This window comes from Salmo salar, chromosome 17 (genome assembly GCF_965601325.2).
Source record: "Salmo salar chromosome 17, fSalSal1, whole genome shotgun sequence".
In the NCBI taxonomy this organism is placed as follows: Eukaryota; Metazoa; Chordata; class Actinopteri; order Salmoniformes; family Salmonidae; genus Salmo; species Salmo salar.
Window position 1 is genome coordinate 7,437,170 of NC_138307.1, and position 267,979 is coordinate 7,705,148.

The following is a 267,979-nucleotide window of genomic DNA, read 5'->3' on the forward strand; positions in this document are numbered from 1 at the left end:
GTAAAAGTTTGTGAGGGTTTTAGGTGCCAAGCCACATTTCTTTAGCATCCTGAGGTTGAAGAGGCTCTGTTGTGCCTTCTTCACCACATCGTCTGTGTGGGTGGTCCATTTCAGTTTGTCAGTGAAATGTATGCCAAAGAACTTGAAGCTTTCAACCTTCTCCACTGCGCTGCCGTCGATGTAGATAGGGGGTGCACCCTCTGCTGTTTCCTGAAGTCCACAATCATCTCCTTACTCTTGATCACGTTGAGGGAGAGGTTGTTGTCCTGGCACTACACGGCCAGGTCTCTGACCTTCTCCCTATATGCTGTCTCGTCGTTATTGGTGATCAGGTCTACCACTGTTGGGTCATCGGCAAACTTAATGATGGTGTTGGAGTTGTGCCTGACCATGCAGTCATGAGTGAACAGGGAGTACAGGAGGGGACTGAGCACGCACCCCTGAGGGGCCCCTGTGTTGAGGATCAGCGTGGCGGATGTGTTGTTACCAACCCTTACCGCCTTGGGGCGCCCCGTCAGGAAGTCCAGGATCCAGTTGCAGAGGGAGGTGTTTAGTCCCAGGGTCCTTAGCTTAGTGATGAGCTTTGAGGGCACTATGGTGTTGAACGCTGAGCTGTAGTCAATGAATAGCATTCTCACATAGATGTTCCTTTTGTCCAGGTGTGAAAGGGCAGTGTGGAGTGCAATAGAGATTGCATCATCTGTGGATCTGTTGGGGCAGTATGCAAATTGGAGTGGGTCTAGGGTTTCTGGGATAATGGTGTTGATGTGAGCCATGACCAGCACTTCATTGCTACAGACGTGAGTGCTACGGGTCGATAGTCATTTAGGCAGGTTACCTTAGTGTTCTTGGGCACAGGGACTATGGTGGTCTGCTTGAAACATGTTGGTATTACAGACTCAGACAGGGAGAGGTTAACATGTCAGTGAAGACACTTGCCAGTTGGTCAGCGCATGCTCGGAGTACACGTCCTGGTAATCCGTCTGGCCTTGCGGCCTTGTGAATGTTGACCTGTTTAACCTCTCTAGGGGGTGTGGGACACTACCGTCCTACCTGGCAAACATCCAGTGAAGTTGCAGAGCGCCAAATTCAAAAACAGAAATACTCATTGTAAAAATTCATAAAACATACAAGTGTTATACATCGGTTTAAAGATTAGCTTCTTGTTAATCCAACCACGGTGTCAGATTTCAAAAAGGCTTTACGGCGAAAGCATACCATGCGATTATCTGAGAACAGCGCCCAGCAGACAAATCATTACAAACAGTTACCAGCCAAGTAGAGGAGTTACACAAGTCAGAAATAGTGATAAAATGAATCACTTACCTTTGATGATCTTCATAGGTTGCACTCACAAGACTCCCATTTACTCAATAAATGTTCATTTTGTTCGATAAAGTCCCTCTTTATATCCAAAAACCTCAGTTTTGTTCACGCGTTTTGTTCAGTAATCCACAGGCTCAAAGGCAGTCACAACAGACAGACAAAAAATCTGAAAAGTATCAGTCAAGTTAGTAGAAACATGTCAAATGTTGTTTATAAACAATCCTCACATTGTTTTTAGTCATAATAATCAATAACATTTCAACCGTACAAAAGCTTTGTCAATATAAAAGGAAAACGAGTAAGGCGTGCTCTCAATCGCGCGCATGAAAAACCTCTGACACTGAATGGTCCACTCAGTCAAAGTGGTCTTACTCCCTCATTTTTCAGAATACAAGCCTGAAACAGTTTCTAAAGACTGTTGACATCTAGTGGAAGCCATAGGGTGTGCAATTTGAGTCCTAAGTCAATGGATACTGTAATGGCATTCAATAGAAAACTACAAAAATAAAAAAATCTTACTTCCTGGATGGATTTTTCTCAGGTTTTTGCCATTATTTTAACAGTTTTGGAAACTTTTGAGTGTTTTCTATCCAAATCTACCAATTATATGCATATCCTAGCTTCTGGGCCTGAGTAGCAGGCAGTTTACTTTGGGGATGCTTTTCATCCGGAGGTGAAAATAGTGCCCCCTACCCTAATGAAGTTAAAGGTCTTACTCACATCGGCTGCGGAGAGCGTGATCACACAGTCGTCCGGAACAGCTCTCATGCATGTCATGCATGTTTCAGTGTTACCTGCCTCGAAGTGAGCATAGAAGTAATTTAGCTCACCTGGTAGGCTCATGTCACTGTGCAGCTCTCGGCTGTGCTTCCCTTTGTAGTCTGTAATAGTTTGCAAGCCCTGCCACATCCGACGAGCATCGTAGTACGATTCGATCTTAGTCTTTGGCTGTTTGATGGTTTGTCGGAAGATTCCGGGTTAGAGTCCCACTCTTTGAAAGCGGCAGCTCTACCCTTTAGCTCAGTGCGGATGTTGCCTGTAACCCATGGCTTCTGGTTGGGGTATGTACATTACGTACAGTCACTATGGGGATGACGTCAGATGCACTTATTGATGAAGCCAGTGACTGATGTGGTGTACTCAATGCCATCGGAAGAATCCCGTAACATATTCCAGTCTGTGCTAGCAAAACAGTCCTGTAGCTTAGCATCTGCTTCATCTGACCACTTTTTTATTGGCCGAGTTCCTGCTTGTAAGCAGGAATCAGGAGGATAGAATTATGATCAGATTTGCCAAATGAAGGGTGAGGGAGTGCTTTGTACGCGTCTCTGTGTGTGGAGTAAAGGTGGTCTAGAAATGCTCGTAGAAATTAAATGGATTTAAGTTTCCCTGCATTAAAGTCCCCGGCCACTAGGAGCGCTGCCTCTGGATGAGCATTTTCCTGTTTGCTTATGACGGTGTACAGCTCATTGACTGCGGTCTTAGTGCCAGCATCGGTCTGTGGTGGTATGTAGACAGCTACGAAAAATACAGATGAAAACTCATTAGGTAGATAGACCACCTTTACAGCTTATCGTGAGATACTCTACTTCAGGCGAACAAAACCTTGAGACTTCCTTAGATACCGTGCGCCAGCTGTTGTTACAAATATACATAGACCGCCGATACAGTGTAAAAACCCGCCAGCTGTATCTTATTCTTGTCATCGTTCAGCCATGACTCGGTGAAACATAAGATATTACAGTTTTTAATGTCCCGTTGGTAGAATATACATGCTTTTAGTTCGTCTAATTTTTTATCCTGCGATTGTATGTTGGCCAATAGTACCGATGGCAAAGGCAGATTAGCCACTCATCGGCGGATCCTCACAAGGCACCCTGATCTCCTTCCGCAATACCTTTTCCGTCTCTTTCTCCTGCGAATGACAGGATGAGGGCCTGTTCAGTTGTCTGGAGTAAATCCCTTTCGTCCAACTTATTAAAGAGAAATTCTTTGTCCAGTTCAAGATGAGTAATCGCTGTTCTCATTTCCAGAAGCTCTTTTCGGTAATAAGAGAGGGTAGTAGCAACATTATGTACAAAATAAAAAAACTTTAACAAACAAAATTGCATGGTTGGTGTCATAAAATAAGTTGTACTCATCCTTGAAAATGTCGTACTGGAGAGAAGAGGACCAAAACGCAGCAGGTATGTGCAGGCTCATCTTGACTTTTATTCACTATCAAAATGAATGCCAAAATAACAAACCATGAGAATGAACGAACAACCAACAAACAGTCTGGCAAAGCATAGGCTCAACACAGAACAATTCCCCACAACCCCAAAGACAAACACACACACCTATATAGGACTTCCAATCAAAGGCAACTATACACACCTGCCTTCAATTGGAAGTCCCAATCATCAACCCAACATTTAACAAACACAAACATGCCACGTCCTGACCAAAATTAAAACACTAGCTCCATCTGCTGGTCAGGACGTGACAGTACCCCCCCCCTCAAGGTGCAGACCCCGGAATGCACCTAAAAAAGAAAAACAAGAAAATCCCCAATACCCCAACAAAAACCCAACAAACAATAACCCCTAAACCATAAGGGAGGGAAGGGAGGGTGGCTGCCGTCAACGACGGCACTGTGCTACACCCTCCCTCCCCAACCCACCTATCCTGGAGGTGGCTCAGGTGCAGGCCGTTCCAGGCTGTCGGGGCAGTCTGGCCACTCCGGCAGTTCAGCGCAGTCTGGCCTCTCCGGCAGTTCAGCGCAGTCTGACCTCTCTGGCGACTGTTGACTGGCGGGCAGCTCTGACGACTGTTGACTGGCGGGCAGCTCTGACGACGACTGTTGACTGGCGGGCAGCTCTGACGACGACTGTTGACTGGCGGGCAGCTCTGACGACGACTGTTGACTGGCGGGCAGCTCCGACGACGACTGTTGACTGGCGGGCAGCTCTGATGACGACTGTTGACTGGCGGGCAGCTCTGATGACGACTGTTGACTGGCGGGCAGCTCTGGCAACTGTTGACTGGCGGGCAGCTCTTGCCCCGTCAAACAGCCCTTGTGCCCCCCCCTAAAAAATTATTGGGGGTGCCTCTCGGTCTCCCTTACCTCGCCAGCCTTCTTCCGCTGCTTGGTCCTTTGTTGGTGGGGAATTCTGTCATAAAATAAGTTGTACTCATCCTTGAAAATGTCATACTGGAGAGAAGAGGACCAAAACGCAGCAGGTATGTGCAGGCTCATCTTGACTTTTATTCACTATCAAAATGAATGCCAAAATAACAAACCATGAGAATGAACGAACAACCAACAAACAGTCTGGCAAAGCATAGGCTCAACACAGAACAATTCCCCACAACCCCAAAGACAAACACACACACCTATATAGGACTTCCAATCAAAGGCAACTATACACACCTGCCTTCAATTGGAAGTCCCAATCATCAACCCAACATTTAACAAACACAAACATGCCACGTCCTGACCAAAATTAAAACACTAGCTCCATCTGCTGGTCAGGACGTGACAGTTGGTTAAAAGCCCATAAAACAGCAGCCAACCCCTCCGATGCCATTCAGTCTGACTATTTAGCAGTCTTATAGCTTGGGCGTGGAAACTATCCCGGAGCCTCTTGGTCTGAGAGCCGATTCTCCGGTACTGTTTGCCGAACAGTAGCAGAGTGAACAGTCTATGGCTTGGGTGGCTGGAGTCTTTGGCAATCTTTCAATTTTTCCTCTGACCACCTGATATAGAGGTCCTGGATGGCAGGGAGCTCAGCCCCTGTGATGTACTGGGCTGTCTGCACCACCCTCTGCAGTGCTTTAAGGGTTGAGGGCGGTGCATATCCCATACCAAGCGGTGATGCAGCCAGTCAAGATGCTCTCGATGGTGCAGCTGTAGAACTTTTTGAGGATACGAGGGCCCATGCCAAATCTTTTCAGCCTCCTAAGGGAAAAGAGGCGCTGCCATCACCTCTTAACGACTCTGTGGGTGTGTGTGGACCATGTTAAGTCCTTATTGATATGGATGCCAAGGAACTTGAACCTCTAGACCCACTCCACAAAAGCCCCGTTGATGTGGATGGGGGCATGCTCGCCCCTGTTTCTCCTGTAATCCACGATCAGCTCCTTGGTCTTACTGATGTGGAAGGAGAGGTTGTTTTTCTGACACCACACTGCTAAGTCTCTGACCTCCTTCCTCTCATCACCGTTGGTGATCAGGCCTACCATCGTCGTGTCCTCAGCAAACTTGATGAACAGGGAGTACAGGAAGGGTCTAAGCACACACCCCTGAGGGGCCCCCATGTTGAGGGTCAGCATGTTGGAGGTGTGGTTGCCTATCCTCACCATCTGGGGCCAGCGCGTCAAGAAGATCGGGATCCAGTTGTAGAGGGAGGGGTTCAGTCCCAGGGTCCCTAGCCTGGTGATGAAGGAACTATGCTATTGAACGCTGGGCTGTAGTGTATGAACAGAATTCTCACATAGTTATTTCCCCTCTTGTCCAGGTGGGAAAGGGCAGTGTGAAGTGCAATTGAGATTGTGTTATCAATGGATCTGTTGGGGCGGTGTGGGTCTAGGGTGTCTGGGATAATGGTGTTGATGTGTGTCATATCCAGCCTTTCAAAGCGCTTCATAATTACACATGTGAGTGCTACAGGGAAATAGTACTTTATGCAGGTTACCTTAAAGTACAATGATGGTCAGCTTGAAACATGTTGGGATTACAGACTGGCATAGCTGTGGGAAGTAGGGCTGCTGCAGCACCCCCTGAAAAATCAGAATGAAAAAATATATTAATACAAATATATATATATGTTTTTTATTTTTTATTATACCCGCCCCGCTGGTTGGCGAAAACAATCGCAGCACCCCCACCCCGAAACTACTTCGTGCGGCTATGCAGACTGGGACAAGGAGAGTTTGAAAATGTCAGTGAAAATACATGCCAGCGGATTTGTGCATGCTTTGAGAAAGCACCCTGGTATTCTGTCTGGTCCGGCTGCCTTGTGATTGTTAACCTGTTTAAACGTTTTGCTCACATCGGCCATGGAAAGATCACACAGTCATCTGGAAAAACAGGGGCTTTCACACAAGGCTCAGACTTATATTCCTCAAAAAAAGGCATTTAGCTCGTTTGGGAGTTCTGCATTGCTGGGCAATTTACAGCTGGGTTTCCCTTTGTAATCCATTATTGTCTGCAAGCCCTGCCACATGTGACGAGCGTCGGAACCAGGGTAATAGGATTCCACCTTCCTCCTTGTCCTTTTGCATGTTTGATGTCTTGTCGGAGGTCGTAGCATACTTTCTTGTATGCGTCCATGTCCGTGTCCTGTTCCTTGTAGGCGGTAGCCTGTAATCCATGGTTTTTGGTTTGGATAGGCTACGTTAGTATAGTCACTGTGGGGATGACATCGTCTATGCGCTTATTGCTTCATCAATATTCAGATGAAATTTGTTATTTTTATTAATTTAATTTTGCTTCTCCTTGTTTAAATAAAAATATTTAAAGGGAATTAAAAGTGCATAAAGTAGCTACCCCATATACAGGGCCGGATTAATGCAGGGTTTTACAGAGAAGCCCCTGGGCCCAAGTTTGTAGGGGGCCCGAGAGGCAAAAAATAAGAAAGAAAACACAGGAGCCCGCTCTCAATGTTCAAAATACACCGGAGAGTATAATTTACCCACAGAGGATCAATCGTTTCTAAAAAATAACTGTGGATTAAGTTTGATCAAAAGCGCATACATGTAACTGTCAAAATAAAGGAAACACCAACATAAAGTATCTTTATTTTTGTATTTTATTTCACCTTTATTTAACCAGTTAGGCCAGTTGAGAACAAGTTCTCATTTACAACTGCGACCTGGCCAAGACAAAGAAAATCAGTGCGACAAAAACAACAGAGTTACACGTGGATAAACAATCGTACAGTCAATAACACAATAGAAAAATGTGTATACAGTGTGTGCAAATGAAGTAAGGAGGTAATGCAATAAATAGGCCAATAGTGGCGAAGTAATTACAATTTAGCAATTTACACTGGAGTGATATATTTGCAGATGAGCATGTGCAAGTAGAAATACTGATGTGCAAAAGAGCAGAAAAACAAATATGGGGATGAGGTAGGTAATTGGTTGGATAGGCTATTTACAGATGGGCTATGTACAGCTGCAGTGAACGGTAAGCTGCTCTGACAGCTAATGCTTAAAGTTAGAGATGGAGATATAAGTCTCTAACTTCAGTGATTTTTGCAATTCATTCTAGTCACTGGCAGCAGAGAACTAGAAGGAAAGGCGACCAAAGGGGGTGTTGACTTTGAGGATGACCAGTGAAATATACCTGCTGGAGCCCATGCTACAGGTGGGTGTTGCTATGGTGACCAGTGAGCTGAGATAAGGCAGAGTTTTACCTAGCAAAGACTTATAGACGACCTGGAGCCAGTGGATTTGGCGACGAACATGTAGCAAGGACCAGCCAACGAGAGCATACAGGTTGCAGTGGTGGGTAGCATATGGGGCTTTGGTGACAAAATGGATGGCACTGTGATAGACTGCATCCAATTTGCTGAGTAGAGTGTTGGAGGCTATTTTGTAAATGACATCGCCAAAGTCAAGGATCGGTAGGATAGTCAGTTTTACGACGGTATGTTTGGCAGCATGAGTGAAGGAGGCTTTGTTGCGAAATAGGAAGCTGATTCTAGATTGAACTTTGCATTGGAGATGCTTAATGTGAGTCTGGAAGGAGAGTTTACAGTCTAGCCAGACACCTAGGTATTTATAGTTGTCCACATATTCTAAGTCAGAACTGTCCAGAGTAGTGATGCTAGTCAGGCGGGTGGGTACATGCATTTCGGTTTACTAGCATTTAAGAGCAGTTGGAGGCCACTGAAGGAGCGTTGTATGGCGTCGAAGCTCATTTGGAGGTTTGTTAACAGTGTCCAAAGAAGGGCCAGATGTATACAGAATGGTGTTGTCTGCGTAGAGAAGGATCAAAGAATCACCCGCAGCAAGAGCGACATCATTGATATATACAGAGAAAAGAGTCGGCCCGAGAATTGAATCCTGTGGCACCCTCATAGAGACTGCCAGAGGTATGGACAACAGGCCCTCCGATTTGACACACTGAACTCTATCTGAGAAGTAGTTAGTGAACCAGGCGAGGCAGTCATTGGAGAAACCAAGGCTGTTGAGTCTGCCGATAAGAATACGGTGATTGACAGTGTCAAAAGCCTTGGCCAGGTCGATGAAGACGGCTGCACAGTACTGTCTTTTATCGATGGCGGTTATGATATCATTTAGGACCTTGAGCGTGGCTGAGGTGCACCCGTGACCAGCTCGGTAACCAGATTGCATAGCAGAGAAGGTACGGTGGGATTCAAAATTGTTAGTGATCTGTTTGTTCACTTGGCTTTCGAAGACTTTAAAAAGGCAGGGCAGGATGGATATAGGTCTGTAACTGTTTGGGTCTAGAGTGTCTCCCCCTTTGAAGAGGGGAATGACCGCGGCCGCTTCCAATCTTTAGGAATCTCAGATGATACGAGAGGTTGAACAGACTAGGGTGTTGGGCCACCACGAGCTACCACGAGCTACCAGAACCGCTTCAATGCGCCATGGCATATATTCTACAAGTGGACCTAAACCATGACAGGAAGATGCACCCCACACCAAAACAAATACTTTCTATCCCTCATTTACTTAAGTGTTTCCTTTATTTTGGCAGTTACCGGTATTCCTACAGTTGCAATTCGGGAAGCATGCTAGCCTAATATAGAACTGTTTGTTGGATTGACATATAGAAGGGTTTTGGAACCTCTTACCATGGCAATTTGACTGTTAAACTCATGGGTACGCTAGCAATGGCTGCCAGTCCTGACTTGAATGGGAACTGTCATCTATGGATTATATTTATATGGTTTGTTGCTGCTGTCAGTTTGCCTTTTACAAATTTCTAAATACAATTAAGGAAAAAACATAGTTAGGAAAGCAAATGCAAACTGCTAAAAATAGAAGACTAATTTGTCTGTAGAACCAATATACATTATTTTTCTCAAACAAATCCCAATTTTGACTGAACAGCAGCACTGTTTTTCAAAGTATAGGCCTACTTACAGTATCTTCATCATTGGGTGAGTCAGTGTGCCACTTGAAAGTTTATTTAGTAGCCATTTGTAACCTATAATATATATACATTGCACAAAAATATAAACGAAACGTCGCATTTTTCATGAGCTGAAATAAAAGATCCCAGAAATTGTCCATACATTTTCCAAAAAGCTTATTTCTCTCAAACTTTGTGCACAAATATGTATACATCCCTGTTAGACAGCATTTCTCCTTTGCCAACATAATCCATCCACCTGACAGGTGTGGCATATCAAGAAGCTGATTAAACAGCATTCTCATTACACAGATGCACCTTGTGCTGGGGACAATAAAAGGCCACTCTAAAATGTGCAGTTTTGTCACACAACACAATGCCATAGATGTCTCAAGTTTTGAGGGATTGTGCAGTTGGAGAGCTGCTGCCAGAAAATTGGATGTTAATTTCTCTATCACAAGGCGCCTCCAATGTCGTTTTAGAGAATTTGGCAGTACATCCAACCGGCCTCACAACCGCAGACCATGTGTAACCATGCCAGCCCAGGACCTCCACATCCGGCTTCTTGACCTGTGAAATTGTCTAAGGAGGGGTTTCTGTCTTTAATAAATCCCTTTTGTGTGGAAAAACTCCTTCTGATTGGCTGGGCCTGGCACCCTAGAAGGTGGACGGCTCCCTGTCCTACCCATGGCTGCGCCCCTGCCCAAGCATGTGAAATCCATAGATTAGGGACTAATTTATTTATTTAAATTGACAATTTTGTTCTATTAACTGTAACTCAGTAAAATCTTTGAAAAGGTTGCGTTTATATTTTTGTTCAGTATATATATTTCCTCCTAATATTGTACAATGTGTTCTCGCTTCATTGGGGTGGGCTATTCTTTGAATTTAGACCAGATCATTTTTATTGATCTCAGTTCGTCAGTGTCAAAGTAACCACTCAGTTATATTATATATAAACTATGATTTATAAATCATTTTTAGCAGATGCTCTAGCTATTTTCACTTTCCCTGAAAACACGAAGTAAACACTTGGCTGTTCTGATGGGTGTTCTCCCTTCTGCTTCTGAACGGCAGCAGATAATACAGTATTTGCTTTGTTCATGTTTTGGGTAGATTTGTGATGCATCAACAAATACAAACACGTAATCTATCATTAATTACAGTTAATGAAAACTGAATTGTACCATTGGCTTCTAATATCCACAAAAATACTTCAAATGGACGGCGAAAGATATCATGGGAGGTTGTTTATCTGTTGGAACAGCCCAGTCCGGATTTGTCTGGAAGCAAACTCTGCGTCTTGATTGGCTATCGAAAAAGGTTCTGAGTAACCCTGATAAAATCCGAAACACCTATTGGATAAAACCTTCTTCTGCATGTGGGCGTCATCATCACATTTACTATACAGGTAGAACCATAAGATTAGTTGACATTTTTTTGGGGGGGGGGTTATGCTGTTTGATGTTGTGAATACTTTGCAGCGGATCTGCAACAGCAAACCATACTTTATTCAAGTCTTTCGTTCGTGATTTGTTGTCCCTAGTCAAAGTAAAAGGTAAGGCGATCTATAATTTATAACAGTGTTGATGACAGTCTCTATACCAGCTCATTAGAAAGGAGAAGGAAATTGGTGTAGCCAGACCTCACCTTCTTGACCTACCCTCGCTTAATCCAGTTGACTCTCCAATAGGGAAAATATGTTTCTCCTTGCTCCCTCAGAACAACAGATCTATACGTGCTTTATTTCGAAGGGATATTGTATCCATTCCTTATGTCACAAGTTACTGGAATACATTGGTCACTAATATCTGTTGGAAAGAAGTCTGGTTATTACCACACAAATACTTGCTTGTTAACTTTTTAGTGACATGGGGCAGTATTCGGAAATTCAGATGAATGACGTGCCCAAATTAAACTGCCTACTACTCGGGCTCAGAAGGTAGGATATGCATATTATTAGTAGATTTGGATAGAAACCACTCTGAAGTTTCTAAAACTGTTTGAATGATGTCTGTGAGTATAACAGAACTCATATGACAGGCAAAAACCTGAGAAAAAATCCAACCAGGAAGTGGTTTGTAGTTTTTCAACTGATTGCCTTTCCAAACTACAGTGTCTGTGGGGTCATTTTGCACTTCCTAAGGCTTCCACTAGATGTCAACAGTCTTTAGAACCTTGTTTCATGCTTCTACTGTTACTGGGGAGAGAATAAGAGCTGTCTCAAGTAGAGGTCGACCGATTAATCGGAATGGCCGATTAATTAGGGCCGATTTCAAGTTTTCATAACAATCGGAAATCGGTATTTTTGGACACCGATTTGCCGAAAAAAAGACAAAAAAATACCTTTTATTTAACTAGGCAAGTCAGTTAAGAACACATTCTTATTTTCAATGACGGCCTAGGAACGGTGGGTTAACTGCCTTGTTCAGGGGCAGAACGACAGATTTTTACCTTGTTAGCTCGGGGATTCAATCTTGCAACCTTACGGTTAACTAGTCCAACGCTCTAACCACCTGCTTTACATTGCACTCCACGAGGAGCCTGCCTGTTACGCGAATGCAGTAAGAAGCCAAGGTAAGTTGCTAGCTAGCATTAAACTTATCTTATAAAAAACAATCAATCAATCATAATCACTAGTTAACTACACATGGTTGATGATATTACTAGTTTATCTAGCCTGTCCTGCGTTGCATATAATCGCTTAGGTACACGTTGCTCCAACCATAAACATCAATGCCTTTCTTAAAATCAATACACAAGTATATATTTTTAAACCTGCTATTTAGTTAATATTGCCTGCTAACATGAATTTCTTTTAACTAGGGAAAATGTGTCACTTCTCTTGCAAACAGAGTCAGGGTATATGCAGCAGTTTGGGCCGCCTGGCTCGTTGCAAACTGTGAAGACTATTTCTTCCTAACAAAGACAGCCAACTTCGCCAAACGGGGGATGATTTAACAAAAGCGCATTTGCGAAAAAAGCACAATCGTTGCACGACTGTACCTAACCATAAACATCAATGCCTTTCTTAAAATCAATACACAGAAGTATATATTGTTAAACCTGCATATTTAGCTAAAAGAAATCCAGATTAGCAGGCAATATTAACCAGGTGAAATTGTGTAATTTTGCATTCATTGCATGCAGAGTCAGGGTATATGCAACAGTTTGGGCCGCCTGGCTCGTTGCGAACTAATTTGCCAGAATTTTATGTAATTATGACATAACATTGAAGGTTGTGCAATGTAACAGGAATATTTAGACTTATGGATGCCACCCGTTAGATAAAATACGGAACGGTTCCGTATTTCACTGACAGGAAAAACATTTTGTTTTCGAGATGATAGTTTCCGGATTCGACCATATTAATGACGCTAGCGTCCCACATGTCCCAGAGAGGTTAACAAGGTCATAGAGGTCTCTTTCAGAATGATCCATAAGTATTACCCTGCGAATCATTACCTGAAGAAACTCAAAGAATACACTAACATTGATTGTTCTGTTTGTGTTGAGCATCCAGAAACAGTTTCACATTTATTTTGGCATTGTCTACATGTAAAACAATTTGGAAAGATATTCACAGTTTTATAATTGTTAATGTTCTTGATGACTTTTGTTTGTTATGGGATAATGTGCTGCTCGGTTTCCTTAACCATAATAAAGATAAAGAAAAACAATTTTACCTCATCAATCTAATTGTGCTAATTGAACATTTTCATATTCATAAATGTAAATTCACTAATAAAAAACCACTATTCCGTGTTTTCTATAAGGAATTCGAGCAGTACGTTAACACCATTCTACATTCTTCTAATAAGAAAGCTGTTAAAAAAATCAATTTGGGTGTTTCTTATAAGGTCTTTGTATAATCTGTAATTTTTAGTACCCCCTAGCATATGTTATCATTGTCTATTTATGTACTTATTGTATGTATACAGACTTTTCTACATTGGTAATAAAATATATATATATACTGCTCAAAAAAAATAAAGGGAACACAAACAACACAATGTAACTCCAAGTCAATCACACTTCTGTGAAATCAAACTGTCCACTTAGGAAGCAACACTGATTGACAATACATTTCACATGCTGTTGTGCAAATGGAATAGACAACAGGTGGAAATTATAGGCAATTAGCAAGACACGCCCAATAAAGGAGTGGTTCTGCAGGTGGTGACCACAGACCACTTCTCAGTTCCTATGCTTCCTGGCTGATGTTTTGGTCACTTTTGAATGCTGGCGGTGCTTTCACTCTAGTGGTAGCATGAGACGGAGTCTACAACCCACACAAGTGGCTCAGGTAGTGCAGCTCATCCTGGATGGCACATCAATGCGAGCTGTGGCAAGAAGGTTTGCTGTGTCTGTCAGCGTAGTGTCCAGAGCATGGAGGCGCTATCAGGAGACAGGCCAGTACATCAGGAGACGTGGAGGAGGCCGTAGGAGGGCAACAACCCAGCAGCAGGACCGCTACCTCCGCCTTTGTGCAAGGAGGAGCAGGAGGAGCACTGCCAGAGCCCTGCAAAATAACCTCCAGCAGGCCACAAATGTGCATGTGTCTGCTCAAACGGTCAGAAACAGACTCCATGAGGGTGGTATGAGGGCCCGGCGTCCACAGGTGGGGGTTATGCTTACAGCCCAACACCGTGCAGGACGTTTGGCATTTGCCAGAGAACACCAAGATTGGCAAATTCGCCACTGGCGCCATGTGCTCTTCACAGATGAAAGCAGGTTCACACTGAGCACATGTGACAGTCTGGAGACGCCGTGGAGAACGTTCTGCTGCCTGCAACATCCTCCAGCATGACCGGTTTGGCGGTGGGTCAGTCATGGTGTGGGGTGGCATTTCTTTGGGGGGCCGCACAGCCCTCCATGTGCTCGCCAGAGGTAGCCTGACTGCCATTAGGTACCGAGATTAGATCCTCAGACCCCTTGTGAGACCATATGCTGGTGCGGTTGGCCCTGGGTTCCTCCTAATGCAAGACAATGCTAGACCTCATGTGGCTGGAGTGTGTCAGCAGTTCCTGCAAGAGGAAGGCATTGATGCTATGGACTGGCCCGCCCGTTCCCCAGACCTGAATCCAATTGAGCACATCTGGGACATCATGTCTCGCTCCATCCACCAACGCCACGTTGCACCACAGACTGTCCAGGAGTTGGCAGATGCTTTAGTCCAGGTCTGGGACGAGATCCCTCAGGAGACCATCCGCCACCTCATCAGGAGCATGCCCAGGCGTTGTAGGGAGGCCATACACACTACTGAGCCTCATTTTGACTTGTTTTAAGGACATTACATCAAAGTTGGATCAGCCTGTAGTGTGGTTTTCCACTTTAATTTTGAGTGTGACTCCAAATCCAGACCTCCATGGGTTGATAAATTGGATTTCCATTGATTATTTTTGTGTGATTTTGTTGTCAGCACATTCAACTATGTAAAGAAAAAAGTATTTAATAAGATTATTTCATTCATTCAGATCTAGGATGTGTTATTTTAGTGTTCCCTTTATTTTTTTGAGCAGTGTATATATATTTTTTTAAAGAGAAGGAAATTAACTAGTTCAAAGCACTTGCAATCTGTTTGGAAACGGGGAAGGACCTTTTGTGTTGAGATGGGAAATTAGGTGGTGGTCCGAAAGCTGAAAAACATGAAGTTGATGGATAGTCAAGGTGACTATACAATGTGTTGGCACCTTCAATTCTTGCACATTTTCGCATAAAAAAAAAGGATATTTCAACAGTCTGCGCAGGCAAATTTCCCGAACTGCTAAACTTGGAACCAATCACAACTCCCGTACATACCCCTCGTGATGAAGGCAGCCAATGGCCTGCTTCTATCTTCGACGTAAACACAGCCTCTTGTGAAAACACAATCTGCTGCCTGGAACAGATATAGCTATCTCCCATTGACTGAAATAAGATAAATACACTAAATCACCAAAGTATGTGGATACCACTTCAAATGAGTGGTTTCGGATATTTCAGCCACACCCATTGGTGTATAAAATCTAGCACACAGACATGCAATCTCCATAGACAAACATTGGCAGTAGAATGGCCTTACTATAGTGAAGAGCTCAGTGACTTTAAATGTGGCACCGTCATAGGATCCCACCTTTCGCAATGATGTGTAGTGACAGGTACCGAGGTAAAGACAGATTCAGCTTGGATATCTGACTGATATTCGCCTGTAGTTTTCCTTACGTAAACCAACAGCAGGTGGGCACAGTCAACATAGTGACAAATCTTAATGTTCAAATTTCAATAGCTCTTTAACCATTACTCCTAAAACTTTCAGTACTGGTTCTAGCTAACCCGATGGTATAGACACACATTACACATACTTTCTTTTGTTGATTTACATCTTGCACTATTTTTAATTATTCATTTTAATTTTGGAAGGGCAATAGCACCTTGGTCATGTGACCTACTGACTTCAAACAAGGTTCAGAATGTACACTCAGTGGGCCTACACATTGCACACCCTTTAGTTTGTCAATTTTCATCTCACACAATTTTACATGAATTTTCAGTTTCTAATTTCAATAGCTCCTTGGTCATGTGACCTACTGACCTCAAACAAGGTTCAGAATGTCCACTGACTAGCCTTCTGTATTGCACACCCTTTAGTTTGTCCATTTTCCTCTCACATGTTTTTACATGAATTTTGTAAACTTTCACATTTCAATAGCTCCTTGGTCATGTGACCTACTGACCTCAAACTACTTTCAGAATGTCTATGGACTGGCGTAGATGGGAGTCACGAGGCGTCCAGTGCAGTAACACGACTGATCCCGGAGAAGCTGGTGGGAGCCTCGCCGAGAGTTCTCTTTTCTTTGTGAAGGGCAGTGCGCCCTGGAATGGGTTCACCCCAAGAGAGGGGCCCAAGCCCTGGAAAGCGTTGCGGGTTCCAGCGGGGTCTGGTGAGCTCTCGCTGGCCCTTGAAAATCTGGGGGAGAGGGTGTAAATCTCACGCGGGCCGTACCAATATCCGTGGCAGGTCTCAAAGGTGAACAGCCTTTGGCATGTTATAGCACCTTATGTAAGGTCAGATCCGTAACTTCGGGGTAAGGATTGGCTCTAAGGGCTGGGTCGGTCGGGCTGAGGTCCGAAGCTGGGCTGGGCTTGAGCCGCGGCTGGGGAAGCAGTCGCTCCGTTGCCCTCCTCTCACCACCGTTGGAAGTTCATTGTGCGGACCATCTTGTGGTCTCTCGTGCGTGATCCCGCAAGGGGCTGTGTGCAGGGGTTCGTTGGGGTGGTGTCCTTCTTGCGGGGGTTCGCCGGGCCCTTCTCACGGATCTCCCCAGCTACGGCACTCGCCGGACCCGTTTGCGTGGGGTCTCGGCGGGTCGCCTCGGCCGGTGCGTAGCAGCTGACTTAGAACTGGTGCGGACCAGGGGAATCCGATTGTTGACGCGATGTTATTTCTGCGTAGTGCTCTGAATGTCAAAGTGAAGAAATTCAATGAAGCGCGGCTAAACGGCGGGAGTAACTATGACTCTCTTAAGGAGTCCTTAACCCAGGACATTAGGGGTCCATGCTTCCCAAAATAATGGGAAGTCGTATACGGCAACCCCAAACCCTACATTGTGTCACCAGGTGGCGCTAACATAGCAAAAAACTGGAGCAAAACGTGCCTTCAGGTCGAACGAAACCCTGGTCCAGCTGAGAGTGACTGCCTCGGATAGGTTAGACATCTTCAGGATAGGTGTCCCCCCTGAGGGGCGGTTGAGCTAACGTAGGCTAATGTGATTAGCATGAGGTTGTAAGAAAAAAAAAATCCCAGGACATAGACTTGTCTTTTATGGGCAGAAAGCTTAAATTCTTGTTAATCTGATTGCACTGTCCAATTTACAGTAGCTATTACAGTGAAAGAATACCATGCTATTGTTTGAGGACAATTGTGAACTTGAAAATGTATGAATAAACCAATTAGGCACATTTGGGCAGTCTTGATACAACATTTTGAATAGAAGTGCAATAGTTCATTGGCTCACTCTAAAACTTTGCACAGACAGTGCTGTCATCTAGTGGCCAAAGTCTAAATTGCGCCTGGGCTAGAATAATTCATTATGGTTTTTCTCTTGCATTTCAAAGATCATGGTACAAAAAAAGGTTGGATTTTTCTTTTGTATTATCTTTTATCAGATCTAATGTGTGATATTGTCCTACATTCCTTTCACATTTCCACAAACTTCAAAGTGTTTCCTTTCAAATGGTATCAAAAATATGCATATCCTTACTTCAGGTCCTGAGCTACATGCAGATCCTTAAGAGGTTTTAAGACAGGGGAGTTAAGGGAAGACTGCAAAGTCAGATGCATAACTTCGGGATAAATAGTACCATAGCTCTTCTAACCCCTACTCTGTGTGTCACCTGTTTGAGGGAGTCTCTCCAATGGCTAGGAGACAAACTGTCTCTAGCATGTACAACATGTGCAACATGCTAGAGACAGTTTGTCTCCTAGCCATTGGAGAGATAACGAGGGAGATAACGAGGTAGCCCTCTAGCAGGGCTCTTCCAATCCCTCCCTGTATGTCACCTGTTTTCAGGTGTTGCTAACGATGCAAACCAAACGGGAATTACCTCGGAACTAGTCCGTACGCAAAGAGAATCCTGCAGATGGTGACGGCTGTTGATCGTTTACGGAAGGTGGAAGTCGGTGCTGGAATATGGGGCTTTCGGGCAAGCATGAAAATGTGTGGGCGGTTCCACCAGGCTCAATGTTTTGCTGCGGGGCTCTTGTAAACTAATCCTGACCTTGACAGGAAGCCAATCAGAGAATGATGGAGAGTGAAAGCGGGCCTCTGACTTTTTGGGTTTTAAGCAGGAGGTGTCAGAAAAGTTACCATAGGGATAACTGGCTTGTGGCGGTCAAGCGTTCATAGCGACGTCACTTTTTGATCCTTCGATGTCGGCTCTTTCTATCATTCACCAAGCGTTGGATTGTTCACCCACTAATAGGGAACGTGAATTGGGTTTAGACCGTCGTGAGACATGTTAGTTTTACCCTACTGATTATGTGTTGTTGCGATAGTAATCTTGCTCAGTACGAGAGGAACGGCAGTTTCAGACATTTGGTGTATGTGCTTGGCTGAGGAGCCATTGGTGCGAAGCTACCGTCTGTGGGATTATGACAGAACGCCTCTAAATCAGAATCCCCCCTAAACGTAACGATACCATAGCGCCGCGGATCTCCGGTTGGCCCGGGATAGCGTGCCTCTTTTGGCAGGTGAGTAGAGCTGTTCGTGACGGGGTTGGGGTGTTGCCAGATGAGTTGCCGCCCCTCTACTGATGCGCACCGCATGTTTGTGGGGAACCTAGTGTAAAATAACTCGTAGACGACCTGATTATAGGTCAAGGTTTCGTACGTAGCAGAGCAGCTCACTCGCTGCGATCTATTGAAAGTCAGCCCTAGATCCAAGATTTTGAGATCCAAGGCGTCTTCCTCCACCATCAATTCTTCTTTACTTACGGGTTACTAGGTGCACACAGAAGGGCCAGGGGCAAGACACAGAGTGTGAGAGAGCCCAGGCAGATGGGTAGAAGGTGTAGGACATTGACATTGGGCTCTGGATAGGTAGGGGGCTAGGTGGTGGTCGCCCATCCGCCCGGGCCAGACCTCTGGTGGGACTGTGAGTCAGGTTGGGACTCGTTGTGGAAGTCAAAGGGTCACCAGGTGCACAAGGAGTAGAGGTCGACCGATTAATCAGAATGGGCGATTAATTAGGGCCGATTACAAGCTTTCATAACAATCGGTAATCGGTATTTTGTAACTTTTTTGCCGATTTTTATTTTTTTTAAAATTGTGTTTAAAAAAAAAAATATTATAATTTTTTTTATTATTACTATAATTATTTTTCTTTTTTTTTTCTTTAACTAGGCACGTCAGTTAAGAACCCATTCTTATTTTCAATGACAGCCTAGGAACGGTGGGTTAACTGCCTTGTTCAGGGGCAGAACGACAGATTTTTACCTTGTCAGCTCGTGGATTTGTTTTTGCAAACTTCCGGTTACTAGTCCAACGCTCTAACCACCTGCCTTACATTGCACTCCACGAGGAGCCTGCGTGGCAGGCTGACTACCTGTTACGCGAGGGCAGCAAGAAGCCAAGGTAAGTTGCTAGCTAGCATTAAACTTATCTTATAAAAAACAATCAATCTTAACATAATCACTAGTTAACTACACATGGTTGATGATATTACTAGTTTATCTAGCATGTCCTGCGTTGCATATAATCGATGTGGTGCCTGTTAATTTCTCATTGAATCACAGCCTACTTCGACAAACGGATGATGATTTAACAAGCGCATTTGCGAAAAAAGCACTGTCGCTGCACCAATGTGTACCTAACCATAAACATCAATGCCTTTCTTTGAAATCAATACACAAGTATATATTTTTAAACCTGCATATTTAGTTAATATTGCCTGCTAACATGAATTTCTTCATTATTTAAACCAAATTGAACATGTTTCATTATTTATTTGAGGCTAAATAGATTTTATTGATGTATTATATTAAGTTAAAATAAGTGTCATTCAGTATTGTTGTAATTGTCATTATTACAAATAAATGAAAAAAAAAATTTGTCCGATTAATCGGTATCGGCTTTTTTGGTCCTCCAATAATCGGTATCGGTATCAGCGTTGGAAAAAATCATAATCGGTCGACCTCTAAAGAGGAGGCCTCCACCAAGGTGGGGGGCACTTTGAGTCCGAGCAGGGGCGGCCGGACTCGGGGGCTGGGGGCAGCACTCGGGGGCTGGGGGCAGCATTCAGGCCATGGTGGTTGGAGTGGGAACTGGTTCCCAGGTGCACATAGCCTGTTTTGGGTTACCAGGTGCATGTGTTTCCTGACAGCGGGACTACTGATGTCTTAGTAATTCCAGAGAGTAAGCTATACTCTAAGGCCAAGGGAGAGGGGTGTTGACCAGGTAGGGAGAGTAGGTGTGGAGGCCTGGAGGTCTGTAGTTCCACAGTCTCAGGCCCAGGGAGAAGGCAGGCAGGTGGGCAGGGAGTGTAGGCCTAGAGGCCAGGAGTCAGTGGTCACCAGGTCAAAGGGGGCCTGCCTGGAGGTCAGGAAGGCCCCAGGGAGAAGGTCTACACTCCCATTTTCATGAGATCCAACAGCACTCTGACCTTATTTAATTTTACTTTGACTTTCTCTGGCCTCTGGTCCTTCTTATACCATCTCCCTGCCCATCGTGGTCATCTCTAACAGCAGCCAGCTGCCCCGTGGCTGGGCCTCCATCCTATGGTACAACATGCTGACCAGCGAGCCCAAGGTAGAGTAAATTCATTCAATTTAACCTTTATTTATACTTTATTTATTTGCATTGAGATCAAATCTCATTGCAAGAGAGACCTGTTCAGAAGGCCCACCCATTAGCCAGTCTAAATCAGATCAAAAATTGACAGTACACAAACGCACTGCTCTCCTTTTCTGTCTTGCTCGTTTCCCTGGTCTGTCCCAGAACCTGAAGTTCTTCCTGAGCCCTCCTGTAGCGTCCTGGGGTCAGCTGTCTGAGGTGCTGAGCTGGCAGTTCTCCCCTGTCACCAAGAGGGGACTCAATGAAGAGCAGCTAGGCATGCTGTGTGTAAGAGTGTATGTGTGTGTGTGTGTGTGTGTGTGTGTGTTTGTGTGTGTGTGTGTATGTATCTGTATATACTTAAACATATTTATTTTTATAAGTATATTTTTTTGTATGTGTGTGTATACATGTGTGTGTATGTGCGTAAATGTATGTGTCTATGTATATGTATGTGTGTGTGTGTGTGTATGCATGTGTGTACGTATGTGGGTATGCGTGTGTATATACATGCACACGTGTGTGTGTGTGTGTATGTATACACGCATGTGTGTATGTGTGTGTATGTGTGTGTATGTATGTATGTATGTATGTATGTATGTATGTATGTATGTATGTATGTATGTATGTATGTATGTATGTATGTATGTATGTATGTATGTGTGTGTGTGTGTGTGTGTATGTATGTACATATATACATATAGATCACCATTAAAAAAATATATATTTTTAAAATGATTATTATTATTTTTTTGATTTTTTTTGTTTAGATTTTTTTTTTATAAAAAAAAAAAAATTGATTGGGGGGTACGTTCAATTTATCTAAATCCTTGTTCCCATCTCCTAACCCACAATATGTAATTGTACTGCTGTCTATGTCGGTTGCTGATGGTTTATGTTTAGGCCGGCATTGCTTAGCAATATAATCTTGTGATGCTATATCTTGTTTATCTTCGGGATTGACCCAAGATGAAGCTTAAGTGCACAATATGTTTAAGTTGCAACTTATTCTGTTTAGGTTTAATAGATGCTAATTGAACACTTTAATCGCGGGAGCCTCCTCAGTTCAGATGTTAGTAGAAGTTCTAGGATAATGAGAGGTGAACGTATAGTTGGGATATTATTTTTGTTTTACCTCTTGTTCGAAGGTCGCGCCGTGCTTTTTTGGCATCGGCCAGACAATGTGTTTATTTTTTTTATTTTCATATTTTTTCCTCTCCTATTTGTGTATGCCTGTTAATTGTGGGTTGATGGGAGGGGTGAATGTTGGGGAAAGTAGGGGAACAGGGTGGAGAGTAAAGGTGCTTGCAGGGGGGAGGGGTGGGTTGGATACTGCTCGGGTGTAGGTACTACATATGCTGATCGTGATGGTTTGGTGCGCTTTCTTACCTTTTTAGTGACTTACATGTTATGCAGGCCACCATAGGAACTACAAATGAGAGGAGGGCGAGGCTTACATTCACTTCCTGGAAAAAGAGGGTCGGTATGTGATCGTAATAGGAGAGATCCACTCTACTTCTGTAACTCTACTAAATATCTATGGGCCAAACATTGATAACCCCTCTTTTTTCAAAAGAGTCCTTGCCCTGATTCCAGATATCTCCCATACTAACCTGGTCATTGGAGGGGACCTTAACTGTGTACTAGACCAATATTTGGATAGATCCTCTACCCGACGAACCCCTACCTCCTATTCAAGCGAATTCTTGAATACCTACATAAAAAATTAGAACTTATTTGATATATGGAGGATCTCTAACCCTACGGGTTGGGAATACTCCTTTTACTCTCATGTTCACAATGTTTATACTCGAATTGACTACTTTTTGGTTGATACTAAACTACTCCCCTATACCTGTAATGTGAGATATCATGATATTATAATCTCTGACCACAGTCCACTCACCTTCTCCCTGAGATTGGGTGACATCGTACCAAACGAGAGGGTCTGGAGGTTGAATCCTCAGTTCCTCACAGAACCAACATTCTGTGAACATCTTAAAGACCAAATGACATTTTTCTTTGATACCAATGACAACGACAACACAGAGAGCATTACTGTGGGAAACGCTGAAGGCTTATTTGAGAGGCTGTATCATCTCCTTTCAGACTGCCAGGAGTAGGCAAAACAGAAGAGAATTGGTAGAACTGGAGGGACAAATTCACTTCCTGGATAGGGAGAATGCTAGACACCCATCTAGGGAGAAACATAAAAAAATTATGTCTTTAAAATTTAAATACAATCAGATCCTCTCTGCTAAAATTGCTAAATCTTTTCTCTATGCCAAGCAAAAATATTTTGAGTTTGGTGACAAACCACACAAATTACTCGCCAGACAACTTCGAAAAAATGTGAGTGACCGAATGATTCACAAAGTTAAATCTGCATCTGGGGAATTACTCTCTTCCCCCAAAGACATCAATGACAGATTCTGTCAGTTTTATGAGACTTTATATACATCTAAAGCGGATCCTAACCCCTTAATTAGGCAAAACTTTTCGGAGGACTGTAATCTTCCTGCCCTGAACCAGGAAGACTCTAACTCCTGAATAAGGAAATATCTCTTGAAGAAATTAGAGAAACAATAAAATCTCTAAAGAGTGGCAAGACCCCGGGCCCAGCTGAATACCCTGGTGAATTCTATAAAACATTCAGCAACATGCTCTCTCCCTACCTACACAAAATGTTGGTTCAGGCCAATGAGGATGGAGCTCTCCCATCCACTTTGGATGAGGCGTTTATTACAGTTATACATAAGAAGGGTAAGGATCCGGAAGAGGTAGGGTCATACAGAGCAATATCCCTCCTTAATACAGACCAAAAGATTTTAGCAAAAACTTTGGCTAACAGGCTTAGCACTTTAATTGGCAAATTGGTCCATTCAGACCAGACCGGCTTTATCCCTAACAGAAACTCATTCTTCAATCTCAGGAGCCTATTCAACATTATGTATTCTCAGAGGTCACCTAACATGGACCTTGCCGTTATATCTCTTGATGCCGAAAAGGCCTTTGACCAAGTTGAGTGGCCCTATCTATTCAAGGTCCTACAGAAATTTAATATTGGAGATGGGTTCATAAATTGGATCCAGCTTTTATATAGGAACCCCTGTGCGAGAATACTCACTAACCAATCATTGTCACCCCGATTTAACCTTTACAGAGGGACAAGGCAGGGTTGTGCGCTGTAGCCTATGCTCTTCGCCCTAATTATTGAACCTCTCGCTCAGGCGATCAGATCTCATGCAGCAATACACTGGCTATAACACTAAAGATACTCTAAATAAGATTTCCCTATACGCAGATGACATTCTCCTCTATGTAACAGAACCCCAAGATAGTATTCCAGCTATTCTTGAGGTGATTAATTTGTTTGGTACCTTCTCGGGATACAGAATAAATTGGAACAAGAGTGAATTAATGCCCATACGGTTGCAAAACACCTCCTGGCTAGAACATCTTCCAGTTAAGCTATCTTCAGAAAAATTTACCTACCTTGGAATTGTAGTTACCAAACAATACTCCTTACTATTTAAAGAGAATTTCGCCTCTCTGATGCAAAAACTCAAGGCAAACATACAATTTTGGAGAACTCTCCCAATTTCTCTGCTCGGAAGAATTAATGCCATTAAAATGGTCTTCCTCCCACAACTGCTCTACCTATACCAGAACATCCCAATATTCATACCTAAATCCTTTCATAAACAACTGGACTCTATTATCAATCCTTTCATCTGGGATTATAAAACACACAGGATAGGTAAAAAAACACCTCTGTAAATCCAAGATGGAAGGAGGATTGTCTCTCCCAAATTTTATATTTTACTACTGGGCTGCTAACCTCCGCGCTGTTACGTTTTTGCTGGATGACGCCACCCAGCTGGCTTAGTATGGAGCGAGAGGAGTGTCACCCCTTCTCTATTGGTGCTGTGATTTTATCACCTGTCAATCTGGAGATGTCACTTTACCGTAACAATCCTATTATACATAGCACAGTCCCAATCTGGAAGCAAATTAAAGTCCACTTTGAGCTTAGACCAATATCTTTCATGCTTCCTGTTGCCAGGAATCCCACCTTTGCCCCCTCTAACCTTGATAACACCTTTGAGCGATGGGGAGAGTTGGGGATAAGTACCATAGGGGATTTATATATAGGAGGGACCTTTGCTTCCTTTGAATCGCTGAGGGAAACTTAGAATCTTCCCAGAAGTAACTTTTTCAGATACCTACAGATTAGAGACTATGTTAGAAAACACATCACAAAATTTGGGAATGCTAAAGCTTCCATGTTTGACGGATGCATAAAAATATGCCCCACCTAAGACAAACTGATATCTCGTATATATGACGCTTTTCAATCTGCTAGCGCACCCTCTACTGATGCCATTAAGGCAAAATGGGAGGAAGAATTAGGGACTGATATTTCAGTGGCAGACTGGGAAGATAGCTTGGAGTATATTCACACCTGCTCCATTAACTTCAGACATCGTCTCATACAATTCAAGGTATTACACAGATTACACTATTCCAAAACCAAACTGCATAGGATATTTCCTGATACATCCCCTATGTGTGATAAATGTCAGGCGGAGCAGGGTACACTACTCCACTGCTTTGCCCTATGCTCTAACTTGTATGGGTATTGGTGTGGAATTTTTGGGGTCCTCTCTGAAGTTCTGGAGACTTCAATAGACCCAGACCCGCTTCTGATAATCCTGGGAGTGTCCGATTCCCTAAACGGATTAACCAACTCCCAAAAACAATTAATCTCTTAGTCTCATTTCGGCAAAAAAATGTATCTTGTTGTTTTGGAAAAGGAGGGAAGCGTCCTCTACCAAATTATGGCTCAGCGAATTGGCAAACACTGTACACTTACAAAGAACTAGATATATTCTGAACAATAAATTATCAACATTTGATCAAATCTGGCAGCCTTTCCTCTCTTACTTGGACCAGTCGGCGCTGTGAATTTGCACTTTTTAACGCACTCTCAATTGTCATATGGTAATCTACCTTTGGGCAGCGTGTGCTGGCCCCGCCACCCGAGCAGTTGGGAGGGGAATAGGGTGGAATAAGGGGGGGGGGGGGGGATAAAGGGGGGTATAAGTGGAGGGGTTACGTCTACCCTTTTTCTTTCTACCTGTCCTTGTTCTGTATGTCTTGTTTTGTAACATTTGTTTTGTGCCCAGAACTCTGGGTCTTTTGGTTAATGTCTGTTCTCTTATGTTTAGATAGATAAGAACTGTAAATTTGTCTTTTATACCTATACACCGTTCTTGTGTGTGTTCAATAAAAAAAATATTTCAACGAGAATTGATGAACCAATGCCATCATTTGCGAATATGTCTCTTGCGTTTCTCGTCCATTATTGTTCTTTATCATACTACTTGCCTCAGGCGTCTGATCTCAGAGAGTTTTTACCTCAAGACTTTTAGGTATTGTGAATGGTGCCCCTTTCTCCGAATAAGCATGTCTTTGCTAGTAATAACAGGCTGTGGGTGACGTTTCAATTGTGCAAAATAATCACTTCTGCTGGCAAACCGTACCTACTGTAGTATCTTATAGTACTACGTGCAGTACAACTGTTTTGTGTTTTTCAGCATGAGGCTCATGTATGCATGATTGTCTGTAGTCTGCCACATTTCCTGACCAGTAGGCAACATCCTCTAAAAATGCTTAAATCCCTTGAGATTGAATTTGTAATATGCACATTCATTCCAATGTCATCATGATGGCATTTATTTTGTCCCTCTGACCTGTGGTAGTTTTGCATCCATAAAGACATTTTGCTCATGTTGACTTTTTTATCATCCTCTGTAGATGACACCTGACTTGGACTGCAACTGAGCCAACAGACATGTGTGACCTGATCTTTTAGTCCAGAAGATGTCACGTCCTGACACTAGTAAGATGTCATTTTCTATAGTAGAGTAGGTCAGGGCGTGACAGGGGTTGTTTTGTGTTTTTCTATGTTTTCTATTTCTATGTTTAAGTTCTAGTTTTTTCTATTTCTATGTTGGGGTTGTTTGGGTTGATCTCCAATTGGAGGCAGCTGGTCCTCGTTACCTCTAATTGGAGATCATATTTAAGTAGGGTTTTTTTTTCACTTGTGTTTGTGGGCAGTTGCATTCTGTTTAGTCATTGTACCTGACAGAACTGGAAGTTGATTGTTTCCTTTTGTTATTAGTGTTTTGAGTTAATAAATATCATGAGCACTCAACACGCTGCGTTTTGGTCCCCTCTATACGACGCCCGTTACAGATGTTTTATACTGAAGCCGATTTCATTTTCATCCTTTACTCTCCTTGAGCTTCAGTAGTCACGTTTCAGAACAAATACACATATATTACACTTTACTGAACTGGGAAGAATTAATTTAGTGATATGTATAAACTTAAAGCACTTAACTACATTGCCTTTAGAAGGTATTCCCACATTTTGTTGTGTTACAGCCTGAATATAAAATTGATTAAATTGATATTTTGTGTTACTGGTTTACACACCCCTATCCTATAATCTCAAAGTGGAATTGTTTTTACAAATTAATTAAAAATTAAAAACTGAAATGTCTTGAGTCAATAAGGATTCAACCCCTTTGTTTTGGCAAGCCTAAATAAGGTCAGGAGTAAAGATTTGCATAATAAGATGCATGGACTCACTGACTACCTCATGTCGGTGTCTGAAAGGTCTTTCAGTCGAGAGGTGAATATCAAACAGATTCAACCACAAATGTAACGATGTACACTGAGAGTCGGGAAGCAAGTTCAGGGAGTGAATACATTTTAACAAATAAATGAACAAAACAAGAAACACGAACAGCGCACCGACATGAAACAAACAATGACGACTGGGGAAGACACCAAAGGGAGTGACATATAAAGGGCAGGTAATCAAGGAGGTGATGGAGTCCAGGTAAGTGTCATTATGCACGTAACGCTGGTGACAGGTATGTGCCATAACCAGCAGCCTGGTTACCTAGAGGCCGGAAAGGGAGCACACGTGACAACGAAGACCAGAGAGGTTTTCCAATGCCTTGCAAAGAAGGGCAACCTATTGGTAGATATGTTTTAAAAAATGACATTTGAATATCCCTTTGAGCATAGTGAAGTTATTACACTTTGGATGGCGTATCAATACACCCAGTCACTACAAAGATACAGAAGTCCTTCCTAACTCAGAGAGGAAGGAAACTGCTCAGGGATTTAATTGTGAGGGCAATGGGGATTTTAAAACAGAATTTAATGGCTGTGATAGGAGAACTGAGGATGGATCAACACCATTGTAGTTAATCTACTATACTAATCTAAATGACAGCCAAAAGAAGGAAGCTTGAACAGAATAAAAAATATTCCTGTTTGCAATAAAGTAAAACTGCAAAGAAATGAACTTTTTGTCCTAAATGTCACGACTCCTAACGAGGGTGGCTCCTCTCCCTGTTCGGGTGGCGCTCGTCGTCACCGGCCTACTAGCTGCCACCGATCCCCTTTTTCTGTTGGTTTTGTCTTTATTAGTTGCACCTGTGTTCATTTAGGTAATTAGTGGTGTTATTTAAGCCCGCCTCCCCACCTGTTCTGTGTGCGGGCTTGTTACGTTTAGTTTCACTGTGTTTGTGTAGTGGATCGTGTTTTGGACTTTGGGTTTTGTTACGCCCTGTTGTTTTGGACATATTCTCTTTTGTGGTACTTATTAAAGAAGTATTGTACCAAACATTTTTCTGCCTCCTGTGCCTGACTCCACACCCACGACATCCAAGCGTTACACTAAATATAAAGCATTATGTTTGGGGCAAATCCAACACACCACATCACTGAGTACCACTCTTCATATTTTCTAGCATGTTGATGGCTGCATCATGTTATGGGTATGCTTGTCATCGGCAAGGAGTAGGGAGTTTTACCAAGACAGCATTGAATGTTCCTGAGTGACCTAGTTACAGTTTAGACTGAAAATAATTAGGTTGACCTGCACCTACACAGATAAACAATATAAACACTCATACATATTATGCTTCTTGTGCAACAGGGACTGGGGATACAAATCCAATGAAAGCAACACTGAACACTTGAGATGAGTTATTCAATAGCAATATCATATTCATTCATCAAATCACAAGTAAGTTGCCTTTAATACTGGAAGCATTAACTAACAATGACCAAGAATGGAACTAGAAGGAGGCACAGATCACGAGTGGTACCAATTGCTTATGTCCCTGTACAACAAGCCAGAGCAGAGGTCACCATCGAAAGTGTCTGCCAATTCTGTAGTTCTAGTTTAAACCAAACACCATGCAACTGTATCAAACCAAAACATTTTTTGGAAATGGTTAAATGTCCTTTTTCCTCAAACCAATAAACTACCTCAATATGATTTCCTTTCTTCCAATCTTTCATGTTTGGCCCCTAGGACAGACGTAGTCGGCGGCTCTCATATCTTTATCATTGAATGTGAGATAAAGTTTTGTCTTCTCACCTGTATAACAGGATCAACTTGTCATTGTGGGTGTGTACTGTGCTATGAAACCTGGCCTTTGTTTCCATCAAAACAAGTCCCTCAGGGTATTGTTTGGATTGTGGGTTATGTCAATGTTAGCTCCATGGCTACTGAGTAAATACAGGTAGCGCACAATATTTTGACCATGAGATAAGGTTCCTTGTTGTTTGTGTTACCATCATTTTTGTAAATCTTCAAAGGAAAACTTAATTTGCCCAACAGTTTGCTTCAATGGATTATTATCAATTTTACAGATGATTAAAATACAATTGAAAGCATGTTTATACACATTACAATGCAAAATACATGAATGATGTAGAGTGTTATTGGGTCAAGGTAATTCAGAAAATCATGGCTGAATTTCACTTTGAGAGTAAAGTGTATTACTCCTACTCTTCAGTGCCTCTTGTGGCGACGCCCATGGCCTTCTCCATGACCATGGTGGTCTCTACCACCAAGGCTGTGTCTGCCTCCATAGTCTCCACTGCCTCTGTGGTCTGGGGGTAGCACCCCCCCCCCCCCCCCCCCCAGAGTGGTGGTCTTTATCCCCAGGAGGACAGCCCCCTGGTCCCTTGGGGCTGTTTCTGCTGATCTACTTCATACCCTGGGAGAGAGAATCAGTCAAAAGGAGAATTATCATTAAAACACTGCGAGGCAAAATATGTTCATAAAATGTTATATGCAGAGCAGACAAAACAATGAGGATATTTTACCTGAGCTGCTGCCAAACATTTTCAAGTCCCGGCGATTAAATATGTTACTTTGGTAAGAAAATTGCAACAAAGGATTACATTTTATAATCATTGTTTTATCATGTTAATATAAGGCTATAAAACAGATTAACCTGCTCAAAAGTTCCTTGTTCAAAATCTATAGTTATTCCAATACATTACATGTAATCAAAAGAATGAATACTCATTTGAGATATACAAATACTGAATATGTGCCAGAAAGCAAAAATAAGTAATGCATATATTTTAGTTCTAACATAGAACGCAGATTAAATGAAGACTGTACACGCCTGTAACTGGTTGGTAAGCAGCTCTCGATTCTGTCCTTTGTCTTGTGTGAAGGATGTTCTCTTACTTAAAGGAACTGGATAAACTACACCCTTTTATTCCCGTCATGTCATCCTGGCTGTTGTACTACACAGGTGGAGCTGAGGTATGGACAGAGTTCATATCCCGAAACGCATCACTTTGTCATTCAGAAGCAAGTAACACTACTCTATCGTTTTAGCTTCATGTGGAAGAGAGAAGAAGAAACCTTGTAGTACTATTCTATTTCGTGTGATTCAGGGCGGCAGGTAGCCTAGAGGTTAAGAGGTTAGGCCAGTAACCGAAAGGTTGCTGGTTTGAATCCCAGAGCTAAGTAGGTGAACAATCTGCTGATGTGCCCTTGAGCAAGGCACTTAACCCTAATTGTGCCTGTTAGTCGCTGTGGATAAGAACACTGACATCCTGGCTTGGTGTAGGCTGCTGCTATACAGTACATTACGTAAGTATTTAGTGAATTCCTAACAGAGCAAAGGAGCACCAGGAGTAGTTGATAAAGCATGTATTTATGTGAACCCAGTTTATTTGTAATAGAATTGATGGTTGTGAAAGCCTGGTTTGAGGCCTAGGCAGGCAGCGGGTGATGCTTTGGTAATGTGGTAACTTCTTCACTTTTTTCTCTCTGCAGTATCCAGGACTGCATTAGCACTCTCCCTGGCCTCAGTAAGCATAGCTGATGCTCTCTGTTGAGTCTGCAAAACACAAAACATGATTGTATAACTATGTAATAAGCCACTGGCTCTCCCCAATATCTGGTTTTTGATTCATTTCCCTGTATTGATAGATGACCTACGTTGTAACCTAGGCAGAATCCTTTTTGGAGTCAGAAAGACCTACCTACATTGTAACTTACAGTCACTTTGAAGGACTCATCTGTGATATCCTATATTAAATGTTTTACTCCCCGTACCTGCTTCGTCTCTCCAGCGTCATCCATGTGACAGGCACAAAACAAAATGTTCCAAAGTCATTTATGCATGTCGGTGTCTGCCCTCAAGCAAATAAACAACTGCATAGAAGTCACTCAGGTATGCTTGCAAAGTTGCAACGCAAAGTCCATAGACAGGGACTCTGTTCATGGTTTCAGTCACTGTAAAACCGTCTCTCATACAGTACCTGGAGGTCAGACTTGCAGGCCACATTTCCGTAGATCACCATTTCCTTTAGACAAGGCCACAGCAGGTTGACTCTTTCAGCCAGAGACAGTGGGACCGCCACGGCCTGCTTCAGACCCTCCTGCATGGCAGCTTCCCTCCTGCGGCAGGAACAGGGGTAGGGGTAATGGGAAGGCAGGAGTAGGGGAAGAGGCAGGTCAGAAGCAAGACCAGGGTAGGGGCAGAGGCAGGATTAGGCGTGGGGATAGGTATAAGGTATAGGAAAGAGGAAGAGCAGAGAGGTGAGATAGATTTGGAGCATGACAAGACTACACCATGACTACATCTTACGTACTGTTAGACCAAATGAGCTGACAGTCAAGGAACTACAGTAAACCAGTCTTCTTTGGGAAAGCCTGCTTTATGTGTTTACAGGGATGGGCCAGGTTGCTTGCCAGGTAAAACGAGGTGACGTGTGAAGACCGGTGAGGGCGGGATACAGGAGAATGTACAGTAATGAGTTTCCATAGATGTCAATCTGAAGTAAAGACGGTTTGAAATAGTTCCAACGTGCTGTGCTGTTTGTGTGTGTGCGTAATTACACATCTACTTTAATGACATGCTTCTCTGACATCTTGGATTCGACAGAACTGCCATATATTGCAGCATGGCAATCACCTTTTAACTTCATCTGTTGTGTTTCTTGGCATCTTCAATGCAGCCTGAAAACGAGAAAGTTAAACCTTTAAAACAGGAGTGAAAGAGAACTGCATACAGTGTCAGCAAAGCCTATACAAGCCACATTCATTCTCACAACATCAATTAAACACGTAGTGTAATAACATCAGCTTTCAACAAAATTCAACAATAGCACCACCACACCTTGTGGTGAAAATGCAACAAACTATGACTAGTATGTTAGATGGAAGTAATTCATTGACAGGTTCATTAACAGAGTCAAAAAGATTTAGATAGTTGTACTAAACTCTTCTTTGTTCCCTGAAGGTTATATCAACACTCCTTTTCCACTAAAAGATTACATTCCACGACATTTTCATAGCAAAGCCACAAGACAGCAAACATCAAGACCATACCTTGGTTCGAACCTTCAAAGTAAGCATTTACAAGAAACAAAAACAGTTTTTATCACTCGTTCTTCACCTGAACTTTTATCATCAGAAGAAATATTCATCATATTTTGTATGACATTCTGCTTAGCTAAAAGGTTGGGCATGGTCGCATCAGGTTGTGTCGCATCGAGCGGCAGGTAGCCCAGCAGTTAGCGCGTTAGGGCAGTATTCGAAAGGTCGCTGGTTCGAATGCCCGAGCCGACAAGGTGAAAAATCTGACGATGTGCCCTTGAGCAAGGGCACTTAACCCTAATTTGTTCCAGGGGCTCCGTACTACTATGGCTGACCCTGTAAAACAACACATTTCACTGCATCTATCCGGTGTATGTGACAATAAAACATTTATTTTTTCTAAATAAAAGCATAAGTTTAGCTAAATCTTTTTTTCTTAGCCTGGAATCCAATCTGAAAATGCTCTGAAATGGAATAAAGTGAAACAATAGTTAAAAATATTCAGTTAGGATTTCAGTCTAGTTTTTCCCGGTATAGTTCCTGTTTTCCCTAGCCCGGTTAACCCAGACTGAAGGCTTCAATCTGGTTTAACCATGATATGTTTTCCTCTCACCATATAGCAACTGAACGCCTTGGAGTCTGCGTCTACCATGACCAGCAGTTCATTCATGGCCTGATGGAAGGGAGGGATGAGTCTCCTCATGATGCTGTCCAGGCTATCAAACTGCCTCTTCCCATAGGTCATCTGACCCACCATGGCTCCCAGAGCAGCCCCCTGAAATGCACACACACACACACACACACACACACACACACACACACCCTTGACTCCTTCCTCCTTGTATTGTACATACTTTATATTGGTTTATTCATACAGTGAGGAAAAAAAGTATTTGATCCCCTGCTGATTTTGTGCATTTGCCCACTGACAAAGAAATGATCAGTCTATCATTTTAATGGTAGGTTTATTTGAACAGTGAGAGACAGAATAACGACAAAAAATCCAGAAAACGCATGTCAAAAATTTTATAAATTGATTTGCATTTTAATGAGGGAAATAAGTATTTGACCCCCTCTCAATCAGAAAGATTTCTGGCTCTCAGGTGTCTTTTATACAGGTAACGAGCTGAGATTAGGAACACACTCTTAAAGGGAGTGCTCCTAATCTCAGTTTGTGTCACAACTGTCGTCATGGAGAGAAGAAGTGGACCAAAATGCAGCAGAGTTAGTGTTCAGCATCATTTAATTCAAAAAAAGATCACTGGAACTCTACAAAACAAGAAAATACTGACAGCTCAACAGTACTGACAGCATAACACACTGAACAGAAACAATTACCCACAACCCCAAAGAAAAACACACACTACTATATAGGACTCCCAATCAAAGGCAACTCAACACACCTGCCTTCAATTGGGAGTCCAATCCCAATTAACTAACACATAACACAAAACTTCTGCCACGTCCTGACCAAAACTAATACAATTACGCCCTCTGCTGGTCAGGACGTGACAGTTTGTTACCTGTATAAAAGACACCTGTCCACAGAAGCAATCAACAATCAGATTCCAAACTCTCCACCATGGCCAAGACCAAAGAGCTCTCCAAGGATGTCAGGGACAGGATTGTAGACCTACACAAGGCTGGAATGGGCTACAAGACCATCGCCAAGCAGCTTGGTGAGAAGATTACAACAGTTGGTGTGATTATTTGCAAATGGAAGAAACACAAAAGAACTGTCAATCTCCCTCGGCCTGGGGCTCCATGCAAGATCTCACCTCGTGGAGTTGCAATGATCATGAGAAAGGTGAGGAATCAGCCCGAACCACACGGGAGGATCTTGTCAATGATCTCAAGGCAGCTTGGACCATAGTCACCAAGAAAACAATTGGTAACACACTACACCGTGAAGGACTGAAATCCTGCAGCGCCCGCAAGGTCCCCCTGCTCAAGAAAGCACCGTCTGAAGTTTGCCAATGAACATCTGAATGATTCAGAGGACAACTGGGTGAAAGTGTTGTGGTCAGATGAGACCAAAATGGAGCTCTTTGGCATCAACTCAATTCGCCGTGTTTGGAGGAGGAGGAATGCTGCCTATGACCCCAAGAACACCATCCCCACCGTCAAACATGGAGGTGGAAACATTATGCTTTGGGGGTGTTTTTCTGCTAAGGGGACAGGACAACTTCACCGCATCAAAGGGACAATGGACGGGGCCATGTACAGTCAAATCTTGGGTGAGAACCTCCTTCCCTCAGCCAGGGCATTGAAAATGGGTCGTGGATGGGTATTCCAGCATGACAATGACCCAAAACACACGGCCAAGGCAACAAAGGAGTGGCTCAAGAAGAAGCACATGAAGGTCCTGCAGTGGCCTAGCCAGTCTCCAGATCTTAATCCCATAGAAAATCTGTGGAGGGAGCTGAAGGTTCGAGTTGCCAAACGTCAGCCTCGAAACCTTAATGACTTGGAGAAGATCTGCAAAGAGGAGTGGGACAAAATCCCTCCTGAGATGTGTGCAAACCTGGTGGCCAACTACAAGAAACGTCTGACCTCTGTGATTGCCAACAAGGGTTTTGCCACCAAGTACTAAGTCATGTTTTGCAGAGGGGTCAAATACTTATTTCCCTCATTAAAATGCAAATCAATTTATAACATTTTTGACATGTGTTTTTCTGGATTTTTTTGTTGTTATTCTGTCTCTCACTGTTCAAATAAACCTACCATTAAAATTATAGGCTGATCATTTCTTTGTCAGTGGGCAAATGTACAAAACCATCAGGGGATCAAATACTTTTTTCCCTCACTGTATGTGCTGGGAAAGGTCATACGGGGAATATAGTCATCTACATGATATTAAAGATGGTTGTACCATTGCAGCGATGGCAGCAGAGACTGACCCTCCTCCTGGAGCAGCGGTTCTGGCTCCCACACTGCGGACAAACTGCTGCAGAGACAGAGACACCAAACGCTTGTCCTCCTCAGTCCTCTCCACCATGTACCTAGAGTCACAACCATAGAAATAGATTTGAATGACTAGAATGGAAAAGTCCCATAGGGCACTCATTGGTACTCACTCTATGATTCTCTCTTTGGGGACGAAAGGCCCAAGTGAATCAAGCCCAAGTTTACTGATGACCAGACGGACTTTGTGCTCCTCCTCCACAATGAAGAGCCTGTCTCTCTGGATGTAGAAGTCAGCACAGTCCAGCACGGCTCTCAGAGGCATGAGGCCTACAATCTGAGAGCCCACCACTGGCAGGTTCAGGTCCTGGGGAGAAGAGGAAGGAAGGAGAGGTGTCAAATTGGCTCAACTTATTGGCATTATTAGCTACCCTTATGTCACTGGTTCAAACCACCAGATCAGTGAGAGGGTTTTGTACAATAATGCTGTACTGTTTTCAGCTGCGGTTGTTGGTGTTGTGGTTGTGGTAGCTCCTTACCTTGGCCGCACTGCAGATCTCTTCGTAAACAGTGTGGACGGGCGTCAGCTCAAAGTCCAGGATGTTGGTGGACACCTGGGCTATGTTCGCCTCTTCCAGGTACCATCCCATTACCTGCACCTTCTTCATCAGACCCGGCTACAATACAAATCAATCATGTTACTCTCTTTGGAAGCAGACAAGGCATATGACTCAAAAATAGACCTTTATTAGTTCATCGTCAGATATAAAGAAGAGGAAAACAATAGTGTCTTGTAAAAATGAGAGGAATCTCTTCCAAAGCCAAAGTAGCTGTGTGTCATTCATCTCTGACATTGGGCGGTCAAGATGTACAGTAGCGAGCCTACCCTACCTGGTCTTTGCTTCTGCCTTTTTCCCGGATATCTAGTGCGATCCGATGGGCTTGTTCCTTGGTGCTGAGGAGGTTTATGTTGTAGGCAACAAGGAATTTGCGAGCCCCTGCTACTGTAGCTCCCCAGGAGGCCACGAAGGTGGCAGGGCCATAGTCAGGAGCCCACTCTGTCCTCTTCAACTGAGGACAATAGACACATCGGCATCATTTAGTGCTTCCAACCCCTCTTAATCATTGTGTGTTTGTGCTACAGACTTAGTTTTTTTACATTGGATTCGTCTATTTCTTCTGCATCAGCCGATACCAAACATTAGCCTGGGGGTTGAACCATTAGCCTGGGGGTTGAGCAGTGTTAATGAGACAAAGGCGGATCCAGAAAATGGTTATTCTAACAAAAACATCTGTAAAGTCTGAACAGTTTGAGCTACAAACTATTATGACCCCAGTATGAAAAGCTAAGACTCTCATGGGCATTGCTCTATGACGCTCACAAGCCACACAAGAGTCATTAGAAAGGTAAGGGATCTCCTACATAGAAAATCATACACAATTATTGCACATTGTGTATAATACTGTAATAAGCTCACATAGTTGCTGTCACAAACACCAAACTCCACATAGTTGTCACTGACTAATTATTAATTTCCCACTGAGCAAACAATCTGTACTTACAGCAGTCTTATAAATACATTTTTTATCACGTTTTTGCCTGGCGGACCTTATTTTTTATTGACATTTATTGACAATAAAACTCATGAATGCAACTGTTTATGTCAACCTGTTTTGTGTTCCACGTGTATCCCTGGTTGTCTTGAAAACAAAATTGTAAAACACTTCAATGTGAGGATATAGAGTTGAAGTCGGAAGTTTATATACAGTTAGGTTGGAGTCATTAAAACTCGTTTTTCAACCACTCCACACATTTCTTGTTAACAAACTATAGTTTTAGCAAGTCGGTTAGAACATCTACTTTGTGCATGACACAAGTAATTTTTCCAACAATTGTTTACAGACAGATTATTTTACTTATAATTCACTGTATCACAATTCCAGTGGGTCAGAAGTTTACATACACTAAGTTGACTGTGCCTTTAAACAGCTTGGAAAATTCCAGATAATGATGTCATGGCTTTAGAAGCTTCTGATAAGCTAATTGACATCATTTGAGTCAATTGGAGGTGTACCTGTGGATGTATTTCAAGGCCTACCTTCAAACGCAATGCCTCTTTGCTTGACATAACGGGAAAATCTAAAGAAATCAGCCAAGACCTCAGAAGAAAAATTGTAGACCTCCACAAGTCTGGTTCATCCTTGGGCGCAATTTCCAAATGCCTGAAGGTACCACGTTCATCTGTACAAACAATAGTACGCAAGTATAAACACCATGGGACCACGCAGCCGTCATACCGCTCAGGAAGGAGACGCATTCTGTCTCCTAGAGATGAATGTACTTTGGTGTGAAAAGTGAAAATCAATCCCAGAACAACAGCAAAGAACCGTGTGAAGATGCTGGAGGAAACAGGTACAAAAGTATCTATATCCACAGTAAAACGAGTCCTATATCGACATAACCTGAAAGGCCGCTCAGCAAGGAAGAAGCCACTGCTCCAAAACCGCCATAAAAATTCCAGACTACGGTTTGCAACTGCACATGGGGACAAAGATCGTACTTTTTGGAGAAATATCCTCTGGTCTGCTGAAACAAAAATAGAACTGTTTGGTCATAATGACCATCGTTATGTTTGAAGGAAAAAGGGCGAGGCTTGCAAGCCGACGAACACCATCTCAACCGTGACGCACAGGGGTGGCAGCATCATGTTGTGGGGGTGCTTTGCTGCAGGAGGGACTGGTGCACTTCAGAAATAGATCGCGTCATGAGGAAAGAAAATGATGTGGATATATTGAAGCAACATCTCAAGACATCAGTCAGGAAGTTAAAGCTTGGTCGCAAATGCGTCTTCCAAATGGACAATGACTCCAAGAATACTTCCAAAGTTGTGGCAAAAGGTATTAAAGACAACAAAGTCAAGGTATTGGAGTGGCCATCAGAAAGCCCTGACCTCAATCCTATAGAAAATGTGTGGGCAGAACTGAAAAAGCGTGTGTGAGCAAGGAGGCATACAAACCTGACTCAGTTACACCAGCTCTGTCAGGAGGAATGGGCCAAAATTCACCCAACTTATTATGAGAAGCTTGTGGAAGGCATTTGACCCAAGTTAAACAATTTAAAGGCAATGGTACCAAATACTAATTGAGTGTATGTAAACTTCTGACCCACTGGGAATGTGATGAAAGAAATAAAAGCTGAAATAAATCTTTCAGTCTACCATTATTCTGATATTTCACATTCTTAAAATAAAGTGGTGAGTCTAACTGACCTAAGACAGGGATTTTTACTAGGATTACATGTCAGGAATTGTGAAAAACTGAGTTTAAATGTATTTGGCTAAGGTGTATGTAAACTTCTGACTTCAACTGTATATGAGGGCAGAGCAAGCAGATAACTGAAAGTAGTGAAAGTACTGCCTTTGATTTTTAGCTTATTTTTTGCTTATCTATGCTCTTCTACAATGAGGGAAATGTTGCCCATAGTGTATGAATACAATGAAGTTAGGTCAAACTCACTTTCTCAGACAAGGCCTCATACTCTCCTGCCCGGACAGAGGGAAGAGATCTCCTGTTCTCTTTCCTCGCTGCTTCTCCATAAACATTTTTACATTTACATTATAGTCATTTAGCAGACGCTCTTATCCAGAGCGACTTACAGTAGTGAATGCATACATTTCAATTCATACATTTCCCCCCCCCCCATACTGGCCCCCCATGGGAATCGAACCCACAATCCTGGCGTTGCAAACACCATGCTCTACCAACTGAGCCACAGGGATACACTATGGAGAAACGACAACGTGTCTTATTCACCTGTATGTGGCTTTTTGAGAGCAATACCATATGGGAAAGAATACACAGAACCAACGGGCACTGCACTGAAACTGACCTTGTGGCTTTGTCTACAGCAAAGTAAATGGCCAATATATTAACTATAGGTCAATGGGTCAGAGAGGAAAACCTACCAGGTACATGCAGCACATCTGTTAAGTGTTGGGCAAAAATGTTGGCACAGTTGACACAGTCCTCCATAGTGACATTCTGGACAGGGATGAAGGGACACACGTCCATGGCTCCCATCCGTGGATGCTCCCCTACAACAAACGTACATATTATTCCACTAAACAACTTATCAACAGTACTTAGCCACACCTTATTTGCACTTAAAGTGAGGTGGAGTCACCCCTTATTTGCACTTAAAGTGAGGTGGAGAGGAGTCGTGGTATTTCTGAACTATGGCCTTTGAACATACACTACCCTTCAAAATTTTGGGGTCACTTTGAAATGTCCTTGCTTTTGAAAGTAAAGCACATTTTTTTGTCCATTAAAATAACATCAAATTGATCAGAAATACAGTGTAGACATTGTTAATGTTGTAAATGACTATTGTAGCTGGAAACGGCAGATTTCTTATGGAATATCTACATAGGCGTACTGAGGCCCATTATCAGCAATCATCACTCTTGTGTTCCAATGGCACGTTGTGTTAGCTAGTCCAAGTTTATAATTTTAAAAGGCTAATTGATTATTGGAAAACACTCCTGCAATTATGTTAGCACAGCTGAAAACTGTTGTGCTAATTAAAGAAGCCATAAAACTGGCCTTCTTCACACTAGTTGAGTGTCTGGAGCGTCAGCATTTGTGGGTTCGATTACAGGCTCAAAATGGCCAGAAACTCTGAAACTCGTCAGTCTATTGTTATTGTGAGAAATTAAGGCTATTCCATGCGAGAAATTGCCAAGAAACTGAAGATCTCGTATAACTCTGTGTACTACTCCCTTCACAGAACAGCGCAAACTGGCTCTAACCAGAATAGAAAGAGGAGTGGGAGGCCCCGGTGCACAACTGATCAAGAGGACAAGTACATTAGAGTGTCTAGTTTGAGAAACAAACGCCTCACAAGTCCTCAACTGGCAGCTTCATTAAATAGTACCCACAAAACACCAGTCTCAACATCAACAGCGAAGAGGCGACTCTGGGATGCTGGCCTTCTAGGCAGAGTTGCAAAGAAAAAGCCTATCTCAGACTGGCCAATAAGAAGAAAAGATTAAGATGGGCAAAATAACACAGACACTGGACAGAAGAACTCTGCCTAGAAGGCTGTAACGTTCGTCGTCGGGTGATGAGGAAGAGGACCAAAGCGCAGCTGGGAGGAACACATGTTTATTCTTAACACTGAAATAAACACGTACACAAAACCAAGAAAATGCCGATACGTTAACTGCTCAAAACAAAGAGACAACACCCCACAAACAACGTGGGGGAAAAAGGAACTTAAATGTGATCCCAATCAGAGACAACTAGCGACAGCTGTCTCTGATTGGGAATCGACAGAACCCAACATAGAAATAAACACCTAGAGCTAACACAAGGCTATAACGCCAACATAGAAAACAAACCAAGGAAAAATACCCAACATGACACACCCTGACCCAAAATACCCGAGTTCACCTGGTCAGGGCGTGACAAAGGCCAGCATCTCGGAGTTGCCTCTTCATACTTGAAGTTGAGACTGTTGTTTTGCGAGTTTCAGAAGAAAGTTCTTTGTTTCTGACCATTTTGAGCTTGTAATTGAACTCACAAATGCTGATGCTCCAGATACGCAACTAGTCATAAGAAGGCCAGTTGTATTGCTTCTTTAATCAGTACAACAGTTTTCAGCTGTGCTAACATAATTGTAAAAGGGTTTTCTAATGATCAATTAGTGAAAAACTTGGATTAGCTATGATAAAATTGGATTAGCTAACACAACCTGCCATTGGAACACAGGAGTGATGGTTGCTGATAATGGGCCTCGGTACGCTTATGTAGATATTCCATAAAAAATCTGCCGTTTCCAGCTACAGTAGTCATTTACAACATTAACAATGTCTACACTGTATTTTGGATCAATTTGATGTTATTTTTTAACTGACAAAAAATGTGCTTTTCTTTCAAAAACAAGGACATTTCTAAGTGACCCCAAACTTTGAAGGGTAGTGTAATTGTTTGACTAAGTCATGTGAGAGGTCAGCAGTTTCTGTCTCTCTTTTTAGCTCTTACTCTCTATCTCCTACCTGAGTGTTTGGTCATATCAATGAGTGGGAAGGCAGTGCGTGCAGCGTTCAATGCACCCTCCACCACAGCCTGTGGCGAGCCTACGAAGGTGTAGACTGTACGGTTGGTGGAGGATCCAGGGTCCACGTCGAGAAGACTGCATCCCTCCGTGCTGGAAATGGCCTCTGCTATGGCATCAATCACCTGGAAGCAAGTCACATAGACTCTTAAAACATTTTCAGAAAACATTTTGTTGGTATCTCGAGATCATATTCAAGATTGAGATTATAATGTAAAATTGTTTGGAATTGGCTTGTTTGTTTGCTTAGGTATTCACAGTCTCCATGAGCCCCCTTGATTCATAAATATAAATATGTAAATATAGAAAAATGTAAAATAAAATTGTCATTGGTAATCAAGATCGATGTTTCAGACAGAAAGTCTTCTTACATGACCAATATAAAGCTATCATGTGTATTGTGTTAATCACACCACAGACTACTACTAACAGCTTCCTTCTGCTGTGCCAACAGGTAATCCACTTTCTGTATCTCCCATGCCTACTCACCTTTTTGTTCCGGCCCTCTGAGAAGTTGGGCACACACTCCACCAGCTTAGCCATGATGCGTAATAATCACAGAGTCGGGTAATCCGAGACAAGGAATCAGATCAATTTAAGGCATAAATTTATTCCCCCTTTCTCTCTGCTCCACGAGCACACACCAACCCATCCAGTCTCTCTTCATTCCCAAACGGGACATTTAAGCAGTCTGTCCATCTGTAACGCTGGTTGAATTATTAACTTGCTCTATTGTCCTCTTATCTAGGGCAGCTGGCAGTGATTCCCAGGCTGCTCTAGTCTAATATTTACCAGGACCTGGTGCGGATGGTGCCAGCCTCACATGCAACATTCACAGACACAAATCCCTGATTCACCATAGGTTAGACTTAAATACTGGAGCACCAGATGCAAAGGGTGAAGGAATAAATCCAGTATGATCAAAGGAAGTGTCCAGGCTGACAGACGGATAGCTTGTGAACTCTCCACTCTAGCTGTTACCTCTGCTTTCTCACCACAGCCACAGTAAACACTTGGCTAAGTCCTATTGGATGATATCTCAGGATCAGAGATGGCAATTTCAATAATTATGATAGAAATGTGAAGTGGTGCACAGATCTAGACCCACCACTGCATTATCATATTGCATTCATTGTGTATTCATCTCTTGTATTTATGGTATGCAGAGTTTCTGAACAGTTTGGTACCAGTAACACTGTTTCCTAAATAGTACACAAAATATGCACCATCACCAATAGGATTTCTTAAATCTGAATCAAAGAGCTTCATGTTGGTTATTATTAGCTATGGCAGTCGTGACTCTATTATAGCCTCTGTGACCTTTGATCCAAAGGATTAAACAGTCTATAATGGTCAAACATCCTCAGCAGTCAGCATTGATCTAAGTAGCAGTCAAGCAGGCCGATTCTTATTATCCACATTGACAGGTCAACTAGTTTGTTTTTATACAAGATGTATCCTACTGCTTTGGTCTTGTTATGCTGAAGATGCAACCACTGAGGCTATAGGCTGTGAGATCCAGCCCAGTGTTTCTGAAACCTTTTCTGTGCTAGGGACTGTGTTCTAGCCAACTGTTGAAGGATTAACTAACATCAATTAATGAACACCTGTCTATGGTTGCATCACATCATCCTCCCCCAAAACAAACAAATACAGTTGGCTGGACTGGTTAATGAGTAATGCTACAGAGGGGATCTGGATGGACTGAGCTGCTTTTTTAAAACTGGGCACTAAACAGACAAATATTTAAGTGCTTATTGGTGCAGTGGAACACTCCTCCTACCTGGTCCTATTGTCATACATTAACTTCAATGCCTATGAATAAAAACAGATAATTGTTTAAATAAAATTAAAGTCTAACTCCTTGTTTCACTCTGTGATCAACTCAAACTTTAGTTGCTCAATATGTAGGATGCAGATCATCAGAAAAGGGTGTTCATGTTATGTACACACTTCACAATTGGGAGTATAATGAAAATGAACAGTATCAAAAACTACCACTCCGTTATTATCGATGTAGCTAAGGTTTATATTTATGCATGTAGTAATGGGAGTGTGGCTCAGTTGAGAGAACGTGGATCAACGCTCTTTTTTTTTTATGGGCCTCAAAGTCAAAACGCACAAAAATGACAACCATGAAATACACCAGTAGATGTAAAGTACTCCACAAATACCTATATAATTAGATAGAGGTAGCATGTCGAAAATATGAATTTAATTATTTTGGCCGTGTTGGAGAGCGTCAAATCCATGACGCATTGTAGGTAAATTGTGACTTTTTAAAAATGTAACCTTTATTTAACTAGGCAACAGGAGTGGTTCTGGGGGGGGGGGGGGGGGCAGTGCCCCTGTGACCACAATTTTGGACCCCCTTGTGGCGCCCCTAAATGTGGAGTATGAATTAATTTTTACATAACTAACTTTTGCTATTACATCTACTATTATTATACAGTGGCAACGCGGAACACTAATGATTATGAACATGGTCTTTTGCCTACTAATGCCTGCAATGCAGTGAAGAAAATGATATGACAACAATAACGTCTAATGTAACTGTACAGTACAACTGGCCCCAGCTTGCCCCCCCCAGTTGAAATGGTCTAGAACCGCCACTACTAGGCAAGTCAGTTAAGAACAAATTCTTATTTACAATGACGGCCTACACCGGCCAAACCCTAACCAGGACAACTCTGGGACAATTGTGCGCCACCATATGGAAATCCCAATCACGGCCGGTTGTGATACAGCCTGGAATCGAAACAGTGTCTGTAGTGTGTAATAAAGATAATCTAACGTTTTACCTAATGATATATAAGGAGGGCATTTGCACAACATGTTTCACAACAGCACACAACAAAATTCCAGAGACATATTGAGCGACCAACTGATACCAATCACGACCACACCCAGAGACAGATGGCTGACTTAAGCCCTAGCCACACGAACTGACCACTGGTGTAAAGAACAACATTCCATGAATATCGCAAGCACCCAGACACGAATTACCAGAAATACACACACACACACACACACACTTAGGTGTGTTGGACTCCGAGGACAAAGGACACTGCCAAGGGCCAATGGGAAGTCGACACCACCTGGAGAGTGGACCGTCCCTCCACTCATCGACCAGTCAGGAGAGCGGACCTACTAGACTCAACGTCAACACACTGTTATTTCATTGTATAAATTGGATGTATACTATGTTTCGGGGCTCTCTTCTGCTAGTTCCCTATGAGCTAAACGAAGGAGTCCGTGCACACTTTGCCAAATATCTTTGTCTCATAATAAACTGCCTTACTATAAACTGAATCACCCGGTCCAGCGTCTTGACTTGTCTCCTTCTCAAATAACTAATCATCAACAAGTGACGCCACTAGCACTGAGATACAGTGCCTTAGACAGCTGCGCCACTCGGGAGCCCGACTGATTGTGGATACTTGTAGATCTGTCATTCGGGAGTCGCCCAATTGTCGGCCGCAATGTGGAATACGTGCATAATATTAAAGTCTGGTCCAAAACAGAAAAAGGCGGAAATAGTTACGACACTTTCCCAGCGGATCAATTGAGGCACGTCTGAGTTGAAAGGTTAAACGCAGTTGCGCTCTCGCGAGATTTGTTGTTTGTTTTCACAACAGAACATATTTTTATATTTTACGAAACGTTTTTCTAAAATATCCAAGCGCTGCATAGAATGCTGGCTACAGGAGCAGTAAGTACACAAACGGTATTGCTAGCTTGCAAGCGTTATCTAGCTAGGTTAACAAGAGCTAACACAAGGCTTATTTTTATTTTTCTTGCTAGCACAAGGCCAATAAAGGGCCTGACTTTAGCCAGTAGAGTTGCTATTAGCTAACTAATGCTAAACTTGTTACAAAGATGTTTAGAACCCCTCTTGTGGTAAACGGTTCGGATAATACTTGCATTTGAATGAGCTAGTTATGGTAGTTAACTAACTTTGTGGGAAAGTTACTGTATCCATGAAAGTAACGTGAATTTACATATTGTTGTTGACAGTTGTTAGCTACCGTTCGGTAGCTACCTAGCTAACTCATTCATTCATGAAGGTGGCTAGAAACGCATTGTTAACTGCATAATTCAAACACAATGTCAATTTAGCTCAATGTGTCCACCTCTCCTGTAAAACAGGCTGTAACCACGGCTCTTGGCCAAGTGGATAGGGAAAAGATCTACCAGTGGATCAACGAGCTGTCCAGCCCAGAGACCCGCGAGAATGCCCTGCTCGAGCTCAGTAAAAAACGGGAGTCCGTGCCAGATTTGGCTCCAATGCTATGGCACTCCTGTGGGACTATAGCTGCTCTCCTGCAGGTAAGATTGTGGACAACACTCACTGGCTAGTCTCCAGCAGGATGGAGCATGGTTTTCCTTTGAGTGTGGCTCTAAACTTGATGATGACCCGCTTCATACTCTTTCATAAATAGGAAATTGTCAACATCTACCCCTCAATAAACCCCCCAACCCTCACCGCTCACCAGTCCAACAGAGTATGCAACGCATTAGCACTCCTGCAGTGCGTGGCCTCTCATCCAGAGACAAGGTGGGTCCCTTGATTTTTCTCTCATCATGATTGAATTGTACAGTGCACTTAACCAAAACAGTCAGTGTATTTTCTTCTATATGATGTGAAATGTGCAACTTATGTACTGTTGTTTTTCACAGATCGGCATTTCTGGCAGCACACATTCCTCTTTTCCTGTACCCCTTCTTACACACTGTCAGCAAAACACGACCATTTGAGTACCTCCGACTCACCAGCCTAGGAGTCATCGGTAAATATCCTTTATATCATTTTTGTGGTTCTATTGCTATGATGCCTTCTCTCTGTCTTTTCTTCTCTCTATCTCACTCTCTGATGTTGTCATTGCCTAAGTAATGAAATGATCCAATTACTTTGACAATACAGTATGTGTCATGTATGTTTCTCTGTAACTTGTTCCTGTTTGATTGGCAGGTGCCTTGGTCAAAACAGATGAGCAGGAAGTGATCAACTTCCTGTTGACGACAGAAATCATTCCCCTGTGCCTTCGCATAATGGAGTCTGGCAGTGAGCTTTCCAAAACGGTATCTCTCGCTCTCTCTCTCTGTAGCTCTCTCTCTCTCTCTCTCTCTCTCTCTCTGTAGCTCTCTCTCTCTCTCTGTAGCTCTCTCTCTCTCTCTGTAGCTCTCTCTCTCTCTGTAGCTCTCTCTGTAGCTCTCTCTGTAGCTCTCTCTGTAGCTCTCTCTGTAGCTCTCTCTGTAGCTCTCTCTGTAGCTCTCTCTCTCTCTGTAGCTCTCTCTCTCTCTGTAGCTCTCTCTCTCTCTGTAGCTCTCAGCTGCTGCCGACCACCGCTCAGTCAGACTGCTCTATCAAATATCAAATCATAGACTTAATTATAACACAATAACACACAGTGTCTCTAATATGGTCATAGACTGCTCAAAAAAATAAAGGAACACTAAAATAACACATCCTAGATCTGAATGAATGAAATAATCTTATTAAATACTTTTTTCTTTACATAGTTGAATGTGCTGACAACAAAATCACACACAAATAATCCATGGAAATCCAATTTATCAACCCATGGAGGTCTGGATTTGGAGTCACACTCAAAATTAAAGTGGAAAACCACACTACAGGCTGATCCAACTTTGATGTAATGTCCTTAAAACAAGTCAAAATGAGGCTCAGTAGTGTGTGTGTCCTCCACGTGCCTGTATGACCTCCCTACAACGCCTGGGCATGCTCCTGATGAGGTGGCGGATGGTCTCCTGAGGGATCTCCTCCCAGACTTGGACTAAAGCATCCGCCAACTCCTGGACAGTCTGTGGTGCAACGTGGCGTTGGTGGATGGAGCGAGACATGATGTCCCAGATCTGCTCTATTGGATTCAGGTCTGGGGAACGGGCGGGCCAGTCCATAGCATCAATGCCTTCCTCTTGCAGGAACTGCTGACACACTCCAGCCACATGAGGTCTAGCATTGTCTTGCATTAGGAGGAACCCAGGGCCAACCGCACCAGCATATGGTCTCACAAGGGGTCTGAGGATCTCATCTCGGTACCTAATGGCAGTCAGGGTACCTCTGGTGAGCACATGGAGGGCTGTGCGGCCCCCCAAAGAAATGCCACCCCACACCATGACTGACCCACCGCCAAACCGGTCATGCTGGAGGATGTTGCAGGCAGCAGAACGTTCTCCACGGCGTCTCCAGACTCTGTCACGTCTGTCACATGTGCTCAGTGTAAACCTGCTTTCATCTGTGAAGAGCACAGGGTGTTGGGCTGTAAGCACAGCCCCCACCTGTGGACGTCGGGCCCTCATACCACCCTCATGGAGTCTGTTTCTGACCGTTTGAGCAGACACATGCACATTTGTGGCCTGCTGGAGGTCATTTTGCAGGGCTCTGGCAGTGCTCCTCCTGCTCCTCCTTGCACAAAGGCGGAGGTAGCGGTCCTGCTGCTGGGTTGTTGTGGCCTGTCTCCTGGTAGCGCTTCCATGCTCTGGACACTACGCTGACAGACACAGCAAACCTTCTTGCCACAGCTCGCATTGATGTGCCATCCTGGATGAGCTGCACTACCTGAGCCACTTGTGTGGGTTGTAGACTCCGTCTCATGCTACCACTAGAGTGAAAGCACCGCCAGCAATCAAAAGTGACCAAAACATCAGCCAGGAAGCATAGGAACTGAGAAGTGGTCTGTGGTCCCCACCTGCAGAACCACTCCTTTATTGGGGGTGTCTTGCTAAGTGCCTATAATTTCCACCTGTTGTCTATTCCATTTGCAGACAGCATGTGAAATGTATTGTCAGTCAGTGTTGCTTCCTAAGTGGACAGTTTGATTTCACAGAAGTGTGATTGACTTGGAGTTACATTGTGTTGTTTAAGTGTTCCCTTTATTTTTTTGAGCAGTGTATATTTGGCAGGAGGTTAGGAAGTGCAGCTCAGTTTCCATCTCATTTTGTGGGCAATGTGCACATAGCCTGTCTTCTCTTGAGAGCCAGGTCTGCCTACGGCGGCCTTTCTCAATAGCAAGGCTCTGCTCACTGAGTCTGTATATAGTCAAAGCTTTCCTTAAGTGTGGGTCAGTCACAGTGGTCAGGTATTCTGCCCTTGTGTACTCTCTTTTTAGGGCCAAATAGCATTCTAGTTTGCTCAGTTTTTTGGTTAATTACTTGACACATTGGAAAGAATGATCTTTTTGTTTTCTCATGATTTGGTTGGGTCTAATTGTGTTGCTGGCCTGGGGGCTCTGTGGGGTCTGTTTATGTTTGTGAACAGAGCCCCAGGACCAGCTGCTTAGGGGACTCTTCTCCAGGTTAATCTCTCTATAGGTGATGGCTTTGTTATGGAAGGTTTGAGAATCGCTTCTTTTTAGGTGGTTGTAGAATTGAACAGCTTTTTTCGGAATATTGATAATTAGCAGGTATAGGCCAAAATCTGCTCTGCAGGCATTATTTGGCGTTTTACGTTGTACAAGGAGGATATTTTTTGCAGGATTCTGCATGCAGTCTCAATTTGGTGTTTGTCCCATTTTGTGAATTCTTGGTTGGTGAGCGGACCCCAGACCTCACAACCATAAAGGGCAATGGGTTCTATAACTGATTCAAATATTTTTAGCCAGATCCTAATTGGTATGTCAAATTTGATGTTCCTTTTGATGGCATAGAATGCCCTTCTTGCCTTGTCTCTCAGATCGCTCACAGCTCTGTGGAAGTTACCTGTGGTGCTGATGTTTTTTAAAATTTGTTTATATATTCTCATTTATAACTGCGACTGGCCAAGATGAAGCAAAGCAGTGTGACAAAAAACAACACAGAGTTAAACATGGGATAAACAAAAGTACAGTCAATAACACAATAGAAAAATCTATATACAATGTGTGCAAATGGAGTAAGTAAGGAGGTAAGGTAAGGCAATAAACAGGCCATTTAGGCAAAGGTATGTATAGTGTTTTGTGTGTTCTAGGGCAACTGTGTCTAGATGGAATTTGTATTTGTGGTCCTGGCGACTGGACATTTTTTGGAACACCATTATTTTGGTCTTACTGAGATTTACTGTCAGGGCCCAGGTCTGGCAGAATCTGTGCAGAAGATCTACGTGCTGCTGTAGGCCCTCCTTGGTTGGTGACAGAAGCACCAGATCATCAGCAAACAGTAGACATTTGACCTCAGATTCTAGTAGGGTGAGGCCGGTTGCTGCAGACTGTTCTAGTTCCCTCGCCAATTCATTGATATATATGTTGAAGAGGGTGGGGCTTAAGCTGCATCCCTGTCTCACCCCACGGCCCTGTTGGAAGAAATTATTATTTATTTTTTTGCCTATTTTTAACGGCACACTTGTTGTTTGTGTACATGGATTTTATAATGTTGTATGTTTTTCCCCCAACACCACTTTCCATCAATGGGTATAGCAGACCCTCATGCCAAGTTGCTTCGAAGGCAACAAAGCATGAGAAGACTTTGCCTTTGTTTTGGTTTGTTTGTTTGTCAATTAGGGTGTGAAGGGGGAATATGTGGTCTGTTGTACGATAATTTGGTAAAAAGCCAATTTGACATTTTCTCAGTACGTTGTTTTCACGAGTCTGCTGTTAATGATAAATCACAGGATTTTCCCAAGGTTGCTGTTGACGCATATCCCACGGTAGTTATTGGGGTCAAATTTGTCTCCACTTTTGTGGATTGGGGTGATTAGTCATTGGTTCCAAATATTGGGGAAGATGCCAGAGCTAAGGATGATGTTAGAGTTTTAGTATAGCCAATTGGAATTTGTTGTCTGTATATTTTATCATTTCATTGAGGATACTATCAACACCACAGGCCTTTTTGGGTTGGAGGGTTTTTATTTTGTCCTGTAGTTCATTCAAGGTAATTGGAGAATCCAGTGGGTTTTGGTAGTCTTTTAATAGTTGATTCTAAGATTTGTATTTGATCATGTATATGTTTTTGCTGTTCTTTGTTAGATTGTAGAAGTGTTTTACCCATACATCTCCATTTTGGATAGATAATTATTCGTGTTGTTTGTTTAGCATTTTCCAATTTTCCCAGAAGTGGTTAGAGTCTTCAATTATGTTGAGCTGATTTCTGACGTGCTGTTCCTTCTTTTTCCGTAGTGTATTGTTTTAGTGATTCACCATAGTGAAGGTGTAGACTCAGGTTTTCTGGGTCTCTATGTTTTTGGTTTGACAGGTTTCTCAATTTCTTTTAGGTTTTTGCATTCTTCATCAAACCATTTATCATTTTTAGTTTTCTGTTTTGAAATGTTTAGATTTGATAGGGAAGTTGAGAGGTCAAATATAGTGTTTAGGTTTTCTACTGCCAGGTTTACACCTTCACTTTTACAGTGAAACATTTTGTCCAGGAAATTGTCTAGAAGGGATTGAATTTGTTGTTGCCAAAATAGTTTTTTGGTAGATTTCCACACGTCTCTCCTTCCATCTATAGCATTTCTTAATATTATTCAGTTCCTTTGGCTTTGATGACTCATGACTGAGCATAGCTCTGTTCAAGTAGAGTATGATTTTGCTGTGATCTGATAGGGGTGTCAGTGGACTGACTGAATGCTCTAAGAGACTCTGGGTTGAGGCTAGCGATAAAGTAGTTTACAGTACTACTGCCAAGAGATGAGCTATATGTGTACCTACCATAGGTGTCACCTCAAAGCCTACCATTGACTATGTACGTACCCAGAGTCCAACAGAGCTGCAGGAGTTGTTACCCATTTTTGTTGGCTATGTTGTTGTAGTTGTTCCTAGGGGGGCATATGGGAGAGAGAATGTTGTCCCCTCCAGGTAGGTGTTTGTCCCCCTGTGTGCTGAGGGTGTCAGGTTCTTGTCCAGTTCTGGCATTTAGGTCGCCACAGACTAGTACATGTCCCTGGGCCTGGAAATTGTTGATCTCCCCCTCTAGGATGGAGAAGCTGTTATCGTTAAAGTATGGGAATTCTATTGGGGGTATATAGGAAGCACACATGAGGACATTTTATTAATTTCTAGCCAGATGTAAAATGTTCCTGTTTTGACTAGTTTAACCTCTCTTGGGGAGACCCACGGTTCACACTATTCAACAGCCAGTGAAAAATCAGAGCGCCAAATTCAAAACCACAAAATGGCATAATTCAAAGTTCTCAAACATACAACTATTTTACACCATTTTAAAGTTACACGTCTCCTTAATGTAACCACATAGTCCGATTTCAAAAAGGCTTTACGGCGAAAGCATAAAGTTAGATTATGTTAGGACAGTTCCAACACAAGAAAAACCACACAGCCATTTTCCTAGCAAGGACAGGCGTCACAAAAATCAGAAAACCAGCTAAAATTATGCACTAACCTTTGACGATCTTCATCAGATGACACTCCTAGGACATCATGTTACACAATACATGCATTTTTTGTTCGATCAAGTTCATATTTATATCCAAAAACAGCATTTTACATTGGCGCGTGATGTTCAGAAAATATTTTGCCTCCAATACTTCCGATGAATCAGCACAACAATTTACAAAAATACTCATCATAAACGTTGATAAAATATTAAACTCTTATTCAAAGAATTATAGATGAACATATACTTTATGCAACAGCTGTGACAGATTTTTTTTTAAAGTATCACGGGGAAAGCACACTTTGCAATAATCTGAGTACTGCGCTCAGAAAAAGACATCAAGCAATACAGATACCTGCCATTTTGGAGTCATCTAAAATCATAAATAGCATTAGAAATATTCACTTACCTTTGATCGTCATCAGAAGGCACTTCCAGGAATCCCAGGTCCACAATAAATGTTGTTTTGTTCGATAAAGTCCATAATTTATGTCCAAATATCTCGTTGTTTGCGCGTTCAGTAAGCTACTCCAAATGTAGGAAGCGCGGCCAAAATGTCACGACAAAAAGTTTTTAAAAAAGTTATCTTTACGTTCGTTGAAACATGTAAAACGTTGTATAGCATCAATCTTTAGGGCCTTTTTAACATAACACTTCAATAATATTCCAACCGGACGATTCCAATGTCTTGAAAAACGTTTTGGAACACAGCTACCTCCTCACGTGAATGCGCGCCAATGAACTCATGTCATTCCCTGAGTCACCAACTCCCCGGCCTTCTTGTTCGCTCTCTGTTCACTGCAAAAGCCTGAAACAAGGTTCTAAAGACTGTTGACATCTAGTGGAAGCCTTAGGAAGTGCAAAATGAACCCTAAGTCACTGTGTGTTAGATAGGCAAAGACTTGAATAGACTACCAGCATCAGATTTCCCACTTCCTGGTAGGATTTTTCTCAGGTTTTTGCCTGCCATATGAGTTCTGTTATACTCACAGACATCATTCAAACAGTTTTAGAAACTTCCGAGTGTTTTCTATCCAAATCTACTAATAATATGCATATTCTAGTTCCTGGGCCCGAGTAGTAGGCCGTTTAATTTGGGTACGTTTTTCATCCAGCCGTGAAAATACTGCCCCCTACCCAAGAGAGGTTAATAGAGCATTCCTAACCTAGCCCGCAATGTCTGCTGTGTGGATCGAGCAGTCAATTGAAAGAGTAAGACATTTTCAGCGAGACAACTCAAAGGCGAAATCCATTAAAGCCAAGATAATGGAATTCATTGCCCTTGACAATCAACCGTTCTCTGCCGTGGGTGATGTTGACCTTCGCCGACTGGTCGAGCACCGGTACACACTACGAAATGCGCTATTTTTCAGATGTTGCCTTACCAGAGTTGCACAGTAATAGCGTCACTGCTATTAGCTTCACGACATACATACTATGGAACGCCGTTTGGGTTTTTGCGTGTGAAAAAAGATACAGTAGCACTGTTAAAGCTTTACAAAAAAGTCTGCAAACACCGGCCACGAACGATGTGTTTACAATACCGCGTTGGTAATAAAGCATTTGTTCGACCGCAACTTCTGGGGTAGCTAGCTTTAGCTTGGTACCAAGCTAGCACCAATACAACTAGCCTGAAAACAATGACCAGTTGAAACTGCAGTCATCTTCATTATTCTTAGCAATGATTTAGGAATCCTTGTGAGTAAGTATTAGCTAGGTTGCCATTTGTTGAATGCCTATTGAAATTGAACTTCTGTTCATGAAAATAAATAGCTAGCCAGCTACTTAACCCTGTTTCCCAAAGCTAACGTTATAAGCAGCCAGCTCGCTTCATCTGGCTAGTGAGGCTCGACCGGACCGGGTTATGTGTTGTGAAGCTAGCCACAATAAGGATTAGGCACAATAGTGGAATTTGCAGTTTGCCTTCAAAATAAAAGTATGACATTGGCAGTGATGCAAATGAATATAAATAGTATTATGCCATACTTTGATTTTGAAGGCTAACTGCAAAGTCAACTATTATGGCTAATCCTTATTGTGGTTGGCTTCACATAGATGGGTCCAATCACCATAAGAACTGTCTCATAAATTAGGGTTATTTTAGCTGATGACAGCTAGCTATATAGTTAGCTACTGAAACAGATTATGTTGTGATATTTGACACGTCAAATAGTGTTATTTGACATGTATCTTTTTTGACACGCAAAGACCCAAACTGCTTTCCATAGAAATCCTGGTTGAGAATGAAACGACTGAACAACAAAACAGCACAGCAAGTAAGTGAAAGAAATAGGTTTTGATTATGTTTTACTGGTAATAGGGATCTACGTAAATGCCACCAAAATAACTTTTTGGTCTGTTTTGTGTGCGTGTAACCTTTTATTTAACTAGGCAAGTCCGTTAATTACAAATTCTTATTTACTATGACGGCCAAACCCGGACGATGCTGGGCCAATTGTGCGCCGCCCTATGGGACTCCCAATCACGGCCGGATGTGATACAGCCTGGATTCGAACCAGGGATTGTAGTGACGCCTCTTGCACTGAGATGCAGGGGCTTAGACTGCTGCGTTCGTGTGTGTGTGTTAACTATTTAACTGTAATAGAATGCTTAAAATGCCGCTAAAATGTTAAATATCGGTTATCGGTATCGTTTTCTGTTTGCAAGTAAAATATCAGATATCTGTATCAGCCAAAAATGTCATATCGGTGCATCTCTAATTTCAGCCCTCCTTTTTTTTTTTTGTCTGACAGGTAGCAACTTTTATTCTACAGAAAATACTACTTGATGACACAGGGCTGGCATACATTTGCCAAACGTATGAACGCTTCTCCCATGTGGCCATGATACTTGTAAGTTCAAGGTTAACCAATATTCAAAATATTCTACTTTTCTAGACATTGGTTGCCTCCTGAATAATTTTTTTACACAACTGTCTCTCTTTCAGGGCAAAATGGTTCTTCAGCTCTCCAAAGAGCCCTCCGCTCGTCTTTTGAAACATGTTGTCCGCTGTTACCTACGCCTGTCAGACAACTCCAGGTATTGAAATCAACTCTTCGACCCGCTGTTGCTTGTCTCATTTAGCCTGCGTTCATTCCTTCAGTGTTTTTGAAGTAATTTTCCAGGAATGACTAAAAAAACATATTGGGGAAATGATGTTGGGAACTGAAAACAGTGGATGTGATCATGGTCTTGATAGATAATAGATTCTGCTGATAGTGACTTACTATCATAACTAACATGACTTTGTTTTTCTCACCTCTGCCCCCACACCAGAGCCCGAGAGGCCCTCCGTCAGTGTCTACCAGACCAGCTTAAAGACACCACGTTTGCCCAGGTCCTGAAGGACGACACCACCACCAAACGCTGGTTGGCACAGCTGGTGAAGAACCTACAGGAAGGCCAAGTCACAGACCCCAGGGGCATCCCTCTGCCTGCACAGTAGCTCTCCTCACTTCTTCAGCAGGATTGCACAATTATGGTCACTTTCCCATGATTCCCAGGTTTACAAAGACTTTCCTGGAATCCGTATGGAATAATCAGAAAATCTGGTAATTTTCTAAATGGGATTTATGGTTAACCTGGGTATTTTGCCAAAGTTACTGGAATTTTGCAACCCTACTTACCATGCAGCTGCACTGAGTGATACCCACCAGCAAGGACCCAGCTTCCAGAAACAGGAAAAAGCCACCAGTTTGAATGACAGACGGACTCATAAAGGGGTGCATATTTTGTGAAGAAAGACTGTATTGAATGAAAGCCCTCTACTCACCTGTTTTCTTACAGTATCTTTTATTCAGATCAAACTGTCTGCCCTATCTCCAGAAGTATATGGATGTGTTTTCACTTGGCCTCAAACTATTAGTTCTATATTGTTTCTCAAGGACATTTGGAGTCTTCACTAAGTGTTCTGAAATTGAAGTACACGGCACAATAAAATGTTAAACCTTGACATACATGACACTGTTTATGTGGCATACTTTCTCGTGTAATGATTCATTGTAATAACATTACAAGTAACTGCTTTGTAGTTACATGCATGTGTTATAGATATACACATCTCAAATAGGCTAGTGTATGGAAATCAACTGAAATCAAGCTGCTCTGTGTTGTGTATATTACAGAGGTTGCTGCAAGGTAAACGTGTTGGCGTGCTTCAGTGTTAACAGATAAGGGACCCCCCATTTGAGCCTTGGCCCTGTCTATGTGAAACCTGAGCTGCTGCAGTGTATTATTGATGCTCTGGAACCTGAGTGGAGACTCGGTCAGAAAAATAATTTAATGTTCTCAGTGTTAAACTGTAGAGGAATCTCCGGCCTCAACACAGCCTTGTTCTCTGTCAGTGGCAAAGTAGGTTGCCTAGTTGTTAGAGCGTTGGGCCAGTAACCGAAAGGTTGCTGGATCGAATCCCTGAGCTGACATGGTATAAGTCTGTCATTCTGCCCGTGAAGAAGGCAGTTAACCCACTGTTCCCTGGTAGGCTGTCATTGTAAATAAGAATTTGTTCTTAACTGACTTGCCTAGTTAAATAAAGGTTAAAAAAAAAACATGGTTGAGTAATGCCTCTTCTCTTTACACTCTCCTCCTCTGACCTGGCTTATTCATCATTATAAAAACACTGACCTGATGTGCCCTGTGGGAGTGTACTGCATCTTTGATGAGTAAGGTGTCTCCCTTTAGGTAATTGTCCCCTGTCTGTTGATCGCTTGAAGTTTCTTCGTGTGTGTTCACTTGGGCTCATTGCAGCAGGTTTAGTTGTCTTTATCTTGAACAAATCTCAAATAATTTCAATGCGTTAACATGTTTAAGTTCTGTTTTATAAGTCCTTAAACACTGTATACAAAATCAACTCAATGATGTGTGGTATCCTGTACATACAGTAGAGTAATGCTGGTAACATGGGGTTAGTCATTTATGGAAAAGTATGACCCCAGTTGTTCAGTTTGGGGCACCTACATAACCTTTCACCTCGTTTATGAATGAATAGTGCCTTTTTATATTAATCAAAAGAAGACCTAAAATGTGTAGCTGATGCTTAAAGTAATAACATACTTTTTGATCTGGGCTGTTGGCTCAGGTACTTGATCTTTGTACAGGTCATTACATTTCAAACTGACTGGTCATTTAACACTAGAGGACCCTTTGAATGGAAAAAAACTAAACAAAGACGAGGTTGGATGAATGGAGGGGGGGAGAGAGTGGAGGATGGTAAGGGTGTGTCAGAGTGTTGTTGACTCAGTAAGGATCAGCTATCTCTGCCCGCCTCTCTCTCAGCTCTCTACAGCGGCATGCAGAGCCAGAGCTGACCCAGCCAGACAGACAGGGCCAGCTCCCCTCCCTGTCTCAAGCTCCGGAACCACAACAGGCACAGGACGCACCTGGACCCAGCTGAGATGCCCCTCCATCGGGTGAGTCAGTAGCTATCCTCTCTCCACCTGCTGTCCCTTCATTTTATGTCTGTCAATACATTCATTCCTCCATGTTTGCTAGCCTACTGACTGTTGTACATAGGGAACTTGACCAGCTTCAATTAGTAACATTTAAATGTGTTGCAGGGTTCTTGGTGAGGATGAATTCAATTATTTAGGCGACATGTTTTTTTTTCTGAACCCAGTGAAATAATGTGGTCAGGCAGTATGACAGAGATTTAGAAGAGGTAGAAGAAATGGAATCAGTGGAGAGGATAGTTTTGACTACTATATATATATATATATATATATATATATATATATACACACAGTACCAGTCACACCTAGTCATTCAAGAGTTTTTCTTTCTTTACTATTTTCTACATTTTCTACAGGGTAGGCCATCATTGTAAATAATAATAATAATACCTTTAAGTCTGCCTGTCCTCTTCTCATACTGACACCAGTTATACACAAGTATAACACACTGTGTGTATATTCAGTACCAGTCAAGAGTTTGGAAACACCTACTCATTCAAGGGTTTTTCTTAATTTTTACTATTTTCTACATTGTAGAATAATAGTGAAGACATCAAAACTATGAAATAACACATGGAATCATGTAGTAACCAAAAAAGTGTTTAACAAGTCAAAATATATTTTATATTTGAGATTCTTCAACGTAGCCACCATGACAGCTTTGCACAATGAATAATTCAAATTAGATTAAATAAATGGAATTGCTTTGCATTAACTTTTTATTGCTTTTCGCTCTGGAAGTTCAAAGGCTTGATAGGTGTGTTTAATATACCATATACTGCGCATTTGTTTAACAAACGTTTCTCAGTGAGGATGCTATCAGAAGTGTTTCCATTTGTTTTTGGGTGTGATGTTGTCAGCAGTCATGAATGTGGCCAAGTGTGAGATCATTTCCTGGGACAAGGATTAACCTCTTGTCCCACCAGACATTATTTTAGATGGGTTTGAGTTCCACTGCAAAGGTTGATATAAGCAGATTATAAACTATTTTTATACCTTGTTCATAAATCTACCTAGATAGGATTGCTATGATGAGTGAATGGAATGTCATTCCAAACAATGGCAGAGATTAAAAAAACTGGCCTCAGAAATCCACCTCTCAAAACAAGAAGAGGACAAAGTCATAGAATGACTACTCAGTGAAAACATGACACAGCAAAACAGAGCCGGTGCTTTCCACCCGCCTGGTACAGGCTGAATGGACAAAGATAGGAGGATGAGGGTAGGACAAAGAGGCTGCTGATCCTGGACTTAAAAAGTGCTGTGCTATGCAGCATTGGGGCGATTCTCATGAAACCAGTTTTAAGCATGTCTGTTTCAAATTGTTACAAAACCATGATGCATCTGCACAAATAAACTACAATTCTGAAGACTAAGATGTCTAGTTTTTGGCAGTTTCTTATTTTAAATCGATCTAAAAAATGTGCCTGAATTTTGTACATTTTCACCCCAAATTCTCATTACCGAGATGTGTCCGGATTAAATTCTCAGGTCATTTTATAAAATTGTACTTTAGAAAAAACGTATTTTAATAAAACACAAAATATGATGCTGTAGTTTGTCCATCAATCCTAACAATTGTATACTAGTTGAAGTTTACATTAAACTATATACAGTTGAAGTCGGAAGTTTACATACACCTTAGCCAAATACATTTGAACTCAGTTTTTCACAATTCCTGACATTTAATCCTCGTAAAAATTCCCTGTCTCGTGCCTGTATGACCTCCCTACAACGCCTGGGCATGCTCCTGATGAGGTGGCGGATGGTCTCCTGAGGGATCTCCTCCCAGACCTGGACTAAAGCATCCGCCAACTGCTGGACAGTCTGTGGTGCAACGTGGCGTTGGTGGATGGAGCGAGACATGATGTCTCGCTCCATCATATGGTCTCATATGGTCTCACAAGGGGTCTGAGGATCTCATCTCGGTACCTAATGGCAGTCAGGCTACCTCTGGCGAGCACATGGAGGGCTGTGCGGCCCCCCAAAGAAATGCCACCCCACACCATGACTGACCCACCGCCAAACCGGTCATGCTGGAGGATGTTGCAGGCAGCAGAACGTTCTCCACGGCGTCTCCAGACTCTGTCACGTCTGTCACATGTGCTCAGTGTGAACCTGCTTTCATCTGTGACGAGCACAGGGCGCCAGTGGCGAATTTGCCAATCTTGGTGTTCTCTGGCAAATGCCAAACGTCCTGCACGGTGTTGGGCTGTAAGCACAACCCCCACCTGTGGACGTCGGGCCCTCATACCACCCTCATGGAGTCTGTTTCTGACCGTTTGAGCAGACACATGCACATTTGTGGCCTGCAGGAGGTCATTTTGCAGGGCTCTGGCAGTGCTTCTCCTGCTCCTCCTTGCACAAAGGCAGAGGTAGCGGTCCTGCTGCTGGGTTGTTGCCCTCCTACGGCCTCCTCCACGTCTCCTGATGTACTGGCCTGTCTCCTGGTAGCGCCTCCATGCACTGGACACTACGCTGACAGACACAGCAAACCTTCTTGCCACAGCTCGCATTGATGTGCCATCCTGGATGAGCTGCACTACCTGAGCCACTTGTGTGGGTTGTAGACTCCGTCTCATGCTACCACTAGAGTGAAAGCACCGCCAGCATTCAAAAGTGACCAAAACATCAGCCAGGAAGCATAGGAACTGAGAAGTGGTCTGTGGTCACCACTTGCAGAACCACTCCTTTATTGGGGGTGTCTTGCTAATTGCCTATAATTTCCACCTGTTGTCTATTCCATTTGCACAACAGCATGTGAAATGTATTGTCAATCAGTGTTGCTTCCTAAGGGGACAGTTTGATTTCACAGAAGTGTGATTGACTTGGAGTTACATTGTGTTGTTTAAGTGTTCCCTTTATTTTTTTGAGCAGTGTATATTGAAACAACATCTCAAGACATCAGTCAGAAAGTTAAAGCTTGGTCGCAAATGGGTCTTCCAAATGGACAATGACCCCAAAAATACTTCTAAAGTTGTGGTGAAATGGCTTAAGGACAACAAAGTCAAGGTATTGGAGTGGCCATCACAAAGCCCTGACCTCAATCCTATAGAAAAGTTGTGGGCAGAACTGAAAAAGTATGTGCGAGCAAGGAGGCCTACAAACTTGACTCAGTTACACCAGCTCTGTCAGGAGGAATGGGCCAAAATTCACCCAACTTATTGGGGAAGCTTGTGGAAGGCTACCTGAAACATTTCACCCAAGTTAATCAATTTAAAGGCATATCTACCAAATACTAATTGGGTGTATGTAAACTTCTGACCCACTGGGAATGTGATGATTGAAATAAATCATTCTCTCTACTATTATTCTGACATTTCACATTCTTACAATAAAGTAGTGATCCTAACTGACCTAAGACAGGGAATTTTTACTAGGATTAAATGTCAGGAATTGTGAAAAACTGAGTTTAAATGTATTTGGCTAAGGTGTATGTAAACTTCTGACTTCAACTGTAGATACTTTACAGGCATTTTGTGTTATACCGTTTGCCCATAGGATCCCATTCAATCCAGAAATGTATCTATAGTACCTTTAATCACAAATATCCACATCCTAATACACCAATATTACCTGTAAAGACCTTGGATACATTATTTTTCTTGTCTCTGTTACTTTTGACTTTTAAATATACATGCATGTAATTACAGTACTTACAGGGCTGTCAGCAAGTATTCACATCCCTTGACTTTTTCAATATGTTGTTACAAAGTGGGTTAAATGGATTTAATTGTAATTTTTTGTCAAAATACTTTTGTCAAAGTGGAAGTATTCAACCCCCGAGTCAATACATGTTAGAATAACCTCTGGTTGTTGATCATTGCTAGACAACCATTCAGGTCTAGCCATAGATTTCCAAAGCAGATTTAAGTCAAAACTTTAACTTGGCCACTCAGGAACATTCTATGTCTTCTTTGTAAGAAACTCCAGTGTAGATTTGGCCTTGTGTTTGTTTTAGGTTATTGTCCTGCTGAAAGGTGAATTAATCTTTTCCTCTAGGATTTTGCCTGTGCTTAGCTCCATTCTGTTTATTTTTTATCCTGAAAAACTTCCCAGTCCTTAACGATTACAAGCATACCCATAACATGATTCAGCCACCACTATGCTTGAAAATATGAGGAGTGGTACTCAGTAATGTGTTGTATTGAATTTGCCTCAAATATAACACTTGGTATTCAGGACAAAAAGTTAATTGCTTTGCCACATTTTTTTTGCAGTATTACTTTAGTGCCTTGTTGCAAACAGGATGCATGTTTTGGAATATTTGTATTCTGTACAAGCTTCCTTCTTTTCCCTCTGTCAATTAGGTTAGTTTTGTGGAGTAACTACAATGTTGTTGATCCATCCTCAGTTTTCTCCTCTCCAGCTATTAAATTCTCTGTTTTAAAGTCACCATTGGCCTCATGGTGAAATCCCTGAGTAGTTTCCTTCCTCTCAGGAAACTGAGTCCAGAAGGATGCCTGTAGTGACTGGGTGTATTGATACACCATCCGAAGTTGAATTAATAAATTCACCATGCTCAAAGGAATATTCAATGTCTGCTTTTTTTATTTTTACCCATCTACCAATAGGTGCCCTTCTTTGTGAGTCAATGGAAAACCTCCCTGGTCTTTGTTGTTGAATCTGTTTGAAATTCACTGTTCGACTGAGGGACCTTACAAATAATTTTATGTGTGGGGTACAGAGATGAGGTAGTTATTCAAAAATCGTGTTAAACACTATTATTCCACACAAAGTGAGTCCATGCAAAACTGTTGCGGTAATGACAATTGTTACATTGGTAGTTGTGGAAATTGTTATGAAATGCATAATATCAGAAAAAAAGATAATTAGGATGAAATAGATTAAGTAAAGATCCTAATCGAATTCCAATTTTACTTTCCGCGTGTAGACCTTACCATGAAATGCTTACTTACAAGCCCTTAACCAACAATACAGTTTTAAGAAAATCTCAGTGATCCAAGATTCAAGAGAATCTCAGTGATCTCAGTGATCCAAGAGAAAATTGTTTGAAAAATGACACTGGAGAATTTGTGGGTCAAATGCCAGTTTCGTGAGAATGACCATAAATTGGGGTCAATTCCATTTAAATTCAGTCAATTAAAGAAATGCAATTGAACCCAACAGGTCACACATCACAGGTTGAGAGTCAAATCCAAAAACTGCTCTGGCAAAGTCAGGGAGTGATACAAAATATGTATTATTTGTTTATATCAAGTCTGCTTTAGTTTGAATATGACATTCTAAGTATTGACTTTACAGCACTGTGAACTATCATTTGGTTGTAAAATATTACAACTTTGCTTTCATCCTGTCTCATCCTAGCACCTATCCTCTCTTCACACATTCTGATGACTTAACCATACATTTAAATTGTCAACCGTTTTGCTGGGCAGCAGGTGGAAAAAGCGTAAAACAACCATCGATGGCTTCTACGGGAAGTGGCCTGCGTAAGTTTATTCTTGAGATATAAATATGCATATTGATCAAAACAATACCCACTGGGCACACACTGGCTGAATCAACTTTGTTTCAACGTAATTTGTCACGTGGAATTAACATGAAAATACATTGGATTTGAAAAAAGTCATCAAATTTCAACCAGCTTTGTAAGCATAAAAATTAGGGTAAAACTTAAACTGAAATACATCGACTTAACCTGATTAACAGGTTGTTACATCAATCTAATTTCAACATAATCATCAGAACTATGTATACGTTGAAACTGCATTGAAAATTACACAGAAACGTAAAAAATAATTTTGATTGTATATTCAATTGGGTGGTTGAAATTATGCTGAAATGTAGATTTGATTAGACATATTTTATTTAACCTTGTTTCAATGTTGTAGTAAGATGGTATGTTTCAATCATTGTTTTCAACGTCATGCTACTGTATCAACCTAAATAAAGTGGTATATTGAAATAACATGTAAAGACAGTCCAACGATTTCTGCCTGAACATTGACTCCTACTGGTATATGAGGGGTAATGCATTTCAGTGAGAACAAGTCTACCATCCAGACACCTACATCTATGTACCCTGTTTAGCTTTGGAAACAAGCTGTGTTCGTTTTATCTGAGCTATCATCTCAATACATTTTGACCTTGATCAACTTCCATACTCATTTGCGTTGACTACCTAAATAACGTTAAATCGTTTTTAAAGTAACTCCTCTAACACAAGCTGTATGTGAAAGTCAATTCGGAGTGAGGCTGAGTTTATGTAGGTAACATTGACATCTGATTTACCCAACAAAGGACACTTTGGCTGCATTTACACATGCAGACCAATTCTGATATTTCTTTTCACTAATTGGTCTTTTTACTCTGAAAAGGAGCTGATGTGATTGGTAAAAAGACCAATTAATGGAAACAATATCAGCATTATTTCAACATGTTGTTAGGTATACTATCATTCATCCATGGTTGATTGGATCTTTGGAAGTTTAGAAGTAGTTACCATTAGCCCTATAAATAGGATGAAAAATTAATGATATTAATAATACACTTTTACCTTTGGATATTGTCTTTTATATGAAGGATGGATGATGGATTTCTAATTTAATCTACAAATTATTAATATGTAGGATTTATGTCGCCATCTCAACCAAAAATCTAAATTGAAGAATAGGACTAAATCAAATCAAACTTTATTTCAAGTTAATTTAAAGTTTGATTTGATGTAGTGCTATTCTTGAACTTAGATTTTTGGTTGAGATGGAGACATGAATCCAACATATCAATTGCATTCACAATTCAATATCCAGTTTGTCTACAAATTAATGATATGTTAGGGCTAGGGTTATTTAGGTAGTTTAGATCAGTGTCAATCTGTGTTTACATAATAGCTCGGCTGAAACGAGCACAGCTTGTTTTCAAAGCTAAGTAGGGTATGTAGGTGTCTGGATGGAACACTTGTTCTCACTGAAGTGCATTTCCCCCTCATATACCAGTAGGAGTCCCTGTTCAGGCAGGAATGTTTGGACTGTGCCTTCACATGTTATTTCAATACCTCGTTATTTAGGTTGATGGCATGACGTTGAAACAATGACGTTGATTTAAAAATACCATTTTACTATCAACATTGAAACAAGGTCAAACAAAATATGTTTATCAAATATGAAATTCAACATAATTTCAACCCCCCAATATATATTGAATATAGGATGGAAATTATTTTTAATGTTTCTACATTTTCCACGTTGATCCCACGTCACAATATATTGACAAATGACGTTCAAACAACGTTGATTCAACCAGTGTGTACCCAGTGGGTAGTGCGTATGACTCTATGGGTCGAGACTGAGATGATGTCCCGTTCACTTAGACTGATCCCAGATCTGTACAAGTTGACAAGACGGCACAAACAGATCTGAGACCAGGCTATGTTGACTGATAATGAGCGGTTGCCATAATGTATGTCAGAACAGGACAGTTATCTGGGCCTTGACACCTACTTCCCCTAATGTGTCTGATCAGGTATCCAGGGGGATGACAACCTCCAGTCCATGATCGTTGGCACGGTGATGAGGAAGATTAAGTCTCGCACCTGGAAGAAGCAGCGCTACTTCAAGCTGCAGGAGGACTGCATGACCATCTGGTACAAGTCCAAGAAGGCCGGGAACGCCCACTCCACATGTGAGTAGTGACATTTACATGCTTAGACAATGTTTAGGCAACGTTTAGACAACATCACCTACTGACACACATTTTGTCACATATGATACTTATTATATCATTGTCCACAAGATTATGTTCGGCAGCAGGCTATACACTGAGTGGACAAAACATTCCAAATATTGAGTTGCATCCACTTTCGCCCTCAGAACAGCCTCAATTCGTCGTGGCTTGCACACTCCCCCTTCATCTACACTGATTGAAGTGGATTTAACAAGTGATACCTGGTCAGTGACACCTGGATTCACCTGGTCAGTCTATGTCATGGAAAAAGCAGGTGTTCCTAATGTTTTGTACTCTCATTTGAGTAATTTTGTTGTAGCAGGGGTCTAGTTTTATCATCACTGAAGTGACTGATAATATTGGGCTATAGGGTTCACCATGTACCTAAAGACTTGGCTTATTCCCTTTAGCCACGAGTGGAGCAAAGGGCCTAAAGAAAACCTAAGAAGATAAATACCTAAAGAGATACCTAAGTAGATAGTATTCAGCTTCTCTTTTCCCTTTCAACAGTCTCTGTGAGTGACGTGGAGACGGTGCGTGAGGGCCACCAGTCAGAGGTTCTGCTAAGCATCGCAGACGAGTTTCCCCCGGACCGCTGCTTCACCCTGGTGTTCCGTGGTCGCCGTGGCAACCTGGACCTGGTGGCAGACTCGGCGGATGAGGCACAGTCCTGGATCAAAGGCATGAGGAAGCTGATCGAGAACCTGGAGAACATGGGCGAGAGCGAGAAGCTTGACCAGTATCCTTTCTGACAAGCTAAACCAATCAATCAAATGTATTTACAAGGCCCTGTATATATCAACAGTTGTAACAAAGTGCATAACAGGAACCTGGCCAAATATGATATATAGTCCTAGCTAGTTTGCTTAATGAAGTTAAGAAGTGCGCTATACACGTGTATAGCAGAGTATCGTTTGTGTTATAGCTCCTAAGGTTTCGCTGTAGCATGATGACGTTTCCCTTAAGCGACATTTCCAGGTGGATCTGTGAATGGTTTAAGAAGGCTGATAAGAACAACGACGGCAGAATGAACTTCCGGGAGATCAGGGTCCTGCTGAAGATGATGAACGTGGACATGAACGAACATCACGCTCACCAACTCTTCGTGGTAAAAGCCCTGAGATCATCTTAATAAGGCCTTATATATCTTTGATTCTTGTACATTGCTTGTGTCTGTTGAGGCCTGAAGACCTTTCTCCATTTTATCCACAGACGGCAGACAAGTCCCAGACGGGGACTCTGGAGGATGATGAGTTTGTCCTGTTTTACAAGATGCTGACCCAGAGAGAGGACGTTCTCAGGGTCTTCCAGGACTTCTCTGGAGATGGACAGAAGCTGTCTCTGCGGGACCTGGAGGAGTTCCTGAGAGATGAACAACTGGAAGAGGTGGACGGGGTTCAGCAGCTGGCCATGGAGCTCATCGAGCGCTACGAACCCTCTGACACAGGTAGTACTGACCTCTGACCCTGGCATGATTTGTGGCTATAGCTGACCAATCACACCCTACGAATAATCAGGTCAATAACCATATCATCAGGTCAACATCATGGTCAAGCAGTTGTTATTTCAACCAGGAACCAATATATTTGAATGACTATCATGATGGTTGTAATGAAAAATATAAATCTATAGTTTGAACTGATAGCAATGTTTTCTTTTTTGACTTTGTTGTTCCACAGCAAAGATGCTGAAGGCCATGTCTATCGACGGTTTCCTGATGTACCTGGCGTCAGCTGAGGGCTCCATCTTCCACCCCAGGCAGCAGAGCCTGTACCAGGACATGACCCAGCCCCTCAACCACTACTTCATCTCCTCTTCACACAACACATACCTGATGGAGGACCAGCTTCGAGGACACAGCAGTGTCGAGGGATACATACGGTATGTACACTACGCCAGTGGTGGCGGATGGGAAGGATTAGTAGGCTGTTCTTGAGAGTGGTTTATCCTTTGTATTGGAAGATGATTTTGATCTCTGTCTTGAGGTGAATTACGACACAACTTTTAGAAGACAGAATCAGAGGGATTGATCATTGTCCATTAAAAATGGATATACTCTGGGACAAAGTTCAAAAAGGCTAACTTGTTTCTTCTTCGTTAGGGCTTTGAAGCGAGGCTGTCGGTGTGTAGAAGTAGACTGTTGGGACGGTCCCAATGGAGAGCCTATCGTCTACCACGGACACACCTTCACCTCCAAGATCCTCTTCAAAGATGTTGTGAATGCACTGAGAAACTATGCCTTCAAGGTATTTGTTATTCTGAAAAAATTGTGATGACAAGATTAAACCTCTTTGTATGGTATGCTTCACAGGTATTCTCTGCAGTATCGTGACATAATGTTTACATATCAGTGCAGAATACAGGGGTGTTTTTAACTATTCAGATCCAATCATTGTTTAGCATTTTCATGGTCCGTTACCAGTGCAGTACTTTGCACACAGGAATCCAAGAACTTGCAGTACCTTGCAGTATCAACACACTCCTCACTCAGCACCTCATTATATGTGTATGAGTCAGGAGGGGGATCATTCCATCATGATATCCCAAAGCCACGGCCCTTTCAGAAAGCCGAGCCCTCACACAGTAAACCAGCATATGACCTGCCTGTCAAAGACTTATCCTATTCTGTGCCAAAACAGTCCTCTGTGCCGCCAGGTTCATGTTGTGTGTCAGGGTTTCAGGACCCTGGTCAAAAGTAGTGCACTGCATAGGGAATAAGGTGCCATTTGGGATGCAACCACTCATACAGGACATCCCACAATGTAGTGGATGGACTACATAGAGGGTGTCATTTGGGACGCGCTCTCTGTCGGTCTGCAACTGGATGGTGGCCTGGGCTGCTCCATGCGACCCATATCCTGTCTGCCACAGTGGAGAAGCCGTTGGTGTGTATAAACTGGTAGCAGGTATAGCCTTTCTCCTCACACTGAGAATGCTGCAGTCCAGTGTTGAATTATTCACTCCCCCCTTCCTCCCTCCCAGGTATCAGAGTACCCGGTCATCCTGTCCACCGAGAACCACTGCGGTGTTGAACAGCAGCGAGTCATGGCCCAACACCTCAACACCATCCTTGGGGACAAGCTGCTGAAAAGTACCCTGGATGGAAAGATACCCGTCAGCTTTCCTTCTCCTGAGGTAAGGCAGGCACCAGAAACAGTAGCCAGGTAATCTGCTCTGATCTGACTTTCACCACGGCATGGCAAGGGCAAACGTAGCGTGATGGTGGTGGTGGTGATAGGACAGAATTGTCCCACTGTCATAGGCGTCGTAAGGATTGGACCAAGGCGCAGTGGGTAAAGTGCTCATCTTCTAAATTTATTTAAAGAAAACACTTAAACAAAATAAACAAACGATGAAAACAGTTCCATAAGGCTCCCAGGCTATACAGAAAATAACCACCCACAAAACACAAGTGAAACAAACACAACTAAATATGGCCTCCAATTAGAGACAACGACAACCAGCTGCCTCTAATTGGAGGTCATTGCCAAAAACCCAACATAGAAATAGAAAACTAGATATAAACATAGAAATAGAAAACATAGAACCTAAACCAAAAACACCGAAACACACAAAACAAACACCCCCTGCCACACCCTGACCAAACTACAATGACAAATAACCCCTTTTACTGGTCAGGACATGACACCCACAGAAATACAATTACTACAGCGGACATTACTATTCCAATTCAAGCCAGCGTTCTGCAATGCGTGGACCGGCGGCCATATTGAGTTTACCCATGTCAAATTGCCATGGGCTGCAGTCCAAACACATTATTTTTACCCCCTCAGCCCTTGCACTATCCACTTTACCTCGGGGGAATCCCAGTCAAAACCGGATGCAGTTTGATTGCCATCTTAAGTGGAGGTCCAATTCACTAACGTTGCCCCCTCGGTCCTCAATTTAGCTCGAGGGAGTGAGTGAACAACTTTAAACCAAGTTTGGGAAACCCTGCTCTAGACTACCTGCCGCCCTCTAGGCTCCCTGCCGCCCTCTAGGCGACCTGCCGCCCTCTAGGCGACCTGCCGCCCTCTAGGCGACCTGCCGCCCTCTAGGCTCCCTGCCGCCCTCTAGGCTCCCTGCCGCCCTCTAGGCTCCCTGCCGCCCTCTAGGCTACCTGCCGCCCTCTAGGCAACCTGCCGCCCTCTAGGCTCCCTGCCGCCCTCTAGGCTACCTGCCGCCCTCTAGGCTCCCTGCCGCCCTCTAGGCTCCCTGCCGCCCTCTAGGCTACCTGCCGCCCTCTAGGCAACCTGCCGCCCTCTAGGCTACCTGCCGCCCTCTAGGCTACCTGCCGCCCTCTAGGCTACCTGCCGCCCTCTAGGCTCCCTGCCGCCCTCTAGGCTCCCTGCCGCCCTCTAGGCAACCTGCCGCCCTCTAGGCTACCTGCCGCCCTCTAGGCTACCTGCCGCCCTCTAGGCAACCTGCCGCCCTCTAGGCTACCTGCCGCCCTCTAGGCAACCTGCCGCCCTCTAGGCTACCTGCCGCCCTCTAGGCTACCTGCCGCCCTCTAGGCAACCTGCCGCCCTCTAGGCTACCTGCCGCCCTCTAGGCAACCTGCCGCCCTCTAGGCTACCTGCCGCCCTCTAGGCAACCTGCCGCCCTCTAGGCTACCTGCCGCCCTCTAGGCTCCCTGCCGCCCTCTAGGCTCCCTGCCGCCCCCTCTAGGCTACCTGCCGCCCTCTAGGCAACCTGCCGCCCTCTAGGCTACCTGCCGCCCTCTAGGCAACCTGCCGCCCTCTAGGCTACCTGCCGCCCTCTAGGCTACCTGCCGCCCTCTAGGCTACCTGCCGCCCTCTAGGCTCCCTGCCGCCCTCTAGGCTCCCTGCCGCCCTCTAGGCAACCTGCCGCCCTCTAGGCTACCTGCCGCCCTCTAGGCTACCTGCCGCCCTCTAGGCAACCTGCCGCCCTCTAGGCTACCTGCCGCCCTCTAGGCAACCTGCCGCCCTCTAGGCTACCTGCCGCCCTCTAGGCTACCTGCCGCCCTCTCACCGCCGCCCCCAACCTGCCGCCCTCTAGGCTACCTGCCGCCCTCTAGGCAACCTGCCGCCCTCTAGGCTACCTGCCGCCCTCTAGGCAACCTGCCGCCCTCTAGGCTACCTGCCGCCCTCTAGGCTCCCTGCCGCCCTCTAGGCTCCCTGCCGCCCTCTAGGCTACCTGCCGCCCTCTAGGCAACCTGCCGCCCTCTAGGCTACCTGCCGCCCTCTAGGCGACCTGCCGCCCTCTAGGCGACCTGCCGCCCTCTAGGCTCCCTGCCGCCCTCTAGGCTACCTGCCGCCCTCTAGGCTACCTGCCGCCCTCTAGGCTACCTGCCGCCCTCTAGGCAACCTGCCGCCCTCTAGGCTCCCTGCCGCCCTCTAGGCTCCCTGCCGCCCTCTAGGCTACCTGCCGCCCTCTAGGCTACCTGCCGCCCTCTAGGCTACCTGCCGCCCTCAACAAAACACTTTAGGGTGGAGTCAGTGTACAGAATGTACATTATTAAACCAGTTTATCTTGTTGATAGAATGCCTCAAAGACATTCATTAGAATTCACACAGAATTTCAGATTCACTTTTTATAATCACTGTTTGATTATATTAATATAAGGCTATAAAGCAGATTAACCTGCCCAAAAGTTCCTTGGACAAAATCTAAATGTATTCCAGTACATTACGTGTAATCAAAAGAATAATAAATACTCATTTGAGACATGCAAATACTGAATATGTGGCAGAAAGCAAAAACAAATAATGCATATATTTGACAGTTTTAACATAGAACCCAGATTAAAGGAAGAGGGGGGGGGGCAGGACCGAGTTTAGGAAACCCCGCTGTAGAGTGATCTGTCGGTTCACCTTCACTTTCTACTACCTGTCTTGCTACCTACCTTTCTATCAGTGCCTCCCGGGCCATATGATCTGCGCTGTAAGATGCAACACTGGCACCGTGAATTATTAAAAAGACACAATATTGTTCCCTCAGCACTGAATAGAATATGATTGATTGTTCTCTCAGTCTTTCAACATTGTATTGGGCGTGACCTGCAGGTCCATGTAGGACAATGAAGGCAAATACTTTATATGCCCTGCATCTCAATGCAAAGACTGTCTTTCTGAGCTTGATGTATATTTTTTCTGCCTCAATGATTGTAGTATACTGTGCCCACAGTCATCAAGTATGCAGGTGACTCTAAATATCTATCTATGTTACATTACCAATATGCAATAGAGAGAGAGGTTGAGAGAGACGTGCTGTCAAGAGGCTTTCTGAAACATGCCCTGGTACAGAAGCATGATATCTATTCCCTGGTGATGAAACAATCTAGATCCATTGTTCTGACTGACAGGAGCTGAAGGGGAAGATTCTTCTCAAGGGGAAGAAGATCGGAGGTCTGGAGGAGAGTCGGAACGGGCCGCTGGAGCCGGAGGACTCCCTGACAGGAGAGGTGAGCGACGAGGACGAGGCGGCTGACATCGATGAGGACAGCCTCCACAGCAACAGCCTCCGACGCACGGCCAAGGTAGGCTACTGGTGTGCGTGTTTGTCTGTGTCTGTGGGTTAGTGGGTGTGTGTGGGGGGTGTGTGCCTGTGTGGGGGGTGTGTGCCTGTGTGGGAGGGTGTGTGCCTGTGTGTGCAATTGTGCATGCGACATTGACGAGGATAACCTCTGCAGGCACAGCCAAGGTGGGTTACTGATCCTCGGCCAGAGCTGTCCGACCTCTCACCACTTCTTCTAGGGATCGACCTGCGAGACGTTTGTCTGTGTGTCTTGTCTAGGGTTTCAAAGGGAGGGTATATTACTGGACACTTTTGAAGTTTACCAGTAAACTACCAGAATTTTGGTATCTTTCACCCTTTTGGGTACTTCAGATTATCACAGGTGTCTGTAATTTTCTCTGTCCCTCTGTGTGGCCTATCACATGTAAAATATAGGAAATAATTCAATAAGATGATAGAATGACAAAGCTGTAAAACATTATCCTAAATATAAACCAACTTAGTGAATACCATTGGTATTTAACATGAGTGTTTCAGCATGAAATATCCTTTTTATATTTTTTTACACACTTTTAGTTATATTACTATGTCAATATTTGTTAATGTTTTGCCACCAAACTGGTGGCAGTTGTAAAAAATGTCAATAGTTGGAAGAGTTACAGAGTTCATTGAAAATAATGCCATTGTTGAATAGATGTTTTTTTTTTTTCATTACTTAGGCTATTTTCTCTATATGGACGAAGATATAAAAAATGAATACTATATATGAATACATTTTTTTTTTTTAAGTTATTCAAGTTTAAATTACCAAAGTTATGTTAGACTGCCATAGATGTTCTGTTAATTATCAAAATGACTGAGGATTCTGGTAACTTTGGTAAACTACTGGTAGCTTTGCAACCCTAGTCCTGTCACTAAACTCTGGGCCTGCTTGGATGTAGTCCTACATATTTCACTGTCACTCCTTCTCAACTCCATCTCCCGCTCTCATATCCACTTAGCAGAAGACGTCAGTCACTCACTCCTCCACTGTCCCTCAATCCCATCAGGGCAAAAGTGTATAATCTTAGTCTGTATCTGCTGTGTTGACTTAACCAAGTTATAACACTGTTATAGGACTGATATTATCCAAGGGTTGCATTCAACTCTGACATTGCTCATGAAAGATATAGGGCTAAAGCCAGGGACTAGACCAAGTGAGCCTCCTAACGGTGCCATACGAACACCAGAGATAGCCATAGAGAGAGAGAGCCGACAGTACCAACACTCTTTCAAGACTGTACTACTGTCTTGAGAGAGAAGACTGACTGTAGGGTAGAGGTAGAGAGCCCTCTAAAATGAGACACTTAATTGAAGTCAGGGATAACCTAAGCAGCTAAACACTGAAGCACCTTTGACTTTATTCTTGGTTCTTTCATGATATCACTCAATAACAAGCAGTGCCCATTAACAGATTAGATGGAGTCCATGGGTCTAAGACATCATTTAACATTGATACTCTATGTTTAATGAAAGGCATAGATTAGAATGCCATACTAGGGTTGACATGGTTTGATCAATATGGTAATCAAGGGTAAAGCCAGTAGTCTACAGGAGCAGTGAACTCTGGGATGCCCTTGGCCCTGGTGTAACTGACTCTGATGATGGCTTTCCTGTCCTAAAGACAGACTGTAGCTCAGAGTCTCTGTTTGTGTTTGGCTCCGGATCTGCTTTCATATAGAGGCAACCCAGGTGTGCACTAGGACTGGGAGACCTGGTTGCATTGCTAATTAGTCTGGCCTTGTGCCCGCCTGCATACCTCAACCTTTCGGTCATCGAAGCCTGATTGGCACTGGCAGACCTACTGTGGTTGGCTTCATAGTGAAGTATCACTTACTCCATATTGGGGTTGTCTCGGTCCACTTGCTGCTTTCACCCAGGGCTAGCTACACTCCACTTCTCCTCTCAAACTGCACGAGTGCCACGTTGCTCTCAAAACTAGGGTTTTACTGTATATATCCAATCCTCCTAGTGCAGTATTGTCCAAGCCATTGCCCAATTTATATGTAGTTGAATTGAATGTAGCTTAGTAAGGTCAACACTCCAATTTCCCCGCTGTGGATCAATAAAGTTTATTCAATTCAACTCTCGTTCTTTTCCTCAGAAATCGAAGCAGCGTCTGTCAAAGGAGCTGTCGGACTGCGTGGTTTACTGCAAGAGTGTCCACTTCAGCAGCTTCAAGCACTCCCGCATTCACTCCAAGTTCTACGAGATATCCTCCTTCACAGAGTCCAAAGCACGCAAACACTTGAGAGAGGCAGGTGGGGCCTGAATCTCTACTGTAACTCATGACAACATCAGTCAGGGTCAACCAGTCACTTACTCACTCAGGACAGTTTGTGTCGTTCTGTTTGGACCACAAAACAGAAGCCAAAAGTTGTTGATTTACTAAAAGGAAATTTAGTGAGATTTAGTCAGTTATTCATTCAGAGGTAAGGGCCGTAAACGGAGGCGGAATGACTAGAAGACACAGTGCTTTGTATGTGTACTGTTCAATTGCATGGTTCCTCAAGCTCATGGTTTAACTGCCTTTCTCTTCCAGGGGCAGAGTTTGTGCATCACAATACCAGGCAACTGACCAGGGTTTATCCCAGTGGCCTCAGAACAGACTCCTCCAACTTCAACCCACAGGAAATGTGGAACACAGGGACTCAAATAGGTGAGGGGCGTTTTAGGTCATTCTAAGGCACGACGCAATGATTAAACAAAATATCAATTTCTAATGTCCAAACATGACTTTGTGAAGCTAGTTAAGCTTATACTTCTGTTCGGATCAGTTGGTTAATTTCTCTGTTTTCCTTGCTTCCTCAGTTGCGTTGAATTTCCAGACGGCAGGGGTTGAGATGGACCTCAACGATGGACTGTTTAGTCAAAATGGCCGCTGTGGCTACATCCTCAAACCTGACTTCATGAGGATGTCAGAGAGGAGGTTCGATCCTGAGGTTCCACATAACCGGGAAGGCTACCGACCCCTCAGTCTCTGCATTCAGGTACAAATAACAAACTGAGACCTACCTAAGACACAACCTGAAAAACTACAGAAACCAAGTGGAACGCTAACCTTCCGATCTGACCTAAAGCTCTCTCGTGTGTGTATATATTTGTGTGTGTTTTCAAGGTGATCAGTGGACAGCAGCTTCCCAAAGTGAATATCAAGGAGAGCTCCGTTGTGGACCCGTTTGTGAGAGTGGAGATCCATGGAGTTCCTCTAGACCAGGCCAAGCAGGAGACCAGATACATAGACAACAATGGTAATATACACACCCATTAAATCCCAATCACATAAATGCTTATAATGTGACTTTTTACAGAAATGCTGATACAAAAAAGCAGTATATTACAGTATTATATTCTATTATTTTATATACTTATGAATTGTGTTTGCTCAGGATTCAATCCAGTGTGGTATGATACTTTGCGGTTCACCATCCATGCGCCTGAACTGGCCCTGGTACGCTTTGTGGTGGAGGACTACGACAAGGCGTCAAGGAATGATTTTGTCGGACAGTATACCTTGCCTTTCTCATGTATTCAGCAAGGTGAGGCTCATCCATGTATTTAAGCATTTCGTACAAAGTCATTATATAACCTCCTAATATGACAGTCACACGTAATAGCATTTAATACGATGGGATGAATGGTCTTCTACAGCTGTTTTACTCCCTTTTCCAGGATACCGTCACATCCACCTCCTGTCTAAGGACGGAACCAGTATTCCTCCCGCCTCCTTATTTGTACACGTTAGAATCACTAACCTTGTATGAGCTGAACATTCTCTCTGGCATTTACAAGACTTGTAGATGGAACACATGGAAGGTGGAAGACGCTGAAGGTGGAAGACACGACTAAAAGAGAACAAACCATTGCTCATAGTTTTCCCGGGCAGTTTTGACAGTCAAGAGCTAGTTTCACAAACTATGTAATGAATACTTCCTGTAACTACTTCCTCAAAATAGTATCTAATGTTGTGCATATACTGAGCCAAATGTTTTTTGTAGGTATTAATGTACTTTTAGAAAGTATGATTGGTGTGGTTTTCACTTGTGATCTTACAATTCTATATTTATAGTGTGTATTCCCAATCTGATGTATTACTTAGGAACTGGCTCTGGGATGATTCTGGTTTTCCAACTCTATTTCATCAAATGCTAGTCAACTACACAACTGTACTTGAGATTATTTTTGGTTTTGTTGCAATGATATGTAGCGGAGAAATGTGCCACCACTGGTCAAGAGTAATGACACATTTCAACATCATTTAAGTCACTCTTCTTATCCACACCACAGTACTTTCTATGAACCAAGCTCCTCAAGAACGTAACATTGATGAGACTGTTTGGTTAGAGTTGCCTAGGCTTACTGTAGGACACATTTCCTCCCTCTTTTGCCTTTTGGCAAGTTTTGGTTTAAAATGGGTTATGATGCCAATGAAAACTAATATACTCCAGTCTTCATCTCTCTAATGCATATTATCATTTCCATGAACAATATTCTGAACAATTCGTTTAGTATAAACAGCAATTATAGGGGAACTCAAAAATGCCTCAACTTGTGTCATCTGTTTTGGATCATTTTATAGAAGATGTAAATATTTGCTGCTGGGTTAATAGTTGTATATTTTTGTACACACACTGTGTGTGTTCGTGGTGTATAGCAGGGATCTCCAACCCTGTTCCTAGAGAGCTACCCTACTGTAGATTTTCACTCCAATCCCAGTTGTAACTAACAACCAGCTTTATCAACCAGCTAATTATTAGAATCAGATGTGCTAGATTAGGGTTTGGAGTGAAAATCTACAGGACGCTCGCTTTCCGGGAACAGGGTTGGAGATCCCTGATGCATAGCCTATTGTATTGTGTTATAGCATATCTATTAACTCTTTTTGTATTATTGTCCAGTTCAGACTTCATCGACCTGTATTATTTGTATATGTATTTAACTATGTATGCATGTACTACAGTAGTTAGTTATTTGCCATATCCATTCGCAAATAAAGATGATTTTCATGTATCTAAAGAGTTCAGAGACTGGTGAGATTCGATCATGGATGTATATATACAAAGATGACGTACATATGACATTTTATCATCTTAATAATTTAGATACACGGTCTTGATTTACTTCACCCATTTTGTTTTCTTGTAGTCCTATTTTTTGCCCACTCCGTCAGTCATTGCGGGACTTTGTGAGGAAGAGGCGGAACTATAGTTTGCACAGAATTGTTTCCCCCGGTCACATATCACAGAGACGCACATTTTGTTGTCAAACGATTTTCCACGTTGTTAGCTAGCTCGAGCATGAATGTGGCTTCGGAGACAGATTGTATCTTTATTTAACTCAGTAACGAAAAGGCAGTATGGTTGGAAAGATAAAGCGGGTCCGCGAAAAGCTTCATCAGGCTGCGGTTAAACTTGACAGTCCATCGTCCGGTGGCGCAAGATCCACAGATTTAGAAAAGGCACCGATTCCAAGTGGTTCATTCATCTTCGATGTAAACAAGACAAGCAACGCACAGTTGCACATAAAGAAGGATGAAAACGCGAAGGTATTTTATCAACACATAATTGAACGTTCGCTTGCCAACTGCGTCTCTTTTAGATGGTTTAGCTAACGTTGTAGCTAAAACTATTGTTAGAACAGTTAACGTTAGCTAGCTAGGATCATAATGTATACATGTTCATGGGATCAACCTAGCTCACTATAGAGAAATTACTTTGATGTGTGTCTTTTTTTTCTCAATATATTTATGTTGGGTGTCAATGTGGATGTTCTCTTCCAACAGACCCCACTGAGTTCCTTGCCAAGTGGAATCTTTGCTGGCACACAAATCAGCCCTGAAGCCCTCGTGCAAACTCTGAAGTTTGAAGAACCATCCAATGACACTGTTACACCTGCAAAGAAAGGTAAAGACACTTTGAGTGTCAACCAAATATTTACCTACTTAATCAGTGGAAATCTGCAAGAGAGTACTTTTCTGTATGTCTCAATAACATGCATTTCATTTTCGTGACGTTTTAGCTCCCCCAAACGTCCTGGAGACAGTGTTTATTTCCAGCAACATCAACCAGCACGTAGTATTTTTCTGTACACACTATGCTATTCTCTCCTACCACAAGAGGGCAGAAAATACAAATTAATCGCTCGACAGCAAGTGACTTGTGATGTGACGATCGCAACAGCTCAGTCTATGCAGTATATTGCTTAGCATTGGTATAACATTTTGTAATGAAGAAAAGTAAGTAGGATGGTAACCTATAGATAAGAAACGATGCACCCGCCAACCTCTTCCCTCTTGAGACCTAGGCTCTTTTGAATAAGCTTAAGCCCAATGTAAGTTAGTCAGAGCAGCTACTCCAGCTGCAGTGGCAGAGCTGCAGCAAGAGGCCCGTCTTCCTTGTTAGACAACAGAGGACTGGTTCTATTTATAGCCTCTCTGCAGCATAAATAGTTAATGCATGAAATCAAGGTTCTGTTCAGTCGCCTAGCTCCCCTGCATCAGTGTTCCTCCCTGACTAGATGAGTCGTGGCACCACTGACGCACAGAGGAGGCTGGTGTAGTTCTCTTGGTAGGGTACCTCGCTGCAGCCCCATGGGAAAGCATCAGGTGTTCCTGTCCCTTGTGTATTACAGTGTAGCAGTGATGATGTTGATACACAGCGTGTAGTAGTCTGCCCTGACTCTTTGTTAGAAAGACTGTTTGAGTGCCACTTTTACTGTTTGAATTTCTCATCAAGGTTGTTCCAATGTCTTGTTGTCTCTTGCTTGTTTAGGCTTTTGTCTGTAGTGCATGGTGGGAGGGGGTGCCAGGTCCCTGGTTGGCTCAATCTCTGCAGATGGTGTCGGGCTGTTCCCTGTAGCTAGTGAGCAAGGATTTAAATAGCTTCAGTTTCTGCATTCTGCTGTTTCTTTCCTCTTCTTTCTCTCTTACTCGCTTGCAGACGCGCACACACACCGCTAACGAGTACTCAGTCTTCAGCCTTTTCTTGCGTCGAAACGAACAGGGTGTTTAATACGTTGGATGTGATCTAATAACGACGGGTATATTTAGCTGTGTCTATTGATTAGGCTAGCTAATTAAAGCAAGTGCTTTCCTGGCTGCTGACAAATGTATGAGATAAAAATAAAAAGGACAGGGCAATGAGATGCATTATTCCATCTGTTGCCATGGTGAATTGTTTGTCAGTGTGCTCTTGTTTTCCCAAAACAGTGTCTGTATATTGGCCTCTTTGTGAAATGGTAACTAGGTTCTGGAATGCAAAATCTAATTTGACAGTTACATTAGTAGGAAAATAAAATTGAGGCGATATAAGTAAGGGTTTAATAAGAATGCTGTTTTTAATTCCTGTCCACGGAAATGGTATGAATTGGATTTTTCCCGTCTCATCGAAGCAGACAGACATTGAGAGCTGTCGGCTCTTCTAGCTGTGAAAGCTGCTGTGATTAAAGCACTGCCTCCTCCTGCACATTAACAATGAGGGAACGGAAGGGACCCGGCGTTACAGAGAGCAATTATTTTAGCCTACAGCTTATCCTTTCAGCTAAACGCTGTCACGTTGTCGTGTTAATAGGGGTATTTCACCTGAAGGATCCCAAATTCACTTTCACTGACTCTACTACATTAATATGACATTTATTTTGGTTTGTCTTCGCGAACACCCTGTCCTCGGCGGTGTCTGTCTCTGCCCACGGGGATTAAAGCCCTCTGGTTTCTGGTTGGGCATCTGTCCAGCTAGCCACTCTACTTTGCTATGCTGTTAATTATAAAATACTCTGTTCTCTCTGCCAGAGCAGAAAGAAGCAAGCAAATTCTGTGTGTGTGTCATGTCTTTTCATCTGTTGCCTGTTGTAGGTCCCCCTGGGGGCTTGTATCCGAGCAGATATAAACTCTTATCTGCCACGTTTAATTCGATTGATTTAATTAGTATTATTATGCACACTTACTGTTTGTGCTTGGCATATTCGTTGGCACTTTGTGTGTGCATGTTTGTGCGGTCCTTTTGCCTAATTAAATAAAGGTTAGATAAAAATGTATAATTTCCCATCCTCCTGACTATCAGTCTCTGCAGTTGATTTTCTATTAGGCCTATTCAGTAGTTCATAGTCTTCACCAGGGCTCTACGCTGACATTGTTCAAATTATTTTTTACAAGGAGCGTGTGTGCACCTAAGTTAAACAATTTAGGAGCACAATTACAAATATTTAAGGCAGCAAGCTGTTTTCTTTGTAGTAATGGTGCAAGCATGAATCGTTCAGGTCGCCAGGTCCAGGTCGCACAGCAAAATATTTACCGTAATTTCCGGACTATAAGCCGCAACTTTTTTCCCAGGCTTTGAACCTCGCGGCATAAACAATGACGCAGCTAATATATGGATTTTTCCCGCTTTCACATTTATTTTTTTTCAAAAAAACACATTCTGTAACGTGCTCAGTTTTTTGGCGGCATGAAGCTTTCATTAGAGCAATGAAATTTCCGAACGGGTTAAGGTCAAACAACTTTTTTGTTTACTGTTTAGATTAAATCGGGCGCTCTCAAACTTCCCATCATTCTGATTACGGTAGTCATTTTGTCACCCTCATCATGGCAAAGACACGGAGAAATGCATATGATGCAGCTTTCAAGTTGAAGGCGATTGATCTGGCTGTTGGAAAAGGAAATGGAGCTGCTGCACGGGAGCTTGGTCTTAATGAGTCGATGATAAGACGTTGGAAACAGCACCGTGAGGAATTGACTCAGTGCAAAAAGACAACTAAAGCTTACTGCTAATTTTTTATTTTTTGTTACAAGCCGTGTTTCGTTAAAGCCTATTTATTTTTGTTACAAGCTGTGTTTCGTTAAAGCCTGTGTGAAGTTCATTTGTTTCAATGTAACGGTAAGCACCTGCGGCTTATAGACATGTGCGGCTTATAGACATGTGCGGCTTATTTATGTTCAAAATAATACTTTTAAAAAAATTCAGTGGGTGCGGCTTATATTCAGGTGCGCTCAATAGTCCAGAAATTACGGTAGGCTCATATGCGAGTAAAACTGTTGCACTGTAGAGCCCTGTTCGCTTCCATATGTTACGTGCGTCTTGAACAGAAAAATCTCTGTTTCAAAGAGCAGAACTCCTTGCTGCCATACCGCGGTGTGATGAATGCGGCAGTTGATCATTCAGTGACCACCTCTGTTTTGACAAAGAGCCCTCTTTGCACTTTTAATAGGGGATATCAGTATCTGAGCCGGGACCCAGTGAAACCACCTCTTTATCTTGTTGTCAGCTCCCCAAAGGCACTACCCCTCCTCTCCTCCACCTAACAGAGAGCTGCCTGTCAATTATGCCAGAGAAAAGGGGGAAAGCAGAGAGGCTAAGCGGGGGCAAACCCAAGCAGGAAAGGAAATATGGAATTCTCCCAATCACTCATAATAAAGCCTAATCAAGTTTCACGTTTTTGTCACGTGCACTAGTACAGTGAAATGCCTTTCTTGCGATTTAATCGGTGCTATCTATTTCACTGTGTGCTGAGAACCCAATCCTCTCTGGGGGTACAGGGAGGACCAGGGAGGTGGTAAGTAAGGCTCTCTTCCTCCACCACAAACGGCCCCAGGTCGGGTTGGGTTTCACCCATCAGCAGTCCAGGACCAGGGCTGTCAGGGATGGGGATGCAGCAGGAGTAGAGATGCCTATCTGGCCCCTACAGCAGGACAACACATTTGTTGTCGACACTGCGGTGGCAGATTAAAGATTGGACCAGGCAGGAAGGAACTGGCCTGTGATGAAAGTTGGTGTGTGTGTGTGTTGCTGCTGGAAGAGCTGTATCTGAGCGTGGGCTGAAGATGTACGTAGAAATTAAAAAAGAGAGATGAAAATACTTTTGCTTGGTTTGATGGTTAATTTTACGCCACCATGTTTTGGCTTGAGATAAACTCTGTGATATTGAAGCAGTTTCCGATATAAGGTTAGAGATTTTCGGCAAGGATTTATTAGTTGCCGTGATATACCCCGGGGGTTAAGAATGACCCTAATTTGTGATGTGGGGGCTGGGTCTTGTCCTGACTCGTCTATCGCCATGGCAGCAACAGCAGTGTGGGTGGCTGGGAATTGGTGAACTCATCCTGTCAGCGAGAAGGGACTCAGTAACTTCAGTAGATCTAGGTTGAGGTTGGGTGTGGCCCAGTTGGTAGAGCATGGCGCTTGGACCGCCAATTATCGTTGGTTTCATTCCCACTGGGGCCTCCCATATGGAAAATATATGCAAACCTGACTAAGACGGGATAAAAGCATCTGCTAAATGGCAAATATACAGTATATGAGGTTAGTTGGAGTCAGTGTCACACTTTGTCTTCTGTAATAGTGATGGGGGAAAAAATCAATACAGTTACATATCGCATGTGTATATTATTTTGGATGATATTGTATCGATACTTTGACTCGAAAGTATCAATTTATGAAAACTATTTTGCTAGGTAGAGTTACCCACATGAAAAAATACTATAGTATACTATGGTATAAATACTGTAGTATTACTACATTTATATATTATTGTAATCCCTATAGTGTTTTTAGTCTTCGGTCCCCAAAACACTACAGTGAATACTGTAGTATTTACTATAGTGTTTTAGTTTTATCTTTGACGTAGCCACCACTTCTTTCTCCTTGACTAAACCTACTAGACAAATACCTAACGTGCACGTTTTTCATAACCTATAAGTTAGAGGTCGACCGATTTAATCGGAATGGCCGATTAATTAGGGCCGATTTTCAAGTTTTCATAACAACCAGTAATCGGTATTTTTGGCCACCGATTTACCGACTTGTTTTATTTTTTTATATTTAAATATATCTATTTTTTTAATAATATTTTTTAACTAGGCAAGTCAGTGAAGAACCCATTCTTATTTTCAATGCCGGCCTAGGAACGGTGGGTTAACTGCCTTGTTCAGGAGCAGAATGACAGATTTTTACCTTGTCAGCTTGGGGATTCAATCTTGCAACCTTACGGTTAACTAGTCCAACGCTCAAACCACCTGCTTTACAAAGCATTACATGGGCTTGCTCCTACCTATCTTTCCGATTTGGTCCTGCCGTACATACCTACGCGTACGCTACTGTCACAAGACGCAGGCCTCCTAATTGTCCCTAGAATTTCTAAGCAAACGGCTGGAGGTAGGGCTTTCTCCTATAGAGCTCCATTTTTATGGAATGGTCTGCCTACCAATGTGAGAGACGCAGACTCAGTCTCAACCTTTAAGTCTTTACTGAAGACTTATCTCTTCAGTAGGTCCTATGATTAAGTATAGTCTGGCCCAGGAGTGTGAAGGTGAACGGAAAGGCTGGAGCAACGAACCGCCCTTGCTGTCTCTGCCTTGCCGGTTCCCCTCTTTCCACTGGGATTCTCTGCCTCTAACCCTATTACAGGGGCTGAGTCACTGGCTTACTGGTGTTCTTCCATGCCGTCCATGGGAGGGGTGCGTCACTTGAGTGGGTTGAGTCACTGACGTGGTCTTCCTGTCTGGGTTGGCGCCCCCCCCTTGGGTTGTGCCATGGCGGAGATCGTTGTGGGCTATACTCGGCCTTGTCTTAGGACGGTAAGTTGGTGGTTGGAGACATCCCTCTAGTGGTGTGGGGGCTGTGCTTTGGCAAGGTGGGTGGGGTTATATCCTGCCTGTTTGGCCCTGTCCGGGGGTATCATCGGATGGGGCCACAGTGTCTTCTGATCCCTCCTGTCTCAGCCTCCGGTATTTATGCTGCAGTAGTTTATGTGTCGGGGGGGGCTAGGGTCAGTCTGTTACATCTGGAGTATTTCTCTTGTCTTATCCGGTGTCCTGTGTGAATTTAAATATGCTCTCTCTAATTCTCTCTTTCTCTCTTTCTGTCTTTCTCTCGGAGGACCTGAGCCCTAGGACCATGCCTCAGGACTACCTGGCATGATGACTCCTTGCTGTCCCCAGTCCACCTGGCCGTGCTGCTGCTCCAGTTTCAACTGTTCTGCCTGCGGCTATGGAACCCTGACCTGTTCACCGGATGTGCTTGTTGCACCCTCGACAACTACTATGATTATTATTATTTGACCATGCTGGTCATTTATGAACATTTTAACATCTTGACCATGTTCTGTTATAATATCCACCCTGCACAGCCAGAAGAGGACTGGCCACCCCTCATAGCCTGGTTCCTCTCTAGGTTTCTTCCTAGGTTTTTGACCTTTCTAAGGAGTTTTTCCTAGGGAGTTTTTCCTAGCCACCGTGCTTCTTTCACATGCATTGCTTGCTGTTTGGGGTTTTAGGCTGGGTTTCTGTACAGCACTTTGAGATATCAGCTGATGTAAGAAGGGCTTTATAAATACATTTGATTTGATTTACATTGCACTCCACGAGGTGCCTGCCTGTTACGCAAATGCAGTAAGAAGCCAAGGTAAGTTGCTAGCTAGCATTAAACTTAACTTATAAAAAACAATCAATCAATCAATCATAATCACTAGTTAACTACACATGGTTGATGATATTACTAGTTTATCTAGCCTGTCCTGCGTTGCATATAATCGATGCGGTGTGCATTCGCGAAAAAGGACTGTCGTTGCTCCAACGTGTACCTAACCATAAACATCAATGTCTTTCTTAAAATCAATACACAAGTATATATTTTTAAACCTGCATATTTAGTTAATATTGCCTGCTAACATGAATTTATTTTAACTAGGGAAAATGTGTTACCTCTGCAACAGAGTCAGGGTATATGCAGCAGTTTGGGCCGCCTGGCTCGTTGCAAACTGTGTGAAGACTATTTCTTCCTAACAAAGACAGCCAATTTAACAAAAGCGCATTTGCGAAAAAAGCACAATCGTTGCACGACTGTACCTAACCATAAACATCAATGCCTTTCTTAAAATCAATACACAGAAGTATATATTTTTAAACCTGCATATTTAGCTAAAAGAAATCCAGGTTAGCAGGCAATATTAACTAGGTGAAATTGTCAGTTCTCTTGCGTTCATTGCACACAGAGTCAGGGTATATGCAACCGTTGGGGCCGCCTGGCTCGTTACGAACTAATTTGCCAGAATTTTATGTAACTATAACATAACATTGAAGGTTGTGCAATGTAACAGGAATATTTAGACTTATGGATGCCACCCGTTAGATAAAATACGGAACGGTTCCGTATTTCACTGAAAAAATAAACATTTTGTTTTCGAGATGATAATTTCCGGATTCGACCATATTAATAATGACCAAAGGCTCGTATTTCTGTGTGTTTATTATATTATAATTAAGTCTATGATTTGATGGAGCAGTCTGACTGAGCGGTGGTAGGCACCAGCAGGCTCGTAAGCATTCATTCAAACAGCACTTTCGTGCGTTTTGCCAGCAGTCCTTCGCAATTCTTCAAGCATTGTGCTGTTTATGACTTCAAGCCTATCAACTCCCAAGATTAGGCTGGTGTAACCTATGTGAAATGGCTAGCTAGTTAGCCGGGTGCGCGCTAATAGCGTTTCAAACGTCACTCGCTCTGAGACTTGGAGTAGTTGTTCCCCTCGCTCTGCATGGGTAATGCTGCTTCGAGGGTGGCTGTTGTCGATGTGTTCCTGGTTCGAGCCCAGGTAGGAGCGAGGAGAGGGACGGAAGCTATACTGTTACACTGGCAATACTAAAGTTCCTATAAGAACATCCAATAGTCAAAGGTATATGAAATACAAATGGCATAGAGAGAAATAGTCCTATAATTCCTATAATAACTACAACCTAAAACTTCTTACCTGGGAATATGGAAGACTCATGTTAAAAGGAACCACCAGCTTTCATATGTTCTGAGCAAGGAACTTAAACGTTAGCTTTTTTACATGGCACATATTGCACTTTTACTTTATTTTCCATCAAATCAAATGTATTTATATGGCCCTTCTTACATCAGCTGATATCTCAAAGTGCTGGACAGAAACCCAGCCGAAAACCCCAAACAGCAAGCAATGCAGGTGTAGAAGCACGGTGGCTAGGAAAAACTCCCTAGAAAGGCCAAAACCTAGGAAGAAACCTACAGAGGAACCAGGCTATGAGGGGTGGCCAGTCCTCTTCTGGCTGTGCCGGGTGGAGATTATAATAGAACATGGCCAAGAAGTTCAAATGTTCATAAATGTCCAGCATGGTCAAATAATAATAATCACAGTAGTTGTCGAGGGTGGAACAAGTCAGCACCTCAGGAGTAAATGTCAGTTGGCTTTTCATAGCCGATCATTGAGAGTATCTCTACCGCTCCTGCTGTCTCTAGAGAGTTGAAAACAACAGGTCTGGGACAGGTAGCACGTCCGGTGAACAGGTCAGGGTTCCATAGCCGCAGGCAGGACAGTTGAAACTGGAGCAGCAGCACGGCCAGGTGGACTGGGGACAGCAAGGAGTCATCATGTCAGGTAGTCCTGAGGCATGGTCCTAGGGCTCAGGTCCTCCGAGAGAGCGAAAGAGAGAATTAGAGAGAGCATACTTAAATTTACAAAGGACACCGGATAAGACAGGAGAAATACTCCAGATATAACAAACTGACCCTAGCCCCCCGACACATAAACTACTGCAGTATAAATACTGGAGGCTGAGACAGGAGGGGTCAGGAGACACTGTGGCCCCATCCGATGATACCCCCGGACAGGGCCAAACAGGAAGGATATAACCCCACCCACTTTGCCAAAGCACAGCCCCCACACCACTAGAGGAATCTCTTCAACCACCAACTTACCATCCTGAGACAACGCCGAGTATAGCCCACAAAGATCTCCGCCACGGCACAACCCAAAGTAGAAACACTTTGTTTTTGCATTATTTAAACCAAATTGAACATATTTCATTATTTATTTAAGGCTAAATTGATAGTATTTATGTATTATATTAAGTTAAAATAAGTGTTCATTCAGTATTGTTGTAATCACAAAAAATCGGCCGATTTAATCGGTATCGACTTTTTGTGGTCCTCCAATAATCGGTATCGGCGCTGGCAAAAATAAATAAATCATAATCGGTCGACCTCTACTATAAGTAGGTAGGACGAGTCTGAATGGATAGTTCATAGCTTCTGCTCTTCTATAACCTGTAGAGAACACAACACATGGTCTATACTTGGCATGTAGGTTTCTCACTCATGGTGCCACACATTGGGGAGGGGAATAGGTGGGGTATATGCAAAGTAAATACTGCGTTTGTATTACTATAGTTAAGAAAGGGTTGTGTTTTTGCAGAAATTACTGTAGTATTTACTACAGTTTTTTGTGGATAATACTGTGGTAGTTACTATACTACCCAATTCTATAGTAAGTATTACGGATTCGATTGATACTACAGTGTATAGTATACTACAAAATTATATATTAAGTACTACACATGATCAAGGGATACTACAGTGTGGAATATAGGTTGGCAGGCCCAGTAACCGAAATGTTGCGGGTTCGAATTCCCGAGCCGACTAGGTGAAAAATATGCCGGTGTGCCCTTGAGCAAGGCACTTAACCCTAATTGCTCCTGTAAGTCACTCTGGATAAGAGCTTTAGTATGAAATGGCCTTTTAGAAGTGCTTTGGTGTGCTTGTCAATGCACGAGTCCCTTTTCCCCCACTCCTATTGATTTAAGCAATTTTTATTAAGTCATACGAAAATTTTACCATGCGTGAAGTTTCAAATTCATCCTCGATTTACTAAATGTGTCAGGTATTTGAAAATGTCTTTTTTTTTTTTTTTTTTACATATAAGAACATATTTAATCAGTCTTATGAATTAAAGGGAAAGGGGGATAACTAGTCAGTTGTACAACTGAATGCCTTCAACTGAAATGTGTCTTCCGCATATAACCCAACCCCTCTGAATCAGAGAGGTGCGGGGGCCTGCCTTAATCGACATCCACGTCTTGAAGGGATGATGATGATGCGCTCTTAGCGAGAGGGAATCTAATTTGATTGGTCCTCAACTCACGGCTCAAACACTTCATTCAGGGTAAGTGGAGTTAGCCTTACCCACAGCCGGTTAGTTCTGAAGGATTCGTTGCCATAGAAATGTACCTGGCTTAAAGGTGACCCACTTTCATGTATCTGGTTAGGCTATCCCGAGTTGAACTCAAGAGTTGACCAGAGTTAGCTCTCTAACTCCTAAATCTAGATTCGTAGTACACAACTCCGATCTCTTTGTGAACTAGTTGCTGCTGTTATCCTAAGGATGAGCTCTGGTCGGGATCCTTCAGTATTTGCTTCCCGGGTAAAGAAGCAATGAGAGCAGGGTAAAATATCTGTTGCCTGCCAGGCCCAATGGTTTTATCCATATTGCTCATCAACCGTGCCGTGGTTGTTGAAATGACTAGAATTCTACACTGCTCAAAAAAATAAAGGGAACACTAAAATAACACATCCTAGATCTGAATGAATGAAATAATCTTATTAAATACTTTTTTCTTTACATAGTTGAATGTGCTGACAACAAAATCACACAAAAATAATCAATGGAAATCCAATTTATCAACCCATGGAGGTCTGGATTTGGAGTCACACTCAAAATTAAAGTGGAAAACCACACTACAGGCCGATCCAACTTTGATGTAATGTCCTTAAAACAAGTCAAAATGAGGCTCAGTAGTGTGTGTGGCCTCCACGTGCCTGTATGACCTCCCTACAACGCCTGGGCATGCTCCTGAAGAGGTGGCGGATGGTCTCCTGAGGGATCTCCTCCCAGACCTGGACTAAAGCATCCGCCAACTCCTGGACAGTCTGTGGTGCAACGTGGCGTTGGTGGATGGAGCGAGACATGATGTCCCAGATGTGCTCAATTGGATTCAGGTCTGGGGAACGGGCGGGCCAGTCCATAGCATCAATGCTTTCCTCTTGCAGGAACTGCTGACACACTCCAGCCACATGAGGTCTAGCATTGTCTTGCATTAGGAGGAACCCAGGGCCAACCGCACCAACATATGGTCTCACAAGGGGTCTGAGGATCTCATCTCGGTACCTAATGGCAGTCAGGCTACCTCTGGCGAGCACATGGAGGGCTGTGCGGCTCCCCAAAGAAATGCCACCCCACACCATGACTGACCCAGCGCCAAACCGGTCATGCTGGAGGATGTTGCAGGCAGCAGAACGTTCTCCACGGCGTCTCGAGACTCTGTCACGTCTGTCACATGTGCTCAGTGTGAACCTGCTTTCATCTGTGAAGAGCACAGGGCGCCAGTGGCGAATTTTCCAATCTTGGTGTTCTCTGGCAAATGCCAAACGTCCTGCACGGTGTTGGGCTGTAAGCACAACCCCCACCTGTGGACGTCGGACCCTCATACCACCCTCATAGAGTCTGTTTCTGACCGTTTGAGCAGACACATGCACATTTGTGGCCTGCTGGAGGATAATTTTCAGTGCTCTGGCAGTGCTCCTCCTGCTCCTCCTTGCACAAAGGCGGAGGTAGCGGTCCTGCTGCTGGGTTGTTGCCCTCCTACTGCCTCCTCCACGTCTCCTGATGTACTGGCCTGTCTCCTGGTAGCGCCTCCATGCTCTGGACACTACGCTGACAGACACAGCAAACCTTCTTGCCACAGCTCGCATTGATGTGCCATCCAGGATGAGCTGCACTACCTGAGCCACTTGTGTGGGTTGTAGACTCCGTCTCATGCTACCACTAGAGTGAAAGCACCGCCAGCATTCAAAAGTGACCAAAACATCAGCCAGGAAGTATAGGAACTGAGAAGTGGTCTGTGGTTACCACCTGCAGAACCACTCCTTTATTGGGGGTGTCTTGCTAATTGCCTATAATTTCCACCTGTTGTCTATTCCATTTGCACAACAGCATGTGAAATGTATTGTCAATCAGTGTTGCTTCCTAAGTGGACAGTTTGATTTCACAGAAGTGTGATTGACTTGGAGTTACATTGTGTTGTTTAAGTGTGCCCTTTATTTTTTTGAGCAGTATATTTGTTGGCTGACTGCTCTTTAACCTTTCAACCTTGTGGCTGGGGCAGCAGGAGGACAGCAGGACAAAGTGGAAAGCAGGCCAATGCAGCAGCACACTCGCCCAGCATGAGCACTTTTAACCATGTTAGCGAGAGCATGACTCAGATATGGAGGACATTTACCTCAATGTAGATTATTTGTCAAAGTGAATCATTCCCCTTGGCATAATTTCAATGTTAAATACTATTGTGAAAGGTATTATTGGGACAGTCCATACCCGTGTTGGGTTCCATTTCAATTCAGGAAGTACGCTGAAACCCCAATTCAAATTTTTCCCAGTGCGTTTCGATGAAAAGAATGTGTGATCTGAATTTGCTTTACTGGAAATGAAATTGACATCAACCCTGGTCCATACCATAATGTCTGTTTTGCATAAAGAGAGAAGCTGTAGGATGTTTTTAATGGCAGTGGATAGGCGAGGAGGTGGCAGGGGAATGATAAACAAGCACTATGAATTCTCTCACATGTGACTCACTCCCACTGTCCCACACTGACAGTTTCATTGCCACAGAATGATATAAGCTACCAGCACACAACCCGGACATCCCTGCCAGCTCTCCCTGCCAACCGAGCTGCCCACTCCTCTCCTTTTAGTTTTTTCCTTCCTGCTATCATTAGTGGAGAGTCATTCCCCCAACAAATGTAGGCTGAAGAATTGATTTGCCTTTACAGTGTGGGCACTGTATTGTATTATCATAACATGATTGGAAATAGTTCTTTCCTCCTCACTTTTCTTGATAAGCCATATCAATTTCTAACACATTACAGTACCTATTCAAATAAATTCTACAAGGCAGCTAGATTCAGAGATGGACAGGCACAGTACAGATGATTAATAGTAATTAGGTGGGTTCTTACATGTCCTATTTCACACATGTAAAGGTGTGTGTTATACGCGTGTGTGAATTAGACATAATTATTATTATTTTGTGTATCTGACCTCCTGCTGAGACACCCTCTGAGAGTGGGGTCACGGCCAGTAGCGTAGTAGCTACACTCAACCCAGTACAGTGATTAGGACCCCAAGGCCAATTCCAGCACATACACACACACACATTCCCATGTGTTTTTAATGTCTGTCTGTTGTACTAAATATCTGTTTTTGAAATGCAACGCGAGGACTGTGTTTTCAAAGCTTACATTTCAACTGGAAGTACCTTAAAGCTAGAATCCTTAATTGCTACTTCCGTTTTTGGACTTAATATAACTAATGACATACCCTTTGAAGAATACAACTTATGCATGCCTCGTGAGCTTAGTTCAACTATCATACCCCAAAATATAAGCTTGTTTACTCCAATGTTTGTAAAGAATGTAAATGTAAACAAACACTGGATTGCCTCAAAACATGTTTAAAACAAACCAAGAAAAATAATCATGGACGGTCAGGCCTTGCATCCCTAGCTCTGTCTATGAATTGGAGAGTGGTTGCATTTCTCCAGGCCCATCCCTCAGCGTTTTACAAAAACAGAGGCGGGGTGGAAAACCCATGTCACTGCCTCGAACCACCTGTCTGTAGGCTATATCCAACATTTAACAGGAGCTCATCTGCGTCTTTTAAATGAGAGGCTATTGATCTGGGAGGTGAAGGGAGTGGTGCCCCATTAAGCAACATCTCTAGGCTCTGTGTCTCTGCTCTGCACAGTGCTGTAACCTCAAGCTGCCTTTCAATGATTGGACGTTTCTAATTGAACACTAATGATAGATACTACATCTACAATGTCATGGTAATGATGATGATGTAATTCATCTGAAAAGGTCTGGATGAATAGACCTAGTTATTGATCCATCATCGTGGTTATTGTCATTGGCAGACTAAAACAACATCTATCAAACTAAACGAATCTCCTTGTTCAGTTTGACAGGAATAAGTTATTATCGCTGAATAGGCAACCACAAAAGTGCTGTAGGAAGCTCTTAAAATTAGATCCCAGGTTACAATGTAGCCTTTTCAGAGAAAATACATTGTGGCACTGTGTGTTGACATGAGGAAGATGAGAGTAAGAAAGGTCCCTACTAGAGATGCTGTGGCGTGTAGCATTTGGGTCCCATTGAGTTCCACTTTACCGTTCTCTCCGACATGTCGGTCAAGGACTTCGGCATTGCTAATTACAAAGCCAATTCCATCAGTAGGGTCTACTAGCTATATACAGTTGAAGTCGGAAGTTTACATACACCTTAGCCAAATGCATTTAAACTCAGTTTTTCACAATTCCTGATATTTAATCCTAGTAAAAAGTCCCTGTCTTAGGTCAGTTAGGATCACCACTTTTATTTTAAGAATGTGACATTTCAGAATAATAGTATAATTATTTTTTTTATCTTTCATTTCTTTCATCACATTCCCAGTTGGTCAGAAGTTTACATACACTCAATTAGTATTTGGTAGCATTGCCTTTAAATTGTTTAACTTGGGTCAAATGTTTCGGGGAGTCTTCCACAAGCTTCCCACAATAAGTTGGGTGAATTTTGGCCCATTCCTCCCGACAGAGCTGGTGTAACTGAGTCAGGTTTGTAGGCCTCCTTGCTCGCACACGCTTTTTCAGTTCTGCCCACAACTTTTCTATAGGATTGAGGTTAGCGCTTTGTGATGGCCACTCCAATACCTTGACTTTGTTGTCCTTAAGCCATCTTGCCACAACTTTGGAAGTATGCTTGGGGTCATTGTCCATTTAGAAGACCCATTTGTGACCAAGCTTTAACTTCCTGACTGATGTCTTGAGATGTTGCTTCAATATATCCACATAATTTTCTTCCCTCATGATGCCATCTATTTTGTGAAGTGCAGCAGTCCCTCCTGCAGCAAAGCACCCCCACAACATGATGCTGCCACCCCTGTGCTTCACGGTTGGGATGGTGTTCTTCGGGCTTGCAAGCCTCCCCCTTTTTCCTCCAAACATTACGATGGTCATTATGGCCAAGCAGTTCTATTTTTGTTTCATCAGACCAGAGGACATTTCTCCAAAAAGTACGATCTTTGTCCCCATGTGCAGTTGCAAACCGTAGTCTATCTTTTTATGGCGGTTTTGGAGCAGTGGCTTCTTCCTTGCTGAGCGACCTTAAGGTTATGTCGATATAGGACTCGTTTTACTGTGGATATAGATACTTTTGTACATGTTTCCTAAAGCATCTTCACAAGGTCCTTTGCTGCTGTTCTGGGATTGATTTGCACTTTTCGCACCAAAGTACGTTAATCTCTAGGAGACAGAACGCGTCTCCTTCCTGAGCGGTATGACGGCTGCGTGGTCCCATGGTGTTTATACTTGCGTACTATTGTTTGTACAGATGAACGTGGTACCTTCAGGCATTTGTAAATTGCTCCCAAGGATGAACCAGACTTGTGGAGGTGCACAATCTTTTTTCTGAGGTCTTGGCTGATTTCTTTTGATTTTCCCATGATGTCAAGCAAAGAGGCACTGAGTTTGAAGATAGGCATTGAAATACATCTGCAGGTACACCTCCAATTGACTCAAATTATGTCAATTAGCCTATCAGAAGCTTCTAAAGTCATGACATCATTTTCTGGAATTTTCCAAGCTGTTTAAAGGCACAGTCAACTTAGTGTATGTAAAGTTCTGACCCACTTGAATTGTGATACAGTGTATTATACATGAAATAATCTGTCTGTAAAACAATTGTTGGAAAAATGATTTGTGTCATGCACAAAGTAGATGTTCTAACCGACTTGCCAAAACTATAGTTTGTTAACACGAAATTTGTGGAGTGGTTGAAAAACGAGTTTTAATGACTCCAACCTAAGTGTATGTGAACTTCCGACTTCAACTGTTTAGGGCCAGGCTGCAACACGGACACTTCATTTTCCCGAAGTCATGGAGCAGCGCATCGATCCTGTTTCTCTCTATTTCGTCAACAGTGCGTGAAATCACAGGGATGGATTTAACTTTTTTTTTTTTTAACACACCACAAAATACTGTCACCTGCCCTGTCAGATATCAAGCTCATGTTTTGTGTTCAAAACAATTCAACCGTTGTACTGTAGTTTAAATTAGTGATTTGCTTTTCTTTACCAACTCCATCTCATTTTCTCTCTCTAAAATGTGTCCGTTTTCCACTAGACACCCCAGTGATGGTAGACAGTGACAATATTCAGACTGCCCAGCATCTGTTATTGTCATTGCGCTACAGGAAGCAACTGTCTGTGTGATAACCTCTGCTCTTATCGTCCAGTGTCAGTGATAGCGCTTTCTTTGTCAGGAAGGGCAGAGATGGGAACAAATGCTCACACACACCACTGGGGCCACCCTATCCACAGGGGGCCTCAACGTGGTTGTGCCAATTACTGAAAACATTCCATCCCAGGACAGGATGTTTTTCTAAAGAGGGGAAAACTAGATAGATATAGTAGGTAGTGTTTTCTGTTCTCAACCCCCTCCTTCCGACGGTATCTCTCCCCATTCTCCATGCCTTTGAACCAGGAAAGACAAGCCACATGTCCTGATCTAGTCATATCTTCTTCTGAGGCGCACACAACAATACTGTGATTACTTTCTCCCTTTGGGCTTAAAGTTTTTCAGCCGTGGTTTGTTTTAATGACATTTTACAGGCTTTTATTTTTCCTGTCAAATCAAGCTCTCGCTGGGAGATTTCCATTTTTATACCCCAAACTCAAATCTGTTATTATAATTCTATTCAACTGTGAATTATTTATTTGGCAACGGGAACATTTTACTGGTTCCATTTATCTTGTGGAAAAAGATCTGGCACATTTCAATTTCCAAAGCATTTTAAAAAGTCGCCACTCTTCCTTTTATCGTTGATGAATTGCTTTGAATGTTATTTTCTATTGTTGATGATGACGTCTTCACATACCCACGAGGGTACCCACAATGTATGTTTTCTCTACTGAATGTGTGAAGTACCAGTGTAACATTGTGAATGCTCACTCACTCACTCACTCTCTGTCTGTTCACAGCCCCTGAGGAGAAGAAGCAGCAGATGAAGAAAGAGAAGATGAAGGAGAGGCGAGACAGGTGGCTTAACAGTGAGTATTATCATAACGTAACATAGATCTGACTCGTACTGTTTCTTTGAGGGAGAAACTCCTATTTGACTGGTCTGTGACCCACTGACACCTTTCCCTTGTCAGCAGGAGTAAGGCCCCCCGCTCAAAGAGTTACACATTATCGGGAACTTTATTGGCAGGAACACATGTGACTAATGCGGTTCTGTACAAAGAGAGATGATGAATGAATACACTGTACATAATAGACATATCATGATAATGAATGGTTAAGCAGATACAAGAGCAATAATAATATGGGCCGAATAGTGGTACTCACTTCTGCCCACACACCATCACACATGTCCACTTGAAGAGAGACTGAGTAGGCTCTGGGCAGGCAAGAGGACTGTGTCCGGTTCCCTAGCAACCACCAGACCCTAGCAACCAGTGGCCTGGTCACAAAGGTCAATAGGAGATTGGGGAGCCAGTTCACGACCCCTTGATCTCTGGCACTGTTTGGGCCTGGGTGGAGTGAGCTTCATTAAGTGATAAGACTCACAGGCAGGGGACTCCGCAACAAATCAAATGTAATGTCACATGCTTCGTAAACAACGGGTGTAGACTAACAGTGAAATGACTACTTCTGGGCCCTTCCCTACAATGCAAAATACAAATAGAAATAGCATAAGAAATTGAAATAAAATAACACACAAGGAATAAATAGAAAAATAATAACTCAAAAAATGAATACACAATGAGTAACAATAACTTTGCTATATACACAGGGTACCAGTACAGAGTCAATGTGCAGGGGTACGAGGTCATTGAGGTAGATATGTACATATAAGTAAGGCTAAAGTGACTAGGTAACAGGATAGATAATAAACAGCAACAGCAGCTTATGTGATGAGTCAAAAGTGGTTAGTGCAAAAAGGGTCAATGCAGATATTCCGGGTAGCAATTGGTTAACTATTTAACTAACTATTTAGCTGTCTTATAGCTTGGGGGATAGACTCTGTTCAGGGTACTTTTTGTTCCAGACATGGTGCATCGGTTCCGCTTGCTGTGGAGAACGGTCTATGATTTGGGTGGCTGGAGTATTTGACAATTTCAACCTTCACGTTTTTACCTTTCGACACTCCTTAATCCTGACATTGGTGCTCTCTCCCAAAAGTTTGAATTTATAAAATGTAGGATTATGCCTTTTTGTGTTTAAAAAGCAAATGTTTGAAAGGCAAGATATAGATACCTTCAGGACATAACAGCATTAGGTTGGTGCGATGAGGAGCTCCATCCCCACTGATCTCTGCTGAGGTTTCTGCGCCGCGCCAGCCCGCGACAGAGCTAGCTGTGTCTATGTAATTACAACCCCTTTTAAAGCTACAGTCTGGCATTTGTTAGCCAGCAAATCAGCAGCCCTCTGAAATGACCATTGAACAGATTCCCAGATCCCAGATTGCGCTTTTAACACCACCACCTACTTTTCTAGAATTGTGATCACTTAGTAACCCAATCTGCTGATCCAATCAATTCTCTGTGTAACACAAGATGTCTCCTCTGTGCATATCATTAGGCTCTAATGGTTCTTTTGACTCCGTCTGAAATTAGAGACAGGCTGTGAGCCTCAGACCTCTGCAGTTTTCAGGGAATTAACAAGGAGAAAGAAAGAAAAAAAATCGGATAATTGCTTTTCTGTCGTAGACCAACTGTATTCCAGGAAAAGGCAGGGCTGTCTGTATCTGCAGCGTGGGGGTCCTCTGGATCTGTACTGATGAGGATGTGCAAAATATGTGTTGACGAATGAGGGTTATTATTCTGACTGTATATTCCACAGAGGTGACTTAATGCCCCATGTGTTCCTTCATTTAGCCTAAATAAGAGACGGAGGTGGCAATTCAATCAAAGCCGCATTGCGCGAGTATCTAGCTACAGTTCTACACAATCTGGAAATAGCCTAAGGACTAGCCTAAATGACATGAACGGTGAGTAATTTTTCAGCAGACATTTTAATACCTTCAACACGCCCTGTCTATGATCTGATCGTATCCACCAAAGTCAGAATTTATACTTAAAGCCATGAAGTTTAATGCACCTCAATTTTCACCTGTTCACGAACTGTACGTCTGTACCGATGTCATCTGGTTTGAATATTCCTCCCTGGCTCTGATCAAAGTCTGTGGTGATGTAGGGTTTAGTGTTTCGCCGCTGATATGGTCACAGTCAATTTACATGGGCAAGTCTGCACATAAGAAACCAATGGCTCATAGTCATCATAACTCATGGCTGAAATGGATGGGATCAACACCACTCTATGATGAAAGTCAAAAGGCCCAAACCACAATGCTTTTAACCATATGTTTTAAATCTCAAGAGAAAGAGATTCTCCTCATACACTATATAGTGTATACAAAAGTATATGGACACCCCTTCAAATTAGTGGATTCGGCTATTTCAGCCAAACCTGTTGCTGACCGGTGTATAAAATCGAGCACACAGCCATGCAATCTCCATAGACAAACATTTGCAGTAGAATAGCCTTACTGAAGAGCTCAGTGACTTTCAACTTGGCACCGTCATAGGATGCCACCTTTCCAACAAGTCAGTTCATCAAATTTCTGCCCTGCTTGGATTGCCCCGGTCAACTGTAAATGCTATTCTTGTGAAGTGGAAACATCTGGGAGCAACAAGTTCCAAACTGCCTCTAGAAGCAACGTCCACTCAATAACTTTTCATCGGAAGGTTCATCAAATGGGTTTCCATCCGAGCAGCCGCATACAAGCCCAAGATCACCATGTGTAATGCCAAGCGTCAGCTGGAGTGGTGTAAATCTCACTGCCATTGGACTCTGGAGCAGTAGAAACGCGTTCTCTTTAGTGATGAATCACGCTTCACCATCTGCCAGTCCGACAGACGAATCTAGGTTTGGCGGATGCCAGGAGAACGCTAACTCTGACTGCGAGCCAGGCCTAATTGTCCAACCTCAGTGCCCCGACCTCTCTAATGCCCTTGTGATAAATGGTCCCCACAGCAATGTTCCAACATCTAGTGGAAAGCCTTCCCAGAGGAGTGGAGGCTGTTTATAGCAGCAATGAGGGACCAACCCCATATAATGCCCATGATTTTGGAATGAGATGTTCGACAAGTAGGTGTCCACATACTTTTGCTCATGTAGTGTATAAATGCCACTCTATAAAGGGTTATAGGTAATCTTGGTAAGGCTACTGATTGTTGTGGAGGCACATCTTTGACATGCAGTAAGTCTCTGCTGCTTGTGCCATGATGGAAACATTGTAACCTTCCTGAACCATCAAACAAGAAAAGCGTCAATACAGGATTAAGATTGAATCCTACTACACCGGCTCTGATGCTCGTCGGATGTGGCAGTGGTTGAAAACTATTATGGACTACAAAGGGAAACCCAGGCGCAAGCTGCCCAGTGACGCGAGCCTACCAGACGAGCTAAATGCCTTTTCTGCACGCTTCGAGACAAGCAACACTGAAGCATGCATGAGAGCACCAGCTGTTCTGGATGATTGTGTGATAATGCTCTCGGTAGCCGATGTGAGCAAGACCTTTAAACAGATCAACATTCAGATGGATTACCAGGACGTGTACTCAAAGCATGCGGGGACTAACTGGCATGTGTCTTCACTGACATTTTCAACCTCTTCCTGACTGAGTCTGTAATACCTACGTGTTTCAAGCAGACCACTATAGCCCCTGTGCCCAAGGAAGCGAAGGTAACATGCCTAAATGATTATCGCCCCGTAGCACTCACATCGGTAGCCATGAAGTGCTTTGAAAGGCTGGTCATGGCTCCCATCAACAGCATCCTCCCAGACACCCTAGACCCACTAAAATTCAAAGACCGCCCCAACAGATCCACAGATGACGATGAAACAGGCAATAGGGAGGAGGTCAGGGAACTAGCAGTGTGGTGCCAGGACAACAACCTCTCCCTCAATGTGAGCAAGACAAAGGAGCTGATCGTGGACTACAGGAGAAAGTGGGCCGAACTGGCCCCCTTTAAAATCAACGGGGCTGTAGTGGAGCGGGTCGAGAGTTTCAAGTTCCTTGGTGTCCCGCAGGAGACTGAAAAGATTTGGCATGGGTCCCCAAATCCTCAATGTTCTACAGCTGCACCATCGAGAGCATCCTGACCAGTTGAATCACTGCCTGGAATGGTATCCGACCGACCATAAGGTGCTACAGAGGGTAGTGAGTAAGGCCCAGTACATCACTGGGGCCAAGCTTCCTGCCATCCAGGACTTATATAATAGGCGGTGTCAGAGGAAAGACCATAAAATTGTCAGAGACTCCAGTCACCCAAGTCAAAGACTGTTTTCTCTGCTACCACACGGCAAGCGGCACCAGAGCGCCAAGTCTAGGACCAAAAGGCTCCTCAACAGCTTCTACCCCCAAACCATAAGACTGCTGAACAATTAATCAAATGGCCACCGGACTATTACATTGACCCCCCCCCCCCCCCATTTGTTTTGTACACTGCTGCTACTCACTGTTTATTATCTGTGCATAGTCACTTCACCCCTACCTACATGTACAAATTACCTCAACTAACCTGTACCCCTGCACACTGACTCGGTACAGGTACCCACTGTATATAGCCTCATTATTGTGTTACTTTCTATAATTTTTTTTATACTTTTTTTTACTTTAGTAAATATTTTGTTAACTCTTCTTGAACTGCACTGTTGGTTAAGGGCTTGTAAGTAAGCATTTCACGGTAAGGTCTACACTTGTTGTATTTGGCGCATGTGGCAATTTACAGTTTTATTTGATTTAAATGCTTTTTTTGTGTGATATTTAGAGATCAGCTCCATCAAGCTGGCCAAGGAGCAACAAGTGGCCCAGGCTAAGAGGGCGGCCATGCCCGTTGTGGGTGACATGAGGCCGCTGGCAGACGCCCTGCCAGAACTCTGCCAGCTCATCCCCTCCACCACCAAGACCTCCAGAAAGGCCTCCAGAAAGAACAGGGTGTAAGTACACATCCCTGTGGAACACCCCAACAATGCTATGATTTCACACCATCCTCTTTTTCCTCACACCCACTGACTGTTCTTACAGCTGTTGGTTTGTCTAGCAGGCCTTGTTTCATCCATGAAATGGGTCAGCGTTTTCTTTACCGTCATGTCATAGGTTACATTTTTGGCACTCTGTCGTCTCCTCACACTGTCCAACCCTTTGTCTGCCTTTGTCAAGTTGAGTTTATCCAAGTCAATTTCAATGTTTTAGGTCTTTCTTAGCATTTTTGTCACAGGAATAAATGAGCTCATAATGTCCCAGTGTTTGGTTGGTCTCAGGGGCACCTGGTAGCAGGGGCCAGCCCAGCAGCAGTGCTTCAGGACGCTGTCACTGGGTTTAATGAGCCATGTTACAGGACAGACCTGAATGGACATACCCATATATTTTCCACACAGTACACTATGACAGAACCCCTACCTCTACAGTATGGCCTTCAGCACAGAATTAGCCAGGCGTTAGTAAGTCAATTTGAGGTGTAGAGGACGGATGTGGCAGGGTTGCAAGATAATAAGGGAGCAATTGACTTCTGTTCAAAACAGAGGATGAAGGAAGAGAACTGGGGTGTATTCATTAGTCGGATTCCATTGCAAAACTTTTGTTCTTTCGCCAAAACGTTTTGCAACAGAAACCGTTTACTCCAAACAGACAAAGTTTTGCAACAAAACCTTTCTATTAGACAAATGCAGGTAGGTCCCTCCCCGTTTCATTCCCTTTGGTTCCTAGATTAATCGGTAAACACACCAAACGTTTTGCAATGTCATTCGACTAATGAATACACCAACGGTGAGATTATGCCGTAAAATGCACTAAGAGGGGAAGAAATTGCCTCCAACGGCAATCCTGCAAGTGAATGAAGTCTGATCTAGTTCTGAGGACATTTCAATTGTGCATTATACAATTCCTCTTTGATTTCTGGATGCTTCCAGGGTTATTTATTGCCGTCAAGTTCAGCTCGGGGAAGCTTCAGTGGAGCTTGTTTATTGTGATGGGCAGTTTTTCACTCAGTCATAAATGTCTGTATGACTTAATGCCTTGGAGCCAATGCCTTGCTTTAGTTTTTTAATGTGCTGCAGCTCTCTCTCTTTCCCTTTCTCTCTCTTGCTCTCTCTTTTTTTTCTTTCTTTCTCTCTCTCGCTCCTGTCTGTTTCTATCTGTGTCCCTCTCTCTCTCTTCAGCTTACAGATAAAGTAAACCAAGATGGTGAGCTCTGCAGAGCACACACAGGCCTACCTCCTAATTGTAACTATCAGACTCAAAAAAGCAATGCACCATATAGGTTATATAAAAGGGCCCTTTACACTGTTCCAATACATGCAATTAGCCTTGTGGCTCTTACAAAGCCTTCCATCAGAGTCCATGGAGACGTGGTTGCTAGGCAGTGGCGAGGTTAGCTCACTTCTCACAAGTGAATTCTTCCAGGAGTCCGAAGTAGCAGGCACTATAGAGAAGATCGAGAACAAGTCTTCGAGAAAAGTTATTTGTTAATGAAAGGCAGTCTTTTGATAAAGACCAGGAGATGGATGTAGAGTATTGCTTTTGAACCCGTTTTTGATATGCCTGTTGTATATTCATACAAGGAAATCATGTAAGATCTAAATCATGTAAGGTCTGTCAGGCTGACATATGGATGTATTTGAAGTGTGAAACAGGGATCCTAACATAAGCCAAAGGCCAGAGATGTCAGCAGTGACTATAAGTGTGTGTGAAGTGTGAACAAGACAGGCTTATGACCACCAGCTGTGTGACACTGGAATTCCTCCCTGACTGAAGTTAGAATTCTCTAGAGAGTAGATCAGGCAGATCAGACCATTCCTCCACACAGAATCCTTGATATTGTAACGTGTGCACTGGGAGTCAGGAAGCAAGTTCAGGGAGTGAATACATTTAATGAATGAACAACGCACAGACATGAAACAGAAACAATGACACCTGGGGAAGGAACCAAAGAGAGTGACACATATATATATATATATATATATATATATATAAACTGCAAAAAAAGAAACTTCCCTTTTTCAGGACTCTGTCTTTCAAAGATAATTTGTAGAAATCCAAATAACTTCACAGATCTTTATTGTAAAGGGTTTAAACACTGTTTCCCATGCTTGTTCAATGAACCATAAACAATTAATGAACATGCACCTGTGGAACGGTCGTTAAGACACTAACAGCAGATAGACGGTAGGCAATTAAGGTCACAGTTCTGAAAACTAAAGAGACCTTTCTACTGACTCTGAAAAATACAAAAAGAAAGATGCCCAGGGTCCCTGCTCATCTGCGTGAACGTGCCTTAGGCATGCTGCAAGGAGGCATGAGGACTGCAGATGTGGCCAGGGCAATAAATTGCAACGTCCATACTGTGAGACGCCTAAGACAGCGCTACAGGGAGACAGGACGGACAGCAGATCGTCCGCGCAGTGGCAGACCACGTGTAACAACACCTGCACAGGATCGGTACATCGTGTGCACTGGGAGTCAGGAAGCAAGTTCAGGGAGTGAATACATTTAATGAATAAACGAACCACGCACAGACATGAAACAATGACACATGGGTAAGGAACCAAAGGGCATATATAGGGCAGGTAATCAAGGAGGTGATGGAGTCCAGGTGAGTCGGATGACGTGCAGGTGCGCGTAACGATGGTGACAGGTGTGCGCCATAACGAGCAGCCTGGTGACCTAGAGACCGGAGAGGGAGCACTCCTGACAGATATCCTTTTGTTTGCGCTTATTGACTGCCCTCTTCAATTCAAACCACAAGATTTCAGTGGGTGTCAAGTCTGGAGACTGCGATGGCCTTTGCAAAATGTTGATTTTGTGGTCAATTAATAATTTCTTTGTGGATTTTGACGTATGCTTGGTTATTGTCTTGCTGGAAGATCCACTTGCGGCCAATTTTCAAGCTCCTGGCAGAGGCAACCAGGTTTTTGGTTAAAATGTCCTGGTACTGGGTAAAGGGCATGACGCCGTTGACCTTAACAAGGGCCCCAGGACCCAGTGGAAGCAAAATAGCCCCATAACATCAAAGATCCACCACCATATTTTACAGTAGGTATGGGGTTCTTTTCTGCTCATGCGTTCTCATTTCGAAGCCAAACCTACCACGGGGGTGTGTGGCCCAAGAGCTCTATTTTCATGTCATCCAACAAATGTAAACACCTAGGGTTTGCTAAACGGCGTTGGCACTTGGATTGGAACCGGTGATTTGGTCAGATGACTTGACAATCAAGCTCTTTGGCCACGCACACTAGGGGTGGGTTTGAAATGAGAATGCATGAGCAAAACAGAACCCCACCACCAACTCTATAATATGGTAGTGGATCTTTGATGTTATGGGCTATTTTCTTTCACTGGTCCTGGGGTATTACTTGTTAAACAAGATCTATTTCTCTGTGCAATTGTATTAGTATAAAATAATATAATTTCCCAATTATTTTAGCATATAATATAGATCAGTATTTGAATTATTTACCTCACCTTGCGAGCAAAACTTTTTAGCGGCCTCCCTCGTGACGGCGAAGAGGAAAAAAATGTATGTTTTAAGTTAATTTCCTGCAATTCTACACATTTTGTCATAGGTTGGATGCAAATGTTTGCAGTTTTTAGTTTCATAACTGATGATGAATGGGTCTCAACCCAGTCGGTAATTCGACCATGCTTACTACAAGTTTAAATAGCTGGCCACTAGACTACATTTACATTTAAGTCATTTAGCAGACGCTCTTATCCAGAGCGACTTACAAATTGGTGCATTCACCTTATGATATCCAGTGGAACAACCACTTTACAATAGTGCATCTAAATCTTTTAAGGGGGGGGGGGGGGGGGGGGGGTTAGAAGGATTACTTTATCCTATCCTAGGTATTCCTTAAAGAGGTGGGGTTTCAGGTGTCTCCGGAAGGTGGTGATTGACTCCGCTGTCCTGGCGACTAATTGACCAATCACTTTTTTGGGGGCTGACATGGGCTAGTTCAGTGACTGCTGATACACAACCAACTGAGTTTTTTTTAAAGTTTTTTTTAATTGGTCCGCAGACCTACAAAAGGGGTACAGCCCATGGGCCGCGAGTTGCCAAAGCCTTCAGGCATTATTGACTGACTAGCTATTCAGCCAACACATTCTCTCTTCAGTTGCCAAAGATATCAAGTTCTCGGTTGTGTTCCATCTGTGTTATTATGGGAAGAGTTGCTATCTATGATGATGATATTTGATTCATTCCCGAGTTGAACTCTTGTAGCTGTCCTGGATGGACCTTTAGACTAGACTGTGTGTTTACTGTAACTCCACAAGGCTCTTTTCACCTTTTGACCTTTTGGCTTCCCCACTGCCTCCAACCTAGCTGCAGTTCCCATGACCTCTGCTAAAAAACACATTTATTTGGATTGAAGTACTTTTAATTCGCAAGCAAGTCCGTGTCTACCCTTTTCACTCTAGTCTGTCAAACTTGTCACAACTCGCAAGAGCATATGTTTTGTCCCGTCATGCCCTTGTTATATCTTTGCTGATGTGTTTGGTAAACTCAACATCCATTTTGCCATAGAAAACACGTTTTTTTTTCTGTACATCACAACTTGGCATGGTCAATTGTTGGACCAGGCCAGAATGGATAATTGGTGGATCAGCTCAGTTGGCCGGCCTCCATCTCTGTCTGTTATTAGTAAATGAAGTACTCGTCTGTCTGGCCCCAATCCTAAATAACTAAACACATACAGGAAAGTCCTAACTATGGCACTGCCTGGAAGGATCGCACATGGATAGCACATTGTGGTCCCAACTACCTTTTTTTCTTTACCTGTTTTTTGTTTTTAACCATAATCAGTCCATATGAAATCAATCACTTTTTGACCATCTTTATCACTTTGTCTCTCCCTCTCAGGCCAGTGAAGAAGAAGCCAGAACCAACAGACTTCAGCCTGATGAAGCCAGCACAAAAACGCAAACTCCTGTAAGTCCCCACATTAACCTGTACCCGACCATGGCCAAACCACCACTAATGATCACATCTAACTTATTATTCTCCATGAGAAAATGACATGAAGCTTAAATGGAAATGTTATCCTGCTTATTATCAGAGCAACCAAGATAATAAACTGCCCATCTGCTATTTACTTTTACCGTGATTATATCTCTACAACCTACGTGTTTTGTTTTGATCTCAGGGAGAGGGAGACCAGTCGGTTTAGTGAAGCTGTGAAGAACCTGGCACACAGCAAGACAAACCCTCTGGCAGCTATTGGTGAGCATCTGAGGAAGAGACTGAAGCAGGAAGAGGAGCAGGGGCCTAGCTAACGTGTTCGGCTGGAGACGCCATTTGGATCTGCAGTTGAGCAGAGACGGGTCGTGTTTGAGATCGACTACGCTGCAGTCGGCAACTGCAGACTGACTGATCTAGAAATAACCTTGCATCCTAAATAACTACTTATTATTATTCGTAGATCAGTCATAAATTGATGCTTTCGAACACGGCCATGACACAAGAAAGCCCCTGCCTTTTATTTAAGGGTGATGCCTGCATCCCTGTTCCCTGTGCCCAATCTACCAAACCTGCCAAAATCGATGAGCTCTTTTGATTGACGTGGTTTTGGTCATTGTGCACTATACCTGTAAAACATCAGAGCACTTACAGGTTGTCTGAGTCACGGCAAAGTTTACAACACCTAATTAGATCATGCCCCCAGTTCTAGAGAAGTTGAAAATGAATGGTTACGTTTGTGGATGAGGAAAAACAAACCGATGTTGTAAATGTCAAGAATAGATCTGTCATCAAAACGTCTCTTTTCAATTTGTGTACAGTATCTCTTCCGCATTTCTTTTAGGCAATATTAAAAATGCGATACAGTACATTCCAACTTGCCTTCCATTTTGTATAACACTATGTATGTAGCACGTCTTTGTGATATTGATGAATATGAATTTAGATCAGATTGTGATGGATATGGAACATGGACCGTTCCATTTTGGAAGTTGTGTTTCCGGATACTTTATATTCAAACTGCGATCTGTAATCCTGAGGCTCAGAACAGCAGCATATCCATGGAAACCAACCGGTCATATCAATGAGCATAAGTAGCAACGGCGGTGTCCTTACGCAGGTCCAGAAATAGAAAGGAAACATCTTCAGCCTAGAACTGATGATAAACATGGATGTAGATGGACACTTCAGACTGTTAGAGCCACAGAGGTTACGTCCCAAATGGCCCTCTATTCCCCATTGCGCTACTTTAGGCCCAGGTCAAGAATAGTGCATTATAGCAAACAGGACGCCATTTGGTACGCGGTCAGAGGGTACAACCTCCTCCGGAGGAGGAACATTAAGAGGGAACGGAGAAAGATATCAGAGATGGGGATTGGGCTAGTTGGGGGGGGCTAGAGGTTCATTGCCCTTTCAAGCACCAATCTGATTACATTTGAGAGAAGAAGAAGAAGAAGAAATAGCCAATTAATAGAAGGTATGTTTATTTCTGGCACAGGCCATTAGCACTCGTTCCTTGTTGGAGGAATTTCTGTAGGCCATAGTGCTGGGTGAGGCCTAATCAGAGTTGTGTCGCCGATACCTGCTTAGTACTCTGCGTGTAACAGGGACATTCTGTCCTTCATATCAACACAGGATGAAGATTGATAGCCAGTGAACCTACAGTAGATTGATCCTGTGGTCCTCTGTAGCTCAGTTGGTAGAGCATGGCACTTGCAATGCCAGGAAAGTGGGTTTGATTTCCGAGACCACCGGTATCTAAAATGTATGCACGCGTGACTCTTAAGTCTCTTTGGATAAAATCGTCTGCTAAATAACATAGATTATTATATTTTGTTGAATCATGTCGGCCTCTATGGCGTTCAATGGCGCGTTATTGCAGTTTATAGTGCAAATATCAGTCTGCCATTACCCCCTGGTTCCAGGCTAACGTTTTAATCATTACACTACAGGCAATTGCACTGCCATTCAGCACCACCTATCCATCTGGCTTTAATTTCAAATATTTGGGAATGGGCATGACTTTGTAACAAGAAGCAAAGCAGTTCAGTTCCCACTGCCTATTTCGAAATGATACATGGGATTTTTGTCCTGTATATGTCAGTAGGATTACACTAGTCTCTTGTAAAAGAGGTTCTGGGTGTGAGGTTAGGGTTACTCTGACTGCCTTGTGATTGCTCTAGTCTCCTGTCCAGTATAGGGGCTTTACATGAGCAGTGCTTCTACTGGCATTCTGGTTAGCAGGGTGTCGTGTTGTGCTGCTGTTACTGTGAGGGCCAGTGGGACAGCACGGTGTGTGATATCTTTCTCTTAGTGTGTGATATGTTTTTAAACTAAACTGCAAATAATGATGCGTCGCTCTCCTCTCTACATGAGCGATGTGTTGTCTTGTCTATTCATTTTCATGAACACATATCCTTGGGTGGTTTGTAGATGTTTTTCTAGAACCAGGATGTTTTCATGTCTGTCTGTTTTGTCTGTTTCTGTTCCTCAAGCCCAGCTGCCATATTCCTCATTCATGACTCCTACTGTAGTTTTATGTACCATCCTGGGTAGGCTTAGCTAAAAAGAAAAAACACCCTCCATGACTTTCATTAGAGTAATGTACAACACAGTCATCTGCTAGTAACCTACTCATTAATGAGTAAATGGTGCATTATAGAATACAGTACTATGCAGAATTACTCCATCAATGTTTAAGAAACGACAGATTCCCATATCCTAGAAAGAAGTGACTGTTAACCACAATGCTTTGTTGTCAGCTTTCAGTCTTCAGGACATTGGGGAGTGACTCACCATACACCAGAGTGCAGCTATTATGTGATTCATACATGAAGCCAACGGTGGTGTGTGTGTGTGTGTGTGTGTGTGTGTGTGTGTGTGTGTGTGTGTGTGTGTGTGTGTGTGTGTGTGTGTGTGTGTGTGTGTGTGTGTGTGTGTGTGTGTGTGTGTGTGTGTGTGTGTGTGTGTGTGTGTGTGTGTGTGTGTGTGTGTGGTTTGAACACGTTTTCCTTTCTCATCAATGTTTTGGCTGGCTGGCTCCTGTGGAACATCTTCAGGACTGTTTGCAGACGTGACTAGTCCCTAAGTCGTTCTCCCTCCAGGCAGGTGCGGTGAGTCAGTGAATCTTAGACACACACACAGGCGCATACACACATTTATTCTGTGGTCTTTATTTGTCTGCCCTTTATTTAGTGATTTAATGTAAATATTGAAACGTACTAATCGGCCTACTGCTTTTCGTAACAGGATTCACCGAGTACATTCGCTGTGCAGAGCAGTGCGGTGAAGACCTCTCAATAATGAATGACGTAGCACGTTTAAGGTATATTATGTCTTCTATTTGTTTGCAAATTTGGCCATGACAGCGTATTTACATATATTCTAAATAATTGATTGATGTGCAATGCTATGATCAATGAGCATACTGTAGTTATTGATTAAGTATCATCCTGTTCAGCTCCAAATTGAATATTCAAATATACCTAAATTATACACTGAAACGCAACATGTAAAGTGTCGGTCCCATGCTTCATGAGCTGAAATAAAAGATCGCAGAAATGTTCCATACGCACAAAAAGCATATTTCTCTCAAATTCTCTGGAAGAATGTGTTTACATCCCTGTTAGTGAGCATTTCTCCTTTGCCGAGATAATCCATCCACTTGACAGGTGTGGCATATCAAAGAGTTAATTAAACCGCATGATCATTACACAGGTGCACCTTGTGCTGGGGACAATAAAAGGCCACTCTACAATGTGCAGTTTTGTCAATGCCACAGTGGCTCAAGTTTTGAGGGACTGTGCAATTGGCATGCTGACTGCAGGAATGTCCACCAGAGCTGTTGCCAGATCATTTGTTAATTTCTCTACCATTAGCCTCCTCCAATGCCATTTTAGAGAATTTATCAGTATGGTATGCACCAACCGGCCTCACAAACCGCAGACGTTGTGTGGGCGAGCGGTTTGCTGATGTCAACGTTGTGAACAGAGTGCTCCATGGTGGCGGTGGGGTTATGGTATGGGCAGGCATAAGCTACGGACAACAAACACAATTTGAATGCATAGAGATACCGTGACGAGATCCTGAGGCCCATTGTTGTGCCATTCATCCACCGCCATCACCTCATGTTTCAGCATGATAATGCACGGCCTCATGTTGCAAGGATGTCATGGTTCCACCTGTCACCAGAGGGCGGCAGAGACCGTCCTAGAGACATTAATGACACTCGGGTGTGTCCTATTAGTCATTATGATTTCCCTGTTTAAAGAGGTGTGTTTTCTGTTGTCCTTTGCAGAAACTTGAATTGTTTGCCCTGTGCGTTTGTCTCCTAAGTGAGTTTTCGAGACTTAGTGTTTGTTGTTTTTCCCATGTTACTGTGATCCTTTGGTTACCGTTTCTCAGTAAAATATTATGTTTATCCTTAACCACTGATTCCTCGTCTGGTCTTTTCTCTGCGCCTGGTTCAAACCTCACCACGTCACAAAGGATCTGTACACAATTCCTGGAAGCTGAAAATGTCCCAGTACTTCTACGGCCTGCATACTCACCAGGCATGTCACCCATTGAGCATGTTTGGGATGCTCTGGGTCGACGTGTACAACAGCGCGTTCCAGCCAATATCCAGAAACTTCGCAAGCCAATGAAGAGAAGTGGATCAACATTCCACAGGCCATAATCAACAGCCTGATCAAAGCTATGTGAAGGAAATGTGCTGTGCTGCAAGAGGAAAATAGTGGTCACACCAGATACTGACTAGTTTTCTGATCCATGTCCCTACCTTTTTTTTAAGGTATCTTTGACCAACAGATGCATATCTGTATTCCCAGTCATGTGAAATCTATAGATTAGATTACTTTTTTTAAATTGACTGATTTCCTTATATGAACTGTAATTCAGTAAAATCTTTCAAACTGTTGCATGTTGCCTTTATATTTTTGTTCAGTATGCAATAATTTATGCCTGATCTCTTCAAAGATTGTCATTTATCTTAAAGAAATGTGGAGTTTCACTTAAATTAAACTGAAACAAATGAAATAAATCAAAAAATTAAAGATTATGATGAGGGAAGGGAACTTTGCCATTTTGCGCATGTGCCTACATGATTGAGAGGATGCGTCACGTAAGAACGATGAGGAACCATAATTAAGATAAACACAGCCATGGCAATGGAATAAATATTTGTGCCCTGTAAATTCTTGACATTGAAGGACTTCATACAGAAGTTCAGGGTGTTGACTATTAACTATTCAACAGTCTGTTATCACTTTTTTTCACTCCAGGAATAATGGCCCCAATTATTGAAGCATTCATAAACCCTTTATAACCTTTTATGAGGCCCTGGGCAAATTGGCTCTGATAAGGCATATAATTCCTCAGAATATACAAAGGTAATTGTCTATGCTGTTTTGAATGCTTTATATATGATGACTTTGCTGAGAAATTATTTGTGAAGCGTATGTATAGTGCATAAAGCCTTTATGAATGCTCTATGAAGACAATATCAGAATCATATAAATAGTTACACGTTTGAAAACAGCCAATGATGAGGATGATTGCGTCCAATCGTCGTGCGCAATTCACTTGTCAAAAATCACCAATCTCGTCCAATTTATTCGTGTCCACCTATTTTTTTCCCCCTATCCAATCGAGACAGGCATCGTCTGACTAGTGTCCAATAAGGAAGCAACAGCATCGCTCCAACGTTTCCTTAACCAATGAAGTCAGTGCTTCTCGTCATTTTTCTTTCTGGCTGCGTAGATTTTTTTTTTGCCTGCCAAGTTTCGCCGCGGTTCATCACTATTGTTGTGCTCGGTGGTATTCGGCGTAAGCGCGTCTGAACACACGTCAAGTGTTTAGTGAGCGGGTTTTGACAGAGGACGAGGGACTGTAGATTGATCACGGTGTGAGAAGAACAATTCCTTTTTGATTGCCCCAGATATTGTAAGTACCAGCGTCTTATATTATGTATTGTATACGAGATCAGTCATGTTTTATTCTATTATCCTACGTAGGCTATAGTTTACCGTCTACATGTCTGTTCAAATAGCCATTCTGGTTAATTGCAGTAGCCTAGGCTACACGCTTTGTTTTTATTCATTCCCTTTAATAAATTGCGTAACCCCCCAAAACCTTCCGAGTGTATTTTGGATTTCACATCGCATGCAGTGTTAAGGTAGCTATTCCCATCACGACAGAGATAGCATCCCCTAGCATCACCATAAAATAACTGTTAGGCCTATTAGAAACTTTCAGTCAAATCTCTGTGATCATGGGATGGTTTCATTTTATTTGAAAGGAACCTTGCTACAGCTCTTCATCACATAACAGTTCTCTGATACCAGAAGAGGTCCCAATTATTAGGCTAAATGCCAATTGCATCTGTAGTTTGACTTTCCATAAGGGCATTCTATACATGGCACAGCAGGTGTGCACAAGGGCATACAAATTCACATTTCCCTAAATAGGCTACAGTGCTGTATACATCAATGACTAGGATGATTTGGCAAAGTTATTGGGGGAAGAAATATTTTATTGTCACATACACCAGATAGGTGCAGTGAAATGTGTTGTTTTAGGTCAGCCATAGTAGTATGAAGCCCCTGGAGCAAATTACGATGAAGTGCCTTGCTCAAGAGCACACCGACAGATATTTCACCTTGTAGCACGGGGATTCAAACCAGCAACCTTTCTGTTACTGGCCCAACGCTCTACTGCTAGGCTACAATCCGCCCTGTAGTCTAAAAGTGATTGCTGTCCCTTAGAAAGAAACCTCTCCCACATGTTTTTGTCATAACCACATGTTTTATCACTAAACATAGGTATAATGTGTTATTACTAATGTAAGCTATAGCATGTATAACTCTGCTGAATGCCTCTTCTCTTTGGTCTCTTTGTTCTTTTTATTCAAACACTTTTTTTTGTCTGTTATTTAAACGTTTTTTGGTTTCATTCCCTATTAAGTTCAATGTTTAGCACATTGAAATGAATCTATTACACTTTCTCCATTTCCCTATAACCAAAAACATGATTGGCTTAGACTGGTTTAAAGTAGGAAATTAAAACATCACATACGGCAAATAGTTTCACAAAGCACCATTGGACAAAAATGAATGTCCTCTCAGTCAGTCAACCTATTGGCCTTTTGTCAGTTAGTGGTTAGTGCCTAAGGCTCTAAACATCCTCAATTGACTTATTGGGTGTTTCAATGTGTTACCAAGGTCAATGCTCTATGCAACTGTGTGCGTTTATAAATGCTGTTTTTAAACTTGGTTGAGTCTCTGGTTGTTGTGTAGAATAGTTCAATTGCTTTTATTCTCGCTTTTATTAAATTGCATCTTTTATTCTTTATCGTTTCAGCAATGAGATGTATCTTTGTTGTTTTATGTCAATAGATCTTTGATGAGGTATTCACTTTAAGCATAAATGTAATATTTTGATGAATAATACTGGGAACACAGATCACTGGAAACAATGCCATCAAAGATGTTTGTGATAAAAATAAAAAAAAATAGTTAATTGATCAAATTCTTTAATTTATTCATCTTTGTTTATTGTAGATTGAAATTGTGTTTCATTTTTGTATTTTTGTATTTTTTATAGGGAGTCATGCTGAGACCAAGGTCTCTTTCACAGATCAGCCCTGTATACACACCAATATACACATCAATATACACATCAATATACACTATACACATCAATATATACATCAATATACACTATACACACCAATATACACTATACACATCAATATACACATCAATATACACACCAATATACACATCAATATACACACCAATATACACAGCAATATACACATCAATATACACAGCAATATACACATCAATGTACACTATACACATCAATATACACACCAATATACACACCAATATACACATCAATATACACATCAATATACACTATACACATCAATATATACATCAATATACACTATACACATCAATATTCACATCAAAAAGCAAAACACAAATCATAGAAAACCCAAAAATTCTTCAATAATTAATCCACAATTAGCCTTTTGAATTGCACTAGAGACACAAATTCATAACATTTTTGAGAGCCTTGGAGATTTGAACGTTTGATAAAAAAATATATATATTAGAGACTATAGACTATCTATTTTAGTTCGAAAACATTGTTTTGAAAAGTGCTCAAGCTCTCCATCGATAGGCACAGAGATGGCCAGCGAAAAGTCCCCTCCACCTACATTCGAGAGGCCTTTTCTGTGATTCTATAAGCCCCTTTTAAAGCAGACTAGTGGCTTCAAATGAGTGATTTTAGAGCAGAAGGATGCTATGGCTAGTCTGGCTTTGGACAAGTAGGGATTTAGGGGAGGGGAGAGTGTAGTCAGAACTAGAGGTTATGGATTTGAGGGGAACTTGTTGTGAAGCCTCTCCATCAGTTAATGTGTCTCTCTGACCTTTAACCTCCATAGTGAGCCATTTCTAGTCCTCATCATTATAATGAGACTATCCCTAATATGGGGGACCTGCTACTGTGCTGTATAAAACGTTCTCATGGAACAGACTCGGAGGAGAAATGATTATTGACGGTGCTGGACAATTGTGCGATTTTTAGGGAGACAACAATACATTTGTCTTGGATGGTGTTATTTGTTGATGCCCCAAAAATGCAGAACACGTGTACTGTAGGTATTTACAGCTTAAAGACCAAGGCTTTTTATACAGTAAATGAATTAAGTCCCCATTAGTGCTGGGAATTTCCAGGGACCTCACGATATGATATTATCACAATATTTACAGTATATGCCAATATGATATGTATTGCAATTCTCACAATTCTTACGATTCTATGTGTTGTAATTTTATTGCAATTCGATGTTCCAAACATATTTCTCACCATACGTCTGCTACAGACGGACAAGAGAGACCCATGAGAACATTTGTTCTGATCAATCATGGAAATAAAAGTGCTGAAAGCAAATGGGCTCCCTATTTAAAAAGAAGATGGGGAACAAGCTATACTGGGGATTTGGTGCAGGTACAGCAAACTAGCGTAAGAATTATATCGCGATATTTGTCACAACGATACGATACGTCATCAAAACGAATATCCCGATGTGTAACGGTATCGATTTTCTTTCTCCACATCACCCGTGACAGTTAGATTAACTGATTATAATGCATCACAGCGTTTGTAATGGTCTGGGGTTAATGTATATTTTCTCTTTATGCCCTGGTGTGATGTGCTCTCATGTCAAGTGGATAAAGGCAATATTGTGTGCCTGAGGGAAACATTACGACTGGTCAAATGGTTGTAGCGTTACGTGAAGGACATTGACATGGAGTGATAACAGGTTTGTTCATGCTGTTCTTAGGTCCATTTTGCTGAAGTCACGGATGTATTTATAGCTGTTGAGAGTGAGGTGACTTGGGGCTTTTTATCATAGGCAAGTCAGCTCATTGTAACCTTTCCAACAGTCTTGCTGATTTGAGGGTGAGGCCAGGCATGGCGCACACACATTAATGGACACACATGCCACACACACACACACACACACACACACACACACACACACACACACACACACACACACACACACACACACACACACACACACACACACACAGCAGCGAGCAGTAAAATGTGATGAAGAAGAAAAGACGTGTTGTTTTCCACTCTGTCACACTCATTGTGACATTTAAATGGCAGGAAATGATTTGTGAGTACAGTACAGTGAGTCCTTTGTAATTACTGATAAGAGCCGGGGGTTTTTTTTACGAAGGAAAATTCTCTGTCAAACTTGGATCGATTTTTCTTTGGGGGGGGAATGTAGGCCTAGGGCTACGACTATGAATTTCAATGTGGTCATATTTCTCAGCATCAGGCAACAGTGTTATAGGCTTCTTCCAATTATTTCTCATAGTGTTTTGTCGGGATATAAGGCAACCTTCGCTCTTTTATTGTTGTACGCTGTTAATAATATAATATGTAATAGTACTATAATCAAGGTGACTTGTTTTCTCTCCATTTAATTGTAATTGGGGATTTGTGTGGGTAGGTGGGTGTGAGTTAGTGTTGGTGACAACAACAGCACTGTTGTAAAGGAATCAATTTAAGCCTCATTGAGATTAGTGTTGCTTGTTAGCATATTAGCCTGCCTGCCGTGTTTTACAGCCGTAATAATGTACAAATAGAGTTGCTTATCTGCAGGGCTGTACTGTGCGGTTCCGCTGCATGGCTCACTACCTCTTTCTATAACGATTCAAATGTGCCTCCATTATACTGTCTCTCCAATTCAATTTAATTTAAGGGCTTTATTGGCATGGGAAACATATGTCTACATTGCCAAAGCAAGTGAAATAGATAATAAACAATAAAAAATGTACTGTAAACATTTCACTTACAAAAGTTCCAAAAGAATAAAGACATTTCAAATGTCATATTATGTATATATACAGTGTTGTAATGATGTGCAATTAGTTAAAGTACAAAAGGGAAAATAAATCAACATAAATATATGATGTATTTACAATAGTGTTTGTTCTTCACTGGTTGTCCTTTTCTTGTGGCAACAGGTCACAAATCTTGCTGCTGTGATGGCACACTGGTATTTCACCCAGTAGATATGGGAGTTTATCAAAATTTGATTTGTTTTCAAATTATTTGTGGGTCTGTGTAATCTGAGGGAAATATGTGTCTCTAATATGGTCATACATTTGGCAGGAGGTTAGGAAGTGCAGCTCAGTTTCCCTCTCATTTTGTGGGCAGTGTGCACATAGCCTGTCTTCTCTTGAGAGCCAGGTCTGCTTTTGGCGGCCTTTCTCAATAGCAAGGCTATGCTCACTGAGTCTGCACATCATTTTGGGTCAGTCACAGTGGTCAGGTATTCTGCCACTGTGTACTCTCTGTTTAGGGCCAAATAGCATTCTAGTTTGCTCAGTTTTTTTGTAAATTCTTTCCATGTGTCAAGTAATTATATTTTTGTTTTCTCATGATTTGGTTGGGTCTAATTGTGTTGCTGTTCTGGGGCTCTGTGAGGTCTATTTGTGTTTGTGAACAGAGCCCCAGGACCAGCTGCTTAGGGGACTCTTCTCCAGGTTCATTTCTCCATCTATCCTCCCCTCTCTCTATTTTTCCCCTTTTTTTATCTATCCTCCCCTCTATTTATCCTTCCCTCTACCTTTCTCCATCTTTCCTCAGCTCTTCCTCTCTACCTTTCTCCATCTTTCCTCCTCTCGCTCTCTTTCTATCTATCTATCCTCCCCCCTCTCTCTCTCTATGGCTCTGTCTGCCTTCCCCCGTCTGTCTGTCTGTCTGTCTGTCTGTCTGTCTGTCTGTCTGTCTGTCTGTCTGTCTGTCTGTCTGTCTGTCTGTCTGTCTGTCTGTCTGTCTGTCTGTCTGTCTCTCGCCTCCTGCCCTCTCTCTCTCTCTCTCTCTCTCTCTCTCTCTCTCTCTCTCTCTCTCTCTAGCTAACGAAATATCCCCTCTCTTGCTCTCTCTCTCTCTCTCTCTCTCTATCATCCCCTCTCTCTCTCTACGCTTGTCTCTATCTATCGTTCCCTCTCTCTCTCGCTCAATCTGTCCTCTCCTCTCTCTCTCGCTATCTATCCTCCTCTCCTTTTTCTCAGATAAACACCATCACTGCCACTGCAAAGAGAGAATGCCATCACTACACTTATTCAAAGTGATAGTGGCCACTGTTCTATTGCTATCTGTGGAATATCTATGATCGTATATGGCTGTCATGTTAACAGGTTATGAGAGGAAGGTACAGATGTCCATTGGTCGGGGACATTTTAGTAGGGTTTTTCTAAAATGACCAACTGGCTAGTATAACAAAGTATCATCAGTGCTGTGGACGGTGGTCTGGACAGAGCTTAAGACAGTGTGATTATGTAACCCTCTCAGGACACGAGCAGTGTAGCCCTCCCAGCCTCTTGCCCTTCACCAGAGAGAGTCTCTCCACTGCAGCAAAGAAAAGAGCTGTGCTTTTGTCCCTTCCCAGCCCTTGGACTCTCAGCCTTGTCATCAATATAACACAGCCTCTCACTTTTATCCCTCCCTGAGCTTCTGTCCAGTGTCCTCTCTCACCTTTCTAGTTTAACTCAAGTCCCTCTTCATATACATGTAGCCTAGCTATGGGTACTAGCTACGGGTACTAGCTACGGGTACTAGCTACGGGTACTAGCTACGGGTACTAGCTATGGGTACTAGCTACGGTACTAGCTATGGGTACTAGCTATGGGTACTAGCTACGGGTACTAGCTACGGGTACTAGCTACGGGTACTAGCTACTGGGTACTAGCTATGGGTACTAGCTACGGTACTAGCTATGGGTACTAGCTATGGGTACTAGCTACGGGTACTAGCTACGGTACTAGCTACTGGTACTAGCTACGGTACTAGCTACTGGTACTAGCTATGGGTACTAGCTACTGGTACTAGCTACGGGTACTAGCTACGGGTACTAGCTACGGTACTAGCTACTGGTACTAGCTACGGTACTAGCTACTGGTACTAGCTACTGTACTAGCTACGGGTACTAGCTACCGGTACTAGCTACTGGTACTAGCTACGGTACTAGCTACTGGTACTAGCTACTGTACTAGCTACGGGTACTAGCTATGGGTACTAGCTACTGGTACTAGCTACTGTATTACCTACGGGTACTAGCTACGGGTACTAGCTACGGGTACTAGCTACGGTACTAGCTACTGGTACTAGCTACTGGTACTAGCTACGGGTACTAGCTACGGGTACTAGCTACGGGTGCTCGATGGGCAAAACGTTTCAAATCAAATGTTATTGGTCACATACACATATTTAGCAGATGTTATTGCTGGTGTAGTGAAATGCTTGTTTTTTTCCCATACCATCTAGATTGCTGAAAGGCAAAATTATTCCGTTATATATTCTAAACAAACCGCTTCGCTATTCCGGTCCCCTTGACTTTATTAACTTGCTAAAAGGGAGAGAGCAAGAGAGGGCTCTCCTCTATTTGAGGCTATCACATAGGCTAATATTAGTTCTCTGTAGTAACACACAGACGAACGACGCAGGTGCAGAGCTACCGAATGACTGACTGACTGACTGACTGACTGACTGACTGACTGACTGACTGACTGACTGACTGACTGACGGCTGAGTTGATCCAGTAATTCTCTGCCAGGCTACAGAGCCGGTGGGTCTTTTTAAAAAGACGTTGAATTTCAAGTAACCTTGAAAATATTACACTGGAAATGATTGGAAAACACCTCGATCCACAGGGGCCATTGTTCGTTGTGGGAGGGAATAACAAAAGTGACTGTGTAGTACGTTGTGCCCACTGTCACAAGCTCATTTGGGTTTGAGAGGCCTCTCTCCCCGAAGGCTGGTTGTGGTCCCACTCTTCCCTCCCTGTCTATCTCTCCATTCCGCCTTCATCTCTCTCCAACACTCTAATCAACTGGGGTACAAAGGACACTGGTTCATTACTAGATTCCTAAATGTTGTCCCTGCCTGCTGGAGATGCTTGGCCAGAGCCAAGAATCCACAGGATGCCTTTTATGCTGTTTCAATAGACAGGATCTCCCTGTATCTCTCATTTGACCACCGCTGTTATTGCCAAACCAGCACCAGCTACAGACAACAAATATCATGCCGTCAGTACGTCATTACAGTCGTTCAGTGGGTAAACATAGGCTAGACGTTATTCCTTTCACATCTTTGTCATTTTTGGCTAGGGGAACTAATATGTTCAGTTTCATGCATGCATAATCTGATCTCCTTCACATAATGAGACAAGCAAAGGAGTGTCCTGCACCCCCCTCCCTCCGTAACACGGAGCCAGTGCTGTTCACTTCCCGTCTGTCCCCTGTGTTATTATTCTAACACAGGGGTCGTGCCCGCGTCGGTAAGATGGTGCTGTGGTCCTTTAATGATTCATAACCGGTCTCTTTAATAGAGATAGTGAACAGGCCGGAAGACTGTGTGTGTGCGTGCGTGCGTGCGAGCGAGCAGGCCAGGAGACTGTGTGTGTATGTATGTATGTGCGTGCGTGCGTGCGAGCGAGCAGGCCGGAAGACTGTGTGTGTGTGCGTGCGTGTGCGTGCGTGCAGTGCCATGCGTACGAACAGTGCCGTGAAGACTGTGTGTGTGTGCGTGCGAGCGAGCGAACAGGCCAGGAGACTGTGTGTGTGTGTGTGTGTGTGTGTGTGTGTGCGTGCGAGCGAGCGAACAGGCCAGGAGACATGGTGCTCATTAAACAGGTCCGGCACATCCCTCTCAGATCAACACTGTGTGATTCCCTAGCATCTCAGCAGGTGTTCCTCACACTGTTTGTGTATGTGCGTGCATGCCGTTGTGTTTGTTTGTGATGGGAGTGTGAATAAGAATAAACAATGCAAGACATGCATGTGAAAATTCCTGCTATCTGTATACTGTATATCACGTGTGGTGTAAAGCTGTTAGCAAATGATCCTCAGTATGGTCTCCCTACAATTCAGTCTCAGCAGTCTGGTCTGGCCTCTCTCTCTCTCTTTTTCTCTTTCTCGCTCTCTCTCCCTCTCTCTTTCTCTCTCTCTCGCTCCCTCCCTCTCTCCTGTATCCATCCCTGTCTTTTTCTCCCTCCCTATCTCTCTCTCTCCTCTCTCTCGCTCTCTTTCTCTCTCTCTCCCTCACTCTTTCTCTCTCCCTCCCTCTATCTGTCTTCCTTTCTCTCTCTCTCTCTATCTTTCTCTCTTTACCTCTCCGCAGCGCTGACTGAGAAGATGAAGTATTATGGGCTAGGCCAGCTGGATCCTTTGTGACAAGGGGAGAGCGATGGCCCCCTGTTCTGTACAGATCCCTCCCAGCTGCCCCTGCACTTGTAGCCATTCAGCCTCAATGAATTATATATGATGTTGGGCTGGTATTAATAAGGCCTTTGAGTCTGTGGCAGGCTGCTTGTCTGGCCCTCCTGTTTTCAACAGACAGTGTATGGTATCAGAGGACATGTTGGTTGATGTATCCCCATTACAGGGAGATGAATGGCTGATAAGACACCGCTATCTACACTCTTAGAAAAAAGGGTTCCAAAAGGGTTCTTTGGCTGTCCCCATAGAACCCTTTTTGGTTACAGGGAGAACCCTTTTGGGTTCCACGTAGATCCCTCTGTTCAAAGGGTCCTACCTGGAACCAAAAGGGTTATTCAAATGGTTCTCCTTTTGGGGACAGCCGAAGAACCCTTTTTGTTCTAAAGAGTGAACCTCTGAGACTGGTTCCGCTCGAGGTTTCTTCCTTCTAGGGGAGTTCTTCCTTGCCACTGTGCTAGTGCAGGGCTACATCCATCATGCTCAGTTCGAGAGCGGTGGAGAGATGTAGGTCACCGTGACCGGGACTGTACCGTGGGACTGGTGCAGTGTCGTCACCACTGCAGGTCAGGTGCAGTGCAGTGCAGTGCAGAGCCGGGTCAGGTTGAGTGCCCAGCTGGCGGCTCCGTTTCCTGGGAGGTTATCAGCCAGGAACCCCCTACCTCCACCATAGAGCCACGGAAGGTGATTGACTGACACAGTAGCACTACCAGAAAAGTTAGGCAACACCTTCTCATTGGCTCCAATGCAATACATGTAATAAATAACAATCACCGATTGGACAGCGAAGCTGTCTTCATCACGGTCCCATCGCCAGCCAGTCTCTGATTGGGCTTGCTGCTCAACAAAGTAGAACATTGGTATTTTGTTTGCCGCTAGTCTGACCCGTCAGCGCTGTACTGGCATCACGTCGGCAAAGAGAGTAGTAGACCCACTGGACTTGGCGATTGTGTGTCTGTATGTTCCATCAAATCCTAATCTGGACCTGGAAGTCAGTTCCACTGCTTTTTTCCATTCTTCCCCTCTAATCAGGGACTCATTTAGACCTGGGACATCAGGTGGGTGCAATTAATGATCAGGTAGAACAGAAAACCAGCCGTACTTCGGACCTCCAGGGTACGATGTGAACACACCTGCTCTAGGTCTTATATGTGGTGATGAGCAATGTTCCCTCTAAACTGCCCTGCAGTAGAAATGTCAGCAGCAGGAGATTGAACTTTTACCCTGTAACATGCTGACCACACGACGCGAGCGTCGCAAAATAAATGTACACGTACATGTTATGCGCTTGTTTTGAGATCAAAGCGAGAGCTGCAATGTGCCACGTGCACATTTTGTTTATCCTATGCTAGTTAGTGAGTGATTAGCCCAGTTATGGATAATTTGTAGTCAGCAATAGAGGAGTGATTGCTTCCTACAAGAGCACAAAATGTGTACAGTGCTAGACATTTTTGAATACGGCTTATATTTGTCTTAAAGGGGCAGTGTTGTATTTTGAGGCAGGCTAGAATAAGCTAAGAGGGTAGCATCATTTGTCTGATTCTCTGTAATAATGGTCAAGTGGTTTCTTGCGTCGAACGACACAACAACATTTTCAGTCACCTCCTTGTCTGAAGGACAAGTGGATAAACAGGTTCATGTCCAGCCCTGCATTTTCTGTTTTTCAAAAGCCTCATGGAATGTAGGCCTACATTGAACACCACACGTTGGCTGCTACTGTAGTCTGAATGATAGAACAGCTATTTCCAAGTTATGGGAAGCATTTTCTCCATTGTTTTTGATGGTAGGCCACTCTGGTAGGCCTACAGTAGCCTACTTGGCCACTGTCAAAACTGTAACTAAAAGCGGGTACAGCCTCAGTGTTCACAGTAAACACACACTGGAATTTGCACAGACTTTTCACAACGTTCAAATTTGCGCTCAGCAGACCTGAAATATGCTCAGTGCCGGGAAAAATTAGAGAGAACATTGGTCATGAGTGTCCATCCTGTCCGAAGTGGTTATTTTAGTCCCACTCTACAGACCTGCACTCTCCCTAGTCCCTCCCTCGAGGGGGACGTGAAGTGGCCAGCAGAGTTATCAGAGTATTAGCCTGGCACTATTATCTCATTACCATGCCCCACTTTACCAATCTGTATTAAAACCCTCTTTGACAAACTGAGCTGAGTGAGCCTGGCCACCATGCTTCAGGGCATTACAGATGACCGAGGTTATACCCAGGATTCCCATTGTTCTTTGACTTCTCATACAGATGTAGGATCTTAATTTGATCACTCTTTTGTTGCTGAGTATTTTCCTGCAGCAGGAAATACAACCTTGCCCTAACAAAAAATGTATCAACCCCTACAATAAATGTCAATTCATTATAATTCACATAATAATTCACATTTCCTGTTGCTCCAGGATTATTTTCCTGCTGTAGCAAACTGGCTCAAATTACATTTGTATAGGTCAGTGGCTCTAGTTTAGCTGGCTAATAATGCCGTTTACTTAACATTGCTGTGTTGCTCTTGTACAGGGATGAACTGAACTGGCAGAACAGTGCGTAAACTGATTGATGACCCTTGACCCTGATCTACTTCCTGCTTCTCTTCTCCAAGATACTGTGAGTAACTAAGAAATCATCTGTGGCTTTATGAAGGCTTTTCAGGCCATAAAAATAGAATTCATAACAGTTATTTTCTCTGGTTCAGACTGTGAGGGTCTGAGAGTAAGATACTGTAGCAGTAAGATGGAACGGTGGTTGCTTGGAGATGCTTAGTTGTAGTTACATCATGTCTGTGGCAAGTGCGTACATTTCAGAATGGAGTTCTGTAATTCCATTGTAACTCAACACTCATTGAATAATTGTTGAGGATCTGTTGAAGAGATCGTTTTCCTGCGATGAAGTGAAGAAATCCCTGCTTTTCTGGTTTATGAGAATGTGCCGTCACACAGGGCTTACTTTGATGACGGATTATTTAGACAAATCCGTTGTTGTCTTTGCCCCCTTAGACATGGAAGAGTCTAAATACCCTTGTTTCTCAGTGTTTATACCTCTTAGTAAACCTTCAGGTTGCTCTGTACCCTCCTATAGGTGAGCCGTTTACCTGGTATCACTGTGGTTCAGTACCAGGCTGAAGGCACCACGAGGGTCCCCCACATGACCAGGGTTCCTCTACTCACACACAGGGGCCTTGAGGGCTACCAGTGGCCAGAGCAGCCTCGTATCCCTGTCCCCTTAGTCAGACCAGTGGGACTCAGATGAGAGGGGGAATAGGACACATGACAGGGTAGCGTGCAGCGCTGCTCTGCCCTGTGGGAGAAGGCTAGATTTGCTGAGTCAAACCCTGTCCTCCTGTCCTCTACCTCCCTGCCCCGATTTGGATGGCGCTGAGTCATAGCGCCGCGCCGCACCCCTAGCCCTCTGGCGGGAGGGAGGGAAGGAGAAAGGGAGGAAGGACAGGAGTTTTCGTGTGTGTGTGTGTGTGTGCTGTGTGACGTTACTCAGTGGTGGCCTGAGTTATTATTCTCCACCAACACGCTAACCTGACCGGTCACATTCTCTTGCCGGCTCGTACCTCCAGCTGAAAACGTTGCAGTACAACAAAGGGACCTAGCCTAATGACGTGTTTGTGAGTTATCAGTCCTCTGAATGTCATTTTGGATAAAGCATCCAGCTAAAACGAATAAGCGAATTCTATAGTACGGTAACGTAACCGAAGTTGCGAAGACAAACTGCTTACAGAAGTAGCAATTTGCTTACCGCACATTTCAGTGTCCCGTACAATCATCCTCGAAGAGTGTTGATAGCTTTCTTTTACTGAATGAGGCTAGAAATCTGAGCAAGTCACCACCCATCCATACCAGGTGTTGCTTAAGTGCATGTTTTTCTCCTTTCCTGGTGAGAATTGTGATGAGTGTAGAACACCCTTGACAGCTTAAGTGCTGTGCTTAACTGCCTATGAAACGTATTTCATCTTCCGAGGGATGGGTTCTCATTTTCATTTGGCTACTGCCAGATAACTCAAGGCCATTGGGTGTAAGAACAGGAAGTGCCTCAGGTATCCTCGTGTCAAAGCCACTGGTTGGCTGACTAATATCCCTCTCTGTGTAACATAGGCCTACACAGTCGTTAGCAATAAAGCTCTCTACTGTCTACAATCGTTAGTTTAACGTTCTATTCAGGTTGGTGGTTGAAAAAAACAGCTAGCTGGATCTCATCTGAGCGATTGGCTTCGGACGCCGTCACCCGCTAGTACTTAATGCTGATTGTTAAGGTTCTGACTCTCTGCAGGCTGTCTGGCGAGGACATTACGGATGCTTCTCAGTTTTATCTTCGTCAACATCTGTCACGAGAATGTTCAATCCCAATGATGATAACTAAACAATCATTTAAGCTTTGACCAATTCCAGAAGTTTGTAAGACCCTGGGTTTAATAATAATTAGGCAAAGACTCAGATTCTGCAAAAGGTTTGTGGTTCTTTATTCATGAGAGCTCTGAAGTCAACAAAATGTGAACACAGTCTTTATAACCCCCCCACACACACACACACACCAGTAGGTGGGCTGTATCTTTTTCCACATTCCTAGTTTATCACTATTCTACCAGCCTGGCAGTTTTCTGGCTGTTCCTCTCCTCCCTAGATTAGAGGGGCCTTGGCAGGGCCTCTTTCCTGTCGTAAGTTTACAACCAGGTCATGTGTAGTTCAATTGTCCTTTTGTTTTCTCAACCATATATTTCTCACCCTTAACTTGTCTCACACATACATTTTTGGATTATAGTCTTATAATTCTAATACATTTCACATAGTCTTATAATTCTAATACATTTCACATCGTTAATTACGTTTCAGGGTGGAATTCTTTAGTCATTACTTTAAACATATCAATTCCTTTATCACCATCACACATAGTATTAACACACACACACACACACACACACACACACACACACACACACACACACACACACTCTTTAGTTATTTAGGAATCAACCTTGTGATACTCAGAATGCCTTGTGTTTTTTCTTGGATGCACGCACAATGTTCCAAGAGTAAATAGTAAACTTGGTCGTCAGCCAAAACGTGTCTTCTTCTTGGAACAACACTCTGAGCTAGAGTGGGCGAAGCCATTGTCCAAATGGACATTCAAGCACTCTGATTGGCTGAAAGAAAGGGCCTTTTTTTTTTTACAGTTATACACAAATAAAGCCCTTTTCCAGGTAAACAAATGCAGAACAGGGATCAATAAATCCAAGCCCTCTCACATCAGCACGGTCGTGAAGAAGGCACGGCAGTGCCTCTTCTCCCTTAGATCCTTAGGAACTTTTACAGATGCACAATTGAGAGCATCCTGACTGGTTATATCACCATCTGGTATGGCAACTGCGCCGCCCTCGACCGGAAGACCCTACAGAGGGTGGTGCGGACAGCCCGGCGCATCACTGGGGGTGAGCTCCCAGCCATCCAGGACGTACATGTCAGGTGGTGTCTGAGAGAGGCCTGAAAAATTGCAAAAGACTCCAGCCACCAGAGAGACATGGACTGTTCTCCTTGCTCCTGTCCGGCAGGCGTTACAGGTGCATCAAGGCTCTAAACATCTTCTATCCCCTGGTCATCACAATGTTAATGGCTAACAATTACTGCTCCCCCTCACACCTAAGCTGCTGCTAAAATGATTCTTGATTCCATTTATTCCTACCGCTATGCTGCTGTTCATTAATTATTGATTTCCATTACCATTAGTATCTATCTATCTATCTATTTATCCTGCTACTGGCCACTAGTACTCCTGTTTACATGTATATATTACCATTAGTATATATCTATTTATCCTGCTACTGGTCACTAGTACTCCTGTTTACATGTATATATTACCATTAGTTCCTATCTATTTATCCTGTTACTGGTCACTAGTACTCCTGTTTACATGTATATATTACCATTAGTATATATCTATTTATCCTGCTACTGGTCACTAGTACTCCTGTTTACATGTATATATTACCATTAGTTCCTATCTATTTATCCTGTTACTGGTCACTAGTACTCCTGTTTACATGTATATATTACCATTAGTATATATCTATTTATCCTGCTACTGGTCACTAGTACTCCTGTTTACATGTATATATTACCATTAGTTCCTATCTATTTATCCTGCTACTGGTCACTAGTACTCCTGTTTACATGTATATATTACCATTAATATATTACCATCAGTATTTATATATTCCTGCTACCAGTCACTTTTCATTCCTGTTTATATGTATATATTACCATCAGTATTTATATATTCCTGCTACAAGTCACTTTTCAGCCCTGTTTACATGTATATCCACCTATCATGCCTACACTCACATTCTTGCACACACACACACAGTAACACCACAGATATAACAATGAGACAGATATTTCACCAGATGTACAGTACCAGTCAAAAGTTTGGACACACCTACTCATTCCAGGGTTTTTCTTTATTTTTTGCTATTTTCTACAGTGTAGAATAGTAGTGAAGACATCAACACTATGAAATAACATGTAGTAACCAAAAAAGTTAAACAAATAAAAATCTATTTTATATTTGAGATAATTCAAATAGCCACCCTTTGCCTTGATGACAGCTTTGCACACTCTTGGCATTCTCTCAACCAGCTTCATGAGGAAGTCACCAGGAATGCATTTCAATTAACAGGTGTGTCTTGTTAATTTGTGGAATTTCTTTCCTTCTTAATGCGTTTGAGCCAAACAGTTGTGTTGTGACAAGGTAGGGGTGGTATACAGAAGATAGCTCTATTTAGTAAAAGACCAAGTCCATATAATGGCAAGAACAGCTCAAATAAGCAAAGAGAAACGACAGTCCATCATTACTTTAAGACATGACGGTCAGTCAATGCGGAAAATGTCATGAACTTCGAAAGTTTCTTCAAGTGCAGTTGCAAAAACCATCAAGCGTTATGATGAAACTGGCTCTCATGAGGACCGCCACAGGAAAGGAAGACCCAGAGCTACCTCTGCTGCAGAGGATGAGTTCATTAGAGTTACCAGCCTCAGAAATTGCAGCCCAAATAAATGCTTTACAGAGTTCAAGTAACAGACAAATCTCAACATCAACTGTTCAGAGGAGACTGCGTGAATCAGACCTTCATGGTCGAATTGCTGCAAAGAAACCACTACTAAAGGACACCAATAATAAGAAGAGACTTGCTTGGGCCAAGAAACTCGAGCAATGGACATTAGACCAGTGGAAATCTCTCCTTTGGTCTGATGAGTCCAAATTTGAGATTTTTGGTTCCAACTGCTGTGTCTTTGTGAGACGCAGAGTAGGTGTACGGATGATCTCCGCATGTGGGGTTCCCACCGTGAAGCATGGAGGAGGAGGTGTGATGGAGTGGGGGTGCTTTGCTGGTGACACTGTCTGTGATTTATTAAGAATTCAAGGCACAGTTAACCAGCATGGCTACAATAGCATTCTGGAGCGATACGCCATCCCATCTGGTTTGCCCTTCTGGTTTGCTCTTAGTGGGACTATCATTTGTTTTTCAACATGACAATGACCCAAAACACACCTCCAGGCTGTGTAAGGGCTATTTGACCAAGAAAGAGAATGATGGAGTGCTGCATCAGATGACCTGACCTCCACAATCACCCAACCTCAACCCAATTGAGATGGTTTGGGATGAGTTGGGCAGCAGAGTGAAGGAAACGCAGCCAACAGGTGCTCAGCATATATAGGAAGTCCTTCAAGACTGTTGGAAAAGCATTCCAGGTGAAGCTGGTTGAGAGAATGCCAAGTGTGCAAAGCTGTCATCAAGGCAAAGGGTGGCTACTAATATATTTTGATTTGTTTAACACTTTTTATTGTTACTACATGATGTGTTATTTTATAGTTTTGATATCTTCACTATTATTCTACAATGTGGAAAATAGTAAAATAAAATAAAAACCTTGAATGAGTAGGTCTGTCCAAACTTTTGACTGGTACAGTGTAAATGTGAAGCATCCGGTTGGCGTTTCCGCTCACTACAGTATTGTAGTGAGAGGAAACCCAGTGGCCGGCCGTGGGAGAAGATCGAACAGGATGGATTTTGACCGACATTCTGTTAATTTACTCATCGATGAAACATTTGATCTCAATACAGTTTTCTGTTCCCACATCTACAATCTGTTAAAAACAGAGTGAACTAATCTGTGACTTACCCTTTGCCAAAGTTTCAAAAAAATTGCAAAGGCAAATTGAGTTATTGCACACGTGCACTTCCCAGAGTAGGCAGAGAGTTTCCAATGGAAATATGCAAATACATGCTAGAACGCGCCAATATGATACCCACCTCTTTGCTTGTTCTGCCTACTATGGCTCATTTGTTCCCATTTGAAACGACAGGCTGTGGTCTATCTTGGTTTAGTTATAAAAAACATATTCGCTAACACCCACCACGTACACTTACATACATACATACAGACACTCACCACCACGCACCCACTTATGCTGCTGTCTATACTGTTTACTATTATTATTATTATTATTATTATTATTATTTATTGTGCTACCAGTCACTTTCTCCTAATCCCTACCTACAGTTGTAGTGGGAAGTTTACATACACTTAGGTTGGAGTCATTAAAACTCGTTTTTCAACCACTCCACACATTTCTTGTTAACAAACTATAGTTTTGTCAAGTTGGTTAGGACATCTACTTTGTGCATGACACAAGACATTTTTCCAACAATTGTTTACAGACAGATTATTTCACTTACAATTCACTGTATCACAATTCCAGTAGGTCAGAAGTTTACATACACTAAGTTGACTGTGCCTTTAAACAGCTTGGAAAATTCCAGAAAATGATGTAATGGTTTTAGAAGCTTCTGATAGGCTAATTGACATCATTTGAGTCAATTGGAGGTGTACCTGTGGATGTATTTCAAGGCCTACCTTCAAACTCAGTGCCTCTTTGCTTGACGTCATGGGAAAATCAAAAGAAATCAGCCAAGACCTCCAGAAAAGAAAAACAAGTGTAGACCTCCAGAAGTCTGGTTCATCCTTGGCAGCAATTTCCAAACGCCTGAAGGTTTCACTTTCATCTATACAAACAAAAGTATGCAAGAATAAACACCTTGGGACCACGCAGCCGTCATACCGCTCAGGAAGAAGACACGTTCTGTCTCCTAGAGATGAACGTGATTTGGTACGAAAAGTGCAAATCAATCCCAGAACAGCAGCAAAGGACCTTGTGAAGATGCTGGAGGAAACAGGTACAGAAGTATCTATATCCACAGTAAAACGAGTCCTATATCGACATAACCTGAAAGGCCGCTCAGCAAGGAAGAAGCCACTGCTCCAAATCTGCCATAAAAAAGCCAGACTACGGTTTTCAACTGCACATGGGGAAAAAGATTGTACTTTTTGAAGAAATCTCCTCTGCTCTGATGAAACAAAAATAGAGTTGTTTCGTCTTCCCTGTGGCTCAGTTGGTAGAGCATGGTGTTTGCAATGCCAGCATGGTGTGTGCAACACCAGGGTTGTGGGTTCGATTCCCACGGGGGGCCAGTACAAAAAAATAAAAAATAAATGCATGAAATGTATGAAATGTATGCAATCACTACTGTAAGTAGCTCTGGATAAGAGTGTCTGCTAAATGACTAAAATGTAAATGTAATAATGACCATTGTTATGTTGGAGGAAAAAGGGGAGGGTTGCAAACCGAAGAACATCATCCCCTCCGTGAAGCACGGGGGTGGCAGCATGATGTTGTGGGGGTGCTTTGCTGCAGGAGGGACTGGTGCACTTCACAAAATAGATGACATCACGAGGAAGGAAAATGATGTGGATATATTGAAGCAACATCTCAAGACATCAGTCAGGAAGTTAAAGCTTGGTCACAAATGGGTCTTCCAAATGGACAATGACCCCAAGCATACTTCCAAAGTTGTGGCAAGATGGCTTAAGGACAACAAAGTCAAGGTATTGGAGTGGCTATCACAAAGTCCTGACCTCAATCCTATAGAACATTTGTGGGCAGATTCTGAAAAAGCATGTGCGAGCAAGCTCTGTCAGGAGGAATGGGACAAAATTCACCCAACTTATTGTGGGAAGCTTGTGGAAGGCTACCCAAAACGTTCGACCCAAGTTAAACAATTTAAAGGCAATGCTACCAAATACTAATTCAGTGTATGTAAACTTCTGACCCACTGGGAATGTGATGAAATAAAAGCTGAAATAAATCATTCTCTCTACTATTATTCTGACTTTCACATTCTTAAAATAAAAGTGGTCATCCTAACTGACCTAAGACAGGGAATTTTTACTAGGATTAAATGTCAGGAATTGTGAAAAACTGAGTTTAAATGTATTTGGCTAAGGTGTATGTAAACTTCCGACTTCAACTGTACATATCTACATCAAATACTTCCTCTCTTACTTCACTGGTGCCAGTACATCACTGGGGGTGAGATCCCTGCCATCCAGGACATCTTTATCAGGCGGTGTGGAAGGAAGGCCCGGAAAATTGTTATAGACTCCAACCACACAAGTCATAGACTATTCTGTCTGCTTCCGCACGGCAAGCGGTACCAGTGCATCAAGTCTATCCCCAAGTAATAGGACTAATAAGTAGCTAACAAAATAGCTACACGTACTATCTGAGTTGATTTGTATTTTTGCACTGTCTCTATGCACACTTATAGGGCCCTACATGCTTGCACACTCACTCACTCCGTCACCTGATCACTCACACATAATTTGCACATACGCTACCGTTCAAAAGTTTGGGGTCACTTTGAAATTTCCTTGTTTTCCATGAAAACATACATTTTTTTATTTTACTAGGCAAATCAGTTAAGAACAAATTCTTATTTTCAATGATGGCCTAGGAACAGTGGGTTAACTGCCTGTTCAGAATGACAGATTTGTACCTTGTCAGCAAGGGGATTTGAACTTGCAACCTTTCAGCTACTAGTCCAACACTCTAACCACTAGGCTACCCTGCCACCCCTTAAATGAGTTGCAAAATGAATAGGAAATATAGTCAAGACGTTGACAAGGTTATAAATAATAATTTTTTTTATTGAAATCATTATTGTGTCCTTCAAACTTTGCTTTCGTCAAAGAATCCTCCATTTGCAGCAATTACAGCCTTGCAGGCCTTTGCCATTCTAGTTGTCAGTTTGTTGAGGTAATCTGAAGAGATTTCATCCCATTTCATCCCATGCTTCCTTCCTTCCCACAAGTTGGATAGGCTTGATGGGCACTTCTTACGTACCATACGGTCAAGCTGCTCAGCTGTGCTAACATAATTGCAAAAGGGTTTTCTAATGATCAATTAGCCGTTTAAAATGATAAACTTGGATTAGCTAACACAACGTGCCATTGGAACACAGGAGTGATGGTTGCTGATATATACTGAACAAAAATATAAACGCAACTGCCAGATGGTGAAGTGTGATTCATCACTCCAGAGAACGCGTTTCCACTTCTCCAGAGTCCAGTGGAGGCGAGTTTTACACCACTTCAGCCGATGCTTGGCATAGCGCATGGTGATCTTAGACTTGTGTGCGGCTGCTCGGCCATGGAAACCCATTTCATTAAGCTCCCGACTAACAGTTCTTGTGCTGTCGATGCTTCCAGAAGCAGTTTGGAACTCGGTAGTGAGTGTTGCAACCGAGGACAGACGATTTTTACACGCTTGAGCACTCGGCAGTCCCGTTTCTGTGAGCTTGTGTGGCCTACCACTTCGCGGCTGAGTCGTTGTTGCTCCTCGACGTTTCCACTTCACAATAACAGCACTTACAGTTGACCGTGGCAGCTCTAGCAGGGCAGACATTTGATGAACTGACTTGTTGGAAAAAGTGGAATTCTATGACTGTGACACGATGAAAGTCACTGAGTTCTTCAGTAAGGCCATTCTACTGCCAATGTTTCCTATGGAGATTGCATGGGTGTGTGCACGATTTTATCCACCTGCCAGCAACGGGTGTGGCTGAAATAGCCGAATCCACTAATTTCATATATGGACATGGCTGGACTGCTTTGACAGAACAGATTGAATCCTCACCAACATAACTCTCCTGTCCCTCAGGGATTGACGGTGGATCTACTTCACTGCACCACATGATGGGAGAGCCATTCTCCGTCTCGCTCCCCTCCCTCTCTCCGTCAGTGTGTCAGAGGCCTGTTTGTCTGCTGCCTCCGTTGGCACGACAAGCCCATCCAGTGTGTGTGTAATACAGTGCAGATGTGGGCCATGGCAGCAGACAGACAGATGACATAAATAGTGTCAAGAGCAGTACATTAGCAGATGTTAGCCCCTTCTTCCAGCCTGAGCTGATTCGTGTTGGGTGTGTATGCTGTCCAGACATCTGTCTGTCCACCAGGGATTCTGCTGCTCACTTCAACCCCCTTTCTGATTTATAACACACCACACATGGTATCTGTTCGTCACGATTTCACACTCACTCTTTATGTTTCTGCGTGGTGTGTGCATTTATTAAGTGCTATTTGCACAGCTGTAGGACATTTGGAACTCCAGGTGACCCTTGGAGATGTGGTGGTGTCACCCTGGGGTCTTTTCCTGACCTGCTTGGTAGCCTAATGTACTGCCTGCTTCTACAGGCGTGTCCTTGAGAGTGTTTAGCAGCTGTTAAGTCTGTCCAGAAGAACATTGCATTCCGCCTGCTAGAAAAGCGAAATCAAAAAGGGATAGGGTCTTTATGTTTTATGGTTCTTGGTCCAGGGCCGTGTTTGCATGATTGCTTAACACTCCCAGCAATGGGAGCACATCCTTATCTAGGATCATATTCTATTGTAAATCAATTTGGATAAAAAAAAAGGTATCTGCTAAGTGGCATACATTTTCCAAAGTTAAAGGGTCTATTTGTTTGTGTCCTTAATTTGATCTCTCTTTTGTTGCTGAGAATTTTCTTGCACAGCAGGAAATGCACATTTGTAGTGTGTTAGAGTTTTAAAAAGGCTTCTAAAGTTTGTAATTTCCACTTTGAAATTTCAGATTTGATTTGCCCTAACGGAAAATGTATCAACCTCTACAAAAATGTCTGTTAGTTATAATCCACATAATAATTCAGATTTCCTGTTGCTGCAGGATTATTTTCCCACTGTAGCAAACTGGCTCAAATTAAGACGCTACATCTGTAGCAAAGCAGATTTCATGACCTGGCTCTCAGACAGGGTGAAACCTCCCTTTAATTTCTCTGAGCTTTTCTCTTTACTGCCACTACGGTGAATGAGTCCCCAGAGTACGGTAGAGTTACATGGAGACCGGGACCGCTCGATGCATTGTGTCTCTTACTGCATTAGAAACCATCTGTCTCGGTGGAAGCACTGTTGTTTGTATTGACAGAAGTGAGTCAAATGACTCCAAAGGGACACTTGCCTTTTGATTTTGGTTTTGAGAAGGAGGACAAGTCAGAAGGTATTTATAAAGTGTCTCAGAGTAGGAGTGGTGCCTTTTTAGATCATAATGAATAAGATTATCTGGACAGGGGAAACCTGATCAACATCAGCAATATTCGTCGGCTGCGTTTATAAAGACGGCCCAATTCCGATTTCTTTTTACACTAACCACACTTTTGACCAATCACATCAGATCTTTTCACATCAGATCTTTTTCAGAGCTGATCTGATTGGTCAAAAGACCAATTACTGAAGAAAAAAATAAGAATCAGAATTGGGCTGCCTGTGTAAACGCTGCCTTAGACAGGGTGAATGCAGACCAAGAACTCAGACCTCCCATGCTACGTAATGTTTGTCTGAAGACATTTGTCAAGAGGTCAGGTCAATAGCAGTACCTTGTCTAACCAAGTAGCCCTTTCCTGCAGTCAAATTACCAAATCACCCTCCAGTGGCCTCATAGGTGGAATGTTATTAATACTTTTCATAATTTCATAATTAATAAACAAAACCAAAAATGTAACGCAGAAAATCTGGTGTTTCTAAGTCAAACCATTTTGTTATATTTCAGTCTTCTGTGATGTATATAAAGTGTAATATTGGGATGCAAACTCAAAATGTAATACATTTCAGCTCTATATCTGACATGGTACAGGTGTCTTCTTTTATTGAGTCCATAACCATGTGTGTGAGGTGTAAACTTCTGTTTCATAGTAGATTTATTAAAGACCACCAAGAATCACTCTGTGTGACCCTGATTTAACCCACTGCAGTAAAAGGTTAAAGGTAAAACATCTCCACCAGCTGTGAGGTGAAGAAGAATGTGTACTGTACTCCCTGTCCCTGCAGGGCTTGTTTTTTCCCTGATGCTTGGTGAACTCGGAGAGGAAAGATCACAAGAATACAGAAAGGATATAACACAGAAAGGGGAGATTAACATAAATTCAGAGGCCTGTCTGTGAGGTTTTTCTGGCGTTGTGTAAAATAGCTCTGGGAAGTTGAATAAAAAAGGTTTGCCAAGCTTCAGTTCCCACTGTATTCATTATTCCTGGTATCACAGATTAGGAGTGATGGCTATTAGCCACACCGTTTCCCACCTAATCATTTAAATATGAGCAACCAGGATGTTAAGGCGTTCTGATGCAGTGGGGCGAGCATCCTCTCTCTTGGATCTCCTCTATTATATCTTCAGGGCAGATTATTTATTTCTGTGTGGATTATTTTTCTTTTGCCATCCCCCCACTGCAGGTGCTCATCCTTCATACAGTAGGCCCAGTAATATAATCCCCTGAATCTTAATCTCCTCTCTTGGAAATGATTTTGGAAAACAGATTAAATGTAGAGAAACCAGGAGAAGCACCATCTGCCCCTGTGGGCCCCACCCTGATAGGAACACGCTGATCTGTGCAATATGGAGATATAGTGCGCAGGGCAGGCATCGCCCTTACTGTGTTGCCTTGAATTGGTTATGGATGTAACCTACACTAAAGGGGTTACCATGATTTTCACAGTAGCTTACAGGCAGCTAGGTGGCAAGTAAAATGTTGTATTTCATATAACAGTACACCTACTGTAATATAAATACGGTATCAAAGCAAGTACTGTGTAATGACACACAGTACAATACTGTAACATTGACTGTATTATACTGTAAAAAAAAGTAAACACTACCTTAATCGGAATGGATGGATGAATGGATGAATGAATGGATGAATGAAATTCATTGAGGGAAGGGTTTGTATTTCATAGTATTTTACTGTAATTACAAGCGATTGGTGCAAGCAGGTTGGCTGCTAGGTAAAGTGTTTAAACATTACACCATATTCAAGAATATTTGGTGGCACTTCTAGAGGACTTAATGAAGGCTTCCAAACTTGCGGCAACTACAGGGCAAAATTTAACAAAAGGACATGGGAAAATGCTCAACCATTTAAGGTTTAAGACTTGCTGCCACTCCATTATGTCCCCTATACAAACTGACGGGGCACTATAACTACACAGGAGTTAAATTGGTACAGCATTCTCACTCACGGGTGCAACAAATATAGCCTCTTACAAGGCATACCTCAAAATATGTTAATGAGACAGAAACAACAAACCGTGCACTCACTAGTGGTCAAAAGGTTTTTGGTGCTACAAAGGTACCGTACGGCACTGTATTCTGTGGGGTTGATTACAGTACCATTGGAAATACAGCAATTCTTTCCCCGCCCACAACATTTTCCCACAATGCACCATAATTTACAGTATGCTGCAGTAAAACATTTCAGAGTTTTTTTACTGTTGATAATACTCAAAATGACTGTATGAATTACAGTTTTCCGTTAGTGTATGAACAATCGATTAGGCATGTATCGTATGTACAGTGGGATATGTATGTAGGCCTGTCCTATGATCATTCCACCAGACATAGTGGTAGTGTATTATCAATGACAATATAATGGTGTTATAGACGCTTTAGAGCGTTGGGCTAGTAACCGAAAGGTTGCTGGTTCGAATACCCGAGCCGACAAGGTGAAACATCTGTCGTTGTGCCCTTGAGCAAGGAACAAACCCTAATTTTCCCTAGAGGCGCTGTTCTACCATGGCTGACCCTATAAAACAACACATTTCACTGCACCTATCCAGTGTATGTGACAATAAAACATATAAATATTTCGTTTTTTACTGTTGCAGCAATGCAGTATGATGGCATTTGATCACAGATGGACAGTCCTTGCATCCATAGCTCTATGAATTTTAGAAGGGTAACATTTTTCCAGTCCCATCCCCTTAAAGAGATTCTTGTATACTTTTTAGCCAGTAGTTCTGAAAGTAGCACTCACGATCCAAAAGTGGTCCCCGAAAGTTGTGTACTACATCATATATGTGCAGATATGTGCACCACATCATTGCTCTTTCTCTTTGCTGTGTCCACTGAGTTGTTGGGCCTGCCCTGCAACCTCATTGGATAACGCTGGGCAGACCTCTTGACAGCTGTCACTTAAATGTGATGGGCTGAAGCTCATTGGCTAGAACTCAAATTGCTAGGGGGCTGGCCAACGTGGGGGAAATGTAGGGAAAATGGCATGGCACAGCTTCAAGAAAACAGTCGCTTTCAAACTAGGGATTTTGTGTCTAATTGAGGTACGACAGTAATTCTGCTCCTAGATTATGCATGTATGAACTACACATTGACAAAATTCAGCCCAAAGCGGGAGGTTTAAAAAATGCTTTCTTAGTCGCTGAAGTACCGGAGCATGTCTTTAATGTTTCTCTCTGCTTGTAAATTAACCTAACATTACATAGGCTACAGTATAAGTTTCACACACCAATATTTAACAGTGAAAAGATCCCGCATTACAATATGTCAATGTAACGTTAATGTAACGTCAATGTAATGAAATAGAAATCGCTTTATACACTGAATCCCATATGTTTAAAAGAGCCACCCCAGACCGCTCAACATTGGGACCGTTCGAAAGCAAAGCACTCTGACAGTGAGTCAACATCACTGGTTGTTGCTCCGTGCTCCATCCTCACTATGGCGTGACAGGAATTTGTTTTGATTCCCATACATGAGTTGTGTTGATGTGATGATGGGCTTGCCCTGCTCATTCAAGAGGCATACAACTGGAAGAGTTTGGACAAGTGCCCAGGAGCGGGAGGGAGCCGTACAGGCCAAGGGGTCGAAACAGACGAGGGAGGAAGTGAACACCCCTCAGGAAGAAGGGGGGGAAAACCCATAGGTTCTTCGTCTCACAATACACACACAATACAATACAATATGTACGTGCATTGTTAACAGCAACCTTCAACCTAACCAAAATGTTTTTCCTCCTCTCATTCACTCTCATTCTGTGGTCTGGTTGTGGACAATGATGGCTCTATCAGCCCTTTACGAGGTCCACGCTCCGAAAGAGACTGTGTGTCACGTGTGCTCCCTCTCCGGCCTCTAGGTCACCAGGCTGCTCGTTATGGCGCACACCTGTCACCATCGTTACGCGCACCTGCACGTCATCCGACTCACCTGGACTCCATCACCTCCCTGATTACCTTCCGTGTATACGTCACTCCCTTTGGTTCCTTCCCCAGGCGTCATTGTTTCTGTTCCTGTGTCATGTCTGTGCGTTGTTCGTGTTTCTTATTTTGTATTACGTTGTGTTTATTCATTAAAACGGGCACTCTCTGAACTTGCTTCCTGACTCTCAGCGCACTCGTTACAGTGTGTGCTCCTCTCAAACATTAGACTGTGGGAATGTTTGTTTTCTCTACATGGTTCAGTGTGGAGATATCCAGTCTTTCTTTTTTTAAATAGAGCTAGAGCAGGAATATTTGCATGTGGCTCCCACAAAATGTGCTTTTTATTATTCTTTTTGTGTCATATTTCCTTGGCCATTAGAAGCACTATGGACTGTAAACTGAACCAATACTCTGTCTAACACCCAGAGTTTTCAATCCATTGTCACTTGTGACCACAGTCTCTCTCTATGCACAGGGAAATTACCCTAAACATCAGGAACCATAAAACATCAAATGGAATCACTGGTGTACCAAATTACCATCAGCACATTTGGTTCTGCCTGAGTAACCTGCCCCATAGCCCTGGAGCCCTCTGGTGTGTGTGTCCCAAATGGCACCCTATTCCCTTTGTAGTGCACTACTTTTGACCAGAGCCACTGGCGCAGCCCCTGAACGGCGTGGGGGCCCACGAGCTCTAGGGGACCATGTGCCTGTCATCGATAGTAAAAAATAAATAAAAAATATCCTCAAAAAAAGTCATTCATAAACCTTTTTCATTTCCATATGCAGTAGGAAGCTAAGTATGTATTTCTTGGGCTTCAAGAATGTGACTGATCAAAGTGCCTCAGGCCTTGAAATAGAAAACATTGATTGAAAGTAAGGGGATATCGGTGAACACATGCCGTGGTAAAGGCTCCGACGGTGCCAGTGGAATGAGTGGAGCTTACTCAGGGGTTCAAAAGCACAGATCAGACCGAGAGCGTTACGCATTGTTCTTAGGTAGAGTTTTAGTTTAGAAAGCGATCTCTCTGCAGAAGTGACAGAATGGTAAAAACAGCTTGATTGCCGTAGCAACATCAGGGAAACTGGGACGATACAGCAGTTCTGAAAACATCTTTAATTGAGCCTCTCGCGTTCTCCTTATTGTCCGGCCTCAACACGTTACGGAGCTTCCTATATAGTTCATCTGGATACAGGACAGGAAATGAATTGGCAGATGGAAACAGATCATCTTTAGTGGATAACAGTTCTTAAGGGCTCAAGCAAATCAAACATATTGGTTTCTGATTAGTATGCTGTTGTATCGCCATTTATTTTTTTGCAATCTGCAATGTTTGAATTTCTAACTTTAATTACTGAACAAGTCATTTCATTAAATCACGGCAGCTTTGCGACACCATGTAAAGCTTCGCAAAATGTTAGGCTTAACATGAGAAAATAATCACCAAATAGGCCTACCAATAAATATTGATCCATTAGTTGAAGTACGCACTCACTGCTGTATGCACTCACTGCTGTAAGTCTCTCTGGATAAGAGCGTCTGCTAAATGACTAAAATGTCAATGTAAAATGCCTAAAGCAAGACTATAGGCTACGTGCCCTGGTACCACAGAAAGACTATCATCGATGTTAGTCTGGCTGACGCATTCTACATTTGTTTTTTATGGGGGGGGGGGGGGGGACTCTAACCTTGCGGGGGGTCAAGACAACTGTGTTACGCCAAAACTAGTGCACTAGGTAGGGAGTAGGATAGGTGCCGTTTGGGACGCAACCCCAGAGCCTCGGAGCGGGTTGGATGTTGAATGGGCTGACTACTCCCCTCTCCCCTGTCCCTAGTCCCTAGAATCATGATGTGCAGGGGGAGAGAAATGATGCAGCTGACACCAGTAACTGATTAAGATGTCAACATATTGACGAGACCTGAATGCAGATAGGCTTGTGAAGCAGGGGGAGAGAGCAGGCAGTTTGCTACGGAGTGCCTTTTCTTCATCACCACTTATCTGCAGATTGCTATCTGTGCAATGCGTGCGAGAATGCTTCCATGGCTTTGTCATGAATAAATGTTTTGAGGAATGACCTGGAATGATCTATGATGAATCGAGGCAAACGAGATTCAGAGCTGTTTAAGTGAATCAATTAATACATTTTGACGTTGAAAAGGCCAAGAGAACACGAGAGCGCGTACTGCTTAAACATCTGAACCATGGCGCAAGCCATTGTGCTGTAAGTGAAGCTGCAGTTTTGGAATGGAGGACCTCGCTAGCATTATTCTGGAGCCGTGAACGCCCACAGCTGTCTGTAGAGGACGTCGTGATGTGTCAAAGGAAGTGTGTCTCTGTGATGTCCAGTAGGCAGCATCTGTGCCCTTGAATTAAATTCAGCTGTTGTGAATAGGATGCACACACACTTATTTTGCTTGATTAGCTACTTAACAAGAGCGCACACTACGTTCGACTTCTTCACCGAACACGAGTGAGGGTACCATGTCACCATAACAATACCCATGCTATGTTCAATCGTTCTTGTTTTCTGATGAATATGGTTCCCTGCACCTACAATTGTCACTTTGACTTTTCAGTTCTGTGTGCTGCCAGAGTACGCTGTAACTGTGTTGATATTGGATAAGGGGAGAGTATAATTCTGTGCAGTCCTTAGTTCATTTCTGGCCTGTCGTTTCAGGTTGGGGTTAGAGGCAGATCCACTGTCAAGGGTCAGACAGACCCTGAGGCACACTGACAAACCAAGCAGTGAGTGGAGTCCATACACTCACCCTCCTGGTGTGTCCACTTCTGATCGTGATTACAGCCCTTCATGTGAACTCTGTTTGTTACAGTGCATTGTCGACAGGATAGAGCACTTACTGAATTACCCTACTGTGGTGTGGGGCTATTCAGTGCTGTGTTGTCAGAGGTTGGGTTCTAATAGAAAGTGTTTGCTTACTAAAAAGGTGAGTAGTTCAAGAGTTCCATCTAGTGGTTGTTTGATGCTACTACATGATCTGTTGATGTGTCCACTGTTACCACAGCCAGAGGACTGCAAAGGCTTGGCAGTTTGAACTATACAGGAGGTTTACATACTGTTTTAATTGTTTTTTCAGATCACTGGATCCACCAAGTACACCCAGAGCGCTCTGCAGGTATAAACCAGGTGGGTGACCCGTTTTGTAATTGTGATTTCGTTTTCAGGCCCAGGGCCGGCCCGCTCTTTAGGCAGGATTAGGCGGATGCCTATGGCAGGATTTTCTGAGTTAAACTGACCAGGATGCACCTCCATCAACACATAATTCTACCCCCAAAACAATGACAATTCCTCTCAACCAGTGACATTTGGTCTTTTTGGGTGAGCGCTGACGCCGCCCTGTGATAAGCAGTGCCCGCTTCGTCAAAGTCAGGGAGGCAAAATATTTATCTTGTCCATTCCCAGCGCGAATCTCCAGGGTGCTGTTGTAGAGATGCATCGCTGTTGCGCTCCACCAACGTTCCATCAACAAAAACATTTAACATAGATCATGTAGCAAATAAAGCAAAGAGTATGTGGCCTTTTCTGTAGCCTACAGGCCGGAGATAAAATGGATGACAATGTAATGAGACGGAAACGTTTGCATCATGTAGGTTTCTCAGATCAAATTGCCTAACCTAAATGGCACCCAGTCAAATAAAAAAAATGCGATGACGTGTTAACAAACAGTATATCCTAAAAACAGGACAGGTCAAAGTAAAATGGACAATCAGGCTACTCACAACTACCGTTCAGGAGTTTGTTCCCATGGGCTTAATTGTCATGATCAGTGGTTTCAAGTTTGTATCCGTACATTTTTTACGATCATAGCGAAAAAAGAAACGTTTCCATTTCCCGCTGTGTAAACACATTGCAAATAGGTTAATGTAGCTGATTTTCAGAGCTTTAATAACCAAATAGATTAGGTCACAGGAATCAGGACTAATAAAGCCAAGGCAACGGCCTGTTTTACAAACGATGGGCCTACCATACGGATGGGCATTCATAAAAGTCCATTGTGGCCAACACTCCCGTCTTTTAGATGTTTTTTTTGGTCATGACCGGATCGGCCGTCCTTTGTTTTGGTGTTTTACAAAAGGTAGGCCTCCCACATAGATGGGCATTCCTAAAATTCCTTTTCAGGCGACACTGTAGACTATACCTCAGTAAGCACGGACTGACGCTGACGCTTTTTGGATGTCTTTTTTTTGTCCTGTCCGGATGTCTTTTTTTTTGTCCTGTCCGGATGTCTTTTTTGTCCTGTCCGGATGTCTTTTTTTTTGTCCTGTCCGGATGTCTTTGTTTTTGTCCTGTCCGGATGTCTTTTTTTTTTGTCCTGTCCGGATGTCTTTTTTTTTGGTCCTGTCCGGATGTCTTTTTTTTGTCCTGTCCGGATGTCTTTTTTTTTGTCCTGTCCGGATGTCTTTGTTTTTGTCCTGTCCGGATGTCTTTTTTGTCCTGTCCGGATGTCTTTTTTTTGTCCTGTCCGGATGTCTTTTTTTTTGTCCTGTCCGGATGTCTTTTTTTTGTCCTGTCCGGATGTCTTTTTTTTTTGTCCTGTCCGGATGTCTTTTTTTTTTGTCCTGTCCGGATGTCTTTTTTTTTGTCCTGTCCGGATGTCTTTTGTTTTTGTCCTGTCCGGATGTCTTTGTTTTTGTCCTGTCCGGATGTCTTTTTTTTGGTCCTGTCCGGATGTCATTTTTTTTGTCCTGTCCGGATGTCTTTTTTTTGTCCTGTCCGGATGTCTTTTTTTTTTGTCCTGTCTGGATGTCTTTGTTTTTGTCCTGTCCGGATGTCTTTTTTTCCCCAAAACTTAGCAGCAAGTGAATGATTGCCATGTAAACACACAAGACTGATTAGCTATGCTCGACAAGTATATTCTTCTGTCTTTATCTAGCTCTATTTGTGATATTTTACCTTGCCTCGCTGGCTTGCTAGCTTGCTAGGTAATCAATCATCCATTGACATCTGCAATGTGGGGCGGCAGGTAGCCTAGTAGTTTGAGCGTTGGGCCAGTAACCGAAAGGTTGCTAGATCGAATCCCCGAACTGACAAGGTAAAAATCTGTCATTCTGCCCCTGAACAAGGCAGTTAACCCACCAATCCTAGGCCGTAATTTTAAATAAGAATTAACTGACTTGCCTAGTCAAATAACATTTTTAAAAAATGTTGTGGAGGATGACCATCTTATTACATGTTTGTTAACCCTTTAGACTTGTGGGAATTGGCCTATATGGATAGGAATATATTGAAACGTTTCTTACAGAAGAAATATGAAATGCATAAGCATGCACGCAATAGAAAGGGCACAGTTTGGGAGATTATGGGGAAATGATTAGACCAAAGTTGAGGACACACATGAGACCAAACATGAGTCCAAACTGTCAAACCCCCACTGTCGATTTGATGTGCGTTTTACATTTGCTGTACTTTTTGCCACATTTTGTTGATAACAAAATCAGAAACTACTCTGGATACATTCAGTAACATGATAAGAATATTCCTGGAAAATGTGGGGTAGGTGCAACATAAGACAAACAAATGACAAGGGTTTGATTGAGAGGACTAAGGGTTTTAGTTCGAGGTGGGCACACACTTCTCCAAAGTGTGCCCATGTAATTTCAATGCACTTTTATGACTCAACGAATAGTCTTTAGGTGCTTTTTTGAGGTCTCCTAACTGTGCCGTTGAGGAACTAGAGCAAGCAGACTTGCACGGTAGTTGTTTTGTTAGGAACACAGCCCTGAGTCCCCCCATCACACATTTACTATTGTTGTTTACACAATCGAAAAACAGCCCATTATAAATCGCAATCTGGGTCAGGTGGGCATCATTTGAAAGCTTGTTCTATTGCCAACATGCCTAGCTAAGTAATACAATATAATCTTACAGTGTTAGGCCTTCACAAAGCAATTCAGAGAAACAAATTGTAATTTTGGTGAGCATAGAAAGGAGTCATGAGTGCATTCAGGTGCGTGTTCTTCACGATAGACAAAACACAGGGTCATTCTGTTCAGGACAACCCAGGGTATGACACCATGTCATCTGGTAACTGTACATCAAACATACTGATCATGAACGTTGACACTGTATATGACATGAGTTTTATGATATGGAAATGTGAAGTGCACATTTGGACGGGTGTTTGGCTCGCTTGCATGACATCAAAGCGGTATTTATTATAATCCTCAACATCTCATCTTTTAAATGACACCGTGTCCTTTTAATCCTCCGGCTGTGTTCCGGTCGAATTGGACCGATTTTACACGTTTTCGCTCTGAAAAATGTAGTTCATTTAATCTGATTGTCATAAGGTTCTATTACTTTTTCCACACAGGGCATCTGAACACACAAAATACATTTAGATGATTTTCATAACATTTTATTTGAACTTTTGTATGCCTGTGGTGTTCCCGGTCAAAAATGACCGGTCAGTAGAAATGAATGGGTGAGACTACAACTAGTGTATAAAATTGAGTTCAGGCGCATGCCCATTCATCAGATGGACACACTTCCTCTCCCAGACATGCATGTGTGTTTGAACACACACACACACACACACACACACACACACACACACACACACACCTCACTCCCCTTCTTGGCTTCCATGGCAACCCCCACGGAACCTTTCCCCAATAGAATCGTTCTCAACCACACCTGTTGGCATTCTCACAAACAATCGCAACATTGTTTCAATAATATATAGAACTTTACTCGCAGCTCTGGTATATAAAGCTTATTTGAGGCTTTGCTCACAATTCGTTCTGTGGCAGCACAATAACCAAACGATATACTGTATGTATTTTTTTTTTTTCACCTTTATTTAACCAGGTAGGCAAGTTGAGAACAAGTTCTCATTTACAATTGCGACCTGGCCAAGATAAAGCAAAGCAGTTCGACACATACAACAACACAGAGTTACACATGGAGTAAAACAAACATACGGTCAATAATACAGTAGAAAAATAAGTCTATATACAATGTGAGCAAATGAGGTGAGATAAGGGAGGTAAAGGCAAAAAAGGCCATGGTGGCGAAGTAAATACAATATAGCAAGTAAAACACTGGAATGGTAGATTTGCAGTGGAAGAAAGTGCAAAGTAGAAATAGAAATAGTGGGGTGCAAAGGAGCAAAATAAATAATAAATACAGTAGGGGAAGAGGTAGTTGTTTGGGCTAAATTATAGATGGGCTATGTACAGGTGCAGTAATCTGTAAGCTGCTCTGACAGCTGGTGCTTAAAGCTAGTGCGGGAGATAAGTGTTTCCAGTTTCAGAGATTTTTGTAGTTCGTTCCAGTCATTGGCAGCAGAGAACTGGAAGGAGAGGTGGCCGAAGGAGGAATTGGCTTTGGGGGTGACCAAAGAGATATACCTGCTGGAGCGCGTGCTACAGGTGGGTGCTGCTATGGTAACCAGCGAGCTGAGATAAGGGGGGTCTTACCTAGCAGGGTCTTGTAGATGACCTGCAGCCAGTGGGTTTGGCGACGAGTAGGAAGCGAGGGCCAGCCAACAAGAGCGTACAGGTCACAGTGATGTGCTAAAGCAGTGAATAAAACAAACTTAGGGAGGAGGCTTCTAATGTTAATATGCATGAAACCAAGGCTATTACGGTTAGAGAAGTCAACAAATGAGAGCACCTGGGGAATAGGAGTGGAGCTAGGCACTGCAGGGCCTGGATTCACCTCTACATCACCAGAGGAACAGAGGAGGAGTAGGATAAGGTTACGGCTAAAAGCTATGAGAATTGGTCGTCTAGGACGTCCGGAACAGAGAGTAAAAGGAGCAGGTTTCTGGGGGCGAAAAAATAGCTTCAAGGTATAATGTACAGACAAAGGTATGGTAGGATGTGAATACAGTGGAGGTAAACCTAGACATTGAGTGATGATGAGAGGGATAATGTGAGGCTCTTGATCATATCTTGACACTGGTGAGGAGGAGAGTCCTTGTTAAACTTTGACACAAAGTAGTCTGTGATAAATAGCACAATATGTTTAATCTGAGTATTTGTTATAGTCAAAATAATCCATACATTATGTTTTATTTTACTCAAAAACGAGTTGTATGAGCTCAGGTCAATGAGGCCTACAGGCCATAAATAGCAAATAGAAGTTCAAAACTTGTAATGTTCACAAGAACTTAAGTTGATAAAAAGACACAACATTAGGTGATGATGTACGTATTATTATTAAGGATTTAGAATCAGCTATAATGGGGCGGTCATTTTGGACCGACCCCATTAATGAACATGAAACGAACACAACAGGAGCGTTAATATACAGCATTTCCCTCAGTCAGACAACAAAGCATTAGCAAAAGTTGCCCAATTAGCGAAAGGGATGGGGGCAACTTCTTGTCGCGTGCGGTGCTCAAGTTCAGAACGTCTGTCAGTCAAAACCCATACAACGCTGTGAATCGCAGAGCCTGAGATCTGACGTCATTTATAGCATGTTACTGTACAGCCACTGTGTTCCAATTTAGGCGCTTATTAGCAGTAGCGGTTCTGGGGGGGGGGGGGGGGCAGTGCCCATGTGGAGTATGCAATAATTTTTACATCACTAACTTTTGCTATCGTTCTTTTTTTACATCCTTTATTAGACAGTGGCAACGCGGAACACTAATGATTATGAACATGGTCTTTTGCCTGCTAATGCCTGCAATGCAGTGAAGAAAACGATACGACAACAATAACGTCTACTGTAACTGGACCATCTAACAGTACAACTGGCCCCAGCTTGGCCCCCCCCCCAGTTGAAATGGTCTAGAACCACCACTGCTTATTAGTGCCCAAATCTGCCATTTTCAAGCCGTATACAGGTACAAGTGTATTAACTTACATGAGCTGCATCTGAAGTTGGATGTGTTTATATTCACTTCAATGTAAACAAGCCCCTTTCTGATTCGAAACTGTGTGCAACTTTTCATGACGCGGCCCGGGACATGGGTCTACTGTGATGGGCTTGGTTCATTTCAGGTGATACACCACTCCAAGACATGCCACATGGGGGCAGTGTAGGCCAGAGAACCTGTTTCTCATCTGGTGTTGTCACAGCATACTATCAGTATGAAGATGCGAATAATTTTTTTGAAATGTTTTTTTTATTTAACCTTTATTTAACTAGGCAAATCAGTTAAGAACAAATTCTTATTTACAATGACAGCCTACTCCGGCCAAACCCGTACGACGCTGGGCCAATTGTGCGCTGCCCTATGGGACTCCCAATCACGGCCGGTTGTGATACAGCCTGGAATCGATCCAGGGTGTCTGTAGTGACGCCTCAAGCACTGAGGTGCAGTGCCTTAGACCGCTGCGCCACTCGGGAGCCCTAAACACGTCATCGCGTCTAACGGTCGCCTCGCGCCGAACTGCGCGTGTGCAGGCCGTCAAATAAAAGGCACTCCTTCCATATAAAGTTGTTTTTGTCGAAAATGAAAACGTGTCAGTTTGCCACTTTCACAAGGTTAGAGTAATAACATGTTCAACTACTTAAGACATTGGCTATAGTCTAGGTTGTGCCTTTAGATTTTGAGAAAAGTAACAGCTAAGGTAGAATCTTTTGACTTCTCAATGAGAGAACTTCCTGGTCTATTTGGTCTGTTTCGTAAGCGTTCCCGGAAGTCTTGCGATGTTGTGCCTCTGGGTTTAGAAACTCTTGTGATACTATCTGTCACGTTTTGGTTCCAAAATATCTGGATTGCATTCACTGTTTACTGGTGGGGGAGACAGAGATCCAGTAGTAAGTTATACCATCTGGTTTGTGTTTTCACGAGACACGCGATGCACTACTTGTATGTATTTTCTTACTGTATGTATAATTAATATACAATTACAGCTAATCTGCCCCTCTTTATGAGGGTGAGGAGTTTCATAATAACCCTGGCCAGATTTAGCTGATGCCTGAATGACAGTAGACATGGACGCTAAGTGGTGTGGCGCTTCTACAATACGGAGTGATAAGTCCCCCAGCCAGGAAGCCACTGGTGCATGTCAGGACAATAATTACCCCCAGGATTAGAGAGGTCTGGATGGGGGACGGGTGGAATGGAGTCTTGGGCTGCTGACACAGGGAAACATACACTGAGAGCCAGCTATGTGTCCATAGAGTGTGCCTGTGGAAATTAGTTTCCACCTGCCCTGAATACCTGAATGTGACGCTAGGGTAACTGTGACACCATGACAGCAATGGGACAATATAGATCCTTTGAATCAGTATGAATCGATATGTTTCTATTTCTTAGATGCCATTTGTTGGCCATTTGAAGGTGATCGTCATTGGATGGGGCCAGAAAAGTGTGTGTGTGTGTGTGTGCACGCGTGTGTGTGTATGTGACTGTGACATGTGTCTCCTCAGATCACGAGGGTCCGTAAGGAGAGGGCGAGATTGGCTACCACTGGAGTGACGTTCGTTCGTTTTATATCATTCATATAAAAGTACCGGCTGGCAAAGCTCATGACATCTGAGGGTGTGAACGACAGACAGGAGGAGGGAGGGTCTGCGCCTGGTGCCTGTACAGTACTTAGCAGAGTGAGAGAGGGTGGGGAAGTTCAGTGCCTCCTAGACTCTCCAGGCTAAAGAGAGCCTAGGGGCAACAGGGCAGCCTAAGGGGCAAAAGGACTGCCTAGGGGCAACTGAACAGCCCTGTTAGGCATGGCTCTGTTTCTGGATGGCTCCCAGGCCATGGGGACCGCGGGGGCCTATTACTGCTTGATCCGGAGGAGGTTCAAGAGGAGGCGCAAGAAACGCTCCGAGCGCAAAGGTACTCCACTCCAGGATAGCTCGGAGGGATAGGCTTTGTGTGTGTGTGGAGGGGAGTGCTTTGTGTGGGCTTGTGTGTGTATCTGTAGGTCTGTGATTTTTGTGTCACTGTATGTAACATTGATGGATTGGTTGATTGACTAATGCAGGGATTGCTCTGGTGTGCTTGTGTATTTGGTATTTACAGAGTTGTGAGCGTTATTACTGCGTATGTTGTCTCTGAGAATGATGCAGGCAGTTTTCAACATGATGAGAATTCATGCATAGAAATGTACACTGCTCTGTGCCTCAAATGCATGTTAAAGGTTTTTGAGGCAAACCTGTATTTGTAGTAGAATGATATTACTTTATTTTCCACAGAAACATCTATTTGTGTTGTCGGTATTTGTGTTCGAAGGATCAAGAACTGTGTTTATATCACATGTTATCTTCCAAGAGTTTTCCCCCTTTAAACAGCACTATAGTTATCATACATTTAACTCTGAAGCATACTGTCAGTGCCACTCAGACGTCACACACTATATACAGTACGCATGATGTATTCTGTCATTTTCTATGACAGGATACAGGCTCAGTTCCACGCCCGTTGCTTTGGGTGATGGCAATAGGCAGATATATTAACTTTCAAATTAACTTTCTGCAAGGATGGGGGAAACCAGTAGTCTATTGCAAGGCGAGCAGATAGGAGTTTCAATTCTGAGAGGTGTCCATGCGAAAAGCATAAACCCTCCTTCCACTCCTGGGCTTTAATCTCCGGAGCGTGGATACAGCATGGTGATAGGCTGTTTTGTCTCTTTGCATACTGTAAACGTGTCCCCGTCATACAGGGTCTTTGAGATCCAAAAGTTCTACTAGACAAAGGGGAATCTGAAAGGAGATTAGGAATGTGATGGTTAAGTAAAAAAATTATCTGATATGTTGATTTATAGAAATACAAATAACAAAAAATCTAATAATATTCCTGAAGTGGATGGACTATGTGCACTTGTTTCTTCAGTCCCCCCCCCCCCCCCCCCCCCCCTATGGGGAAATGAGGGTTTTTGGATAAATGCCGAAAAATAAGGTCTATGGTAAACACAGGCTGAGGAGATCTTATATGTTTTGTTCTATGTGATAATCTTCATCAGCTAACGTCACTTTTTGTGCATTTTTTTAGCGTTTATGTCATTTTTTAAAAGCACGCGAAGAACATGAAGCCTTCATAATTCCTAAAGGTTGTGTTAACTGGCAGATATTATCTCATAGAACAAAACGTATAAGATCTCCTAAGCCTGTGTTAACCCTCAGACCTTGTTTTTGCCGTTTATCCCAAAACCCCATTCTTTCTCCATTCATTTTCCCCATAGGAATGGCTGAACGAACCACACGTAACTCATTTCTGTTTTTTAGGAAAGGGAAAGAGGGATACCTAGTCAGTTGTACAACTGAATACCTTCAACTGAAATGTGTCTTCCGCATTTAACCCAACCCCTCTGAATCAGAGAGGTGCGGAGGGGCTGCCTTAATCGACATCCACGTCTTCGGCGCCCGGGGAACAGTGGATTAACTACCTTGCTCAGGGCTACAAGCTGGCGAGCGCTATAGACAATGTCTAACTTTATAAGAAACAAGATGAATCTAGTTTTCCCCGGTCTTACTCCTCAGAGCTACGTAATCTGTTGATGCATTATGAGGAAGGACGCCAGTAGCTATTATTACATTGTTGCTATAATAGTCTGTCAAGAGCTAAACAATGAGCTGCCACCTTGGCAGATTAATCATATGAATTAATTAAAGGGAAGTTCAGCAGAACCTTTTAATTATTAGACACGTTTAATATTCTGGCATAAAGCAGCCTCCCGTGACTGAATGAGTAAATCAAATCTATTGTAGTGGAACGTTTAGTAAGTGTATTTGGGACTGAAGATATTGTTGTCTCTCAGAGCATTATCTGTAATGTGCTGTGCTGCCTGCTGAACTAATTTTTGTAATATTCTCGCTTCGTTGGGTTTAGACATGATTGTCAATGGCTGCTAATATTTCAATGGCTAAATAACTCTGAAGCTTACTCAGTCCAACACTCACATATTATTTGAATGCAGATTCCCTGTCTTCATGAAACACTCAAAAGGCAACACAGCAATTACTTTTGTCTCATTCTGTCCCAAGTATAAAATCCATTAATTTAGCTGTAATCCATTGTAAAAACAAGGTAAATAGTTTAAAAGTATTGCTAAGACTTTTCCACTGTTTACACCCTGCGCACTGGGAAGTTATACGTACCATAATTTTCACTGTACCTTCATGCTAACTGGTGTGCTGCGAGGGGAGGTGAAGTGTGAGTTTAATCTACTGGGGGAGGAAAGTGAATTCCAGACAAGGTAAGCGGATGGATTTGCGCTGTGAGGCATTCACGGCTGCTCTGTGAGACGTACCTGGCTTCCCTATGACGCTAAGGGATGTGTCTGTCTAGTCTGCCTGAGCCATACGTCATGAACCTCTGTCAGACATAACAGTATCCTCTTCTCTGATAGGTGGGCTTGGTAGTGATAATTGATGGTGGCTCTGCTGTATCCAGATATTCCCGGTCTCCAGTAAACCCTAAAATAGCCGCGTTCCGTTCTAGGTTGTTCTAGGTATATGATTTAATGAACATATGTTGTATTTTGGCTTTGGTACCACCGCCACTATAAACAGTGGTGTAGCGGTGCCTGGAGAAGTGGGTATTGCCCAATTTTGCACACAAAAAAATCCATCGGCCCACCCGGCGAAGGAAAGTGTGAAAAATTGTGTGAGAAACGGTGACATACATGACCTAAATTGATAAATCCCATATTGGTCTCTAACAGTCAGGCCAACCAAAGCTGTACTGTGCAAGTAGGCTAATAGTAGGCCTACTATTGAAATAGATAAATGAGGCTGTCAACTGAGTCAGAAATTCACAGGTTTCACACTTTTTTAGTAGAAAAACAACACAATCGGATGTTCAAAGTCCACAACAATGCTTAAACCACATCAGGAGACCACCTTTGAGGTCTATGAAATGTAGATTGTTTTGTGCAGTTACCCTTTAATTGAAGTGCGCAGGCACCTAGCATTGTTTGGTTAGCGAAAACACTGTTGCACATGAGATAGAGTTTGCAAAACATTTGGCCACTGGATTAATGCAAATAATCATGATATCATTCTGCCAGGTAGGCATAGTCTACTTTGTAGCTAACATTTCATTGAGAAGGTTTTTGGGAAACCATTTTCATCTACCAGAAGACAGTTAGGCCTATCATTAGCGTCACTGTTTTTCCTGTTCCTTAATTGTTTGAAACCTGGACGTTTTACTTCATATTATTTTATAAAGATGTTTTACCTTGCGTGAAAGTAGCCTATAGCCAAAATCCCACCGTAGAAATGGGGAAGCAATTATTTGATAAAGTCTTCCTCATTTGCATTCTCCTGTTCTATTCGTTTTCTTTACGCTTTCTTTCATTGTCTAGCAGGCATTATCCTAGACATATTAGCAACCCATGATAGTTGTTGCATCTTTAGATCTCCCCTCTTCCTACATTTCTAATTGATATTTCCATCTCTGTCCATGAAACCACTTCCATGTACGGTGTGCATTTTAGAATATGTGTTTTCTGCAAATTGCATTTTGGAACATTTGTGCTTAGCCTACTGCCGTGTGCACATTGCTGCGCTGAAAATGTGAAGAAATAATAGTTTATCAACATTTTAAGCTGAACATTCTGATCACCTCCATTGGCCTTGTTAATTGATACGGCATATACCTCCACTACACTACTATGATACGCATCATGGGGATTAAGAAGTGAGCACACACAATGCCCACTGAAAAATAAATGGGTATACCTGCGTATACCCTCCACTACACCACTAACTATAATGTTACATCCAGCTGGCCCTCCGAAACAGGGGCCACCTCTGCCTCCCCATCCCCCTCCTCACCCCTCTCCTGGCTAGTCGGCCTGTCTGTCAACATTACATCCAGACCTGGTTAATCCAGGAGCCGTGAGGTATGAAATTCAACATCTCCCCTTCCTTCCCCACTCTCCATTCCCTCCCTTCTCTCCCAGAGATAGAGGAGCACCTGGCCCGGCCTTGACGGCAGCAGCAGCGAGGGAAGACAGCGATAGTCATCTGTTGTGAGCTACGGGGGTAGTGTTGCGGAGAGAATGGCTGGGGATGGGAAGAGAGCAGCAGAGCTAGGCGGAGCTAGGAACCTGGAATCTCATCTGTCGTATACCTACCTGCTGAGCACCTGAAAAAAGTGGTGTGCCTCCTCAATGTACGGTATGGGAGAGAGTACAAAATCACCTGCCTGAGTCTAGGAAGGTAGCTGACTACATGTGACACAGTTGGACCGTTACATGAAGGGCATTTGCACAGTAGCAATTTTCAGCACTGGAGGCCAGGGACCAAAGGGCAACCTGTGATGGCGTTAAATGGATTTGATCCGACTGGCTGTCAGCCAGCTGGATAGGAAGGAAGAGGGGTTGCTTGGGTGGGTTGCAGCAAGTTTTCAGGACTCGGGGCGGCTAGAAGAATTTAACAGGAATATTGGATTCCAGTCTGACGTGGTATTCCCAGAAAGATCAAATAATATACACTTGTGATAATGATTGTGTGTTCTGCCTTTGTCCTCATCATACCTGCAGAACAGAGGCTGAGAAAGATAAGGCTTATACCTGGTTTACCCATGAGCATGTCAGTGACAGACCTCTCTGCACTGCCTAACCCCGCAGAGGGGACTCTGAGAGGTGATAGAATAGTGTGTGTGAATGCCAGGCTGTCATCAGCATAGATCTGGAGACTTCACTCCCGTTCTAGAAGACCCACGGGGGGCTGATACCCGACCCTAGCCCGTTTAAGTGACACTGATTAGCGTGTAGAATATATACAGAGTCCCTGTCGCCCACTGCGCCATCATAAAGATTGCATTGGTTCCTTTGGGGAAAATGGTAAAGGGACTGCAGCCACATAATGTCCTTGAAGACCAGGGGAGATTTTATTAGCTGTGCAGCAATGGCAGCACTGACCTATATTACCCAGGGCTAGCATTTACAATAAAATGGACTGGACACACCCTTACTAAGAACGTTGGGGGAGGAAAAAATCTAAAATGCATTCCAGGTGACGACCTCATGAAGCTGGTTGAGAGAATGCCAAGAGTGTGCAAAGCTGTTATGAAGGCAAAGGTTGGCTACTTTGAAGAATCTTGAAGAACATCTTTTTGGTTACTACATGATTCCAAATGTGTTATTTCATAGTTTTGACATCTTCACTATTATTCTACAATGTAGAAAATAGTAAAAATAAAGAAAAACCCTTGAATGAGTAGGTGTGTCCTAACTTTTGACTGGTACTGTATATCAGACAGATTGATATATACTGTAATGCTTTTTGATTTATTGCAATTCAGTTTCAGCCCATTTCAAGGTTTTGATAGGTATACTTTCTTCATTTGAGATTTTCATGTGATTTCGCCCTAAATGTCACATTTCCATCGACTACTGCAACAGTTCAGTGATTTTTTTCCATTGGAACTTTCAGGCTAATAGCCACACCATTTGTAACTGACAAACTGAAAAAGGTCAACCAATAAGGTTTGGTTGAATTTGTTTGATAAAATTTCTTCAAATGGCCTTGGTTTTCAAGGCAATATTATGTTCCAATATGATTTAACAGATTGCATTTTAAGGTCAATAATTGTGGGATTTTAATGTCATTGTTAAATCTTCAATTAGCTCCCTCAGTTTGTACACTATTTGCTGATGAAGAAAATAAAAGGAAAAGCTATGAACTAGCCTACTGCTCAGTTCCCTCTCAATCTGGTAGTTTATTGTGATTCATTTTATAACCAATGAGGTACTACGTACAGTAGGTACTCTAATGATTTGGTTGGAGGTTTGGTCTTCCAGTTTGATACATCTTATGTTTGGACTGTCTCTAACAACCTGTTATAGGATGGCAAATAAAAAGTAGTGAGGTACAGACAGCTCCTGAGTGGTGCAGCGGTCTTAAGGCACTGCATCTCAGTGCTAGAGGCGTCACTACAGACCCTGGTTTGATTCCAGGCTGTAATATACCCGGTTGTGACCGGGAGACCCTTAGGACGACGCACAACTGGCCTAGCTTCGTCCGCGTTAGGGTTTGGCCGGGGTAGTCCGTCATTGTAAATAAGAATGTGTTTTTAACTGACTTGCCTGGTTAAATAAAGGTTAAATAAAAATTTTAAAAACAGAGTCTGCTCCCTCTGTCTGTTCCTTTCAGCTCGCACTCGCCTCTGTCTCCCTTCCACCATCTCATCACCTCTCCACGGCACATCGATAAGTCACGCCTGTGGCTTGACGGGGCCTGGTCGAGGGTCCTGTCCAGCGTGTCTAAAAATGATATTTCACGGCGAGAAAATGGATGGTGTGAGAGAGAAATATACGCCGCCGCTGCTGCCGCCAATGTTCAAGGAAGCTTTTTGTGCTGAAAGGCACCAACACCTTATTTCTCCCAAGTCCGCCCAAACCCAGTGGATCGATCCATCCGCGTTAGACCACTGAGGGGTGGCTCTGACAGTTGGTTTCAGAATTCCCCTCCAGCTATAGTACTGTTCCACTTCTAGAACCAGAACTGTCCCCAACTTCCATTGATCAATGTCTCCTCATGGGTTGTCTGGTTAGCTCTGACACCTCTGGCTGGTGTGTCCCTCACAGTGTCTCCCGTCATCATCATGAGTTCAGCATTGTTTTCCTCTCTGATGGGATTTGAGTCGGTGGTTTATTGAGGGTATTACCAGCTCTTGACGAGGGTTGATGATGGTTGACTGCTGATTGAGAGCACGGTGCCAGGTGGTTAAATACATATTGTGGTGAACTTCACAGTAAATGCACATCATAACATTACATTTCATATTTCCACATTTTCCCTCCCAAATATTCGAATTGTTCTTTTTCATCACCAGAAAGTGTGGAATGGGTTTTATCCTATGTTATCAGGGGACAATACCTCAGATTTTATGGAATATAATTTTTATATTTCCATAATAATAATAATAATATTCTCATTTTCTCTTATTTTCATAGGTGTCATCAACAAAGCAATGACAGAAGGTATGTAGGGTGCTCACGTTGTCTAGTTTTATGCTACTTTAATTAACTTTAATACGGTCCTGCCATTTCACAGCATGTGTGTGTGCTGACGTGCAAGCCTGCTTGTGTGTACTGTACAGTATACTATGAGTACATAACAAGATTTGTGAGATATGTTCCGCCCTGTGTATCTGTGCGCGGTGGTGCATGAATGTCGTTGTATGTCTGAGACAGGAGTGTATTGTTTGAAGGTGAACAACATAGGCGGACATTGTAACTAGGTGTTGGTCTCTGTGGTCCAGGCTGTGTGAGATACTGTCTGTTTCTCCATAGGACGTGAAGGACAGGCTTCAGACAGATCTATGTATCAGACATTCAGCTCCAGACTCTCCTGGGTTTCCTATTAAACGCATGTTTCCACCACACAGACAGCATATGCTGCTATAGATACAGTACTGTAGAACCACATATTTTAATGGTGGATCAGCAATGTAAATATGGCTGTAGCAATCCTTTATGGCTTTCACACACGTTGGTCCTTAGGATGAAGTAGTGTGCATTGATTTGCTAATATCGCGGGTTGATATTCATAGTCCTAAGATTCCCAACATTGACTTGGGGATAGTGACTGTGAATAACAATAAGCTCAAATGTGTTGATGCTACATATCCTTGTAAACACACGCTAGCTAAAGTTCTAACGAGAAGACTTCAATCGTGTTTTTAATGTGAAACCTTTTAACATGAATGGCTAACAGGCTGTGGATGCAATCCAATGTTGATATCTGTGAGCTTTGACAGTGAGCAGAATGCCACTCTAAATCCTTGAAGTCTATGTCCCCACTTCCCTTTTCTTCAAACGTGTGTACACAAACTCACTCACAGATAACTACTTTTGTTGACGTTTTCTCATTCCGCCCCGGCTAATTTCTGTCGCTCATTATCTGGTGAGCGAATGGCAACCTAAGCCTCGGTCTCTGTCAATCCAGCACACACAAAGCAAGCAGCCAGCATTTCCAGCGAAGGCGCCAGGGCTCGGCAGCCTGATAACATTGTCAGCGCTAATGTTCGGGGAGGAAGGAGTTGAGTGGCGGCGGGGGTACGAGGCCACTTCTTGTCACACAGAGAGACGAGATTACACCGTTCAGGCTGAGAGAGAGAGAGGCTGGTTTGGTTAACACAAAAGCCAGCTCTGATCTTCGTACAACCAAAGCAGCTTAACCACAAGGCTTTCTTGGTCTACTTGGTTCACTTATGTGATTTACTTACTATGATGTGCACCATTCACTGTTGTGTGTATAATTCTTGTGTGTCCTCCTCCTAAGACTGTCTAAAACCAGGCTCTTAGAAACCCCCCTGGGAAAGCTGACTGCCATAAAGAATAAAGTAGGCATATGGTTAACAAAAGCACTCTGTATGTAGCACTGTGCAATACCATATGTGTCCAAGAAAGGGAGGTAAATACCCTTTTCTCAGCCCTGTCCACCAGCTCCTAGCACTAAGAGCAGCATTCATATCCTGCTGATTTCCCTTCCTGGAATGTGCATTGACCACCCTGCTGATTCTGGTTGTTGTTGTTCCCCTGCATGAAATATTAGCTCAGCTATGGCCCCTAGCAGTCTACAGCTATGTATGTGGCCTAGGGGAAATATAGCAATAGGCACATTACCACACCAAATGTTTATTGCTATGGTTCTGGCCAATTCAGTGGCCTGCTGTGCTGAGAGCTGTGCAGCACTAGCGCTGTCCATGGTGCTGACAAAGAGCTACTCAACAAAAAAAGAAACGTCCCTTTTTTAGGACCCTGTCTTTCAAAGATAATTCGTAAAAATCCAAATAACTTCACAGATCTTCATTGTAAAGGGTTTGAACACTGTTTCCCATGCTTCAATGAAGCATAAACAATTAATGAACATGAACCTGTGGAACGGTCGGTAAGACACTAACAGTTTACAGACCGTAGGCAATTAAGGTCACAGTTATGAAAACTTAGGACACTAAAGAGACCTTTCTACTGACTCTAAAAAACACCAAAAGAAAGATGCCCAGGGTCCCTGCTCATCTGCGTGAACGTGCCTTAGGCATGCTGCAAGGAGGCATGATGACTGCAGATTTGGTCAGGGCAATAAATTGCAATACCGTACTGTGAGACGCCTATGACAGCGCTACAGGGAGACAGGACGGACAGCTGATCGTCCTCGCTGTGGTAGACCACCTGTAACAACACCTGCACAGGATCGGTACATCCGAACATCACACCGGCAGGACAGGTACAGGATGGCAACAACAACTGCCCGAGTTACACCAGGAACGCACAATCCCTCCATCAGTGCTCAGACTGTCCTCACTAGGCTGAGAGAGGCTGGACTGAGGGCTTGTAGGCCTGTTGTAAAGCAGGTCCTCACCAGACATCACCGGCAACAACGTCGCCTTTGGGCACAAACCCACCGTTGCTGGACCAGACAGGACTGGCAAAAAGTGCTCTTCACTGACGAGTCACGGTTTTGTCTCACCAGGGGTGATGGTCGGATTCGCATTTATCGTCGAAAGAATGAGCGTTACACCAAGTCCTGTACTCTGGAATGGGATCGATTTGGAGGGGGAGGGTCCGTCATGGTCTGAGACGGTGTGTCACAGCATCATCGGACTGAGCTTGTTGTCATTGCAGGCAATCTCAACGCTGTGCATTACAGGGATCCTCCTCCCTCATGTGGTACCCTTCCTGCAGGCACATGACCCTCCAGTATGACAATGCCAGCAGCCATACTGCTCGTTCTGTGCCATGGCCAGCGAAGAGATCCAGATCTCAATCCCATATCTCAATCCCATTGAGCACGTCTGGGACCTGTTGGATCAGAGGGTGAGGGCTAGGGCCATTCCCCCCAGAAATGTCCGGGAACTTGCAGGTGCCTTGGTGGAAGAGTGGGGTAACATCTCACAGCAAGAACTGGCAAATCTGGTGCTGTCCATGAGGAGGAGATGCACTGCAGTACTTAATGCAGCTGGTGGCCACACCAGTTACTGACTGTTACTTTTTAATTTTGACCCCCCCCCCCCCTGTTCAGGGACACATTATTGAATTTCAGTTAATCACGTCTGTGGAACTTGTTCAGTTTATGTCTCAGTTGTTGAATCTTGAGATGTTCATATAAATATTTACACATATTTGTATGACAGTGAGAGGACGTTTCTTTTTTTGCTGAGTTTATATTCCTAATGAAACCTGTTCTGGAGGCTATGGCAGCTACGGCCCACTACCCTTTCTTTAATACCCATCTGGCTCCCTGAGCCTGGCCATTATGACTCTGACACATGTTGAGCCAACAGCCACGCAGTTGCCTCCAGCACCATGTTAGTGGAATAGGACGTGGTGCAGCTGGGTGGCTGTAAGGGGTCTGGATGGATGATGACATTATAGCAAGGTTGGATATCACTAGCTACAGACACCTTGGTTCAGTGAGAGCTCATTTTGGTGCAGACACATGCTTCATCACTCAGCTAAACTGATCTTTTCATGCAGGGCCAAGGCAATATGAACCATCATAGACCTGGTACTTCATTTAGTATTTGTCCACTTGAAAGTGAGAGCAAACCAAACAAAGATGACATTTAGACAAAGTAATGAGTAAGACTGTAACTTAACCCAGACCTCCATTAATCGTCAGTGATGCAAATATGACGCTTCCTGTCCCTTGACCTCTGACCCCTGTCATGGAAATGCCAGCGATTATCCACAAGGCCACTCTCCAGGAAGTGACCGTTCAGTCACCGCCCCCAACAGCCAGGAAAGCAAGGTCCCTAATCCCTAGCTAAGAGTGTTACAGTAAAAACCATCCCGTCAACGTTCGTTTCAACCCAGAACGAAGCGATGATAATTATCTGGTACTTCATTAATTATTTAATTTCCTGCCTGGTGGATGACATGTCGAGTGACAGTTTGGGGATTAACCTAACGTGAATAACAGCAGCGTCGCTTCCCTTATCGTCCTGGAAGGCGAGCGCTGCTGTCTCACGGTGAGAGCTACAGTTTAAGACAGGGGGATGCAAGGGAGGTGATGGCTCTCTGACAGGCAGTCAGGAAGGGGGAGGAAGGGGTAGGCAAAAGGGGTATAGGAAGAAATGTGAGCAATGTCATTTAATAGCTTAGGCTCAATAAGGTGGCAGTTGCAGAAGCGCTGTCTAAACGAATGGTTTCTATTATCTACTCTGCTTTCATGTTGACTACAACGACAAACTTGCCGTTTGCTCCCAAATATTATTGTCTTTTCTCATTGTCATTGAATGAGAAAAGTTGTAAAAAAAGCACAAACTTTTCCGTTTGACATTTTATGTGTTCTATATCTAGTGGTGTCAGCACCCTCTCCTTCTTGAAAGTGTCATTACGGAAGTGATATGGAGTCTGTATTCCTCAATCACTCCGTCTGTAGTGGCTGGCCTGATTGGATAGATTCATCAGGCAGCTTTTCTGTGGGAATGCTTATCAAATGCAACCGCTTCAAGCGAACGGCACCAAAGAAATGCAATCACAGATCATCTCCATTCAATTCCCTCCATTTTCTCTCATCTGCAGGAGGACTTTGCATTTGGTTGCTTTTGAGAGAGAGGACACCAATTATACTGTCCCGGTCTGTGTGAAGTATTTATATCCAAATATTATTGTTTCTATTTGAAACCCTCAGTCATTTATTTCCCCCCCAAAATAAATAAAGGGTGTCTAGATTACTCCAGTAGTGTTTTCAAATGGTATGTTTGAGCAGTAGGTGCTGCTGTGGTCCTCGTTGGATATATCCACTCTCTGAAACTCTGAAAATGTGCATTAGAAATCTCTGCTTCTTTTTGGCCTATTTACCATAGTCCTTCAAGGGTCTCTCCCCTCTCTTCTGAAAAATAACTGTGTGGACAACACTGAGAGTTTCTGTAACCCGCCAATGCAATTGGTTTTTCCCCTCAGTGTTCCTATGACGTTACTGCGTCTCATTCTGTTGACTACTCTTCCCTCTACAGAAGTGCTATGTTGTTATCGCCACACAACAGACCATTGGGGGGGCAGAATACAAATCTAACACCCTATTTAATCCCACAGGGCGGAATAGAGAGAACAGACTACTATCTTTCCACATTTTCTTGGCTTTGGTCAAGATAGATTGTGGAGATGAGTATTGGAAAAACCACAGTATGCCCGATACAATACAGCTTGTATTGACTGATGTATAAACTGTAGATTCAATCACTTTTTAATGATATGATTTCCGAAGGGCAAATGAATATATGCAACAGCTTCCTTAGTGCTCTGTGACTGTAGGGTTGATTGGCTGGAGAAATGTCCCGTGTAAAATGGAACCGCAGAGTTAGATTAGCTTGAGGCTGTTTTTCTGTTTTACAATGATTATATTGATTTACTCTTTCTCCTTTCCGCTCCCTCTCTCCCTGGCTTTTCGCTCCGTCTGTTTGTGGGTTGATGTAGTATCTGAGATTAACGCCATGAACGGTAGTTTCCTCCCGATGGCAAGGGTATATCGCTCGGCCCATTGCTTCCTACAGTTGCTGTCACTGCCGTGCTCGTTTGCGCTGGTTACACTTAACTTTACGCTCGGTAGGCTATTTTCAGACACCCGATACTCCGTTCCATCAGTGTGTTGCAATCTTATATACTGTAGCACTGATACTGTACGTTTAACATGGACGTTTTTTCATGACTGTCTGGGGAAATATAATTTAGGTATTATATTTCTGTCGACTTCCTGTGTATCCTCAAATGAACCACATAGGCTACTGTACTGTAGAGTGTGTGAACCGCAGCATTTTCCAGAAGTGCTAGTTCAGGGGTTCCCAAACTTTTTTGACCCACGACCCCATTTTCATATCAAAACGGTTTTGCGACCCCACCGAGTGATGTAATCAACGACTAATGTTGACTTTTTTTATTTGGGCTATGACAGTTTATTACAAATCAGTCTGACAGCACTTTTGACAGTATTTCAATCTGAAGGAAGTATAGTTTCAAGTGAGTGAAATGCATCAGGAAGGTATTGAAAAGTTCAGAAGATCGTCATGCCACCCTTTTGTATGATCTTCTGTGTAGAATAGAAGGCACCGTTCTGATTTAGTGTCTGGTCTCGTCCATTCTGAGTCCTGTGCGGCTTGTAGAGGGAAACAGAAGACACATACTTGTTCTGAGAGTCTTATCTTTCAGTGATGGGGAGGGGGGGGGGGGGGGGGGGGGGGGGCGTAATATTTTCCAGCTTAAAACGGTTTAAAAGATAGAACCTCAATTGTTCGGAAGAAAACTGAAAATGCTCTGTTTATTACAACCACGTCTACAACCACACCGAGCGTGATTTAGTTAGATTTCAGTATGAGAAACGCAGAGCTAGTTGAAACCCGAGGGATAATGGGACAGATATTAAAGTCACAAAAGACTGCCCAGACCTATATGGTCTGTCGGCATGGACAGGATTAGTCCAGATACTGAATATGTACAGTACCAGTCAAAAGTTTGGACACACCAACTCATTCCAGGGTTTTCTACATTGTAGAATAATAGTAAAGACATCAAAACTATGAAATAACACGTATGGAATCATGTAGTAACCAAAAAAGTGTTAAACACTGCTTTGCTTCATCTTGGCCAGGTCGCAGTTGTAAATGAGAACTTGTTCTCAATTGGCCTACCTGGTTAAATAAAGATGAAATTAAAAACAAAATGTTTTTAAAAACAAATCCAAATATATTTGAGATTTGAGATTCTTCAAAGTAGCCACCCTGTGCCTTGATGACAGCTTTGCACACTCTTGGCATTCTCTCAACCAGCTTCATGAGGAATGCTTTTCCAACAGTCTTGAAGGAGTATGCTGAGCACTTGTTGGCTGCTTTTCCTTCACTCTTCTGCTTTTCCTTCACTTCACTCTTCACTCAAGTCCAACTCATCCCAAACCATCTCAATTGGATTGAGCTGACATAGCTTGAGTGGATCTGAAGTGACAAATGGGAGAAACTCCCAAATACAGGTGTGCCAAGCTTGTAGCGTCATACCAAGAAGACTCAAGGCTGTAATCACTGCCAAAGCTGCTTCAACAAAGTACTGAGTAAAGGGTCTGAATACTTCTGTTAATGTGATATTTCAGTTTTTATTTGTAATACATTTGCAAAAAAAATCAATAAACCTGTTTTTGCTATGTCATTATGGGGTATTGTGTGTAGATTGATGAGAGAAAAAATGAATTCAATCCATTTTAGAATAAGTCTGGAACGTAACAAAATGTGGAACAAAAAGTAAATTGTTCTGAATACTTTCCGAATGCGCTCTATAGCAAGATATCTCAAGATTCCTTTCTGATGTCTGTCTGTCTGTCTGTCTGTCTGTCTGTCTGTCTGTCTGTCTGTCTGTCTGTCTGTCTGTCTGTCTGTCTGTCTGTCTGTCTGTCTGTCTGTCTGTCTGTCTGTCTGTCTGTCTGTCTGTCTGTCTGTCTTTCTTTCTTACAGGTCGAGCTGGTGTAAAGCAGCCTGGTAACCAGCCAAGGTTCTTCACCATGGAGGGAGATGAAGAAGAGAGCATGAGTGAGTCGCCCCCCCCCCCCCCCCCCCCCATTTCACCACACTGGTCCCTCCACTTGCTGTTATGCTTGTGAAGTGCTTACACACACTAATAATATAATATCCCTAGTAGTGCAAAACTATTTACTTGGTTATATGTTTTCAAATTGAATACTGTTAGCAATAACGCAACATTATTGGAAGGAATCTCGAATTGTAGGCCTACAATGTATTACATCTCCTCTCCCTGATTTGTTTGTGTCGGACTGACCTTGAGAAAGTGTCATCAGACTGTGTTTCCTGGCTCAGGAGGGTAGGATCAGAGTTTAATCTCCCATTCAGGGGGAGATGAGGGGATATCTCCTGCGTTATTTCAGACCATTTTAAGAGACGGATTCTAAGCTTGACCCCCTGCTCCTCTTCTCAAAGCTTCTAAAATCCCACAGAGTACCTCCTCTAGGTTCTGGGAGCAGTTATAGTTCAGCCTTAAACTGCCTGCAACAAGCCTGGGAGGGTTATTGAGGAAAGGATTCTCTTTCTATAGTCAAAATACAGGGTTTGGCAACAACGACAACAAAAAATTCCAAGCCCAATGTGGCTGCCTCATGTTGTAAGGTACAGAGAGAGAGAGAGAGGGGCTGTATGTATCTATGCCCACAGTATGGAGCAGATGTTGAATTCATTCAGCGCAGTGCTTTGGCTGGCAGTGCTTTGCCCCAGGACCATCACATAGATCCCATTACACACTTGACAGTTATGATGTTAGGACATGTTATGTGTTAGGACAGCCCTAATCCTCCCGCTTCCCTGTTACACCAAACCCAACCCAGACGGGAGCTCACTTGGATTACTGTGTCGGTCAGGGACGTCCTCGCTGCACAGCACACAGGGAGGGTTGTTGGCAGGCCGACGGGCATACGTTGCCAAGGTTACTCAAGGGCTTTCTGGCGTGTGTGTGTGCATGTGGGTCAGAACTGAGCATGGTTGGCGACGGACGGTGTTGTCATGGCGTGGTCAATCACAACGCTCTGTTGTTCAATAATCTCTCTCTTTCCCAACAGGGTTGTAATCACAACTCCACTCCTGCTGCGCTGGGCTCTAGCAGCATTGTGTTTTTTACACTGTTTCTATTTTCTCGTGCATGCTTGTTATTTACTTTACCGCTATATACTCTGTACACTTTGTTTTATAAAATGATGATATACAGCTTGGTCCAGAGCTAAATTATAATGAAAATAAAATGATTATTTGAATACGTTTTTGACTGCGGTGGTGCATGAAAATCCCAGAAAACACTTGTTTGTTTGTCTCCATTTTGGGAGGTGGTGATCCTTATTCTGTCCCTCTTCTTTCCAAGCCCCGTTGTCGCTACCTTCTTCTCTCCTCCTGCATTTTGTACAAGGATGTATTTTATCCCTGAGCGCCGAAAGGAGTAACCTATCGAGCTTTTGCTGGAGGATGTTATAAATGAAAATTTACACCAAGTTCCATCAGCTTTATAATCAGGACTTGGCGATATGTGTTCCCCCAACCACAGCTACACCTCGTTTATTGATACCATGATAAATACAAGCCTTACAGTTCAATTGCTCATGCAGTCCCTCACAGGATGTTTCTAGAAGTTTTGAGAGGCCGTTCTTCAATAACACAGATGAATAGATAATCAGGAGCCAGATGACAACACTGAAATGTTTCGACATTTTGGTGGGGTTACTTTTGTATTTACACTTACATTTACACTACCAAAGACACCTAGGTCTTTGGTAGTGCTTATTCTGAAAAATACATGAATAAATAAAATCGAACGATTTTCCTCAGAAATCAGTCCTTTCATCAAGTTTTATTCAGCCCCCCCCCCTTTGATTGTATTGGAGGTTAGTGGTGATACTAATATTACTGTGTATTTAACATACAGTGTTTTCTATAAGGACTACTTAGAACTCTTTGAAAATATAACATACAAAGGAACACACATCACTTGTCCAGTTACAAAGAGAGATAAAGGAATCTATAAATTTTACATTTACAAGATCCTGCAACGAAGGCGTTGTAAGTTACTCTTTCTGGGCACTGCAGGTTCCAGCAGCACCGACGTTAAGGAAAACCGCAACCTGGACAACGTGGGCTCCTCCTCCAAGGAGGGGTTGGGGAGTGAGGGGGCAGCTCACCTCCCTAATGGGGGCAGTGCAGGGTGTGGAGGGGGCAGGAAGCGCCCCTTAGAAGAGGGTAATAATGGGCATCACAATAACAAGTACAGGCCCAAGAAGCGTAAGAAAATGCCCGGGCCCATTCTGCCCAAAAATGCCCTGATGCAGCTGAATGAGATCAAGCCTGGGCTGCAGTACAAGCTGCTGTCTCAGACCGGTCCGGTCCACGCGCCCGTGTTCGTCATGACTGTCGAGGTCAATGGGCAGCTGTTCGAGGGATCCGGCCCCACCAAGAAGAAGGCTAAGCTCAACTCGGCTGAGAAGGCTCTGCGGTCGTTCGTTCAGTTCCCCAACGCCTCCGAGGCACACATGGCAATGGGTCGGACGCTAACGGTCAACACAGACTTTACCTCTGACCAGGCCGACTTCCCGGACATGTTGTTTAATGGGTTTGAAACCCCTGCCCCTACGGAGGAGTCCTTCTACCTGGGCTCTAACGGCACCAATGGCTCCTTCAGCTCCCTGGGACTAGTAGAGTACCCCCTGCTAGCGAACTCAGGTACTACCGGCCTGAGTCAGTCCTCGTTAGGCCTACCACCCACCTCCTCCGTCCCAGCCTTCGTCTCCCCCGCTATTGCCAAGAACCCTGTCATGATCCTCAACGAACTACGACCCGGGCTGAAGTACGAATTTGTGTCAGAGAGCGGAGAGAGCCACGCCAAGAACTTTGCCATGTCCGTGGTGGTGGACACACAGACGTTCCAAGGCTCAGGGCGCAATAAGAAGCTGGCCAAGGCCCGGGCGGCGCAGGCTGCTCTCTCTGCCCTCTTTAACATGCAACTGGACCAGACACCTTCCAGACAGCCCATACCCAGAGAGGGCCTGCAACTGCACCTGCCACAGGTAAGAACTACTACTGCCCACAACACGTTCACTCAGAGACTGTTGGATCACATGCTTGTTTCATATGGTTATTTGAAAAGCTTTACTTTGAATATAAGCCACAGAATAGCACATAGTACACTTATAATGCAGGACAAACCCCTTCTCCCCATCGGAAATCTTGTGGAGCAGTAGAACAATTGTAGTAGTATGCAGAGAATCGTCTTAACTCTATCTGGGTGGTATAACCCCTTGAAATAAGAGAGCAATGGTCAGATATGTCAGTTTGGTTAATCCTTCATTGCAGGCAGTATTCAGTGTTCACTTCCTATTAACTATTATCAGTTTAATTGACTTAATGGTTTAACCAGCTCATTATAAGCCCCTGACAGGGCTTAATTGAAAAGGAGACGAGGCTTTGAGAGACAGTGGTGCATTACAGCCTTGAACGTTCCACGTTGCATTGTGTACACTGAAATCTATTTACACATCACTTAATCCCGTACCCCTAATCCCTCCTGGCTGAGATAACGACTGACGAGGCAAGGTCAATTAAACTGCAATCTTAATTAACATCAGCTCCTGAATGCTATTCAAACATACCTATTGATTAGACAAGCTGCCTGCTCCGTTGGCCTGTTTTAGAGCAGATCAGTCAATGAAGCGGATGGATGATTTGCGTTGCAGCGTTTAAGCTCCCTGGTGTCTTGTCTGTCACTCATCCCTATCTAAACCCTTTTATCTGCAGTTGGTATGTCTGATCCCTGAAGAAGTAGGCACCTCTAATCTATTATACTGCACTAGCCTGTCTTCTGTTCTGTTACCTGAGCTTCAGTTTGAGAAAGCAGTGTCTCTTAGGGGTACCCTGGATTGTCATTGCCTCTGTGATTTCTAATGTACACATTCATGTGGGGGTTTTGGATAGATTTCCAATTGATCATAGATCAGAGCTAATATGATAAGCCAGAAAGGTGGTGATCATAATGTTTAAACTTCTCCAGGAACTTTCCCCTCTCCTCCCTCCACTTCTCTGTGTATTTCCTTCTATTCTGTCTGGGTTTAGTCTCTGGTTTTAAGGCCTGGGTTTTTCTTCTGTTGTTATGATGCAGGAATCCCGTGTATCTCATGTTCTGCTCGGTGGTTGTTTCAGGTTCTAGCTGATGCTGTGTCCGGTCTGGTAGTTGACAAGTTCAGTGAGCTGACGGATAACTTCACATCCCCGCACGCGCGACGGAAAGTCCTAGCAGGCATTGTCATGACAACAGGTACTGTTAGAATAACTTTATTTTTCCCACCCAAAGGAACTTTTACTTTAACTTGATTGTTAATCTCTGATTCTCTGTCGAATCGAGAGAGCCCCACTGGTGCTGCATGGATCACAACTGGGGGTTTCATTAGAGACTAATATCAAAAGATGTTTGTGTATTTTACATTGTGGAATAGGTATCACTTCACATTTCCTAGTTGATTTGATCACTTCATCATGAAACAAGAGAAAAAGTATGATATAGTGTACTCAGTAGACTATGTCGTTTATATACCATTTTAACCCGTTTTTGTCTCACAATCCACACATCCCACCCAGGCACCGATGTCAAGGAGGCACAAGTGATCTGTGTTACAACGGGGACCAAGTGTATAAACGGCGAGTACATGAGCGACCGCGGCCTGGCTTTGAACGACTGCCATGCTGAGATCATTGCTCGTCGTTCCCTCCTTAGGTACCTGTACGCACAGCTGGAACACTTCCTCAGGTAAGTCACTGTAACCACGGAGACTGGGTTAGTAGGAACTGACTGATCAACAACACTCAAAAAATGACATTTTACCAGAAGAAACAAATGTCAAATGTAGAGAAACGGTTACCCTTTTCTTACCACACATCTGTCTCTCTGTCCATTTGTCTGTCTGTCTGTCCGTCTGTCTGCCATAGTAACAACAGAGAGGAGCAGCAGAAGTCGATGTTCACGAGGTGTGAGAACAAGCAGGGCTTCCGTCTAAAGGACAACGTGCAGTTCCACCTGTACATCAGCACGTCGCCCTGCGGAGACGCGCGCATTTTCTCCCCCCATGAGGCTGCCTTTGAGGGTGAGACTTTTCCCTAGGCGGCTCTTCCATCTTTTTCTTCATTTTAAAATGCTTCTTCTTCACCATTTGTAAGGCTTATTTCCTTTCCATGTCATCCATAGATCAGGGAGACAGGCACCCTAACAGGAAAGCTCGTGGTCAGCTGAGGACCAAGATAGAGTCTGGGGAGGGGACCATCCCTGTGAAAGTCAGTAACACCATCCAGACCTGGGACGGTGTACTGCAGGGAGAGAGGCTGCTCACCATGTCCTGCAGTGACAAGATCGCTAGGTCTGTATCTGTCTTTGACACCACTCCTTGTTACTATGTCAACAGTTTAGCAACCAGTCAAACTATAACCATACAGAAGGTGTCCAGTCATTTTCATGGAATGAAGATGTAAATGTGATATTCATAAAAACACTAACAATGTAAATCTACCATTTACACCATTATTGTGAACTTCATCCGGCTTCTCACGAGTCAGAGATGGCCGCAAAGGCTTTTGCTTGAGCAAATCACACGGACAGAAAAAGCCCAGAGAACAAGCCTTGAAGAAACAATCTAACAAACTTTACTGAGATCTAAAGGGTGTAAATCAACAATATTGTTCATGATTACACACCTGCAGTTTGAGCAGCTGTTACAGTTCCTAGGGCACTCCCAGCAGGGATGCCATTTCCGTGGAGATTAATCAAAGGGCTAATCACAGCTCTACCATAATCACACCTGTAGCACTGCTCTGTTGGCAGAGTGATTGGGACTTGAGAGAGGGTAGCTAGCCTGAGGAATGCACTAATCAGAATCATTTGAATAGCATCTGACTCCAGGCAATAAACACCCTTCATCACTAAAAGTGGAGCTTAGCGTTCGAAAAATAGGAAACGTCCAACTGAGAGGCTATTACATATTATTTTCTTCAACCCACGTTGCATTATCAGGTGGAGAAAAACAGGGCACAGGAAGACATTTTCAAATTCAACCTCTGCGTTCAGATTGATTGAAATGTTTTCAGGGTAAAATCCAAAATGTCAAGAATATTTTTTTAACTTAGACTTGGGTCTTATCCGTATCGTGCACTCAGAAATGTCTGTGCTTTGAGGTGGTGAGACTCAAAAGGTCATGTGACTCAAAAAGCAGTGCCTCCCTTTTAACACCACCTCTCACTGCCGCCCTTCTCTCAGGTGGAACGTCGTTGGGATCCAGGGCTCTCTGATGTGTTACTTCACAGAGCCCATCTACTTCTCCAGCATTATCCTGGGCAGCTTGTACCACGCAGACCACCTCTCCAGAGCCATGTACCAGAGGATCGCTGACATTGAGGACCTGCCTCAGACGTTCAACCTCAACCGGCCACTTCTGAGCGGTAAGGGGTCTGGCTGTCGTCCTACTCGTCCTACATCCTGATCCTACTTCGTTTACGTCAGACACAGCCCCTGGATTGTCCTGAAAACATACAGTACCAGTCAAAAGTTTGGACACACCTACTCATTCAAGGGTTTTTCTTTATTTGTACTATTTTCTACATTGTAGAATAATAGGGAAGACATCAAAACTATGAAATAACACATATAGAATCATATAGCCCTTACACTGCCTAGAGGTGTGTTGGGTCATTGTCCTGTTGAAAAACAAATGATAGTCCCACTTAGCGCAAACCAGATGGGATGGCATATTGCTGCAGAATGCTGTGGTAGCCATGCTGGTTAAGTCTGCCTTAAATTTTAAATAAATCGCTGACTGTGTCACCAGCAAAGCAACCCCACACCATCACATCTCCTCCATGGTTCATGGTGGGAACCACACATGCGGAGATCATCCGTTCACCTACTCTGCGTCTCACAAAGACACGGCAGTTGGAAACAAAAATCTCAAATTTGGACTCATCAGACTAAAGGACAGATTTCCACCTGTCTACTGTCCATTGCTTGTGTTTTTTTGGCCCAAGCAAGTCTCTTCTCCTTTAGTAGTGGTTTCTTTGCAGCAATTTGAACATGAAGGCCTTGATTCTTGAATACTTGAATCCAAGATGGCATAGCAGTCAGACGTCCTTTGTCCTCGTCTTGTCGTGTCCCGTGTATATATATATATATTTACATATTTTCTTCGCATATCTTTTTATATATATTTTTTCTAAGTCTGAAATCCACAACAGAAGCTAGCCAGAAGTTGGCCAGTTCACTGGCTAACGTTGGAGTTCAGCTAGCTACGGTTGGCGGTCAGCTAGCCACGGTTGGCGGTCATCAGCTATCCCTTAGCTCGAAAAGCTATCGCCAGTTTTGTACAACGCGACTCAGACCAGAGCATACCGGACCTATTTTCTCTCCATATCCCCGGATTTCTACCGCAAGCTCTGGACATTTACACCTGGATCTTGCAGCTAGCTAGCTGCTATCCGAGTGACTATTGGCTAACGTCGATCCCGGAGCAAACATCAATTATTCCGGAGCTAGCCAGCTGAAGAGTTCCATCAGCCACTCCTGGGCTACAATCACCTATCCGGACCCGTTTTACTGCCGATGCGGAGCCCCCCGGGCCTTCACGACTGGACTACCGACGTTATCTGCCCGAGGGAGTTATCCAACTGGCCCCTCTGTCGCGACGTAACCTGAACGCCCATCTGCGGCCCGCTAATCGTTAGCTGTCTTATCGGCTATCTGAATAGGTCTATCAAACTATTTTCTTGGGCCACTATAACTATTTTGCCAATTGGATTGGTCCCCTCTACCACACGGAACCCCACTAATCTATCGACGGAAACGCACGAGGTGGCTAAAAACAGACCTCCCTCCATCTTCTGCCAGCTTTCTACCTATGGCCCGGCTAGCTGTCTGAATCGCCGTGACTCCAACCAACCTCACTACTCACTGGACCCTTATGATCACTCGGCTAAGCATGCCTCTCCTTAATGTCAATATTCCTTGTCCATGGCTGTTCTGGTTAGTGTTTATTGTCTTATTTCACTGTAGAGCCTCTAGCCCTGCTCTTTATACCTTATCCAACCTCTCAGTCCCACCACCCACACATGCGATGACATCACCTGGTTTCAATGATGTTTCTAGAGACAATATCTCTCTCATCATCACTCAATGCCTAGGTTTACCTCCACTGTATTCACATCCTACCATACCTTTGTCTGTACATTATACCTTGAAGATATTTTATCGCCCCCAGAAACCTGCTCCTTTTACTCTCTGTTCCGGACGTCCTAGACGACCAATTCTCATAGCTTTTAGCCGTACCCTTATCCTACTCCTCTGTTCCTCTGGCGATGTAGAGGTGAATCCAGGCCCTGCAGTGCCTAGCTCCACTCCTATTCCCCAGGTGCTCTCTTTTGATGACTTCTGTAACTGAAATAGCCTTGGTTTCATGCATATTAACATTAGAAGCCTCCTCCCTAAGTTTGTTTTATTCACTGCTTTAGCACACTCTGCCAATCCAGATGTCCTAGCCGTGTCTGAATCCTGGCTTAGGAAGACCACCAAAAACTCTGAAATCTCCATCCCTAACTACAACATTTTCAGGCAAGATAGAATGGCCAAAGGGGGCAGTGTTGCAATCTACTGCAGAGATAGCCTGCAGAGTTCTGTCCTACTATCCAGGTCTGTACCCAAACAATTTGAACTTCTACTTTTAAAAATCCACCTCTCTAAAAACAAGTCTCTCACCGTTGCCACCTGCTATAGACCACCCTCTGCCCCCAGCTGTGCTCTGGACACCATATGTGAACTGATTGCCCCCCCCATCTATCTTCAGAGCTCGTGCTGCTAAGTGACCTAAACTGGGACATGTTTAACACCCCAGCCATCCTACAATCTAAGCTTGATGCCCTCAATCTCACACAAACTATCAATGAACCTACCAGGTACCACCCCAAAGCCATTAACACGGGCACCCTCATAGATATCATCCTAACCAACTTGCCCTCTAAATACACCTCTGCTGTTTTCAACCAAGATCTCAGCGATCACTGCCTCATTGCCTGCATCCGTAATGGGTCAGCGGTCAAACGATCTCCACTCATCACTGTCAAACGCTCCCTGAAACACTTCAGTGAGCAGGCCTTTCTAATCGACCTGGCCCGGGTATCCTGGAAGGATATTGACCTCATCCCGTCAGTAGAGGATGCCTGGTTATTTTTTTTAAATGCCTTCCTCACCATCTTAAATAAGCATAGAACCAGGAACAGATATAGCCCTTGGTTCTCTCCAGACCTGACTGCCCTTAACCAACACAAAAACATCCTGTGGCGTTCTGCATTAGCATCAAACAGCCCCCGTGATAGGCAACTTTTCAGGGAAGTTAGAAACCAATATACACAGGCAGTTAGAAAAGCCAAGGCTAGCTTTTTCAAGCAGAAATGTACTTCCTGCAACACAAACTCAAAAAGGTTCTGGGACACTGTAAAGTCCATGGAGAATAAGAGCACCTCCTTCCAGCTGCCCACTGCACTGAGGATAGGAAACTCTGTCAACAACCATAAATCCACTATAATTGAGAATTTCAGTAAGCATTTTTCTACGGCTGGCCATGCTTTCCACCTGGCTACCCCTACCCCGGTCAACAGCACTGCACCCCCCACAGCAACTCGCCCAAGCCTTCCCCATTACTCCTTCTCCCAAATCCAGTCAGCTGATGTTCTGAAAGAGCTGCAAAATCTGGACCCCTACAAATCAGCCGGGCTAGACAATCTGGACCCTTTCTTTCTAAAATGATCTGCCGAAATTGTTGCAACCCCTATTACTAGCCTGTTCAACCTCTCTTTCGTGTCGTCTGAGATTGGAAAGCAGCTGCGGTCATCCCCCTCTTCAAAGGCGGGGACACTCTTGACCCAAACTGCTACAGACCTATATCTATCCTACCCTGCCTTTCTAAGGTCTTCGAAAGCCAAGTCAACAAACAGATTACCGACCATTTCGAATCCCACCGCACCTTCTCCGCTATGCAATCTGGTTTCAGAGCTGGTCATGGGTGCACCTCTGCCACGCTCAAGGTCCTAAACGATATCTTAACTGCCATCGATAAGAAACAATACTGTGCAGCCGTATTCATTGACCTGGCCAAGGCTTTCGACTCTGTCAATCCCCACATCCTCATCGGCAGACTCAATAGTCTTGGTTTCTCAAATGATTGCCTCGCCTGGTTCACCAACTACTTCTCTGATAGAGTTCAGTGTGTCACATCGGAGGGCCTGTTGTCCGGACCTCTGGCAGTCTCTATGGGGATGCCACACGGTTCAATTATTGGGCCGACTCTCTTCTCTGTATACATCAATGATGTCGCTCTTGCTGCTGGTGAGTCTCTGATCCACCTCTATGCAGACGACACCATTCTGTATACTTCTGGCCCTTCTTTGGCCACTGTGTTAACAACCCTCCAGACGAGCTTCAATGCCATACAACTCTCCTTCCGTGACCTCCAACTGCTCTTAAATACAAGTAAAACTAAGTGCATGCTCTTCAACCGATCGCTGCCTGCACCTGCCCGCCTGTCCAGCATCACTACTCTGGACGGTTCTGACTTAGAATATGTGGACAACTACAAATACCTAGGTCTCTGGTTAGACTGTAAACTCTCCTTCCAGACTCACATCAAACATCTCCAATCCAAAGTTAAATCTGGAATTGGCTTCCTATTTCGCAACAAAGCATCCTTCACTCATGCTGCCAAACATACCCTCGTAAAACTGACCATCCTACCGATCCTCGACTTCGGCGATGTCATTTACAAAATAGCCTCCAATACCCTACTCAATAAATTGGATGCAGTCTATCACAGTGCCATCCGTTTTGTCACCAAAGCCCCATATACTACCCACCACTGCGACCTGTACGCTCTCGTTGGCTGGCCCTCGCTTCATACTCGTCGCCAAACCCACTGACTCCAGGTCAGTTACAAGACCCTGCTAGGTAAAGTCCCTCCTTATCTCAGCTCGTTGGTTACCATAGCAGCACGCACCTGTAGCACGCGCTCCAGCAGGTATATCTCTCTGGTCACCCCCAAAGCCAATTCCTCCTTCGGCCACCTCTCCTTCCAGTTCTCTGCTGCCAATGACTGGAACGAACTACAAAAATCTCTGAAACTGGAAACACTTATCTCCCTCACTAGCTTTAAGCAACAGCTGTCAGAGCAGCTCACAGATTACTGCACCTGTACATAGCCCATCTATAATTTAGCCCAAACAACTACCTCTTCCCCTACTGTATTTATTTATTTATTTTGCTCTTTTGCACCCCATTATTTCTATTTCTACTTTGCACTTTCTTCCACTGCAAATCTACCATTCCAGTGTTTTACTTGCTATATTGTATGTACTTCGCCACCATGGCCTTTTTTTGCCTTTACCTCCCTTATCTCACCTCATTTGCTCACATTGTATATAGACATATTTTTCTACTGTATTATTGACTGTATGTTTGTTTTACTCCATGTGTAACTCTGTGTTGTTGTATGTGTCGAACTGCTTTGCTTTATCTTGGCCAGGTCGAAATTTTAAATGAGAACTTGTTCTCAACTTGCCTACCTGGTTAAATAAAGGTGAAATAAAAAATAAAATTCACACAGGCCTTGATTCACACAGTTGATGTTGAGATGTGTCTGTTACTTGAACTGCAATTTCTGAGGCTGGTAACTCTAATGAACTTGTCCTCTACAGCAGAGGTAACTCTGGGTCTTCCTTTCCTGTGGCGGTCCTCATGAGCGCCAGTTTAATCATAGCGCTTGATGGTTTTTGTGACTGCACTTGAAGAAACTTTCAAAGTTCTTGAAATTTTCCGCATTGACTGACCTTCATGTCTTAAAGTATTGATGGGCTGTCGTTTCTCTTTGCTCATTTAAGCTGTTCTTGCCATTATATGGACTTGGTCTTTTACCAAATAGGGCTATCTTCTGTATACCACCCCTACCTTGTCACAACACAACTGATTGGCCCAAACACATTAAGAAGGAAAGAAATTCTACAAAATAACTTTTAACAAGGCACACCTGTTAATTGAAATGCTCTCCAGGTGACTACCACAAGAAGCTGGTTGAGAGAATGTCAAGAGTGTGCAAAGCTGTCATCAAGGCAAAGGGTGGCTACTTTGAAGAATCTCAAATATAAAATTACTACATTATTCCATGTGTGTTATTTCATAGTTTTGATGTCTTCACTATTATTCTACAATGTAGAAAATAAGAAAAAATAAGAAAAACCCTTGAATGAGTAGGTGTTTCCAAACTTTTGACAAGTACTGTATATCTCACAAAGGAATCTTTTCATGTCACTTTCTCTTCCCTGCAGGAATAAGCAACGCAGAAGCACGGCAACCGGGTAAAGCTCCTAACTTCAGTGTGAACTGGGCTGTGGGAGACCAGGGGTTAGAGGTTATCAACGCCATGACAGGCAAGGACGACTTGGGACGGCCCTCGAGGCTCTGCAAGCACGCCCTCTACAGCCGCTGGGTGCGCCTATACTGCAAGGTAGGATACTTATTAACCCGCACAACACCTTATATACTCTCAGGTGGCTGTTGCTATGCGTGGCTGGGTATTTGAGACTTATTATGTTCCAAGAACTCAATTTAAAAGGTTTGACATCGTGTTTGTTCACTTGATTGTTGAATCATTTCTTACCGTGTTTTATTCTAGTCCAATTAAAACCTCTCTCTTCCGGCCTTTAGCTTTCACAGACTCTGAGAATCAAAGGTGCCAAACCCAGCTTGTACCATGACGCCAAACAGGCAGCGATGGAGTACCATGCTGCCAAGCAGACTCTGATCAAGGAATTCCACAAGGCAGGACTGGGAGCCTGGGTAAAGAAGCCTATCGAACAGGACCAGTTCTCACTCCAGTCCTGAGTGGATTGTTTTCATAGAAATAGAATGACTATGTTGTTCTAAAATGTGTATGGTTGTTGTCATGGGAGGAAGAGGAGGCTCAGATGAAGATACTACTCCTACCAGCTGTTTAGACTTGATTTGTTCTGTGTTTTGGATGATGCTCGCCAAACCCTTGTTCCCTCTCCTGATCACTCCACTTTTGACCGTAAGACACTGAATTTGGTTGAATTTTGTCTGATTGTTTTTCTCAATGACTCACTGTAAAGGCTTGTTTTCCGTTATTGTCCGCGTCAACCGAATGATTGTTGATGTTTTGTTAGTTTAATGATGTTTATTCCACTTACACTAGTAACCTAACACATGACATACGACAGCTGTACAACTGGAAACCTGGGATTTTTTAAACGGATTTTGTTGGTACATTTTATAAATCAATACATGCAAAAATCAACTGAAATCAGTTGGCTATCTACAGACAAACCTTGTCTACACTCACTGTATGATTATGCCAAATATATAGAAGGCTTTCAAGCTTACCTCCCAGTAGTGGTCATAACAATATCTATTTTGCTGTCTTCTTCCTAAGTATTAGTGTTGTGCCCGTTCCTCTTGTCTTGAAGGCTGATGTCCTCTCGTGCACTTTTCATGTGCAGTCTTTTCTTTGTTTCTGCTGTGAGATGTAAAGCATTGCACCGTCTGAGGACGATATGTTTGTTTGTTTTTGAATATTGATATATACGTGTGCTTTTTGATTCGGAAAATTTGATTGAGAATGCTTTCTATACTGATAATGACATGTTTTATCTAAGTCTATCTGAAGTAGGCCTAATTAACTTCTGAAAAAGATTTGATTCCTTTTTCCCTTTACAGTGAATGACATAAATTATACTAAAGTACATATGGCCTTTGAAACGTACATTTCTGTGGAAAGATATTCTTGCAGGATGGCTCACACCCTTGTGGTTGCCAGACAGATGCAGTGGACTTTATGTACTGCTTTTTATTTGAACACACAGGCAACATTTTACTATCACCATGTACCATTTGTTGAGAGCTTGACAAAAAAACGACAGAAATTATTTTAGCTTATATTTAGCCATGAGTGTTGTGGTGACTTGAGCTAATTTTCCTTCTGTCATCATACGCCTTCTTGCCTCACCAAAGATGATTTCTATTTGCTTTTTGTTTCTTTAATGTGTAATATTTGCTTGTACAAAGTTTCTGGACACTTCATTTTGATTACTGTGTTTTATACTGCTCGATGTCATCTCTTTGGACTATTTATTTTTAAATGAATTGAAATGGATCCCTGTGTTAATGTAGCAATTTAAAAGTACAAAACTGTAGATCATTTTGACCTGTTCTGTGTCATTTTTAACAATTAACATGTTACCAAAAAAAGAAAATATACCCAAAATGTATTTCTAACAGACTCGGAAATGTTAATGTACAGTACTTTATCCAAGTATACTCATTGGAATCGGACTTCTCTCGTGAATAAGCCCATTTTGTCATTTTCCTCCTTCTGTATTGTCATACTTCTCATCCGCATTTGGCATGTTTTCTTATTTGTTTATTTTAAATAGAGTTGTAAGAATCCACAAGAATCAAGGCAATTGCAGTTTTTGAAAGGGGACCAAGCACAACTTGTGATGTTTTAAAAAAAAAAAAAACACTTGAACTGCATCAGTAGTGAATGGCTGGTTAACCATTGTGATTCACTTTTGATCACTCCGTCCCAACCTTTGGCTGTTATGAGGGGTCTTCTCTACATATGTTTGCTTTCTCTGACCAAGTTGTGAGCGTTGACTGTGAACTTTGACCGGGTCTTTTGCCGTCCTGTAATGGTTCATGCACCGTTTGATTGATGTGCCCAGTCCAATGTAGTCTCTTGAATACGGGCCCTAATGCATGAGCTCTCGCTATAAAGCATGAGGAAAAAATTTAATAAAACAAACCAGATAAACAAAAATCATACATGTAGAAAATGAAAAAAGACCTATAAATGAGAAATATAATAAATGGTAACATAGGTAGATGTTGTATATAGTTGTCTTTCATTATTTCATACACTATTTGCTGCCAAGTTCACTGCATTAAGTCATTTCTTATTTTATACACAAAGCAATTATATTGACAATACAATACTTTAAAAAAATGTGACAGAAATGTATGAAAAGTAAAAAGTGGCATTATGATGATTTTATAGAAAATAGCGTAATAGCAATGATGTTAACACAATGCTAGGCAGCTGCTCTGTTTGCATTAAAGTAACTGCCAAGTGAAAATCAAAATTTTAAAAGCTTATATTCTGTTTGCTCATACCCAAATAATGTTGTTGACTCGTACTTTTCTTGTAGTTGTGGACAAATAATACATTAGAGAAAACCCACTCATTTAAACCCCATCTCAAAAAATGCTTGAAATTTGCTTGGAGAATGACATCATAGGTCTTTCTGTGATTGGTCCAGCAGGTTTTTCCTTTTCCCCCCCCCCCCCAAATTCTCTGGTGGGGAGAAGGCGTCTAAGGGAGACAGGCCCAGGAGGGTACACAAGCAGCTGGTGTTAAGAAACAGGACAAAGCCTATATAACAACTATCTAGCCAGTCACTTCTATTTAACATTTTGTAGTTTGTAAGAGTTGGACTGCTGGCTGTTTAGAAGCAGTAAGCTAGCATGCTAACATTAGCTATCGAGATTAACTTAGCTAGCTGGCTAGCCAACTGTGATTGACTGATATATGTAGCAGCAGTTAGCTAGCTAACTTGCAGTAGCGCCTAGAAACCACAAACAAAAATACAGGAATAGTGACAAAGCAATGGACAGAAACAACACACGCTTGTAAAATAATCAGTCTGCATTTATTGCTGTTATAGTAAAATTCCCTAGTAGTTCCATTATGTTTCCAAATCTTGAACATCCATACTAGCTATTTGCTAGGCTGTGTGCAGCCCTGCCCCATGTGGAGTTGGTAGCTAATTTTTATATCCAAGCCCCCCCCCCCCCCGCCAAACCCCTCTGTTGTTTCCACTCAGGCCAAGCAGGGACACATAGAAAATCAGCTTTTTAACATCCTTAATTATCATTTTTTGGAAGGACATCTATTTCATTCATATTTTAATTAAAGGTAGACTCAGCGATATGATATAGATGCAGAAAGTAAACAGCATAGTGGGTCAATTTCTGCAACAACTAAGAGCATTGAAGCGCAAGGCTCAATTTCTCCGCTGTTTTGGTCCTGTGGCTACCACGCTGTACAGTGTACAAGCACAGATACTGGGTGAGAGCGAAGTGTTGCATCTCGCTCATCTCAATATCTCCAGTGCTGCTCGTGGCAACGTCATTTCACTGAGTCTACCTTTAATTTTAGGTAAATATTTCATAGAAATCTGGAACGCAGGACAGAGACTAAATGTTATCTGGACAATCCCTAACACTATCTCCACATGAGGTTGTGCAGGGATATTACTTTGTGTCATATCAGCCTCTTGCACCTGTGGTACATGAGAGTCAGATCATCTCTGCATGGATTACCTGTCCTTTCTGCCTCAACAGGGAGCAAAACAAACAAAAAATAGAGCGAGAGAGACCTCAATAATCAGGCTGTTTCCATGCCAATTTCAATTGATGACACCTTTCTAAATTTTGGGACCAAATACAAAAAATATCTATATATTGTTTAATGGCAAATATATATATTTTTGACCATTACAGGTAATGAATTAATGAAAATTGACAAACGAAAGAATGATGCTGGGAAGTGGCTGTGTGTCAAGGGGAAGTGGGATTAGTGGAGAGAGCTATTTATGCTTTCCCCCTTTCATGTTTTACCTGCAAATTATGTTTCAGGAAGTTAAGTCTCTAAAAGGTGAAAATAAAACGGTTCTCCCTCCATGACCTTGACAGATGTGGCTGCTGGGAGATTTGTTGTAGCCCTCTCCTGTCTATTTCAGTTCATAGTATTGTAGAGACAATTCTACAAAGTCCAAAAAAGACAATGCTCTTAAGTTAAATGTACAGTACGATACAGTATTATTTAGTAGTAGAATACAGTCAAAATGGAAACTTCTTTCTTGGCTTTCCAATAATATTGTGTCTATTAAATTGCATGACATTTATAATACAACATGGACATAAACTTACGTTCATATAGCTTCAATTTATTTTTGTTATACCTTGTGCATACTTTGGTAACATCCTCCTGCCTTTTTATTTCCCACCTCCTGACTTGGATACAGTAGTGGTCCATCCTTTTGGACATATTTTCATTTGTCACAGCTCATTTGCCCTGACAATGACAATCAACCTCCATTACCCACCTAATGGAGCGGTGGACCCAACGTACATCCAGTACTAGTCCTTAACAGATGGTAAGGATACAGACAGAACTCTACATCAGCAGTGTTTATCCTCCCCTCCTAGCCCCAGCCCCATGCACTGCAAAATAAGACTAAACTTGAGTTCCTAACAACATTCAGTTCCTATAGTAACATTCCTAACAGCAGAAGGACATCCTCACCAGCTGTATACCACCCACCCTATAACCATGCTGTCTTGGCCTAATGTTCATTTTGGGAGCATCTCATTCTCAACCCCAAATAGCGGTGATATAATGCTGACTTCTATACATACATTGGTCCAATTGGTCAGCAAAAGAGAAAGCTACAACAGAATGAACCAGTGTGCCATGCAAATAGCCTTAGAATAGATATCAGATGGCACATTACACGTTGCTTAGTTGTTTATTTCCTAGAATAATTCTCCTGAGACTTGAAGAACCGCAGAACAGAAGCTAATGCCAGGCTTTCTGCTAAAACTGCAGAAGGAAACACATTTCTACCATCAGGCCACATGAAACAGATGCTACTAAACTGTTTCATTTAAAATACAAGGACAGCATTAAAAGCTCTTTAAATTGATTAATTTACACAAACGGAAGATAGGCGACTTGCGTTAGAAACAATAAACTACAATAAAAAACCTGCAACATTTTTCAAGTACGTTTTTTACGGGGGGGGGGGGGGGGGTTTACAAAGAAGGATGCCAAATTCTACGTTGCAGAGCTGACCTTGGCATGAGGTGATGTGAATGTCAGCTCTTGGCATTTGCAATCAGGAGGCAATTGTTTGGCGACATTACGTGGCATTTAACTAAATTTCAGATAACAACATGAGGTTAATTAACTAGTTCTTTGCAAAATATCTTATACTTTTAGAAGTGTAAAAGTAAATATTTAATGAGACAACGTTGTTTCCTCGAAATTGGAAGACATTCATTCATATGGGCCAATGTCTTCTTGGCTGGTGGTTATCCAATATCCAGTATCCACTTCGTTCACAGGTATCATTCTATAGAGACCACCCATCTACCATGAATCATTCATCTAAGGCTGCATTTACACAGGCAGCCCAATTCGGATCTAATTCAGATTTGTTTTTACTAATCAGATCAGCTCGGTTCTATTCCAGCAATATCAGAATTGGGCTGCCTGTGTAAACACAGCCTTATGTCAACAGGATTCACACTAGTTCAAGGCTTAAATTTCCATTCAAATGTTCTGCTTGATATACAGTGTGTGGGGACAGTGAGTAGCCATGGAGGCTCTTCGGACAATTCTATTCCAACACTATCTATTTCAATATGGTATAGGGAAGGAATTACCTTTTTTTTACCTTCATTTAACTAGGCAAGTCAGTTAAGAACAACTTCTTATTTTCAATGACAGCCTAGGAACAGTGGTTTAACTGCCTTGTTCAGGGGCAGAACGACAGATTTTTTATTTTTAACCTTGTCAGCTTGGGGATTTGATCTTGCAACCTCACATACTCTAGGGATAACATATGGGATTTCTTAGATGGTCCAGCTATATCCAATAGTCTCAAGTGGTTGTTTACTGTATCTGACCACTGTTTTTTTCAACACCACATTGGCCAATAAGGGAGACATTAGATAATGTACAATATTTACATTTTTCTGCCTGATCAAAAGCCTGAAAAGAAGCAGACAGAATAATTAAAAAACAGACCCTCTATTTATTCATGAGTATACTGCATGGGTGATAGTGTGGCGGCTAAGATTTGCATTTTGACCTTCTTGAGACAATTACAGGTTTGCCCTTTCTCCAGTGTGGCTGTCCAGTGACAGGAGAAAGACATCAAATGCCACCAGCTTGCACCAGCTCGTGTGTAAGAGGTTGACAGATATCCTTTTAATCTCTTTCTTACTGACATATTATCTTAGGGCAGAGTGATTTTCAAATGTCCATACTGTGTTTTTAGTCTATGAAATGATGGGTAAAATTCATACCTAGAAGTCAGTGGAGGCTGCTGAGGGGAGGACGGCTCATAATAATGGCTGGAAAGGAGCGAATGGAATGGCATCAAACCATATGTTTGAACAAAAATATAAATTCAAATTCGTTTGCATCCCTGTTAGTGAGCATTTCTCCTTTGCCAAGATAATTCATTCAACTGACAGGTGTGGCATATCAAGAAGCTGATTAAACAGCATTATCATTACACAGGTGCACCTTGTGCTGGGAACAATAAAAGGCCAACTTTAAAATGTGCAGTTTTGTCACACAACACCATGCCATAAATGTCTCAAGTTTTGAGGAAGTGTGCAATTGGCATGCTGACTGCAGGAATGTCCACTAGCGCTGTTGCCAGATATAGTACATTCGCAAAGTATTTGACTTTTTCCACATTTTGTTAGGTTACAGCCTTATTCTAAAATGCATTAAATTGTTTTCCCCCCCTCATCAATCTACACACAGTAACCCATAATGACAAGATCTAAAACAGTTTTAGAAATTTTAGCAAATTTCAGCAAAGTATTCAGACCCTTTACTCAGTACTTTATTGGAGCCCCTTTGGCAGCGATTACAGCCTCAAGTCTTCTTGAGTATGACTCTACAAGCTTGGCACACCTGTATTTGTGGAGTTTCTCTCATTTTTCTCTGAAGATCCACTCAAACACTGTCAGGTTGGATGGGCAACGTCGGTGCACAGTTATTTTCAGGTCTCTCCAGAGATGTTAGATCGGGTTCAAGTCCGGGCTCTGGCTGGGCCACTCAAGGACATTCAGAGACTTGTCCCGAAGCCACTCCTGCATTGTCTTGGCTGTGTGCTTTGGGTCGTTGTCTGGTTGGAAGGTGAGCCTTCGCCCCAGTCTGAGGTACTGAGCACTCGGGAGCAGGTATTCATCAAGGATCTCTCAATACTTTGCTCCGTTTCTTGTTTCTTGTTTGTCATGGTCTGAGAGTCTTTAGATGCCTTTTAGCAAACTCCAAGTGAGCTGTCATGTGCCTTTTACTGAGGAGTGGCTTCCATCTGGCCACGCTACCATAAAGGCTTGATTGGTGGAGTGCTGTAGTGCATTGTCCTTCTGGAAGGTTCCTCTATCTCCACAGAGGAACTCTGGAGCTCTGTTAGAGTAACCATCGGGTTCTTGGTCCCCTCCCTGACCAAGGCTCTTCTCCCCCGATTGCTCAGTTTGGCCGGGCGCCAGGTCTAGGAAGAGTCTTGGTGGTTCCAAGCTTCTTCCATTTAAGAACGATTGAGGACACTGTGTTCTTGGGAACCTTCAATGCTGCAGACATTTTTTGGTACCCTTCCCCAGAGATGTGCCTTGACACAATCCTATCTCGGAGCTCTACGGACAATTCCTTCGACCTCATGTCTTGGTTTTTGCTCTGACATGCACTGTCAAGTTTGGGACCATATATAGGCAGGTGTGTGCCTTTCCAAATCATGTCCAATCAATTGAATTTACCACAGGTGGACTCCAATAAAGATGTAGAAACATCTCAAGGATGATCAATGGAAACAGGATGCACCTGAGCTCAATTTCGAGTCTCAAAGCAAAGGTTCTGAATGCTTATGTAAATAAGGTATTTCAGGTTTTTTTTAAGTATAAATTTGCTTACATTTCTAAAAACCCGTTTTCACTTTGTCATTATGGGGTATTGTGTGTAGATTGATAAGGGAAGAAATGTATTTAATCAATTTTCGAATAAGGCTTTAACGTAACCAAATGTGGAAAAAGGGAAGGGGTCTGAATGCTTTCCTAATGCACTGTAATTTAATGTTAAATTCTCTACCATAAGCCTCCTCCAACGTCATTTTAGAGAATTTGGCAGTACCTCCAACCGACCTCACAACTGCAGACCACATGTATGGCATTGTGTGAGTGAGTGGTTTGCTGATGACAATGTTGTGAACAGAGTGCCATATGGCGGTGGTGGGGTTATGGTATGGACAGACATAAACTACGGACAACGAACACAATAGCATTTTATCGATGGCAATTTGAAGGCAGAGATACCATGACAAGATCCTGAGGCCCATTGTCTTGCCATTCACCCACCGCCATCACCTCATGTTTCAGCATAATAATACACTGCCTCGTTTCTCAAGGATCTGTACACAATTCCTGAAAGCTGAAAATGTTCCAGTTCTTTCCCAGCCTGCATACTCACCAGACATGTCACCGATTGAGCATGTTTGGGATGCTCTGGATTAACATGTACGACAGCGTGTTCCAGTTCCTGCCAATATCCACCAATTCGCACAGCCATTGAAGAGGAGTGGGACAACATTCCATAGGCCACAATCAACAGCCTGATCAACTCCATGCAAAGGAGATGTGTCATGCTGCCGACAGATGCATATCTGTATTACCAGTCATGTGAAATCCATAGATTAGGGCCTAATGAATTTATTTCAATTGACTGATTTCCTTATATGAACTGCAACTCAGTAAAATCTTTGAAATTGTTGCGTGTCGTGTTTATATTGTTGTTCCGTATATTTGATACCATTCCAATAATACCGCTCCAGCCATTACCACAAACCCTTCCTGCCCAATTAAGGTGCCATCAACCTCCTGTGCAGACGTTTATGATACACTGGTGTCATTTTGAGATTAGGTTATTTTGAGATTTATAGCAGATAGCTATATTCAACTGAAGCAAGTTTGACAAATTATGACACTTAATTCCTAAACTAAACTCAGCAAAAAAAGAAACGTCCCTATTTCAGGACCCAGTCTTTCAAAGATAATTCGTAAAAATCCAAATAACTTCACAGATCTTCATTGTAAAGGGTTTAAACACTGTTTCCCATGCTTCAATGAACCATAAACAATTAATGAACATGAACCTGTGGAACGATCGTCAAGACACTAACAGCTTACAGACGGTAGGCAATTAAGTCACAGTTATGAAAACTTAGGACACTAAAGAGGCCTTTCTACTGACTCTGCTGCAAGGAGGCATGAGGACTGCAGATGTGGCCAGGGCAATAAATTGCAATGACCGTACTGTGAGATGCCTAAGACAGCGCTATAGGGAGACAGGACGGACAGCTGATCGTCCTCGCAGTGGCAGACCACGTGTAACAACACCTGCACAGGATCGGTACATCCAAACATCACACCTGCGGGACAGGTACAGGATGGCAACAACAACTTCCTGAGTTACACCAGGAACGCACAATCCCTCCATCAGTGCTCAGACTGTCCGCAATAGGCTTAGAGAGGCTGGACTGAGGGCCTGTAGGCCTGTTGTAAGGCAGGTTCTCACCAGACATCACCGGCAACAATGTCGCCTATGAGCACAAACCCACCAACTCTGGACCAGACAGGAATGCTCTTCACTGACGAGTTGCGGTTTTGTCTCACCAGAGGTGATGGTCGGATTTGCGTTTATCGTTGAAGGAATGAGTGTTACACCGAGGCCTGTACTCTGGAGCGGGATCAATTTGGAGGTGGAGGGTCCATCATGGTCTGGGGCGGTGTGTCACAGTATCATCGGACCTAGCTTGTTGTCATTGCAAGCAATCTTAACGCTGTGCGTTACCGGGAAGACATCCTCCTCCCTCATGTGGTACCCATCTTGCAGGCTCATCCTGACATGACCCTCCAGCATGACAATGCCACCAGCCATACTGCTCGTTCTGTGCGTGATTTCCTGCAAGACAGGAATGTCAGTGTTCTACCATTGCCAGCGAAAAGCCCAGATCTCAATCCCATTGAGCATGTCTGGGACCTGTTGGATCGGAGGGTGAGGGCTAGGGCCATTCCCCCCCAGAAATGTCCGGGAACTTGCAGGTGCCTTGGTGGAAGAGTGGGGTAACATCTCACAGCAAGAACTGGCAAATCTGGTGCAGTCCATGAGGAGGAGATGCACTGCAGTACTTAATTTAGCTGGTGGCCACACCAGATACTGACTGTTACTTTTGATTTTGACCCCCCCTTTGTTCAGAGACAAATTATTCAATTTCTGTTAGTCACATGTCTGTGGAACTTGTTCCGTTTTTTTCTCAGTTGTTGAATCTTGATATGTTCATATAAATATTTACACATGTTAAGTTTGCTGAAAATAAACGCAGTTGACAGTGAGAGGACATTTGTTTCTTTGCTGAGTTTATTATGTTATATTCGACATCAGTAATTACCTGCGCAGCGTGAATGCAATCAAACGATATGGAACATATTTTAAGGTTGCTATGTTACGTTAGTGGAACGCAGAAACTAAACTCGCCCATGTCTGAGAAAAAATCTCGATTCACCAATCAAAATCCTACATGAACTATCCCCTACATTTTCCTTTATCTTATTGGTTGAAACGGACCACAATCGTTCCTATTTTACTTCCGCGCTGTTTGTTTGAAATTTGTAAACTGATATTTTTGGAGAAACCAATCATCACAACAAGCACATTCATGGTGAATATGCTAAGTCCGAACGTTATTGTAGGAAAGGAGTATTCAGAATGTTTTATGAATTATATATTTTTTTTCTGAAACATGCAATACTTGGCTAACTAGCTAGCAACGTAGATTGCTAGCTAGCTAACAGTAGATAGCTAGCCTATGTGTTCAACGTCCCTGCTATCTCAGCTAGCTAGTAAACTAACCTATTTTCACCCCTGCAGGTGGAGAAGAGATGGAACAGGTATTACAACTATGTTTGTGTGTTGTCATGGTGGTCTCAAAGGGGGACCAAGTAATTTGATAACCCCATATAACGTTAGGTGTTGACTGGGGGAGGGTACAGTAGGAGGCTGACACACTCACACACCGACAGCCTCCTGTCAAATAGAAGATGGAGCAAGAGGAACGCTTAGAATGTATTTATCTCATCAGGAACAGACATGGTGGTGTGTATAGCCTAAAGTGTATAACATACTGAGGAGAGTCAGCGTTAGCCAGAGAGGAGATGGATAGGAAGAACACAAAAGCTGTGTTTCATTCAAGAGACGAGACATATGTGTTTCTGTGGACCTACAGCCAGTTTTAGGTAGAGCAGAGCTCATATTATGCATTGTATGCATTTAAAGAAAAAAAAAATTGGGAACAAACTGCATCATACTACATCCTTTGTGTGTTGTATTGTAATGGACCGTGTGATGTGGTGGTTTTGCTGTGTGTTTGGACCTAGCAGCAGGAGCAGACAGAGTGGGATGCTGTGAACAGACTCCTCCAGCACCATGGGTTCAAGCCGGTTCACTTTGCTGATCCCGTCGAGAATAAGAACCTTGCAGGTAATGGTTTAGTATGTTTTTGTATTATCTTCTTGCTGTAACATTCTGAACTGTCATATATTAGCTAATGTCTTAACTCACTTCTTGGATCATGTTGAACAAGTCTATAAGGAGGAGTGTTAATGCTTTAGACCGCTCAACATCTGTCGTGTTTCTGTGTGTGCAAATAATGAATCATTATTGGCTCTAGGTGTGCATCGTCTCATCTAAGTTAATACTCAAACTCACCCCTCTGTGTGATGAGCCTTTTCCCAAAGGGAAACCATTTGGTGCACGCATTGCTCCTGTTCTGCTTATTGGTTCTTCTATATCCAGTAGGCTGCCAGCCAGGGTCTCAATGTTTCTGGCTAGTTTTCTCAATGTTATTTAGTGAGGCACTGGTCATGGTACCAAACAATATAGGGCTATAAGTAAAAAGAACTGGAAGGAAAATGGAAATTAAGATATTCTACTTTAATGTGTGTTATCTTGGTCATAGACTTGGTTCTTCTGGAGAAGAAGTCGGCCTGTGACATCAGGACTATGCTGCGGACGATGCTTACAGACTCGGAGAGGAGACAGACCTTGATTCAGGAGCTCATCCAGTCCAACAACCAACTTAAGTAAATAGTTATATACAGTTGAAGTCAGAGGTTTACATACACCTTAGCCAAATACATTTTAACTCAGTTTTTTCACAATTCCTGACATTTAATCCTAGTAAAAATTCCCTGTCTTAGGTCAGTTAGTATCACCACTTTATTTTAAGAATGTGAAATGTCAGAATAATAGTAGAGAGAGTGATTTATTTCAGCTTTTATTTCTTTCCTCACATTCCCAGTGGGTCAGAAGTTTACATACACTCAATTAGTATTTGGTAGCATTGCCTTTAAATTGTTTAACTTGGGTCAAAAGTTTCAGGTAGCCTTCCACAAGCTTCCCACAATAAGGTGGGTGAATTTTGGCCCATTCCTCCTGACAGTGCTGGTGTAACTGAGTCAGGTTTGTAGGCCTCCTTGCTCACACACGCTTTTTCAGTTCTGCCCACAAATTTTCTATAGGATTTAGGTCAGGTCAGGGCTCCAATACCTTGACTTTGTTGTCCTTAAGCCATTTTGCCACAACTTTGGAAAGTTGTCCATTTGGAAGACCCATTTACGACCAAGCTTTAACTTCCTGACTGATGTCTTGAGATGTTGCTTCAATATATCCACATAATTGTTCTACCTCATGATGCCATCTATTTTGTGAAGTGCACCAGTCCCTCCTGCAGCAAAGCACCCCCACAACATGATGCTGCCACCCCCATGCTTCACGGTTGGGATAGTGTTCTTCGGCTTGCAAGCTTCCCCCTTTTTCCTCCAAACATAATGATGGTCATTATGGCCAAACAATTCTATTTTTGTTTCATCAGACCAGAGGACATTTCTCCAAAAAGTACAATCTTTGTCCCCATGTGCAGTTGCAAACCGTAGTCTGTCTTTTTTATGGCGGTTTTGGAGCAGTGGCTTCTTCCTTGCTGAGCGACCTTAAGGTTATGTCGATATAGGACTCGTTTTACTGTGGATATAGATACTTTTGTACCTGTTTCCTCCAGCATCTTCACAAGGTACTTTGCTGTTGTTTTGGGATTGATCTGCACTTTTTGCACCAAAGTACGTTAATCTCTAGGAGACAGAACACGTCTCCTTCCTGAGCGGTATGATGGCTGCCTGGTCCCATGGTGTTTATACTTGCGTACTATTGTTTGTACAGATGAACGTGGTCCCTTCAGGCGTTTGGAAATTGCTCCCAAGGATGAACCAGACTTGTGGAGGTCTACAATGTTTTTTCTGAGGTCTTGGCTGATTTCTTTTGATTTTCCCATGATGTCAAGCAAAGAGGCCCTGAGTATGAAGGTAGACCTTGAAATACATCCACAGGTACACCTCCAATTGACTCAAATTATGTCAATTAGCCTATCAGAAGCTTCTAAAGCCATGACATCATTTTCTGGAATTTTCCAAGCTGTTTAAAGGCACAGTCAATTTTGTGTATGTAATTTTCAGACCCACTGGAATTGTGATACAGTGAATTATATGTGAAATAATCTGTCTGTAAATAATTGTTGGAAAAATGACTTGTGTCATGCTCAAGGTAGATGTCCTAACCAATTTGCCAAAACTATGGTTTGTTAACAAGAAATTTGTGGAGTGGTTGAAAAACGAGTTTTAATGACTCCAACCTAAATGTATGTAAACTTCTGACTTCAACCGTAGTTATATAATTCATATTAAATAGTTATATTTTTTTTATCATTTGAGACACTCATGGACATGCAGAACATTGCTTTTCCAGTATGTAGGAAACCTTACTTCTTGAAGCCTAATATTTTTGAACCCTCAATTATTTGATCCTGTTTCTCACCTCTTTAAACATTCCTCCATCACCTTATATGATTATTAGAATAACCTCCATGTCAGAAATAAATGTTTTTTGGCAGGTCTGTGGTTCATCCATCTACCTAATAATGTAGATCCATGATCATTTTTCAGCCAGCTGTTGTCACACAATAGTCTTAGTGGACATGAGTAGTAAGCCTAATACAGTGAGACCGAGTGGGGTAAGAGGTAGATGGGGCCGGCTTCCACCAGCTGCTCAGCCAGCAAGTGTTAACCATTGGGGCGTGACGGAGGGAGATCACCTAGCCTGAACATCAATCTATCACCATGTTAAGCCTGTCTGTCAGAGACCCTCTCTTTTAGCCTGGAATTCAATCTGATATGGTTTTTTTTCCCCCAAAACATCAGTTTGGATTCCAGGCTACCTCACTTTACCTTCTCTCCTGGAAAGATAATAGATGGTTTTTGGCTGTGTTTTTCTAGGACAGCTTATTGATATATCTGACGACTCAATATATGATTGAAATTGGATTTTATATATTTCATATTGCACAGATGATCACTTGAATAATTATGTATATCCTCTTAACCATAATTTCCTGTGAAAGATCTTCTGTTTGATATGTACTTACCCCAGTTAGTTCAATATAACCCTCTTCAATTTATATTATTATTATCCAATTAAACAGGAGGGTGGCAGGTAGCTTAGCGGTTAAGCGCGTTGGGCCAGTAAACCGAAAAGTTGCTGGTTCAAATCCGGAGCCGACTAGGTGAAAAATATTTTCTGTGCTCTTGAGCAAGGCACTTCACCCTAATTGGTCCTGTAAGTCTCTCTGGATAAGAGCGTCTTGCTAAATGACAAATGTAAATGTAGGATTACATAGAATTTAATTATCTTATTATATATTCAAATGGACTATTATCTATCATTTAGTAAGGGTTAATTGTGTGTCCCAAAGGAATAGTAGCAATGCTTCAGTGTGACATTTCTGTATTTGCGTTGCTTTACAATTATCTGTATTGTATCATAATCCATTAGACCTGCCAGCTTTAAGTAAAGTGTTACCGATGTTTGTTCCAGAGAGGAGGCTCAGCAGCACGTTAGCCGCGCTGCCCGTCAGTCCCAGAGGGTGTCCGAGTTGGAGGGAGTTCTGGACGGGGTGAAGAGCAAGCTGCAGGACCTGGAAGATAGTTACATTGGCAAGGCCGTGCAGCAACACAGCAAAGTGCACCAACTTCAGCACGACAAGAGAGATGCACAGGTAGGTGGTGCCCTGGAAATAACAAGGGCTGGTTTACCGGCAGACACAGTCTCGTCCTGGACTAAGAAGAGCTTTCAATGAAGATTCTCTATTCACCATGTTTTTTAGTCCAGGTCAAGGCTTAATCTGTGTCTGGGGAACTGGCTACAAGAGTTGGGCAGTTTTTTTTTTTTTCTCCAACAGCACATGGTATCCCCTGATTGTACTGGGGATTATGATTATACTGTAATTATACTGTAATAGTCTTATCTTGTTGTTTTGTTTGTCTGCTCTGCCGCTGGTAGAAACGCTGCCAGGGCCTGGAGCAGAAGCTGTCTGAGGAGAAAGATGTGGCTTCCCAGCTGCAGAGGAAGCTCTACTTCACTGTGACCGAGGAAGAGAAGCGGGTTGCTAGGCAGAACCAGGTGTTTCAGCAGATCCACAAGAGATCAGCTCGGACCAACTCACCAGTGGACCAGCAGTAAGACAAACCGCTGCTGTCGTTAAGACCATAGATTAGGATTCATAATACAGCATTTTACCCTTACTTGACTAAATTATTACAGATTTATGGCTGGATGTTATAGGATTTCAAATACCTTTCTTTTCTATCAGGGTGTTGGATGTAATTGACATCTATGAGGCCCAAATGGAACAGCTCCGCAATGATATGAAGTAAATATTGTAGACAATCTCTTATTTTCAATGTTTTGCTTCATTTTTATGACAACACCCTTTCTCACTGTAAGACTAAAGAAAAGTAGACTGATGTCACTAACCAACCTTTACTTCTTCCCTCAGGTCTCTCAAAGGAGAGTCTGGGGCATCACAAACATCTGACCAATCGCAGAGCAGCATGAGAAGCACCACTGGGGTCTCCCCCAATCACAAAGCTCTCCTGAAGGTGACTTCCTGTACTTTTCTAACATGATGAACACCAGAACTCTTCATGGTTCTGGATGACTTTTCTTGAACAGTGTAACGACTGTCCCTCTTCCCCACAGTCCATGATCATGATCATAGTTCCGAATCTTTCTTCTCCCCAATAGTCCTATCAGGAACAGTTAAAGGACACCAAAGCTCAGAGGGTGGAGCTTAGGAATGAAATTCAGCAGTTGAAGCAAGACTTGGAATCTAGGCCCACAGTGAAAGAGCTGAAGTCCTACAAAGAACAACTGAGACGCATGGACAGACTTATTCAACAGAATAACATGAGGTGGGAAAACATTACGCAACTGTCATTCTTGGATACAAGGAGCACCACAGCTTAACCTCACAGTTAACCCCTTCCTTACCTTAACCTAGAGCGCTGCCTGTCCTATTGGTAGTCATATCATCTCCTTTACCTCCACCACAGGTCTGCTCGGGAGTTTAAAGAAGAGGGTGCTGCTCTGAGTAACCAGGAGGTGGCGAAGGCAAGGGCCTTGGCTGCCAGACACGAGAAGGTATATCTCCCCTTGTCTAAAGCAGGAGCGAGTATCAACTCACTTTACTTTGTTTTTGATTCAGACTTTGCTGGACTATTTGCCGTGCCTGACTTTCAGGTTCTGAATGACATCAGAGCGCTTTTGACTACTTCCGGGGCTCCACTGAGGCTCTATAGAGCGAGGCCATCAACCAGCCATCAGCTGTCCAACAGGGCCTCAGAGATGGTCGAGTTTGACGAACTCCTCTCCACTCTGGAGATGTGGGCTGACCAACTGGCTTCACTGAAGGTGAGAGCTGACTGTCTATAAAGCGCATCTAACATGTATGCAGCCAGGTCCAATGGTCCAGTGTCAACTTGCCCTGTCACTGCAAGCCAGAGAGTTTAGGAGCTCTTCATATCTTCAACATCTCAGTTTTCTGTGATATGTATGGCTAGAATAGGCTACTTTAACTAAGTTTGTTTACCATTGTCTGTAGTCTAGAGACCCATGTCTTTGTCTCTCTGTGTGCTTAGGACCTGCACTGTGCCCTGAGTAAGTTGATGCTGAGACTGTTACCATGGCAGCCAGCAGGCGCTAATAGTCTTATGGAAAGTGTTCGAGTGGAGGACCTTATGCTATTGGTGGACACTCTGCTAGAGGAGACCAACTCTGGGGAGGATAAGGTTTGTAGTCCTGGCTTACAGCAGTGAATGGAGTAACCATGGAAATTACATCTCAACTTTAGATAATGCAAAACATTATACCTCGGCACATTTCTCATGTACAATGTTAGTGATACAGCGATATCAGAATTCTCCGATTCTTGTTCTTAATAAAATGTTATGAAAAGTTACGTTGTGTGTATTGGTGAAAGTCGAACTCTTTATGTGAAACTAACTCTAACCAGGTGTTGAGGAGCCCCACTAAGAACACTCTCCAGTCCATGGTGTCCCACTTCCAGAAGCTGTTTGATATAACCTCCCTCAGCGGGGTGTATCCACGTATGAACGAGGTCTACACCAGGCTTGGGGAGATGACCAACGCTATGAGGAACCTGAGGGACATCCTGGCCCTGGGTAGGACTGTCTGTCTACAACTCATTTTAGCTATTCTACAGCACCATTAGGGAAAGGGGGATACCTAGTCAGTTTTACAACTGAATGCCTTCTTTGTCCATTTATTTCCCAAAGAGGTGCGGGGTGCTGCCTTAATCGACATCCACGTCTTCGGCGCCCGATAGCGCATACTGTACTGGTCAATTCATGTTCTCCAGAACATACACTGAACAACAATATAAATGTAATATGCAACAAGGTTTTACTGAGCTACAGTTCATACAAGGAAATCATTAAATTGAAGTAAGTCCATTAGGCCTTAATCTATGAATTTCACATGACTGGGAATATAGATATGCATCGGTTGGTCACAGATACCTTAACTGCACATTGTACAGTGGCCTTTTATTGTCCCCAGCACAAGGTGCACTTGTGTAATGATCATGCTGTTTGATATGCCACACCTATCAGGTGGATGGATTATCTTGTCAAAGGATAAATGCTCACTAACAGGGATGTAAACAAATGTGAGAGAGAAGCTTTTTGTGCGTATGGAACATTTCTGGGATCTTATTTCAGCTCATGAAACCAACACTTGACATGTTGCGTTTATTTTTGTTCAGTGTACTTGGTTGAGGGATGTTATTCCTTTCCCACTTCTAAATTTAATTTCAGATGACAGAGCGCCCCCTAGTGCGGTGGTAAACCAGGTAGCCAGTCTGGTCAACTCCCCAGAGGCCACGGTTGGCCACGAGCTCCACGTCCTCCTGGGAACCAGTGATATTGACAGGTACCAGCAGCAATTGCCAGAAATGATTTTGTTTTATTCTGTGTAATGTTGTCTTACTGTTATAAAATTAGCCTAGTGCCTGGGGTTAAATATGTGCGCTTGTCAGTATTATTTTGAAGGTAAAGGAACATGAGGAGTTCTTCCCTGCATTCTACTTTCTGGTTCAGGAGCTGCTCCAGACTCTAGGTAAGGAGACGTTGCCATCCAATAATGCATTTTGTTTGAAATCGTTTACTGATCATGTGGTTAGTACGTCCATTTTGGTTGATCTTTCAGATGTTGACTGTCTGGATGACATCATGCCCGTTCTGAGGTCACTAAAGTCAAGAGCAGAGTAACACTGGTGCTTTGTAATTATGTAACATGCCTTTGTTTTGTGTATTTGCTGCAGTGATTTTATGGCGTTCTACTTTTGATATGTAAATAAACAGTTAATACCTCTTCCAACAACATCTCTTCAATTCATTAGTACAGTGAAATAACGACATGTTACCGGTATGTATGACAAACATAATATCATGTTTTATTTTTGGTGATATAAACCCTTCCTTCTCCACACCTAAGAACAAACCTCAGTTCATATGAGAGTTAAGAAAAAAGCTGTGTACAAAAATATTGTAGAATTAAAAAAAAAAAATAATAATTACACAGCTAAGTTATTTTCAAAGCTATGCTTTCTGAGAGGGAAAATATGTCTGGCAATTATCACGTCAATCATTCCACACACACGACATACTATTTTTAAGCAATAAGGCCCAAAGAGGTGTGGTATATGGCCAATATACCACGGCTAAGGAATGTTCACACGTACAACGCAACGTGGAGTGCCTGGACACAGCCCTTAGCCGTGGTATATTGGCAATATACCACGAGGTGCCTTATTACTATTATAAACTGGTTTCCAACGTAATTAGAGCAATTAAAATAAAATTGTCATACCCGTGGTATACGGTCTCATACCACGGCTGTCAGCCAATCAGGGCTCAAACCACCCAGTTTATGATGCATGACGGTTCTTTACAATGTTGAAACCATTTGACGTAGTGTTCTATTCAGAAAGGTCATGGAGCAAAACAAAACACGGTTTCACTCTTCACAAATGAATTACCATGTCAGCCGCTGCTTCACTCTTTAGCGTTTAAATAAAATACAAGGAAGGTTAACTGTGGCAGTAAGGCACACAATAAGTGTTTTTAAAAAGTAATTTCAATAATACCTCAGTGATTGGAATGTAACACATGCATATAACTTAGCTCTGGTCCGGGTCGTCGGTGCGTGTTCCTCCACTAATGTAACATGAGGAAGGAACGTCCTGGACCAGAGCTCGGTATTACTATAGATGGAATCCATCCAGAAACCCATGAGTCTACAATAATAATGCATAGAATAAATATCAAGCTATATAATACACACTAGTGGTGAACAGCATATTTTAAAAAGACATGCAAATATATATTCTACTATCTGCAGAATTAAAGTTGAACAAGTTCAAGTCAAGTTTCCACACATTATCTGATATCCCATTAAAGTGAATGCTCAAGACAACTAAGAGATTGGACAATTAAATACATCTTGAATGTCAATGTACTGTTGACCAACAAACATTGTATTTCTGTTTGGTGTGAAGTACAGTATTTTCAATGATAACCCTAACCAGACCTTGATCATTTGGCGCCCTCTAGCTGTAGAAGTGAAAAGTAAAGTAATACAAAGGGTTACCAGTATTAAAAAGAGAATTATCAATACTCTGGCTGGGATTTGACTAACAACATTGGTGATTTGACTAAGGCAAACAATGACGACTATCGGTAAATGTATTCCATTTTGTATTTATTTGTCTTCTGTCTGTCTGATGGGAGGGGGTCTTTGTCCATTTATTTCTTCACATGAACCCAGAGCTAAAGACCCAATGAAAAAGAAGAAATCGAGTCAATAATTTAGAGATCTGTGTCACTACATAACACACATCTATACTCATTAACTAAGCTTTCCTATCAACTGTCAAATCAATAGTTTCTTCTTATCTAAAAAAAAAAAAAAATTTCTTTATACCCTGCTTCCCTCCCTATCATCTCACTGACTTCACAGGTTTCTGAAGCAACTGTTGTGGTTTTGGTTAGTAGCCTCGTCACAAGTTAACTTAACATCCTTAGCTTCCATCTCTAGGCTCCTGTCAATCAGAAATACAATCACACTGATGAACTAAAATGACTGTATAATGCCTGCAGTACACACACACACAATATACAATTCTGGTGTACATTCATTTTTGTTAGTCTCTGCACATGCATCATGAAATTGAGGGGAAATAAGTTATAATTGAATTAGGATAGATTTTGTGTGTAATAGAGCTTTGAGCTATCCAAAACATTTCAGCAATAAACATCTTGGAAGGGAATTAAGTTTCAGGACGGCCGTTTATTTTACAATAACATACCTCTTGCGGTCTTTGTCCTTTTTGCAACCATTTAGGCCTATGTGATTAAGTATCAAAACTGGTATCTTACTTTTTACGGTCTTTGTCCTTCTTGAGGTTGGCGTTAGTGTTGAAGGACTGGCCTTGGAGCAGCTCGGTAGCTGTTTTCTTCTTGCTGAAGGTGTTGATCTCGTCCTCCAGAGACCTTCTCTTCTCATCCAGCTTGCTCTTCTCCTCAGAGTGCAGTCTCTTCAGCTGCTCAAACTTACCTTGCAACTGAGGGAAAACAAAGGTTTTTTTTTTTTAAATACCTCGAATTTCTAGTGCTTTTCTAAAAACACAAAAGACGCCTCTCGCGAGGATCTCTTCAACCAAAAATACATTCATTTAATATGGGTTTTCTGTGATGATTTCCCCTACTAATGATTAGTTACAAATCATGAGTCTTTGAAAGCCACGTCTACACCTATATGTCTCTTGCTGACCTGTATAGCATGCTGTCACAGTAGGACACCATGTGTGTGTGTGTGTCCAGTACCTCTCTCTCAGCTTCCTTCAGCTCAGTCTCCTTCTCCTTGACTCTCTGGACAAACATCTGCCTCATCTCCTCCTCTCTCCGCTGCAAATCTCCCAGGAACTCGTGACGCTTGGCTTCATAGGTCTCCTGCAGGCTGTAGACCCACACGGTTTAAAACAAAAAATGTACAGCCTCCTCTCACTGTATAATGTTGAATGTTTTTCCACAGACCTTTTAATCTATGCATCTCATCTGGTTATCACAGGCCCAAAATGATGATAACCGTGCGTGCACACTGCTCTCTCCGTACCTGACTGGCTTGCTCTCTGGGTTTGTGTCTGTGAATCCCATCTCCTCCAGTTTGCAGCGGCGGTAGAGCTCGTAGTGGCGCGTGTGGGTCTGCTCCCTCAGGTCCTCCATGTTCACACAGATCAGCATCTCCCTCAGCTTCACAAAGTCACAGTGGTTCTCATTCTCCACTGAAACAAGACAGACAGACCTTTACCTCCTGGCATTTGTACTGCAGAGCCATAGACACTTCACTTGAAAGAAAGCCAGCTGTAAGCCTGAAGCCTACATGGTAAAACAGGTTTGCCTACCTTGCACCACACCCCAGGGATACTGCCGAGCTTTGACCATTTTATTTCCAATCTTCACCTCCTCTGAGCTCCCCACAACAGCAAAAGGCAGGATACCCTGACATTAGCAAACAGATCATAGAAAACACGGAGTACATTTACATGCACACTAAGTCAATAAAATGATTTTGGCAGTAGGTTAAGTATGGCATTAGTCATGTAAACACCTTACTCGGCTTATCTTAAAATCAGAGTATGGTCAAAAATCAAAGAAAGCATACGCTAGGGTTGGACGGTATATCCTAATTTACCATATACCGGTATTGATACATGGACTGTTTCTTCTTCTATGTTTGTTAAATGTGATATGCGACTCGTCTCCCTCCCTCGCCAATATGTCGATGCCGTTTTCCACTTTGCTTCTTAATATAAATCAAAATCAAATACATTTACATTTGTCACATTCACAAGCGTTCTATAATTACACTATTCGTTTGTGTATATTACTGTCTGCAAACAGAGTTTGCCTTTACTTAGCAAATGTTTTTATTGTTAGCCGCTGGCTAGCTAATAAATGTACTGAGTCAGAGCAAAAATAGCTAGCAAATACACCCTGATACCAGTGCTGTCGTAGGCCTAAATCAGCATGTTTATTTATTTAATTGAATATCTGAAACATGCAGTGAAGCCGCTCAACAACTACATCCTACCAGTCATCCAACAGATTCCCATTCAGACAGACAGACAGAAGCATCCAGGGTCAATGCCCTGCTCAAGGTCACGTTGACAGATCTACCACCAAAAAACGTGAACCCGAACCCTCCAAGATCCCCCCCACAGTTCCCCAATAGCTGTCCCTCAACCATCCTAGACCCCTCCTACAGTCCCCCCCAAGAAGAAAAATACAATCAATTCCATTCCCCACCCCCAAGAACCCCCCAATGCACCAACAACCAAGAGAATCAACTAAAGAGAAAAGACAGAAGAAAACAGCAAACATTTTAAAACACAAAAACAACATGAAGGACAAATGAAATCATAACAGCAATGCCAACTGTATATGTTTGTGTGCATGTCTGGCACTATTACATGTGTGCGCGTGTTCTTGTATGCGTTTATTTGAATGAGTGTGTGTGTGTATATGCATGTGTACAAACACCTGCACGGCATCAGCCTCAGGCAAACCGGCATTAGCTGTAAAAACACTGCCCCTCAGTGTCATTCAAACGTACTTTTAATTATGTTTTATTTAGACTTTATTTTATTTTATTTTTTTTATCTCCCACACAACAACTCCACTCCCACTTGTCTCCAATTCCACATCCCAACCCTCAGCTTCCCTCAGCCCATCCCATCTATCTCTGCTGGCCACCCACTTCCTGTTTCAACCCATCCCAACCCTCAGGTTCCCTCAGCCCATCCCATCTATCTCTGCTGGCCACCCACTTCCTGTTTCAACCCATCCCAACCCTCAGGTTCCCTCAGCCCATCCCATCTATCTCTGCTGGCCACCCACTTCCTGTTTCAACCCATCCCAACCCTCAGGTTCCCTCAGCCCATCCCATCTATCTCTGCTGGCCACCCACTTCCTGTTTCAACCCATCCCAACCCTCAGGTTCCCTCAGCCCATCCCATCTATCTCTGCTGGCCACCCACTTCCTGTTTCAACCCATCCCAACCCTCAGGTTCCCTCAGCCCATCCCATCTATCTCTGCTGGCCACCCACTTCCTGTTTCAACCCATCCCAACCCTCAGGTTCCCTCAGCCCATCCCATCTATCTCTGCTAGCCACCATCTTCGGGTTTCTACGCAACATATATCTTTCAACTATGCTGTGATGTTTAACGTACAATTTCAATCTAATCGAATAGAATCCAGATTGCGAGTTGAAGGTAAATACTTTTACTAAGAGCATTAGTAATTGACTGACCCGGTCTCTCCAGATCTCCTAACAGTACTATTTCTAGGGTCAATTTTAGATCAATGCTATGCATTTTCAGCCATTCCTGAACCTGAGACAGGCTACCTGAGGGCAATACCAAAACAAAATGGTCTGTTGATTCTGTATCCTCACAACAAAATCTGCAGAGCTTCGATGATTTTATGCCCCAAATATTCAACATTTTGTTGGTGGCGAGAATTCTATATAATAATTTTAGCTGAGAGGAATGGAATTCCACTGTGAGGAATGGAATTGGGCAGAGAGCCTGAAAGATGCCAAGGGATGTGTTGGCTGGAGCCAAGGGAATGTTCTACAACTCACATTCATGGCAGTGTTGATCTTGGAGACCGTCTCGTCGTCAGTAGGGAACTGGTAGATCTGGACACCGTTACTGACCAACTCACTCATGATCTTGATCTTAAACTTGTGGAGCTCGCTCTTGGAGATGGTGTCTGCTTTGGCGATGACAGGAATGATGTTGACCTACAAAGAAATACACAGGTTGTCTTATAAATAATAGATTTTCTTTCCGGATTGACATTTATTCCCTCAAGAATCAAACAGGACATATCGTTCATTTTACAAGTAGAAACAAATTCCTTTTGTGAAAGAACAATACTGTAAAACATACAACTAAAGCACAGTCAGGACAGACTTCTGTGATTGCCCAATGGCTGAACTAAGTCAACATTCTACTTTGTCAGACTTGTTCAGTCCTGTCACAGTAACACAGTAGTAATTACTCATCATGCAACTCCCAGTTTTTACCAACCGCCATGACACTTCCTAAACTGCCCAAATACTCCATAACACTAAATAAAATGAAAAACACCCCCTTAATTAATTCTACATTTAAACACAACAACAATTATGACATTTTTTCCCCTCATATTTATATACTAATGCTGTAGAACTGTGCCAGAAAAAAAAATAGAGAAAAAAAATGCAATATTGACAGCTTCTTTTAGTTTTAGGCCCTCACTTTGCTGTCCAGTTTCTTCATGGTGACCAGGTCCAGGGACTTGAGAGAGTGTCCTGAAGGGGCGATGAAGTAGAGACAGGCATGGATACGGGAGTCGTGGTAGTTGTGGAGGGACCGCTTGATCTTCAACTCCTCCTGTAGATACGACTCGAACTGGGTGTCAATGTAGTCCACAACATGCTGGTAGCTGCCGAAGGAAACATTCAGAGAGCAGATATTCCATCAGAAGTTGTGTAGCGCATGTGGTAAAACAAGTTATTTGTGGTGGATAGAAAGACAAAATAATGTGTTTTTGTTTTGTCATTCAGCATCAGGGTCATATTCGGTAGGGCATAGGCTACGGTCGCAAAACGTTTACGAAACGGAACACTAAAACAAGGATTTCTTAAGTTATCGGACAAGTTCAGGTAGGCGGTTAGGTTTGGTGCCTAATGAATACGACCCAGATATCATGACTGCACTTCTCTCACCTCTCCTGCTTGTTCATCTGGTCCCCAAAGCCCACTGTGTTGACGATGGTCAGCTTGAGCCGCACGTTGCTCTCCTGCAGGTCATAGGTCTGCGCTCGCAGCTTCACCTTGGGCTCGAAGTGAGAAGACTCAAAGTTCTCAAAGTTAGTGTTGAACAGTGTGTCCATTAGGGTGGATTTGCCAATACCCGTTTCGCCTGGATCGTGAGGGGAAATACTGTTTGCTAATCTTTGTGATAACATTGCTTTGTAAAATTAGGGTCAAACTTGAGGAAAATGAAAAATACATTTTAGACAGTTCCAAAGAATGACATTGAGGATTCTGGGCACAAGTCCAGAATAAATGAATTGAAAGGAAACGGGCCCCAAAAAATGTCCATCTAAAAAGGGGATACTTGTCTGGTGGCTGAACTTTTAATGTAACATCACAACATTACTCACCAATACAGAGGATATTGAAGCAGAAACCTTGACATGTTGATTTGTTGACCAGCTGGTGAGGTAGGCTGTCGAAGCCAACATGGCCAGACAAGGACAGGGGCCGGGCATTTTTGTCCTGTTATAGGGAGACATATACTGAGTTGGCCTAATGTTAGGCTATGACAATAGCTTGGACTGGTTAACATAGGAATATAAGATAATTTACCTATGTTTTCATTGTGTGTACAGTCGTGGCCAAAAGTTTTGAGAATGACACAAATATACATTTTCAAAGTCTGCTGCCTCAATTTGTATGATGGCAATTTGCATATACTCCAGAATGTTATGAAGAGTGATCAGATGAATTGCAAATAATTGCAAAGTCCCTCTTTGCCCCAAAAACATTTCCACTGCATTTCAGCCCTGCCACAAAAGGACCAGCTGACATATCAGGGATTATCTCGTTAACACAGGTGTGAGTGTAGACAAGGACAAGGCTGGAGATCACTCTGTCATGCTGATTGAGTTCGAATAACAGACTGGAAGCTTCAAAAGGAGGGTGGTGTTTGGAATCATTGTTCTTCCTCTGTCAACCATGGTTACCTGCAAGGAAACACGTGCCGTCATCATTGCTTTGCACAAAAAGAGCTTCACAGGCAAGGATATAGCTGCCAGTAAGATTGCACCTAAATCAACCATTTATCGGATCATCAAGAACTTCAAGAAGAGTGGTTCAATTGTGTGAAGAAGGCTTCAGGGCGCCCAAGAAAGTCCAGCAAGCGTCAGGACCGTCTCCTAAAGTTGATTCAGCTGCAGGATTGGGGCACCACCAGTACAGAGCTTGCTCAGGAATGGCAGCAGGCAGGTGTGAGTGCATCTGCACACACAGTGAGGTGAATACTTTTGGAGGATGGCCTGGTGTCAAGAAGGGCAGCAAAGAAGCCACTTCTCTCCACGAAAAACATCAGGGACAGACTGATATTCTGCAAAAGGTACAGGGATTGGACTGCTGAGGACTGGGGTAAAGTCATTTTCTCTGATGAATCCCCTTTCTGATTGTTTGGGGCATCCGGAAAAAAGCTTGTCCGGAGAAGACAAGGTGAGCGCTACCATCAGTCCTGTGTCATGCCAACAGTAAAGCATCCTGAGACCATTCATGTGTGGGGTTGCTTCTCAGCCAAGGGAGTGGGCTCACTCACAATTTTTCCTAAGAACACAGCCATGAATAAAGAATGTTACCAACACATCCTCTGAGAGCAACTTCTTCCAACCATCCAGGAACAGTTTGGTGACGAACAATGCCTTTTCCAGCATGATGGAGCACCTTGCCATAAGGCAAAAGTAATAACTAAGTGGCTCGGGGAACAAAACATCGATATTTTGGGTCCGTGGCCAGGAAACTCCCCAGACCTTAATCCCATTGAGAACTTGTGATCAATCTTCAAGAGGCAGGTGGACAGGTGGACAAACAAAAACCCACAAATTCTGACAAACTCCAAGCATTGATTATGCAAGAATGGGCTGCCATCAGTCAGGAGTTAATTGACAGCATGCCAGGGCGGATTGCAGAGGTCTTGAAAAAGAAGGGTCAACACTGCAAATATTGACTCTTTGCATCAACTTCATGTAATTGTCAATAAAAGCCTTTGACACTTATGAAATGCTTGTAATTATACGTCAGTATTCCATAGTAACATCTGACAAAAATATCTAAAGACACTGAGGCAGCAGACTTTGTGAAAATTAATATTTGTGTCATTCTCAAAACCTTTGGCCACGACCGTACACTACTTACCCATACAAGGCTACATGTTCATTTGTCTACAGTACACACAAATATTTATCTATTTCTATGAATGACACCCTACCTGACCTGTCCCTTTCTTTACTGACACTGATTGTGGATAGACCTGGAAAGGCTGGAGAAACCAGATCAGTTTCAGCTAGCACACAAAGTTAACTTTCACTGGCTGCCACATCGGCAAACTAACCCATGCGTTGGCAAACTAGAGAGACAGATCATGGCTAATTTTGTTCTATGTGCATTTCATATATTAATTCTTGCTCAAAGGGCGTAAACAAGTACCAGCAGTAAAACCTTGCTTTTTAGGAACTCTAGTTGGAGCTACGCTGTTAGCCACATAGCTAGCTTGAAAGTGAAAAAGTTACTGAATCAGTTCCAGGTCGTCTTATTGCGATCATGCTGTGCAGACGGTCCGATCTCACAACGCCCAGATAAGTGTTTACCTTTCAGGATTACGCAGCGCGACAGCAATAAAGACGACCAGGAACGTAACCATGCTAACTAGCAAGCTAAACGTTCCGTAAGTTTTACAACTGTAGATATACATTATTTAGCGATTAAATTAAACACAACAATTACCCCCTGAGCAACATCCGACGTAGTCATCTCGGAATAAAGCAGCTAATAGCTACAAATACTAACAGGCTGTAAAGAAAATAGGCTCAAACTAAAAACGTTGAAAAATCGACTACATACGTAGCCATGAAAGGAATGTAGGCTTGCACACTTTTTTTTCATGGCTGGGGAGACACGAGTGACAGTTATAGTTTATTTTGTTAAACACAAACATATATATTAAGTACTACATCTTCTGATTTTGTTGTATGTATTAATCAAATTCTGAGTACCGAGTAGTTATTTTGAACTGCAGGATTGTTAGTTACTATATAGCGACCCCCATAGAATGAATGGTATAAACCACTTTTCCGGAAATTCGTTGGACATACATGGTGTGAAAGAAACTAAGTAGACATGTTGGTTCTTTGTGCGACTTTGACTGACCGACCACTAATAAAGATTCCAAAATGGCGTTTCAAGGGTCACAGTTTCCCTATGTAGTGGTTGCTAGGAGGCGTGGACAGAGATACTTTTGAGGAGATGGGAAACGCCATTGGAAACGTATTAACGCTCATTGTGTACGTTGCCCACGCGGTGCATTTCTGGGACGAAGGAGTGAATGGGAGTCGACTGGGCGTCAGCTCAAAATCACAACATTAGCATGAATTTAGTGAATAATAAGTACAACATTATAAGAATTTTCCGAGATGTGAGATAATGAACTTGTTCTCTGAAATCGTGAAATTACGGACTTTCAAGGAAAATAGGCAGGTTTCTCGACTCATACCCTGATTTTGAGAAGGGATTGTGAGAAGATTAGTTTTGCAACCACGTGAAGCAGCATAACAAGTGAACGCAATCGTTTGACATTCTGCTGTTTGGGGCGTTATGCCACGTTCAAGACAACTGGGAAAGAACGAGCTGCGACTGGGAAAATCGATTTGAACAGCCATCCAACTCGGAATTCCAACTCTTCCTAGAGCTCTGACTTTCCGACCATAAAATACAGACTTCATTATTTGACCTCGTATTTTTCCGAGTTCCCGGGTGTTTTGAAAGCTGCATTATACCACAGATAGACATTGAGCCAGATATCAAACCGGATGTATAAATGTGAAGCATCCGGTTGGCGTTTCCACTCACTACCAAATATGGTGATGCGAGGAAGCCCAGTGGCCGGCATGGTGAGAAGATGGAGTGAGATGGATTTTGGCCAACATTCTTCAAATTTTCTAGTCGATGAAACATTTGATCTCCATACAGTTTTATGTTTCCAAAACCATAATCTATTAAAAAAAAAACAGAGTGGACTGCGTTTTGCAGACTCTACCCTTTGCCAAAGTAAAAAAAAAAAATGCGTTGTTTAGGAGTGCGAATTGTCTTATTGCACACGCGCACTTCATAGTATGCGTTCCCTAACGAAAATATGCAAATAAATGCTAGAACGCGCCAATAAGATCTCACTAGCACGTGCATGGCTCTTCCCATCTCCTTGCTTGTTCTACCCACCATGATTCATTTCCTCCCATTGGAAACGACAGGCTCTGGTCTATCTTGGGTTAGTTATAAAAATCTTGGTTATACGTTCATTCATTAGCCAAGGGGATTCCTATCTCCTCCTTTCTCCAATGTCTCTGTAGTGGATTGCTGTGACCATAGAAATAAAACGGATAGACAGGTCTGCTTGCAAAAGGGGGTTCTTCCTTACTCAACTCTGGGTGGGGTGACAGTTCTATTAATTTCTATTCTGTATCAAAGAAGCACAACAAGGTCTGAGGATGATGTGATGGGACAACACCAACCAGGGCAGGTGAAAACCGTAATTGTACGGGCTGATTCAACTCTAGCTAATTTATAAACATAAAAAGGAAGATTATTTTTTAGATCTGTAAGTGGTTTACCGTAGCCTTTTAATTAATTTATTTTTTAATCAGTAATGGCGACCGAGTGCACCCAAGAAGCGGTTGTTCAATTTCTAACCGAGCGAGGAGGGAGAGTGAAAAACCAGATATTCATTGACTATTTCAAAGCTGGTTTCCCGGAAGACCCTGACCAGAAAGCAATTGCTCGGGAGAAATTCAAGGGATACGTGGACAATGTCGCATTTGTAAAGTTGGAGAATGGAGTGAAAGTTGTATGTTTAAAAAAGAAGTATCGAGTTTCATTGAAGTGTACAGTGGAAAAAGACAGCGCGTGCAATGGTAACGGGACAGGCACCGTATTGGAACAAGATAGCAGCACCACTGTCCTATCAAAATCATATAAGAACTTGATAGAAGATTGTGCACCGCAACGGCATCTGTCAGTATCATCTGCTGGGGATGTGCGCTCTTGGGAAACCACTGCAAACGAAGTGGCACAACAAGAAATTTCACCTGGCTCAAGTTACGGAACTGACAATGCCACAAGAGCGAGACCGCCTGACATTTCTGGAATTATTTTGGAAGGTAACATTTTAGAAAGAGCTGCGCCAACGAGGTCTGTAGTTCAGAATAATAGTTTATCAGACAATATGGGAAATGCGTTAGGCCTTGGTGGCAATAGAGAGCAGAAATTGACCAAGGAGGACATTAATTCCAACCGCAAAACATTGCAACCGCACGACATACCGCAAATTGCAGTGATTGAGGCGTCACCTTTACCTACATCCGCGGATGGCTCTATGTTCCACTTACCCAGACGTCCATTTCCAACTAATGCACAGGACAGCCTGCTGTCCCGTCACCCTTCATCAGAGGACGGGGCAGAGGAAGGCCAGTATTATGATTTTCAACAGAGCATATCTGGGAGTGACAGCTACACACCTAAAAGTAGCCGTAATAACTTTATTGAGCTCATGATGAACAGCTCCCTCCAGGTGCGACGCAGCATGGTGTTGAAGAACTCAGACTCCACCTCTGTGGTTTCCTCTACTACAGACGAAGACGGTGCTTCAGTCACTCTGGACCCGTTGGAACACGAATGGATGATGTGTGCATCTGACGGCCAATGGGAGAGTCTCCGCCGCCTCCTTTCCTGTGAACCGAACCTTGTCATGAAGAAGGACTTTGTGACTGGGTTCACCTGCCTGCACTGGGCCGCCAAGCAGGGCAAACAAGAGCTGCTGGCGCTTATCGTGAACTTCGCCAAACAACACACAGTGCCCATCAACATCAACGCCCGGTCAAGTGCCGGCTACACGCCACTACACCTAGCAGCAATGCACAACCAAGTTGAGGTGGTGAAGTTACTGGTAGGAGCCTATGACGCAGACGTAGAGGCCAGAGATTACAATGGGAAAAAGGCGTGTCAGTATCTTACGAACAGTGTGGCCGTTGATATCCGTGACATCATCGGGGCGGGTGGTGGCGGCGACTCGGGCTCAGAGAACACAGACGATGGGGGGCGTTGGAGGTTGTCTAAAGTTCTCCAGTCTAATCTGATGCCCCCCAAACTGCACAGTCACAGTGAGGAGGACACAGGTGATGGAGCAGACCAGGCCAGACAGAAACCCTTGCTGAGGAAATCGTCCTTTAGCAAGATGAGGCCCAAACTTCAGAAGATCCGCTTCAGATCTTCACAGATAGTTCACAGCACATCGTTCACAGCACATTGTGAGACAGAGGAGCTTAACGGGTCCAGGAAAAGCTCATTTAAATCCAGACCCATGTCAAATCTGTTTGGCTGAAGAATAGCCCCTAAGTGCACTCGACAAAGAGCAATAAACTACAACAGTGTTGGATGACTGACACAATGGGGTATAGTCTGATGTTACAAGTGTTTTTGTTGTTGTGGCATAGGCCAAGTCTGGTGTTACACATACTTAAGGGTTTACCCCCAGGCGTTATTTGAATATACTGAACTAACAGAATATGGTATTGCATGATCTATTGAGTAACTGGCCAGATTGCCACCCCCGGTTAGGCTAAATATTTCTGTCTTAATCCTCTTATCATTCCGAAGTAGCCAAGTAGGTCTTATTGTTCGTCTGCTTTAACCCTTAACGTACATGTAAAGCTGCCTGTAACCCACTGGGAAAATATGTCATTTTAACATCTAGTTTTGATTTACATTTTGTTGAGTTTTTAACTCGTTTGATTTCAATGTGAAATCAACAAAAAATGACACCATGTCATTGGATTTAGGTTAAAATTTGGGTGATTTTAAAAAGAAAAAATGATCTTACATTAATTACTTTTTTTCAAATCCAATCAGTTTTCCACGTTGATTTGATGTCTTCATGTTGACTTGTTTTGGTTGAAATAACATGGAAACCAGGTTGACTCGACCTGTTTTTGCCTAGTGGGAAGTGTTTAAACTTCAAGTTATTTGACCACATGGTAGAAACAATGTCATTGATTTCACAATGCTTGGGAACAATTCTGTCTTATTACTGTCAGACTTATTAATTTATTCTCCCTTTTATATTTACGTTGCTTTAAGCACTTTGATTTTAAACTGTTATTGATCCAGCTATCCTGCGGTTGATGCCATTCAGTCCACCTGAAAGACGATTGGAGGCCAATGAAAAGGCCTCTCTCTGGTCCTTTAAGTCTGTAATCAGGATCAGTAGAGGAGCTTTCTGTGTCACAAGGTACGCGGTTGTTGAGTGCATGGTAGGCCCACTGTGTATAGTGCTATGATGAAATATCAGGTTTCATAACTATTCACGTTTAAACAGGTACATTTTTGACCTGATCATAGCTCCTTATTTTGAGTTGTCTTAAGGTTGCAGTTGTCTGGTATCAAGTTGTAGGTTACCCTCTGTTCTGTTTTATATCAACAAGCTTAGGCTTGCTGACCCAGGAGAGCCTAGCTCAGCTGAGAGCGAGCAAGAGAGACTGTAGTGTACATACAGTGCCTTCAGAAAGTATTCATACTCCTTGACTTAGTCCACATTTTGTTGCGTTACAGCCTGAATTCAAAATGGATAAAATATGTTTTTCTCACCAATCTACACACAATACCCCATAATGACAATGTGAAAACATGTTTCTAGAAATGATTGAAAAGGTATTGAAATTAAATATCTCAATGACAAAAGTATTCACACCCCTGAGTCAATACAGCTGTGAGTCTTTCTGGGTAAATCTCTAAGAGCTTTCCACACCTGGATTGTATAGCATTTGCCCATTTATTATTTTTTTAATTATTCAAGCTCTGTTCAAATTGGTTATTGATCCTTGCTAGACAACCTTTTTCAGGTCTTGCCATAGTTTTTCAAGTAGACTTTAGTGCCTTGTTACAAACAGGATGAATGTTTTGGAATATTTTTATTCTGTACAGGCTTCCTTTTCACTCTGTCAGTTTGCTTAGTATCGTGGAGTAACTGCAATTTTGTTGATCCATGCTCAGTTTTCTCCTATCACAGCCATTAAACTCTTTCATTGTTTAAAAGTCACCATTGGCCTCATGGTGAAATCCCTGAGCGGTTTCCTTCCTCTCCGGCAACTGAGTTAAGAAGGACACCTTTATCTTTGTAGTGACTGGGTGTATTGATACACCATCCAAAGTGTAATTAATACCATGCTCAAAGGGATATTCAACGTCTGCTTTTTTATTTTTACCCATCTACCAATAGGTGCCCTCATAGCCGTGGGAAGTGAGGGTGCTGAGGGTGCTGCAGCACCCCCTGAAAAATGATAATTAAAAAAAATATATTAATAGAAAATATAAATCATCTTTTGGAAAATGACAATTTTTTTCTCACAAAAGTGGTGCACTGGGCCTTTAATAATAGTCCTGTATTAGTGAACTGATATAGCCTTCTGCTATAGCCTTTAGTTTTTGTGCAATATTGCACTGAATTCTAACACTTATTTGTACTCTGCACTTTTGTTATTTGTTAATATAACTGGAGTGTATTTAAAACAAATATTTAGTAAATCATTGTCTCATGTACTAGTCTAGTTGTTTGTCTAGATTAGATTTAAGGCCTACTACATATGGCATTAACTGTTTTGGGGGAAATTAATGGTTTTTATCGCTGAATAGCCTACAGTAATGCTACATAGTTTACATCTGATTTTGCTACTTGATTTTATTGTGCAGTTTTGTATTCTCGCAAAATTAGCTCTTACCTTTTTATTATGCAACTCTTTTTTTCTTTTATCAACCACCTGCTGCTAATTATGATATTCAAAGGGCTGGAACCATATTTCTCTTGTCTGTCTGTCTGTACATTAAATTATATTATTTTATAGTCCTCTTTTCGATTATCAAACAAATTAATGTTAACATTAAAAAAAATCGGACACCTCTCTGTCTGCAATCATTTAAGATCCATGTTCAATACTCTCTGTCTTCAATAATGTTTTCAAAGCTAGATTGTGGAGTTTGCATTTTTTATCATTTGGAAATGTATACCTACATCTTTGTGTTGCTTAACAGAAATATCAAACTACTGTTAGCTCTGCCTTTACACAACCTGAGAAATAAACTGTCATACTGTCACTATTGAGATCTGTCTTGTTCTGTTCAATGCAGCAGTCTCTGTCGGTAGTAACTAATACACTGTGTCCATAGTTAGGAACATTTCTGCTTAACTAGTAGTGCACACATTTATTTATTAACTTATACTGTGTGCAAGATGGCTTTTATGTTCTCTTAAGGGCTCTCAAACAAACATTGTTTTTATTGCCTGTGAATTTCTGTGCCCCAAAATAGGATGCAAAATTACACTGTGGGTTCATTGTGGGAAATGAGTATGCCACGTTTTCAATGGTAATTGCTGTATGACTAATCTTAGGCAAACCTCAGCAGGTATTTTATTTTATTCCTCCATTGAGTAATGGAGTGGAATAGCATCGACACATCATTTTTTGTTGTAAATCGTTCAGTGAAATGAAACAGTAGATATGGACCATCTTAGCTCCACTCTACAGAGCGATGTGTTTGTCCTTGACCGGGGCAAAGCATTAGAGTCTTGATTGAAATTAAATAACTATATAATATATATACTGTACATTGCATTCGGAAAGTTTTCAGGGCCTTTGACTTTATCCACATTTTGTTACGTTACAACCGTATTCTAAAATGGATTTAAAAAAAAATAAAAAATCCCTCTTCAATCTACACACAGTACCCCATAATGACAAAGTGAAAACAGGTTTTAAGAAAATTTAGCACATTTATAAAAAATTGAAAAATACAGAAATACCTTACTAACATAAGTATTCAGACCCTTTGCTATGAGACTCGAAATTAAGCATAGGTGTATCCTGTTTCCATTGATTATCTTTGCGGTGTTTCTACATCTTGATTGGAGTCCACCTGTGGTAAATTCAATTGATTGAACATCATTTGGAAAGGCACATATCTGTCTATATATGGTCCCACAGTTGACAGAGCATAAACCAAGGTACTGTTCGTTGAGCTCCCAGACAGGATTGTGTCAAGGCACAGATCTGGGGAAGGGTACCAAAATATTTCTGCAGCATTGAAGGTCCCGAAGAATGCATTGGCCTCCATCATTCTTAAATGGAAGAAGGCTGGAACCACCAAGACTCTTCCTAGAGCTGGCCAAGAACCCAATGGTCACTCTGACAGAGCTCCAGAGTTCCTCTGTGGAGATGGGAGAACCTTCCAGAAGGACAACCATCTCTGCAGCACTCTGCGGCCTTTATGGTAGAGTGGCCAGAGGGAAGCCACTCCTCAGTGAAAGGCACATGACAGCCCGCTTGGAGTTTGCCAAAAGGCACCTAAAGCACTCTCAGACCATGAGAAACAAGATTCTCTGGTCTGATGAAACCAAGATTAAACATTTTGGCTTGAATGCCAAGCGTCATGTCTGGAGGAAACCAGGCACCGCTCATCACCTGGCCAATTCCATCCCTACGGTGAAGCATGGTGGTGGTAGCATCATGCTGTGGGGATGTTTTTCAGTGGGATGGACTGGGAGACTAGTCAGAATCAAGGGAAAGATGAACGGAGCAAAGTACAGAGAGATCTTTGTTGAAAACCTGCTCGAGAGCGCTCAGGACCTTAGACTGGGGCGAAGGTTCACCTTCGAATAGGACAACGACCCTAAGTACAGAGCAAAGACAACGCAAGTCTCAATGTCCTTGAGTGGCCCAGCCAGAGCCCGGACTTGAACCACATCGAACATCTCTGGAGAGATCTGAAAATAGCTGTGCAGCGACACTCCCCATCCAACCTGACAGGGCTTGAGAGGATTTGCAGAGAAGAATGGGAGAAACTCCCCAAATACAGGTGTGCCATGCTTGTAGCGTCATACCCAAGAAGACTCGAGGTTGCAATCACTGCCAAAGGTGCTTAAACAGAGTACTCAGTAAAGGGTCTGAATACTTCTATAAATGTGCTATTTCAGTTTTTTATTTGTAATACAGTTGCAAACATTTCTAAAAACCAGTTTTTGCATGTCATTAGGGGGTATTGTGTGTAGATTGATGAGGGAAAAAAACAATTTAATCCATTTTAGAATAAGGCTGTAATGAACAAGATGTGGAAAAAGTCAAGGGGTCTGAATGCACTCTCTATATAAAACCATTTCAGGTCATCAGTGATGTGTACGTCGCGGAAGTTGAAGCTTTTGACGCTCTCCACTGAGGCCCCGTCGATGTGGATGGGGACGTGCTCTCTCTGCTGTCTCCTGTAAATCACCATCAGCTCCTTTGTTGACTTTGAAGGAGAGGTTATTTTCCTGGCACCACTCCTCCAGGGCTCTCAGCCTTGTACTTTGGGGCTTACAGTGTATAGGGCAGCCCGACAACCTAAAGCTCCTAACCAATTGGTACTGCTCATCCCTTAAAAGACAGGAAGTAGAACTTAGCTCTGCACCCCAAATGGGACCCTATTCCTTACATAGTGCACTACTTCTAACCAGAGCACTATGGGCCCTGGTCAAAAGTAGTGCACTATGTAGGGAGTAATGTGGCATTTGAGACGTATCCCAGGGGATAGACCCCAGACAGTAGAGATAGAGTTGGAGGACATCAGAGAAGACAGGGCTTTGTGGAATTGCGCACAGTGGGAGTTTGAAATTGAAACGGCTGACGTGGAATCAGAATGAGTCACCAGAGGCACTGCTCCCTTGCTATCTCTGTATTCCTCTCTCTCTCTCGCTATCTCTGTATCCCTCTCCCTCCTTCTGTCTCTTTCTCTCTCACTGTCTATGTCTGTCTGTCAAAGGCTGTTCACCTAGCTCAAGAATCATTATCTCACACAGGCCAACCAACAAGGTCAGTGTGACAGTCTCTCTCCACGTGTCTGTTTATGATTCAGGTTTTAAGCCATGTCAACATCTTCCATTGGATCCTGTCAGACTGATAAAAAGGTCTGACAGGATCCAGTAGATCCTTGACATGTTGAATGTCATTTTACATCTGTTCAAGCCTCAGCCTGTAAATCTCCTTTGAATTACCAGTCCAATGCGTTAAATATATTGTTTGGGTGTTACCTTAATAGTCTACTCCACCTACATGACTCAAACCGTGTGTTTTGGTTACCACCAAATACAGACTTCCATCTAGTTTTCCATACCCCTAAAACACTCTTTACCACATAAAGTGGTTCATAAGACATCATGGCCTTTGTTTTGCACAATCCAAGGTTATTATGCTCAGAGGTTTTTATGACCTATTTTACAAATGAAACTGGTATAGTTGACATTTATAGTGAGATATAAATCTGACCTTGAGTTGGCGCTTTCTGAGTAAGACACTGAACTGCTCTAGCAAGTCCACAAGATGGCACTGAATGGCAAAGCCATTCTCTCTCTCTCTCTCTGCGTCTCTTGCTCTCTCTATCCCCTCTCACTCTCGGTCTCTTTCTCCCCACCCCTTCTTTCCTCTCTCTCTTCCCCCTATCTCTCTCACTCTCTCTCCCTCTGTCTGTCTGTCTGTCTGTCTCTCTCCACTCTTTCTCGCTGGTTAATATCATAGATGAGATGGGAGTGTATCATAAATTCAGCGGGAGGTGTAATAAATCCTATGTGGCTTAGCCTTCACATTGTCACGGACAGTCGCTAGCTGTGTTAATGAGGACACTTAATCTGACACTGCTGGGGACTGAAATGGGATGTGGGCTACATGAATCAACCGCTCTGACTAGATGACTGTGCATCCCAAATGGCACCCTATTCTGTATATACTGCACTACTTTTGAGGGCTCTGGTCAAAAGTAGTGCGCTATAGGGAATAGGGTGCCATCTGGGATGTTCACTATGACCCTGACTAGACAATGGAGACTAACTGAGCTATACCGTATGCCCTTAATCGATTTAATCTGATTCAAGTCTCTCTGATCTAAAGTAAAAATACAATTTCATTTGTTGCCTTCTACCAATGTGTCCCATTCACACTGGCAGCCTTACCATTAGGCAGACGAGTCAATTGCCTCAGGCTACATATCATCAAGGGGCCTCATGAGCTGGACATAAAATAAAATAATTTCTCCGCTTGAGGATCCCCCATGCTCCACTCGAGACATAATAAAATAATCCCCATCAAAATATTTTTTGTTTAAGATAGAGATATTTTTGCACGGGCTGCGTCTCAATCCACCTATGTCGGCCTTCTGCATCTGCGGTGGAAGGTAGTAGAGCTACAGCGGTGATTGTCAGACACAGGAGGTTGGTGGCACTTTAATTGGGGAGAACGGGCTCGTGGTAATGACTAGAGCAGAATCAGTGGAATGGTATCAAAGACATCAAGCACATGGTTTCCAGGTGTTTGATGCCATTCCATTTGCTCCGTTCCAGCCATTATTATGATCCATTCACCCCTCAGCAGCCTCCACTGTTGTCAAAACATGAGATTTCTCAAGAATCGGTCTTCTCGCGAAAACGATGGTGTTGTCCGTTTTTCTCTCCGACACCCTGGAACTGGGCCAAAAAATGAATGGATTTGAAAGGGCATTTCCACGTCAAAGGAATACAGGTCATTCCAGAATAAAAATGATTGTACATTTTTTTTCCCAGAGCGTTCTTATATCTCTCAGATATAGGACAGACACTTCAAAACATACTTCCTTTGATTACATGTTTGACTATCTGTTTTTCCATGTATGAATCTGTTACTAAATGCGTTTCTATGGGCTAATAGAACTAAGGCCAAATTTAATGTCTCATCCAATACTTATTATATATATATATATATAAAATCTTTTTTTTTTTTTTATACCTACAGGGGTCCTAAAATACTAAATGAAATAGCTAAATTATCCTTGGTATGACCATCTTAAAGCAATTCCATGTTACTTTAGTAGGAGTCTCACATTGCCATACCTCCAAAATCACATAGCTCTCACGACTCCCTTGGAGGTTTGAATGGTACACAGGCTCCCAGCAGCAAGATTATGATTGGATGTTACATTTAAAGAAACCCTCCCCCCACACGCCCGTTGGTGCTAAGTGATATGTTCGTCATTGTTGTAAGACTGGAAAGGACACATTTTGCAGAGAGTTGGTCCGTATGCTAGTTTGCAACATTGCAGAAAATGGAAGAAATCCTGAAGGAAAAACTGAATTGTGTTTCGTCAGTCGTGTGCTCTATACACACATTCGACATACTACATTAACATATTTTGATGGGATTTTAATCAGCGATTTCCCGACCATCCTCACCATAGACTGTAAAATGAATCGCCACGCACTGGTGCATCTACGACACTAATCTAGTGAGCACTATTGGAGCGCCAGGACAAGCAAGGCATTTGATTGGTTTGGCGTGTAGCAAGGCGTCACTGATTTACACCGGGTCTACACCCTTATTTAGCTATTTTTCTGCCATGAACTTCTCCAGGCTTTCCTGTATAAGGGAAGACTGGTTCTCGACGAGGCTAGCTTAGTAGAAATCCAGCCAGAAACCCAACCCAGAAACCCAGCCTAAGGCCATTAGACTCTAGGGCAGAACCCTGCTGGTGGCACATGAGCTGAATTTGGCCCGCGGGTGATTTTATTTGACACCCCAAGTCTTCTGAGCAAAAAACAAAGAAACAAAAAAATATATATATACAGTGCATTCGGAAAGTATTCAGGCCTCTTGATTTGTTCCACATTTTGTTACGTTACAGCCTTATTCTAAAATGTATGACATTATTTTTCCCCCTCATCATTCTACACACAATACCCCATAATGCCAGTGAAAACAGAAGAAAGAAAGTATTCAGACCATATGCTATAAGACTCAAAATTGAGCTCAGGTGCATCCTGTTTCCATTGGTCATCCTTGAGATGTTTCTACAACTTGACTGGAGTGCACCTGTGGTAAATTCAATTGATTGGACACGATTTGGAAAGACACACACCTGTCTAAGGTCCCACAGTTGACAGTGCATGTCAAAGCAAAAACCAAGACATGAGGTTGAAGGAATTGTCCGTAGAGCTCCGAGACAGGATTGTGTCGAGGCACAGATCTGGGGAAGGGTACCAAAAAATGTCTGCAGCATTGAAGGTCCCCAAGAACACAGTGGCCTCCACCATTCTTAAATGGAAGAAGTTTGGAACCACCGACTCTTCCTAGAGCTGGCCGCCTGGCCAAACTGAGCAATTGGGGGGAATGGTCAGGGAGGTGACCAAGAACCTGATGGTCACTCTGACAGAGCTCCAGAGTTCCTCTGTGGAGATGGAACAACCTTCCAGAAGGACAACCATCTCTGTAGCACTCCACGAATCAGGCCTTTATGGTAGAGTGGCCTGATGGAGGTCACTCCTCAGTAAAAGGCACATGCCAGCTCGCTTGGAGTTTGCCAAAAGGTACCTAAAGGACTCGCAGACCATGAGAAATAAGATTCTCTAGTCTGATGAAACCAACATTGAACTCTTTGGCTTAAATGCCAAGCTTCCCGTCCTGACCAATACCATCCCTACGGTGAAGCATGGTGGTGGCAGCATCATGCTGTAGGGATATTTTTCATCGGCAGGGACTGGGAGACTAGTCAGAATCGAGGGAAAGATGAACGGAGCAAAGTACAGAGAGATCCTTGATGAAAACCTGCTCCATAGTGCTCAGGACCTTAGACTGGGGGCGAAGGTTCACCTTCCAACAGGACAACAACCCTTCGCACACAGCCAAGACAACGCAGGAGTGGCTTCGGGAAAAGTCTCTGAATGTCCTTGAATGGCCCAGCCAGAGCCCGGACTTGAACCCCATCAAACATCTCTGGAGAGACCTGAAAATAGCTATGCAACGACACTCCCCATCCAACCTGACAGAGGTTAAGAGAATCTGCAGAGAAGAATGGGAGAAACTCTGCAAATACAGGTGTGCCATGCTTGTAGTATCATACCCAAGTAGACTTCAGGCTGTAATCGCTGCCAAAGGTGCTTCAACAAAGTACTGAGTAAAGGGTCTGAATACTTATGTAAATGTGATATTTCTGTTTTTTATTTGTAATACATTTGCAAACATTTCTAAAAAACAGTTTTTGCTTTGTCATTATGGGTTATTGTGTGTAGATTGATGAGGATAATAAAACAATGTAATACATTTTAGAATAAGGCTGTAACATAACAGAATGTGGAAAAAGTCAAGGGGTCTGTGTACTTTTGGAATGCACTGTATATACAGTACCAGTCAAATGATTGGACACACCTACTCATTCAAGGGTTTTTCTTAATTTTTACTATTTTCTACATTGTAGAATAATAGTGAAGATATCAAAATTATGAAATAACACATCTGGAATCATGAAGTAACCAAAAAAGTGTTAAACAAATCAAAATATATTTGAGATTTGAGATTCTTCCAAGAAGCCACCCTTTGCCTTGATGACAGCTTTGCACACTCTTGGCATTCTCTCAACCAGCCTCATGAGGTAGTCACCTGGAATCCATTTCAATTAACAGGTGTACCTTAAAAGTTATTTTGTGGAATTTCTTTCCTTCTTAATGCATTTGAGCCAATCAGTTGTGTTGTGACAAGGTAGGGTTGGTATACAGAAGAAAGCCCTATTTGGTAAAAGACCAAGTCCATATGAGGACAAGAACAGCTCAAATAAGCAAAGAGAAATGACAGCCCATCAATACTTTAAGACATGAAGGTCAGTCAATCCGGACAATTTCAAGAACTTTGAACGTTTCTTCAAGTGCAGTCGCAAAAACAATCAAGCGCTATGATGAAACTGGCTCTCATGAGGACCACCAAAGGAAAGGAAGACCCAGAGTTACCTCTGCTGCAGAGGATAATTTCATTAGAGTTACCATCCTCAGAAATTGAAGCCCAAATAAATGCTTCATGGAGTTCAAGTAACAGACACATCTCAACATCAACTGTTCAGAGGAGACTGCATGAATCAGGCCTTCATGGTCAAATTGCTGCAAAGAAACCACTACTAAAGGACACCAATAATAAGAAGAGACTTGCTTGGGCCAAGAAACACGAGCAATGGACATTAGACCGGTGGAAATCTGTCCTTTGGTCTGATGAGTCCAAATGACAGATTTTTGGTTCCAACCGCCGTGTCTTTGTGAGACGCAGAATAAGTGAACGGATTATCTCCACATGTGTGGTTCCCACCGTGAAACATGAAGGTGGAGGTGTGATGGTGTTGGGGTGCTTTGTTGGTGACACTGTCGGTGATTTATTTATAATTCAAGGCACACTTAACAATTATGGCTACCACAGCATTCTACAGCGATACACCATCCCATCTGGTTTGTGCTTAGTGGGAGTATCATTTGTTTTTAGAAAGGACAATGACCAAACACACCTCCAGGCTGTGTAAGGGCTATTTGACCAAGAAGGAGAGTGATGAAGTGCTGCATCAGATGACCTGGCCTCCACAATCACCTGACCTCAACCCAATTGAGATGGTTTGGGATGAGTTGGACTGCAGAGGGAAGGAAAAGCAGCCAACAAGAGCTCGGCATATGTGGGAACTCCTTCAAGACTGTTGGAAAAACATTCCAGGTGATGCTGGTTGAGAGAATGCCAGGAGTGTGCAAAGCTGTCATCAAGGTAAAGGGTGGCTACTTTGAAGAATCTAAAAAACTAATCTAAAACATATTTTGATTTGTTTAACACTTTTTTGGTTACTACATGATTCCATATGTGTTATTTCATAGTTTTGATGTCTTCATTATTATTCTACAATGTAGAAAATAGTAAAAATAAAGAAGAAAACAATTGAATGAGTAGCTGTGTCCAAACTTTTGACTGGTACTGTATATATTTTAAAATATTTTATTGTTGGACATAAAAGACTGTAAAAACACCAGCAAATCAGCTCCAAGTGATTTTAATTTTGGAAATCTGTTCCAAAGTATTTGTACGCATAATAAGGAGCTATACAGTATGTGATTGTTTACAAACGTAAGCAAGGTTTGAAATGATTCTGTTTTAGTTAAATATTATATCCGTTTAGGCTTCTTGCGGCCAATTTACAGTTGACAAATTATTTGTAATTATGGTCCGGTCCCCCGACCATCCGCTCAAGAAGAACTCGGCCCGCGGCTGAATCTAGTTGATAGTCACTGCTCTAGGGGGATACAATATGTATATCTTTAGTAAAAAGACAGGTGCTGCTGATAATACTGCCATCGTCGTCAAGGCAGAGGACATGTACGCATAACCCATTTATCGGATGCTGTCTGGCCAAAAAGAGTATGGCATGTCATACTCTTTTTGACCAGACAGCATCCGATACATGGGTTACATATAGTAAGACTGTGGTGCTGTTTCGCTTGCTCGGATGCTTTCTCCGGTGAGATAGTTTCAGCCGCTTGCAAATTGACAGAAATTTGGCGGTGCACCGTTTGGATGCTGGAATTATTTGGGTGCGAAGGTAACCTACTTTTTGATGTGATTAGTTTGACAATCAGATGAAAACATCATGACTGGTTGTGTTTATGGTACATTAAAAAGGTAATACATTTTTTCAGTATTTTTTAGGTGGGGGGGGGGGGGGGGCAGACTGGCCTCTGCCTGGGCCTCCAAATCACAAAGTCCGCCCCTGCCCATTCATCATAGTATCAATGGGGGTCATAAATGTCTAACCTAGGCTCTGTGTATGTCCATTCTGAGGTATCATCTGTTGGCTGGCACAGACTTCAATACATCCTTGACTAACCGGTGCCCCCGAACATTGACTCTGTACCCGGTATCCCCTGTATATAGCCTCACTATTGTTATTATACTGCTGCTCTGTTACTTTTATTTCTTATTTTTTTAGGTATTTTTCTTAAAACTGCATTGTTGGTTAAGGGCTTGTAAGTAAGCATTTCACTACACCTGATGTATTCGGCGCATGTGACAAAAAAACATTTGATTTGATCTACCATTTACCTTACCATGACCTTCCCTTAACCTGAGTTGTGAACATAATGAACATATTGGATTGTCTGTGAAATGTTCTCTGACACTGATTTTGGCAGAAACCAGAGCCATGAGAAGGACTGATGCTCCTTTCCTCTAGACTTGAGAAGGTTCTGAGGCTGGTTCTGAAGCTGACTGTCACGACACCGACGGATGGTGGCGCCCCTCCTCGACCGGGCGGCGCTCGGCGGTCGTCGTCGCCGGCCTACTAGCTGCCATCGATCCTCTGTTTCACTTTCTGTTGGTTAGGTCTAGGTTAGGCACGCACCTGTTTTGGTTTAGTTATTAGTAGGGGGGTTATTTAGTCTAGCGAGGTATGTCTGTGTTTGTGCGTGATTGTTCCTTGTCAGGTTTGTGGAATCTTGAGGAACGTGTGGTTTTTTTCCCTTCTGCCTGTGGTTGTTTTGTGTTTTATCATCGCAGAGGTATTTATGGGCTGCGTCCCTATTTTGGACGTCTAATAAGGGTTTTGGAGCGTGGTATCTGTTTGGCGCCCTGCCCTGCCGTGTTTAGACTTTATTTTTGTGCATACGGATTAAAAGTGTGTTCAAGAATTTACTGTCTCCTGCGCTTGACTCTACCTCTCCTGCTTCCTTGAGCTACCCCTTGACACTGACTTATGATATAAAGCCCCTCAATGTGCCTGTACTGCAAGTTCACTAACAGAGGGTGCTGTGGCTGTCACAGATGATGTGTACATCTATTCCCTGGACAACGACAAATCCTATTTTACAGTCTGGCCATGCCGTATTGAAATATCTGCCCGAGACACGATCCATTTCCTCTGAAAAGGCATCACAAGGGAGAGTGGTGTGTGTGTGTGTGTGTGTGTGTGTGGTGGAGGGGATTTCCAAGAACAGTCTTTCAGCCACAGAATAGGCTAGACCCATTATCTACATGAGCAGATTCATTATACTGCTATTCCTTGTTGCATTACGCATGTAATTAACTTTAAATAGGCCCTCTACTCAAGTATGCTAAATTGAATCCTGAGCTGACATGGTTAAGTAAATCTCCAGTGGTTCAAGAGAACACTGCATAAATTGGAAAGAGGATGCATGTGAATGGCTGAGTCAGGATTGTTTAAATTATGGCAGAGTTTGTGTAAGTAATTGTAATGGGAAACAATGTATTGTTGATGTAATTAGTGAGACAAGAATGCTGTTTGTGTGAGTGTGCTTGTACAAAAATGACAAGAGTTTTCTGTTTGAACATAAACACGTACATATAAAAGCATAAATGGTCACGCAAAGGCATAACTTATTACACTATAATTGACGTCATGCTCTTCTTTAAACACATTGGGGCCGATTCCAACCCGAGTTATTTGCAGGTAAATGGAATGTTTTTTTTCCTTCTCTTTTTATGCACTTGTTAATTCTGACCTTGAACTTAAGCGTGAGAATAGTATGCGTGCTATTCAACCGCTATTTGTTTTGGGTGGAGATTGAATAAATAAATAAAGGTGTGGCGGATTCCCTAATAATCCCACCACCTTTACGCACGAGGAAACCATGAATGAGGTCTAGTGAACCTACCAGTTTCAAGAGAAAAAAGCATCCCCTTAATTTTTTCCAATAGAAATAACATCATTCTCCACTCACTGTAATTTACAACTTGATAAGCGCTATTGATAAGAGCTAGGTAAATTAGTAATCTGTTTGGAGAAGGGAATTGTGGATATAAATTACACTTGGTCTATTTTACCTTATAATCGCTGGAGACGTGAAACCAGTCATATGGCAGCAAACTGAAGCATATCAACAACAAAAAAATCTTTGTCCAGTTCGAGGTGAGTAATCGCTGTTCTGACGTCCAGAAGCTCTTTTCGGTCATAAGAGACGGTAGCAGTAACATTATGTATAAAATAAGTTACAATGCAAAAAAACGAACAAAATAGTACAGTTGGTTAGGAGCCTGTAAAACGGCAGCCATCCCCTCCCGCGCCATTGTGATATTAGCTACTATCAGTATCAACCGTCAGTAGGCCTAATAACCAAACATATTCAACTGCCAATTTACTGTTAGTTCCCTTCAGTTGGTATAGCCTACATTCATTTTCTTCCTCTGTAAACGCTGTCACTGCCAGTGTGATTGTTGATGAGGATCGTTAGTAAAAGTTAATAGTATAAAACAAAAAAAGACATGTAGGCTTATGAAAATGAAGCCAAGCAATACTTGGCGGTGTCATCACACAGTTCCATGGTTAGTGCAGGCAATAGACGAGGGTATATTCTTGCTATTATAATTCTATGTACACTAATCTTCCAACATTACCGTGGGTTGAAGAACTGAATGTGCCAATTTTCTGAATGAATCATTTACATTTTACATTTTAGTCATTTAGCAGACGCTCTTATCCAGAGCGACTTACAGTAGTGAATGCATACATTTCATACATTTTTTGTTTTATTTTTTGCACTTTATGTAGTTAGAACTGTTATCCCCATTGCACAATGCTGATAGAATAATTAAGTGATAATGCCCGAGAAGCCGGTGTTTGGAGGATATATTGGCACGGGTGTTGTTAGGCCCAAGACGAAGTCCAGGGCCAGCAAACTGTGCCAAAATATTGAGGGCATACAACGGGTTAACCAACATATTCAAATAATGATATACATAATTTAATTAAAAACATTATTTTGATGAATTTATTCATACTATTTCACCCTTCCACAAGATATAGTCCCGACACAAATCTAGGGTTGTTACCCAAGCCGGCTGGTCGTTCTATCGATTCGGTTGCCAGAGATGCGAACCAGTCGTTCAGTCTTTTTGTTCTGTATCTATGGACGCGACCCAGTTGTCAGTTCTAAATGTTCCATTGTCATACTAGCTGGCAACGTTCTTATCCCTTGCTTGCTAGCTAGTCAACTACAGCTAATTTACAGTCACATCAAACAGTGCAGCCAGAATAACAGTAGCTGCATTTGCATTTGTTAAAACTGTTTTCTAGTGACATTTATTTGGATACATCCATAACAATGAGCTAATGAGGCACAATTTAGCCTGGCATAGAAAATGTGCTCTCTCATCAGGACACTTTTGTTCACAGGAGCTAGCCAACACAGCTAACACAATCACTTCAAACTGAAGCTGGAAAGACTGCACACTAGCAGTACTTCATTTCGCGGTACTTTTTTTCAATTTACATTTCTTTGTATATTTGTTGAATCAATCCAACTTTTTCTTTATTTTGTGTGTAAAGGATCTTCAAACTTTTTTATGATTCTTAATTACTTTCCTAAACCTAAATAATATACATAATAAGAGTATTTTTTTTTATCTACCAATTGGTGCTAAAACAGAGACGAATATGCATATATTTAGATGGATTTCTTTCATTGATCCCTAAGTTTCTAAACCCATTCTCTCGATATATTCTAGTGAGTCTGTCAACAAAAATCTAGCTAAAAGCTACACCATATTTAAAGGGATGGCTTTGGATAAATGCACTGAAACCACTATTCAATGAAAACTCCATGAGAAAATCTGGAAATCTGGAAAATCCTCCCAGAGTGCTAAGAGCCTTGGCGTGACCCTGGACAACACCCTGTCGTTCTCCGCTAACATCAAGGCGGTGACCCGATCCTGTAGGTTCATGCTCTACAACATTCGCAGAGTACGACCCTGCCTCACACAGGAAGCGGCGCAGGTCCTAATCCAGGCACTTGTCATCTCCCGTCTGGATTACTGCAACTCGCTGTTGGCGGGGCTCCCTGCCTGTGCCATCAAACCCCTACAACTCATCCAGAACGCCGCAGCCCGTCTGGTGTTCAACCTTCCCAAGTTCTCTCACATCACCCCGCTCCTCCGCACACTCCACTGGCTTCCAGTTGAAGCTCGCATCTGCTACAAGACCATGGTGCTTGCCTACGGAGCTGTGAGGGGAACGGCACCTCCGTACCTTCAGGCTCTGATCAGTCCCTACACCCAAAGAAGGGCACTGCGTTCATCCACCTCTGGCCTGCTCGCCTCCCTACCTCTGCGGAAGCACAGTTCCCGCTCAGCCCAGTCAAAACTGTTCGCTGCTCTGGCACCCCAATGGTGGAACAAGCTCCCTCACGACGCCAGGACAGCGGACTCAATCACCACCTTCCGGAGACACCTGAAACCCCACCTCTTTAAGGAATACCTGGGATAGGATAAAGAAATCCTTCTAACCCCCCCCCACCACCCCAAAAATAAATAGATGTACTATTGTAAAGTGGTTGTTCCACTGGATATCATAAGGTGAATGCACCAATTTGTAAGTCGCTCTGGATAAGAGCGTCTGCTAAATGACGTAAATGTAAATGTAAATGTTTTCAGCAGTTGAATTAAAATTATTCAGAGCACAAGGTAGCCACACCTGCAGAGCGTGTTACGTGGCTGAATACGGTAAGTCTGAATACCAAATACTGAGAAGGGCGTAGGAAAGGTGTACATTTCCTATATCTGAATTGCCCCTCTAGTGACAGACTGTTGGCAATTGGAAACAGGTCACTCATCATCACTGTCTATTAGCATTTGATCTGAGAGCTCCTCTCCCTGTTTTTTACAGAGAGGAGACAGCGAGAGAAGGAAAGAGAGAAAACGAGAGAGAGGACATGGGGGGAGCCCACCGTACAGACCACCCTATTGGTGGAATGACATGAGATTAGATGAGATTAGTAATTGTTGCAATACTTTCTGATTGACCTTGAAAAGCCTTGTTGGATGTCATTGTCAACACCAGGGGGGAACATTATCGATGATAAACATTTTGAGGTCAGGGCTAAATTGTATGGCCTTGAAAATGTCATAAGGCCTACAAAGGTATATATATATATATACCTACCTACCTACCTACCTACCTACCTACCTACCGAAACAGCATTTGTCAACATCTAATAGACCACAGGGAGGAAGAGGGTTTTGGTACACTTCAGCTTCATGATTGTGGAATTCAGTATTCACAGCTTGTTCAAAAGGGCCTGTATTCTGTTCCCATGACTCTCCAACACAAGGATGTACTCAGTTGCCCTTTTTAAAAGGGAATTCATCGTAATATAGATAAATTAAAGGTTCAGTCCTCAATTGATTGTACCCGTGACTCACACTACGGGCCGGAATCAATCTGTATCGCGGAAGTAATGCGGAAGATCCGCATTACAATGTAAAGGTCATCTCCGATGCAACGTTTACTGTGCAGCATTTACCGTGAATGCAGTCCCCACTAACGCGGGATCATTGCCTTTAAATTTCAATTGAGCGATACTGATTGAATCCAGCCGTAAAACAAGTTAGGGTACTGCCAGCGATGCAGCTAGCAGATTGTGCATTCTCTTTTTAAATGATGGTTATTTGATTTGGTGTTTTTCCATGACAGAAAATATAATCATTGAAGCTTTTAGCACGAGCTCGTTTGAATAATAATAACGGTAAGGTAGCTTCAAAACCCACAGGGATCTTTGTCCCAACTCTGCTTAATTTTAATCTCACTCTTGCACAAATATGAGGAACGAATCAATAAAATGCCTGAATGAATAACACAGGGTTTAATCAGCCCTATGCTCTCACTAGGGCTAAAATCCAGCCTTGCTCTTGCTGTTTTGTAATTAAAAATGTTAATTGGAGCAAATCGCCAACATGGCAATATCCGCTCATACACAACAGCCATATTAATAATCATTAAACCAACAGCCACACAATACATCAGTGTCCCTTTCCTGCAGTCAAATGACCTAGGGGCCTCATGGGTGGAATGTTCATATTTTTCATAATTTGATCATTAATAAACATTATAAAAAAATTAAAAAATGGCCAAAATCATGTGTTTCTATGTCAAATGGTTTAGTTATATTTCAGTCTTCTGTGATGTATATAAAGTGTAATATTGGGATGCAAACTCAAAATTAAATACCTTTCAATTCTATATCTGACATGGTACAGGGGTCTTCTTTTATTAAAGCCCATAACCATGTGTGTGAGGTCTATACTTCTGTTTCACAGTAGATTTGCTTAAGACTACCAATAATCACTCTGTGACCCTGATTTAGGGTCACAGAGCATCATGTCCACATCTTGTTTCAACCCTAACCCTAGCTTCATGTCCACATCCCAGTTCATCCCTAACCCTAGCTTCATGTCCACATCCTGGTTCAACCCTAACCCTAGCTTCATGTCCACATCTCGGTTCAACCCTAACATTAGCTTCATGTCCACATCTCGGTTCAACCCTAACCCTAGCTTCATGTCCACATCCCAGTTCATCCCTAATCCTAGCTTCATGTCCACATCTTGGATCAACCCTAACCCTAGCTTCATGTCCACATCCCGGTTCAACCCTAACCCTAGCCTCAACCACAACCCTAACCCTAGCTTCATGTCCACATCCTGGTTCAACCCTAGCCCTAACCCTAGCTTCATGTCCACATCTTGGTTCCCCAACCCTAACCCTAGCTTCATGTCCACATCTTGGATCAACCCTAACATTAGCTTCATGTCCACATCCCGGTTCAACCCTAACCCTAGCCTCAACCACAACCCTAACCCTAGCTTCATGTCCACATCCTGGTTCAAACCTAGCCCTAAACCTAGCTTCATGTCCGCATCTCGGCTCAACCCTAACCCTAACCCTAGCTTCATGTCCACATCCTAGTTCAACCCTAATCCTAGCTTCATGTCCACATCTCGGTTCAACCCTAACCCTAGCTTCATGTCCACATCTCGGTTTAACCCTAACCCTCAACCTTAACTCTAGCCCTACACCAAAAGTGAAATAAGAAAATAAGGACATTCTTAATAAGACATCCGTCTTTCCCCCGCATGATACTCCGGAGTTGGCAGCTATTTCAACCATGCTGTATGAGTGAAGCTGACAGAGCCAGATGTGCTTCCCTGTGGCTCCGGCTACATCCATTTGAACCCACAACCTTTGGGGTGCTAACGCCACACTCTAACTGAGCCCCGCAGGACCACATGGAGCTATTACCTAGCTGAGGTGCCCCAGGACCCGGTCTTATCTACGCTGACTAACAGGTCTGCTGGAACAGCCGCAGGGAACAAGGCGATAAGTGCTAGTCTACAGCTCCCCTGCACCACCCTGTGACAGAACAAGAGGATGTCTTTTACGTATATAATTAGAGATGGCTGACTTCCCCCAAAATCACTACAGTCAAGGAAATACTATTCAGTACTCACTATATATCACATAGCACCCATAAACATAGACACACATCTGAACACGGGGTTTGTGATCTTGTGGCTCTAAATCTTTAGCTACCTGTTTGAGACTGTAATAAATTGTATTGATGCAAAATAAAAGCGATGGGAAAAGATGCAACCTGATGCAGAGGTAAGGTTCGAAGCGTTGTCTCCGTAACACACGCATGGGATCACAATGACTTCCTTTTTGCTCAGACCTGATGCAATTCTTTCTTCTTAAAAATAAAGAGAGGAAGAAAAAGACAAACACGAAGACCAAATAATTGACTCTTTATCCCCTGGCCATTGAGACATGGCTGTGCTGCTGAGGCCGGGCCCAGGATAGTTTATAGATTCACACCGATATAAGACTCTCCTCTCTCAGCATGGATTTATAGAAGAGCCTTACCCAATCTCAGGAATAATATAGAAACAGAGACATGGTAAAAATGCTTGTGTAACTCGTGAATAATACATTGGATTCCCCAATGTGTGTGTGTGTGTGTGGCCTACTCTACTCATGGTGCCTGAAGAGCAGTGTTCTAAGCCGTCCTCTTTGACACACATTAGGTATGACGTGCTAGCCTGAAGAATGACAGATTGGTTTGTCAGATGCTTCGAAAAGACTGATGCCCTGCTTGCAAGCTGTAGAGGTATTACTTCCACACAGTAACATAATACATGTCATGGGGGGTGTGCGTGCGTGCGCGCCCCCCCGTGGTTATGAGAGTAACTGGATCCTTCTTACTTACCTAAACGTCTACACACAGAATGAATGTCCTTGAATGAATCATCTCCCATCATTCTGACAGTGCCTGTGTTTGACTTGAGCAAGACCCCCACCCACACACGCACCCACACACACTATTGTCAATATGTTGAAAATGAAAAAGCTGGGATAGCAATTCATTTACAATAGGTTTTTATTTAGATTTGTGTCCAATGTGGACATCCTTCTCTATGCTATGAGTGAGGACAACACAGTCACATCTATGAATCACTCAATGACTTGAAACTCAAATGAATAGCTACTTCATTAATTAGTACAGTACAACTAAAGAAAACTTGGAAAACAAGGCATCGTTCACAGTGATTGTGGTAATACAATGAATAACCTAATTACTTCAGATGAAAATGTCCTACTGAAATGTTTACATCTTGGATGTATTATATCTAATGTTTAGAGTGTTTATTATTTGTTATTCTTCTCTTACTTTTTTGGTTTGTTGGTATTTTCTTAAAACTGCATTGTTGGTTAAGGGCTTGTAAGTGAGCATTTCTCTGTAAGGTCCTGTTGTATTCGGCGCATGTGACAAATCCAATTTGATTCGATTTTTATTTGGTGTCTCTTATTTCTGCCTTTATCCAGCATTATACTCATAACACATTTTGTATTATAACAAAAGCAGATGGAAGCTTGGAGGAGAGTCCTCTTCTCTTCAACCTTCCTCATTTGTATTCTAAAGAGCATGTAAGTATTGGCACTGTTGTTATTGAATAACTGTTGTCTTGGGCATGTACAGAACTGAACCTTACACTGCTTAGGCATGCATACACATACAGTACTCTAACACAAAACACTTAAGACAAAACATTGACGATATCCTGTATGAGAATTTCGACACGCATACTTAAAATGGACTGTAGACACCTAGAAGAAGAAGTTAGCTAATGAAGATGTGCAGTCCCTATTAACCATCTTAATTAAAAAGATGTCACAGCAAGTGTTTGTAATTCAAGCAGCCATCGAACACGAGCACAAAATGACAGGCAGCTCCCAAGTTAGAACTCTCCACATTAGAAACCTCTTATCATGAGAACCACTTACAGTAATTTAAAGATTCAGAATCTTCTAGTAAGACTGAAAATGGCGTGTCTGAAAATATGATCCACCAACCATTAACATGTTATTACTGTTTCTGAACATTAAAAGATAAGCATCATTTTGTTATCACAGTATGGCACAGAGACATCAAAAATCACGACAACATTTCACATCAGTCACAGTGAAGTGGAGATAGCAGGGCAGAACATCCCCTCTGGGCACAGGAAGTCAAACAAGGCAAAGGCATCTACTGTACTATGAGGAAGCTCGTTGTCATTTTTTTTCCTGGATGACGACAACAACAAGGATTGGACACACGCATTAAACGAGGCAAGTGCAAATTAAGCGGGAATAAGGCTAACCAAGTTCGAGTCTCATGGTTGTCATTGTTAGCCCTTCACCAAAGCATATTTGATATGATAGTTTTGATCACAGCTATGAGGCGGTACATCTACAGATATTTGGTCCAGTCCTTGATGGCAATCAGGGGTGGAGTAGGACCAGAAATGGCCTCTGGCATTATTCTAACACAACAGACATTTTTTTTCCTTTTCCTTGAGGCCCCCATTATTAGCCAGATAATGATAATTTTGTAAAAAAATAAAAATAAAAGAGTTACACACTAGGATAAAAATGGACCAGCCCATCTGGCATTTACCCGAAATGCCAGATGGCCAGTCCGCCCCTGATGGGAGTCCAAGTACGAGAAAAAGAATGGGTCCAATTTTAGACAGAAAAAAAGATGGAGCTGTTTCGAAGAGATATTAGTAGCTCCGAGGCACTACTAGCGCCGATGTTGTTCCTTGTGTTCTTTAATGTTTTGTTATCTGCGATTCCAGAAGAGGGAGCTACAGTACCAACACTTAATACATTTTGCAGCGGAACTTGTATTGCAAGATAACAAACATAAATTCCATCACTCAATGTGCAGTTCAGCATGTGTTTAATAGAGCTTGTCGCATGGCAGAATGGATGTCTTCAGAACTGTCTTTGCGGAGGAGGGGATATGTTAGAAGATATTAAATGCTGAAGAGTCGATTCCATTGCTGATGTGTTACGCAGTACTATGAGGACAGAGGTCAAGAGAGGACAGTTACTGTAGAGGCAACAACCAAGGTTTGTGCTGTAGCTAGATGTTGCTAGCCTAAGTCCACAGGCTGTCTCTGTATATAGTGCTGGCTGGGGCTGACTTGGGCTGGATCCCGATACTACTAAAATATGCACTTGTGCTCTCCTCCCCATGAATTTAAAAGCATTGGATTGGTGTCAGCCTAGGCTAGAGGGAGTTGCTACCATATGTTCTATATCAGTGCTTTTAAATCCATGAAGGGAAGGGAACAAGTGCACACTTAGGGCCGAAGGGAAGGCTTGAGAATTGGGACGCAGCTTGGTTGTTGTTGACGCTGGAGGGAGGTGTCACGCCAATGATCTTGGCATACTTCTAAGATCATGGTTCCTGGTTCCTCCTCTAGGCCTCCCGAAGACCAACCAGCGCACAGCTCTGTTTCCACCGCTCAGCCCCTCACGTTGTGATCGTAAGTAATGTCAGCGGATTCAGTTCTCTCCCCGTTAGAGAAGCAGCAGCCTCCGATCCCCTCCAGCTGAGACGCAGTGGCAGCCAGGATAGCTGTGGACGCTCCCTCGGCTGGGATCTGGAGATGACACAGAAATAACACTTTAAAAAATAATGGACAGGCAGGGACAGGCATGCTCTTCAGAAACATAGTGGTCCTGTGTTCCATTTTCAAAACTGTAAACCGAAGCCCAGTTCTATCAATCATTCGAACCGGCAACATCAACGCTTTCATAAACAGGATGTGGTCCTCTGTTCCATTTTCAAAATGCAAAATACGTTTCACAACTGAATTGCTAAGCAGCTTCAGTTAGTTACACCTTGTCGCCAGGCTCAATTGCTAGAGAGGCGCCTGGGCGGACGAGATAAGAATTAAGCTATTTAGATACATGACAAACAGTTGTTACAGCAATCTAAGGCGTTTGTGAGCTCTCAGGTGAACTAACACGTCTGTCTGGCAGCAGCAGCCTGTGGTGAGTGATGTGCAGCAGGCCGGGCAGCAGCAGGCAGGTTAAGTGGAAGAGGTTAGAGAGGAGGAAGCAGAGCTAGACTGATCTATTGCAGGCCATGCCTACTGCTCTGGAAAGCCTAGAGCTTATATAAGGCGCATATGGCGGCTCCTAAATGGACCCACTGCACTGGAGGTGAAACAAACGCCAACACAGAGCATTTAAACACTACACTCGCTGCCCGTGGGAATCTGAATTCACGTACCTCGTTTAAACACACAAACACAATCAACAACACATAGAGTGTGAATGTCTTGCTGATGGGGACTTCGAAGAGTTAAGAAGAATTTGCTCCCCACAATATATTTGGACCAGAGGTGAGGTTTTAGTAATCCAAATTGTTGTATGGCCAAAAACAGAGTCAATCTGATGAACACTGAGGATGTTCCTTGAATGGAAAATGTGAATGAAGACACTGGCAGACAGGCCGGCTTGATTTCCAAACAGCAGATGTGAAATAGCCCCTAATGAAATCCGTCGACAGATGGGCCACAAGACAAGACCGCCAGTCCAGAAATGTGTATACACGTCTTAGACAGCACACGTACATGTCTCACTTATAAAATAAATACTTGTAGAGAAAGGAAAAGTGACGAACGTTGAACAAAACAATATTTCATGCAGGTCCATATTTCTTAGGGTGATCATCACTTGTAATATGGACAAAGGCTTGAGCAACCATCTGTGGCCAGTGGGCATCACATAGCTGCCCTCCGTACTGCAGTTAGTTGGCAAAACAAGTGCTGCAATACAAATGCTGCAATACAAAATGCTGCAAAACAAATGCTGCAATACTTGGCAATCCAAACCTCAGTGGATGAGACATCTTTCCAAACACACAAAACCCGAACGATCAGACAGATAATGAAATACGAGTCGGCGCTAGACCCCAGTTCCAAGATAAAAGCCTCCAAAAGGAAATTATGACGGAGATAAATATCAATATCTGACGATATCAACTCACTATCTTTGTGGAATATGAGTATTGAGGAAATGAAGTCCAGATGTTTTTCAGGCTATCTTTATATTGTCACCCTTGAAAAACTGTATCATTTTTTTTAATTCTTAAAGCCCAACTAGGTAAGGCTTAATTTCCCAGCACATTTCTCTGTGGTAAAAAGGACAGTCATCTAAAACTATTCAGGCAAACAAGCAAATTGGCTACACTGTCAATGCCATAATACAGAATGAATCTGTGACCATGTAATGTGACGTTTTAGATGCAGATTCAAGGGTGATTTCAATAATTAAGAAATAAACAAATGTACCATTACTGCCACATGCATTTTGCGTGCAGCTAAATTGTTGTTCGCCTCTAAATTCTATAAGCAGGTTGACGTTTATTGGGACGAGTCTTGTCTTAAAGGCAGAACTGAGCGATCTCCGTAAAAATTCATGTAAAACAAAAAGTACATTTTGGTTCTTAATTTAAGGTTACAGTTAGTCATTAGATTTAGCAATGTGGTTAAGGTTAGGCACTAGGTTTTAAATGATTTTATGATTTTGTGCCAGCCAGTGACCACCCTGCAGAGCTGCCTCCAGAACAAGATTCATGACGAAAAATGCTAACCTGCTAATTATAATGGGGATTATTTGCACAGGTTTCTCACAAATTGTGATGTAGTTTTCATGAATACACACACCCTCTAACCAGTGGAGGCTGCTGAGGGGGGGAAAGCTCATAACAATGGCTGGAACAGAGTGAATGGAATGGCATCAAACACATGGTATTAAAAACACCCGGAAACCATGTTTGATGCATTTGATTACCATTCCACCTATTCCGCTACAGTCATTACCGCGAGCCCGTCCTCCGCAGTTACGGCGCCACCAACCTCCTGTGCCTCTCACTCACCTGTGGTTCTGAATAAATTGACCACCCCATTTAACACACCCTTTGATGCGACTATAATTCACATGCTTTTACTATCTCAGAACCCCAAGAATGCAATTATAATCCTTTTTAAAACACAGGGATTGCATGGCAATATGATCAACAGAAAAACTCATTATGAAGCCTGAAACTGTAAGAGGCTGGATGTTTCCACATGTGTTGCACCTTATTAGTATTCTCATCAATCACCGCGGTTAAGCTGTGGTCAAGCGTAGAAGCTTCACCTATTACCATATCTATCTTTGGTGCATTTTTTCCTCAAGTATGCCAAATTCCTAAGTAATTGTAAAGGTTGTTTACCGTACCCTGAACAGTCTTACAGTACTGTCAGCATAGTTTAAGTTATCCTATAGTGAAGTACAAGACTGTTAGGTGAAATACTATGACACTGTTGTTAGTTTTGAGAAGGAATGTGGCCCATATCTATAGTGTATTTGATGCATTTTTGTCTCAGGTTCCTAACCCTAAGGTGGCCTTTAAATATTCGAATGGTCATCTAGATTAAGATTCTACTTTACCCTAAACAGCATTTTGGCAACAGGTTTCTTGGCTGCCTGGGCTGGAATGCAGAGGTTGTTGTACAGGTCAGTGTCCACCATGCCTGGGTCCTACTGCGTTGGATGTTACTGGGAACCCTCCTGCTGTTAGCTTCTCCTGCAGATGGTATGTGAAGAGAACCACAGACAGTTTACTCTGAGAGTAGGCACCATGCTCACTGTAGCAGGACCTGGAGGGAGGAAGAGAGAGAGATGGGGAAAGAGGGAGAGGACAAGAGAGACCGTTTATCTCGGGTTAAGCCATGCTTTATAATACGATCATTTGGCAGTTTAGTTTGTCCAAAAAAACTAAGCAAATTATAACATACATAACATACTTATTCAGTACGCTGTCTACAACCTTGTTGTTCCCAATCCAATGCCCCCTACTAAGCTATCTGCATGACTAAACCCAATGTCTATTATACACTGTCTGTACTGTACTGAATAGATAGACTTATTGTTAACACCAGAAACACTGTCCAAAGCGAAGCAACTTTTCTGTACAAACGCACTGTGAAGGTCATAAGAGCATCAGCCTGTGAAATACCCAATCTATAACGTGTTTCCCCCCCCCCAGTTTCTTTTTCTTACAGCGTGAGATTGTTTCTAGGTGGCACCGTTGCAGCTAGCCCTTGTAGCCAGCAGCATTTCTCCCAGATGTGACGAAGCCATCTATCACATCTAAATTCGCAGGCGTGAAAGAGAGAGACACTGCTGTTCTGCCCTTGAGACAAGGAGCCTCTCAATACAGACGGTATAATAATGGTTTATCACACAACACTATCTGTCATCAAAACTAATAATGTTGTCCTGGGAAGAACATTTTAGAAAATGTTAGTGTTTTTATTGAGGTAAAATATTTTACGAGTATCAAAAAAGGTTATGGGAAAAAAAGTTATGGGAATCAAGAGGCTTTGTCGGTCAATGAGATTCATTGGATAAAGCTTGTATCTTGAATTGAGAATGACATTCACCCATAGCCAACAGATAAATACTACTACCACAGTGGTAATGGTTTTAAATGTGCTACTTGTTTGTCCATCAACCATGACTAATACCAAAGAGATGACAATACCAAATGGGGATTTTGATTTCAAGAGATTGATTCAATTTCAGCTATCAATTGGACACCTGAGAACAATGTTGGAATCCACATACCAAATAATCTGGGTCTATACTCATGAAGCATCTCAGGGTAGGAGTGCTGGGATCGTGAATACAGACGCAGGTCCAGGTCCCTACCTGCCATGTAGGTCTTCCATATTGAGTATTCCAACGTAGTGTGTGGCGGAGGACATGGTGACGTGTCTCGCAGACCTCTTCAGTTTGTCCAGGAGGAAGTTTGTCAACAGGAAGTGTCCTAGATAGTTCAGACCAAAGTGCAGCTCGAAACCGTCCTCCGTCTTTCCCTCGGGAACCAGCATGATACTGGCTATGAAGGACAAGCAATATGACATTTCAATCAAAGTGCTTTACAGATACCCAGCCTAAAACCCCAAAAAGCAAGCAATGCAGAGGCAGAAGCATAGCCGCTAGAAAAAAAACACCCTAGAAATATTCCATCAATAACTGACACTTCTGTTGAGTGATTGTGAAATGAGAAATACATGGTACTGCTAAGGATGTGGGTTCGATTCTCGTAGAGATCACACTCGGTACGCTAAAAAAGTATGTACTCACTGTAAGACTTAGAGTACAGGGAGTGCATACATTTTTTATTAGGGTAGGCCTAAATTCCTCTGGATAGATCTGTCTGCTACGTGGCATATCTTCTTATTAAGTTATTATTAAAAACACTCCCTCTATAGACGCCTGACCTCTAGGTGTGCTATAACACTTACACACGATGGTCAACAAGACTTGTCTGCAGATCAGTCTATGGTCTCTCAAGCACACACCTTCCCCTAATGCAGACTGAAACAGCTCATTACTCTAACTTAAACACCATTGACTACATGGTAATGGAGATTACAACGATTAGTTTGTCAATAACACTATTCGACATGCAATTAGATGTCTAAAGTGAAAGAGATACAAGGTGGCATTAGGCCTTGCTTAGCTTACTAAAGCATAGGGCATAGACAGAGAGAACTCACGGCGTGACGACAACTCTACCGACGGGGTGAATTCAGGGAAATCAGGATGCTATAGAGGCCTGCGCGCCAAACGGCACCCTATTCCGTATTTAGTGCAGAACTTTTGACCAGAGCCCTATGGGTCCTGGTCGAAAGTAGCACACTATATAGAGAATAGAGCGCCGTTTGGGACACATCCGGGGTCTGTGTAGCGATGACCTTTCCCTATCATTACTCTCTCAATGGGGTGGCACTAACGTCTGCACTACGTCCTTCCTTCGGCATCTACCATCCATTATCCATCAGCCGGGTGTGATAAGTGATGTTAGCATCTTGCAGACTGGTGAATTATTAATTCAGCCTGTTTGTGAGCAGAGAGTGGCTGACTGTTACCACAGCATGGGAGCCCCCCAAGCCAGACAGTACCGGAGTCTCCAAAGACCTTCTCTCAATAAAAGCTATTTTGTTCAAACAAACTGCCACGGAGGACTACACAATAGGGCTTCGCCTGACATGGCACCATATTCCTATAGCAGAGCACTACCTCATAGTGCTATGGTTAAAAGTGGTGCACTAAAGGGAATAGGGTGCCATTTCAGAGGCCTCCTAGGACCAGGAGGCACTGTATTTTCAAAGGTTGACGACAACCAGTGTTCGCTTGATTTTTCAGATGAAATAACTATGCTATGATTCTCTTTAAAGGTGAATACTGTGATATATTGAATAACGAGGTTGTTTGGTGTATAAGTACCATTGTTGACAAGGATGTGAAGTGTTAGAGCCCTGGCTTTAAACCTGTGGACAAACTGCCGTACCGACTTCAGAGAACACAGGTCAAGGAACAGAAACTCCACTGTGAACAGAACACAAAACATACAAACAACATTAACATTCTTCTATGCCTAAATACAGTTGAAGTCGGAAGATTACATACACTTAGGTTGGAGTCATTGAAACTCGTTTTTCAACAACTCCACAAATTTCTTGTTAACAAACTATAGTTTTGGCAAGTTGGTTAGGACATCTACTTTGTGTATGACACAAGTAATTTTTACAACAATTGTTTACAGACAGATTATTTCACGTATAATTCACTGTATCACAATTCCAGTGGGTCAGAAGTTTACATACACTAAGTTGACTGTGCCTTTAAACAGCTTGGAAAATTCCAGAAAATGATGTCATGACTTCAGAAGCTTCTGATAGGCTAATTGACATCATTTGAGTCAATTGGAGGTGTACCTGTGGATGTATTTCAAGGCCTACCTTCAAACTCAGTGCCTCTTTGCTTGACATCATGGGAAAATCAAAAGAAATCAGTCAAGACCTTAGAAAAAGAATTGTAGACCTCCACAAGTCTGGTTCATCCTTGGGAGCAATTTCCAAACGCCTGAAGGTACCATGTTCATCTGTACCTACGCAAGAATAAACACCATGGTACGCAAGAATAAACACCATGGGACCACGCAGCCGTCATACCGCTCAGGAAGGAGACGCGTTCTGTCTCCTAGAGATGAACGCGCTTTGGTGCGAAAAGTGCAAATCAATCCCAGAACAACAGCAAAGGACCTTGTCAGGATGCTGGAGGAAACAGGTACAAAGGTATCTATATCCACAGTAAAACAAGTCCTAAATTGACATAACCTTAAAGGCCGCTCAGCAAGCAAACCCGCCATAAAAAATCCAGACTACTGTTTGCAATGGCACATGGGGACAAAGATCGTACTTTTGGAGAAATGTCCTCTGGTCTGATGAAACAAAAATAGAACTGTTTGGCCATAATGACCATCGTTATGTTTGGAGGAAAAAGGGGGAGGCTTGCAAGCCGAAGAACACCATCCCAACCGTGAAGCACGGGGGTGGCAACATCATGTTGCGAGGGTGCTTTGCTGCAGGAGGGACAGGTGCACTTCACAAAATAGATGGCATCATGAGGATGGAAAATTATGTGGATATATTGAAGCAACATCTCAAGACATCAGTCAGGAAGTTAAAGCTTGGTTGCAAATGGGTCTTCCAAATGGACAATGACCCCAAGCATACTTCCAAAGTTGTGGCAAAATGGCTTAAGGACAACAAAGTCAAGGTATTGGAGTGGCCATCACAAAGCCCTGACCTCAATCCTATAGACATTTTGTGGGCAGAACTGAAAAAGCATGTGCGAGCAAGGAGGCCTACAAACCTGACTCAGTTTCACCAGCTCTGTCAGCAGGAACGGGCCAAAATTCACCCAATTTATTGTGGGAAGCTTGTGGAAAGCTACCCAAAACATTTGACCCAAGTTAAACAATTTAAAGGCAATGCTACCAAATACTAATTGAGTGTATGTAAACTTCTGACCCACTGGGAATGTGATGAAAGAAATAAAAGCTGAAATAAATCATTCTCTCTACTATTATTCTGACATTTCACATTGTTAAATAAAGTGGTGATCCTAACTGACCTAAGACAGGGAATTTTTACTAGGATTAAATGTCAGGAATTGTGAAAAACTGAGTTTAAATGTATTTGGCTAAGGTGTATGTAAACTTCCGACTTCAACTGTATACAGGCATCAACAAATCACAAACAAACATTACAATTTTCCTATACTATAATACATTTAAAAAATATATATATTTCACCTTTATTTAACCAGGTAGGCCAGTTGAGAACAAGTTCATTTACAACCGCGACCTGGCCAGATAAAGCAAAGCAGTGAGACAAAAAACAACACAGAGTTACACATGGGATAAACAAAAGTACAGTCAATAACAATAGAAAAAAATCTATTTACAGTGTGTGCAAATGGAGTAAGGAGGTAAGGCAATAAATAGGCCATAGTAGCGAAGTAATTACAATTTAGCAAATTAACACTGGAGTGATAGATGTGCAGATGATGATGTGCAAGTAGAAATACTGGTGTGCGAAAGAGCAAAAAAAGTAAACTAAAACAATATGGGGATGAGGTAGGTAGTTGGATGGGCTATTTACAGATGGGCTGTGTACAGCTGCAGCGATCGGTGAGCTGCTCAGATAGCTGATGCTTAAAGTTAGTGAGGGAGATACAGCCCTAACCCTTTCCCACCTTTTTTTTAACCTTTATTTAACTAGGCAAGTCAGTTAAGAACAAATTCTTATTTCAATGATGGCCTAGGAACAGTGGGTTAACTGCCTTGTTCAGGGGCAGAATGACAGATTTTTACCTTGTCATAGATGTCTGCTTAGCTACAGTAGTACTAACACAGGTCGGGACAAGACATCCTCCTTTAATTTAGTTTTACATCAACCATTGACAGACAGTAAAGTGATCACACCAGTCCATAAAAGGCAAGACAGATTATTGCAAAGGCTTGCAATGAGTAGAATCTTCTATGTAAATGTTATATGCATAAAGTCCTCTCTCCTCATACGCATAAAGTCCCCTCCTTGCGTTTAACATCTCAGGAATCCTAATTATGCAAATCCTAATCTTTTACTTCCTGTCCCCCTGAAGGATAAACAGCTGTATGATAAGCCATGGTCTCATTCAGTAGTACACTATAAACCGTGAGACTAAAACTAAACACGAGGTAGATTACATTATGGCAATACACTCAGTGACCTGGCATGAATTAAACACGATCTCATCAGCAGTGTAATAAAAGAGCAGAAAGCACATGTAGATGTATATCTAATATTCCCTGGTATGGAAACTATAACCGACGAAACGTTACAAGAAAAGCTGGAGAGTTAATTGTGTATGCAGGAATCAATTCTTATGGGCCAAATGATAGCGCGTTTATTTCCATCACCACAGGAAGAGACAGAGTGGACAGAGTGCTTCACTGAACTTTACTCATCTGCATAACAGTGCAAGGCAAATAAATACAGTATGTATCTTGATAACTGCTCCAACATAAAAAAAAAGGGCCACATTCAATCCTAATTAAATGAAGTCAAAGCATTTTAAAAGTCAACGCTATAATGAGACAGGAACAAGAACATCATGACTGAAGCTCGCTCCATGGCTAGGAATTTAGGGTTTTACACAATAGTATTGAGTAATGACATTAGCCCCACATACACGCACACACACACACGAATCAGAATGTCATATCTCTGAACCACTTGGTACAGCTTGTGGGGTCCCCGAACCAAGTGCTCAAGCACATAATTAAACACATGATTGTCCCATAATTAGGTACATTACTCTGCATTACAATAATCCCGGGACTCTTCCCCACTGAGTGTAAAGAGTGAACAGTGGCTCAAGCATTGTTGAGCTGACGTATAAATGGCCCCATAAAATAAGAGTAGAGAAAGCTAGAGAAATCCAGGATAAAAGTAGATGTTCTGTTGGGAAGGAGAACTACAGATGAAAAGATATTCAGCAACTCTTGGTAGGAAAATGGAAGTTTGCTTCAAAAATCAACCTTTTATTGTTAAAACCTTTCTGTAAATGGCTTCATAAGGGTACTAGGAAAGACCCATAGGGGATGGGTGTGTGTGTGTGTGTGTGTGTGTGTGTGTGTGTGTGTGTATACTAACGACCCATAACTGTACTGAACAAATTTGTGTAAAGCGAGGGGTCAAAGAGGTCAATTGACAGCCATGTAGCTGTAGAGAGGAGGACAGAGGACATCTCTCTGTAATAATCAGTGAGTCACAGTGAGTCAACAAAGGCCTTGCTAGCTAACGATCTCGTATCTTAAGTGGGAGATAACAAAATATTCGCCCGGCTAATGGCTTGTATAAGGTCATCCCAAGAGACCGTGATTTACAAAGAGTAGAAATTGGAGAGAAGCTGTTCTTTGTCCCTTGTATGAGTAAGCTAACTATATGGTGGTTATACGGTTTACAAATCATTGCTGTGGAATTCATCTAATACCGTTCAAATATCCAAACGAACGCATAATTATTCTCTTTCTCCTCTTTCCTTTCTTCTTCTCCAACACTTAAACTCTCGTAAATATCAAGCTCTTAGGATTTTACTGGGCATTTATCCTCCAAAAATGAACATATCCATAAAAAAAATGTAATAACTCCACTGAGAATGTGTGATCCCCAATAAGCTCTCTCTATTCTAAATCACGGTCCAATATTGACCAATATTTACATAGATTAGAATAATTTATTGGAAAAAATATCCACGCTGTAGTAAATATTCTTCCAGTTCATCTCTAGTGCCAGAGTTTTGTCACGGTGCCAGATCTGTCATGAAGGAATGAAGGGTATCCTCCAGACTAGTCACAGTGCCAAATAGCCAGCTGGAGGGCACAGACTAGAAGGCGTCGTGCCATCTGGAAAATCAACAAAGATGTCTCATCCAAAGATGTGTTGAAATACTGAATTACATTCTCTCTCTGACCCGTTCTGACCGCTGCGGGACGTAGACAAACTGACCAGTTGCTGTCCAATAACAGGACAGAGGAAAGGCAACAGGCTGGCTGCTAGTTTGACCATCCAGCTGCAACTCGGATAAGAGGTTGATCATCCACAATTTCTAGGAGCATTATAGGATAGATTGACGCTGCTCAGAAAAAGGAGAAGGCAGATTGGATGGCAAATCAGCAGGATGTCTATTGGCGTGAGATTCATCTCTCACTCTCCATTGCAGAAAGGTGGTATGGAAGTCAGGAAGTCGTCAAAGGAGATGGATGCTGCCACTGGTGTCGCAAACTAAAACGCTGGGCTTTCTGACACAAAAAAAAAGTCACCAACTTTTATTGCCGAGACACGGCAATTATCATAAAATACCAGCAGATGCTGTACGTTTCTAGATGACCGTAAATAACAGGTTGACTGTACAGTAGTACAGCGGTTGGGGTCCCACAGTACCACACCAAAATGTGTTGAATGGACAAAGGCTCAGACACGGCGACGACAAACAGCTAAAAGCAGCGGTGTCCGTCCAATCTTTTGGCCACGTCGCGGTGTGTTATAGCATTTACCTGCTGGGGTTTCAACGAAATTTGGCTGTTTTTGCTGTTTTGTAGAATCATCGGGGAATTTACTGTTGATATTCTGGTCAATGGCACGCGGCCGTCCATAGTTTCTGGGCCCGGCTTCCCAAAACCATTTTGAGGTTAAATTCATCGTTAGAACTTTGTCGGATCATCTTTAAATCTCGGCACTGTTTTACAAAACCGTCGTCCCTACAGTTGCCCTTGAAAACGCTTGTTATTCAATGACTGCCTCAGACCATTCGCAGAACAGATAAGTACGTCGTTTTTTTGCCCATACGCGTCACTTTATAAACTGTTAGGGTTTGACCAACTATTTGTGTGCATATCCTATATAATATAACAATCTGTTTGCATAACCTATATAATATAACACAGATGCTATAATGATACGTTTATTAACTATAAGATAATTGAATACTGCTATATGTTAGAGGAAGTGGCTCATGTGATGGTGGGTCATGTGGACAGAATGCTGATGCTTTAAAAGAGGGTTTTACAAGAGCTTTTCTGTAGAATAATAGCAATAACAGGATATGGGTGAAAGGTATATGCAGGGGGGTGTAAGGGTTTTAGAGAACTGTGCATTTTGCAGTCACAAGATGAGACATCCGCCAGAGACAACAACAAAGCCAGGAAACAGGAGTGCGTCTAGAGGTTGGGACCAACCTGCACGCCATCGATAGGCTGGAATAAGTCTAAACCATATTCTAGCCTCTACTATGACAGGCCCTCATGGAGAGGGAACTAAGTCTGTCCAGTATTTAAGGAAGAACATGTGATGTCATTACCAGTTCTCTGTCTGCCCTGCGAGGTGTTACAGAGAGCCCGTATATACGAGCCACATATTTACCATTCAAGTGTTTGCATTAATTAAAGTACAAAGAACTCAGAAGTTACTATGTGCCGATTGTTTTGTTCTGATACCAGATTCGAATTGACGCAACTTAACAAAACAGAAGATCTCAGCTAACACAAAATCAACTTGTTTATCTGTCTTTCTGTGACAGCAGATAACTTCAGAACGAATACAAAGTCGCCAATGTCTTTGCAATTGTTACAAACAAGCAAAGGATATTAAGATGCTTCAAATGAAAACCGAGATAACTGTATTACAATATCCATATAGTAGGCTATATATAGGCCTATATTAAAATGATATTGAACTTAATGTAATTTTCATTCGAATTTAGTTTTATTTAGCTATTTGTAGGCTACGCTACTGTCTGTAATGTTTGCCTCAATATATTTACTAATGTGTAGCCTAACGTGTGCGCAATGATGTGCCAAATCTTGATTTAGTGTTATATTTAACTAGGCAAGTCAGTTAAGAACAAATTCGTATTTACAATGACGGCCTACCAAAAGGCAAAAGCCCTCCTGCGGGGACGGGAGCCAGCGTTTTAAAAGTACAAATAATTGAGATAAAAACAAAACACTACATAAAGAGAGACCTAACACAACAACATAGCATGGCAGCAACACATGACAACACAGCATGGTAGCAAGACAACAACATGGTAGCAACACAACTTAGCAGCACAACATGGTCGCAGCACAAAACAGGGTACAAACATTATTGGGCACAGACAACAACACAAAGGGCAAGAAGGTAGAGACAACCATACATCACGCAAAGCAGTCACAACTGTCAGTAAGAGTGTCCATGATTGATTCTTTGAATGAAAAGATTGAGATAAAACTGTCCAATTGAAGTGTTTTTTGCAACTCGTTCCAGTCAATAGCTGCAGGGAACTGAAAAGACGAGCGACCCAGGGATGTGTGTGCTTTGGGGACCTTTAACAGAATATGACGGGGAGAACGGGTGTTGTATGTGGAGGATGAGGGCTGCAGTAGATAACTCAGATAGGGGGGAGTGGGGCCTAAGAGGGTTTTATGAATAAGCATCAACCAGTGGGTCTTGCGACGGGTACAGAGATGACCAGTTTACAGAGGAGCATAGAGTGCAGTGATGTGTCCGATAAGGAATATTGGTGGTAAATCTGATGGCCGAATGGTAAAGAACATCTTACCGCTCGAGAGCACGCTTACCTGCCGATCTATAAATTACGTCTCCGTAATCTAGCATGGGTAGGTAGGTCATCTGAATCAGGGTTTGGCAGCTGGGGTGAAAGAGGAGCGATTATGATAGAGGAAACCAAGTCTAGATTTAACCTTATCCTGCAGCTGAGAGAAGGACAATGTAAAAACAATTTAAACTGAGCCATGTTGGTTTAAAAAGCTGACTCTTCCAAATGAAAAATGTATCATTAAAATTAAAATCCAGACGGAAATTATTTTCACAAGAAGCAACCTAATATCACACAGTCAAACTCTCATTTCATTTAGTAAGTTCAACATTCTGCCATTCTCACTGTTAAACATTGCACAGTGTTCAACACAACGGCTCTTTATGTCAATTAAAAAAAGAAAAAAGGTATTCTTCTCTATAGTACCTTCAAAAAAATACGAAACTTAACAAGAACAAAATCCTTATCTGTGATCAATTTTTCATTTGGAAGAGTCAGCTTTTTAAACCAACATGGCTCAGTTTAATTTTTTTTTTTACATTGTAGTAAAACAAAATCTCATTTCATATGCATTTTGACATACTCCCAAGTACTTGTATGAGGTGACTACCTCAAGCTCTAAACCCTCAGAGGTAGTAATCACACCTGTGGGGAGAGCAGCATTCTTCTTACCAAACCACATGACCTTTGTTTTTGAGGTGTTAAGGGCAGAGATAGCTTGTTGAACAATAAGAAAGCTTTGATGTTGAACATTTAACACAAAATCCGGGGAGGGGCCAGCTGAGTATAAGACTATCATCTGCATATAAATGGATGAGAGAGCTTCCTACTGCCTGAGCTATGTTGTTGATGTAAATTGAGAAGAGCACGGGGCCTAGGATCGAGCCTTGGGCTACAGCCTTGGTGACAGGCAGTGGCTGAGACAGCAGATGTTCTGACTTTATACACTGCACTCTTTGAGAGAGGTAGTTAGCAAACCATGCCAAAGACCCCTCAGAGACATCAATACTCCTTAGCACACAAGAATGGAATAGTCTACCATATCAAAAGCTTTGACCAAGTCAATGAAAATAGCAGCACAACATTGCTTAGAACCAAGGGCAATGGTGACATCATTGAGGACCTTTAAGGTTGCAGTGACACATCCATAACCTGAGCGGAAACCAGATTGCATACCAGAGAGAAAACTATAGACATCAAGAAAGCCAGTGAGATGATTGTTGCCAAGTTTTTCCAAGACTTTTGATAAACAGGGCAAAATAGAAATAGCCCTATAACAGTTAGGATCAGCTTGATCTCCCCCTTTAAATAAAGGACGAACCGTGGCTGCCTTCCAAGCAATGGGAACCTCCCCAGAGAGGAGAGACAGGTTAAAAAGGTCAGAGATAGGCTTGGCGATGATAGGGTCAGCAACTTTAAAGAAGAAAGGATCTAAACCATCAGACCCAGATGGTTTTTTTGGTTTAAGTTTAAGGAGCTCTTTTAGCACCTCAGACTCAGTGGGGCAGGGGCAGGGGAAAAAGAGGGAGGAGCATCGGGGCTAGTCGCATTAGAAGGGGTGGAAGTTGAGGAAATGTTGGACGGTCAAGGATGCATGGTTGAGTCAAATAGGAATCCTGACTTAATGAAGTGGTGATTTAAAGAGCTCAGCTATGTGCTTCTTGTCAGTAACCACATCATCAACTTTAAGGGACACGAGCAGCTGTGAGGAAGAGTGTTTATTCTCCAGGTCTTTAACCGTTTTACAGAACTTCTTGGGGTTAGACCCACAGAGAGAGAACTGCCTCTTAACCTGTTAGGGCTAGGGGGCAGTATTGACACGGCTGGATAAAAAAACATACCCGATTTAATCTGGTTACCACTCCTACCCAGTAACTAGAATATGCATATACTTATTACATATGGATAGAAAACACCCTAAATTTTCTAAAACTGTTTGAATGGTGTCTGTGAGTATAACAGAACTCATTTGGCAGGCAAAACCCTGAGACATTTTCTGACAGGAAGTGGATACCTGATGTGTTGTATTACCTTTAAACCTATCCCATTGAAAAACACAGGGGCTGAGGAATATTTTGGCACTTCCTATTGCTTCCACTAGATGTCACCAGCCTTTACAAAGTGTTTTGAGTCTTCTGGAGGGAGATCTGACCGAACAAGAGCCATGGAACGATGATGTCCCATTAGACACCTGGCGCGCGAGTTCATGTTGGGTACCCTCGTTCCAATACGTTATAAAAGAGTATGCATTCGTCCACCTTGAATATTATTCATGTTCGGGTTAAAAAAGGCCCTAATGATTTATGCTATACAACGTTTGACATGTTTGAACGAACGTAAATATATTTTTTCCCCTCGTTCATGACGAGAAGCCCGGCTGGCTTAGATCATGTGCTAACAAGACGGAGATTTTTGGACATAAATGATGAGCTTTTTTGAACAAAACTACATTCGTTATGGACCTGTGATACCTGGAAGTGACATCTGATGAAGAGAATCAAAGGTAATGGATTATTTACATAGTATTTTCGATTTTAGATCTCCCCAACATGACGTCTAGTCTGTATCGCAACGCGTATTTTTCTGGGCGCAGTGCTCAGATTATTGCAAAGTGTGATTTCCCAGTAAGGTTATTTTCAAATCTGGCAAGTTCATTGCGTTCAAGAGATGTAAATCTATAATTCTTTAAATGACAATATTATATTTTACCAATGTTTTCTAATTTTAATTATTTAATTTGTGACGCTGACTTGACTGCCGGTTATTGGAGGGAAACGATTTCCTCAACATCAATGCCATAGTAAAACGCTGTTTTTGGATATAAATATGAACTTGATAGAACTAAAAATGCATGCATTGTCTAACATAATGTCCTAGGAGTGTCATCTGATGGAGATTGTAAAAGGTTAGTGCATCATTTTAGCTGGTTTTATGGTTTTGGTGACCCTGTCTTTGAATTGACAAAACATTACACACAACTCTTGTAAATGTACTGTCCTAACATACTCTAAATTTATGCTTTCGCCGTAAAACCTTTTTGAAATCGTAAAACGTGGTTAGATTAAGGAGATGTTTATCTTTCAAAGGGTGTAAAATAGTTGTATGTTTGAAAAATTTGAATTTTGACATTTATTTGGATTCAAATTTGCCGCTCTTGAAATGCACCTGCTGTTGATGGAGTGCACCACGGGTGGCACGCTAGCGTCCCACCTAGCCCATAGAGGTTAAAGTAACTAACTTTGGCCCTCCGGATGGCCTGAGTGCACTTATTTCTCATTTGCCTGAACGAGAGTCAGTCAGCCTGAGTATGCGTGTGCCGAGCCTTTCGCCAAATGCAATTCTTGAGGTGGAGTAACTCTGCATAGATTACATAGGGTAAGCATTAGAATAAGCCGGCTAAATATTTGTTGCTATAGGTCAGGGTTCAACTAGATTTTTTCTTGAGTGGATGGTCGTGGGCCAGAACATAATTACAAATAATTTGAAGGCTGCAAATTGACCACAAGAAGCCCAAACAGATATATTTGACTAAACATAATCATTTCAAACCTTGTTTACTGTCACGACTTCCGCCGAAGTCGGTCCCTCTCCTTGTTCGGGCGGCGTTCGGCGTCACCGGCCTTCTAGCCATTGCCGATCCACTTTTCATTTTCCATTTGTTTTGTCTTTGTCTTACACACCGGGTTTCAATTCCCCAATTACTTGTTCATTATTTAACCCTCTGTTCCCCCATGTTTGTTTGTGAGTAATTGTTTGTATGTTATACGGTCCGTTATGTGGGCTCGCTTTATTGTATTATATTTGCCTATTTGGAGTAAATTACGTTTATTTACTCATATCTGCTGTCCTGTGCCTGACTCCTCTACACAAGCTACACACAGACCACATTACACTTACATTTGTATACCATCATATGTCTCTCTATTATGAATGGGAATACTTGGGAACAGATTTTCTAAATTAAAATCCCCTGGAGCTGATTTCCTGGTGTTTTTAGTCATTTATTTATTGGTTTGCTCAGAAAACTTGGGGTGCACAAATGAAAGCACCCTCTGTGCGAATGCCAGCTGGGGAACCCTGCTATAGGTTATATCTCATAGGCTGTGATCAATTGTCAGTATTGTAGAATAATTCGAAAGTTAAGGTAAGATTTGAAAGGGAGAAAGCTGATCCAAGAGCAGCGATGCCTTTCTTTGGATCCTATCATTATTGAACGTTCTCTCTGCGTGGGGTTTTGGGAAATGCATGTTACATGGAATGGCGCAGCGGTCTAAGGCACTGCATCTCAGAGCTAGAGGCGTCACTACAGACACCCTGGTTTGAATCCAGGCTGTATCACAACCGGTCGTGATTGGGAGTCACATAGGGCGGCGCACAATTGGCCCAGCGTCGTCCAGGTTTGGCCGGGGTAGGCCGTCATTGTAAATAAGAATTTGTTCTTAACTGACTCGCCTAGTTAAATAAAGGTTAAATATGTTCCATCTCTATGGGAAACCGGGCCCTAGTGTGTGTCCCCTCTTATGTAGAGACGTCTCTAAAGCGGACAGTCTTGAATAAGGAACAGGGTTAAACTGTGGAGGGGGGAAGAATGAATGAGGCTTAATAGGACCTGAAGCTACTGTCTCTAAGCATTGTCTTGCCTGGTTGGTGATTTAGCAAACACATTCTGACAACACACAAATCTGTTCTATTGTCTCCGTATGCTGCTGATGAAGCAAGGTTAGACATTCTAGCCCTACTAAGGTCAGAGGAGAATTCCTGGTGACATGCCACACAAACATTTCCTCAACCATCCAATCTTAGACCGCAAACAAACACAGTGATATGGAGTGATTATATGTTGGGTGACGAGGACAAACTCTGACATACAGAGCTAATACCAAACGTGCTCAGATATAGGAGAGGGCATGAAATACACATACAAAAAATTTGCTCAGAAATGCATCTATGTGGCAGACATTGTTATTGGCTCTCAGGCCGACTAGTACACACTATATAAGACAACCAGATATCCCTGTTCATGTAGGAACTCTTATCGTTTTGCCTCCCACACAACTTGTTAGAGGCTTAATAAACACTGCTTGCCTGACAGTACATGCCAGGGCTGGGCGGAGAGGGGGAGAAGAGGGGGATTCCTGGCACCAGGGGGACATTTCTTGTTTTTAATACAAACAAAACCATTTCTCAATTCCACGTCTGTCATCATTACTCTGTGGGCGCAGGGCGTACACGACAATGATGTTACCCTGGCTGACTGGAGCTGTGCTACGATCATTGTCATCTCAGCACCCGCGAGGAAGGGAAGAGAGAAGCTGCCCGCTTGGGATCAAAATATGCTGTCTTCCCTTCTCCTTTCCAAACAGCCTCTTTAAATCACATCTGCATGACAATGAGACTGAGACTGGTTGGCAGCAGTTCGCTTTCCTCCTCGTACTCATCAAACACAAGCACAGACAAACACATCTCCCTCGCCTTTCCCCTGCTCCCACTCGTGTGACACGGCCTTGCTTTTATCAAAATAAATGGAAAAAGTACATTTAAGGGAATTGTTAGAGAAAACCTGCAGCCTTTAGATAATTGCCTTTGGAATGGACTCTGGCATCCAAGCCGCCTCTGACAAGGTGCAGGTGGACAGACATCCTCCCGCGGTTATAAAGCAGAAGAGGTTTACTCTTACTAACATACACCCACATTTTTACCCCGGGAAACACAGCTAAAAGCCAGGGCACTCATGTACATAGGCCTATGTCTGAATAGCTTTACTGCCTGTGTATAGGAGCAGACCGATTTGAGAGGTAGCCTATTTATTCTGTAATGGCTGTGTGGAAACGATAGAGAGATAGAGGGAGAGAGACAGAGCGGGAGAGAGGCTATAAGGGAAATTGTTATGAGGAAATTACCTTTCCCCTCTCTGCCCTCTTCGTGGATCTTCTTCACAGCTTGCAGGCCTTCCTCTTCAGAGTTCCCAGCTGGAGGAGAGAGGAATGATGAGGGGGGAAAAAGAGGATGGATGGAGGGAGGGATGAATGAATGGGGTACTCTGGAGCAGCAGGTATCCTCCCCTCATCGTAGAGACCAGGGAGAGCCAAGTGAAAGACTAAAACCTACACTTCGGATTTGGGTTTCATTGATTCATTGAAGCAGTGACACTTACGTTAATAATGATTTCCTTGCAATACCCTATTCAATTTGATTGAAGAGTCAAATTTTATTAGGTTAGGAAATAACTGCCTTAGGCAGGGATGTGTTAGCAATGTATCAAATATTCCCTTAGATTCCCTCTGTACTGTAGTGAAAATCAGTGCAACAGCATTACTTAAGCTACAATTCAACAAAACATGAACCTAAGGATGTTAGCACACAGGCTTCAACTATGTTGGATTGGGCATTTTAGAATGATTTGGGAGATTACTGAGTCATGACCAAAAGGGTGTGTTTACAATACCTATAACCACATGCACGCCAAGGCTTGCCAGGTGTCTTGCAGTCTCATAACCCATTCCTCGGGCACCCCCCATCACTATGGCAACCCTTCCATTTTGTGTGGGCAAAACTGTGTGAGGAAGAAAAAGAAAACTATGGTCCATACGTTGCCATTACCTTGCAATACAATGGAAAAATCTATGGGTTGATACAAACAGGCGTATTTATTCCATCCAGTCCAACATATCACTGAGAACAACTCAATTACGAGCAATACAAAACATAATTCCATTTTGTTTTGCCCATTATAAAACACACAGTATTTCCATTCTGGGGCAATTTGTGTTGGGTCAGAGATTACATTGGGTTATAATCTGCAGTTGTTGAAGTGTACAGTGTGGAGTCGGACTGAAGTTGAGTGAGTCACCTGTAAATATGTCCGTAACGACCTCTAGTCCTGAAACACGCAGGGAGGTAGAGCCCTTCAATATCGATGCCAAATAGATCCATTTTGCTTGACAACAACAGTTCCTGCCCCTGAAGATAAAATGACCTTGCGCAACAAGCACACAAAGCACAGCCTGCAGCGGCCAGACAGTTTAGCATGACTAAAATTAGAGCCGCAGTGCGTATCTATGCACTGAGGGTAATCAGGATGGTTGAGATTTCAACTCTATTACATTTCTCCCCATCAGATTTGCATCACATTTTCAGTGGCGTCTGGTGGGTGGTTAAATGGGCAGTTCATTGCTGATTTCCTTTCCGAAACAACTGTAACACTGAGGAGAAGCCTATAAATGCAATTTGATACCTTAGTAGTCCCATCGGGACTCATCTGAGGAAATTGTATTGGACACATTGAACACAAAATGAACACGAGCAAGCAGAGATTCAAATTATATAGGATATACTTTATGTTCTTCTGAGAGTTCAGTAGAGATAACAAAGCTTGGCACATCAAAGCTTATCTCAAACGTATTGTAAAGACATCTTAAACAGTCTAAGGACTTCAAAGAGCAAAGCAAACAATGACTCAGAAATGACTTGAACATTGAGACAATAAAAGACATTTAGCCCTACATCAAATAGTTAATCAAATAAAATTGCAGCATGATCAGAAATGGAAAATTCACCAGATGTTACACTCACATAAATCCTTTTTACTAGTAGATAACATAGGAATATATGCTGAGGACATTTAGTTAAGTATTTCCTTTAGGATTAGGGTATTGTAACTGTTTGGTAATGGGCAGCGGCCTGCCCAGTTATTCCATGGCATAACCCAGAGTCCTGCTCCTGTCCCAAGCCCCATTCCCCTGAGTCATCCTCAATAGGTTCAGCCTCATGGCAGCGCTGTGAGTTTTCATAGAGAAACACCTGTTGGTCTACATGTGCCGGGGTGAGGTAGTTCCTCTTACCACAGAAGAAAGTCCCTGAGGAGCTGAACAGTCTGTGGGAGGGGACACTAGCGGCGGGGACACACCAGTACTTCTGGAGCACCTTAGGGAGAGTAGGGAATAAGCCCATACGGTCCGACCACCAATGGAGAGGGTCTTCGTTGAGACGCAGGATCTTCTGGGATTTGAAGTTGCTCAGCTCTTCCACGACCTGAGCGTGTAGCTCCTCTTGGTTCTCGTCATTGCCTGACTGGCAAAATATCACAGCCAAAGGGTTGCCTGCATTGCTACATGAAGGAAACGGTTTGTCAAGAGTCTGTTTTTTGTTGGGTGGCTCATCAGAAAGAGGAGCCAACTCATCTGTGACCACATTCTCATTCCTCTGTTTCTCAAGAATGGCTTTGGCCTCCTCAATGATGTCACTCTCCACTTGGGAGCGGTCATGGGGGGACAGGAAAGGAAGCCTCTTGTAACGGGGATCCAGGAAAGTGGCGACGTTGAGAAACGTTGCAATCTCAGACGTCTGCGTGTAGGTGCTGGACAACAACCTTGGAGATTACCTCTTTGGCCATGCCAACCTCTTTCGTGTCCCCTTCTTTGGCCTTGAGGGTTGTGTTCAGCAGCATGTGAAGAACAGGCCTCACCATACTAATGGTCGAATATCTACAGTCTGTTATCATGTCAGCTACCAGTTTGAAAGGTTGCAGAACTCCAATCAAGCCCTCAACCATGTTCCATTCACTGTCATTGAAACTCAGCTGATGGTGGTCACTGTCCTCCATGAGTACCACACTGACAATGGCCTGCAGCTCTTTCAAGCGCTGGAGCATTGTTAGCGTGGACACCCAGGATCGGACCCTGTCTCTGATGAGGACACACTGGGCTAGGCCTTGCTGCCTCTGCTTCTCTCCCAGCAGATACATAGCCATCACGGACTGTTGGAAATAATCAAAAAGTTAGCGGCAAAGTCCCAAAAAGCTGTCAACGGCTGAAAGGCCTCATCCATCCCTCGATTTATAGTGTGGCCAAAGCAAGGCATCTGCACGGATAGATCCAGAAGAGAGCAAGCTTTCACAATGTCCAATGAACCGTTAGTGGTGGCACCGTTGACTGTGAGTTATCCCCCATTCGACAAAGGTTTCGTACAATGCTCTGGTAAAATTCTCAGCTGTATTGTCCTCTGGAACTTCAAAAGTTTTCAGGCACCTGGAACTCATGGAGAAACCGGAACCTAGTCCGTTTTGTGCATGAACAGGGAGATGTAGGTCCTGTTCTGGGTTTGGCTTTGCCAAAGGTCAGTTGAGACACCGCAGTTCACCACCCCTGCCACCTCACCCAGCACTGCATCTCGGATCTGATTGTACCTCTGTGGTAGGGCCTTCATTGCCACGTTGATTCTGCTAGGGGGCAAGTACCTTGGATCTGCTGTCCTTAAAAGGGCCTGAAGGGTGGGTTCTTCCACCACAGACACAGGGTACATCCCTTCACAGACAAAGCTGATGATCGCAGACGTCAGATCATTATGCCGTCGGTTGATATATTCAAACGCTGGGCTCCACTTCAGGATGGCTCCCTGACATTGCTGCTGCATAGGTTCAGTTTTTTATCTTGGAGTAGGCTGTTGCGACTGCCTCACGCATCTGCTCTGTGTTGCTCCTCACAAACTCAGCTGGGTGGTTCTTCTCCAGGTGGTACGAGAGATTGGAAGTGTTGCCGGAATATGCTATTTGAGTCATACATATGCGACAGTAGATCCTCCTCCAGTGTAGTATACACCCGTCTGCATCGGTGTCAAAGCCGAAATACCTCCATACTTTACTTTTCGCCCTTGGATGTGCGACAAGGTGGAGATTAGATGAGGAAACACCTTTGGCCTCCATTTTGTTCCTTTGACAATTATCCTTTTAGGTGCCTTCACTAATTACTGAGTACCTAACAAAGGCAGTGAGATAAAGGTAGCGTGAGATAAAAGGTTAACAACCGGTTAACAATAGGAAAAGAAAATGTCAGACAGGGGCTTTTAACGCAGTAATTAATAGGCTATAACTACATTTTTTATTAGTTGTAATTCAACCTATTCTCTGAATAAAATATTCTAAGAGCCATTACAGAATGAGCTTGCCTCTCCCATGCTGTGGAGGACATTGTGTATAAATCTAGGGGACACAATGCAATCAGCTTTGAGTATTGACAATTTTGTTTATCCAATCATCTCTCTAATAACTAGCCGGTCTTATCTTGATTGGGATACAAAAACATTGCCTGACCCTGTCTCTCACCATAAAGCATAGGGCCCAATTACACAAGCATATTTTGCCAAGGCTAAAACTAAATTCAGTACAGCTTAGGCTCTAAATGACGTCACTGAATTCTTTGCATGCTTAGGTGTGTTTGAGGGGTGGAGGCTAATTGGTATTTTCTAGAACGAGACAGAATACAACACTGCTATTGTGTCAGTGCATAGGCTAGACTACAAGTTCACATGAGGTTTTCGACATTCAGACGTGAGGTGAATAAGGGGAAATATGGGATAAAGGTAATTGATTAACCCTATCCACCCAAAAGCACTATAGTTCACACAAGGCAATGAAGATATGTAGTGAGATTATCATGACATTTGATTCACCTTAAAGGGCATGGTATTATGGCATACTATGAATTCTGAAAATGTGCATAGGAATATATATATAAAAAAACATTCCCATTACAGACCAAGGCTACAGTAGCAGTCAACTACCACATAACACTTGCAGCATGATTTAAGACAGCCCGTTATATTAATTCCTCGACAATTTGTTTAACAGTGGTTGATTTGACATGAATTCGTTAGCTTGTCAATTTCTCAGTCAAATTGGCTATTGTTGTTGAAAGCCTTCATTAGCTAGCTATGTAGTTAACGTCAACAGGCAGCTCTAGCCAGCAGCTAACGTTATAGGCTAGGAGAAGTGATCACCACTCCTGCTGCATTCAATATCTTTAATGAATACGGGGATCAACAGAAGTCTAACCTGGTAACGTAAAAGACTTGTTGAACAGTTGATACAGAAGAACTTTAACTCCCACTAAATACAACCTCAAAATTGGTCAAATGAAAGACAGTAGCCACATCTCTGTGCCAGGTCTCTCCGTGTGTTCCAGTCCTTGGATTCCGTGCTACTCTGCACACGTGTGCTTCGATAAGTTCCTCCTGCTCTGTGAGTTCGCCGAAGCGCGCTCCCCCTCAAATCTGTATCACAAGTAGGGCACGCAACTGGCTGGAGGCGTAGAGATGTGAGGAGAGGGAAAAAAAGGCCTAACGTTATCCTCATGAATCTCATCTCACCTCACGGTCTGTACAGTACGTTAAATTATTATCCGTTTTTATTTACATAGACTTCTTACTTCACAATTCCAGTTATAACATTTTAGCCAGATACATTTTATGAAATAATTTCAAATGAAGCATTGGCTTTGATTGTAAGGCTTTGACTAGTCGAAAATAGTTGAGGTTCACTTCTGTTATAGGGGAGAGTGGGGTAAGTTGAGCCAAAGGGGTAAGTTGAGCCACCCTTGTTTCTAGGAAACCATACACAACATTTATAATTTGACCAAATATTAAGGAAGAGGTCATCATTTCATAGAGTTTGCGAAGGAAGAAACCTAATTAAAAAAAGATTTCCTCCTAAGTCAAATGAATGTATTGTGTTAGAGGTTTCATGATGCTTGTACTGTATCTAAACCAAATGAGATCATTTTAAAAGATTGTTCTAACCATCAGTTGCGGTCTCTATATGCTTCAATATGAGGTCCTAAACCTAGCATGAAAGTGCATCCTTGTAGCTGTGTGGGCTAATATATTCAAATTGAGCCAATGGTTGAGCCAATGGCAAGTTGAGCAAATTGAAGTGTTTTATTCCCAAGTGTAATGCAAGGCATTATCGCTGGGATGTGAGGTAATAACAGGGCCTGGCCTAGGTTAAACGTGTTTAAAAAAGTACAAAGTACACTGTTAAGCCAGTGTTAAAAAATTATTTAAATACTTAAAAGTTAAAAAAAAGTGATTGTGATTGTGTTGAATTGTGTTTGGGAAATAAAGATGGACATGGTTTTAAAAAGGTAGTGGTAATATTTAATTCAGTAAAGAAATTTGTAGGCAGATTCATTTATCCTGTCCCTTCAATTTACCCCATACCCGGGGTAAGTTGTGCCAAGAGACCACTTTTTTTGTACAAGCTATGTTTTCAAAACTGTTGTGTTTACATGAATTCTGGTTATTTCCAGTGATACATAACATCCTGAAATATATGTAGATATTTTTGTTGTTAGAAAGAATATTATATTTCCCTTGGCGGTGTGATGCTGATGTAACAGTTGTTAAAGTACTATGTGAATTTCACCAGCTTCATATATTAATATGTCATGTTGATTTGTTATTATGCATGCCTGCATCCTGGGAGTAGGGGGAGGTTTTTCTCATACTCTGATCAAACCCCTGTAAAGTGTGTAGGTGCAGGATGTTACCCCATGTTTTGCTCCACAAAAAATTTGGATGAAAGCACTTCATCTAGTGTTAATCCAAATGCCCCTGTAGATGGTCTAGCTGAGCTGGTCACTCAGCTAGCCCGGGAAATAGGGAGCTCCATTAGGGAAGAACTACAGAGTGGCAGGTCCAGTACTTATGAGCCACCCGTAAGTACAGAGAAGATACGTGATCATCATTCAGAGTCAGTAGGATATGTAGACCTCAGTAAAATTAAGTACATCATGCAATCAGACATAAAGGAACCTCCTACATATAGAGGAGATGGTACAGACAAATGCTCCATTCATGAATGGGAGGAGTTGATGAGAATATACTTGAGGAGGAAGGGATGTCCTGTTGGAGAACAATCAGATGAGATGATTAGTCAATTATCTGGCAAAGCAAGAGACATGGTAAAGATACATTTACGCAATGAGACAACTGTTAATCCTACAGAGAAGCCAGAGATTGTATTTGACATTCTGAAACAGAATTTCAGTGAATTGGCCTATTCATGCATGCCTTTGGCTGATTTTTACAATACTAAACCTGTACCCGGAGAGGCTGTTATGGAGTATTGGGTTCGATTGAACAAGGCCGTAGATGTCGCTGACGAGGGCCTTAAGAGACAAGGTCAGAAGATTGACAGCTCCAACTCCGATGTCGTCAGGATGTTTGTAACATACTGCCCTGACCCCAAACTGGCAGCAGTATTCCAATACAAGTCTGCTGAGAAATGGACTGCGAGTGAAGTACAGGAGAGACTCTATGAATATGAACGCCGCAGGAAGGCCACCATGTGTCAATCTAATAACTGTATCCTCAAAACAAGTAACAGTACATCACCAGACAACTCCGTTTGAAGGCGGGGTCAATGCTGGTGCGTGCAGTGACACTTCTCTCACATCAAGCGCCAAACAAGATGGGCAGAGTGCAAGTATCGAGAGACTCATTCACCTGCTTGAACGTACCTTAGAGAAGAGCATACCACCCGTTATGGTTTCACAGACACAGGCCAAGGCACCAGCTTTCCCCGCCCAACCCTTCAGGCGTAGGGAATGCAGGGTTTGTGGCTCAACAGATCACTCCACTGTGATGCACTGTAGACATGAGAACCTGTGCCTCTGGTGCTTTTCCCCAGATCATTGGAAGTCAAATTGTCCAAAACAGGGGTAACGCTATGCCAATTCCGGTGGTGAGAGACACCCACCACAACAGCAGAGAAACTCACCACCACAGCAGCAACCGTTAAACTGACACGCCCATAGGTGAAGGGGGGATATGTGGGTGTTCCACTGTCTACCCCCAAGAAAGAATCTGATGATCTCGAGAAAACGTATGAGATTTTGTGCTCTGATGCGAAAGAAGGAGAGAAAATTGTTATGTTAGGTTCACAAGAGGTTGAGGCTTTTTCAGATTTGTTTTACACCTCTGTGTCTGTACATGGGAAAGTGCAGCTTAAGGGCATGCTTGACACTGGGTCTATGGCCTGTACATTGAGTGAACATGCGGAGCAGAGACTTTTGGAAGCAGGTGCCTTCCTCAGCATTATCAGCCTCCTACAGAGTTAGTATTAGTGGGGTGTGGGGGGAAGCAGACCTCAACAAAGCGTTTCTATGATTTGGAGATGCAAATCTATGGGATTGATGTTAAAGTGCCCACCCTAGTTGTTCCTGGACAGCGTGATGATCTTATCCTGGGATCGAATGTCATTATTAAGCATCTATTGCATGAGATGAAAGGCACTGACGAATACTGGAAGCTCGTCAACAACATGGATGGCAAGACCCACTCACCAGAGGGTGAGCAGTTTCTGCAGATGATGACAAGTGTCACAAGATGGAAGGGACAGCAAGTCGATGGCAAGATTGGGACAGTGAAGCTCACTCAAGCTGTGACTCTTTCGCCCAAGACTGAACACTTAGTTTGGGGTAAACTTCCTAAAAATGTGGCATTGTCTCCAGGCAGCACTGTAATAGTCGAGCCTACGAGGTCAAAGGTCATGCCCAGAAACATACTCGGGGGTAGAGTTATTACACCTATGTGGGGAGATGGCTGGGTCCCTTTAAAGGTAGTAAACTGTTCTGACAAACATCTCACCCTAAGACGTAACATGAAGCTGGCCGATGTGTCTTCATGCTTGGCTGTTGAGGATGCAACAATCTTTCAGGGCCTTCATGAAGTGAGGAAAACCCCAATGGAACAGAAGCAGGATAACAATGGCTGCCACAATCTGAAACAAAGACTGTCTGATCTAGGATTAGTAGACATTGACATTGATGGATGCCAGGTAACTGACCAGTGGAAGGAGAAGCTTGTGAATACCATCACAAAATATGAAGACATCTTCTCAAGACATAATCTGGACTGCGGAGAAGCCAGGGGTTATGTTCACCGTATCCACCTGGTTGATGACAGACCCTTCCGGCTACCATACAGAAGAGTTCCGCCTGCTCATTACCTGAAGCTGAGGAAGGTATTGACAGATATGGAAGAAGTAGGTCTTATACGCAAGTCGGTTAGTGAGTATGCCTCTCCTTTAGTCATGTTATGGAAGAAAGACGGGAGTCTGAGGTTATGCACTGACTTCAGGTGGATGAATGCACGAACGGTGAAGGACGCTCATCCCCTTCCTCATCAAGCAGATTGCATCGCAGCCCTTGGTGGCAGTGCATTTTTCAGCACCATGGACGTGACCTCAGGATTTTATAACATTCCAGTTCATGAAGAGGACAAGAAGTACACAGCCTTTACCCCACCGATGGGACATTATGAGTACAACCGCATGCCACAAGGTCTGTGTAACAGCCCGGCCTCTTTCATGAGAATGATGTTAAGTATATTTGGGGACCTACATTTCTCAAATCTCCTTTGTTACCTAGATGACTTGTTGGTCTTTGCACCCACCGAGGAACAGGCTCTACAGCGACTTGAACTTGTGTTTAGCCGCTAAGAGCTAACAATCTCAAACTAGCACCCAAGAAATGCCACATCCTACGAAGAACAGTGAAATTCCTCGGACATATCATGAAAGAGGACGGTGTGTCAGTGGATCCTGAGAAGGTGGAGGCCATTGCCAAGATGAGCCAAGCTCAGCTGATGGAGGCAGACGGATGCACTCCCTCTGCTCGGAGGCTGAAATCCTTCTTGGGTATGGTATTATATTACCAGCACTTCATTCCTGACTGTTCCGCCATAGCCAGACCTTTGTTTGCACTCAATGGGGGTCAAAAGAGAAGAGGAAGAGATGGGAAGAAGGGCAACAGTGGGAGTTTCCAGAAGCTGACGCTATCGGATTGGACTGAGGAGTGTGTCGTTGCATTCCAGAAGCTGAAGTATGCTCTTTTGAATTGTGTCATGCTAGCTCACCCTGATTTCGAGAGGCCGTTCATTCTCTTCACTGACGCTACCTTGGATGGTCTTGGGGCTGTGCTTTGTCAAGTGCCTGAAGGTGAAGATAAGGCAAGGCCCATAGCATTCGCGAGCAAGACCCTGAGTAAGTCGCAGAGAAGGTATCCGGCACACAGACTTGAAATTCGACCACTGAAATGGAGTGTATGTGAGAAATTCAGTCACTGGCTTAACTTCTTTGGGATAGGTGGCAGTATTTTCACGGCCGGATAAAAAACGTACCCGATTTAATCTGGTTACTACTCCTGCACAGAAACTAGAATATGCATATAATTAGTAGATTTGGATAGAAAACACTCTAAAGTTTCTAAAACTGTTTGAATGGTGTCTGTGAGTATAACAGAACTCATACGCAGGCCAAAACCTGAGAAGATTCCATACAGGAAGTGCCCTGTCTGACAATTTGTTGTACTTCTGTTGCATCTCTATCGAAAATACAGCATCTGTGCTGTAACGTGACATTTTCTAAGGCTTCCATTGGCTCTCTAAAGCCGCCAGAAAGTGGAATGGCGTGTCTGCTGTCTCTGGGCAAAGAACAGCAGGAGAATTTTTAAGTGGTCAGCCTGGGGACAGTGAGACTGGAGATGCGCGGTCACGAGACTACTCCATTTTTTTCTTTCAGCCTTTGAATGAATACAACGTTGCCCGGTTGGAATATTATCGCTATTTTACGAGAAAAATAGCATTAAAATTGATTTTAAACAGCGTTTGACATGCTTCTAAGTACGGTAATGGAATATTTGTACATTTTTTGTCACGAAATGTGCTCGCGCGTCACCCTTCGGATAGTGACCTGAACGCACGAACAAAACGGAGCTATTTGAATATAACTATGGATTATTTGGAACCAAAACAACATTTGTTGTTGAAGTAGAAGTCCTGGGAGTGCATTCTGACGAAGAACAGCAAAGGTAATCCAATTTTTCTAATAGTAATTCTGAGTTTAGTGAGCCCCAAACTTGGTGGGTGTCAAAATAGCTAGCCGTGATGGCCGAGCTATGTACTCAGAATATTGCAAAATGTGCTTTCGCCGAAAAGCTATTTTAAAATCTGACACCGCGATTGCATAAAGGAGTTCTGTATCTATAATTCTTAAAATAATTGTTATGTATTTTGTGAACGTTTATCATGAGTAATTTAGTAAATTCACCGGAAGTTTTCGGTGGGTATGCTAGTTCTGAACATCACATGCTAATGTAAAAAGCTGGTTTTTGATATAAATATGAACTTCATTGAACAAAACATGCATGTATTGTATAACATAATGTCCTAGGAGTGTCATCTGATGAAGATCATCAAAGGTTAGTGCTGCATTTAGCTGTGGTTTGGGTTTATGTGACATCTATGCTTGCTTGGAAAAAACTTCCTAAGGCTTCCACTAGATGTCAACAGTCTTTACAAAGTGGTTTGAGTCTTCTCCGGTAAAAACTGACCGAACGAGAGGCCTGGAAAGTTTGTCATAGGGGGAGGGCCATTACTACTATGATGCGCGTGCCCGTGGGTACTCTTTCGTTCTGAAACGTTTTGTAAGACAATACAATCGTCCGCCTTGAATATTAATGAAGTTCTGATTGAAAAAGGCCCTAAAGATTTATGTTATACAACGTTTGACATGTTTGAACGAACGTAAATACATTTTTTTTGCACATTCGTGACGACAAGTCCCGCGCGCTTCGTACATTTTGAGTAGCCTTCGGAATGCGTTAACAAGAAGGAGCTATTTGGACATAAATTATGAACTTCTTCGAACAAAACAACATTTGTTGTGGACATGGGATTCCTGGAAGTGCCTTCTGATGAAGATAATAAAAGGTAAGGGAATATTGGCAATAGTATATTTGATTTTAGATGGTTCCAAGATGGCGCTAGTCTGTATCGCCTAGCCTATTTTTCTGAGCATAGTACCTCGTTTATTGCAAAGTGTGATTTCCTAGTAAAGTTATTTTGAAATCTGGCAATGCGGTTGCATTCACGAGATTTTAATCTATATTCTTTGAATGACAATATTATATTTTACCAATGTTTTCGAATAGTAATTTTGTAAATTGTAGCGCAGATTCACCGGCAGTTTTGGAGACTAAATATTTTCTGAACATCACCGCCATTGTAAAATGCTGTTTTTGGATATAAATATGAACTTGATAGAACAAGAAATGCATGTATTGTCTAAAATAATGTCCTAGGAGTGTCATCTGATGAAGATTGTCAAAGGTTAGTGCATAATTTTAGCTGGTTTTCTGCTTTTGGTGATGCCTGTCTTTGCATTGAAAATAGCTGTGTGTAATGTTTTGTCAATGTACTGTCCTAACATAATCTAACTTTATGCTTTTGCCGTAAAGCCTCTTTGAAATCGGACAACGTGGTTGGATTAAGGAGATGTTTATCTTTCAAATGGTGTAAAATGGTTGTTTGAAATTATTACATTTTCGCTATCTTGTCAAGCAATCCCGTTACCGGGATGAGAACGGGAAGGGGTCCCATAGAGGTTAAATCGGGTACGTTTTTTATCCGGCCGTGAAAATACTGCCCCCTATCCCTAACAGGTTAAAGAGGTGGGGTTTCAGGTGTCTCCGGAAGGTGGTGATTGAGTCCGCTGTCCTGGCGTTGTGAGGGAGCTTGTTCCACCATTGGGGTGCCAGAGCAGCGAACAGTTTTGACTGGGCTGAGCGGGAACTGTGCTTCCGCAGAGGTAGGGAGGCGAGCAGGCCAGAGGTGGATGAACGCAGTGCCCTTCTTTGGGTGTAGGGACTGATCAGAGCCTGAAGGTACGGAGGTGCCGTTCCCCTCACAGCTGCGTAGGCAAGCACCATGGTCTTGTAGCAGATGCGAGCTTCAACTGGAAGCCAGTGGAGTGTGCGGAGGAGCGGGGTGACGTGAGAGAACTTGGGAAGGTTGAACACCAGATGGTCTGCGGCGTTCTGGATGAGTTGTAGGGGTTTAATGGCACAGGCAGGGAGCCCCACCAAGTGGAAGTTGGAAAAGTTATATTTGAGTGTTTCAGTGAATGGTTAGTGAGGGAGGCCCTGCTCTCTCGCTTCCCCAGTTGTTTAGTTAATTTTCATTCCAATCTCATTTGCATTAGCGTAGCCTCTCCTGTAGCCTGTCAACTATGTTTCTGTCTATCCCTGTTCTCTCCTCTCTGCACAGGCCACACAAACGCTTCACACCGCATGGCCGCTGCCACTCTAACCTGGTGGTCCCAGCGCGAACGACCCACGTGGAGTTCCAGGTCTCTGGGAGCCTCTGGAACTGCCGGTCTGCGGCCAACAAGGCAGAGTTCATCTCAGCCTATGCTACCCTCCAGTCCCTCGACTTCTTGGCGCTGACGGAAACATGGATTACCACAGAAAACACTGCTACTCCTACTGCTCTCTCCTCGTCTGACCACGTGTTCTCGCATACCCCGAGAGCATCTGGTCAGCGGGGTGGTGGCAAGGGACTGATCCCAGTCCCTTGTATTGTGCATCTGTTGTAGAAAGAGGCAACGATTCGCAGAACATATGTGCTCTACAAATGTTTTATTTTCTTTTGGATGCAAGTATGTGGTTTTATCTATGTAAAATGTGTTGATGCATAATAAGGAGAGGCTGTACTAATTTTTGTATTCAGAAATCATTTTGATGCACTATGAGAGAAAGAGGCGACGATTCGCAGAACATATGTGCTCTACAAATGTTTTATTTTCTTTTGGATGCAGATGCAGGATTCAGAGAGTGAATTCTGCTTAATTAAAACTACCTGATCTCCAAAGTCCACGTCTATAGTCTCAATCAACCACACACAACGCAGAGTTACAGCGGTGCAGTACAGCACCGGTTACATTGAGAAACAAAATTGCTCAACTTACTCACTATCATCTAAGGAAGGATGAATGTACATAATATTGCCTAAGGCCCAAGGGGTTGTGGCAACTCCAAGGTTTAGGCTTTTGCTCAGTGCAACAAAGTCTTGAGTGAAGCAAACGACCCGGACTGATAGACCCTGTCGGTTTGCCTACATTGGTGCCGTGATCACACAGGAGTCTATCAGTTTATCCCAGCTTTCCCAAACTAAGGGTCGCGACCTCATGTGGGGTTGCCTTATTTGAAAATGGGGTCGCGAGAGAAACTCTCATAGAACCTCTGGTAGCCGTTAGATGCAGTTGTAATAAACAGAGCGGTTTCAGTTTTCTTGATACAAATGTGTCTCTATCTTATGTGTCTTCTGTTTCACTCTACAATGCCCACAAGCCGAGCAGGACTCATTAGAACAGAGTGGACAAGACCAGGCACTAAATCAGACTGGGGGAAAAAGTACATTATCAATTAAAGCAGGAAGCACCAGTGTCTATAAAAAAAAGTGGTCAGATGAAGCAGATGCTAAACTACAGGACTGTTTTTCTAGCACAGATTGGAATATGTTCCGGGATTCTTCCGATGGCATTGAGGAGTACACCACATCAGTCACTGGCTTTATCAATAAGTGCATCGAGGACGTCATCCCCACAGTGACTGTACGTACATACCCCAACCAGAAGCCATGGATTACAGGCAACATTCGCACTGAGCTAAAGGGTAGAGCTGCCGCTTTCAAGGAGCGGGACTCTAACCCGGAAGCTTATAAGAAATCCCGCTATGCCCTCTGACGAACAATCAAACAGGCAAAGCGTCAATACAGGACTAAGATCGAATCGTACTACACCGACTCCGATGCTTGTTGGATGTGGCAGGGCTTGCAAACTATTACAGACTACAAAGGGAAGCACAGCTGAGAGCTGTCCAGTGACACGAGCCTACCGGATGAGCTAAATAACTTCTATGCTTGCTTTGAGGCAAGTAACACTGAAACATGCATGAGAGCATCAGCTGTTCCGGACGACGGTGTGATCACGCTCTCCGCAGCCAATGTAAGTAAGAACTTTTAACAGGTCAACATTCACAAGGCCGCTGGGCCAGACGGATTACCAGGACGTGTACTCTGAGCATGCGCTGACCAACTGGCAAGTGTCTTCACTGACATTTTCAACCTCTCCCTGTCTGAGTCTGTAATACCAACATGTTTCAAGCAGACCACCATAGTCCCTGTGCCCAGGAACACTAAGGTAACCTGCTTAAATGACTACCGACCCGTAGCACTCATGTCTGTAGCCAGGAAATGCTTTGAAAGGCTGGTCATGGCTCACATCAACACCATTATCCCAGAAACCCCAGGCCCACACCAATTTGCATACCGTACCTACAGATCCACAGATGATGCTATCTCTATTGCACTCCACACTGCCCTTTCCCACCTGGACAAAAGGAACACCTATGTGAGAATGCTATTCATTGACAACAGCTCAGTGTTCAACACCAAAGTGCCCTCAAAGTTCATCACTAAGCTAAGGACCCTGGGACTAAACACCTCCCTCTGCAATTGGATTCTGGACTTCCTGACGGGCCGCCCACAGGTGGTAAGGGTAGGTAAGAACACATCCGCCATGCTGATCCTCAACATGGGGGCCCCTCAGGGGTGTGTGCTCAGTCCCTCCTGTACTCCCTGTTCACTCATGACTGCACGGCCAGGCATGACTCCAACACCCTCCTTAAGTTTGCTGATGACACAACAGTGGTAGGCCTGATCACCGACAACGATGAGACAGCCTTTAGGGAGGAGATCAGAAACCTGACCGTGTGGTGCAAGGACAACAACCTCTCCCTCAATGTGATCAAGACAAATGAGATGATTGTGGACTACAGGAAAAGGAGGACCGAGCACGCCCCCATTCTCATCGACGGGGCTGTAGTGGAGCAGGTTGAGAGCTTCAAGTTCCTTGGCGTCCACATCACCAACAAACTAACATGGTCCAAGCACACCAAGACATTCGTGAAGAGGGCACGACAAAACCTATTTCCCCTCTGGAGACTGAAAAGATTTGGCATGGGTCATCAGATCCTCAAAAGGTTTTACAGCTGCACCATTGAGAACATCCTGACAGGTTGCATCACTGCCTGGTATGGCATCTGCTCGGCCTCCGACCGGAAGGCACTACAGAGGGTAGTGCGTACGGCCCAGTACATCACCGGGGCCAAGCTTCCTGCCATCCAGGACCTCTATACCAGGCGGGGTCAGAGGAAGGCGTCAAATGATTCCAGCCACCCTAGGCAGTTAACCCACTGTTCCCCGGGCGTCATGGATGTTGATTATGGCAGCCCCCTGCACCTCTCTGATTCAGAGGAATTGGGTTAAATGCAGAAGAATGCAGATTTAATTTGAATGCATTCAGTTGTACAGCTGACTAGGTATCCCCTTTTCCCAAATTGCATCCTATTCCCTACATAAAAACTCTGGTCAAAAGTAATGCACTACATAGGGAATATGGTGCAATTTCGGATGCAGTCAGTTCAGACTGCACTCTTAAAAATAAAGGTGCAACTTGGAACCAAATAAGGTCCTTGAGAGCGATGCCATAAGGAAAGCAGTTTAGGGTCTCTGAAGAACCATAAATGAGATGGTTCTTTGAAAAGAAAATCGAAATGGCTTGACCCTCCAGGAACGGAATTGAATAGCCCTATTGTATGGTTTTAAGCCTGACCTGCATATTTCCCAGGGTGCCTTTCAAGTGATTCTTTTTGGCAAGTGACAGAGACATAGGGATTGCATTCTTTCATATTAAGTCCTGTGGCCTTCATAAAGTGAAATCCTAAGTGAATATCTTGTCATTAAAATGAAATACTTTAAAGATGCGCAATGCAGAAATGGCCATTTCCTGATTGCTAAGATTCGAACAGGTTGCCTAATTTCAGTTTATGTGACAAAACAAGCAAGTATAGTGTAGAGAATCATTGTACCATCTGAATCGTTGTGAAATATATTTCCCACATCCAAAAATATTGTATTTTCAGCTGTTTGAAGCTGGTGTACAAAACCAAAAGTAAAATATGCAAAAACGAAACATAAGTATGGGAAGCATAGAAATAGTGTACATAGAACAGATCAAACTGGAAGAACCATTTCAATAACAGGTGTAATAAGTCCAAGTAACATATTAGAATAGTTTAGTGTATGTTATTTATATTTGAGTAGCATAAGAATAACTAGTTAATCAATGTACATGCAAGAACAGATATTGAAATAAAGAATTCTAAAACTCAACCAGCAATAGAGCATGCTGGGAAATACACTATATATGCAAAAGTATGTTGACACCCCTAAAAATGAGTGAATTCGGCTATTTCAGCAACACCCGTTGCTGACACGTGTATAGAAATCGAGCACAAAGCCATGCGATCTCCATAGACAAACATTGGCAGTAGAACATCGTTACTGAAGAGCTCAGTGACTTTCAATTTGGCACCATCATAGGATGCCACCTTTTCAACAAGTCTGTTTGTCCAATTTCTGCACCACTCGAGCTACCCCAGTCAACTGTAAGTGCTGTTATTGTGACTTGGAAACATCTAGGAGCAACAACGGCTCAGCCACGAAGTGGTAGGCCACATAAACTCACAGAACGGGACCACCGAATGCAGAAGCGTGACGCGTGCAAAAATCATCTGTCCTCGGTTGCAACACTGGAAGCAACGTCAGCACAATAACTGTTCGTCGCAAGCTTTATGAAATGGCCGAGCAGCCGCGCACAAGCCTAAGATCACCATGCGCAATGTAAGTGGTGTAAAGCTTGCCACCATTGGACTCTGTGGCAGTGGAAAAGAGTTCTCTGGAGTGATGAATTACGTTTCACCATCTGGCAATCCGACGGACAAATCTGGGTTTGGTGGATGCCAGGAGAACGCTACCTGCCCCAATGCATAGGGCAAACTGTAAAGTTTGGGGGAGGTGAAATAATGGTCTAGGCCCCTTAGTTCCAGTGAAATCTTAATGCTACAACATACATACATTCTCGGCGATACTGTGCTTCCAACTTTATGGCAACAGTTTGGGGAAGGCCCTTTCCTGTTTCAGCATAACAATGCCTCCGTACATAAAGCGAGGTCCATACAGAAATGGTTTGTCGAGATCGACGTGGAAGAACTTGATTAGCTTGCACAGAGCCCTGACCTCCACCCAGTCGAACGCCTTTGGGATGAATTGGAATGCCAAGTGCAAGCCAGGCCTAATCGCGTAATGCTCTTGTGGCTGATTGGAAGCAAGCGTCCGCAGCAATGTTCCAACATCTGGAAAGACTTCCCAGAAGAGTGGTGGCTGTTGTAGCAGCAAAGGGGGGGGGGGGGCAACTCCATATTAATGCCCGTGATTTTGGAATGAGATGTTCGACGAGAAGGTGTCCATATACTTTTGGTCCTGTAATGCATGGTTTTGGTTAAACTCGGGTTATTAACACCAACACTGGGGTTATTTTACACAACTGAGTGTTCATTTAACTCTTAATTTAAATGTATGCAGGCTTCCATTTATTTCAAGAAGCTTTTAGAATTCTGAAGAACAGTAGATCCACATCAAGAACCCCACACTTAAGTCAATGTTTCTTTATCCAGGCAAGAGTTATCCAAGGAACCTTAAAAGCTGAGGAAGAACCATTTAAGAACCTTATTCTTAAACGGTTCAGACTGAGTGGGATTGTTAAATAATCATTGTTATTTATTTTAGAATAAACTACTGGGGAAGTAGGCCTAAATTATTATCCAACAATATGAATAGGCTATATGCTGAGTGTCTGCATCAAAAAGCTTTCTCTTTGAGTTCAATTCAGATATTTATAGAGATGGTAGGATTTTGTTATAGCAATGTTATTACATCTAATGTTGAATACACAGGACACCGTATAAGGTCAAATAAACTAAAATATCAAATCAGAGCTGTTTTAAAAGGTAAAAATGTACAGGAAATTCCGCAGAATTGAAATATTCATAGAATAAAATCAGTCCCAAAATCAGAATCAGAACCAGAATGATTCAATAGAATTTCAAATGTTATTGATGCTTCATCATGTCTCTGAATTGTCAACGGTGTTTTTTTGGATGACCAGTTACCGGACATTTGCGAGGGGTATAAGGGTGATACGGATGTTTCAAAAACGTGTAACCTGAACCTCCTTCCCGCCTTTGTCACACTATAGCAGTTTTCCCACTAATATACGTTTTACTGAATGATAAAATATTATTATGACAATTGCCTAGAATGAATGCCAATAGAAATTAAGAGAAACATTTATCCTGATTTGAAATAGCCTACCTCATGCTAACACGAATGTGGCGCAACACGTTGGAGATATAATTGAATAGGCTATTCAGCCTACACGATACACATAAAAGGAACTGCACATATTTTACTCAACATGAGCAACATACACAAACGAATCCCATGATACCGTTGGTTAAATGATGCACCTTGAGCTCATGGTCAGAGCGGTCAAGACGCGCCGGTGGACTTACCAAAGGGTCACCCTGGCGCGTCTCCGTATAAACCAAAGTCAGGGTATCGTCTGCTTTTCTCACGACAAGCGTCAGATACCGTGGTCGCAATCCACGTCTCGGCATATATACCATAGTATTACATAAAGAATGAGTAAAATGGCAAAAATAAACAAAGCCACTAAGATCGCCTTGTTAAATGGAG

At 42.8% G+C, this 267,979-nt stretch overlaps 9 protein-coding genes, 1 long non-coding RNA gene and 2 pseudogenes across 24 annotated transcripts in view; 7 read left to right on the forward strand and 5 right to left on the reverse strand.

Moving 5' to 3' along the window:
* Positions 1-540, forward strand: part of LOC106575216 (growth/differentiation factor 8) — a 5,112-nt gene extending 4,572 nt beyond the window's left edge. Inside the window, exon 3 of the mRNA XM_014151576.3 lies at positions 1-540. This exon is cut by the window's left edge and continues 3,386 nt beyond it. The gene's annotated coding sequence lies outside the window, so the exon portion shown is untranslated.
* Positions 541-30,003: 29,463 nt separating this feature from the next.
* LOC106575213 (formimidoyltransferase-cyclodeaminase) lies at positions 30,004-44,250 on the reverse strand. Its single transcript, XM_014151573.3, has 13 exons — positions 41,956-44,250; positions 41,408-41,591; positions 39,317-39,445; positions 39,128-39,133; positions 38,868-38,950; positions 36,243-36,422; positions 35,891-36,028; positions 35,525-35,718; positions 35,320-35,449; positions 33,061-33,222; positions 32,044-32,087; positions 31,388-31,526; positions 30,004-30,963 (listed from the first exon to the last, which is right to left on the reverse strand). Exons 1-13 carry the CDS (start codon positions 42,007-42,009, stop codon positions 30,880-30,882), a joined length of 1,527 nt encoding a protein of 508 aa, XP_014007048.2. The 5' UTR covers positions 42,010-44,250; the 3' UTR covers positions 30,004-30,879.
* A 603-nt stretch (positions 44,251-44,853) lies between these two features.
* LOC106575212 (CCR4-NOT transcription complex subunit 9) lies at positions 44,854-55,753 on the forward strand. Of its 4 annotated transcripts, none has more exons than XM_082963394.1 (8): positions 44,854-45,193; positions 45,616-45,795; positions 45,909-46,024; positions 46,147-46,256; positions 46,439-46,548; positions 54,546-54,644; positions 54,740-54,831; positions 55,069-55,753. In XM_082963394.1, exons 1-8 carry the CDS (start codon positions 45,161-45,163, stop codon positions 55,235-55,237), a joined length of 909 nt encoding a protein of 302 aa, XP_082819520.1. In that variant the 5' UTR covers positions 44,854-45,160; the 3' UTR covers positions 55,238-55,753. The 4 variants fall into 4 exon arrangements, with proteins under 4 accessions (XP_082819520.1, XP_082819519.1, XP_014007046.1 ...); XM_082963393.1 differs by having other exon boundaries at positions 54,740-54,830; positions 55,056-55,753; XM_014151571.3 differs by having other exon boundaries at positions 44,854-45,178.
* Positions 55,754-57,013: 1,260 nt separating this feature from the next.
* LOC106575211 (1-phosphatidylinositol 4,5-bisphosphate phosphodiesterase delta-4) lies at positions 57,014-76,451 on the forward strand. Of its 2 annotated transcripts, none has more exons than XM_014151569.3 (16): positions 57,014-57,200; positions 62,639-62,692; positions 64,725-64,883; positions 65,436-65,664; positions 65,904-66,033; positions 66,138-66,372; positions 66,605-66,806; positions 67,027-67,171; positions 67,908-68,060; positions 71,251-71,424; positions 73,546-73,702; positions 73,984-74,100; positions 74,253-74,431; positions 74,560-74,692; positions 74,831-74,980; positions 75,114-76,451. In XM_014151569.3, the coding sequence occupies exons 2-16, from the start codon at positions 62,668-62,670 to the stop codon at positions 75,203-75,205; spliced, it is 2,280 nt and encodes a 759-aa protein (XP_014007044.2). In that variant the 5' UTR covers positions 57,014-57,200; positions 62,639-62,667; the 3' UTR covers positions 75,206-76,451. The 2 variants fall into 2 exon arrangements, with proteins under 2 accessions (XP_014007044.2, XP_082819522.1); XM_082963396.1 differs by having other exon boundaries at positions 62,642-62,692.
* LOC145861352 (uncharacterized) lies at positions 60,763-75,332 on the reverse strand. Its single transcript, XR_014381080.1, has 2 exons — positions 75,197-75,332; positions 60,763-65,629 (listed from the first exon to the last, which is right to left on the reverse strand). It is a non-coding gene; the product is annotated as an uncharacterized LOC145861352 (long non-coding RNA).
* A 254-nt stretch (positions 76,452-76,705) lies between the features above and the next one.
* Positions 76,706-105,225, forward strand: cu070 (CU070 protein). Its single transcript, NM_001146569.1, has 6 exons — positions 76,706-76,986; positions 77,224-77,344; positions 94,311-94,379; positions 99,169-99,337; positions 104,260-104,328; positions 104,543-105,225. The coding sequence occupies exons 1-6, from the start codon at positions 76,798-76,800 to the stop codon at positions 104,670-104,672; spliced, it is 747 nt and encodes a 248-aa protein (NP_001140041.1). The 5' UTR covers positions 76,706-76,797; the 3' UTR covers positions 104,673-105,225.
* A 4,569-nt stretch (positions 105,226-109,794) lies between these two features.
* LOC106575210 (double-stranded RNA-specific editase 1) lies at positions 109,795-176,871 on the forward strand. Of its 7 annotated transcripts, none has more exons than XM_014151559.3 (13): positions 109,795-110,298; positions 121,687-121,773; positions 139,654-139,703; positions 154,382-154,408; positions 161,869-161,943; positions 163,996-164,969; positions 166,099-166,213; positions 166,534-166,702; positions 166,882-167,036; positions 167,138-167,306; positions 168,200-168,381; positions 174,298-174,476; positions 174,677-176,871. In XM_014151559.3, exons 4-13 carry the CDS (start codon positions 154,399-154,401, stop codon positions 174,851-174,853), a joined length of 2,205 nt encoding a protein of 734 aa, XP_014007034.1. In that variant the 5' UTR covers positions 109,795-110,298; positions 121,687-121,773; positions 139,654-139,703; positions 154,382-154,398; the 3' UTR covers positions 174,854-176,871. The 7 variants fall into 7 exon arrangements, with proteins under 7 accessions (XP_014007034.1, XP_014007038.1, XP_014007039.1 ...); XM_014151560.3 differs by lacking the exon at positions 109,795-110,298 and adding an exon at positions 120,063-120,226; XM_014151563.3 differs by lacking the exon at positions 121,687-121,773.
* Positions 176,872-185,466: 8,595 nt separating this feature from the next.
* LOC106575208 (centrosomal protein of 70 kDa) lies at positions 185,467-193,685 on the forward strand. 4 transcript variants are annotated; one of them, XM_014151551.3, is made up of 16 exons: positions 185,467-185,562; positions 185,772-185,791; positions 186,278-186,380; positions 186,859-186,982; positions 189,822-190,002; positions 190,287-190,462; positions 190,597-190,656; positions 190,783-190,885; positions 191,031-191,197; positions 191,339-191,426; positions 191,526-191,696; positions 191,924-192,073; positions 192,298-192,466; positions 193,121-193,235; positions 193,342-193,421; positions 193,512-193,685. In XM_014151551.3, exons 2-16 carry the CDS (start codon positions 185,783-185,785, stop codon positions 193,571-193,573), a joined length of 1,758 nt encoding a protein of 585 aa, XP_014007026.3. In that variant the 5' UTR covers positions 185,467-185,562; positions 185,772-185,782; the 3' UTR covers positions 193,574-193,685. The 4 variants fall into 4 exon arrangements, with proteins under 4 accessions (XP_014007026.3, XP_014007028.3, XP_014007030.3 ...); XM_014151553.3 differs by having other exon boundaries at positions 186,281-186,380; XM_014151555.3 differs by lacking the exon at positions 185,772-185,791 and having other exon boundaries at positions 186,281-186,380.
* A 50-nt stretch (positions 193,686-193,735) lies between these two features.
* LOC106575209 (septin-10) lies at positions 193,736-203,115 on the reverse strand. Its single transcript, XM_014151556.3, has 10 exons — positions 202,943-203,115; positions 200,581-200,695; positions 200,141-200,336; positions 199,671-199,857; positions 199,010-199,171; positions 196,768-196,864; positions 196,479-196,647; positions 196,190-196,322; positions 195,743-195,927; positions 193,736-195,133 (listed from the first exon to the last, which is right to left on the reverse strand). Exons 1-10 carry the CDS (start codon positions 202,967-202,969, stop codon positions 195,118-195,120), a joined length of 1,287 nt encoding a protein of 428 aa, XP_014007031.1. The 5' UTR covers positions 202,970-203,115; the 3' UTR covers positions 193,736-195,117.
* Positions 203,116-203,522: 407 nt separating this feature from the next.
* On the forward strand, positions 203,523-209,353 carry LOC106575207 (ankyrin repeat domain-containing protein SOWAHC). The gene has a single exon (XM_014151549.3). It carries the CDS (start codon positions 204,858-204,860, stop codon positions 206,586-206,588), a length of 1,731 nt encoding a protein of 576 aa, XP_014007024.3. The 5' UTR covers positions 203,523-204,857; the 3' UTR covers positions 206,589-209,353.
* Positions 209,354-227,246: 17,893 nt separating this feature from the next.
* Positions 227,247-253,638, reverse strand: LOC106575206 (polyprenol dehydrogenase-like; annotated as a pseudogene). Its single transcript, XR_014381081.1, has 7 exons — positions 253,539-253,638; positions 249,156-249,263; positions 248,611-248,679; positions 235,508-235,609; positions 233,924-234,113; positions 232,661-232,869; positions 227,247-229,818 (listed from the first exon to the last, which is right to left on the reverse strand). The product of XR_014381081.1 is annotated as a polyprenol dehydrogenase-like (transcript).
* LOC106575205 (E3 SUMO-protein ligase ZBED1-like) lies at positions 250,024-253,542 on the reverse strand (annotated as a pseudogene).
* Positions 253,639-267,979: the final 14,341 nt, after the last annotated feature.

Bases quoted from the DNA above. Each gene is read 5' to 3' on its own strand.
- LOC106575213 (XM_014151573.3), bottom strand. From the start codon at position 42,009: ATGGCTAAGCTGGTGGAGTGTGTGCCCAACTTCTCAGAGGGCCGGAAC. The intron at 33,223-35,319 runs GTACAACCATCT...TGTGCATTTCAG, and splicing joins CTGCTGCCATCGCTGCAATG to GGGGCTGCTCTGGGAGCCAT. The intron at 32,088-33,060 runs GTGAGAGGAAAA...TCTCGTTTTCAG, and splicing joins AGGCGTTCAGTTGCTATATG to GCTGCATTGAAGATGCCAAG.
- LOC106575212 (XM_082963393.1), top strand. From the start codon at position 45,161: ATGCTGGCTACAGGAGCAGTAAGTACACAAACG. The intron at 46,257-46,438 runs GTAAATATCCTT...TTTGATTGGCAG, and splicing joins CACCAGCCTAGGAGTCATCG to GTGCCTTGGTCAAAACAGAT. The intron at 46,549-54,545 runs GTATCTCTCGCT...TTTGTCTGACAG, and splicing joins GCAGTGAGCTTTCCAAAACG to GTAGCAACTTTTATTCTACA.
- LOC106575211 (XM_014151569.3), top strand. From the start codon at position 62,668: ATGGCTTCTACGGGAAGTGGCCTGC. The intron at 74,693-74,830 runs GTAATATACACA...GTGTTTGCTCAG, and splicing joins CAGATACATAGACAACAATG to GATTCAATCCAGTGTGGTAT. The intron at 74,981-75,113 runs GTGAGGCTCATC...TCCCTTTTCCAG, and splicing joins TTTCTCATGTATTCAGCAAG to GATACCGTCACATCCACCTC.
- cu070 (NM_001146569.1), top strand. From the start codon at position 76,798: ATGGTTGGAAAGATAAAGCGGGTCCGCGAAAAGCTTCATCAGGCTGCG. The intron at 94,380-99,168 runs GTGAGTATTATC...TGTGATATTTAG, and splicing joins GCGAGACAGGTGGCTTAACA to AGATCAGCTCCATCAAGCTG. The intron at 99,338-104,259 runs GTAAGTACACAT...TCTCCCTCTCAG, and splicing joins GCCTCCAGAAAGAACAGGGT to GCCAGTGAAGAAGAAGCCAG.
- LOC106575210 (XM_014151559.3), top strand. The intron at 166,214-166,533 runs GTACTGTTAGAA...CATCCCACCCAG, and splicing joins AGGCATTGTCATGACAACAG to GCACCGATGTCAAGGAGGCA. The intron at 167,037-167,137 runs GTGAGACTTTTC...TGTCATCCATAG, and splicing joins CCATGAGGCTGCCTTTGAGG to ATCAGGGAGACAGGCACCCT.
- LOC106575208 (XM_014151551.3), top strand. The intron at 186,983-189,821 runs GTAAATAGTTAT...TGTTTGTTCCAG, and splicing joins CAGTCCAACAACCAACTTAA to AGAGGAGGCTCAGCAGCACG. The intron at 191,697-191,923 runs GTGAGAGCTGAC...CTGTGTGCTTAG, and splicing joins ACCAACTGGCTTCACTGAAG to GACCTGCACTGTGCCCTGAG.
- LOC106575209 (XM_014151556.3), bottom strand. From the start codon at position 202,969: ATGACTACGTCGGATGTTGCTCAGGGG. The intron at 200,337-200,580 runs GTGAGTAATGTT...CTCACGATCCAG, and splicing joins CTTCAATATCCTCTGTATTG to GCGAAACGGGTATTGGCAAA. The intron at 196,865-199,009 runs GTGAGTTGTAGA...TGCTAATGTCAG, and splicing joins AGATCAACACTGCCATGAAT to GGTATCCTGCCTTTTGCTGT.
- LOC106575207 (XM_014151549.3), top strand. From the start codon at position 204,858: ATGGCGACCGAGTGCACCCAAGAAGCGGTTGTTCAATTTCTAACCGAG.